Source organism: Gorilla gorilla, chromosome 2 (genome assembly GCF_029281585.2).
Source record: "Gorilla gorilla gorilla isolate KB3781 chromosome 2, NHGRI_mGorGor1-v2.1_pri, whole genome shotgun sequence".
NCBI classification, from domain to species: Eukaryota; Metazoa; Chordata; class Mammalia; order Primates; family Hominidae; genus Gorilla; species Gorilla gorilla.
In genome coordinates this window covers 55,206,402-55,460,073 of record NC_086017.1, presented here as the reverse complement: position 1 = coordinate 55,460,073, position 253,672 = coordinate 55,206,402, and the positions used below count along the sequence as shown (strand labels likewise).

Genomic DNA, 253,672 nt, shown 5'->3' with positions numbered 1-253,672 from the left:
TGGTGGCAGGCTGTGGAGAGGACTGGGCCACAGCCCTCTTAGCCCACTGCCAGGCCCTCCAACCTTCCACTGTGGGAGCGTGATTGCCAGAGACCCCAGACACTGTGCTCGGGACCCGCCACCCCATCTGTGCCAAGGCTATGCCTCCCACAGGCTGCTCCCAGCCTATGGCTGAGCAAGGCAGGGATACTCGGGTAGGCCTATTCCTGAGAGATGTGGAGCTCCACTGACAGATGACTCTGACCCAAGGACTCCCTTAAACAGCTGTCTAAGACCTCCCTTACTTCTCTCCTTCACAGGGGTCAGACTGCGTCAAAATCTGATGGTTCTCCCAATGCCCCCATCTTGCTCTGTGTTCTCCTGCACAGGCATTTTCTCCAATACATCTCTTGCATGTCATATCCCATCTTGGTATCTGCTTCTCAGAGAACCTGAATGAACACACCTGGAGCTTCCAGTAATTTATGGAAGACAGCAGCAAAAAGCCCCTGTGTCTGCTGCCTGGAGGGCAAGGGCGGCCTTATGCATAGTTTCATCGAGATGGTTGTAAATGATTCGGGACAGCTTGTGTTCTCCTGAGAGGTGCGCATTGCGCTCCGTACCCTTGTGTGGCCTGCTGGAGGATACTGACACAGAGGCCCAGCTTATGTTTGGGGCTGTCTTACTTAATCCATGTCCACTCAAGTAACTGAGTGTCCCCATTACTGGTGTCTCCATAAGCCAATGATTCCCACGGTCAAGCGCAGACTACATCTTACTTCACACTGAAAAATGTAAAGGGCACTGGGGTGTGATCAACAGTTCCTCCTCCTGTTTGTCAGGGGATGTGACACTTGTTGGCCCTCACCAGGGATTCTGGGTGTTTTTAGATTACAGAATAGAGAAGGAGAGAGGAAGGAGGGGTGTGGGGCGGAAGAAGGTGGTGTAATGGTCATCTAGAGAATCATTTACAAAATAGTGTCCGCCTCCTGTGTCCACACGTCTCTCCCTATGAAGAGAGTATTAAACCCTCAACCACCTGGCCCCTCTTCAAGTCTTATACTTTGTGCACAGCTCCCATGTTCGTATGAGTGTCAACAGATTTTGCACACCCTTCTCTCCTGTTAATCTGCCTTTTGTCAGTTCATTACCTTAGGTGAGGAGAGGAAGTTTTTCCTCTACCCTTACACTATATTAAGGAACAGACCCACACCTGGGAGAGTGAAGGCTTCCCCTACAGCTAGAAACATCTGAATTCCCATGATGCAGTCCAGGAAAGAAATTCTCGGCACCTCTGGCCTTGAATAAGGCCTCACTATTCCTTCTTCAGTAAATGGAATTACTTGGGTCTCCATTTTTAACGCTCGTGTGCCTCTCATCTCTTTACTTGATAATAGTCATTCATTCACTCTCTCACTGTTTATTCAACCCAAGTTCATTGCAGTCAATATTTTGAACCTGCAAATGGAGCATCACCTTTGAATAAATCCAGAATCCTTAATGTGGCTAAGCTGGCCCCGGTCCTTCTCTTCATGGTCCCCCACCTTCATTTGCTGTGCCCTGGTCACATTTGCCTTTCACTTCCTCAAAGACACTTAGAACTTTCCTGCCACTTAGCATTTACATATATGCCACCCCTTCTGCTGGGACTGCCCTACCTCCTAATTTTCAGTTGACTGACTCTCATCATCCTCTGAAGCCAAAGATTTCCATCTGTCCCCTTAGTCCTCATCATTTGCCCCCACATAGAAGCCAGTATCTCACCATTTCACATGGGCATCATCTTGCTGTATCTGCTTCTGTCTTCCATGCCAGGAGAAGTCAAAACCACTCCCCAGGATCCATTATTCAGACATGAGGACTATCTTTTTTTCCTACAGAATGGGTTGCCCATCCACCCTCATTTTCATCACATACAGCTTATGACTCTGGCATGCATACAGATTTTATGTTAGAAACAAGCTTACAAAGTGACACTGGGTAGGTGCCAGTGTGCCACTGGCCAGTGAGGAAGGCTGTCTCTGGGTCACCTCCTGCTCACCTCTACCTTTATCCAGGCCTCTATGATGGGAAGCCAATGCCTACAGCTTCTTTTCTTCCTTAAGGGAGTTCCATAGTTCCATCTAGATATGCATAGATTACTCCAAATATGCTTCTCCCCTGCATAACAACCATCCTCAAAACTTGCAGAGCAAGGTTAATATTGGTTCCCATGCCTTCAGTCACTTTGCTGTCTCCTTTTCATAACTGCTTAATAGAGCCACAACCATCAGATTGGCTGGACATACTGGTAGGGCCTTCTCTACTCTGGGATCAACTACAGGCCCAGTGCAAAACCCTGTTCTAAGTGCTTTGGAGACCCGCCACCCCTCTGTTAACATATTCCTTCTCCAGAAATTTGTTCATTCAACAAACATTTATTGTGTTTGCTTTTGACCCAACTCATAACCACTATGCATCAATGGGAAACACAGATGGATGAGGCACAGTCCCTGTTATCAAGAAGCATACATGGTGTGGGGGGAGGCAGGGAGCAGGAGAGAATCCAAACCATCCCAAAGCAATGTGGCCAAAGCATGAAGAAGGAAAGACCCCTCACATAATCTGGAGGTTCCCTCCAGGAAGCCTCATAAGATGATGGTGGTTGGCTTGGTAAAGAAGAGTGTCCTGCAGAAACCCAGCAGACTTCTTGGGGATGCCATTCAGTGTTGCCAAATCTCCTTAGCACCTGTTCAGAGACCATCTCTGCTGGAGGGGGTGGCCTGATATCACACTCAAGAGCTGAAACTAAGTGAACTGAAATTACCAAGGCTGCATCTCAGTGTTCACAGAATGCAGCTCTTGATCAGATGGGCCCCTCTCTCTAGCTTCCTGAAAGATGATAGTTCTTTCTAGGGGGAATATTATGCACCTCATTCTCTCCTGTGCTTTTATATCTATCTCTGGCATACACTGAAAAAATGATAAGACATGTGAAAGACAATGTAATCCTTCATCAGACAAAAAGAAATTATCAACAGAAGCAGACCCACAGATAACCCAGATGCTGGGATTAGCAAACAAGGATTTAAGGTAACTATTTAAACATGTTAAAGAATTTATGTAAAAAGATAGGCAAACATAGGAAAATATGAAGTGTTTGACAGAGAAATAAAACTTTAAAAAAAAGAAATGTTTGAATTAAAATATACAGTATAAATGAAGAATTCATTTATAAATTTAATAATAGAGTCCACACAGAAGAAGAAAGAATTAGAGAACTCAAAACACATGCCAGTAAATATACAATTATCCTGTGACCTAGGAATTGCATTCTTGGGCAGTGTTTTAGTCCATTTTCTATTGCTTGTAACAGAATACCTGAAACTGGGTAATTTATTAAGAAAGGGAATTTATTTTTTACAGTTATGTAGCCTGAGAAGTCCAAGGTCAAGAGGCTGCATCGGTGAGAGCCTTCTTGCTGGTGGGAACTCTGGTGTCCTGAGGGGGTGCAGGGCATCATGTGGTGAGGGGCTGAGCATGCTAACTTGCCATCTTAAGTCTCTTTTCTTCTTTTTATAAGGTCACCAATTCCCCTCCCATGATAACTCATCAATCCACTAATTTATTAATCCATTAATCCATTAATGGTGTAATCCAATCACCTTTTTTTTTTTTTTTTTTTGAGAGAGAGTCTTGCGCTGTCACCCAGGCTTCAGTGCAGTGGTGCGATCTAAGCTCACTGCAACCTCTGCTTCCTGGGTTCATGCGATTCTCCTGCCTCAGCCTCCCAAGTAGCTGAGATTACAGGCACGTGCCAACACACCTGGCTAATTTTTGTATTTTTAGTAGAGATGGGGTTTCGCCATTTTGGCCAGGCTGTTCTTGAACTCCTGACCTCAGGTGATCCACCCACCTCAGCCTCCCAAAGTGTTGGGATTACAGGCGTGAGCCACAGCGCCCGGCCTTCCAATCACCTCTTAAAGGCCCCACTTCTCAATACAGCCACTGGGGATTAAGTTTCAATAAGAGTTTTAGAGGAGACATTCAAACCACAGCATTTACCCAGAGAAATGAGAAGTTATATTTACACAAAAACCTGTACATGAATGTTCATAGCAGCTGTATTGATAATAGCCAAAACTGGAAATAACCAAGATGTCCTTTGATAGGTGAATAGTTAAACAAACAATGATATATTCATACCACAGAATTCAACTCAATGATAAAAAAAGAACTGTTTATAAATGCAACAACTTGGATGAATCTCAAGGGAATTCTGCTGAGTATAAAAAGGCAATCTGAAAGGCCACATACTATATAATACCATTTATGTTAACATTCTTGAATATCCAAATTATAAAGATGAAGAACAGATTAGTGGTTGCCAGAGGTTTGTGATGAGGTAGGGGTGTAGTAGGAAGATGGGGGTGGTTATAAAAGGGTAACTTGAGGAAACATTGTAGCGACGAAATTGCTCTGAATCTGGACTGTGATGGTGCATACATGAACATACATCTGTGATTGAACTGCAAAGACTAAATACATGTGTGCACACACACACACACACACATACAATCAATACAAGTAGAACTAAGAACATCTGAACAAGATTGATGGATTTTATCAAGGACAGTATCCTGGTTGTGATATACTGTAATTCTGCAAGATGTTATCACTTGGGGAAACTAGGTAAAGGGTCCAAAGGATATCTATTAATAATTTCTCACAACTGTATGATTTCTTTTTAAAATTAAAAAAAAGTACAGAACAGGCTGTCAGAGGACTGTGAGACAATATCAAATGATCAAATGTAAATTTAAGTGATACACCAGAAAAAGAAGAGAGGTGAAATTGGGGAAGAAATATTTGAAGATGTAATGGCTGACAATTTTCCAAAATTGATGAAAGATATCAACCCACAGATTCCTAATCTTAAAAACCCCAAGCGGGATAAATACAAAGAAAAAAACTACAACTAGGCATATCCTAGTCAAACTATAGATAAAATCTTTAGAGTTAAAAGAGAAAATCTTATAAGTAGCCAAAGGAAAGAAAACATTATCTTTAATACAACAACAAAAAGAATGATGGTTAATTTTCATCTGAAACAATGAAATCCAGGAGTCAATGGAATGACATCTAAAATGTTGAAAAAAAAAAGTACCATGCTAGAAGGCTATATCCAGTATGGTATAGGGAAAGAAAGGTTTCTCAAACCAGCGCTATGAGAACTTACTGCCAGCAGAACCACTATAAGAAACACTAAAGAAAATGCTTTAAGCTAAAGGGAATTTATCTCAGATTGAAGCCCAGAACTGCAGGAAGAAGAAAGAACTCCAGAAATGGTAACTATTGAGGTAAATATAAAAGTATTTTTTCTTTTTAAAATTTCTTTAAAGACTTGACTGTCTGAAGCAAAAATAATATGCATTTATGTGGGATTTATAAATTATGTAGAAAAAGTATATGCCCATACCTTCAAAGGACAGGGAAGGGAAACTGTTGCAAGAATGGGTCAATTTTTTTTTTTTTTTTTGAGACGGAGTCTCACTCTGTCTCCCAGGCTAGAGTGCAGTGGCGCCATCTCGGCTCACTGCAAGTTCCGCCTCCCGGGTTCATGCCATTCTCCTGCCTCAGCCTCCCGAGTAGCTGGGACTACAGGCACCTGCCACCACGCCTGGCTAATTTTTGTATCTTTAGTAGAGACGGGGTTTCACTGTGTTAGCCAGGATGATCTCGATCTCCTGACCTCGTGATCTGCCCACCTCGGCCTCCCAAAGTGCTAGGATTACAGGTGTGAGCCACGGCGCCCGGACAAGAATGGTTCAATTTTTACCTTGTTTGTAAAGTGGTATAATATTAACTCAAGGAAGATTATTATAAGTTTGTATGTTGTAATATCTAAAATAATAACTAAAAATACCTCCGAGGAGTACAATAAATATATTATCTGTTCAATATTCACACCTGGGTACATTGCTGCTTGATTTACAGAGAAAGAAACTGAGGCTTGGCTAAAACTTTGCCCTAGGTCACCAGATAGGGATATAGGTACACTAGAACTCAACCCAAGCTTTTAGACCCCCAAGCCCAGTGACTCTTGTGTCATTGACAGATTTTCCCTGTACAGGGGTAGATAATAAATATTTTAGACTTTGTAGGACATAAAGTCTCTGTCGCAACTACTCAACTCTGTTCAAAAGCAGCCACAGATGATATGTAAACAATTAAGCATGTCAATGTTCCAATACAACTTCATTTACAAAAACAGATGCTAGGCCAGCTTTGGCCCACAGGCCATCGTCCGCCAATCTCTCCATTATTCCACTGCCCAGTGGTTTTCAGTTCCGGCCCAGAGAGGGCCATTCTGATCCATAGCCAAGGTCCAGAACCACCAACACACCCAGTGGCTTCTATCTGGTTTAAACACTTGGTTGTCCTCCCCACTCCTCTCCCCTTCCTGGTTCCCATGAGCTCTGGCCTCAGCATTTTGGTAAATAGAAATGTTCAGTCCTTCTGTACTCTCACCTCAGGGGAAATATCCCAGCGAAGGCCAGGGATTGCTGGGCCCCGTTACTGAAACACATTGTACTTCCTCAGCTTTCCAATTTTCCAGTCTTAAAATAGACCCACAGTACTTCCTCCGGCAGCTCCCTCACTCCCTCCTCGCAGCTGTCTTTGCTTCCCCGTCCGGCTTCTTCACTTTTGGGGTCAGCCCAGCTCTTGGCCACCAAGACTTGAAAACACACGCAAACTATTTTGCAATGGGCTACTGTGTTCAGACGATGCCCCACGGCTGATCCTCAACAATCAGTGATTCTGTGGCAGCCAGAGAGACCAGAGCCAAAGTCTTAACTGAAGGGCCAAGCAGGAAACCCTCCAATTGTTACCCTTTTGTTCCCCATGAGGAGAAATCTCCAGGCATCATTTAGGGCTGCTCTGCAGTTTTCAACTTACAGAATGTCCTCAAACTATTTTCAGCACTGTTTCCTCTCAGAACTCCCACCCTACCCACCAGCTGGCACCCCCGAGTCAACTTTGGAATTGAAAGAAATCAAAATCCCATTTCTGTTGCACTAACTTGAGGTCACAGAGCCGGCGTAGGGTCAGAATCAGAACTAAAGTTTTTCCTGCACCGCCAGCTTCACCCAAAAGTCTGTAACCACTTCCCCCGCCCCAACAACATTCATCTGGGCCAATCTGAAGGTCAGGCTTTTAGCCCATCCTGACCAGCTGCTTAGGACTCCTAAGGTCAGAGGCACTGCAGGGAAAATTCCATTTAGGGGCTGAGGAACAAATCCACTGATCACCTCCATCGCATGTTTGTAAAAATGAGAAAAGCTGCCTGTACTGGGCAGTCAGTCCCACGGGCACATGGCCTGGGCGGCACATGGCTTGGGCAGCAGGGCAGCCACCAACTTCAGCCCCACTGGGTCTCTTGTCTGGGTGCCTCTGTGCAGTGCACAATCTATACAACCACACCAGGGGCCTTGCTGATGAAGTGGTTTAGGGATTCTAAACTCTGCCCACCCTCCCAGAAAAAAAAAAAAAGTGCAGGTACCTTTATGGCTGGTATATAGGAATACACCACTACCCAAACCCAGTGGTTGACAGGACATTACTGTGCTCCCCTACTGTGTTAGATTCTAGAGACTCTCCATCATCAAGGTGCTGCTCAGCCCTCAAGGAAGTAGCCTAGCAGGGAAAACAGACACCAAGACGATTTCAGTACAATGCTATCTTAGGAGTTTAACTCAAGGTATTAAGTAGACTTCAATGGACAATTATCCATATTTCATTAAATCAAAGATCTCATTGATTTTAAGGTGCATGTACCACACATACACACACACAACAAAAAAATGCTGACATTAAACTATGGCACGGTGTTCTCTTATTACTTACATTTTTAATTCTAGATTTATTGAACTATATCTTTCAGACTTATTTAGATTATTATTTTTAAATTTAGATTACTATTATTTTTAGACAAAGTCTCACTCTGTCACCCAGGTTGGAGTGCAGTGGCGCAATCTCCACTCACTGCAACCTCTGCCTCCCAGGTTCCAGAGATTCTCATGCTTCGAAGAGCCTCCTCCCAAGTAGCTGGGATTATAGGTACGTGCCACCATGCCTGGCTAATGTTTGTATTTTTAATAGAGACGGGGTTTCGCCCTGTTGGCCAGGCTGGTCTCAAACTCCTGACCTCAAAGTGATCTGCCCATCTCGGCCTCCCAAAGTGCTGGGATTACAGGCATGAGCCACCATGCCTGGGCATTATTTAGATAAATTTTACCATATATCACTATGATACATATATAAAAAGGAAAATACAAGTAAAATAAGTTAGTTAAGGCATGGCTGAAATTTGTTCACATTCAGAACTCTTCTGAATCACTGTTTTACAAGAGTTGTGATGTCCACATCTTCTATGCTCTGATCCTTCCCATCGTCACGAGCACTGAGGATGTGGCATTTCCTAACAAGCTGCTCCACTCTTGTCTCTGGGATTTTCTTCCAAGTTACCAGTGGTCATGTGCAAGATTTGCAGCAATGACATCACAACTGTTCCCTTTAAGAACACATCTTGACTTCAGAGATGCTAAACTGCAGAACTGTGCACTGGTGAGACAGGTTATCCAGCTGTGGGGAGGGCAGGTTGGTTCTGCAGGCTCCCTGGCAACAATTGAGAAGCCAGCTGTAGAGTCTTAAACCTCCCTGTGCATAGCAATTGCAACAAGATGCTGAGAAACTGTATTCAAACTCCTCCAAAAATGGTGGTTTGTTTCTCATGAGGTGAGCAGGTTCCCTGAAGGAGGGACTGGGGAGGCAGCTGAGCATCCCTGGGCTAGAAGACCTCTGAGGGCCTCTGCAGCCCGAGTCCCATGTCCTTGTGATGGTTACAACAAAGAGATATAGAGCTGTGGCCTTTCTTCTCCTGCCTTCTCACCACCTTCTGCACACGGGCAGAGAGGTAGCCATCAGGGAAGCAAATGGGCACTTGCCTCCCAGAGGCCTCTCCATGGGCCATGCAGGGCGAAACACACGCTGCTGACTCACTTCAGCCATCATAACCCAAAGGCTGGCCCCAGGGACATGCCTCCTTGGAATGGACACATTCTCAGTCTGCCCTACCTTGAGATCCTGTCTTAGGAGATTAACTCAAGGTATTAAGTATCTTAGGAGTTTAACTCAATTTCCTCCGGAGGATACAAAGCAGGTTCAGGCGTGGTGGCTCAAGGGCACACAGTGACCCCTTCCCAGCCAGGCCCCCTCAGCTGTAGGCTCTGGACCCCTGAATGAGCCTGCCCTCCTGGCTCTCCCCACAAGGCAGCACCCTCTACCCTAGTAATGTGCTGATGTTCCAGTCCTCGTCTTTCCCTCTCCAGCATGCTGCCAGGGCCTGTCCACTGGCAACACTGCTCCATCTGCCCCTTCTCTCTCATTCCACAGCTCTGCCCTCACCCAGAGCCCCAGCCATTCCCTGTCTGCTCGGGGGCTGGCCCCAAGTGAGCTCCTCATCACCTTGCTCTGGGCACTGGCTGGGCGCAGTGGCTCACGCCTGTAATCCCAACACTTTGGGAGGCTGAGGTGGGCGGACGACCTGAGGTCAGGAGTTCGAAACCAGCCTGGAGCCTGGCCAACATGGCGAAACCCCATCTCTACTGAAAATACAAAAACTTAGCCAGGGGTGGTAGCAGGCGCCTATAATCCCAGCTACTTGGGAGGCTGAGGCAGGAGAATCGCTTGAACCCGGGAGGTGGAGGTTGCAGTGAGCCAAGATCATACCATTAAACTCCAGCCTGGGTGACAAGAGGGAGACTCTGTTTTTGTTTTTGTTTTTGTTTTAAAAAAGGTTCTGACCTTGCCTCTCTGTAACCTAAACCCTTTCAGTGATTGTTCAAGGCACACAAGGAGCTAGCCAGGGAGAGCGGGGAAGGGTGTTCTGGGAGAGACCAGCCCCTGAGAAGGCCCGGAGGGGAGATGGAGTGCTGGTCCCTGACACCTGCTTGGGCCTCCTGTGTCTGGAGTGGAGAATGTGTGGTGGTCCAGGGCCTGGAGAACAGGTTCATGAGATGGGCAGGGGCCACATTGTTCATGAGGGTTTTGTGAGCCATACTGGAGATGGGCATTCTAGGGAAGGCCCTAGAGGGACCATTTTCCAGAATGAGTGTAGCTCTTCTCAGACTGTAATGTGCATTTGGGAATCATCCAATGATCTCAGTAAAATGCAGTTTCTGATTCAACAGGTCTGGGGTGGGGTCCAAGAATAAGCATTTCTAACAAGCACCCAAGGTGATGCCCATGGTGCCGGCCTGGGATCCCCCTGAGTATCTAGGGGCTGCAGTGAGTTGTCTGACTCCCATAATACACTAGCCAGGTGCACAGGGGTTCATTCATTCATTCAAATACTTACTGAGCACCTATGGTGTGCCTGAATGGCAGTCTAGGTCTGGAGATATAATAGATGATAAAACTTCTGTAAATAAATAAAGCTGCAAAAGTCCCTGCCCTCATGATGCTGATATTCTGGAAGGGAAGACAAATATAGAACAAGACACAGGAAATTAAGCAAAATATACTGCTATTTGCTAGGGGGTAGGGAGTGCTGGGGTGGGGTGGTATTTTATGTAGGATGGCCAGGGAAGACCTCACAGGGAGCAGACAACAGAAGGAGGAGAGAGTGAGCCATGTGGGGAGGAGCTCTCTGGGTAGAACGACAGCAGGTGTGAGGTCTTGAGGCAGGAGCGCACCCTGCCTATCCAAGAAGCAGTGAGGAGTGAGGTGGGGGAATGGACAGACTGTGTCTTATTCAACCCCAGATATAATTTGCTTAGCATACTACAGAGCAGTGAGGCTGATCCAAGGTTTGTAGTAGCTTGTGGGGTTGTGGCAGCAGGTGCAGGTGAGCACAACCCTCTAGGTGACCTGCTGGTCTTTGTCCTCCCCTGGACTCTGCCCTTGAGCCACTGCTCAGTGCCTGGGCACAGGCACACACACACCCTGGGAGAGCAACAGACAGTCACAATTCCTATCTCTTGAACTGACCCTTGGGTTTCAGGGAGAGATCAGCACCTAGAAAAAAAAAACAAGATGGAAGACCCCTCCATCCCACTACCATTGTCTCTCCCTGACTCCCAAAGCCAACCTTGAGCCTCAACTACCCTCTGGGAGGCCCTTGTTTGTCACTACCTCTCGCGGGTCCCAGCATGGACCTCGATTGAGCCTGATCTCCGCTGCAGCCCCCAGGGAACACCTGCCCCACCTGTGGTCACTCAGTAGTCTTTAAAATTTTTATTGAGATAGGGTCTCGCTCTGTCACCCAGGCTGGAATGCAGTGGCGTGATCTTAGCTCACTACAGCCTTTACCTCCTGGGATCAAGTGATCCTCTCACCTCAACTTCCTGAGTAGCTGGGGACACGGGTGTGCACACCACACCTGGCTAATTTTTAAATTTTTGTAGAGATGGGGTCTGACTATGTTGCCCAGGCTGAAACCCGCAGTCATGAGTGGCCAAAGGGAAAGGAAGGGCTGCAGGAAGGGAAGCCCATGAGAATCAAGACCAGGCCTCTGACCTCCTCCTCTCTCGCTCCCTGGATAGCCAATGCACCCCACAGGACTGCCTCAGGACTCACCTTTTCCTGGCAGGCCAGGGAGACTGGCAACTCCTCTTCCTCTGGAGGCTGCTCCTCAGGGCACTGGAGGGCGGAGAGGCTGCCTGTTCCCTGTCCACATCCCCATCAGGATGTAGCACTGGCTCCCAGGCTTACCCAGGCCAGGGTGGGGCTTCTGCCGGAGCAGAAGGGAGGCCAGGTGGCCTCAGGCAGGTTACCTGATATTGCCAAGCCTGTTTCCTCATCTGTAAAGTGAGCACTCCTCACACATGGCTGGTGAGGATTCCATGGGATGAAACACGTCCTCCTAAGAGTGCTGGCTGACCGAAGAGTAGTGCACTCACTGTGCGCCCTGCGCTGTCTGGAGCCTGTTACGCACACATTGCTTCAGTGCACCCTCACAAGGCAGAGGTTGGAGCCATTCTCTCCATTTCACAGAGGAGGAAACAGAGGCACAGAAAGGTTAAGGAGCCTGCAAAGATCTCATGGTTCATAAACAATAGAGCCCAGACAAGTTCCTGAAAGCCCCCTCTCACCCTCTGGGCCATCTGTCAAGCTCAATCTGTGGCACAAAGGGAGTAGGTCCCTGTCTGTACAAACAATCAAAAAAAATTAGCTGGGTGTGCTTGTGCATGCCTACGGTCCCAGCTATTAGGGAGGCTGAGGCAGGAGATGACTTGAGCCTGGCAAGTTGAGGCTGCAGTGTCATGACACTGTACTCCAGCCTGGGTGACAGAGTGAGACCTTGTCTAAAAAAAAAAAAAAGTAACACTCAATATACCATGGCCATTACATATGATTATTATTACTACACTTTTTATTAATCATACAGAAGACTCCCACCAGAGGTGGGTGCTGTCAGGGGAGGGGTGCACCTGTAGTTGGAGGCCTCAGGTGGGGGAGCCCCATGTGAGCACATGTGGAAATGGGGGCAGCCTTCCTGTTTCACTGTCCACCTTGGCCCCAGGCCCAGGCACTTCCCTAACAGCTGTGACTCTGATGAACTCTCAAGACTAAATTGCTCTCCCCACCTCCACAGCCACATGGTGTGAGGCACGTTCTTCTGTCAGGCAAAAATAAATTACCTTCCCCCAAAGCAGGCCCTCAGCTGTGTGGTGTGTATGAATGTGTGGTATGTGGTGTATACGTGTGCATGTGTGTGGTGTGGTGTAGGTGGTGTATGGTGTATGTAGTGTGTGTGTGGGGTGGGGTGGGGTGGGGTGTGTGTGTGTGTTGGGGTGAGGTGTGAGTCTCCTAGACCAGAGCACAGTGAGGCATCTGGGGAAGTGTCACATTTCCACCCTGAATGAGCAGCCATGACCTTTTAGGAGCAGGAATCTGGAGAATTTCCCAGGTTTCCTGCAGGGCATCTGGGAAGCCTGACTTTCTCTACCTTTCAAAATGTCCCGACACCCCCTAAAACAAAATACTCCAAACTGCCTCACAAACCAATGTGTTAGCCTCACAGAAGAAGGAAGGTGGGGAGAATTGGGGACCAATAAACAAACCCTCGGAGTAAACCCGGTATTTTATAAAATGGCACAAAGCACGTCCGTGACTTCACACATCTCCATGCAAAGTCTCGAGCAAGGGGCAGGCACCATCCCAGTTTGGCAGGCAACAAGAGTCTGTGATTGCTCTGCTATTTTAGACTCACAGCAGCTGTCACAGATTTAGAAGGCAAACAGCTGTGACTCAGGAGTAGCTGCAAAACAAGGTGGTTAGCAGACACCTGAGATACTTAGAAGGTAACTTAGGTGTACACTGACAAGCAACAATTCGAAAACAAAGATTGTCCATGTGGCAGAGGCAGCCAGCTGCCCTCCAAGATCAGCCCCCCTTCCCTCCTGCAGAGTTGCTGCTGGGAAGTGGCTACCCAGCCCCTAGCAATTGGCTGAGGCACGTGACTGAATTCTGGCCAAGAGGAAGTGGGCAGAAGTGATGTACACTGTTTCCAGACCTGGCCAAAGCCACTGTGACACTCCACCTCTCTCCCCCTTATCTGCGGGCTGGATTTGATGTCAGGGGCAACCATGAAAGCCAAGAGCTGAAGACGGTGTAGTCTGCACGAACCCTCCGTCAAGCTGGTACTGAACGGAACAGAACCTCCTCCCCTGTTCCCTTCTCTAGAGGATTAGACTCATGGGAAAGAGAAATAAAGTTTGCTGGGTCAGACCACTGACATTTGGGGGTTTATTTGTTATGGCTACATTAATTATCAGCTGATAATTAAAGCATGTTTATTGCTGAAGATGATTGGTAGACGAGATATTAGCAGACCACTAATTATTAGTGCGTAACTGGTAATAATGAAGTAAATGATGACTAAGAGGCCTACTACATTCACTCAGAGGAAACTGACACCTAAGATGTTTACTGATGACTTAGATATTTGCTGATGACTCTGATGCTAGTAGTTAACTAAAATATTAATAGAAAACTAAAATATTTCCTGGAAACTATGATGTTAACTGAAAACTAAGAGTTAGCTGATAACTAATAATGGGGATATCTGGCGACACTTGCTTTAGGTTCCCTCTTCGCAGCTCTCAGCCTATGTCTGTGCAGCGGCTGCCCTCTTGTGCACTGACAAGTGAGTCTCTCTCTGAGTCCACCTGACAAAGCCCCTCTGGCCCAGTCTGGCCTTGATGATTGACAAACCAGACCCAATGAATGGCATCAATCTTTGGCTGCCTGCTTCCTCTATGGATCTCACAGTGTAAAGGACACATTATTCCTTTCTACACCCCCACGACAGTGCCTGAGGAAGGGGAACCCCTCCCCTAAGATCTAGTTCTCCTCTGAGTTCTGAAGGCAGCCATGAGTATGCAGCAGCAGATGTGGTAGGTGAGGCCTCCCTTGGATGGGACCAGGGCTGAACCCTCCTCAATTAATCCCAGATGGGGCTGCTGAGATGCCAAGGAGTGCTTATCATCGGGGAGGTCTAGAACAGGTCTCCCCTCTCCCCTCTGCCATGGGATTTTCCTCACAGTAGGTGGAGTTGAGCAAGGATGGCTTCCTGGCTTCTAGGTCCCAGGGATGGTGTCCAAAGGAGGCTCTGTCTGCCAGGGGTGATGGCTCCCTGGGAGCCGTCAGTCCCAGGCTGAGAGAGAGCCGACCCCACATGCTGAATTGGGTGCCTCAGAACTTCAGGGATGCATTCAACCAGGTGTGTGCCCACAGTGAGCCAACGTTCCCAGATACACATGAGGAAGTGTGGTTTTGGCAGGCTCTAGGGCATTTGGGGAACAACTGGAGAGAAAGCTATAAATAAGGACCATCTGGGAAAATTCAGGAGGTTCAAGGGCTGGTTTGCATAAAGGTCTTTGGGAACCAGCGAGGTGGAGCAGAGTGGGATCACGGCTCTGCCACCTTCTTGTGTGTGGTCTTGGGCAAGGCTCCTTATGTGGCAAAGCACTTAGAACAGGGCCTGGCCCATAATTAGTCCTCAGAAATGATAGATATTATTGTTGTAATGTTGGGTGATTGCAGCCCATGGCTCCTGTATACAGGGTGTCTGTCTTAGGTGTGCTCTTCCAGAGGCTGAATAAGAACTGACATTCAAGTCCAGGGCTTAAGGCACAGGGAGATGAGTCATGGGGCATTGGGTTCCAGCAGTCCTGGTCACCACCTCCTCTCCAGGGCCTCATTATCTCTGCACAGCTGCCTCCAGCCCCTCACGTGGACAGGCTGAAGGAGGGCAATGGAGGCCTGGAGTGAGGTCATTGGGCCCACCCTTGGATCTGAGGCCTCTGCCTACAGGACTGGCCTTTCCCTGGCTGCTCCAGGCTCTCCCCTCCCTACCAGCACCATCACCAACCACCCACCCGCCCTCGGGGGATTTCCCTACTTGCTCGTTGTTGGTCACCCTAGATTCCGTTCTCCAAGCTCATCAGCTTGGATGAGAGCCTTTAGCCACCCACGCTCTGAGTGTCAGGCAGGGACCCAGCCCACGAAACAGCTGTTTTCTGCTTGCTCTTCTCACAGGAAGAAAGAGGAGGGAAAACTCTCCTTTTTGTCTACCCCTCTGCCTTTCCTTGACTTACACAGTCCAGCTGGGCCCGCCAGTTAAGAAAGTTTCCCTCCTAAATTAGCTGGGTGTGGTGGTCCATGCCTGTAATCCCAACTACTCAGGTGGCTAAGGCACGAGAATCACTTGAACCCCAGAGGCAGAGGTTGCAGTGAGCTTAGACTGCACCACTGCACTCCAGCCTGGGTGATGAAGTGAGACTCTGTCTCAAAAAAAAAAAAAGAAAGAAAGAAAGAAAGAAAGTTTACCTCCTGCACTACACTTTGCCTGATGGTAGTACGGGGAGGGGGTGCTCTAAGTGGAATGAGCACAGATTAGGGGTCAAGATACGTCATCACTTACTGTCATGGTCTCAAGTTTCGTTATCTGCAAAAGGAGGTGATAATGCCTCCTTTTTCGGTCTTATCCACAACCTTGAATCTGTCAGCAAGTGAGCAGGAGAGTTCCATTGGGGGAATGTTGCCTTCCGTTCTTCTGTTGTAAGGTTGCAAGAGCCTAAGACTGAGATACAAGAAAGGGAGCTCCCCACACCTGCCCAGACTGAGCAACTCTGTGAGCAGGAACTTCATGGGGGCTGCTTTTTGTTTCTTTGGATTCCACTTCATACAAGGAAAGGAGCATGTTTTCCTAGCTAGGATACATCCTCACAGGCAGCTAGGTATCCTGCCTGGGAGAAGAAAAGAAAAATCAAGGGAAACAGGTTCTTAGCTCATTTAGAGCTTCACAAAATTGTACATTTTGATGTTTTGCCTCATGAAGTATTACTGAAATACTTCATGGCCAATAAAAATGAGAAAATGCAAAAAAGTAGACAGAAGGAAAAAAATAACTTGTAGGAGTCTCAGCCTATGATATGCAAGCAAATTTCCTGCTCTCAATTTTCTCTGTAAGCGTTGAAAAACAATGGTCAGGATTGCATTGTGCATGTATCTTCCTTGATTCATGAGAAAATTTCCAAGCTACATGTTTTTGAAAAACCATCTGTTGCTGGCTGCCTCGCCTTCCATTGACTGGATGTACCCTGCTTTTCTTAGCCAATCCCCTGAAGGTGTGCATTTAGGCTGGGATGAAATATGCCTGTGCTGTTTCCCAGCTTACTAATTGTTTTAGGGTCTTAGAGATCAATTTTCTTAGGCAGACAGCTGGCTCCTATTGTGGTAGCATTTGCCATGGAGCACCACTTTCCCTGGGCACAAACTCTGTTCTCTTATTGCCCCAATAGAAATAACCCTGATACCCGCCCACGAGTCTACATCTTCCACTTGCTGGATGACCTTTCCCCTCAGCTCTCTGGAACTAACCACATGCTCTTGGCCTCTCACCCACCACTGCCCCTGCAGAGAGGACACCACCTCTGTGATTTCCCAGGTTTACAGGCTTTCCAGGAGGGAAACCCCAGCCACACTCTGCTCAAAATGCCAGTGGTTTTGGGAGCCATCTCACCTGACTGTGTACATCAAGCAACATGGACAATTAGGTGAGGGGACTGGTAGACATGGCGGGGAGGCAAACGTGGAGGACAGAAGATGTGGGCTTGGATCCCGGTTCTCTTACTTATTAGCTGTGAAAACTGAGCCAATTACTGAACCTCAGAGCCTGGGTTTCTTCTTTTATGAGAGAATAATTCCTTCCCTCTAGAGTTTTTGTGGGAATTAAATAAGATAATTATTGTGAACCTGCTGAGTCCAGTTTCTGACCTCAACAAGACAGTCAATAAATGGCTGAGATTATTCCCCACCACCTCACTCCCAGGGGTCAGAGTTTTCTGTCCAGTTGTTCCATTACCCATACTGTCTCTTAGTGTGTACTGATGAGCTCTTGTTTGCAAAAGCTTTATCCTCTTGGAGCAATTTCTTCAGAGCCATGCTGGTGTCAGCCAGCTGGTCAGTCTAGCAGCCTTGAGGCTTTACTGGCCCACTGCTCTGGTCAGATCACATGCAAATAAAGGGCTCCCTTCCCTCATCTTGTTCAAGACCACTTAGCTTACTAGGAAAGAACAAGATAATCAAACAAAAACACTCACTCCTCCTTCCTTGTACCAAGCATTTTCATGGGCTTATATTTAATCCATATTCACTGCCATGTGCAATGAGACTGAGTACATTCAAGTCGGCTCTAGCACTCTAGACTTCTGGCCCGTCTTCCCTTTTGGTCCTACTCTTGGTCCTGGACCAAACTTATCCCCGCTAACCTGAAGATTAGGAAGAGGAAGAACTAGATAGAAATGATGGTTCAAGTGCGTCAATGTGTCCAGTGATTCTCAAACTTTGCTGCCCATTAGAATCACTTGTGGAGTTTTAAAGATTCCTGATGTTCAAGCCACACCGTGGACCAATTAAATTGGAATATCTGGGCATGAGGACCAGGCAGAGTATTAAGTCTGAGAACCAGTGACTTAATTGCTGTTGCTAGTTTGCGTGTATCAGTGTTGTCTACCATGGACTGTAAGTTCTGGAACAAGAAGAACCACATGTATCCCACTTTATAGCATTCCATGTGGAGTCAGACACACAGCCAATGCTTCCGATGATGATGGAATACCTCAATCTGTTTGTAATTAACTCTGAAATTGGAATATGGTATATTCCAGGATCACACATATGTCCTGAAGTCATAGATGATAAACATTTTATTACACTAAAAAAGTCATCTGTTAACTGCTGAACTGCAGGGGGACCACATGTGAGGCTACTTCAGAAAAATGGCATCAGATAACATATATAGATTTCTGGCATTACAAAATGGCTAGATTCTCCCCTACCTTCCCTCATTAAATATTAATCAGTGGCTTAGGTCAGTTCTAGTGGGAACACTTAATTGCTGACTTCACATAAAACCAGGATTAGCCTAATGAGCCAATGGCATGAGTCCATTCCTGGCCGTCTTCCCAACAGCCAGACTGCTGTGGCTTGGACACCGGAGGCAACATCTGGGGGGCCTCAGTTCCACTCCTCTGTAGTGAGCTTGCTCTTCCTAATAACTGGCTCTGGAGTCACATCAACAATGGTGGCATTGCCATCTGGGGCCCACATGAGCCCTCTGGGGCCTGCTGCATCCCTACTGGGCTGCGGTGGGGCTCTGAGGTTGGGGACCAGCAGCCTGAGCCTGGTTCCACTTCACTACACAGCAAATTGTATACCCAAGGGAGTGGTCATGACTTGCTGCTCCTCATTCATGTGAGGAAGTGGTGCCTTGCCTGGGATCCTGTGTGTCAGAACCACAGCAGGCCTGGGAGGCACATCCAGCTAGGGTTGGGGAGGACAGGCCTGCATGACAGAGCTGGGGAGTGGTGGGGACACAGGCAGAGGAACCAGCACTGCCTGCCTTTTGATTCAAAGCAACTTCAGAAGATCCCTGTGTCCATTTCCACATATTGGTTATTTGAACATTTCCTAAATGACTTCCTCATCCAGCCTGAAGGCAAAGAGACCATTCACTACCATCTGGAGGCTCAGTTAGCAGTTCCAAGAGGCTGGCACATTGCACCTGAGTCCTGCAGTTCCTCAGGCTGGCCTCAAATTCCCGAGGAGCGCCTAAGGCAGAGCCATTTCCCAGATCCGCAGGCTTCCTGGCTGCTCGAGGGGCACTGCTCCTTCCTGCTCCCACCAGCAGTGTCTCTGATGGCTTCCCATGGGATCAGATGGCCTCCTCTACCTGCAGTGTGGGTTGGGGGTGAGGGGCAGGCTGTCCGACCCCCTCCTCAGTAGCTCATATTTCTCCTTTGCCCAGCTCACCTTCACCCCAGCACCAGGCCACACTACAGAGGCACACTGTTGACTGCAGTCTGCCACAGGACCGAGGTCAACAGTCAAGACATTTGTCTTTTCCCTTCCCCTGGGCCAGCAGACATCGCCCCCTCATCCCAGGCCTGGAAGGAGGTTCCTCAGAGGCCCTCATGGTAGCTGCAGCCTCCTGGCTGTCAATCTTGCACCAGGAAGTTGATGAGGGCAGTTCTCGGGGAGAGGAAGGACTTCTTGATGCTTCGCCCTTGCAAAAGCCTGACACCCAGCTCGCTTTGAAGAACAAATTCGTGGACTTTGTCCTGGTCCCGGGCAACTTGTTGGGGCACAGGAATTTTGCCACAAGCTTTATTGTTGATCTGAGAAGGAGAAAAGCGAAGATAAACAATGAGGAACATTCTCAGAGTGGCAGGCGGCCCAATACCAAACCTCCTGCCTGTAAAGGGCATGGCTGCATTTGTTTAGGGGAAAGGAATAGAGGTGGAGAAAGGAGGAAGTCAGCACTCTGCTTCCCATAAGGGTAAAATGCAACCAGCTGAATAGGATTAATGCCTAGACCTGCAGAAAGAGACAGACACTGAGACTGCATGTGAGTGCCCGTACGTGGAGTGAGGACCGCCTTGCATTTTCTGAGCACTGCTCCCATACACAGCTGTAGTAGAGATTATGTCAAAAAGCCTCAGCATGAGATGGCTTGGGCCATTTCCAGGCAGAAAGGGATTATTCTGTCATCGGGGCTCAAGTTTAAGTTCAGATCCAGTTTAGAGTGAGCTGTCCCCTCAGATTTTACCTAGGTCTCAAGTGGACCAAACAGTTGACGGTTTCAAGGGGGACACAGTCAAACTTCTCTCTCTGCTGACTGGCTCCAGAAGGGGGCGCTCTAGTGTGACGACTTAGAAATTGGACCCACATCTTGTCACATTAATCACTCTTTCTCGCTTAACGTGGGTCAGTACAGTTCCAGACGCAGGTGGGTATTCACCGAATATTGATTCAATGAGGGAAGGTGACCATGTGGCTCAGTTTCTGAAGTCATGCTTCCAAATCCTCAATCCCATTGCTCCGAAATCTACACACACATTACTTTCACTAACTCTTGTTTTTCACTTGCAAAATATAGTCACAGTCTTAGGAAAAGTTACTAGGAATAATTTCTCAAGTTTCAACCAAAGCACATTATCAAATGTCCCCTAATCACCCACTTCATTTTTTCAGTTTTGCAGAACTTGGTGGCATTTTTATTGTCTGCATTAGCCTAGGTCACAGGGAGAGGATGAATAAAACACAAAGTCCTGGCATATTATGAAATACTGTTTTGAAAGCGTGAGGCTCCATGCTGCAGCGTTTTAAAGCCTTCTGAAGCTGGGGAACTAAGTGTGTGGTGTGAAGGACTGTGGCCCCCCTGCCCTGGTGTTTCTGAGCCATTAGAAGCTGCCTTCTTGCAAGGCCACATGCTTGGCTGGACTGAGACCCTGGAAGAGACCTCCCAACTGTCACCCAAGAGCCATGCCCCTAGTGAAGTCCTGGGGTCCCCAACAGGGAATTCTCAGGACATGCAGTTATTAGTGAATCATGTCTTTCCTCCTATGGAAGAGCAGCCCAGGGCAACATTTCCTCTGGGCCACCACCCACAGAGGGGGTGCTGGGTGAGGGGGAGCATGGTGCTCTCATGTGGGGAGATTCAGGTTTGACTCTTAGGCCTGGTCTTACAAGCTGTGGGATCTTGAGCTTAGTTTTTTTTTGTTTTTTTTTTTTTCCTTAAGGACAGAATTCTCCAGATTCTGGAGTGAATAACCTGTGTAAAGGGACCAGCTCACTAAGCTGCACTCCCTCTGCCTTTGTCAAGAGTGCTGGCCAGGATAGAAGGAGCTGGCTGTGGGATGTCCTCTTTGACGCATGGACTCAGCACAACAATGACCCATTTCTAAACCTTCGAGCTTCCTGTGCTTTGCTGGAGCCGGGCAGGCTGGTCCTAAGTCATCACTGGTGACAGCCTGTCCAAGGGACCCGAGTCATTCTTGTCCACAGCTGGGGCTTTGGGGGCAGGGCATGTGATCTCTGGATGTGGCCATCGTGCTCTGAGTCTTTCCCATGCTGCCTCGGGCACCCTCACACGGTTCTGGCTCCCCGGGCCTCCCCTGAGTTGCCTTACCAAGGCAGTCACTTCAGGGTGAGTAGGTGCCAATCATGCTCCCCCTGTCTCTGGCATAAAGCGCCAATGAGATGGGCAGAGAAGTCAGGTTGGGACTCAACACTGAGCTTGAGCTTCAAGGGCCCAAAGAGGAAGAAGCACATTGACATCACTTCAAAAAGAGGCTGCTATGCTGTGGGGCTCTTGCACCTCCATCTTTTGAGACGGCCTAAGCATGACTCTCCTGGACTTTTCTGACACCTGCCGGACAGGGCCCAGGCCACAGGTGTTCCTCCCACTCGAATCCATCGCCTATGCCCATCATGAGGGTAGCCTTGCGATGGCTAATAACAGTACAAGCTTCCATTTGCTGAGCTCTCACTCTGTGCCAAGCATTGAACTATGCAATTCACTTGTATGAACCTGTGAGTCGATGCATGAATTTCCCATCCCATTTTACAGATAGGGAAGCTGAGGCACATGAAGTGAAGTCACTTGTCCACTTAGGCTCCACCCCATGCAGTGGTAGAGACGGGATGACCTGACACAGCCCCTCTCTCTCCTGCTCACACACCCTGGTAGCCCCCTGTCCTCTGAGGGGTGTCTGGCCTCTGAGGAGGGGACACTCCCTACCTTTAGCTTTGTCTCCAGCACTGCCCTGTGCCCTCTGCTCCAGCACCTCCCTGGCTCAGCCCGGGTCTCTGTGGGCCTGCCCCCCTATGTTTGTTCCTGGTATTGCGGCACCCTTCTCTCCACTGGGGAGAGGCTGCTCCTCTTTCAAAGCCAAAGCTACCTGTCCTTTTCCTCATGATATATTTTCTGATTCTCCAAACTGCCAGAAGTGGCAACACTGATGCTAGCAGCAGTCACCATTCAGAGTAGATTCTGGACTAGCTGTGTGACCTTCAGTGAGTTATTTAGCTCCATCCTGCCACCATTTCCTTGCTTGTAAGATAGGGTTAGTCACACATCTGCCTGTCTGTGAATGGGGATAACAACAAGCCTGCCTCACACGGCCACTGTGCTTAGTAAATAAGCTCACACCTGGGAAGTTCTAGGGCAGAGCGTGGCCCTGGGTCGGCGCTCACTCTGTATTAAGAGGATTTTGTCATTAGTGCATCCAGAAGCAGGCTAAGCACTTCCTGGCATTATCCTACCTAATTCTCTCAATAGCCGGATAAGGCAGGCACTGTGCGTGCCTCCATTTTATAACTCAGGAAACTGAGGCTTAGAGGTGTTAAATATGTTGTAAAACTGAGACTTATACCCAGGATGGCCTGACTTCCAAGCCCTTACATAAACTGTGTGTGACAGCTCATGTGCCCCCAGACCTTTGTTCCAAGGTGATAAGGCGGTAGCTCTTGTCTCTGTATCCCTGGTGTGGGCAGAGCCCAGCATGTCATAGGCACAAAGAACATGGGCACAATTGAACTGAATGACATCGAACTGTGCTTGCAGCCTGTTTCTGGCCAGGACACAAAGTGAGATCACATGGAGCGAGAACCCAGGCCTTCACAGAAGTCCTTGCTGCTGGCATGGTGCTGACCCAGCCTGGGTTCTCAAGCTGGGTGTACCTGCAGGGAGTCTTACACATGCTTTTAATTTTAGGTTTGCATTTCAATGATTATCTAAAATTATTTTTACCAACGATCAAAACTCAATTTCTTTTCTGCAGTGGTAATTTAAGATAGATATTTTCATAGACTGAAGCCCTCTCTTTTTCTCAAGTTAGCATTTCTCAACCGGGCTGAGGACAAGTTCTCAGGGATGCATAAGATATTTATTTCTCATAAACATTACTCAAATTAAATACATTTCTGGGCTGGGGCTGGGTGCGGTGGCTCCTGCCTGTAATCCCAGCACTTTGGGAGGCTGAGGCGGGCAGATCACTTGAGGTCAGGAGTTTGAAACCAGCCTGGCCAACATGGTGAAACTCCATCTCTACTAAAAATACAAAAATTAGTTGGGCATGGTAGCACATGCCTGTAATCTCAGCTACTTGGGAGGCTGAGGCAGGAGAATTGCTTTAAGTGGAGGTTGTAGTGAGCCAAGATCGTGCCACTGCACTCCAGCCTGGACAACAGAGTGAGAGAGACTCTGTCTCACCAAAAAAAAAAAAAAAAAAAAAATTCTGGGTTGGGTGTGGTGGCTCATGTTTGTAATCCCAGCAATTTGGGAGGCTGAGGCAAGAGGACTGCTTGAGCCCAGGAGCTTGAGACCAGCCCAGGCAACAGAGTGAGGCCTTGTCTCTATTAAATAATAATAATAATCATAAAGAAAGAAATTTCCTCCATGCCACAAGGATGGTTTTAATAATAATAACAATAAAGAAAGAAAAGAAATTTCCTCCATGCCACAAGGATGGTTGGTTTGGTTTTGAAGATTTTTGGAAGAAGCCTGCCAGGGCACCCTCACATCCTCTTCCCTTGGGGTGGGGTGGCAGAGAACACAGTGCCAGGGGAGTTGGTGCAGAGACAAAGGGGCTGTGAAGGAGCCCGGTCTCCTGGGCAAAATATTGTCTTTCCAAACCTCCAGCTTCCTGCTGGGCCTTGGGTCTGCACAGGTGCAGAGGAGCCAGGGCCTGGCTGGCCAACCTCTGTGGGGCTATGCCCTCCCTCAGCCCCTAGGTGGGTTTGTTCAGGGCACTTTTCACAATTTGCAGCCATTTTATTTATCTTACTCTTTCCTTTTTATTCTTCCCTATCTCTTCCACTATGCTTTAAGCTCCATGAGGGCAGGGAAACTGTCTGTCCTATCTTGATTTTTGTATCCCCAGAGCACTATGCCTGATGTAGAGTCAGACTTGCTAAGCATTTGTGAATAAACTTGGGCAAGGTGGACCAACTTCACTGAGCCTGAGTCTCCTCAATAGAAAAAATGAGAATGGCAACGCCCAAGTTATAGGGTGGTAAGAGTGAAATGATAATTTTGAATGTGAATTACCTGGCCCCATGTGTGGTTCCGGGGAGACATGTGGTTCCAAGTCCACTCCCTGTCCTCTTTTTTTCGTCAGACACATCAGCATATTTAAGAGATATTCACCATAAATGTGTCTCATTTAACAAATTAAACAAATGTAGAAAAATCACATATAGGATAAACTATAAGGGTGTTACTTGCTCTTAGAAAGGGTTTAAATGATAAACTCCTCTTATGTATTTAAAATCACCTAATTTTCAAGTAAAAATTATGGAGCCTTTCTGAAATATGTTTTACAGGTATTACTCCATAGCCACCCACCTCACTGTCACCCTTCCCCAGCCCCCAAAAGTCCCCAGGAGCATCCGAGTGAAATTGAGAGTGACTGAAACACGGTCTGCAGTTGGAAAGGAAGATAATGAGAACCTGTAAGGCGGGCCAGGTTTATTACTCCCCTTTCCAAGCCCTTGAGGGCCATGAGAGTTTTATGCTCACATGCTTCTGGTGTGTGGTGACCTACAAAACTGAGGATACTGGCAAAGGAAAGACAGGCCTTTGTGCCTTCTGGTCACAAGGTGTGGCTGAGGACTGAGCTGAGTGAGCTAGAAAGGCCTGCTAATAGACCTCTCAAAACCACCACAGTATTTAGGGGCCACCAGCAGGGCAGGGACTGCCGGGTTCTGGGGTTGAGGGGAGATACTTACCAGAACTGCCATCTGGACAACCTCAGGCTGCTGCAGGAACTCCGGGTCCACGGCAGGCCATGCCTGGAGCAGCACACTGGCGTCCCAAGTGTAGTGGGCACAGAGCTTCCTCGGCACCAGCGCCAGGCCTGCAATGTCGAGGCACAGAAGGGTGGGGTCACTCTAAGAACAGGGAGGCTTATGAGAGCAGGACCAAAGCTTCCATCCCAACACAGCCTGGCTTGGAGCTGTGTGAGGAGCCGGTGGGAAGCCACACGATGGCTGCTGGGTGCTCACCACTTTGGCCTGGTTTATAATCCCAGGTTGTTGGGTAGCTTTTGTTTTTCACAAATGGCACGCAGAGCTGTAAAGATGGATGGATAAGCCATTCTAAAGTGTGCATTTGGAAAAACAAGGCTGCTGATTTGAATGGGTCATCTCTCTGAAGTTCTGCTGGTGAAGGAATGCCTTTGTGCTACCCTGAGAGCTGATTCCAAAGTACTGAGCAGCATTCGCTACCTATCTTGCCTATGCATTCTATGGTCTGAGAAGGCCTCCCAACCTGTTCTTTTACTCACAATTACTGGAGCCAGGATGCAGTGAGCGGCAGGACACTCCTCACCACGTGCAAAAGGATCCTAACCTTCCTGCAAACTTCCTCTCGGGAGAGGAGCCCTCCGTTTAGTGGAATGGAAGGAGCTTTCCTTGGCTCAGGGTGGGCCAAACACAAGGAAACACTGAGGAATGAAACCCTCTCAAGCCCCGTTTCCCAGACTGCTTCATGCCGCAGCCCCCAAGAAGAGGTGGCACTAAGGGTAGCAGAGGGCCAGCTGTCCAAGTGCAGCTGCAGTGGCCAGTGCTCCAGGACTTTAACTAGGGCTTGTCCTAGCAGGGAAAGCTTTGACTTAAAAGCCTCTGCTGTAATCTCAGCACTTTGGAAGGCTGAGATGGGAGGATCACTTGAGGCCAGGAGTTTAAGACAAGGCTGGGGAACACAGCGAGACCCCATCTCTTAAAAAAAAAAAATTAGCCGGACATGGTGGCTCATGCCTATAATCCCAGGTACTTGGGAGGCTGAGGCAGGAGGACTGCTTGAGCCCAGGAGTTTGAGGCTGTAGTGAGCTATGATTCCCCCACTGCAGTCCAATCTGGGTGACAGAGCAAGACCCTGTCTCATAGATAGATAGATAGATAGATAGATAGATAGATAGATAGATAGATAGATAGATAAACAGATAGATACATGCAAGCCTCTGTTGATTTCATGAGTATAAGAGATGCCCCCAAAGGCACAGGGAATACACACCACAGAAAAATAGATCCCTGGGCAGAAGTGGGCAAGTGAATATGGCCAGCATGCCCATTCTGGAGCAGTGCCCTGGCAGCTGCAGTCCTCACCTGGGAATAGCTTTTCCACTGGTGGTGGAGGTGGAACTGGCCCTTTGACACCTCTCCCTTGTTATTAGTCCTGAGACTAGTACAATGCATTAGAGGGATAGGTCTATGGCTCAGGGTATGGGCTGAAGCTGAGTTTGTGACAGAGGGAGTCAATTCCACCAAAACCAGCCCCAATAACACTGGGTTGTGAACGACAACTTTTTGTTTTATCTTCCTTGATGACAAATGTAGTGTACACACTCCTTGCAGAAAATTTGGAAAGGCCCAAAATATAAAAATAAAAGTCACGTTCACCCAGATAGCATTTTTAACTTTTTTTTTTGAGACAGAGTCTCACTCTGTCATACAGGCTGGAGTGCAGTGGCGCGATCTCGGCTCACTGCAACCTCTGCCTTCCAGGTTCAAGCGATTCTCCTGCCTCAGCCTCCTGAGTAGCTGGGGTTACAGGCGCCTGCCACCATGCCTGGCTAATTTTTTGTATTTTTAGTAGAGATGGGGTTTCATCATTTTGGCCAGGTTGGTCTCGAACTCCTGATCTCAGGTGATCCACCCGAAGCATTGGGATTACAGGCGTGAGCCACTGCACCCAACCCCAGATAGCATTTTAAACTTATTTTAAAATATAGTAATTTAATGTATTTAATAACTATTTGTATATATAAAGCAACTCTACAAAACACCACCACCACAAGATCATGCTGTAAATACAGTTTTGTATGTTCTTTTTTCCCATGTTTTAAAATGATATTTAATTTCATGGCAAAGAATGACACACAATTATATATATAATAGGACCCTAGTTTAATAAAAATTTTATATGAACAGATTGGAAGGAAATAGTAATAACATCAGTTGCAATAAAATAGTAATAACATTGGTAGTAAATAAATCAAAGTAGTATCTCTGGGGAGTAGAAGTATGGGTAATTTCTCTTTGTTTCTTTTTTTGAGACAGAGTCTCACTCTGTCATCCAGGCTGGAGTGCAGTGGTAAGATCTCGGCTCACTGCAACCTCCGCCTCCCAGGTTCAAGCGATTCTTGTGCCTCAGCCTCCTGAGTAGCTGAGACTATAGGTGTGCGCCACCACGCCTGGCTAATTTTTGTATTTTTAGTAGAGACAGGGTTTCACCATGTTGGCCAGGCTGGTCTCAAACTCCTGGCCTCAGGCGATCCGCCTGCCTCAGCCTCCCAAAGTGCTGGGATTACAGGCATAAGCCACTGTGCCCAGCCTTCTCTTTGTTTTTTAAAGACTATGTTACAGATTTTCTACAAGGGATATTTTATTACTTTTTTAATTTGAAAAAATATTTAACATTTTTTCGTCCTGTGAGATTAGTTTAAGATTTTTCTTTTAGGTTCTTTTCATGATTTCATTTTCTTCTCCATTTAACTTTCAAATCTATTTCAAATCTAAAACATTATTTAAAAAAAAATAACATGGTCAACTTTCCAAACCCAATTTGTTGAATATATCTTCCCTTCCCTACTGGTTTGTGATTTTTCTTTCAAGTATTATACCAGGGACTTTTTTAAAAACTGTTCACTTCTGAGCTACTCAAAGTGCCTGTTTGCCATAAGGTAAATAACTTGGGCCAGAATGTAAATCAACACATCACCTCCTTCATTGAGAGGGAAAAAAATGGTAGTCTAACTCAGTGGTGTCCTCGGTGACACAGCTGACTTAGGAGTTAGCACAAGCTCCTTATCTTGTTGTGGACTGGAACTGAGAGTTCCACCGACTGCTCTGACTTGCACTGTCCATCAGTCCATTCTGTTCTGTTGACCTGTCTTGGTTCTTGTGCCAGTGCCACAGCTTTATTTGTTGTAGCTTTCCATGTTTTACTACCTGGCACTCTTGCTGTAACCCTGTGTTGCCAGTCAGCCTGAGGGAAGTGAAGACTCCTTAGGAGCTGAGGATCATGTGGTATGAAAGACAGATTCCTGCTGCCCAGATGGCTCCTGTGGCCCGGGGCTTTTGTGCTTACTAATGAACCTATTCTGTGTCTAACAGATGTGCCTTTTGGCAGAAGGAGAAAGAAGATTCCTGCTTGTTCCTCAGATGGAATCCTATTAAAACTCACATCTGAATATGAGAAGGAGGTCACAGAAGAGAGATCATCACTTCTTCTAGTGAGCTGGTCCTGTGTGGCTTGTCCTGTGACCCAGCTGCAGTGGGAAGATTTCCAAAACCTCCGTATGGCAGTTGTACAGGATGCCTGGGAGATGAAAGGACCTTGGACACAAATGTTCTGGGCAGAAGCTGTTACAAATTCCACTTTAAAAAAAAATGAGGAAGCCCAGCCTTCCTGGAGCAGTCAGGATGCTTATTTATAGTAGCCTGGGCCCCTGCCAACATTTCCATATAGATGGGAGTGGGGCCATCCTGTTCAGCAGTGAGGAACAGAAACTCAGGACCCTGGTTTTTATGCAGCATTTTCGCCTCCTTGCTCATTTTAGGGAAGTAAAAATACCTAACACTTGCGTGGAAAATACAATGATTCCTTTATGTGGTAATGCCAAGGGGAGAGGTCAGGTGGAGAGCTGGCCTTCAGGACACACAGTCTAAACACAGGCTGGGAAGTGGCAAGGCCCTGGCACACAAGCCTACCTGACAAGGTCGGCTATGGCCCACAGCCCACCCCCTTCCTTCCCCTCCTCTGGGAGAGCTACTATTGCAGACTTTCCTGCAGAATAACCGAAACAAGCCTCCTCTTCCCACTGAGAGGTGGTGAGGTCGCCATGTCACCATGGCACCCCAGAGTGATCATGGTTTCTGTGGATGGCAGTCCTCTCCTGGTGGCCATCTTCAGGCCTGCCTCCACCTCATCTCCTCACCCCTGCACTCATAGACACACCAGGGGGGAAGACTCAGGGACTCTGCGGCGTCCGATCCCTGCTGTGCCTCATCTAGCCTTGGCAATTCCAAGGAAGTGAATAGGAAGTGAGGCCACTTTGCTTTATCCTTTACCCAGAGAAATAATTTCATTGACAGTATTTTGAAACAGCGACATCTACAGCACACACATTCATGTATAAAAAACTATCAGAGCATCGGTGGGTATCTTATTCTCCCCTGTAATTATCACACACACCTTTACATGATTTTTACGTTTATAATTTTGTTGAAGTTAATGAGTACAGTGTATAGACAGCAAAACACAATAGCTACATTTCACAACCACTTTTTATAAAAAGCTACAAAGAAAGTCATCCCAAATTATTTTATGAAGAAAAATAGATTTGTGGACTGAGACCTCAAGAGGGAGAATTCCTTCAGAATCCCTAAGGGACGTAAAGGCTCTCTCGCTGTCCTCTCAAAATTAAGGTGCTGATGGATTACTTGGAGATCACGAGTCACACACCAGAGGCAAATATCGAGAAGGAAAAGTCACCACAGAACTATAAAAATGGCCAGAGAAACAGAAATGTTAAGGAGATCTTACTTATTTTAAATAACTTATATTTTGGACAAGGGACTAATCTCAAAGAGGCACACAAAGACAAAGACACACACACACACACACACACACACACACACACACACACACACACAGCAAAAGAAGGACCATCACCCAAATGCCCATCACTACATTCACTGGTTAGGACACCCTATCTCTGTTAACAAAATAATGGAATAGTGTTGATACAGAACTACTCTAAAGAACAGTAAGAGCAAAAAATGTTTGTATAGGATGTTAACATCTCTATAAAGGTAGACATGTCACATCCATCCATCACATGCTTCTGTCAGATTAAACATAGCATTGGTGACAAAGGTTCTCTGGGAAGCAACTGAGTGGCAGCTTAGGACACACTCTCTTGTAACGTTGAATGCTTTACAAAACACGTATAGACATGCTTTTCAATTTAAAAATTAGATTTCGCTTTGCTTTAAGAAGCCCAGAGAGGCACACTGGAAACTGGACAGATTTTCTGCAGATGGTTGTAGGCACTTTTCTTCAGAAGCTGGGCACATACAGAAGTGAGTTCACTCCCCAGGAGCAGTGCCCTGAGGACAGGCCAGCCAGGGCTCTGAGTGCTCCTGCAGGCACATTCCACGTACTCTGCCACACACAGCAGGAGGAATGCCTGCCTCAGACAGTAGTAAGATGAATGGTTGGATCTGGTTAGGTGTGTGTGTATGTGTAGGTGTTAAAACCTTCTTCAGACCAGGTGTGGTGGCTCACGCCTATAATCCTAGCACTTTGAGAGGCTGAGGTGGAGGTATCGCTTAAGCCCAGGAGTTCAAGACTAGCCTAGGCCCTTGTCTCCACAAAAAAATAAAAAATTAGCCAGATGTGGTGGCGCATGCCTACGTCCCAGCTCCTCAGGAGGCTGAGGCGGGAGGATCACCTGAGCCTGAGAGGTTGAGGTTGCAGTGAGCTGTGATCATGCCACTGCACTCAGCCTGGGCAACAGAGTGAGACCCTGTCTCAAAAAATAAATAAATAAAAATAAAAAATAAAACTTTCAATTGGAAATAAATTCCTTCCTCCCTTCCTTCCTCTCATAGTCTATATTATGTTCCAGAATTAGAATCTCAACACTCAAGACTTATGAGTTTAGAAAGGCAATTTAAAAAATCCTTTATTCTGCAATAATTATAGATTCACAGGAAGTTACAAAGAAATGTTCAGGAGGTCCTGTGTGAGGTCCTGTGCACCCTTCACCCAGCCTCCTCCAATGGTCACAGCTGGCATGATTATATCACAATATCAAAACCAGGAAGTTGACATGAATGCAATCCACAGAGCTTATTTGGATTCCATCAGTTTAATAACTAATGTGTGTGTGTGTGTGTGGGGGGGTGTGTGTGTGTGTGTAACTTAGCATAACCATGTGTAGTTTCATGTAACCATCATCAGTTAACACAGCCAAGAGCCAGAAGAGTTCCATCATCACAAGGCTCCCTAGTGCCACTCTTTTATGGCCACCTACAACTCCTAACCCATGGCAACCATGAATATGTTCTCCATCTCTACAATTGTGTTATCTCAGGACTGTTATATAAATGGAATAATATGGTAGACTGCTTTAGTGATTAGCTTCTTTCAATCGGCATATTCCCCTAAGATCCATCCAAGCCGTTGCCTGTTGGGTCATTTTTGAGGATGGTGAAATTACGTCTCCAACACGAGCACCACCAAGGAGCTCGCTGTTTGGTGATTTTCTTTCTTTTCTTTTTCTTTCTTTTTTTTTTTTTTAATTGAGACAGATTCTCACTCTGTCACCCAGGCAGGAGTGCAGTGGCACAATCTCAGCTCACTGCAACCTCCACCTCCCAGGTTCAAGCGATTCTTCTGCCCCAGCCCATCCTGAGTAGCTGGAATTATAGGCATGTGCCACCACGCCTGGCTAAGTTTTTGTATTTTTTTAGTAGAGACAGAGTTTTACCATGTTGGCCAGGTTGGTCTCCCGACCTCAGGTGATCTGTCTGCCTCGGCCTCCCAAAGTACTGGGATTACAGGAGTGAGCCAGTGTGCCTGTTTGATGATTTTCTGCTCTTTTACTGTTGACCAGCAAAGGAACCCTTGAGTCTTTTGTCTAGAAACAGTATCAGTGGCTCCAAATACTCAAAATTTCCCTAGGCAAGCAGCTACCACCCTCATCTAGATAGGACAATATTATGGTAAACAAAAGAAACTTTGTGAATTCAGATGTGGTGTCTTTAGCTTCTCAGATCCGAAGCTTCAGGAAGGAAAAAAAGATTTCCTCATCCTGTTTGCAAACTGCCAAGACGCTGGGTCTGTTTCTTATAAAAGGTCTCTGTTTACTCTTTAAGCAATTGATAGAGGACTGTTAGGTTCTAAGTACTCTGGGCGTCTCTAAAATGTTTGCTTTTTATCCAGGGCAATAATGGCCATTATGCCAAGAGGACTTCACATCTCCCTTAAGATATAGATCTCAATTCTGTTGCTCTTTGGGGAGAACTTCTTTGAAAATCAGCCTCTCAGGGGAACTCTAGGAATGGTCATTTCTGAACATGCCACCTTGGTGGACCATGTTTTCTTTAGTCATTCTGGAGTTATCGTTCTAAGATGCAGGAATAAAACTGAAGGTATATGAAAGGTAAGTGTTTTAGAAAAAATGAAATATGCATAAAAGCTGTCCCAGATCCTTGGGACAGGAATGACTTGACAGTCTGAGAAGATAATATTAAGGCCCTATCACAATATAGTGCTTCTGTCTGCAAAGGACTTTCAACACTGTTACATTAACCCTCCTCACATGCTGGGAGAGGCAGGAGGCATCATTTCCCCATTCTCTCCTGGGGGCACCTAATACCCATGAGTAATGACCTAGGGGGACATTCCTGGTACATACGACTCCTCACTTGCCTGGGCTATGTCCCCAGCTGCTCATTCAGGAAAAAACGATACACATCTCATGGGGGAAAGCAGGAGATATAGGTTTCCCACTGCTTCTTTGAACTGAAAAAAAATGAGTTGCTATAGATCTGTAAAACTTCAGGGAGGACTGCAACTGAAATGAACACAATGTCCACTGCTCCAACTGCTCTCTCCCGCTTTCCTACAAATGCCTAGAACACTGCCTGACACATAGTACACGCTCAATAAATGTTTATGGAATGACTGAATGAAACACTGTAGCAAAACTAAGGTTCAATCTAGATCCACTCTTTATTATAAAACTGATCACAAAAGCCCCAGTGGGGTGACGTGTAGAAAAATCATGGTGCAAAGTTTGAAATGGGCTAGTTTCTACCACACTTCTTTAGAACATGTCCTGTTGGAGATCTGGTCACAGAAATGAAGGACAGAATGACAGAGGCAAACCACAGTGTACACTACCATAAGACCTGCCAGGGAGAGGAAGGACCCTAGACAGAGTAGATCCTCTGACCCCTGTATTCTAGATGCAGAGAGGGGCATGCTGGAGGGAGTTTCTGAAAATCCCATTTACATCAGTCCTTCCTGGGAGAAACAAAATGAAGGAGGTAGACAGATAACGTGGGCCAAAGAAGGAAGATGAACGGGAGAAATGTATATTCTGCGATGAGAGTGGGTGAGTTTATCACAAATTGGATCAGTATTGTTTTATAGAAAAGACTACGACAGAATTAACAGCAGGCCACTTAAAAGACTTAATGTGGGGCCGGCGCAGTGGCTCACGCCTGTAATCCCAGCAATTTGGGAGGCCGAGGTGGGCGGATCACGAGGTCAGAAGATCGAGACCATCCTGACCAACATGGTGAAACCCCGTCTCTACTAAAAATACAAAAAATTAGCTGGGTATGGTGGCGGGGGCCTGCAGTCCCAGCTACTCAGGAGGCTGATGCAGGCAAATGGTGTGAACCCAGGAGGCGGAGCTTGCAGTGAGCCGAGATCGCGCCACTGCACTCCAGCCTGGGCGACAGAGCAAGACTCCATCTCAAAAAAAAAAAAAAAGACTTAATGTGACCACCAAAGCTAAATGAAAGAGCCATGTTTCCTGCTTAAGAAGATAATAAAAGTCTGCAAAATATAATATAATATGGCTGCAGCTTGTCAGGGCCTAATACCACCCTCCCTTAAGGGTGTCTGTCTATTCAGCAAGGAACAAGTTAAGATCTTGTCCTGAAGTCTGTTGTAACCCAGTAAAAAGAGGTGGCCGGGCGCTGTGGTTCACACCTGTAATCCCAGCACTTTGGGAGGCTGAGGTGGGCGGACCACCTGAAGTCAGGAGTTTGATACCAGCCTGGCCAACATGGCAAAACCTCGTCTCTACTAAAAACACAAAAATTAGCCAGGCATGGTAGCACGTGCCTGTAATCCCAGCTGCTCAGGAGGCTAAGGCACAAGAACTGCTTGAACCCGGGAGGCAGAAGTTGCAGTGAGCTGAGATGGCACCACTGCACTCCAGCCTGGGTGACACAGTGTGACTCTGTCTCAAAAAAAATAAAAAAAGACAGAGGCAACTCATTCCCTCTGTGAAGTCAGTGAAACCTTCTTTCACTAACCTAACAATGCATATTGAGAAAAAGCTAGTCTTAGTAAAATAACTGCAAAATTCTATATAACCCCAGCAAATAGATTTTTTTGCAAATAGATTTTTTTCCCAAACAGAATTTAATGGTATATTAAGTCTACCATGACATGGTCAATATGAATTTATCTGAGGATATCTCAATATTAGGCAATCAATTAACTGAACATAAATCATATCTAAAGGGCAAAAGAGAAAATTAAAAGTAAATAATACATCACCTCAACAACTGGACAATAGGCATTAAGTAAAATATAACTCCCATTCCTAATATGAGTGCTGGTAAACAAAAACAGAAGGCTGCTTCCTTAACATGACAGAGACTATCCATCCCAAACCAACAGCCAACATCACATCTAACCGGGGAAGCGTTTGTTGCATTTATATCTGGAAATGAGACCTGATTGCCTGTAGCCAGCATTCTTTAACACTGCATAGGGTTTTCTAAAAAGTATAATAATCAGACACCATGGTAGAACTATTAGAAGAAGAAAACATCCTTATTTGCTGATCATAGAATCCTAGAAAATCCAAGAGGATTTTACCTGTTAAAGTAAGATCAGTAGGGAATTAGGATAGAAAACAAATATGCAAATAAAAATTTAAAAAATTATATGCCATTGGAATAAGTTCTGGAGATCTACTGTGCATCCTGGTGACTACAGTTAATAGCAATGCATTATTTAGTTGAAAATTGCTAAGAGAGTAGATTTTTAACATTCCCATCACAACAAATGATATGTGTGAGGTGATGGATATGCTAATTACCTTGGTTTAATCATTCCACAATGTGTACATATATCAAAACAACACATTGTACACCATAAATATATGCAATTTTTCTCACTTACATCTTTTTAAAAGGACAGTAGGCTGGGTGCAGTCGCTCATGCCTATAATCCCAGCACTTTGGGAGGCCAAGGAGGGAGGACTGCTTGAGCCCAGGAGCTCAGGACTAGCCTGGGCAACACAGTGAGACACTATCTCTATAAAAAAAAAAAAATACAAAAATTAGCCGGGCGTGGGGGTATGTGCTTACAGTCCCAGCTACTTGGGAGGCTGAGGCACGAGGTCTGCTTGACCCAGGAGGTCAAGGCTGCAATAAGCCAAGATTGTGCCTCTGTACTCCAGCCTGGACAACAGAGTGAGGCCCTGCCTCAAAAAATAAAAATAAATTAAAAAAAATTTAAAAGATTAAAAAAATCAATTATACTAAGAAAATAATGAGTTATTTTCCTCATATATTCCAGAGGATTCAAGTTACCTGGATTAATCTATTAGATTAATAGATTAATTTGTTCTTATAATTTTTTATCAGTCTACATATATTTTTCTTAACTGATCAGATTTCCATGGTATTAACCCTTATTTGACAACATTAAGAAGACTATCAACTCACAACAAATCTTAACTGAAATAAAACAAATGTTGGTGTCAAATGTGGTTTTACAGAAGAAAAATATGCCAGCCATTATCAGTCAGAAAATATAGCAGAAAGAGATTCTAGTCTACAAGAACACAAAAGAAAAGAAAATACTTGAGACAGACCATGAGCTAGGATGAAAGTATGGATGAGGTAAAGATGTGAAACCTTCCTGAATTAATTCTAAGTTTAACCACATTTCAATTGAAATGTCATGGTGATTTTGGGGAAACTTAACAAATTATGCAGAGTTTTGCTGAGAAAAATAAACAGGTGAGAAGAGGTAAAATAATTATAAGAAAAGAAATGAAGAAAGGCTAGTCTGCCAGCTGTTAAAACTGTCTGTAAAAATGCAATAGTTAAATCATTGAAGCACAATGTACAATTCAAAAACAGATCCTAGAGTGGAAGATGGAATAACTTCTTAGGAAAATAATTTGTTAATATATATCAAGAGTCTTAAATAGATTCATATCTCTTCCACTTCAAGGAAATAATATGAAGTGAGAACAAGATTTATGCACAGAATTGTCCATGGTGGATTGTTTATGGGAATGAAATGTTAGACACACTAAGTCATGGCACACATGGACAATTAATGCATTTTTTTTTTTTGAGACGGAGTCTCGCTCTGTCACCAGGTGGGAGTGTAGTGGTGCGATCTTGGCTCACTGCAACCTCCAGCTCCCGGGTTCAAGCAACTCTCCTGCCTCAACCTCCTGAGTATGTGACTTCACAGGCACATGCCACCATGCCCAGCTAATTTTTGTATTTTTAGTAGAGATGGGGTTTCACCATGTTGGCCAAGATGGTCTCGATCTCTTGACCTCGTGATCCGCCCGCCTCGGCCTCCCATAGTGCTGGGATTACAGGCGCGAGCCACAGCGCCCAGCCTAATGTGGTTATTTTAAAAGTTTATATGTTAAAAAAACAAAAACAAACAAGCAAACAAACAAAAAACTCCAAATATCATATTCTTAAATATCATATTGTTAAACTGGAAATACTGAGAATTTAATTTTTTGGTAACCTGAGAAACCGACCTAAGCCCAGTGTAAAGCAAAGATGGTCAAACTGTTGCTCTGTGTTCTGACTGACTCTCTGAAGTCTGTCCAGACAGGATGCACTAGGGCTCTGATGCTGACACCACCACCACAGCCTGCTGCTTGAGCTCCTCTAAGACATATCGCCTTGCTCTGGGCATGGGCCCCTGTTACCCATCCTCACAGCTGCAAAGGTGTGAGCAATCGCTCAGGATTTCAAAGACATGGGATGGGCCCAGGTTGGGCTACTCCAGTTTGCAGAATGGGTTTATCACAAAGGGATTGAAAAGTCCATATTTAACATCTGGAATCATGATATCTGCTCATGATATCTGTTCATGCATATTCATAGAAGACCCAGAGAATTTCTGGAATTTGATTTGAGAGTGTGCATCAAAAGCCTTAATCTTTTGTATCTCTTCTGACCAAGCAATTACAGTTAGTTATGTGTTCTTAGGAAATAATTTTGCACGTAAGCATTAGCTATTTAGCATTTTTTTTTTTTGGAGATGGAGTTTCGCTCTCATTGCCCAGGATGGAGTGCAATGGCGTAATCTCAGCTCACCGCAACCTCTGCCTCCTGGGTTCAAGCGATTCTCCTGCCTCAGCTTCCTGAGTAGCTGGGATTACAGGCATGCGCCACCACGCCCGGCTAATTTTGTATTTTTAGTAGAGCCTGACGGCTGGTCTCGAACTCCCGACCTCAGGTGATCAGCCCACCTCAGCCTCCCAAAGTGCTGAAATTACAGGTGTGAGCTACCGTGCCCGGCGGCTACTTAGCTTTTAAAAAAATAATGTATAACTATAAACAGTTTGAATGTTCAATGATAGGGAGTGCATAAATTCAAACAATGGAAAACTATGACCATTAAAAATGATGTCGTAGGCCGGGCGCGGTGACTTACATCTGCAATCCCAGCACTTTGGGAGGCCGAGGCAGGCAGATCCCCTGAGGTCAGAAGTTTTGAGACCAGACTGACCAACATGGTGAAACCCTGTCTCTACCAAAAATACAAAAATTAGCTGGGCGTGGTGGCAGGTGCCTGTAATCCCAGCTACTCGGGAGGCTGAGGCAGGAGAATGTCTTGAACCTGGGAGGGGAAGTTGCAGTGAGTGGAGATTGTACTACTGCATTCCAGCCTAGGCAACAGAGTGAGACTCCATCTCCAAAAAAAAAAAAAAAGATGTTGTAGAAAAGTATCTAATGGCCCATAAATATATGTCCATGGAATATTTAAGTGAGTAAATCAGGTTATAAGATGACCTCTAGCTTAACAATAAAACAAGTCATCAATAAAAGGGAATGAACTACTATAAACAGAACATGGATTAATCTCAAAAGCATTATGCTAAATGAAATAAAACAGAAATGACTACACATTGTATGATTTCATTTATATAACATTTCTGGAAAAGGCAAAACTACAGAGACAGAAAGATTAGTCATGCTGGGGGTTGGAGTGGGTGTGGGATTGACTAATGGTGTGAGGAACCTTTTTTCAGTAATGGAAATCCAGTTCTAAAACTGATCATGGTGATGGTTGCACAAGTATATAAATTTACTTAAAACACTGAGTATATACTTAAAATGGGTAAATTTTAGGGTATTTAAATTTTATAAAGAGACATGACAAAACACAACACAACACAGACAAGTGGACACAAAATACAATACACATAGGTAAGTGAACACAATCATTTTACTTTTTCTATGTTTTGTGAGACAGGCTCTTGCTCTGTCAGCCAGGCTGGAGTACAGTGGCATGATTATGGCTCACTGCAGCCGTGAACTCCTGGGCTCAAGTGATCCTCCCACCTCAGCCTCCCGAGTAGCTGAGCCTACAGACACATGCCACCACATCCAGATAATTTTAAAATTTTTTGTAGAGATGGGGTCTCCCTATGTTGCCCAGGCTGGTCTTGAACTCTTGGGCTCAAGTGATCCTCCTGCCTGGGCCTTCCAAAGTGCTGGGATTACAAGCGTGAGCCACTGCACCCAGCCACCATATCCACTGCAATGATCTGCGCTAAGATGCTGATGGTGGCTGTTTATTTCTAGAGGGTGATGGTTAGGGGATTTTTATTCTCAGTCCTTATCATCTGGGAACTGGTCTGACAATTATAGCTAGGCCTCAGTGTTATAAGAAATTCACCAGTTGTGCATAGCTAGGCCATATTATTCTCCTGTTCAACACAAATGATCTCACTGAACACCAACATCAGGCAGTCACACTGAAAACATAAAAGGAGACCAAAACAAGACCATGTCATAATTTTGTCAAAGCACAAAGACAAGGTCACTGTGAAACACACAAAATATCAAACATCCCCTTCTCTAGGCAGATATGAGGGACTGCTATTTCTTTACTAATTACAACTTTATCCTTGCTCAGGTGTACCTCCCTAGAGATAAGATTTCTTTTTTTTTTTTTTGAGACGGAGTCTCGCTCTGTCGCCCAGGCTTCAGTGCAGTGGTGTGATCTCAGCTCACTGCAAGCTCCGCCTCCTGGGTTCATGCCATTCTCCTGCCTCAGCCTCCCGAGTAGCTGGGACTACAGGCGCCCGCCACCACGCCAGGCTAATTTTTTGTATATTTAGTAGAGACGGGGTTTCACCATGTTGGCCAGGATGGTCTCGATCTCTTGACCTCATGATCCACCTGCCTCGGCCTCCCAAAGTGTTGGGATTACAGGCGTGAGACACCGTGCCCGGCGAAATAAGATTTCTTAAGATACCCAATCACAAAACTGTCCCCACTTACTGACAGCACTCAATCCAGAGCAAATCCTCACTTCCTGAGACCCTTCCCCAAATTATTCTACCAAAGCCCAAATTCATTATATAACAGGTCCTTCCTAGCACCCTCTGAGATGCCCAGTGTTTCCCCCGGTAATAAATCCAAATTGTTATCTGAAGGTGTGTTCCTGGTGGTCTCTGGCTGGAGGATGCTGATAGAATGGCAGGTTCACAGAATTTCAACTGAGACTCTCACTACCTTTGACTGGAACTTTGACTCAGAAACAGTGCATGCATCTGAGACCCACTTGTGTCTCTACCTGGATGAGGTGACACTCACCGTTGGCTGGGAACTAAGTTCACGCTGAATTGAACTCCAGGATTTCACTGAAGATTTTACTGTTGCATTTATCTTATTTTCTTAAGAATAGGTCCCACTTCGGACATTTGGTTTTTTGATCAGAATTCTATTGTTCTTTGGTGAAACTGTTTTCTAGTAACTAACACCTGCTGGCCTAATGCCCTATCTATCTGCTTTTGTACTGTCTTGAATGTTGTTTGTCCATTGGGAGAGGATGGGAATAGGTCCCATAAATTTGCCCTTGAGCTAGCCCTAAGGGTGAAGTGGTCAAGTGGTCAGTCGGTTACTTCTTGGAGACACGCTGTGCCCGAGTCACCATTGCAAAATCTCATAATGACTTCTTCCTCAGTCTTGTTCTTGTGTTCCTGAGAACTGCTTTTATGTTAGTTTTGTCCGCCGATAAGCAGGAGGCTTTGTCTGGCTTCTGATCAATGATGATTTGACTTTGATCAAGCACCAAGATGCAAAATTCCACAAGCAGCAACCTATGGATGTGTTGCGGCTCATGTCTTGGTCTTTTCAATCTAAAACTGCCTCCTCCACCACAAGCACAGGCTTTCTTTATGTTTTCTAATTACAGCCCTAACTCCTGTGCATATCTTTTTAAGTGCCACAAATTTCCAAAGACAATTTGGAATGACAGTGATCCCTTTGGGGAACTTTTGATAGGAACAAAATTGTTCATTTGAGAGGTTCCTTAGAACAAAAAGGGTAAAACAATTCTGACTATCCAATGGTATGATTTCTTTAATTGTATAAAGAGGTTTCTAACACAAATCGGACTCAAAAATTGTCTCCCTTAAAGATTCAAAATGTGAGAAACTTAAAAACTGTCTCCCCTGTAGATCCACTGAAAACACATTTCAGTTCTTCCCATCTTTCCTCACCTCCTTTGTCTTTACGTTTAAAACCTTGCTCAACTCATGAAGTCCTTATAATTGCCTTCTCCTCCTCCTCTCTCTTTCCCCTCCTACTTTAAATCAGTTGCACTACCTCATTGTCACTTAAAATTGCAACCCCTATGAAAGAGGCATCTGACAGTGACCGGTAGCTAGTATTTAAGCTATGTGGTTGTGTTTACCTCTGCATGCTATTATTAAGGACTTCCCGAATTCCAGAATGGAAAGACAGGAATTAATATAGAATTCAGACTTATCTTGGGTACACTCAGCCCAGGCCTCTCTGACTTCTTCCAACTAAGCCACCTGTTGGAGGGGGCCAGGAGTTGCAAAAGCTTGGTTTAAAAAGGGTAACTAAAAGAGTAACTGGAAAGACCCAGAAGATGACTTAAGACACAATGAAATAGACTTGTACTCAATCAGGATGTCTTAAAGCATATAAAGTAGGGCAGAATCTGCTGGGAGCTACACCACATCTCTTTCCTGCTAAAGTAAACTGCACCTTGATTCAGTCTTGTAAGCAGCAAAGAATGAACCAAAGGAAACTTCAGAGTCAGACCCATCCAAATCCTTACCCAGGTTTTAGGATTAGTTCCTGATTTCCAAAGCCCTTTCCACTTTTTTGGTTGATGCTTAAAGTCAGAAACTGTAGATACAGTACATAAACAAAAAACTGGCTGGCAAATCCTCCCACTACGTGAACTTCAATATTTGGCTGAACAAGTTTAATTTTAAAGTGGCTTTAGATATCAAAAAGGATAAAAATCCAAACTAAGCTCATGGGTTTACAATGAAAGCGAATTAAAACAGATTCGCTTTTCCTCAAGGAATGAAAAACACTTCCTTTTGACAGAGACACTTATACTGTAAAAAAGGGGACCCTGGAAAAATAAGTCTCATCTTAGCTAAAAAGAAAAAGGAACCACTGCTCCTCCTGAGGAATTAAGAAGCAACTCTGAGGGAGATGGTAGGGACCAATTCCCAATGAGTCCCTCAAATCAACAAGGAGTACTATGTTTTAAAGTAGAAGGCAATAGACAAGGCTTTGTGAGAGACACAGGCAATACTCTGTCAACTATAAATCCTACTGTAATTTCCACCTATTTCCTGTAGGCATAAAGTTGCTTGGGTGGTAGGAATTTCAAATAATCCTCAAATTCTTCTTATCACTCAAGCTTACACTGAGACTCGTGGTTTGCTCAACTAAACAACATGCATTTCTTCTCTGTGACACCACATCAGTACATTTAATTAGGAGAGATCTTTTTTTTAGAAGAAATCTTTTACGTCAACGAAACTGCCAAGTCACATGCATTTCAGATGACCTATTTCTAAAAACATCTGAAGACTTCCCCATGCATGATTTTTCAGGAGCTCAATTACATGTCACTTTGCCCCTCCCTATATGCTTGGCCTAATCCCAATTCGATGATTATGTGAAGTCCTGGTTTCGTCCAGGCTAACAGTTCCAATGATGTGGAGAGTTCTAGGGGCTGAAATTCAAGCAGGCAGTCAGGCCTGCTTTGATGCCTAGATTAGGAATAATTGGTGAAGAGTGCTGAATTACAGTGTAAGTTTAGACCTATAACTTAATTTCCATCTGTAGAGTGGTATTAAACATGAGTTTTTATCTTAAAAAGACCACGCAGGTCATAATATGTGGATACTGGGGGGCTGAGTCACGAGAAGGGATTAAGATGGTAACATCAACACCCACATTAGTCTGGGCACATTATTCAAAGCAGGGAAGTGTCTTTCCTTTTGGTAGGGGTGACCATGTGGATGAAGTACTACCATTCAGAGTACAGGACAGAGAGGTTGCTGAGTATAGATGCCAAATGTTGGACCCTATGTCTGAGGACATCTGAGTCCCGAATGATGTTCAAAAAGAGGCTTCGACAAATTCTAGTTAGTAGTAACTGGTCAAAAAAGGACTCTGCCACGTACCTGCCCAGATCTCTGAGGTTACATGAGGGGCCATTGGAGCAACCATCACCATCAGGGCACACAAAGCATCCTCAAACTCGGGGCTGTGGAGAATGACACTCTGAGAGGTTTGCTAAGGAAGAGGAAAAAAAGTAAGAAGACTGAGGTGTAAAAATAAGCACAGGTAAGAAAGACCATTAATGTATCTGAAGTCCAGAGACACAAGCTGGTAGGAAGAAACCCCCTTTGCCATCCATTTCTGCTTGGGACAATGAACTTCCCCTACTTAATGATAGCACTGAGATAAACTACAGCAAGCCAGGTGTGGTAGCTGACACTTATACTCCCACTACTTTGGGAGGCCAAGGCAGGAGCCCAAGAATTTGAGACCAGCCTGGGCACTATAGTGAGACCTCACCTCTATGAAAAATTAAAAAATAAAAAAAAATTAGCCAGGCACAGTTGCACACACCTATAGTCCCAGTTACTTAGGAGGCTGAAGTGGGAGGATCACTTAAGACCAGGAGGTCAAGGCTGCAGTGAGCTATGACTGCACCACTGCACTGAAGCTTGGGCAACAGTGAGACCCTATCTTTAAAAAAAAAAAAAAAAAAAAAAAGCTCCAGCAGCGGCAACAACAAATACATGATGTTAACTTATTTAGTCCTCACCACTCTTTGAGGGTGGTATTCTTACCCCATTGGACAGATGAAGCAGCTAAGGATCAGCAAGGGAGGGCAATCTGCCCCCAGGCACACTGTAGCCAAACTCTTACCCACTCTGCTAGGTTTCCTCTGTGCTGCAGGTCCACAGAGAAATGCACCGAGACCTGCTCAAAGGTGTTAAACTGTGAAACACCTAGGGCAGGGGGGCCTCTATACCCTACTTAGGGACCCCTATTCTCTGAAATACCTTTGGTCAATTTCGGCAAACATAGTTTAGCTCTGTGTGTTATTTAGCTCTGTGTGTTATTATTAAGGACTTCCCAAATTCTGGAATGGAAAGACAGAAATTCATTACAGTTTCATTTCAGTGTCTTGCTTTATTTTTTCTGATTAAAAAACTAACACACACTCAGCACAGAAAATACAGGAAATGAAAAACTACTCATAATTATACAACCTAGAAAAAAAGGTATATTTTATCCTTGTCTCCAAAAATGCAAAAATGTGTATATAAATGCTTATTACACATGTTAACATTTTCAGGATTGGTATTCTTGCCATATGAACACTTCCTTTTTTTTAATTTTAAAAATTAATTTTTTTTTAAATAGAGATGGGGTATCTCACTATATTGCTCAGGCTGGTCTCGAACTCCTGGGCTCAAGCCATCTGCCTGCCCTGGCCTCCCAAAATGCTAGGATTACATGTGTGAACCACTGCACCCAGCTCATATGAACACTTTTGTATCTTTTTTTTTTTGAGACAGAGTCTCTCTCTGTTGCCCAGGCTGGAGTGCAGTGGTGTGATCTCAGCTCACTGCAACCTCTGCCTACTGGTTTAAGCAATCCTCCTGCCTCAGCCTCCTGAGTGCCTGGGACTACAGGTGCACAGGTGTGCACCACCACACCCTGGCTGATTTTTTGTATTTTTAGTAGAGACAGGGTTTCACCATGTTGAGCAGGTTGGTGTTGAACTCCTGACCTCAAGCGATCTATCTGCCTTGACCTCCCGCAGTGCTGGGATTACAGGCGTGAGCCACTGTGCCTGGCCTTGTGTCATGTGTTTTTACTTAACATCATATCATAAACAGTTTCTGATATTAAGTATTCTTCAAGACATGAGGTTAATGGTGGTGGCACATTCCTTTCTTATTGATATGACATAAGTCATTTCACAATTCCCCCATCAGAGGACACTGGGGTTCCGAGTCTCTGTGATTATAAAGTATCTGCAATGAACACTCCTGGATCAGAGGATATAACACAATCAACCTGATAGCCGAAGTGCTTCCTGGCAAGGTTACACCAACCACACCTATCACTGGCATGTAAAAGTCTATTCTGCCATCTTTGCAATAGCATCGGGAATAATTATGCCTTTATTTTTATTTTTTTGAGAGAGAGTCTCGCTCTGTCACCCAGGCTAGAGTACAGTGGCACCACACAGCTCACTGCAACCTCAAATTCCTGGGCTCAAGGGATCCTCCCGCCTCAGCCTCCTGAGTAGCTAGAACTATAGGTGCATGCCACCACACTTGGCTAATTTTTAAATTTTTTATAGATGAGGTCTTGTTATGTTGCCCAGGCTGGTCTCAAACTCCTGAGCTCAATCGATCCTGCTGCCTCGGCCTCCCAAAGTGCTGGAATTACAGGCATGAGCCACTGTGCCTGGCCCTGAATAGTTACGTTAAAGTATTCTCAGCAAATTTGACAGGTATTTAAAAAAAAAAACAAAAAACAAAAAACAAAAGCATCTTGTTTTAAATTTGCCTTTCATGATAATTAGAGAGGCAGACTTTTTTTTCTCCACAAATGTATTGGCTATTTCTATAACATTTTCTGTGAGTTATTATCTTTTCATATGCTTTGACCATTTTTGGTTAGGTATTTTCATATTAATATGCAAGAGTGCTTTACAAGGATATTAACCTTCTGTCTGACATGTTATAAATTTTTTTAACATACTGAAAATGTCAAGTTTTATGTAGTCAAATTTGAAATTTCTTCTATTGTTCTTTTTTATCTTTATTTTACTTTTTAAAAATTACCCTTTTAATTTTATTTTTAGAGACAGAGTCTCCTGCTCTGTTGCCCAGGATGGGTTCAAGCGATCCTCTCGCCTCAGCTTCCCGAGTAGCTATGGCTACAGCTGTATGCCACCATGCCAGGCTAATTATTTTATTTTATTTTTTTACTTTGTTTTTGAGGCAGAGTCTTGCTTTGTCGCCCAGGCTGAACTGCAGTGGCGTGATCTTGGCTCACTGCATGCACTGCCACCCGGGTTCACGCCATTCTCCTGCCTCAGCCTCCCGAGTAGCTGGGACTACAGGTGCCTGCCACCACGCCTGGCTAATTTTTTGTATTTTTTAGTAGAGATGGGGTTTCACTGTGTTAGCCAGGATGGTCTTGATCTCCTGACCTCGTGATCCACCTGCCTCAGCCTCCCAAAGTGCTGGGATTACAGGTGTGAGCCACCGTGCCTGGCGTCTTTTATTTTCTACGTGGCCCAGGCAGGTCTTGAACTCCTGGCCTCAAGTGATCCTCTCAGCTTGGTCTTCCAAAGTGTTGAGATTACAGGCATGAGCCACCGTGCCTGGCCCCCACTGATCTTAAAAATTTGGAGAGGACTTCATTTTAAAAAAGCATTTGTTAATAGCTTTAATGAATGCTTTTGTTGTCCAGTAGCTAAGAACATTTGTTGACAAATCCTTTCCCTGGCAAGAAAAATGGTAGTCACACTTAGCAAGAAGAAAGTCCATACTGAAAAGCCTGACTTTTGGCATTGGTGAGAACGATCCTGATCCATCCAGGTTAAATGAATATCAAATGTAATGATGCCGAGGAGGTATCACAATCCATTCATGAAATCAGACAGCAGGGGTGCAAAGAGCCAGAAGACAGGGAGGCCTGAGTCTGGTCCTAGATTTGTCACTAATCAACCAGACATGTCATCTAACTTCCCTGGGCCTCAATGTCCTCATCTGTAAAATACTGGGGGAGAAGGGGGTTTGGACCAGAAAATCTTTAAGAACATTCCAGCATAAAACTAGGTTGTGACTATGGAAAAATTTTTCCTTAAGATAATCAAGCCACACTGAGGCGGTGACACAGTGGGGGTGCTCTCTGTCCCTCTTGGGACCCTGTGGGGCCCCTTGCCACACCTCTCCCTCCCTCCTCTACTACCAGCAAATGAGGACAGGCCACTTACCGAGAGGGCACTGCTGAGTCCCATCAGCTGAGAAATTGCAGAATTCAGTGAGAAGTCCTCTGTGAAATGGGTGGTCACCTATTAGTAAAGGTTCAATTATTCACTTATTTCAAAATTCTTTTAAGCTTTCCACAAAAAGACTGAATTATCAAAACAAAAAAAAAGGAAAATGAATGGGATGCAAAGATATTTATAAATATATCTACTATCTCAAATAATCGCTATGTTTCATCTACACAAATATTTTAAAATTCAAAGTCAACACTGTTTCCACTGTTTAAGACTATTCTTCCACATATCTGGGATACTGTTGGTTCTCATAGTAGGTGCTTAGAAAAACAGTGCTAGTGGCTGGGCACAGTGGCTCACACCTGTAATCCTAGCACTTTGGAAGGCCAGGGTGGGTGGATTACTTGAGGTCAAGAGTTCGAGACCAGCCTGGCCAACGTGGCAAAACCCCATTTCTACAAAAATACAAAAAATTAGCCAGGTGTGGTGGTGCATACCTGTAATCCCAGCTACTTGGGAGGCTGAGGCAGGAGAATCGCTTGAACCTGGGAGGTGGAGCCTGCAGTGAGCTGAGATTGCGCCATTGCACTCCAGCCTGGGCAACAGAGTGACACTTTGTCTCAAAAAAAAAAAGCAATGCTAGTAACATGAATAGGAGGCAGGACCCACTGATGGGTAAACTCAACATAACAGAAAACAGGAATAAAGGATGCCACTTCTGCTTGGTTATGTGACTTTGCTTCACAGTGACGGTTTTTAGAATATGGGATAAGGTTAATTTTACTTTTTTTTTTTTTTGAGACAGAGACTCACTTTGTCACCCAAGTTGGAGTGCAGTGGCACGATCTCAGCTCACTGCAACCTCTGCCTCCCAGGTTCAAGCGATTCTCCTGCTTCAGCCTCCCGAGTAGCTGGGATTACAGGCGTGTGCCACCATGCCAGGCTAATTTTTTGTGTTTTTAGTAGAAACGGGGTTTCACCATGTTAGCCAGGATGGTCTCAATCTCTTGATCTTGTGATCTGCCCGCCTTGGCCTCCCAAAGTGCTGGGATTATAGGTGTGAGCCACTGCGCCTTGTCAATTTTACATTTTGAAATGTACAGTCAACATAAGAACATTAACACAACTTGTCAGCTTTTTCATGTTTCTGTGCTTTTCCATTTTGACTATAGGCAAGAATACGGAAAAGTAACACATCTTTAAGGATGTCAAGAGTTTCCAACTTGTTGAAATAACCCAATTCTTTTATCTGAAAGAATAGAAGAATTTGCCAAATCCAGGGAGAAAATATGCGGTATGAGCTCAATCACTCAGGCATCACTCAGACCCCTACATTCATTCAGGGAGCTCTGTTCCTCCACACAGAGAGGGTACAGAGGCCAGAAACAAAGCTGAAGAAGTGTCAACAAATAAGACCATGCTGGACCCAGGGCCACTTCAGGTTATACAAACCAGAGAGGCAAAAGCCTGCCATGCATCATTGTCTTCATTATCAGAGTGCAGATGAGCGACACTGATTAACTTTATGTCTGAATCAGCATACCTTTTTTTTTTTTTAAATCAGCTTAAGAAGAATTTGGGATATCAGATACCCATTACAATGACTTCAGATTTGCAGAAGTTAACCCACAATAGTTCACATGGATATTGTGTAACAAAGTAACTGAGTGGGAAAGTCCTCACTATGTGGAGGACTGGGATTCTAATCTCTGCTCAGTTCCTCACTAGCCGTGTGACGTTAGGCAAGATATCTGGACATCATCTCTGTCCCCATCTGTACAATGAGGAGGCTATAGAGGACAGTTTCTTAATGCCCCTTCCAACTCTAAAATTGTATTTCTGTTAATGTAACATATGCGGTGTCATCCTGGATGACAGGGTGATCCTGGATTTGGTTCTCTGCTTGGATGTGTTAAATGTGGAAACATGGAAAGTGGCAGCTTCCTGAGACCCAGGATGGACAAATGTGAGACATCATCAGAGAGCCATTTCCTGGGGGCATCTCTTTCCATTAGAACGTATGCACTGTTGATCCACCTTGGTAAAGTACCCAAAACAGTAGGGCCAATCAATCAAAGCAAGAAGGACCGCCATTGCCAGGAAGGAAGACCCACAGTGGCCCAACCCAAGGCAGGGAGGGCAGCAAAGACCACAGGCAAAGGTTCCCAAAGAGTGCTTGGTTACAAAGTTAACCCCTGGAATTGGAGAGTTTCTGACCTGAGAGATGACGGAGTTCTTGTACTCCCAGAGCTTCCTGGCCTCGGCTTTCTCCTTGTTACTCAGCAGCTGAGGCTGGGGAGACTTCCCAGAAGCCCTGGCCTCAATAAACCGAGTTGTCAAGGTCCACAGTCGTTGTTGCCATCTCAGCACCCCAGGGAGAGCATCAGCTGAATTCAGCATCAGTAAATGAGAAAGAGAGAGCGTGCAACATAAGGGTGATTGACTTGGTATAACTAAGCGGAGAAAAACACCTGTGAATTGATGCGACACTTCACTGCACCCTGATGGATTCCTTTGAGGGCAGGCTGAAGGATCCTCCCTGGCCTTCAGTGTCTGAGAATTCAGACCAGGACCAATTCTATCTCATTTTAGTGCCCAGATTCAGAGCACTGGATGGCAGGGCCACTCAAAGTGCCACCCACCAACGGTCATGAGCTCAGAAGCTTGGTCAAGATGAGCCCTGGTGCCCCACCACCTTGATTAAGCAAGCTTGCTGGGACAAAAATGCCATGGAGTTAACATGGTGCTTGGGAGACAGTGCTGACTCCTGCTGGTGCAAGCTCTTACCTTGTGGATAGCATGACTGTGCTTGCAGCCACACTGCTGTAGAGTGTGAAGTGCATTGGCACAATCCCTGTCCTTGCAGGTATGTGTGTTTTCCATATTTTACACAAGCTCATCCAATCCAGCTGCTGGTCTGATCTTCTGGTAAAGCTGAATGGCTTTACCTGGTGGCCCTGGGTTATACCAGTAGCCAAGTTAGGGTCAGTCCAGGTCCTTGTACTGTCTGGCCACTAGGCTAGGCATTCTCAAGCCTGAATGCACAGCAGAACCTTCTGGGAGGCTTCTTAGAAAGATTCCTGGAGCCTGTCCCCTGGGTTAGGGGTGGCAGCCAGAACCTCCACCTGTCTGTGCTTTGCAAGCTCCCCAGTGATTCTGAGGCAGCTAGTTCTAGGACTGGCACCTGTGACCACTGTTCCAGACCACACTTCCCACTAGCCACAGCTAGTTGGAAATCAAAATAAACAGTGATTTCTCAAATGACATGCATACTTCACACAAGGCTCAAGTTTCCAGGCATCTGACTTCCTCTTCCCACAACAACACTTAGGGCTGATCACATGAAGTAAAAATGAATGACTGTTGGACGGGTTTATTCTAGAATAGCCAGATACTCAAGATTATTTTACTTCATGTCATTTTAGTACTAAACAACTCTGGAGAGACAAATCTCCCCTAAGTGGGGAGATGAAGGGTGCTGTGGGTGACTAAGAGGCCACAGGTAACAACAGGCCCAGACCCCTCCCGGGGCTTTCTGGATTGGTGAGGGAGAATGACACTGTTCTAGAAAAAACCTTGCAGGGTACATCAAGAAAGAGGGAACTGGCCTCTTTGGACTATAGCAGGCCTAGGAGTAGCTCAGAAGCCAGTCTGTCTCCAAGGAAACCACTCTCAAAGCGTGGTCCTCGTAGAGTGTGCACTGGAATCACCACTGAGCTTGTTCAAAGGCCACCTCCTGAGCCCCATTCTGGAGGCTGTGTCAGCAGGCATGGGCAGAGCACTGGAATCTGCATCTGCAACATGTTTCCCAAATGATTCTGAGGCTCGCTTATGTTTGTCAACACCCGACTAAGAGTGGTGCAGGATGCTGGTCAAGCTGCTACTTGCTCTATGGAACTAATTCCTAGAATTCTCTACTACTGTCTTCAGCAAAGACATTTCCTTCCTCAAACTCCTTCAAAGTCCAGGGCAGATCACAAAGGAAGCATGTCAGGAAGAGGAAGGTGACTTACTTTTCACATCCCACAAGATATCCTTCTCAGGAGGGGCGGCAAAAAGGATGTAGAGCCGAGTCGTGTCGATCCCATACTGCTCCACAACTTCCTCTGGGTCCACCCCGTTGTGTTTGGACTTACTCATCTTCTCCCATGTCACCTCTAATTTCTCTTTCGTTTTTGCATGAACAGGAATGGAACCTAGATGCCAAAATAATCCATAGGTATGGTATGTGTGATTGTGAATTGCTTCTATAGAAATAGCATCAATAAGACAAAACTGGGTGAGTGATGGAAAGTGTCCATTTGAAGAATCACACTAATTCACTTAACAAGCCGCTTTCTCTCCCTCTGTATTGTTATAAAAATATTTTTATTTTTAAATGAATGAGGCCCACCTTCCTCCCACAAACCTTCACGAATAAACAGGACAGTTATAATGGCCTGTGCCAGCTTTTTCTATAAAACAAAACAATTTCCCCCTTTAAAAGTGAATTATTTATACACAAAAAAGGAAAGTAAAAAAGAATTTTGAAAAACTCGCACACGTTGCCATTTTCTTGATGAATTAAGGGTCTCTTATGGAAGTTGGCAGCCTGACCTGTCCTATCCATGTTGCAGTCACCAAAACATGATCTCGTACTCTCAGGGCACATGGAATTCACTTACCGGGCTCATGGTAAATGTGTTGGTCCCTTTGTGGTGCCAGCCACCCACACCCTATTCTTTGGAACTGTCTCCTCCCCTACTCACATACCACTGGTCTAGATGGTGCTGATGGAAGGGGTCTTAAATGGCCACATTTGGATGAGGTGACCTTGTTGCCAAGCCCTACTGGAGAGGACTAGTAAGGGCACCTGGCAAGGCTAAGCCTCTATCTCACGAATTGGAGCTAAGAGATACAGAAACTCAATTTCCATGTTGCTGAGCACTGGAACCATCAGGTCCTAAGGAGATGGGGCAAGACTTGCCACTGCAGTTACCCAAGGTCACTTGGTAAATTGAAATTGGGGAGAGCAGAATCCAAGTCTGGCAGATGAAGGAGAACAGGGCAGAAGAACAGAGAGAAGCAGGAAGAAGAACTAAGAACAAGAGAGCTGAGGAAGAGAGAAGGAAAAAGGAGTGGCTGGTGACTTCCTATGAGCAGTGGGGCCTAGCTCTATTTTCTGCAACTGGGTTTGGGTGGATTTCTTTTCCTTCCAGCCAAATAATCTCTGATTCCAACAGCAACCAAACTAACAGGGGACCGATGTACAGACCTAAAAGCCAACTCCATACTTCATGAGAGTTACATCCATGAAGGAGACAGAAACCTGCCCTTGCTGATCAAAGTATTCTCACCCAGTAGGCAAGACTACGTGGGAAGGGAAAAGATGTTCACAATACTGCCTGACCCCATGACAGCAGAGAAGGGGAGACTGAAGTACTAGATGTTTATCCACGCTGTGGTGAGACTCAGGGAACCACTGGCCCCTTTACCCTGCCCCAGGCTGTGTCTAGACCTTAAAACACTGTTGTGCAAATTAGGAAAAATTGTATCTTTCTGGGCAGAAAAGTTGAGAAGTTAGAAAAAGTCACCCTCTTTTGGCAGATGTGGCCCTGAAATGTATGGCGTGACAAACGGCTGCATTTCAGGCCCTACTGAAATCACAGCCTTGGCTTGGTTCTTTTGTGTAGTGCACAAACTGCACAGCTATACATGGGCAGCCTTGCCTGTTACAGAGAACACTTCACTAACTGTGAGGCTGAATTCTATGTGCACCTGAATTTAGCTCTTTCCCTCTGTCATCCATGCTGGAGAAACACTGCCAGTTCTGCTTCTCCAGCTTCTTTTTCTCCCATGGACCGTTACAAACCTTGATATATTTTGCTTTGATGAGGTAATTGCATCGACTGCTTCCCTAAACCCTGTCTCTAATGTTTGGCTGGAGAGGCTGCCTACCATTTACAGGGTTGTCGTGTGACCTAATCTCATCCATTATGCACTAGTTTTTCTAAATGTAATGGTCACAGTGCTGGGGGTTTCTCACAGCTGTCCCTATGTATACTGCATGTCTCCAACTGTTTTCTTTCTTTCTTTCTTTTTTTTTTTTTTTTTTTGAGACAGAGTCTTGCTCTGTTGCCCAGGCTGGAGTGCAGTGGCATGATCTTGGCTCACTGCAACCTCCACCTCCCGGGTTCAAGTGATTCTCCTGCCTCAGCCTCCTGAGTAGCTGGGATTACAGGCGCATGCCACCACGCCTGGCTCATTTTTGTATTTTTAGTAGAGACGGGGTTTCACCATGTTGGCCAGGATGGTCTTGAACTCATGACCTCAGGTGATCCGCCTGCCTTGGCCTCCCAAAGTGCTGGGATTACAGGCATGAGCCACCACACCTTGCCCCTACCCATTTTCTAACATGTCACATATTCCACGTGTGTGCTAGGTGCACGTGATACATCCTCACCACGGCACCTGAAGATCTGGTGATCCTCAGGATGAAAACGAAGGGTGAAATGTAAAGGGTGAAGGGTGAAAATGCAGAGTGGAAGGAAAAGGCTTGGGAGAGCTGGGACAGGAGGGAAGTTCGGGGAGTCAGGGGGAGGTGTTTTACTGGGAAATGCTAAGAGGGGGCTGCTCTGGGGTGCTACGAGTAAACAGAGTGCTGCCACCCAAGGTTCTGAAATGTGCCACTAGAACATGTTGGGAGAAACACTGGGAGTACCCCAGTTCTGGAAGAATGTGTCTTGGGCCTGGGGGCTCTATCCCTGAGGTGGGCTTTCAAAGATGGTCTGGGATAGGAGGTGATGCCTGAGTTGACTCTGTTACATACAAATGAAAACCCTGTCAGAAGCTGAGGTGGCACTTTGGCTGAAGGGGGCTGCAGCAGAGGAGCAGACGGCCAGTCCAGGACCAGGCTTCACGGGGCGCAGGCCCAGAGGGAGCTGAGGCTTAGAGACCACACAGCCGGCGGGTCTCTCTCCCGCATCCTCCCAACTCTAGAGGCAGATGCCTGCTTGCTCAGTAGCTCTCAGGCCTGGCCTTGGCTCTCTGGGAGTACCTGGATGGGACCGGATGGGCCATTCTTACCTGTGAGATCCACTTCCTCTCTCTGTAGATACTGTCCAGATGGTAGGCGGAATGTCTGCCCCTTGATAAGGCCTTGGGCCAGCAGCTTATGAAAAGGCTCCCTGAGGAAAGATGACAGGAAAATAAAACAGGAGGAGTGGGACATGAGGCATTGAGAAAACAGCAACACAGACTTTCCCTCAGATGGGCAGAAGTAGCTGCGCCTCATAAAAGCAGGTGGGCTGACCAAGGCCACTTATAAACCCAGCTTAAACAAATGGCTCCTTAGAAATAAGTGATAAGAAAATAAATTCAGGCCGGGCGTGATCCACCTGCCTCGGCTCCCCAAAGTACTGGGATTACAGGTGTGAGCCACCCCACCTGGCCTAAAAAAAGTTTTAAACCACACAAGTCATATATGACTATAAACCTTCTGTTCAAATCCAAACACTACCACTCCTTTCTAGGCCTATGTCCCTTTCAGGAGGCAGTTCTTATTAATAGTTTGGTATATATCCCTGGAAAAGTCTGGAGACATTTTTCAATGCCTTTGTATACATAAATGTATACCTACCCACATATGGTTTTACAGATTTTTGGGGATTTATATAAGTGGGATTATACCTTATGTATATTTTATGGTATTTCACTTAATGATATGAATGGATTTCTCCATGGCAGTTCATATAGATCTATCTCACTTTTTAAAAAGTTACCTAGTGTTCTGAAATATGAATTGATTATAACTTATTTATAGTACCTGTTTTAAAAAGTAGTTTTAGTTATACCCTTACTGGGTAAATAGTGACATATAAACTTTTTCTCATAAGAGGATAAGAACAGGTTGACCTTCATACTGAAATTATTGCAAATTTGCAGTTGTTTATTCTTAAGAATCTGCCTGATTCAATTTTGAGGCATTTCAGCAAGACCTATTCCAAACTCAAAGAATGATTCATGGCGATATCTGCTGATAACACACGTTAAGTATTTCGTGTTCAGGGTATCAGGTAGGAGCACTCATTTCCTGGAGATCCAGTGATGTTCCCCACAAACATCACTAGTACACGGCTTTGGTTGCTCAAGGTAAATTTTTAAAGGTGTTTTTAGGACAAAAGTTAGGAGGGAATGATCTGGATTCAAAGATAAAGACAGGTAGGATGATCAAAATCAGCAGCATTGGCCAGGCGCAGTGGCTCACGCTTGTAATCCTAGCGCTTTGGGAGGCTGAGGCGGGTGGATTGCCTGAGCTCAGGAGTTTGAGACTGGCCTGGGCAACATGGTGAAACCCCGTCTCTACTAAAATACAAAAAGTTGGCCAGGTGTGGGGGCGCGCACCTGTAGTCCCCGCTGCTTGGGAGGCTGAGGCAGGGGTTGCTTGAGCCCGGGAGGCGGAGGTTGCAGTGGGCCGAGATCATGCCACTGCACCCCAGCCTGGGAGACAGAGCGAGACTCTGTCTCCAAAAAAAAAAAAAAAAAAAAAAAAAAAATCAGCAGCATTAAGCCTCAAGAAGGGGCTGGGAATCCAAGGAATCCTGTTCTCAGGTCTTGTATTTTATCAAGTGGCACAACACTGCCACCTTCCAGAACGGACAGAATTGCAACCTGCGAAAAACTGACCAACCCCAGCTGTTCAGCCCAAGGCTGCAACTTTTCCTGCCTCGTCTTTTATAACTTTTTTTTTTTTAAGGTAAACTGTTGAAGTATAGCACACATATTGAAAAGTGTGAGTCCTAGGGGTATAATGATGAATCTTCACAACATAAAACACACTTGTGTAACTGGCATTCAGCCCAATTAGCAGAACGTGAAATCAACCTTCCATCCGCTTCTAGGCACTGTCTCCTCACTATGGGCCCCTATAGCCTGACTGCTAACACTATCATTTCATCTGCCTGTTTCTAACCCGCCTGTAACCATTTCTGAGTGAGAGCTCTCAGGGGATGTCCACATGGGAGGCTTTCCCCAGAACTGGCAGGCAGGTCCTCAGCAGTGCACCCACACCAAGGCCTGCTAGTTACATGAATATATCCTAATGTCTGAAAGCTCCCAACAATGCAACTTGACAGTTGAAGCTCTTCTGGACTGTCTTCTCTGAGGGTTGCAATGCAGCAGGGGCCATCTCAGATGGATCATCTAGAGCAGGGATGGCAAAACCTAGCCAACTATCCCCAGTGCCCTTGCCTACAACCACCCAGACACCATTCATCGACAGCAGCACTCCTGGTGCTCAGAACGAGTCTCAGAATTCTTCTTCGTACCATATAATCAGAAAGCATAGAGTTATTATGTGAAATGTATCGCTTATTTCTTCGGTATTTCTTGAGTGCTTGCTATGTGCCTGGCACTGAGCTAGGCACTGGGGATATAATGTTGGGCAAAGCAATCTCTGCCCTTGGGGAGCCAGCCTGTTTACGATCACTGAACCAACCCAATGCCTGACAACTCTCAGAGCTGTGAGGGAGGAAAAGAAAGAGTGCGGTCATATTTGAAGAGCTCCTCCTCCCAATCAAGTCCACATTCCTCCGCATAGCCATCCAGGACTTCTCCCTGTCCCCTGCCACTCCCTCTGCTCTTTCAAATGTTGCCTCCACGTGCTTCCACGTCTTTAATCACGCCATTTCCCAAACTGTTATCAAAACTCTAGTCCTCCTTCCTGGCTCAACTCAAATGCCATCTCCACTGAGAAGGTATCTCCTGGTCAGAATTAGAATTAGTTGTTTTTTCCTTCCTGATGCATCCTGTGTAGTGCCTGCAATTGTATCTAGCAGCTATTACATTTTATTGTGTATTTAGGTAAGCTGCTTGCCTATCTTTCTCCTGTGAGGATGATTTTTTTTTTTTTTTTTTTTGAGACAGGGTCTTGTTCTGTCACCCAGGCTGGGGTGCAGTGGCACAATCACAGCTCACTGCAGCCTCAGTCTCCTGGGCTCAAGTGATATTCCCACCTTACCCGTGCAAGCAGCTGGGACCACAGGCGCGCACTACCACACCCAGCTAATTTTTTGTATTTTTGGTAGAGATGAGGTCTCACTATGTTGCCCAGGCTGGTCTTGAACTCCTGAGCTCAAGCAACCCCCCTGCCTCGGCCTCCCAAAATGCTGGGATTGCAGGCATGAGCCACTGCTCCTGGCCTTGAAAATCCTTAAAGGCCACTCTCAGTCTCCAGTTCCTAATAGATGCTCAGTAATGTTAATTGCCTTGAACTCAATCAAGCTTGTTTCAGTGGATGAATAAACCTACCAGCAGCAGGGGTGGGGGATAATGTGAGTGGGACAAAGTGGAGGCAAGAGAGGAGGGAAGAAAGAAATGAGTGAAGTGGGGCACTGGATGCTATACTTTCCAGCTAGTGCCACCATCTTTTTGCAGGGAGGGGTGCATTGAAAGATCCCAAGCAGCTGAAGCAAGAGAATGAGAGCAGGGGAATGCCCTGATGAGTGCTCACATGGAATTTGCCAGTGGGGAAAGGGGCGCTTCCCAGCTCCTAGAATCCTGCTCATTCCCAAGTGTTTTCCCTCCACTCTTCCAGGGAGCCAGGGAATGGGCTATAGGGCGTTGGGAATCTGGTTTTCACTCTCTTGGCAGAAGCTGGCCATGTCTACTCTCATGCGTAGTTTAGCTCTGAATGAGTCACACTTGTTTATTCATTCAACATGTATTTACATGATAATTGGGTACACAGCACTAGGCAATTAATTGGAGAGCTTACAATAAGAACAGGCAGCCCAAGACATGCTCATAAATAACCATCAGCACTACAAGAAAGACGTACCAAATGTGATATGGAGGCGCAAGGTGCACAGGAATGAAGGACAAAGGACATCAAGGGCCCTGCTGGACTTGGAACCCAGGCCTGCTGGAGCAGAGATCACATCACATTGCCAAGTTCATTATTCAGATTCACAATTGGGGTAATGTGTTTCCCTTTTGTTCACTCATTCATTCACTCAACAGATGGTACTTGGGAACAGACTTGCGTATGCAACTGAGTTATTCATTCATCATAGTGACTGTGCACAGCAGGGGCCTTTATAAGTGAGTGGAAAATCTGCAACTCTAAACCACTAACAAACCCTTCTGACTCAGGGACCATCAAATGCGGGAGTATTAGGCAGGGCCTCTGCCTTGAAGAAGGCCCTGGATTTATCTGAGTCAGCTTTCTTCCTACTCCTTCGGTACATCCCTGGAGGTAGATCATGCTTGCTTGCACTGAAGCACAGCTATATGTAAGCACAATGATGAAAACTGGGGGGAGATCTTCACAATTTCTTCATTAGTTTAGACTGCACTAACTCAGAAATTGCAACAACTGATAGCTGCTGGGCACTGAAGGCCACATTTGTCCCACTTGGAAGAAGGAAAGAAGGAAGGGAGGGAGGCAGGGAAAGAGGGGAGGGAAGGTAGGGAGGGAGGAGAGGGAGGGAGGGAGGGAAGGAAGAGAGTTGCTAATTATTAGGATAAACAAGGAAATTCAGAACATTGATTGATTGGCCATGTTAAGTGCTCTTAAAAAAATCACTATATACAAGGAATGTGATAATTACAGTATGAGCAAAGAATATCAGGATGTATCAGAGCCCCACCTTCTTGCTGCAGATGACATTTACCTATTCATGAAGCCCCAGAGAGCCTGCTGCCCACTCCCCTGACCTGGTGGGAGAGTGGCCTGCCAGGCTGCAGATCTTTGAAGGCCATAGATCTCAGAAAATGGTCTCCAAATTGGACTTTTCATTAAATCAGACTAAGTTTACCTTCCTCTTCTTCCTTGTTCTGTGCCCAGGGCCATCATGTCACATAATTAGCCTAGTTTCTAAGTATTAGCCATGGTTCATTCTTGAAATATCACCATTCCCATTTCCTAGCAGCCAGTTAGTGGCGCAGAAGGAGGGCTTACTAATACAGCAGAACCCAAGTAAAGCTTCTCTTCCCTTCCTGTTCCTTTTCCCAGTAGCCCCGTTTCTGGCATGATCAGAGAAACAGAGAAGAAAGCTCTGTGGATAGGGGCTTGCTGTGCTCTCCACGGTCAGCAGGCGGCCTGCCCTTCTCATGGGAGCTCCCTGAGCAGCTGCTTGCTTCTGACAGCCACCACTTTCTGTTGATTCCAAACTGAAGGGAGAAATTCAGTTTGGGGAATTTAGTGTCTAAGTTGCATTACAGAGCTACAACAAAAAGTGACAAGATTCCATGTTTACAGCGCTCTCCCACAAAGGGAGAGAAAAGGCTTCCTGATCTCATTCAGTGAAGATGGGCCACGACATGTTCCCACGCTCTAATGTGCCCCCTCTCTTTCAACCTGGTGCTAACCACCAGAAGGAGGGAAGCTGAAAGCTGATCCTACCCCACACCCACAACCACAGCACGAGGCTCAGCATATTTTCCTTCTTTGGAATATATACCATACTGTAAATGATAAAGTTACACAATCATTGTAAAAAATCTGGAAAAAATCAGAAGTATATTGGGCTCACCACCCAGAGATAGCTAGTGTTAACATGTTGGCATGAGTTTTTCTAGTCTTTTCTCTTGCTTTGAGTATGTGTATATATGTGCTTGTATATATAAAGACAAAGATAACCAAGCTGTATCTTGCTTTTTCTATTTCTCATTACTTCAGATGAATTTCTCCATGTTATTAAACATTCTTTGTAATTTAATTGAAAGTGTTGTATAAGTGTGCTCCACGTAGATGGATTATACTTTATTTACCCTGTCTCAGCATTTTGGGGCATTTAGATTGTATCCAAATTTTTAGCTACTTGAAATAACACTTACATGAACATCTTGGTGCATAAGTTTGCATTTCTGATTATTTCCTTAGGATAGATTTTTAGCAGTGCAATTAGTGCATCCAAAAATGAATAGTTTTAAGGCTCTCGCTATGTATTGCCAAACTGCTTTTCAGAAAGATTGTTCCAAGCTACTTCCTGCAATATATGAGAGCTGCTCTTATGCTAGCTTCCTTACTACATGGAAGATGGCATCTCACTGCTGAATAATTTATATTTGCCAGTGAAGGAAATTTTTTTTTTTAAATCATAGAAATGGGGTCTTGCTGTGTTGCCCAGGCTGGTCTCAAACCCCTGCACTCAAATGATCTTCCTGTCTTGGCATCCCAAAGTGTTGGGATTACAGGTGTGAGCCATCGTGCTGGGACAGAAACATTTTACAGTGTAAGATGTTTATTATTTTATAGTGTGATAAAATGTTTATTAATCATTTGGATATCTTCTTTTGTGGGTTTCCTGCTTACATTAATTCCTGGTTAATCATTAACTTGGTATTTCAGATCACACAACTAAGGCATCTGCTGTCCTGTGTGGTGGCACACTTAACTTGGAGGCCAGCCTCTTACGTATGGTAAGGAGACCTTAAAGTTCAAACTGCAAGCCTAACTGTGCAGGTGATGAAAAAAAATGTCCACAACTCTTACAAAACAAGAAAGATGATTAGATATACATAAACCTTTGCTGTCTGTATTTGAAGAAATTAGAATCAGAGTGAAAAGAGTGCTCAGAGATAACTGAGTTCCTAACATATGAGGCCACTGAGACCCAAAGGAGTTCAGCTTCTTGTCCACACAGCTAATCAGGGGCACCACTGAACATGGACAGAGGTCTTTGGATTCCTGTTTCACAGCTGCTACTTGAGACAAGGGCTGAGGGGCTCAGAAATGTTAAACTAAAACGGAATAGCTGTACTATCATCTCAAATAGCCTCCTGAAATTACAATGCTAATCAAAAGGAATACAGAACTAGACTAGGAAATCCTGATTTATACAGATTTCAGAAATACACATGTGGTTGACAAGTCTCAATTTTTCCTCCCAGCCCAGCTTGATAAAGTTGTTTGGAGGCTCTCAAAAATTCTGACTGTAGAATTCCAAATTACTCATCACAGAAAGTGGGTGATTTTCATTTCATGTGTGGCTGACTGGTTTACCAAAACACCTCTAAGAAAGAGGTAATGCACTGGGAGAGTTTTCAGAGGCTGTTGCTGCCCTGATGTGATCCAACAAGAGTAATGCTGACAGCAGCACTGAGTAACAGTTAAGATGACTTTCTGTACCTTCCTCAAAGGTCAGCCTTTTCAGTACTTAAAATAAGTCTCTTTTGGAGGAGGAAAGCATGGCATGGAATCTTGAACAGAATTTAAAAACAGATTCAAAAAAACAAAACTCCATAGGTCTATTTCAATTTACACCATATAGTTGTTCCTTAATGTTGATGGTAAAGCAAAATCCAAGTGTTACCTGGAGGATCTGCAAATTGGCAATGCATTTGAGTAAAAACAAAGTCATATTTGAAACTGCATTTTAAAATTACATCAGCATGCAGCAAACCCTTTTTCCTGCTTGAATATAGTCTTAAACTATTGTAAATAAGCCATAAAAATAGTCAGACCCTGTCCTATACCTTAGGATACTTGGCCATTGAATAATTTACTGATTGAATACTTCCATAAAAAATCATTCAGAAACTGGCAGAAATATGCTCTACTGTTAAGGAGCTAGAAATCCCTTACATATGGTCTTTGTTTCCAGACCTACATAAGAAGGAGCTATTCTCCCAACTTTTTTTTGTAGACAATGTCTTACTTTGTTGCATAGGCTAGAGTGCAGTGGCAATCATGGCTCACTGCAGCCTTGAACTCCTGGACTCAAGTAATTCTGCTGCCTCAGACTCCCAAGTAGCTGGGACTACAAGTGTGCACCACCACACCTGGCTCATTAATTTTTTTTTTTTTTTAACACATGGAGTCTCACTATATTGCCAAGGCTGGTCTCAAACTCCTGGCCTAAAGTGATCCTTCCACCTTGGCCTCCCAAAGTGCTGAGATTATAAGCATGAACCACCACGCCTGGCCTGAGATGTTTCTCAAGTTGTATTTGGTTTTTAACTTAAGTTTGAATCAATTCTCTCTAGCCCATGGAGGATATTTCCTTTGTTTCTTGTTTTGTTTTAGAAACAGGGTATTGCTATGTTGCCCAGGCTAGAATCAAGCTCCTGGGCTCAAGTAATCTTCCCGCCTCAGCCTCAATCTCAGCTTCTGGAGTAGCTAAGAACATAGGTGTGCACAACTGCATGAACTGGAGAACATTTCCTCTGAAGAATATAAACTTTTATCTGTTTGTTTCAAGGGATTAAACTCAATTTCTTTTTCTTTTCTTTGCTTTTTTTTTTAATTTTTAGACAGAGTCTTGTTCTGTCGCCCAAGCTGGAGTGCAGTGGCACGATCTTGGCTCACTGCAGCCTCCGCCTCCCAGGTTCAAGCAATTCTCGTGCCTCAGCCTCCCTAGTAGCTGGGGGCTACAGGCGCATGCCACCATGCTCGGTAATTCTTGTATTTTTAGTAGAGATGGGGTTTCACCATGTTGGCCAGGCTGGTCTCGAACTCCTGACCTCAAGCAATCCACCCGCCTTGGCCTCCCAAAATGCTGGGATTACAGGTGTGAGCCATCACATCCAACCTAAACTCAATTTCTTAAAAAAAAAAAAAAAAAAAAAAAAAAAAACACTAAAAATGTGTAATATCTGTGAGACCATGACAGTAACAGGACACAATTCCCATTATCAATGACAATCTTTATCTAGTTAGGTAAATTAGTTTCCAGACATAAGAAATGCAAAGCAGAACTGGCAAATTCTAGAACCTAAAGTACAAACACTTTAACAAATTTGTTTATGTGAGGAGTAATGCTGTTAATGTTTTTAGTGTCCTTCTGATGCAGACCAGTTTATTTTTATACATGAAGGTCTCTGGGGCTGATGAGAATAAATTTATTTTAAGCATTTAATTTAGACCCTAAATTAATTTTCTGTACAGTAGACTTCTTTTAATCCATGCATGCATGTGCAGAGTCAGCCATCTGGTCCAAGGGTTAAGTGAAGGGAAGGAGCTTTCAATGTGCTTCATTGTAATGAAAATGGGTTTCTGTCTGCATTTCAAAAGTTTTAAAAGTAATATTTTTCTATCTATCAAAATTTTAAAGACACATATTTTTTGACCCAGAATTCCCCAGTGTTAGGACTTGAGCCTACATATATGCTCCCAATTATTTGCTAAGCATATCAATAAAGAGGATCACTGGACTTAAAAAAAAATAGTAATTGGAAAAATAGGTGACCACTTACATAAATTATGGTATATCCATATGAGGGAATACTATGCCTACATTAAAAAGAATGTGATATCTGTTTGTGCTGATATGGAAAGACCACCAAGCTACATTATTAGGTCAAAGAAGCAAAGGACATGTATGCAATATAAGCAACATTTAAAATGAGTATATCAATAAAAACACACGTGGGGATAGGCAAAATATTTTCCTGGCAGAAATAAAAAGAAACCTAAAAGTCGAGGAGAGGGCTAAAGAGTGGCGTGCAGGGAGGGAGACAACAATGTTCACTTTCTGTGTGGTTACAAAATGGTTTAGACATGTATTACTTTTTTTAAAATTGTCAACATGGGTTATCTGGATAGGGAAATAATCAGATATTTCCCCCCTTTCCTTCTCTGTAATTAAAAAATATTCTAAAGGATGTTGTAGTAAACAAACAAACAGAAAAACAACATAACAACAACTGAAAAAAAAATCCAGCAATTACGCTTCTGGTAATACAGCAGACAAGAGAGCCTGAATTATTGTCCTGATGAAAAACAAGTGAAAAAGTCAGTTGGAGTATAAAATACATTTGAGCTGGCAAAACCAAACCAAACCCAACTTAGGAAAACACAGTTACTGAAGCCAGCTTCCACCCTGGGCATAGCTATAGAACCCCTGTGATCATAAATGTTTGTGCATGGCATGGTACACAAAAGATGGGACACCAAACCTAAAGCCTAAGCAACCTTGGGAGTCTAGAAGAAGATCTCAAACAAGGCAGGAATCGTCAATGAACCAGAAATCATCAATGAACTAGAAATAAACCTGTGGTTAGAAGAGACAAACAAGGAAACTTGCCTATCTTGACCATGGTGATGTGTAGGAGGAAAGAAAAGTATTTCTCCTGAGAATCTGTAGACAGAAGTTGACCCTCATGTGGGTTTGGGACTGTATTCATATTACCTATATGGTCCTAAAAACCTCAAGCAGAAAATTCAGTTTAAAGTGATCTTGGATTGGTAGCATCTCCAGGCAACAGGGAGAAGCTAACACAAAATCACCTCTAGCAGAGAGGTTCCAAAGAGTTCCTATAAAACTAAAATGGTTCAAGAAATATAAGGTCAGTTAAAACACCCCTTGCACCCCATCCCCCAAAGAACTAGGCATCATGAGTGAGAACAGCAGAAACAACAAATGACTAAACAGACCCATAATGACATTAGATAAAGAATTATCAGATAATATAAAATAGTATGTTTGATCTATTTTAGAAAATAAAGGCTTAAAAGATAGTATGAAAATACTATAAAAACCATAAAGGAAAATTTAAAAACCTAGAACTTCTAGAAATGAAGAATAATTAAAATAAAAAAAAAACTCAAAGAATGGGTTAATCAGCAGATAGAGACAGAGAGACAATTAGAAACTGGAAGATAGCTATAAAGAAATTGGCTGGGCACAGTGGCTCATGCCTGTAATCCCAGCACTTCGGGAGGCCGAGGCAGGCGGATTACTTGAGGTCAGAAGTTTGAGACCAGCCTGACCATCATGGTGAAACTCCATCTCTACTAAAAATACAAAAATTAGCTGGGCGTGCTGGTGGGCACCTGTAGTGCCAGAATAAAGATCCTATCAATAAGCCCTGGGATATATGACAACTTGATTTATGATGGAGAGGGCACTACAGATCAGTGGGGAAAAGGATGGACTATTCCATTAACAGTACTGACACACCGAAAGCAGTAGCCATAAAGGAAAGATTATTAATTTTTACTACATTAAATTAAGAGTTTCTGTTCATCAAAAGATGCCATAGAAACAAGACAAGCCAAGAACTAGAAAAAACTACTTGCAATACATATAGCTGAAAAAGGATTAGTATCAAGAATATTTAAAGAAACCCTTACAAATCAATAAAAGAGAAACAATCTAGAAAAAATAAAAGCATAGGATACAAACAGGGATTTGATCACAGAGATTCATAAACCTATGAAACATGATAAACTTCATTAAGAAATCAACTATAGTCAACAATAACTTAATTAAACATTTAAAAATAACTGAAAGAGTATAATTGGATTGTTTGTAACACAAAGGATAAATGCTTGAAGGAACGGATAACCAACTTTCCATGATGTGATTACTATGCATTGCATGCCCGTACCAAAATATCTCATCCACCCCATAAATATACACCTACTATGTACCTGCAAAAATTAAAAATTAAAAAATTTAAAAAAAATTGGTGTCTTGAAATTCAAATTTAACTCACAATGTGACCCATTATATACCCACTGGTTTGGTGAAATTTAAAAGTTGGATAGTACAAAATGTTGATGACGATGTAGAGTGGTCGGAACCCTCATTTCTACTAGTGGGAGTATAGGCCTAGGTAATCACTATGGAAAACAGTTTGGTGTTTCTCAAGACAGTTGAACATGTGCATATCCTAAAATCAAGCAATTCTACTCTTAGGTACACATTTTAAAGAAATGGTGATGCATATGTCAGGAACCACGTGCAAGAAGGTTCATAGCAGTTTTGTTCATAATTGCACAAAACAGTCCAACCACCATTAATGGTGGTATGATACATAAACTGAGTTCTATTTTGGAAGTTTCATTCCATATAATGGAATATCATGCAGCAGTGAAACAGGAATGAAATATAACTTCATCCGTCAGCACTGCTGAATCTCAAAAAACTGTTGAGTGAGGAAAGCAAGACAGAATACCTGAAATATAATTCTACCTATGTAAAGTTCAAACACAGGAAAACCAGACAATACATAGTTTAAAAATACATGCAGAAACGATACATTTATAAAGAAAAGCAAGAAAGTGAGGAATTAAAAATCTGGGATCAGTATTAGCTAGGGGCGAGGTGGTGGGGGTAGAAGAGCAATACACAATTGGAGGGGGCACCTTGGGGATTCTAAGGTACCTGAAATACTCTGTTTCTTAAACTGAGGAGTGGGGCATGTATGTTCATATATAAAAATTCCATATTTAATGTGTTGTACCATTCTTTAAATACATTAAATATGTAATTTTTATATATGATATGTTTCATGGGGAAAAGTACACACACATTTTTCTGAACATTATGAGGAAAGGGTTACAATAGGCCAACAGGAAAAGAATTTACTGATGTTTTTACAATGTGATTCTCTATTTCAAATCCACTCTATACACTTTTTAGAGGGATGCATCAAGGTGGGATTCAGCCAAGCTTAGGAACAAGAGCTGACATGGAAGGACTGGGTGATAAGCATGACCTCACATGAGATGCTATAAAACACTATGGGCCACTCCTCTCTGCCTCACAGGTACAATTCTTAATTACTTAACTCAGTTAAACAGAGAAGCACTGAAGGCTAGGTTCTATGCAAGCATGCAACATCACATGCCAGAACTGATTACACAATATAAATGGACCTCAAATGATTAAGGTTGACAACCTCTAAAGCATACTAGAAAACTAGTATTCTACTACATGCATTTACCTTGCTTCAGAAGAATTGACACCTGCTTAAAGTTGCTATTCATGGAACTCAATTATTTTGCAAAGCAGTATAAGTGCTTACCTATGTTTAACCATTTTTTGATCATGGCAAAAATGACTAAAGAATCTTGCATAGAACAAGTGCATGACGGCATGTTCTTTCCCTCCAATGTACAAATCCACAGGCATCCAGTAATCGGCCACTGCTGTGTTAAAAGGGCTGTAAAAAAGAGATGGAGGCATTTTTAAAAACCTGCTTTGCCACAATTGTGTAAATTAAACAGGCCTATTGTAATATGCATATGCCCTGAAATGAACTGTATCAGGGAATAACAATGATTTTCTTTTTAAAATATAAGAGAAGGCTGGGCGCGGTGGCTCATGCCTGTCATCCCAGCACTTTGGGAGGCCGAGGCAGGTGGCTCACCTGAGGTCAGGAGTTCGAGACCAGCCTGCCCAACATGGCAAAACCCCATCTCTACTAAAAATACAAAAATTAGCCAGTTGTAGTGGTGGGCACCTGTAATCCCAACTACTCAGGAGGCTGAGGCAGGAGAATCACTTGAACCCGGGAGGCAGAGGTTGCAGTGAGCCAAGATCGTGCCATTGCACTCCAGCCTGGGCAACAGGGTGAGACTCTGTCTCAAAAACAAAACAGACAAACAAACAAACAAACAAACAAAAATATATATATGAGAAAAGCTTATATAATAAAAAAGAAAAAAGTCAGGTGTTAATTTATGAAATTATAAAAATGGTTACAGAAGATATTACTGACATATTTCAACAAAAGCAATTTGCATATAAAATGAGGACAAGAGGAAAACATACCAGCAAAAAAAGGCATCTTGCTACAATGCACCTTGAATATCTAGATTCACTTTAATTTTTATTATTATGATTACACAATTGAGATGTCAGAGTTCCTACCAATAGAGGGCAATGTGGTATTTACAATGAAGATTAACATGCAGATACTAAATGTTTACTTATTAATTTATTTTCACATTAAAAAACTTTTTTTTCTTTATTAAAGATAGGGTCTTGCTTGGTCACCCACGCTGGAGCGCAGTGGCACAATCATAGTTCACTGCAGCCTCCAACTCCTGGGCTCAAGCGATCTTCCAGCCTCAACCTCCCAAGTATCTAGGACTACAGACACATACCACTATGCCCAGCTAATTTCTTCTTTTTTTTTTCTTTTCTTTTTGAGACGGAGTCTCGCTCTGTCACCCAGGCTGGGTTGCAGGGGCATGATCTCGGCTCACTGCAACCTCCGCCTCCAGGGTTCAAGCTATTCTTGTGCCTCAGCCTCCTGAGTAGCTGGGATTACAGGTGCCTGCCACCACACCAGGCTAATTTTTATATTTTTAGTAGAGATGGGGTTTTGCCATGTTGGCCAGGCTGATCTTGAACTTCTGACCTCAGGTGATCTGCCTAACTCGGCCTCCCAAAGTGCTGGGACTACAGGTGTGAGCCACTGCACCTGGCCATCAGTTACTTTTTTTAAAACATTTTTTGTGGAGACGAGGTCTTGCTACGTTCAGCCCAGCTGGTCTTGAACTCCTGGCCTCAAGTGATCTTCCTGCCTCGGCCTCCCCAAGTTATGGGATTACACATGTGAGCCACTGTGCCCCAGCTGTAAATGTTTATTTTAAAATAGAAATTTGATTTAATTTTTTAAAGCAGTCTGAAAATATACTCAGCAAGAGACTGTATATTGCTTACTGAATGCGATGCAGCATATTTAAGGTGAATTGTCATAAAATAGCCCAATAACTCTCACCTAACAGATACTAATAGAAAGGCTTTCTCATACTCTTGGGTCCTAATGGACACTGGAGAGGAAAGGAAATGTCATTTCCATTTTCTGGCTGGGACCTTCGCTGGGAGGGGCAGCACTGGCTGGCAACAGACCTCTGTGTTGCCAAGGTAATGCCATCCCTTGAGGTCAGCCAATCAAGCAAACCTTTGCCTTTGGAGGACTTCGAGTATTTGTGCATTGGTTCCCTGACACCTCAAGCCACCTTTTTCCCCAGGATAGACTTGGCTGGCTTCAGCTTTGAGGCTAGAAAAAAGAGCCTGGCTACCACCACATATTTGCATCTTAATATAGTTTGGTGTTCTCCAGTCACTGTACCAGAATTCTGATAAAATTTTTAAAAAACACTTTTTTTCTTCGTGAAAAATAGTTCCCTAAAGAAATTCAACTGCCAATCCAGGCGACAGAAAAGAAAGGGAAGTGAAGGATGGTATTTGGCCGGAAAACAAGTTTGGGATATATTAAGGAGTGAAATGTTGAAAGTAGCTACAGCTCAGATTTATGATCCACTCAGGAAACCACCCCAGGAAGAACTCGCGCTGGGGCTGAAGCTAACTACAGCGTGTCATGAGGGAAATGAAGTGCTCACTGCCGTTCACAAACTGGGGGCTGTGACGGTCTCAGGATGTCTCTCCCGCCACGGTAACTTGAGGTCTCTCTCATCTGTGTGAAGGCTTTCCTTTGAAGCACTCTGAGAAAGGAAAGAGCCTGACCTCACTTGCATTCTAAGCCAGTTGTTACTACATGAAATGCACCAATGGCCCCTTATAGAGGGAAGGCCCTGAAGGGGAGCCCCTCTGTGGGCCAGAGAAGGCCATGCTGGTGGTTCCCAGCCACAGTCGTCGCCTTGCACCCTTCCTGCCTTTGCAGGGTGTCTTTCACTCAGGATCCCCCTCATTTCTTTTTTTTCTTTTTTTTTTTTTTGAGAGGAAGTCTCACTTTGTTGCCTAGGCTGGAGTGCAGTGGCACGAGCTCAGCTCACTGCAACCTCTGCCTCCCGGGTTCAAGCGATTCTCCTGTCTCAGACTCCCGAGTAGCTGGGATTACAGGTGCGTGCCACCATGACCAGCTAATTTTTGTATTTTTGGTAGAGTTGGGGTTTTGCCATGTTAGTCAGGCTGGTCTCCAACTCCTGACCTCAGGTGATCAGCCTGCCTCGGCCTCCCAAAGCGCTGGAATTACAGGCGTGAGCCACCATGCCTGACAAGGATCCCCCTTATATCTGATATGAACTCAAATTACAGAATCACAACACTGCAGGTTGAAATTCTGGCAGGGTGAGGGCAGGAGTATCTGTCTCACTAGAAAGATATTATTTTAGAACCACGAAGAATAGGGAGGCATATTTTATATGTAGGCAACAGGGTTCCAGAATGTTTCTGCCATGGACAAGAGCAATTAGGCAAGGCCCTTTTAAGCACAATGCTGTGTTTTTTCCTGGGCTCTGGAAGAGTTTCTTTTGGCTCTCATTCTCTCTCTTTATAAGGCTACCTACTGCTCTCTTTTCCTTAATTTGTTTCTTTTTTTTGGGGAGGGGGGCGCGGGGTTCAAATAAACACATGAATACAGCTTAAAAATCAAAATGGTACTGAAAGATTTACAATGAAAAACAGTGGTCTCCAGCCCCAATTCTTTCCTTGCCTCAGGCCTGTCTCTTAGCCACTTTTAATTCTTTTGGTTGTTTCTCCCAGCAATTATTGAAAAAAAAAAACATGTTTATACTCTTTATTGATTTATCAATTTAGGAAATGATCTACTATGTGGTAAGAGGTGAGGCTTCTTAGCTGTCTCACCCTCCCTACCTGCTACCTTCTCTGTAGAGTTACATTATTCTTTTCAGTTAAATAAATAACATTACATCTTTACAATCATACAAATGCAGTTCACTGCAAGGAGGGTATCACAGTAGCATTTCCCTCTTTTTCCGTTTTGTATTTGTGTTGTACTTGGGATTTACTTGGCTGTGAATAATCTAACTTAATGATGTAGCACTCTCCCTTTAAGAGAGCCTGTTCCGAGGTGCACAGTTGACTGACAGCTTCCAGCTGCTGCGTCTGTGGACCCACTCTGGTGTGTTCCTGCCAGCCCATGTTGCTCTCCCAGGCTGCTCCCAGGAGAGTAGAGGGAGGGGCTGGAGCAGAGCCATTTTAGCCTGACTGTAAACTCTAATGGACAAGCTTTGCTTGGGGCTTCCCACTGGCCAGGTCGAGGCTTTCTCAGAGTTGTGCTGTGGGCTGAGGCTCCTCCACCTGATCCTCCTTCCTTTCCCTTCTCCTTTCACACCTGTCACAGCTCCATCGTGGTCTAAGAGCACTCTCTGCCCACTCCTCCTCTTCTCCCCTTTAATCTGCACAGGCATTTCCCCCCAAGAAATCTCTTGCATGTCTAATTCCATCTTGGTCTTTGCTTCTAGGAGAAGCCACACTGACAAATGCTCAAGGACATCAGCAGGGACGTTTTACCTGTGCGGATTGTGAGGGTCAGTGTATCTGAAGTAGTACCAAGCAGAATCAACAAAGGTATCCATCGTGTCTGTCTCTCTCTTGGCTGCTCCCTTGCACCTAAGAAAGAAATGAAATTCATCAATTGGTTTCTTTTTAAATTTTAATGCAGTTTTCCATCAGCTTTTGAGAGAGCTATAAGTATGAATTTAAAATGTCATAAGAATAAAGCCACAGGCTGGGTGTGGTGGCTCACGCTTGTAATCCCAGCACTTTGGGAGGCTGAGGTGGGTGGATCACGAGGTCAAAAGATCGAGACCATACTGGCCAACATGGTGAAACCCCATCTCTACTAAAAATACGAAAAATTAGCTGGGCGTCGTGGTGTGTGCCTGTAGTCCCAGCTACTTGGGAGGCTGAGGTAGGAGAATGGCTTGAACCCGGGAGGTGGAGGTTGCAGTGAGCCAAGATCGTGCCACTGCACTCCACCCTGGTGACACAGCAAGACTCTGTCTCAAAAAAAAAAAAAAAGAATAAAGCCACATATGAAAAGACAATTCAGGGAAAGCTCTCTTTTTATATTGTATAGTATGTGATGTTTTAAAGAAATTTATTTACAAATAAAAGTTTCAATTTTCAACAATTAAAAGCCTTATTTTCCACTTATCTGAATTTAACCTGGTAGAAAGCCTCACCATCCAAAAGGACAAGACAGGATTAGGTATCTCTTTTGTGCCTTAACTTCTGTTCCAGGCATGTCAAGATTGCCTTCGCCAATGCCTACTTTATGATGCTTATGAAGCCAATCAATGCATGAAGACAAATGAGAACCAAATATAGGGAGATGTGTGGAAAATCAACTTGGATTTTTCTTCTACTTCTGTTCTGGGGTAACAGGTGCAGAAATCTACCAGGATGACTCGAGGAACACAAACCAACTTGGAAGCCCCAAAGGCAATGGTTGCTCCAGCTCATGCCAGCCTGTAAGAATCAATTGGGGCATCTCTTCACAACACTGTGACAAAAGATGGCAAGTTGGTAGCTTGAAACTGGCCCTGATGGGAGTATGTACATCACGGAAATTGGCAAATGCTAGAAATCAGGACTCCCCTCCAGAGCTAATTACGTATCTACCACCAGACCACTGCCTAAAGGTAGGTTCCTTATGGAAGAGTGAAGAAAGCCCTGGTGTTCAAGACAGAGAATAAAGTGAGATCCTTGATATGTGAAGGGTTGCACAGAAAAAGGAATCCCTGTCCTAGGGACAGACATGTCCAGCAGGACCAAGGTCTCACAAGGGCCCAAGTGTTACACTCATTCTTTTTATTTTGAGACGGAGTCTGGCTCTGTCACCTGGGCTGGAGTGCAGTGGCTGGATCTCAGCTCACTGCAACCTCTGCCTCCTGGGCTCAAGCAATTCTCCTGCCTCAGCCTCCTGAGTAACTGGGATTACAGGCGCATGCCACCATGCCCGGCTAATTTTTGTATTTTTAGTAGAGATAGGGTTTCACCATGTTTGCCAGGCTGGTCTCGAACTCTTGACCTCAGGTGATCCGCCTGCCTCAGCCTCCCAAAGTGCTGGGATCACAGGCATGAGCCATCATGCCCAGCTGCTACACTCATTCTTAAGAACATTCCTAGAGTTGCGGGCCTGTGGGACTGAAGGAACCAGGTGCCAAAAGCCACACTACCTAGGAACTCAAAAGACGGTGCCGTTAGTCAAGCCTAGCACAGGACGGGGATTAGCTGCCTTGGAGACTCCTCAAGGCCTGGATCAGCAGAGAATCAGCACCTTCTGTCTGATGGGTAGGACCAGCTATCAACAGGGCCTTCTGTGGCAGTGGGAAGCCATAGCAGGCTCTCCCTTCTAAGGCATGGATGTGAAGCTCACTGCCCCTCCAAATATTGCGCTTTGGGCAGTGTGAGTCTTTGGGGGTTATTGGAGAATTTGGGGGAGAAGGGATGAGGAATCCCAAGAGGAACTGATAAATCTTCTGCTAATTTAGCATGTATGGGCTTGAGTGTATTTTTAATTTAAGAATAAAAGAAGGGTTGTATTTCTGTCTTCCATTTGTGAAGTAGTTCATACCAGCTTTACAAATATTACCCAAGGAAATGGCCAGTCCCCCACATAGTCCTCCAGCTCCCTCGTCAGCTGGTTAAATGCAGTGGCTGAGCAGAGAGCATGGGCGCCGTAGATCTGGCAGGGCTTTGGGACCCCCTGCATTTTAATCATGGGACCTCCCAATGAGAATGGTGGTGGTCTCTAAGAGCAGAAGCTTTTCAGAGAGAGCCCTCGGGGAATCCAGCTTCCTACCACCCAGGGCTGCTCTAAGAAGCTGATCTCAACAGTGTGCCTCTAAATTAAAGCCAGGTCTTTTTATTTGGAGAGCAATCAACCAGAACACAGACACTATTTTGGGAAATAATTAGAAAATAAAGATTACTTTGTCTTCCTCACTTACCTTGTGCAAGTGAGGTCCAAGCGAGGGAGAAAATGCGGGCTCAATTTATAAAAGGAATAACAGCTGGCTAACATTTGCCATGCTGGTTTCCTTTTTAATGGTCTTGTTGGACTTGAAGACAACTAACATGTTTTATTGCTGATACTAAAAACTAGATGATAAGGAAGAAGCTACGTGGCAAGCAGGAGGGATAGAAGTGATAGATAATGGTGATAATGTTATCAGGATTAGCTCCAATAGTAATGATAATAATACTGGGTAGTAGGAACTGAGCCAAGTACCGCAGAAGTATTATCTCATTTAATCCCCAGTAGCCCTGGGGATTATGAGACCGATACTGCTCATATCCCCATTTTTCAGATGAGTAACTAGGATTCAGAGAGGTTAAGAAACTTGTCCAAGGTCTTGTAGTTCAAGGGTAAGGAATCCACATCTGGTGGGCTCTGGTGCCTGTAGTCTGTACCACTGGGCTGCCTTGCTCTGCCACACTGGCTCAGTAGCTCTCAGCCTTGGATGCTCATTAAGATCATCCAGGGGCTGGGCGTGGTGGCACACGCCTGTAATCCCAGCACTTTGGGAGGCCTAGGCGGGCAGAACACGAGGTCAGGAGATGGAGATCATCCTGGCTAACATGGTGAAACCCCATCTCTACTAAAAATACAAAACATTAGCAGGGCTTGGTGGCGGGCACCTGTAGTCCCAGCTACTCGGGAGGCTGAGGCAGGAGAATGGTGTGAACCCGGGAGGTGGAGCTGGCAGTGAGCCGAGATTGCACCACCGCACTCCAGCCTGGGCGACAGAGCGAGACTCCATCTCAAAAAAAAAAAAAGATCATCCAGGGAGCCTTGCCCAACACCAAGGCCTAGGTTCTGCCCTCCAGTAATTCTGCAGCCAAGCAGGAAACCTTATCCTCATCAATAAGGCCACAACTGCTGTGCTGTATGTAGGCCACCAACATCTCTGGTAGGGAAGCCCTTTGTCAGCACTTATCAACAAAGAGGGTGTGCTATTTTCCTCCTGGAGCCAGCATTTCTACCCTAAAATGGTCTGGGCCTTCCTATATACCTCCCTCCAAGTTCCACCTTGAATTTCAAAACTGCCTCAGTGAGGACCTGGGAGGATGGCTGGCAAGTCCCTGGCTGGATGGCCGTAAAGTTTCTATTTATTGAAGGCCTAGAAGGTATCACTGTGCAGGATCACATGTGTTAATTCTAGTCTTCTGAAAAGCCCTTCAGTGGGGTTATTTTTGTTCCTGATGAGGGATTTCACGCTCAGAGAAGGTAAATGACTTTCCCAAGGCTAGACAGTTAGTTAGGAGGCAGAGCCAGGACTTGAATCCATCACTGATCTGACACCCAGCTCAAGACTTCCAATTACACTACGTGGTGACCTAATTGTCAACCTAGTAACTCAGCTCTATACTGGCAGAATACAAAATTATTTTAAAATATCCTCATCATGATCTATAAGGCAGAGAAAAATGGCTTCTCCGCAGAAGAAGGAAAATACTGGAACTTGGTATCTGCTATTTGTTTAATTAGCTGATATGGACAGCATCATTAAAAATCACGCTTGAGACATGCCAGTGAATAGACAGAAAAACATAATCCCACTTCCAAAATGAGGAGAAAGGAACCATGGTGCTTCAGCATATTAAAGAATGCAGCCCCTGAGCACACTTGCTCTCTTAGCTACTACTCTGCTACTCATGATAAAATCTCCACTGTTGTTACAGTCACTATATTGGAAAACTGCAAGGCGGAGAAGAGAACATTTTCTCTCCTCTCCACGTGGCTCTTTGGAATATCAAAATGGAGGAAAGTGGTTTTTTACAAAGCTGTAAGGAAAATTTAGAGCTTTTCCATCAGTTGGATCAGATGTTTCTGGGATAGATCTGAACTGACACTGCTGCTTCCAACAGCTCAGAGAAGGGAGGATGCCCATTGCAGAGGCAGGGCCACAGATTCCAGACCCTTCTCTTAAAGGGCCCCAAAGACCTACAGTGTTCTTTCCAGCCCCATGGAAGTCAGGGAAAAAGGGAGCAGAGTTAGCACCAGGAGGGAGGAGACTGTCTGAAGCCCTAGCAGGCATGGGGCCATAGGCACAGTCACCACTGCAGGGATGTGGCTCCTTACCTCGGGCAGGAGCAGTTCACCCACTCTGAGGCCATGGCCAGTGGGGGGCCTCCCTTGCCAGTGAAAGATGCGATGTTGGGCAGGGTCACAGGCAAGTCCTCCAGGGGCACAGGTGTGGGGCCACAGACTGGGCAGTGGACAATGGGGATTGGTGTGCCCCAGTACCGCTGCCGTGAAATCAGCCAGTCTTTCAGTTTATCACTTGTCACGTCTCCACCCACTCTCTTCCCCCGGGCTTTCTGAGTCAGGGCTAGAAAAGCATCCTGCCGGGTCATACCTGTGAACTGACAGGGAGAGAAAAGAAAGCTCACTCCTCTCTGTATAGCACCAGTCACCACCCTGATGCTGCCACCAGTCCTGCCATGTTTATGTGTGGCTCTCCCAAGGGACCAGTTCTGTGCAGAGCTGTGTTATGACTTTCATGAGCCCTAGGTGCTTCTGCCTTTGTAGGCTCCTTGCTCCTTCAGATAATATTAAAAATTATATTTTACAACTGCATCAATATAAAGACAAATATAACTTTTGACCCTAAAAGTTCATTTTTTTTCCTTCTAATTTTAAAAGAAATTAAAACTTTTGCAGAGGCCTCTAAAAGTATTGTGGGCCCTAGGCACTATGTCTACTGTGTCTAATGTGTCTAAGATGGCCCTGGTTCTGTGGCTTTCTTTATCACCAGAGCCCTGTGACACCTACAGAGATCATCAAATATCAGCTTTTAGCTGCCAGTACAGAACTGCACGATATGGATTTTTAATGACTACTCCCCTGTTGGGGGGAAAATATTCAGAAAAGAAAAATCCAATATTATCCTAAAGCAGAAGGAATTCAGGCAAGCAGAGGAACATTCTGAGACTTCGGCTTGAAGAACCAGACCACTCTTTTTATATTTAAATGCTCCCGTTTTATAGACAGCAGGACAGACCACTAACAGTACAAAAGAGAAATTATCTTTTCACTTGGTGCTTTTCAGAGAGCCAAACTAATTATATGAATTGAGCCAGCGTGGCTTGGTAACAACCTGGATTGCGGGTACCCTCGCATTTGTTCAGTGAAGACCCACTGGGCATCTATACGTGCTGGGCTTGTGCTAGCCATTGGGGGCACAAAGATAAATACGATCTTCCCATGTCCTCAAGGAGCTTACAGTCAAGAGGCATAAAGAATAAGAAAATACAGCTCTGTTTATCAAAAGCAGCCCTTTTCATGAACGGTCTGAAGTGTCTTTCTGCACTCCCATTATCACAGTCGTGATGCAAATCATAAAAAGCTCTCCTGAACAAGTCAGTCTTCTCCTAACACCACTGTCTTTCCATTCCAGAAGCTCATAGATGAAAGCGGCTTTTCCCTAGCCATTCTCCTTCTACTTATTGAAATAATTCTTTTACTCTAGATATTCAGCCTAGAGCCAGGAGAGGCTTCAACAGACCATCTGAAGCTGTGTGAAAGAAGCCAGGAAGCATAATTAATGCTCAGAGTACTGTACTAAAGAGTGGATGCTTCACTAGGCACTTCAGAAGCCTAATTTTGGCCACAAATGTCCCCTTTCTTGCCCTGTAGAGGGTTAACTGGGGCTCCTTACAGACACTGTGATTTCGCTCTGCTCCACCTCCAGGGAACCTGCTCAAACAAGGTCTAAAAAAAGGCCTAAGGGTCCATATCTTAGAGCATGACTCATGTCTGGGGATGCAGTTTATGAAGTAAAGCCACAAACATGGAGTTATAAAACATGGACTCCTTACAAAGGAGAAAACCTGACCATTATTCCTTTATTCTATAGATATAAATATAGCCAGATAGTCACAAACCTGAAAAACTTGGATCTTCAGGTCTCACTGAATCAAGATCAGCCAAGGTGGGACCTGTAAGCACCTCCCAGGTGATTCAGAGCCATGGCCAGGTGTGGCATCACTATGTTAAGTCAGTAGTTCCCAGACTCTGCTGCACATCAGAATCAACTAGGGAGCTTTGAACACTATTGATGTCTGATCCATGCCCCCCTCACCACCAATAACCATCAAATCGGAGTATCTGGAGTGAGACCCAGGCATCAGTATTATTTTAAAACTTTCAGGTGTTTCCAATGTGCAGTTAAGTTTAAGAGTGCTCTAAGCCAGTATTCTCAAACTTTTAATGTGCATACAAATCATATAGGGATCTTATTAGACTAGGGTGGGATCTAAGACACGTGATGCCAGTACTGCTGGTCCAGGGACCAGACATTAAGTGGCAAGGTTCTAAGCCCTTGATTCTCAAAATGTGTTCCCTGGACCAGCAGCATTAGCAGCAGTATCTGGAAACTCGTTAGAAGTGTAAATTTTGGGGTCTCACCTGGGACTACTAAATCAGTATCCCTGGGGTGGGGGTGGGGGCCAGGCTGTGATTTAACAAGGCCACCAGGGGATTCTGATGTGTGCTCAAGTTTGAGAATCACTGCTCCCACTACCTCCTCCCATCCCTTACCCTATCTCTTCCATCCTACTTTCCAGGTTAGTTCAACATAGAGGCTGGGCTCAAATCCTGCCAGATGTACCATCTTTAAGTGCTGCTGTTTCATGCTAGCAAGAGATAACCCTGACCAAATAAACATGACTCTGAACTTCCCTGTTCATTTCTATAAGTGAGTTACACTCTAGGCAGAAATAATGTCAGTAATCTGGAGAGAACAGATATCTCCTCTAGGAAAAAGAAACAATTTCAGTCACCTCTCCCAAGGAACCAGAGATTCCTTAGAAAAGATAATTTTTCTCAAGCAGAGATTACCAACACAAAAGTAGTTACTTCGATACCATTCTATTCAAGGACTGAATTTGATTTACAACTGGCAAACTTCTAGATCTTGAAGAATATTATTTTGTTCTGATAGATATGAGGCCACAAGGCTGTTAGGTATGGGGACGAGTGAAGGAACGGGTTGTAATTTGCACCTGAAGGAAAATGTCTATCAAAGTCGTATCAAGGTGATCATTCTGGAAGTAAGTTCTTAGGCACCAACCTCAGCAGAGCTGCTCAGTCTCTCTGTGCCATCTGGCAAAGTTTCAATGACTTCAGAGAAGGCCAGGCCCAGGGTTTGGGCTAAGATGGTGTCCTCTGAGCTAGTACTGGGAATTCCTATTCAGAGGAGAAGAAAAGAAAACATTTCCTTCACAAGTGCCCAAATCACAAAACAACTGACAGTACTGACACCCAGGTTTAGCTTCTTAAAGGAGACTATCTCTTTTAGTTATAGAAGTTTTAAAACCACATCACATTAGTTGGGAAAATGGAACACGGTCTTGGAGAAACCCACTGCCAAAACACAACTAGTTTACCATATTGGTATTACTTCCTTTAAGTCTTTTTCCTCTGCTTAGTTTTTGTATTTGTTTTTGTTTTGAGACAGAGTCTTGCTCTGTTGCCCAGGTTAGAGTGCAGTGGCACGATCTCGGCTCACTGCAACTTCCGCCTCCTGGGTTCAAGTGATTCTCATATCTCAGCCTCCTGAGTAGTTGGGATAACAGGCGTGCACTACCATGCCTGGCTAATTTTTGTATTTTTAGTAGAAAAGGGGTTTCGCCATGTTGACCAGACTGGTCTCAAACTCCTGACCTCAAGTGATCGCCCACCTCACCCTCCCAAAGTGCTGGGATTACAGGTGTGAGCCACTGTGTCCAGCCTATTTTTTTTTAATAGTTACAATCCTAATATGTACATTTTTGACTGCTTTTTTTTTGCCACTGAAAATCATAAGCATTTGTGGAAGCCTCTTTCTTGAATTCCCTCAGTGGCAGAGGGCAGTGGGGTTCTCTCAAGAAGTGGGGCTGACTCCTCCAGCATTTCCTAGCGGTCCTAGAAAAATCCACTCAGTCAGGAAGTCAAAAACTGGTAACTATGTTTTGTTCCCAAAGGCAATAGTACATTCTAAGTAGACATTTATTCTTTAACCCACATATGTCCTTGAGGAGAAGTTGAACATTAATAACTCACTCACCCAGGGGGGCCAAGGCCCGCTGTTTTGGCTTCGGGTATTCATAAGAACGGTTTTTTTTTTCTTTTCCCCCCAGCTCTTTGGTTTTGTAAGGGCAGGATTTATCAACCTTGGTACTACTGACATTGTGGACTTTGTTGCGGGGGCTGTCTTTTGCATTGCAGGATGTTGAACTGTACCAATAGCACTCCCTGAGTTGTGACAAACAAAAATGTTTCCAAAATTGCCAAATGTCTCTTGGTGGCAAAATCTCCCCTGGTTGAGAACCCCTGCTATAGGGTCATCTGTAAAAGCTGCTGACATACTCATGGATACAACACATTGTGTGAAAACTGAGAGATATAAAGCTAAGGGTATTACACAAGGTGCTTAAGTTAGATCTCGGAACAACGCCCTAAAACAGTGGTTGAATGTTTGGGAGACATGTTCTAAAGGTCCCAAACATGATGAAAAGCTCTGTGACATGATGGAAAGTTTTGTAGTGTTCTAGCTGAGATTATAGACAAAATGCATCTAATGCATTGAATAAATGTTGAGTGGAGTTGAAGGATGAGGACAAATGGCAAGCAATAAATACTACCAAAAGGTGTTCATAGTCAAGAAAGGAAAATAGTCATTTACTACATTCTAAAATAGAATTTGGAAGAACTAGGAGTAATGTTTAAAAGGAGACACTGTAACCACAAAATGTATTTGGCCATATAAAGAATGCCTCAGGCCATGGTGGTAGTCATGGTGTGCTCAGTTGAATGTGAACTATTTCTAACTGTGCAGGTGGGAGGCAAAAACACCAGTTTATCTCCTGTTTATTTCTGCTCTTGTTCTTCTTGGAGGGCAAAAAGCAAAAATTTGGAAAAAGTTAATTAAGAAACTATGGGAAATCAAGACAACAGGAGAAACAGTTTTCCATATGCACCTAAAAAAATCTGATTTTTTTCCTTCAAAACTCTCAATATTGTGTCAGTAATGATTCAAAATATCAAACAAACAAACAAAAAACTCCCCCAAAAGCCACATCAATAAAAACTGCCTTTATGTTTATCCCGGCTGGTTATATTAATAAATTTTACTAATTGTAAAATGCATAAAAGTAACAGAAGGAATTATTTCTTTAAACAACAGATTTTCTAGGTTTAAATGGTTAGAAGAGAGTAACATCGATTTTCTGCTTTGACGTTTCTTCAAACAACTTCATGAAACACTGATCTGAGCGTTATGAGGGGGAAAATGTGAATTTAAGAAGAAATGCTATTTCTGTGTGCTAGGAAATAGTGTGGAAATAACTTTCTCTGCAAGGTTTCGGGACTCTGGGGACTGGCTGGAATCTACAGTAGGAATGTTGGAATGAAAAATGCACAGGTCTGTCCTAAAGGAGGCAGATTTTGGACAGAGCTGTCTTTAGGTTCCCTTCTCTTTGTTCATTCTCAGACTTCCTGTTACATGACGATAGTTTAGAACGCTCACGAATGAGTAAGGCTGCCAAGGACATCCAATTTACAGTTCTAAATATGCCTTCAATTTTACTGCTGTTTCACAATCCTTTTCTTGAATAGCTCGAGTTCGCCTCCTCCACAAAGCCTTCACCAAAACCCAGCCCACATCTATCATTTGTGCTTCATTTGAACCCCCGTCCCAGCAGTTGCTGTTGGTTCTATGAGTTTTCTTTTCTTCCTTTTTTTTTTAAAGCTGGTAGTATACCTGGGATGGTTCTATGAGTCTTGAAATCGGATTTTCATCTGAGTTGCATTGTTCCTCGTATCATATGTACAAGTCTTAACAACAAACTCTACTGGCAAGATTTGTAGGTCAGATACTTCTTCTTATGCTCAGTAGCAACTAGCAAAGTGCAATATACCTAGTATATTTTCAAAATGTAGTTCTGAAACAAGGGATGATTAAATGAAGGGTTATTCATTTTTAGAAGAGGCAAATCAGACCATGGAATCTATAGTCAGCTCTTCCAGATGACAGCAACAAGGGAGTATTTTGATCCTAAATCTGCAAAATATACTGTTGTGGTTACATTTTAATAGCTGCTTACCTATTTTTGAATCCAGAGAGCCTTCCAAGTCAGCTTTGGCCAAAATAACGACAGGGACCTCCTGCTGGGTGAGCATGTTCACAGCCATTACAGGCGTGAGGCAATCTGAAAATGAGAGCAAATAACTGTGGATGCCACTCAACTGAGACACCAACACCATCTGAATCTCAGAGGAAACAAGTGAGAAAAATAAGCACTAGAACTTCTGTGCTTTCTGCTAATTGTTAAATAAGTTGTCTTTTGAAGGGTATTAATAGATAATTCACACCAGTGAATAATCAAAAGATTAAATATGCACATGAAAAAATGTTCTTCCATGCTCATGAAAAGTGAAAAAACATTTTTGCTTTCCAGATGTGGAGTAATGACATTCCCTTCACCGTCTTCTCCTTTTGAAAAATACCTCAAATATACAGAAGATGAGAAACACAAAGTCTATCTGTAGTGAAACCAGGGACATCAAAAATTCCAAACCATCATAACACTTGAAGATGGAAGTGGAGAGAGAGTAGAAAATGACTGAGCAGAAAGGAGGGAAGAGATTTCCAGACATCCTAAGACAAAAGAGTTCCTACCCACTTACCCTTTTCTTAGGAGATACTAGAGAATGTGTTCCAGCAAAATGAAGGGGTAAATCAAGAAAGAGACAGACATAGGATCCAGGAAACAAGGGATCCAACAAAGAAAAAAGTATGAGGACACTCACAGAACAAAGACAGAGGGAAGTTCTAATAGGCCAGGTTGCAGCAGAGGCCTGGAGAATGACCAGGTCAGATCTGAGCAGTATACAGTGCCCTGGGAAGCATCTTTGGGAAAATAAGGAAATGGATAGATTACCTGGCAGGTTGGAACATGCAGAAAACTGCACTGAGAGGAGTTTCAAAGAAATATGGGGGGTGTACAGGAAGACTTAGCCAGAAATTCAAAGAATACAAAGTAAATGAAAAAAAAATGAAGACATTATGAACTCTAGGAAAAATAAAAAGTTATATAAAAAGGAAAATGTATTTGGCTCAGTTGAACAATATTTATGTGGCCCTAATAAAACACTTAATTTGGATTTATTCTAACATTGTATTACTGTATTATGTTACAATACAATAATTCTATTACATTGTATTGTTATTTAAAATAACATCTTATTTTAAATTTATATATATATATATATATTTTTTTTTTTTTTTTTTTGTAGAGACAGGGGTCTTGCTATGTCACCCAGGCTGGTCTAAAATTCCAGGTCTCAAGTGATCCTCCCACCTCAGACTCCCAAAGTGCTGGGATTACAGGCAGGAGCCACTGTACCCAGCTAACACTGTATCATCTTAAATGAAGTGTATTACAACTACTGTAACAAGGAGACAAGCCATACATGCATATATGTGAATATATGGAGAGCTGGAAGCATAATGACCTAAGTAAAGTCCCAGTGGAAGAAGAGATGAGAGATGGTAGACAATTAGTGAGTTCACTTGACTTAATTTACAATATAAGCAATGAACAGTTATAACTTATGAATTCTTACTATTTATAATACTTGCCATGTTTTAAGATTTCATATAATTATCTACTTTGCAAACCCCCAAATTAAAATAAGCCTAAGAATTAAATCTATATTTATTTTTTAAATTATTTTTAAGATATTTATTTATTTAGAAATAGGGTCTCACCCTGATCCTCCCACCTCAGCTTCCTGAGTAGCTGGAACTGCAGGTGTGTACCACCAAACCCAGCTAATTTTTTTTTTTTTTTTAATTTTTTGTAGAGCCAGGATGTCCCTATGTTCCCCAGGCTGGTCTCGAACTACTGGGCTCACACAATCCTATCATTTTGGCCTCCCAAAGTGCTGGAATTACAGGTGAGAACCACTGTGCCTGGCCAGGGTCTATATTTCAAAGAGTAGTGACAGATTCTATAGGCATCTAAGCCAGCTCTTATCTTTTATCACCTTGGGTGTCAGGAAGCACAGAATGAGATATGGTAGGGAAACAGTGAAATGCAACCCCAACGGGTCTCAAGCCAGCAGCCATGGTACAGATGTATTAGCTGGGAGATACCTGTTGCTGCAGCTGGCTGAGTGCAGACTCACTTCTCAAAGTAGAGACCCATATTTCTGATTCCATACTATCTTTTCTTTTCTTTTTTTTTTTGAGACGGGGTCCCACTCTGTCACCCAGGCTAGAGTACAGTGGTGTGATTTCAGCTCACTGCAACCTCTGCCTCCCAGGTTCAAGCAATTCTGGTGCTTCAGCCACCCAAGTAGCTGGGATTACAGGTGCATGCCACCACACCCAACTAATTTTTGTATTTTTAGTAGAGATGGGGTTTCACCGTGTTGGCCAGGCTGGTCTCGAACTCCTGACCTCAGATGATCTGCCGTCTCAGACTCCCAAAGTGCTGGGATTACAAACATGAGCCATTGCACCTGGCCTCCACACTATCTTTTCTCAAAGAAGAAATGTGTATTTGCAAATTTTGCAATTATAATATGATGTTACCAGGAGGCTGGAAGGTGAGGGGTGATAGAAGAAAAGTCACTAGGTAATATCTAGAACTGGTGAATCAAAAGACAACAATATAGGCATATACGGCACATGGACAGGCATACAGATAGGGATGTCTATGCCAGAGAAACAGCAGGTGGCACAGACTACCAGTTGACCCCTGTACCTGCCTCCTCTTCTAACTCAGCAATAGAATGTTGAGTTGGACGCATGGCTAGTGTGTTTAGCTAGCGGAAGCACTGTTCTGCCTCCCTTGCAGCTAGTGTGGCCATGGAGGATGTGCAGAAGCAACTGCTAGGTCATGGCCTCAATGGGAAGGAGCATGCCCTTCTCCCCACCCTTCCCCACTTCTTACTTCACTGGAACGCAGATCAAGTGTAGACCAACTTAGAAACACAGAGAAGGACAAGACTCTAGGAGGGCAGAGCAGGAAGACAAGACAGAGGATAACTGCCCTAACCACCTCACAAAGTAGACTTATCACACATGCTCAAGAGTTTCACGTAGGTAGAATAAACTCCTGTTTAAGCCTCTGTCATAGCCACTGAACTTGTATCCTAAGAAACATATACCTAAAATAAAAGTGTTTGGTTAAGGAGGCTTCTTTTATTGTTCTTGTTATTGTTAGTACTCTTTGACTTTTCATATAATATACGTATATCACTTGGACTTTAAAAAACAAATTAGTTTTTAAAAAGAGATGAAAATTAGAGTGATCTTGAAGTATTATCATTTTATATCTGATAAGTTAGCAAAACGTTTTAGCAAGGTGACACTAATGTTTGTGAAGTTGCTGTGAAATGCATACATCATTGGATATGGCACTATAAATTGATATAGCCCTCTCAGAAACCATGTAGAAATAGAAATAGAAAATAGAAAAATAGAAAAATGTTTGTAACCTTTGACCAAAAGAACCCCACACTTGGGAATATCTCCTAAGGAAAATTCTATGAAGCAAAGAGCCATGTGGACATAAATGGTCACAGCAGTTATCTCCATAATAGCCCCAAACATGAAAAAAGCCCAGTGTTCAACGTGATGGGAAAGACTTAGGATATTAAGGTACATTGAGTTGATAGGACATTATGTATGGATTAAAAAACAATTGTGAAGCCCGCATAAAAACACAGAAATGTTTTCTGATAGCATATTAAGTGAAGGCCAGAAAATAAAGAGGCAGAAGCAGCCTGATTTTTAAGATAATGTGGGAACGTGAGTTAAAAAGTAACATGACCATGTGCAAAAGAATGAAGTTGGACGCTTACTTCATGCCATATACAAAAATTAACTCCAAATGGATTAAAGATCCAATTGTAAGATCTAAAACTATGAAACTCTTAGAAAATAAAATACGTATAAATCTTTGTGGCCTTTTATTAGGCAACAGCATTTTAGATATAACACCAAAAGCAAAAGCAACAAAAGAAAAAACAGACAAACTTAATTTCATCAAAATGAAAAACTTGTGCTTCAAAGGGCACCATGAAGACAAACTCTCAGAAGTTGAGAACAGCTTAGTAGATTACGTATCTGATAACAGACTAGTATCTAGAATATATAAAAAATGGTTAAAATAATAAAAAGACAAACTAAAATTAAAAATGAAAATGAAAATGAATTTTTTAAAAGGGGCAAGATAACTGAATAGACATTTCCCCAAAGAAGACATATAAATGGCCAATAAACACATGAAAAGATGCATCAGGGAAATGCAAATTAAAACTACACTGAGGTATCACATCATATCCACTAGGATGACCATAATCAAAATGACCACAGACAATAAGAAGTGTTGGTAATGATGTGGAGAAACTGGGATTCTCATACACTGCTGGTGGGAATGTAAAATGGTGAAGCCACTTTGGAAAATAGTCTGGCAGTTCCTTAAACTTCATGGCCCAGCAATTCTACCCCTAGGTATATTGCCAAAGAAATAAAAACATACATCCACACAAAAATCTTTATTAATGTTCATAGAAGTATTATTTATAACAATAGTAAAAAAGTAGAAATAACCCAAATGTCCATCAATTAATAAAATGGATAAATAAAATGTGGCCTATCCATATAATGGAGTATTACTTGGAAATAAAAAGGAAAGAAAACATTATGCTAAGTGAAAGGAGCCAGACAATAAGATGACAAATATTACATTTGATTCCATCTACATGAAATGTCCAGAATAGGCAGATCTACAGAGACAGATGGTAGATTAGTGATTGCCTAGGGCTGGAGATTAGGCAAGAATCGGGGAGGGATGACTGCCAGAGGGTCTGAGATTTCTTTTTGGGATGATGAAAATGTTCTAAAATTGACTGTGAGGATGGTTGTATAAATTTGTGAATATATTAAAACCCATGGAATTGTATACATTAAGTAGGTTCTTATATGGTATGCTCAGTTGTTACAAAAGAAAGTAATATAAAAAATGTAGTGTAGTGCTTGAAAGAGTTGAGCTGCTTCTTATTACACGTAAAAGTTATATTATACCAGTTTCTCAGTTAGGACAAAAATTGGTCTTTGAACTTAAATATTAGCAGATTTGCAATGAATGCACGGTAGCAGCTCGCATGCTATACCTGGTCAAAATCTATTTCCTAGAAACAACACAATTAAAATCCAAAGTTCCTGAATAGGTCTCTAGTGTTCTCCATATTTCTTCCTTCCTTCCTAATTACTAATGTGTTCAGTAATCACTCCTGTGCTAGTGATGTGATGCAGGAATCTAAGAAAGTGAAATCTGAAGAAACTGAAGCATTTCACAATAGTAGTTAGATAACAGCAAACCACTTTAGTAATTACAAAGGAAACATTCCAGACAAAAAGGTATCTGTCCTTTGCCCTCAGGGCACCCACTGGAAAGAAGGCAGGTCTCTCACACCCTCTGGAAAAACAGACAAATGACTTTCATTTGGTGTTCACCAAGGTGGCAGTCCATATAACTAGTTCGTAGGGATACTGCATGGAAACAGGGCTCCGTGGTCAACTGGGTGTGACAAGAGTGCCTATGACTTCCTCTCTCAGACAGTCACAGTGCACATTAGCACAGCAAAGGTTCTGAGAAGTCCAAAGCAAAGATACCTGTTTATTTTTGTTTATTCCAGATTTTTTGAGCACAGAAGCTTTTCCCTTCACATAACATCAAAGAATTCTACTTGAAACAGTTTGATGGAAAACCAAACCATTACCCCAGAATTACAGATCTGCTCTCACCCTTTGTCCTCACCCCATATGGATACTATGGAGACAAGGACAAAACAGTAGTGAGCAATTAATTATTATTTAATGTCCTGGGGCTTCCAGGGAGGCTCTTGCTCTCTAATGTGCCTGTAATGTGTCAATAACAACAGAGTTCCAAGTTGTCCTTTGGAGAGACCTCATCTGCCCTTTCAGCAAAAAATGCATTGTGTAGATAGTTGGTGACTCAGAGCTGAAGTGTGTGGTTCCAAAGCCCCAGGGTTTGAATATTTTAATATTAGGAATGCAAGAAAAGATTTCAGGAAAAGACAGAACAGCTTCTAGAATTCTGATGATATTTCCCCATTGATGCCTTTTATGGCTTCTAGTTCCTATCAAGTCAGAGCTTACATAACATGACTTAAGTCAGATTTGGTCAGCTGAGAAAAGGAGGCGACGTCAATGATTATGGAAATAAACTAAATTTGAAGAGCTCTAGGGGAGCACCTTGCTTTTTTTCCTCTCTTAAAGGAATCTGTGCCAAATTAAGGATGCTAAGCACAAAACAGTACATTTAGTCAATAACATCGGCAACCCAGTTGGCCAGGCTAGAAATCAAGAAATCATCCAGGGATCCTCCACCCTCGCAGCCTTCCACAGACTTCTCAGACCTGTTCCCTCCCTCCATCCTGATCCCTGCTGTTCTAGGGGCCTCGCCATCTCTTTCCACAATTAATGGGGTCAGCCAGCCTGCCACTCTATCATCACCCTGGCCACATGTGTCACTCTCCTCCACAGGGCCCCTCAAAGCTTCTTCTCTACCCACAAGGTCCTCCAAGACCACCTTGGCTGACAGCCCCAATACATGCTCTGCCAGGAAGGCTAAACTTACAAAGCTTACGTGACTTTCCTTAAGTCATATGGATGGATCTAGGACCAGAATCTTGGTCATCTCAGGCCAAATCAGGAGCCGATATGTAGAAATAAACTTAGCAACTACAGGAGCTCATGTTTGAGAATTGAAACTCCTGCAAGTGATAAATTTAGTCACAACTGTGTGCTGCCATGACACTCGGTGGTCACTGCTTCAACACAAATCATCCTTAAAATCTGACATTCAATGAAAAAAAATGAGGTGGTCAGCAATGGTAAATGACAGCAGTGATACAACATCCTGGTTTAAAATGTAATCCCAAAGGCCAGAAGAGGCATAAATCATACATTCCTAGGTAATCTGAATTCACCTTTTGGGAACATTGTATTACACTCAATGCACTGTACTGGCCTTCTGTGACTATGACGTCAAAAATCCAGGGACTTGATGTGCAAATTAATTTAGAGATTTTGAATATACTGACATCTGCAAAAAGAGTATTTCTACTCTGAAAATTAGAATTGGAAAATTTTACTGCCAAGTGTAATGTTCCATTTGGAATAATTTCAGGGATTATTAAAAAGAGGGGAGAAAGTAACTAATGAGCCCTTCAAATGGAACATTACACTTGGCACTAAATTTGCCAAAATGAAATGACTAGGCCAGGTCAGGTGTGTCGATATCCATGTGTTCATGAAAACAGTGCTGTTTGCGTGTACTAAAAAAATTTCTCCATTTCCTACATATGAAAATGTTTTGAATTTATACAGTGCCTTTCATCTCAGGAACTCCATCCTCTATAATTTGTTAGCTCATTAACAAATTATAGCTCCCCTATTAATAGTACCTTATTTTCATTTGTGTCCCCAAATTAGCCATAAGAGAAAATGTAAGGGCTAGAGATGTTTACATGTTTTAGTTTTTCAATTTTAGATATTATTCAGCCACCATAGCCCTCAAGGAATATCAAATTGCTCATGAGAGTAAAACTATGAGATTTCCCTTTAAACTAAACAGTTGAAACATATCCAGTTTTTCTTTTGAGCAAGGAAAGAAAATAAACCTGAGAGAGATAGCTATATTGGGCTTTATAAGCATGCACAGAAATTTTAACTCAAAAGACTCTTTTCTCTATTTCAATACATATTGCAAAGGGGTGAAACTGAGAGGTGACATCTGCCTTGTGTGGGGCGAGTGGCATATGCATCTGGCTGTCCTCTGTTCTGCCTCTCTGGGGCATCCAATTAAGACTGGAATGGCTCATCTATGCCCCACCAAGAGTGCATGCAGCAGGCTCTTTAGAAAGTGCTCACTGATTTGAATCCGGCTTTAATGGTCTAAGTAAACAAAGTCTTAAGCAGAGAGAAATTGGGATGACATTGTCTATCTCTCCAACCTAGTATTAGGAAATGTTTCATTCTGGTCATTTCAGAGATGGCAACTTAATATCATCATCCAAAACATTTTTTTAGTCAAATGCTATTTCAGACCCCAATAATTCAGATTGTATACTTTGGGTTGAAGTTTATAGTTCATGAAAGAGAATAGGGATGAGATATTTGTGGAAATATTTAAATTACTTCAGAGACTTATTTCTAACTTAGAATGGACTTCTTTTTGCCTACCCAGGCTTCATATCCCCTTATCTGGTAAGAGCCCTCAAGTTTGTTTTGGAAAGCTCCCCCTCCCTCCCTGGGGACAATCTTTGTGGTCTACCAAGGAAGGTGACTGGCCTCTCTTTGCCAAAAAAGAGGCTGGGGGCCCCAGTTACAGCAGTCAAACACCTTTCCCTGCGAGAGGAGTCTTGAACCAAGTGCTTCAGGCACTGAAGGCGGTGTTAGAGCAGAATTACTGACAGTGGCACTCAGGGGACTGTCTGTGAGTTCCTGTTCTCCAAACTCTTGGGGCTGCACTCTCCAAGTCCCCCTTCGGACTGCCTCTTCAGCTGTTCCTCTAGCAACGGGCTTCCCCACAGCCTTCCAATGTGTTCTCCTTTTCCTCTGGGTTAGTCAGAGATGGAATCTGTTGCTTGCAACCACAGAATATTCAAATCTTCACAGACCAAGTACAACTTGATATGCAGATTCTAGGTCAGCTTGATCCACTCATAAAGCAGGTATGTTAAAAATCTGTATGGAGCAGGACACTGCTCAGATGACCACATGAATTCTTTAAAACAATAAAATTGAGTTGGAAAAGTTTGCTCTCATTCTTACTGGCTTCCCTTTGGTCTCTGACAGTGTAGTTTTAGTTGATGGAGAAATTATAAATTACGAGAAGATTCTATTCCTAATAGAATAGATTCCTATATCTTCTCCTAATTTATAACTAGGAGAAAAGAACTTTAGGTTATACTGAAAGGGAGAGAGCTGAGCTTTCAATCAGAAGCTCAAGACACAGACAAACTAGTACCTCATGGAGAAACCAGGGGTAATAAAAATATTTTCAGAGCTCTTTTTCATCCTCATGTTTCAAAATAAAAACATAAAAAATCAGGCTAAGGCAAAGAACAACCCACGCAAGATGACATAGAGGAAAGGACCTTGAACTCTGGGAGGCGCCATCCAAATGTAAGGTAGCAATCCTACCACCTGAGCCGTTAACTTGCCAGCTCACCTTTGCCAGGGACAAGGGCCATCCTCAAGGCTTCCTTCAGAGAGCTGTGCCCATGTAGGAGTCTGTGGCTGGGCGAGATGGCCACGTGGGAGGTGCCATAAATGGCTTCAGGGGTGGCCGTATAGGCAGTCAGCTTTTCTCCCGTGGCTTGCCCATGAACCTGGTGGTAGGAAAGAAGAGTGATGTCATTTCTCAGTCCTCCCTTTGGGCTGTGTTGCTCCCTAACTGTATCCCCTTCCCCTTCCCTCCTCATTCCACAACAGTGACCACAGCTCTGACCACTGGGCCAGAGGTGTGGGGATTGAGATGGTGCCTGGCAGAAGCTGAGAAGAGGATCACAGTTTCTCTTTCAGAAACACCCCCTACCACTTGCCCACACCAGGCATGCAGGCATTCCCAAGTTGAAGGTGGTCCAAGAATGCTCAGAAAGATACTTTCCTGGTTTTTCTGGCTCCTTTGTTTACAAATCAAAAATAACTATTAGTGTTATAGTGTTTGTGTTCTGAGAAAGAAGCTATATTTTCTTCAAGGATATAAGGGTAGAGTAAAAAAAAAAAAAAGGCATCTACTTTTCTAACAAGAAAAGCAGGCGCCAAGGTTATTACTGTTTTGAAGAGAGAAAGGATGGCCTGAGCTGAGTTCATGACTATGAGTCCCTAGAGCTGGTTAAAATGCCTTTTAAGGAAGAGGCACACATTAGCCATCCACTGAGTGCCAATTAATGTGACAGACATGGAGGACACAGAGTGGACAGGTGCTACTTCCTTCATGCATTTATTCAAACACATTGACAGAGTGCCAATGATGAACTAAAAGACAGTCTACCACTTGGCCTAACTGCCAATTAGGTGTCACCTATGGAGCCAGAATTGGGGACACAGAGGCATAGATGTGGCCTACCCTGTAGGACTGAGATGCTTCCTTCCTGAGACACTATGTTGCCCCATCTTATTTTCAGGTGGTTCCAGGAATGGAGATAAAAACATGTTCACAGTAAAATGTTGGGCAAAGAAGAAAGTGTAGAAGATATTCCACACACAGTAGCTGGCAGGACCAGAGACCCACACCGAATGCTAGTTAAGAAGCAAAGGCCTTCAACATGAGGACCAGACTCAGGCAAATGCAAAGGCCCTGAAAGAGACGGCCTTGCAGATTTAAACACAAGTCACAGCAGGACTGAATTTCAGAACTCTCGCCACCTTCTTGGGAAAGCGGTAAGAGGAAAAGCTCAGTCCAGGATTTGTTATCGAAATGTTTCCAAAGTACACACTCCCTTATGGGAGGCTTTCCATGTTTGCAGTTGGAGTAAGTTGGATCGCTTTTGTGAGGAGGCTGCACAGGGAATTATGAGCTGAGTGGCAAGCGGCAGGTGCTTGCAGACACCAGGTATGGTTGTCAGCAGGCAAGAGTCTAGAAAGGAAGGCCAACTTTGTCTCAGCTGCTGCTTCCTCCTCCTAAAGGTTTTGACAGGGATGAAAGTGAGGGCAGGTTTGATGCTAAATGAACAGAGCAGAAAAGTCTTGATGACAGAAGGAGAAATCAGAAGGATAAAAAAAGAATGCCCAGGTTAAAAAAATATCAATAGAACAACTCTCTAGTCAGCAGAGACAGAGAAGTTTTAGGGATCCCTTCTAGAATAGGTGGGCCTTATGTTGTGACCTTTCAGCACTGTTTCCACAGCAGTTTCAAACACAATCCCTAAGCTCTAAGTCTATCTAGTTTTGAAATGATGTCACAGTTAGCTTCTGCTTCCCTGGCTTTTAATCTGCTTTGTGACATGAACCCCTTTGAGACTACAGTGAGAGTAATGGACCCATTGCTCAGGAAAATGCCCAAACATTTTGCACATAAAATTTCAGGGAGTTCATGGACCCCTGAAGACCCTCTGTGTCTGTGCTGTCCAATATGGTAGCCAGTAGCAATATGTGGCTATGAATCATAGCACTTGAAATATGGCTAATGTGTACTATAAATGTAGAACACAGATTTCAAAGACTGTACTAAAATGTAAACTCTTTCTTTAATAAATCATTTTTTATTGAGCCCATCTTGAAATGGAATCATTTTGGTTGTAATGGGTTAAATAAAATATGTTATTGAAATTCATTTCACCTGTTCTTTGCACTTTTAAAAAATGTGGCTACTAGAAAATTTAAAATTGTACATGTTTGGACTGTGGTGCTGTGGAGTCCCAAGTTGCTGGTTTACTCAATGAGTCCCAAATGTAGAGGAGATTTGTGATCATGAATTGCTGGAGCTGCTATTACTTAATCACCTTTAATGTGAAATCCAGGTGGCAGCCCACACAGTCCCCGATCCAGTGGGCTTGCATGCCTTTTATTCCATACCATTCTGGAAGGTCTGCCAACGCGTCCTGCATGGCCTGTGCAAATGAAAGGAGAACAAAGAAGTAGAGGCACAAGGCTTATTTAAGAAAAAGCAAATGATTTGCGGCTTGTTAAGGAAGGAAAAGCAGGGACACTAAAGAAGATTCAGGATTTAGCTCTCTCCTTGTTCACTAAGTCAGAGGAAGCCAGGAAAGGTTAGAAACAGATGCATTCATTATGACTCAGTTCAGTGAGATGGGTTTGACCAATTTCGCTGTCCCAAGGGAGTCAAGGTTTCACGGAAAGAAGAAAATTAACGAACAAAGGTCATAATTCACATCCTTGGCAAGTGTGTTTAGTACGTTCTCTCCCATAGTCTAGGAACTAAAAAAATTAAGTTCAAGTTTATGAATTTTGAAACTCTAAGTCATTCATGAGTGTTCCACAACTAAACAATATCATACATAGGACATTATAAATTTTATCTTTGCATTTAAAAAGTATTAATTTTATAAATATATAAGGGAAACATGACATTAATTTGTATAAACATTTGGCTACAGCACAAAGATTCCTATGTTAATGTGTGATAAAAAAAAAAAAACAACAACAACAGGCCAGGTGCAGTGGCTCATGCCTGTAATATCAGCACTTTGGCAGGCTGAGGTGGGCGGATCACCTGAGGTCAGGTGTTTCAGACCAGCCTGGCCAACATGGTGAAAACCCGTCTCTACTAAAAATACAAAAATTAGCCAGGCGTGGTGGTGCTTGCCTGTAGTCCCAGGTACTTGGGAGGCTGAGGCAGGAGAATTGCTTGAACCCTGGAGCAGAGGTTGCAGTGAGCTGAGATTACACCACTGTAATTACACCACTGTAATTACACTGAGATTACACTGCCTGGGTGACAGAGCAAGACTCTGTCTCAAAAAAAAAAAAACAAAAAAAACAAAAACACACACACACACACGCACCCAAAGCATCTTTCATATTTGTCATCTATCTATGCAAACTATTGCTTTAAAATAATTCAATAGGCTATATACTTGTTTTATATGATCACCCATATTTCATTTTACAATAAAAATGTAAAGCAACAACAATGACAAAAACATAACTGCTAAGTTTGTTATTGTGTAGGCTGCAACTCTTAATCCCACGGTGCTCCTGATCTGAATTCAGAAAGTATGGCACAGGGAAATGTTGGCCTGTGATCTCTATGGCTCAACTGCAAACTCTGATTTTTCTTTATATTCCACACAGGGCCTGGCCCAAAGCCTAGAACTGTGCCTTATCTTGGGCAAATGCTCATTAAATTACCATTTAATTCCCTGTACTCAAGGGAGAGAATTAGAGAGCAGTACTACAGAAGCAGATCCCCAGGCATCTGGGAAGGGAAGTAATAACCTTTGCAGAATACTTCCTAAGTACCAGGCACTTTTATGCATGTTGCCTCATTTAATCTTCACATCAACAGCACAAGTCAAGTAGTAATACTCCACATTCCAGATGAGGAAACAAGTCTCAGAACTTTTCCCCAAGTCACTCCACAAGTATGGGATAGAGCTGTGGAAGCAACACTTGAAGCAAGATGTAGCTGACTCCCAAGTCCATATTCAGTCTGATACTCTGCTATGCAATTACTACTTTATAACAACAGTTCTTAAATTCAGCTTTCCCATATCTGTATTTCAGATGGCTTCAGCTTATCATACTCTAACTAAAAGGCATGTATTAGAGATCCATCTGCTTCTATTATCTTATTTATATTTTTATTTTATTCCTAGAAGGAAGACTCTGGTCATAGAGCCATGGGGCTGACATTGTCATCAAAATCCTCTCTCTTTATAGATGAGGACAGACAGGCCCAGGAGAGAGCAATCTGCCCCATATCACTTAGCTAATTGGAACCAGGCCTGAGACCACTGTACTCAGGTCTCTTGGTTCATTACTCAGCTTGAAAGGGGACAAACTTGCCACCACATCCCACTCCCTTCCCCACTGACACTAAGGAGTATAACCAGTCATAGGCTCAGTACGGTTTCAGAACACTGTGGGGTGACCCAGAGGCACAGGATCAACTGGCTTAAATGCCACACCAGATTGAGAGGCTGGAGATGCTGGTACCAATGGCAGCAATGGCTTAACCAGACCATTTTGGGAAAAGATTGTGGCTGTGCCCTTGTTCTCCCCTAATTTCTGCCTGAGCTTGGATCCCCAGCTTTCTCATTCAACTGTGAGTAACCTGATTCTCTTCTAATCAATTCCTCCTTGGCTTAAGTTAATCAGAGTAACTTTATGTTGTTTGCAACCAAGTTGCCTAACTATCATCAATGGATTATAAAAGTTTCAACATCCTGATACATATATATCTATATTAGCTGATACAGTAATGCCTCGATGTCATTGCAGCAAAAGTAGAAGTTCTTGAATATGTTAATTATATACTAATACAATATGTTAATAAACAATCTTCTGATAAAATTAAGTACTCTAGAATGCTTTTCAATTTTTTAGAGCAATGTAGGGGGTCTTAAATGTCAACGAGCACGCAAGTATATTATAAACTTTGAAAATGACCAATAGCTTTTCCTCTCCAAAGACCAATGAGGCTCCATTTAACTTCCAAGCAAATCCATATGTGGTCTAATGGGATCTGATGTCTTTCCATCATATCAAATCCACATTACATGATCTGAAAATTGGCTCAATCTCCCTGACTGAGTCCAATTCTGATAGCACTTTACATCCATTCCTTTACCAGCATTACTGAGCCACTAGTGTATTCACCCTCTCATTGTGCTTTTTCTTCTAGATGTAATCGTCAAGGCTGGGAAACTTCTTATGGAGGTACCTTGCTTAAAATATTCAGATCTTGATGAGGATGACAGATTCAAATAGGATGAAATGTGAATGTTTTCATATGCTAATTCTGGAACAATGCCTGCCTAAAACCTAACCAAATCTATGAATATTGTGAAAAACCAAAAGAAATTTTTAAAATTAACTAAATGAAATCAACATCTCAAACAACTCTGCAAGCTCTTTTCGGTCCCCACTGTATAATAAACACATGATTCATGACTGTTTTCTGATGAACAGGGCTGCAGAAAGTACCTTTTCCAATAGCTGCTGATAACCTCTCCTTCAATCCTGGGCTGGCCCAGAGCAGGGCTCCACCAGAATAAGATGTGAGTAGTTACGGTGCTACAGCTGTTTAAAGAGCTGTTTTTGTTTTTTGGGGGTTTTTGTTTAATTTATATCCTTCTTTTTTTTTAGTGTTGTAATTACAGTGATAGATGGTATTCGCCTCATTTCATGTCTTTACATCTGGCAGACAGGACTGGTATGTGTACCTCTTCCATATACTGGCCAATCTTAAAATCCCACTGGCTCACAGAATCCAAAAACCTGGGAAAATGTCAGGTTTTTAGATTCTTTTTAAAAGTGCTATGAAACCTTTTTCAAATCGAATCTGAGGGAACCCAATATGTAAGAGTTGAAAGAAATGCCCTTTCTCTCCTCTAATTCCTCAATACTTCCCTATCGACTCCCAAGGCTTTGAAACACTTTGGAAATCATTAACTTATTCAATGCCTCTCTTTAATAAATTTTAAAAATGGGGTTGAGAGGTCATGTGATTTCCCTAAACTCCATCAGCAGCAGATCCAAGATAATGAATTATCCAGATCTTCTGATTATAAAGTTTCCCTGTGGTTGCTATTTGGCCTATATAGAAGTAATGTGGTTTGCAAAGGGGCCTTAAATCCATTTGTGCTAGGATGTGTCTGAAAAGACTGCCACTGTCACTCTAGGGTACACCATCTGAACGAAGATGTTTGAAGAAATTGAAACAGAACTAGGCATTCATGAGTCAAGATGAGCCAGTGTTTAAGAACATGCACCAATAAAAGACGGGCTGAAGTAACATCCAATCAAAAAGGTTTTAGTAATACAAAATATAATCAGGAATAAGAGAGAGAAAGATTAAAACTAAAAAGCTGGGGATAAAAAGAGGATTAAATATAACACGGCTAATATGACTTTCTCTTCAAAGAAGCAGAAGTAATGCTAAGAATAAATCCATACTTCCTAAGAGAGAAAGTTGAGCTGAAGCATTAAGAACAAGGTATGACATAAGCACAAATGAGAATTCTAGAAAAAGTGGGTTGAAAACATGATACGTTTTAGAAGACCCAGGTAAAAAAAAGTGCAAGCAAACTGAGAAGTACAGACCCTTTAAAACAAGTGGATGTATTAGCTACTAAGGGAAGGGTGGATAATCAAAAACGTTAAGAGCTGGACGCAGATTTGAGAGAATGGAAGACACAAGATTGAACAACAACATCTAATTAAAATGTACACTTTTTAAAAGCTTGACACTTAGCATACTTATAAATCGGTATGATTTAATTTGCAATTATTTTTGAATTATGATTTATATATATTTTTCTAAAACTTATTCTTGTTGCCAAAATTTCTTTTTTTGGGGGCGGGGGGAAGGCACAATATATATTTAAGTTCTAAAAAAGGAAAACCAATTATGAAGGCAGCAAGATGTTTAAAAATATAGATATTCCCTCTAGAATATGCTGGAGGAATGACCTTTCTCTCGCACTCTAGTCCCCTGTCCTGCTTTGACTCTGGCATGAAGATTTATACATTAAAAAAACCCGGCCAGGCACAGTGACTCACCCCTGTAATCCCAGCACTTTGGGAGGCTGAGGCGGGCGGATCACGAGGTCAGGAGCTTGAGACCAGCCTGACCAACATGGTGAAACCCCGTCTCTAACAAAAATACAAAAATTAGCTGGGCATGGTGGCGGGCGCCTGTAATCTCAGCTGCTCGGCAGGCTGAGGCAGGAGAATCGCTTGAACCCAGGAGGCGGAGGTTCTAGTGAGCCGAGATAGCGCAATTGTACTCCAGCCTGGGTGACAGAGTGAGATTCTGTCTCAAAAAAACAAAAAACAAGGAAACCCATTTGGCATGATGTTTACCTTGTTTGACTTTAGAGAAGACATGACAAATACATAAATATAATAAAGCCTCCCTATGATAGCCCTGTGTCAACCTCTCATTGGAATGTGATATGTCTTCCAAGCAAAATCCATTTGTTGTAGCATCACAATGCAAAACATTTATTTGCAAATACCACTGTGCTATCCAAGAATCTCAATTCCAATGTAGGTGCTGTTAACCCAGCAGGGAAATAATCCATTCGGAGCAAGGCATCCTGCTAATGATATATGACTTGCCAACAAGGTGTGGTTTCATGGGATTTCAGGGCAAGAGGAAAAGAGGCACCAAGCAGCCACACATACAAGTGCACAGCCCAGAGCTATGGGAAAGAGAGGGACAAACCAAGTGCTTTATAGAATAGCTTCCAATAAGAGGACTCCTATACATGTAAATGGTGTCACTGGTGCTAGAAAAGAAGGATGTGCTTTCTAGGTATGCCCATCAGAGAATGCCCTGGGGATTTCATTACACAGCCCCATGTACGTGATCTGTGGAAAAGGATGCAGTAAAGGGAACCAGGAAGTATGGAAGCAGCCAATTTGACTAATCTCTTCTTATCCACATATCCACTCAGGTTACACTTATCCATCTTTTCTTTCCCCCTCTGACCCACCTTTTCAGCAGCAGAACAATTCTAATTCCACTAACTTTGGAGAGAAGGTGACTACAGGTTCTCAAATGTCACCATCACACTGGTAAGAATGCAGACGATGAAGGCCAAACTCTCCTAATGACAGAGCCACCTGTCTGATGAGATTGCTTCTGATTCCACCTATGTCACCTCCCTGCCCCTGGGTCTACAAGATAGGAGAGAGGCTCCCATAGGAGAGGGAGGGAGTAGTCAAATAGCTACGACTTGAAAATTGTCCTCAGCCTAATCTGTGGCATTAGACTATCGTTGCCTGAAAAGTGGTCTTATTATTCCAGGAAAGGGGAGTCTTGAGGGCAAGGCTGAAAGCTTTTATTGGTCTAATCATAAAAAACAAAATGGTAACAGCCATCCCAGGGGACATTCTACTCACTTACCTTCAAGTTGGAAGCCTCCCTATAGATTGAATATTTGCAAGAACATAAAACCATCCCTTTCTAAGACACTCAGGTCTAAAGAAGATATGTAAATAAATGATGATCTAACCCGGAGATCATGCTGTTTTATTTTATGATTATCAAAATGATAATAATCTTTTTTTTTTTTTGAGACAGGGTCTCACTCTGTCGCCCAGGCTGAAGTGCAGTGGGGTGATCTCGGCTCACTGCAGCCTTGACCTCCTGGGGCTCAAGTGATCCTCCCACCTCAGCCTCCTGAGTAGCTGGGACTATAGGTACATACTATAGGTGAACACCACCACATGCAGTTAATTTTTGTATTTCTTGTAGAGATGAGGTCTGCCAGTTGCCCAAGCTGGTCTTGAACTCCTGGGCTCAAGCGATCTACCCACCTTGGCCACCTTGTTGAGATTACAGGCATGAGCCACCTTGCCCAGCAATAATCTTTTTATGGAAAATTTGGAAGAGAAGAAAATTAACAATTACCCACAATTGGTCAAAATACCCAGGGAGATGACTATTAATATTTTGTTTTATATCTTTCCATCCTACTTATATCGCATCTTCTATTCACTCTAAGACATACATTTTCCCAAAAACTCTGACACTGGGACATGTCTTACAATCAGTGGTATCTTACAATATATTGAGAGCATTTTTCTTTCTTAATGGAGCATTCAATTTAAAATTCAGTTTAAAACTAATCATGTCAGGATTGATAAAATCTTGTATGTGTGTTTATATATATGCTTTTACATAGTTAAAAGCATGTTGTTAATATACTCTTTTAAAACTACAGAATGTATTTTACCTGAGTTTTCAACTTATTACAGCTCTACTGTCTCTATTTTGGGCAAATCTGACACTTAGAGCTAGCCATCTGGTAGCAGTAAGCAAATACACAGAGAAGTAGAAAGGTGCTGTGGAAAACTGTCTCTCTGCATAAGAGAATGGTTATTTTGAAAAACACAGTATTGACATGTATGTATCTGTTAATAACTATTTGCTTCCTTCATAGCAGCAGCCATTGGATCAGTCTTTACTGGTCTCTCTGCAGCTGGGCTCAGAAGAACCCAGGGTAAGGACAGAGCATTGGAGTAAATAATGACAAAAGCAAGACAGAGAGGACAATGAGTCAATTCCACCAAGAACAAAACAGAAAACCTCTAATCACCACACTTTCCATTACCTGGCCATTTGTGCCCATTCTGTACTTACTGCATTTCCTATCGCTAATGTGCTGCCTTCCTGCAACACACGCTGACTGGCTATTGTCTGCACACGATTCTCATAAATACTCGGTTGCTTGGGAACTGTCCCCAAGAGCAGGGGTAAAGAATGCAGGTGAAACCCCGTCTCTACTAAAAATACAAAAATTAGCCGGGCATGGTGGCAGGCGCCTGTAATCCCAGCTACTCAGGAGGCTGAAGCAGGAGAATCACTTGAATCTGGGAGGTGGAGGTTGCAGTGAGCCGAGATTGTACCACTGCACTCCAGCCTGGGAGACAGAGTGAGATTCGGTCTCAAATAATAATAATAAAAAAGAAGGCAGGACTGGGACTGAGGAGACCCAAGCTGGGTTCTGGCCCTTCCCTGCTCTTGGCACCTCAATTATAAAATAAGATGTGGGCTGGGTCAGCAATTTTCAAGGATGGGACACACACCTCAGGATGGCAATCAGCGCCCTGGGAAGGAGTGAGGAGGACATGATGTGGGCTGCTCAAAATAAAGCAACACCTTATTCATTTATTTTAATTTGTTTCTAGACATCATATTGATTTTGCAATTTCAAGCAGCAGTAAAAGCAGGCATGAGGGGTTTTCTGTTTATTTGCTTTTATGTTTTTCAGATCAGGGCAGGGATTAAAAAGAGACCCGAGCTAAATGCTGTCTCAAGTTTCTTCTAGCTTTGAAGTTCAAATAACTCTCCAAGCTAAAGAGGTTCATTGGTGACACTCACCAGGCCTGTGCAGCGATCCCTGAGACCCCTCAACAAGAGGCTAAATACATCTCTTCCCATGGAGTCCAGGCTGACACCTCAAGAAGACCTGTACACCCAAGAAACAGGAGCTCAAAAAGGCTACTCAGGGTTCAAAAGGAACACACAATGCTTTTCTATCTTTATGGTTCCTGATCAAATTTACAATGTATTTCATTGTCCATATACCATAAGAAGTATACTATTAAATTATTTCTTCCATTTTTCCTTTGCAGTCATTCCATCTTGGAAACAAAACATGAAAACCTTTCTCTTTGCAGAGCAGGCTTGCTGACCCAGAGACTGCAGAAGTTTTCTTTTATTCTCATACATCTGGAGTACGTGTACCAAGCATAGCTGTCTTTATTTCCCTGACAGGGAGAGACAGTGGAGTGTGCGCAAGAAGTCAGGGCTAAGGGAAATGAGATGATGATAGAGAATTGACCTAATAGAGACTACATACAGATGTGACTAGGCATTGGTGGGGGACATCTGGGAGGTCAGCAGGAAGGCCCTGCATTCAGGGAGGGAAACCTAATGGCCTGTACTGTCTCTGTACCATTTAGAAACACCACTGGTTTCTGAATCCCAGAGCGAAGGCCCAGCCCTGTACCAACCCCTGGAGGACCTTTCCTGGAGGAATTTCCCTCTCAGGCCTGCTGAGAGCCAGCCAGGTGCCTCCTCCCAGCATCTCGCCTTGGCCCCGGGCTGTTATTAAAGATTTTACTCCCTCTATTCAGGCAGCTTTTTGCTTGCCTGGGAAGTGACAGGGAAAAGCCAGCCTCAAGTTGTCTACTTTTCTGTGGCCTCTGTGCCCTTCCTACCCCTGCCCAGTCCCATCCCTAGAAGGACTTCTGAGGGGCTGGCTCTCCCAGTAACAACTTCCACCTGGTCCCTGCGGCACTGGCCACTCTGGCCAGCAATCATGCTGAGGAGGGCTGAGAGCATAGGATGGAGGATAGAAAAGCAGAGAGTTCAGTTTAGAATAGCTTAGGAGAGAAAAGACGCTGGAGAGGCAGGGAAAACAGAAAACAGAAGCAGGAGATATTATGTAAGAAGGAGCAGAATTTAACTATTAATTAGCTTTGTGAGACAGGGAGTCAAAACCAGATCCCTGGGACTGGGAGCAGAATCTACTGTAGCCAAGAGAAGAGACAGCCACGGCATGAGGGAGAATCCTGGCAGGGAGGCTGAGGGCTCTGAGGGTGTGGCTCAGCACTGGTCTGAGAATAGGGGTCCAGAGCCGGCATGGGCTCTGGCCTCCTACCCCACAGTATCTAATCATTTTTAAAGTGAGGAGGGATAAGGCCACCCTCAGCCCTGTCTGACCACAGAGGGGCATGGTAGGGATAAATGCAGTAAGAGCTTTGAAGCCACAGAGCTTTTAAGAAAAAGCCCTCATTGTAGATAAACCCAAGCAGCAACATCATCACCAAATCCCAGCCCTGGCCTGGTCCTCAGAGCCCTGCAGAGAAGCTGACAGTTTGCTAAACATTTCTCACTTGCTCCTCTCAGTTCTGTCATTTTGCCTCTTCTGCCAACATCTAATTTGTGCTGCCGCCCCACCCCCTTAGAAGGCGCAGTATGCACACACAGGAGGAGGAAGTGCTTTGACGCACAAACAGGAGGAGGTGCTTTCTTGAGGTCAGAGGGCAGAGTAGGGTCAAGTTACCAAACTTCTCTAACAATTCCTTTGCAAAGCTTCTAGAGCAACACAGGACTGACAGGGGTGAAGGGGATTAAGGGGACGATGTGACTGGAGAGGCACTTCCTGGTGCCACCTGTGACCCAGCCTCTGTTCTGCGGCTGAGACAGGATCTGAAGTTACGAGCAGAAAGCCAGGCAAGAGGCCCAATTTCTAGAGGGCAGCCAAATGCTTTCATAAGCATCCCAGTGCCTCAGAGGTGGAACAAAGGTCCCCCTAACGGTCTTCATTCCAGAGTTCAGGTGACTCTTGGAGGCTGGACCCTGCCTCACTGCTTCTCTGAGGCTGTCTCTTCGCTCTAACATCCTCCGCCACCTCCTCCAAAGAAATCCTGGCACAAACTTCCCTTCTCTCCCCTCACCTCCAGTCCCATGTTTGCATGCTCTGCAGGGTAAAACAAGACCAGTGTGTTCTGGTAAAGGTACCTCTGCTTTACCCACAAGCTCACAGGTGAAATCAGGAGGACAGGAACAAAGAGGGCAGGGAAATGGGCGCTTATTACCTCCAGTGCCCACTGATTTCATAATGGCTCACTGTTGCCCATCTGCTTCTCACCAGCAGAAGTTCATCCTACTTAGAAATACTTGATGAAGAATAAGGTTTCCTGCACATCTGGAGGGCAACAAGATGCTCCCTTGTAGACATTCTGTGCTTCCCATCTTTCACCACTTCCTCAGTGATACCTCCTTGGACCGCTGGGCAGATCTGGGGCTCCTCCTCCTCCTCGTCTCCCCTGCACTCTTTTGCAGGAGATGTGACAGCTCATGTCTACCACTGTCTGTGGCACTAAAGTCTAAGCTCCTTAAGAGCAGAGACCTCAGCTGCTCTGTCTGTATTCTTAGCACCCTGCCTAGTGTCTGGCCAGGCACTCAATAACATCTCAGGAAAAAAAAAAATGAATGAATTCAGACCACAGAGAAGGAGGAGAGACTGCGGGTTAACAGCTCAGCCGCTCAGATTTGAATCCCCATGCTATTACTTATTACTAGTATGAGCCTCAGTCTGCTCATCAGTAAAATGAAGATAAGAGGAGTACCTACCCTCAAAAGATTAAAGTGAGGGTTCAGTAAGATGGTACAAAGAAAAGCCTGAGCCCTGATCTGAGATAATCAGGTAGGAAATGAGAGGCAAACACAGACTTTGTATTACAGCAGCTGCCAAGTAACTCCTGAAAACATAACCACCAATTTGGTATGGGGGTTGACTAAGCACCATGAAGGCATGTTTATGTCCATTTAACACCAAGGAGGGGCGCGTGCATGGCGCCCAGGGGCTGAAAGCCTGCAATGCAGCCAAGAGGGGCCAGTGGAGTCAGCAGGAGAAATCAAAATCACAACTCTAATAGAGAAGTTCAAATGGGAGGCCTTCTCTCTATTTGCCTCTCCTTCCAATTGTCACTCTGCTGCCAGGAACTGAGGCATTCCATCAGACTCTGAATCCCTTTCACTTGCTGTATATAAGGCTCCAATCCATCCTCCTCCCCTTGCTCTCACCTCAGCAGTGCTGCCCACAAGACACCGCCCACACAGCTCTGCCAAGACTAATTCATGTTCTTCAGATACTCCTACTGCAAGTTTTCTTTTTCACAGAATGAGTGGCTGAAATCACTTTTAATGTTTCACAAAGCAAACAATCCTAGGAGGACTGGGTGGGGGGTAAGAGGAGAAAAATCAAATATATCACAGAACAGCCTGAATAAAGCATCTTTATCTTGCTGGGTTCTCTGTAATTTTCACATCAGGCACTGTCTTTAAAATTAGGAAGTTAAGTGAATGAAAGGAGGGCTCCTTCACAGCCATGCTCCCAAGAAGACCACAGTCATACATCACAGAGGCAGCCCACAGAGCTGCAAAACGAGATGCAAATACAAAGCTCTAAAGATAACTGTGCGGGCACAGCTCACTGCCTATCCCAGCACCTACTGCCCATCCTCTTCCCCCCTCCAGCTCAACTACAGAAGCTAAAAAGCCCAAGCCTGCTTTCCTAGTCTCCCTTGAAGCTGGAGGTGGCCAAAACACACTTGGGGCTAACAGGACATCAGTGGAATTCTACTGGGGATTTTTGAGAAAGTTTTTGTTTTCCAGATAAAAGGAAAAGTTTTTGGCACTGCCCCTTCTGCTTCTTTCTTTTCTTTCTTTCTTTTTTTTTTTGGTAGAAATTGGGGTCTCCATATTGCCTAAGCTGGTCTTGAACTCCTAGGCTCAAGTGATCCTCCCACTTCATCCTCCAAAAGTGCTGAGATTACAGGCATGAGCCACGGTACCCGGCCCTTTTCTTCCTGTTCTGAATGGAGACACGATGTCTGGAGCTGCAGCAACCATCTTGCCATAAGGTGACAGGAAGAAAGGGCCAAGAGAACTACTGAGATGATAACCCAGAACCCTATCCCAGTTCAGTCTTGGCAGCCTGTTATGTGGGTACAGTAATTTCCCATTTGTTTAAGCCACCATTTCTCAGGTTTCCAGCTGCTTGCAGCCGAAAGCATTACTAACTGATTCAACATCTCAATCTTATCTATATATAGCAGGACTTCTTCACTAACTCAAGACGATTTTTATCACACCAGGTTTTAAAACAGATGTCCTATCTCACTCAATCTTTGAAGTTTTGGACCTAATTTCCCAAATAATTTCCCAAATAATCCAAATAATAATTTTCCTATTATTTCATATCTCTACTCAAATATCTCCTGGCCATTTCAAACTGAAAAGGGTCAGGACTATGTCTCTTCCAGGACTCCCTGTCCCAGTAAGCAGCTTAACCGTTCATGTGCTATTCAAGCTATGGCTTCCTTGATGTTACCATCTCCTACATACTCTCTTCCAATTTATTACCAAGCTCTATGGATTTTTCCACCTGAGTATTTTTCTAACCTACTCACTTCTCTCTACTATTCTCACCCACGTCTAAATTTTGCATGCCTGGACCATTGCAATAGCTTTCTAACTGGTCTCTCTGCATCCACACTTGCCCTTCCTTCCACAGTGATCTTATAAAAACATAAATCTGACCATGCCATTCCTTTCCTTAGAATCCTTTAGTGGTTTCCTATGGTCCCCATGGTTAAAGTGCAAATTCCTTACGACCTAAAGGCCTTGCCTGATCTAGCCCCTAAACATCTCTCCAGCCCTATCTTGAGCCTTTCTGCTTGGCTCTTTTCGCTTAAGCTACAGTGTCCTTTTAGCTTTTCAAACCCATCATATACTTTTCTGTTTTAAGGCCACTACACATGCTGTTCACTACATAGGTGTGTGAGGGGGGAGCTTCCCTGAAGTTTCATGTCTACCTAACCCTTACTTATCCATCTGTAGCCCCAAAGAGTGGATTTTTCATTTCAGATATTAAACTTTTATATTCTAGATTTCTAACTGGTTCATTTAAAAAAAAAAAGTTTCTACTCTCTCCTGAGATTCCTCATCTGTTCATTCATTATGACCATGTTTTCCTTTAAGTCCCAGACCATTTATATAATAGATGTCTTTGGCTTTATTTACTAATTCCAACATCTGGGTTATCTCAGGATCTATTTCTACTGGAATGCCTTTTTTTCCCCCTTGATTTTAGGCCATAATTTCCTGCTTCTTTTCAAGTCTAGTAATTTTTAATTATATGTTGGACATTGCAGATACAACCTTGGGAGTCTGGATTACATTGTCTCCCTTTAAAGATGTTGAGTTTTGTTCTGGAAGTTCCTTTTGAACCACTCAGGCTTATTTTATTTTTTATTAAAATGAGTCTATTTTGATTTTGTCGTTAAGTCTTAGGGTGTCATCCCTACTCTAATGCATGGCCTTTTTGGGGGTCTCAACTATATACCCTTGGCTGAGTCATAATGCCAGTGTTTTCCAGTACTGCACAGCCCCCTCATGTCTGTGTCTCTGTTCTGTTCTCAGCCCCATAGCATTGTTCTCTGTTAGGCTTCATGGAGTCTTACTCTCCCTCTTCTCCAGATTTTCAGAGTAAACCAAGTGCTGACCTCAAAAGACAGTTTTTTCAATACATCTGCACAGGAGTTCAGCAAGAACCAGGTGAGTCACCATGGTAACTAACCATTTCCACTGAACAGTTGAAAATTCACAGCTGACAATTTAAAGAATAATGCTCCTCAGTTAGGTTATTACATTTTCAACTAGAGGCAGAGGTCAAAACAAAAGAGCTAATTAGGTGGACTTTCCAACAATGCTTATAACAGAATCATCTGACAGGTCCAAGAGGTAACCAAGCATCCTTCCCAGTAATGTAGTGGACCCCAACTGTCAGCAGATAGGGGCTCCCACTGCTTGGGGTGATAGAGAATGCAACATCCTCAGCTTTGTTCTTCACATTCAGTCTCCAATATTGCTGTGCTTAAAAGGAGCAAGGCACCATGTTAACAAGTTCTAATGAGCACCTCTCCAAATCCATATGCTATTCTCTGCTGCATTCAGAATAAATGAAAATGGAAAAACAACCTCATTTAAGACATATCTTTTATGTGAGGAAACTAGAGGTCATATTTCTGTATGGCATTGGTATTCTGAGTTGGCGTCCTACAATTCTAATTCACAAAGTTTTGTAGTGACCACGGGATATTGAGAACCTTGTGCTTTCTTTGTATATAAGAACAACAGTATTGGATCTAACCCAGAGTCCATTTCAGTTGATACCCACAAAGCAACTCACAGGCCACCATGGAAGGGGACAACTATCCTTCTTATGGTGACTACCACAGGGAAAGAACAACATGACATACCATAAGTAGTCCTTCATGATGCCCTTACCTTTTCAGACCCTACTTATGTCCAGTCTCATGCATGCATAAGAATACAAAGGTCACCAAACTGCCATGTGAATGTCCCTAATTTGCTTTAACCATTTCTCTCTGGAGTTTCAGGGACTGACCCCTCAACTCCAGCACCTTGAAACTTGGTAAGCTCAAAGGGCACATTGCACAGAGTGGTTCCAGTACCTACAGAACCGATTTTTTGTCCAGGCTCTTGGTGACTTAATAAGCAAACCCCTGCTTTCAATGATTGGTTTTGCCTTGAATCTCTGAACACGGAAAGAGCTAGAAGGCACCTTAAAGACTGCTTGGTCCAACCTGCTCATTGTATTGATGAGAAAACTAAGGCCCAGGAACCAGTTTATCAAGCTTTAGCGCCTGGCTTAGTTCATTTTCACTTGGCCTTCTCTCATGGAGGCCGGCCATCTCTTCAATTCTTTTAGATAATCTCTTCTGGACCTCCATTGAAAAATTTAAGCATGGGAAGTCTAGAGTTGGGTGGGAAAGACATGCACCAAAGTTAATAAACCAAAAGTCCATTTACTTATCTGAGATTTCATTCTATCTTTCTGGAGGTCTCATCAGAACTACACAGTTGAAGACACTTTTCTCTCTCTTTTTTTAAAGGCCCCCTCTCTCTTTTTTAAAGCTTTATCACTGATATAATTATGGATGATTTTTGACCTCTGTGGCAGTAAGTTGAAACGTCAGCAAACAATGGCCTACAATGACCTCTAGGTGCTATACTTGACTTACAGTTGAAGATACCAGCCCATCACCAGCTAAGTGAGTGATGAGGCTCAGCTGCTTCCTGTCTGTACATCCATGGCTCCCAGCCCTTCCTAGAGCTCAACCCCCACAGTGAGGCTCTCTCATACCCAGAAGCCTTTGGTGTTGCCTGCCAGCATGTAAGGCATTAGTGGGGAGCCTCCAGGCTGACACTCACCTTTGCATAAGCGGTTGTCTTAATAAACCATTGTCTGAGGTACTTCTGTTCCACCTTTGCTCCAGAACGCCATGAACAGCCATGTTCATCCACCTGCTCATTGGCAAGCACTGTTTGATCCACTGGGTCCCAGTTAACCAGGGCCTGTATAATTCATGAAACAAAATGGCACAATCTGGTGAGTACTCTTTTTTTTTTTTTTTTTTGGACATGGAGTGTCGCACTGTTGCCCGGGCTAGAGTGCAGTGGCGTGATCTCGACTCACTGCAACCTCCACCTCCTAGGTTCCTGTGATTCTCCTGCCTCAGCCCGAGTAGCTGGGATTACAGGTGCCCACCACCACACCTGACTAATTTTGTATTTTTAGTAGAGATGGGGTTTCACTATGTTGGCCAGGCTGGTCTCAAATGCCTGACCTCGTGATCCACCCGTTTTGGCCTCTCAAAGTGCTGGGATTACAGGCGTGAGCCACTGTGCCTGACCTAGGTGAGTACTCATTTTATGAGACCATCCTGAGGTTTCTTACGTGGGAGAGGGCCTGCAAATGCAATGGCTCTGCTCCGTGGAGTACTGCTTGGTAAAGAAACCACTTGCAAGTTGTACAAAGAACACATTAATTTCCTCTGTGCTTCCATCTTATTACAATAGGCTTGGGAAGGAAGCCTTTAAGGATGTCTAACTCAACTTTGGTATCTTATATGAAAGGATGAACTTATAGGATGGAAAATCTTAGCAAGCAGAATAAAAGAAGAAAAAATGGTACCTATTTAAAATTTGACAGAATAGGATTATTTTAGGGAAATAAATCTTCAGTGTACAATTCAATACATTTTTCCAGTTATATACTCATGTAACCATCACTCATTTCAAGATAAAGCATATTTCCAGCACCCTAGAAAACTCTGTTGTGCCTTCTACCAATCAATACCTGCCCCCACAATGGTAGCTCTTCTGAGCTCTGTCTCCATGGATTCATTCAGCTGATAGAGCACGTAAAACATGTAGTCTTAACTATTATGAAGATTCATTATCTCCATAGAGTTCTAGTTAGTGTCTATCTTCATTTAAAACAAATACCTCTGCCATCTACAATCACACCTTTATGACATTCAGGTACCACTTGGTACAAAGAAGGGAATGAGTACAGAGGGGTGTGTTGGAGACTTAAAATATCCTGACTTCATACACATTTTTTATAATTTTTTTTTTCTTTGAGACAGAGTTTTGCTCTTATTGCCCAGGCTGGATTGCAATGGTTGCAATCTTGGCTCACTGCAACCTCTGCCTCCTGGGTTCAAGCAATTCTCCTGCCTCAGCCTCCTGGGTAGCTGGGATTACAGGCATGTGCCACCAGGCCCAGCTAATTTTGTATTTTTAGTAGAGATGAGATCTCACTATATTGGTCAGGCTGGTCTCAAACTCTTGACCTCAGGTGATCCACCCACCTTGGCCTCCCAAAGTATTGGGATTACAGGCGTGAGCCACCAGGCCTAGCCGTAAAATTTTTAATAAGCAATTCTAATAAGAGATTGTGTTCACTATTACCCATTTGCCCCTCCAGACCCTCTTCCTGCCCTGACCTGTGGCCCAAGAAGTTGACCTCTGTGACCTGCATTCCCTTGGACCCTTATCTTCCGGTTGGCTTCAACCAATGACAGGCACACTGGCTGCTTCCTGGCCATGGGCTGGCAGGGGTCATGTGCCTCTAGTGAAGGTCATCACCTCTGTTGGGCAGGTCTCCCGTGCTGCTAAAGCTACTGCTCTCCCAGGTTCTATTAACTGCCCCCTGACGTTGCCCCTGCAGCCTACAGGCAGCAAAGGCATCCTTCTGCTGCCAGGGTCTAACGCATTGTCGTCCCTTCTGAGTTTCCCTGAACTCCACACAAATAGTCCTTCATCAAATTGTCTTCAATGACTCCTTTCGGGTGTGCTCTCTCTTTCCTGCTGGGACCCTGACTGATCCAGAGACATGTCTAAAAGTTACATAAAAAGTAGGGGTGAGGGGAGGCTAACCTATCTGTGGGTTGTAATTTGTGGGCTGCGATTTTATGTATAGAAGCGATACCCCCATTGGAAAATTTAAGTATGTGAAGTCTAGAGTTGGGTGGGAAAGACATGCATTTGTTTCCCTTCTAAGATAGGGTTCCCAAAAGCCTTGACTTAATAAGCACATAGAGACAAAATATGGGACAAAAGTACCTTAGATCTAAAAACTTTAATGAACCAAAGGTCCATTTCCTTATCTACTATCCCTGCCTGTATTAGGGGGTTGGAGAGAAGGGTACCACTTAATTATTTCTTCTTTTTTTTTGAGACAGGGTCTCACTCTGTCACCCAGGCAGGGGTGCAGTGGCACAATCTCAGCTCACTGCAACCTCTGCCTCCTGGGTTCAAGTGATTCTCCTGCCTCAGCCTCCCGAGTAGCGGGGACTCTAGGCGCCCACCACCACGCCCAGCTAATTTTTGTATTTTTAGTAGAGACAGGGTTTCACCGTGTTGGCCAGGCTGGTCTCGAACTCCTGACCTCAGGTGATCTGCCTGCTTCAGCCTCCCAAAGTGCTGGGATTACAGGCGTGAGTCACCACACCCAGTCTTAATTATTTCTTTTAAAACAATTATTAATTGACAAATCATAACTATTTATAGAATACAGTGTGATATTTTGATATATGTACACAATGTAGAATAATTAAGCAATTAAAATACCCATCACCTCACTTACTTAACATTTTTTGTGGTGATAAATTTACTCTTTCAGTTATCTCGAAATATACAAAACATTATGACTGACTAGAGTCACCCTCCTGTGCAGTAGATCTCAAAATGTATTCCTGCAGTCTAGCTGAAACTTTGTACTCCTGACAGTAACTTCCCATTCCCTTGCTCCACCCCTACCCCTCCAGCCTCTGGTAACCATCATTCTACTCTCTACTTCTGTGAATTCAATGTATTTTAGGATTCCACATGTAAGTGAGATCACATGATATTTGCCTTTCTGTGCCTGGATTATTTCATTTAGCACACTGTCTTCTAGATTCATCCCTGTCATTCCCAAATGACAGAATTTTATTGTTTTTTGAAGCTGAATACTATTCCATTGTGTATATACTCCACATTTTCTTTATTCATTCGTCTGTTGATGGACACTTAGGTTGATTCCATATCTTGGCTACTGTGAATAGTACTGCAGTTAACATGGGTGTACAGATATCCCTCCAACACACTGATTTCAGTTCCTTTGGATATACTCCCAGAAGTGGGATTGCTGGATCATGTGGTAGTTCCATTTTTCATTTTCTGAGGAACCTCCATACTGTTTTCCATAATGGCTATAGCAATTTACATTTCTACCCACAGTGTACACAGGTTCTGGAAGGGTTCCACTTAAAATTACAGGTAGAAAGAAAGGACCAAGTACTGCTTAGTAATGTAGACAGTTCATTCAAGAGGCATCTCCCCACTCCAGACAACCCATGCACAACTAAAACTGTATGAAACATAAAAGAAAGGTAGAAAAAGAGCACCGTATATCCCTCCACCTCTGTCTCTTGTCCCTGGCAAACCTCAGAGGATTTGGAAGAAGTGAACACTTGGTACTGCAGATTGCAAGAACAAATAGGACTGTATTTTCTTATCAACATTTCCCACATGGCCTGGCATCTCTCAGGTTCTAGGTTACAAAATACAATGAGGAAGGTGTGCTCCTAAGAGGTTTGCACATCATAATAAAACCCAGGCATTGAATGAAAGACAAAAAAAAAAAAAGCAAAACACAAAGGCAATTTATTCCCCTAATGAAAGACTTGGGGGGAAGGGGAAAAACACCAAAAGAAATAATGTCTCAAAAGATGCATCATCTGTGAGAATCCACATGATTTCTTTCCAGAACTCCAATCCACCTCAGCCACAGAGTTGCAGATTCAGGCTCAGACTTTCCAAAAGTGGTTACATTTGGAGTCGTCAAAATCCAGGGCCCTGAGGCTCAGGGAGCACAGCACCTGCAACCCCTTGAAGCCCTGGAGTTGCTTCCTAAATCCCTTTGCTCAGGTCTCCTCTCTTGGACAACTGTCTCTATCAATAGCTTCCCTCATCCAGAAATCCTGGATTTCCACATTTTGAACATTTACTTGGATGAACATGCTGATTTTTAAGCAAGCACAGTCTTATGAATAGGATATAATTTCTGGGCAACTTCACTGACTCTATTCATTTCCCTGGTTGGCATTTATGCTGTCTATCACCTACTGAAGCCAATTCCATGTTCCTTTGTAGTTAACTAGCCTTATTTGCAAAATAAAGTCAAGCCTGTATTGAAATGAACCTTAAATTAACACTGAAATCATTAAAACACCTGCAAACACACTGAGCTCTGGGTCGATTTTACCCACTGCTTCCCTCCCAATAGTTATCTGGGAATATCACGGAATTGGACATTCCAAAGAAGGTAGCTTCCCCACTTATTAAAGGGTTAAACATTAGGACTAATATTTTTTGCTTGAGTGATTTGTGGGAAGCATTTAGGAAGCATTTTAAAAATGCACCTCATAACACAACAAACACAAAGGAGCCATGTTCATAAAGGGTCAAATCTGCACAGTGATCAGTGGGAGCAGGCATTTTTGTCTCCTCTCTACTCTTCTTTGCCATTAGGCTCTTGGAGGTGTAGGTGACTTTGGGATCCCTTGGGGATCATGTGGGCAGTATTCTCCTAATTTTGTGTTTATCAGCTTTCCTATCTGTGACACAGCAGCTGTGGTGCTTGCTGCCCCAGCCAGCCCTACTGTTCCAAACCCTCACGCCTCTCATCTCATCGTTACCAATCCTCCTCTTCCCTCAGATCCTCCTTGCCTTGCCTCCCTGCCTCGCCCTTCACACAGGGTGCCTGTCCCTTCTAGATCACACCCACCATCAGCATGCTTTTGTCTCTTGGCCAGCATATCACTCCTCCGGCCCTTGGCTACTCTCCATTGTTTTCCCCGCCTCTCTCCCCTCAAGCTCTGCTTTTCTTTTCTTTCTTTCTTTTTTTTTAAACTATCAAAGACCTTTTCTGAATATACTGTCAGCTTCAGGTTCCAGAAGGCTAGTAAAATACATATTTTAGGGTACTGATTTTTTTCAAGGTCTATTAGCTTCTTTCTTGACAAAGCATGCTTAACTAAGCAACATCACATAGGTCTTATAAAGTATCTAGCTCTCAAAATCAATCTTGCTCCATTCCATCAAGAATGGGCCTGAATTTGGACTGAGTCCAGGGGTAGCCCACAAGGCTACCATTTGTTACTGTCACCACATTCCAAAGCCACAAGGAGGTACAGTGGAAGAGGTGCCAGTGTGTAGCAATTCTTTCAGTATGCTTCCTGAAGCCAAGGCCATGCTGCAAACTTAGCTTTACCAAGTGGGTAAATTAGCACCATCACCAGCTGCTACTAAATTCATGTAGACAGCTAAAGACAGACTCATAAATTAGGGGACTCGCCCTCATTCCCTAGAATGTCCAAGCATAATAAACCATTAATAACTATATCCACCATCCAAGGCTAAATACCAGCACAAGACTGATAATCAACAAGTACCATACAGGAAAAAAAAACTCTGAAGGGAGATCAACAGGACTCCAGATAAGCAACTCCAGATAAAAAATGCACAAGGAACTAGAAAAGCAAGAACAAACCAAACCCAAAATTAGTAGAAGGAACGAAATAATAAAGATCAGAGTAGAAATAAATGAAATTGAGACTAAAAAAAAAGAAAGAAAAAGTCCAATAAAATAAAAAACTTGGTTTTTGAAAATTCACACAAAATCAACAAACTTTTACCTAGACTAGGAAGAAAAGAGCCAAATAAATAAAATCACAGACAGAAAAAGAAACATTAAAACTTTTACCACAGAAATACAAAGGATCATTAGAGACTATTATGAACAACTATACATCAACAAATGGGAAAACCTAGAAGAAATGGATGAATTCCTGGACACACACACAACCTACCAATATCGAACCATGAAGTAATTGAAAACCTGAATAGAACAAGTCATGAGTTCAAAGCAGTAACATAAAGTCCTCCACCAAAGAAAAGACCAGGACCTGATGGATTCACTGCTGAATTCTACCATTTAAAGAAAACTAATACCCATTCTTCTCAAACTCTTCTAGAAAGAGGGAATTCTTCCAAACTCATTCTATAAAGCCAGCATTACCCTGATATCTAAACCAGACAAAGACATAACAAAAAAGAAAACTATAGGCCAATATCCCTAATAAACAGAGATGCAAAAATCCTCAACAAAATAGTAGTAAACAGAATCCAACAACACATTAAAAAGATCATTCACCATGATCAACAGGGATTCATCCCAGGGATGCAAGGATGGTTCAACATATAGAAATCAATAAATATCATGTCATACAACAAAATCAAGGACCAAAACACATAATTTCCATAGATGCTAAAAAAGCATTCAATAAAATTCAACATCCTTCATGATAAAAAAAAAAAAAAAAACCTCAACAAATCGGGTATAGTAGGAACACACCTCAACATGATAAAGGCCATATATGACAAGCCTATAGCTAATATCACACTGAATGGGAAAAAATTGAAAGCCTTTCCACTAAGATCTGGAACAAGACAAGGATTACCACTTTCACCACTTTTATTCAACATAGTACTGGAAGTCCTAACCAGGGCAATTAGGCAAGAGAAAGAAATAACTGGCAACTAAAATGGAAAGGAAGAAGTCAAATTATTGTTGTTTGCAGACAACATGATTTTATATTTAGAAAAACCTAAAGATTCCAACCAAAAAACTTAGACTTGATAAATGAATTTAGTAAAGTTGCAGGATACAAAATCAACACACAGAAATCAGCAGCATTTCTATATGTTAACAATGATCAATCTGAAAAAGAAATCAAGAAAGTAATCCCATTTATAAGAGTTACAAATAAAATACCTAGGAGTAAATTTAAGCAAGGTTAAAGATCTCTAAGGAAAACTATAAAACATTGATGATAGTAATTGAAAAGGACAAACAAAAAATGCAAAAATATACTATGTTCATGGATTGGAAGAATATGGTTAAAATGCACATACTACACAAAGTGATCTACAGATTCAAAGCAATCCCTATCAGAATATCAGTGACATTCTTTACAGAAATAGAAAAAAACCCCTAAAATCTGTATGGAACCAAAACGACCCTGAATAGCCAAAGCAATCCTGAGCAAAAACAGAACAAAGCTGAAAGCATCACACTACCTGATTTCAAATTATACTAAAAAACTATTGTAACCCAAAAAGCACGGTACTGCCATAAAAGGAGACAAACACACCAATGAAACGAAACAGAGAACCCAGATATAAATCCATGCACTTATAGTCAACTCATTTTTGACAAAGTTTCTAAAAACATACATTGGGGAAAAGACAGTCTCTTTAATAAATGTTGCTGGGAAAACTGGATATCTATATACAGAGGAATGAAACTAAATCCCCATTTTTCACCATATAAAAAAATAAACTCAAAATAGATTAAAGACTTAAATGTAAGACCGAAAACTATGAAACTAGTAGAATAAAACATTAGGGAAATGCTACAGGACATTGGCTTGGACAAATTTTTTTTGGGTAAGACCATAAAAGCACAAGCAATAAAAGCAAAAACAGACAAATGGGATTACATCAAGCAAAAAAGCTTCTGCACAGCAAAGGAAACAATGAACAGAGTGAAGAGATAGCCTACAGAAGGGGAAAAAACATTCGCAAATTATTCATCTGACAAGGGATTAATAACCAGAATATATAAGGAATCCAAACAACTCAATAGCAAAAAACAAACAAAAATCCAAATACTTCAATTAGAAAACAGGCAAAACACCTATATAGACATTTCTCAAAAGAAGACATACAAATGGCTAAAAGGTATATGAAAAAAATGTTTAACATCATTAATCATTAGGGAAGTGCAAATCAAAACCACAATGAAACATAATTTCACTCAGTTAAAATGGCTTCTATTAAAAGATGGAGTAACAGATGCTGGTGAGAATATGGAGAAAGGGGAACCCTCATACACTGTTATGAAAAACAGTAAGGTGGTTCCTTGTAAAATTAAAAATAAAACTACCACATGATTCAGCAATCCCACTGCTGGGTATATATCCAATGGAATTGAAATCAGGATTACCGAAGAGATATCTGCACTTCTATGCTTATTGTGGCACTATTCACAATAGCCAAGACATCAATCAACCCAAGTGTCCATCAGTGGATTAATGGATTTAAAAAATGTGGTATATACACACTATGGAATATTATTCGGCCATAAGAAAGAATAAAATCCTCTAATTTACAGTAACATGAATGGAACTGGAGGTTACCATGTGACATAAGCCAGGCATAGAAATTACAAATATCAAATGTTCTCATTCACATGTGAGAGCTTAAAAAAGTGGATCTCATGGATGTAGAGTGTAGAATGGCGGCTGCCAGGGCTGGGAAAGGAAGGGGTAGGGGGGATAAAAAGACAATGGTTAATGGGTACAAAAACACAGTTAGATAAAAGGAATACGTTCTAGCATTTGATAATATAGTAGGGAAATTATAGTTAACAATAATTTATTGTATGTTTCAAAATAGCTAGAAGAAATGTAATTATTTCCAACACAAGGAAAGATAAATGTTTGAGGTGATGGATATCCCAATTACCCTGATTTGATCATGACACACTGTATACATGTATCAAATATCACATGTAAAGTATGTACAACTATGATATATTAATTAAAAAACCCCCACAACAACAAAACCCTCTAAAACTACATCCACGGAATAAAACTTTTTAAAAAAGAGTTTTAAGAAAATGTTTTTCAAAAGGTGAAATTAATGTTCTGCCAAGTAGAGGTCTTTATGTTCATATTTGCAGCTGAAAATACTTTTGTTTTGTGAAAGCAACAGCAGATTCTTTTTGCAATAGAACTGAACATTTGGTGGACAGTGCTTGTTAAGAACAAAAGACTTAAACACTCCAGCTATGTTTAGTAATGCTCTGCTCAAATACTATTCCTAAATGTTCATTTACCTGAGTTATTTTGGTTAAATATGCTTTACAAAGTATATTTCTAAAGTCAGTTAACTTTATAAAGTTTATTCCAAAAATTTGTATTTTGAAATAAACCACAGAAATAGAATGCTAATAGCAATGCTTTCTGTTTTAAGGCCAATTTGAAAATAGCTATCCAATAAAAGGAGATTGCTATGGTCTGAATGTGTCCCCCAAAGTTCATGTGTTGGAAACTTAATCCCTAATGCAACAGTGTTAAGAGGTGGGACATTTCAGAGGTGATTAGGTCATGAGGGCTCTGCTCTCATGAATAAATTGATGTTGCTACCACGGGTGTGGGTTAGTTATCAAGAGTGGGCTTGTTATAAAAGTGAGTTCAGCTGTGTTATGGTGGCTCATGCCTATAATCTCAGCACTTTGGGAGGCTGAGGCAGGCAGATCACCTGAGTTTGGGAGTTCAAGACCAGTCTGACCAACATGGAGAAACCTGTCTCTACTAAAAATACAAAAATTAGCTGGGCGTGGTGGCGCATGCCTGTAATCCCAGCTACTCAGGAGGCTGAGGTAGGAGAATTGCTTGAACCCGGGAGGCGGAGGTTGCAGTGAGCTGAGATCACACCATTGCGCTCCAACCTGGGCAACAAGAGCAAGACTCTGTCTCAAAAAAAAAAAAAAAAAAAAAAATAGTGAGTTAAGCTCCCCCTTGCTCCCTCCCTCACACTCTCCCTCTCTCTTGCCCTCTCACCTTCCACCATAGGATGATGCAGCAAGAAGGCCCTTGCCAGAGGCCGGCACCTTGATATTGGACTTCCCAGCCTTCAGAACTATGAGGAAATACATTTCTGCTGCATAAAACTGTTAAAATACCAGTCTCAAGTATTCTATTGTGTTGGGAACAAGCCCCCAAAATCTGGCCATAAACTGGCCCCCAAACTGGCCATAAACAAAATCTCTGCAACACTGTGACATGTTCATGATGGCCATAAAGCCCACGCTGGAAGATTGTGCGTTTATCAGAATGAGGGCAAGGAACACCTGGCCTGCCCAGGGGGGAAAACCGCTTAAAGGCATTCTTAAGCCACAAACAATAGCATGAACAATCTGTGCCTTAAGAACATGCTCCTGCTGCAGTTAACTAGCCCAACCTATTCCTTTAATTTGGCCCATCCCTTCCTTTCCCATAAGGGATACTTTTAGTTAATTTAATATCTATAGAAACAATTCTAATGACTGCCTTGCTGTTAATAAATAAGTGGGTAAATCTCTGTTCGGGGCTCTCAGCTCTGAAGGCTGAGACCCCTGATTTCCCACTTCACACCTCTATATTTCTGTGTGTGTGTGTGTTTAATTCCTCTAGCGCTGCTGGGTTAGGGTCTCCCCGACCGAGCTGGTCTTGGCACTACTGTAGCAGTACAAACCAACTAAGACAGAGATCTATCTGGAAAAAAACCAAGACTAAATCCTGACCAAACAGCAGTGTGGGGGTGGAGGCAACCTAGCAGGCCCTCCCAGCCAGAACTGACTGGGAGCAGCCTAGTGTGGATTTCTCCATCTGGTCATGTGTTTTGGTCTTTTCCTCATAAACACCATCTCGTTTTAGTCAAAAAGCCAATATTTGTTAAGGAATAGAACACTATTTTTTACCTCAGTTCTTTCCTCTCCCTTTTGCCTTACCCCAGTAGGTTGATGGGCTCAAGGGATCCTCTTACCTCACCGCCTTGAGTAACTGGGACTAATTTTTTCCTACTTTTTGTAGAGACAGGGTCTCACTGTGTTTCCCAGGCTAGTCTTGAACTCCTGGCCTCAAGCAATCCTCCTGCGTCAGTCTCCCAAAGTGCTGGGATTACAGGTGTGAGCCACTGTGCCCAGCTCTGACTTTTTAAATACTATTTAATTTTAATTACTTTAAACTTAAATTTAAGCAACCACATGTGGCTAGTGGCTATCATCCTGGACAGTTCTAGGCCACACTATGATGCTCTTGCCTCATCTCCCACCATTCCAAGTCTTACCTATCATTATTGAGCTCCCACCATAACAAACACTTCCATTTCTCGGGAGACCACTGTGATAGCTGTTCTTTAACTATTACCTTTAATCTTTCCAAGAACCCTGTGTCCTCATCCATTTTCTGCTACTGTAATAGAATACCACAGACTGGGTAATTTATTGATAGAAGTTTATTTGGCTGATTCTGGAGGTCAGGAAGTCCAAGAGCATGGTGCCAACATCTGCAAGGGCCTCTGTGCTGCATTATCCCATGGCAGTAAGTAGAACAGCAAGTGACAGTATGACACACACACACAGAGAATTTGGCTGAACTCATCCTTTTATTGGGAGCTCATTCCCACAATAATAACATTAATCCATTTATTAGGACAGGGCTGTCATGACCCACTCACTTCTTAAAGGTCCCTCTTCTTAAATCCATCACAATGGCAATTAAATTTCAACATGAGTTTTGGAGGGGACATCCAAACCATAGTACCCCACAAGGAAGATGTCCCCATTCCCATTTAGCAGATACAAAACCATGTTTCCTAGAGGTTAAGTTACCCAGCTGTTCGCACAGCTGGGAGAGGGAGCTGAGCTAGGATTTGAGAAGCCTGTGTTCTTTCTTCTTATGCCCTCTCCTTGATCTCATTACAGGAACCAGACAATAGGTTATGAGGTAAGAATTCAAGGGTAAAAGAAGCCCAGACCCTGTCTTGATGACACTAAACTTAAGTAGGAAGTAGTTACCTTCTGGGTCTGCTGTGACTGATTTTATGAACTTGAGGTAGCGTTCATTTTCACTGCTGCTACAATGATGTATCCTAAAGAGATTCACTGAATTTTAAAAGTCCAGCTAATTTTAACTTACCTCCTTTTGATAGGCCAGCCCAGCCTCATACAGTTTAATAAAGAGATACTGAGTCCACTTGTAGTAATCTGGCAAACACGTAGTTATTTCCTGCAACAAAGAAGAAAAATAATGTACAGGCCATTATAAACATCCCCCCAGCCATGCATGCTCAGTCTTGCAACTGAATTTTGAAAAGTAATGAAATCACAAAAATATTTACCAGCTCAAAATATTTTCACCAGTTTGTAAAGTAAGGAGAGTCACAATTTATTCTGGAAAGAGATGTTATTGAAATGCCACCTACACCTTTCTGAGAGCATGTTCAATGAGAAACTCAACTTCAAGTCTTTTGCACACCTCCTGCCCACTCATCTAGGGCACTAACAAGTGAATTACATTGTACAAAATTGGGTATTAACATTTTTGTCAGCACAAACATACACTGGGGGCCTGATGCTTATTCACAAATGTAGTTCATTTTGAAAGCAATCACAAAATTCACGAGGAATATTTGCCTGCCTCAGTATGATCCTCATTTGAAAATACATCTTGTGTTTCCACATAAAACTGGGGTCTAGTGGCTCCTTTAGACTCGTATATTCCATTTATTCCATTATGTAAATCAGGCTGTTGTTTACTTAGGAAGAACAATTAAAAACATTAAACTTAGTAAGAAACCACTTGGTTTATATTTCCAAGCCTAAATCAAAGGTTCCCCAAATTTACTTTCTGTCCTAAAAACACATTTGTTATAGAATTCTTAAGAACAGAATTTACAGTTGATAAAGTCAAATAAGCGTTAAAACCTCTACACTGTCACGTTTCTTTCCTAGTGCTCTTTAACTTCAAAAACTGACTAACACAGAAATGAATGATGGGAGGGAATGTTTCAAATGACTCCGTTTGTAACAGACTTTTTTATTTTTAAGAGACAGAAGTCTTGTTCTGTCGCCAAGGCTGAAGTGCAGTGGTGTGATTGTGCCTCACTGTAGTCTCGAACTCCTGGGCTCAAATGACCCTCCCTCCTCAGCCTCCCCAGTAGCTGGGACTACAGGTATGTGCCACCACGCCTTGTAATAAACTTTTGATAGAAAGCGTACTTTTACCAAAAGTGCAAACAATTCAGTCTTCCTTAAGATGAATAAATGAGACAGCTTCAAACCCGGACTTTGGGTATGTGGTAGGAACTAAGCAAGGTTTCAGGTAAACATCTGTGCCCCCGGTGGGCTATTTTTCTTATGTAAGACTCCTGAGTCCTTTTTTGTGCTGTTTTATAAAAATAGCAGAGTAATAACTATTAGAAAACAATTCTTTTAAAGGGAAAATAACACAACTCTGACTATTTGCTCTACCTTCCCACTTCAAGGCAACTAGTGAACCACCAACCAGTCCAAGGGCTTTGCCCACATTGTAGCTGTCCACCTAGGCCAGCTTCCACAACACAAGGGCCATAATTTCTGAGCCATGCATACGACGCAGCCTGCTCTGGCTTCCAGCTTCACAGATGTCTACAGCAGTGTCGTGCACAAAGATCTTCACCAACTCAAGAACCTAACCAGCACTCTGCCAATGGGCTTGCTCCCCAAAACCTCCAAATTCATCCTCATCCATCATCTTTTCCTCCACGGCTACCCCTCCAGCTAGCATGGCACAGAACTTGTCTTCCTCAGTTTTCTAGACAAGAAACTTAAAAACTTCCACTGTTAACAAAACCCAGGGCAGGAGCTATGTTTGGTCTATTTCATTTTGCTCATTGTTGTATGCTCAGGTCCTGGCACATTGAGGCACCCAAAATTGTTGTTGAAGGAAGAATAAACTAGATAGAGATATGAACTACTGACATTGAATCAAATTTGAGTCCTTCATGTAGGTTTCACCACAAAATTCAAATTATTACACTGTTATCCCCAAGATGAACTGGGATAGGGGATGTGGGTAAGGGGTGGACGTAGTATGGTAAAAATATTCCTAGACTTGGTCATTGTGGATATATATTTTTATATCTTTTTATTTTTAAAAAATCTTTACCCACTAGAGGTTTAGAAGTGTGTAAAATAATTTTGAGAAAATAACGAGAATTGTTAAATCTAAGGGATAGAGGTTCAATATTTTCTTTTCTCAATTTTTCTATTGAGTTGTTCATAATATCAAAATTCTTTTAGTAAATATATAACACATAATATATATTATATATGTAACACATATACAACATATTTTATATATACACACATATATAAAATATACAAATATGTGTTTTTTTTCTCTAAGCCCATGAATCTGCTTCCTAGAGTGAGAGTAAAAATTACACAACAATGAAACAGCATTGTTATCTTCATCTAGGTTGATGGTTCTGAAAATCACTTTTACCTAAAGTGAAAAAAGGGCCGGGCGCAGTGGCTCATGCCTATAATCCCAGCACTTTGGGAGGCTGAGGCGGGGGGATCACAAGGTCAGGAGATTGAGACCATCCTCGCTAACACGGTGAAACCCTGTCTCTACTAAAAATACAAAAAAAAAAAAAAAAAAAATTAGCCAGGAATGGTGGTGGGCACCTGTAGTCCCAGCTACTCGGGAGGCTGATGCAGGAGAAGGGTGTGAACCCAGGAGGCGGAGCTTGCAGTGAGCTGAGATCACGCCAGTGCACTCCAGCCTGGACAACAGAGCAAGAGTCTGTCTCAGAAAAAAAAAAAAAAAAAAGAGGATAGATCTAGTCAGGAAAAACAATGATCTTCATCCAACCAAGCGTTAGCCTACTTTCAGTCAAACCTGTAATGAAAGGGCATTCTCTTTGGAAGTGTCAGCTCTGAGGCAAAGGGAGGGGTAGGGAATTACAGGCCCCTGCTTTCACCCTGGCTTCAAATTTGGATCTGATCTATTTTATTTATATTACATTTCTGCACATGTCATTTGAAGAAAAAGCAACCTCAACTGCTAAAAGAGTACAGCTTGAAAACCACTGCTTCCGGACCATTATTCCAATCACTGGCGGGTTCATTTCCAGGCATATTCACAGCACTCATAAGTTCCGTCGTACTGAAATGCGTGACTCACCTGCCCAGAGGAGGCTGGGAGTGCCCTGAGGAAGACACTGTGCTCCTGTCCCTTTTATTCCCATCTGCTGCACACAGGGCCCAGCCACCGACCGACCCTCAGTAATGTCCACTCCATGAAGAAATGCCAGAACAGACACTCGCAAGGCTCACCAGGAGTTCAGTCTCACAAGGATCATAAACACAGTTGGGAACAGACACCACTCAGAAATACATCTCCTGAAAGTCATAGAGCCCTCTGGAACCTTCCCTGATTTTCTCATTAAAACAAAGCAAAACAAAAACAGCTATTTTGAGTCTTCTAATGCTTTATCTCAATCAAAATAATCAAAGCCATCTTTCTGAAATTAAACTGCTGAAAAGCTTTTATTTTAGTCACCTGGCTAGAAATCAACAGTCTGTTTTCATATTTTCACTGGGAAGGGCCTATTCAAAACCCAGTTCTGTAGACAAGGGTCTCCTAGGGGTTTCAGTACCCACAGAGGTGATGTTAATAGTCCTTTCTTCCCTTCTCTAAAGGAAGAGTGCTCAACCGGGAAAATTTTGTTCCCCAGAGACCATCTGGCAAATATTGGAGACATTTTTGTTTGTCACAACTGGGGTGTGTATGTTGTATGTGTGCTACTGGCATCTAGTGGATAGAGGCCAGGGAGTGCTGCTTTAAAAACCTATAGTGAACAAGACAGTCCCCAGAACAAAATAATCACCCAGTCCCAAATGTCAATCAATAGCACCAAGGTGGAGAAACCCCGATCTGTGAGTTCAGATTTCTTCAGTTTGAGTCTATAATCACAGGCTGATTAAAGAAGCATCAATCAAACAACTCTCTGGGGGCCATTCTATACATACTGATAACATGTTAAACATCAATGAGCAAAAGTGGAAAGATGGAGGCGGTTAAGTGAGTTGCCCTTCTCCATCGGGAGTAGCCCTATCTCTGTTAAGCATGACTTGCAGCGCACACAGGAATGCTGCATGATGCGACCACCAAGGCTTCTACCAACTCGGAGACCAACCAAAGGAGAGACATGTCAAGTCTGGGGTTGCAGGCAGATAAAATTCTGAAACTCTATTATGTGTGCATAATGCTATTCACTGGTAATAAGTGGTTGATTTTACTATCTAAATTTTAAATCATTTAATGTGCCTCCAAGTAGTTGTCTGACTTGGAAAATCTACATAATAAATTTGTGTAGTAAATTTCCGATTTTGAAGTTGCATACAGTTTTTCTTGATACAACATGAGTTCATCCCTTCCCATAAAATAGTTGTTGAACAACTAAACGTTTAAAGATCATCCATGAGAATCTGCCCCACAGCATCCAAATTCCAGACTAAACCCTGCCTGCAACTCCAAGGGGGAACCCTGTGTCTGTGGGGTGGGGCTTCCTGTTGCTCACATCTGCCCACAAGCTGTGGGATAGCTTGTGGGTAAGACTCCTTAGGGAGACCACCACAGAAGTCAAATAAAAAGTTAAAGGCTTTTCCTTTGGCCTGCTTTTCAAACAAGCCAACGCCTACGTTAATGCACCGTTGTTTTTAATACAAAAGTCAGGCAATTCAAAGTTATAGCTACAAAAGCATTGGCAATTCAGCCACACTCCACATAAATCTACATAAAAGTGTCAACTTTTATATCTTCCTGAGCTCTAGAAAGTGCAATCTAGCTGCCAAGAGACCAAATTTACGAATCTGGGATTCCAACTAGAATTGTTCCTCCAAGCTGCATTTCTACATTCTGTAATACCTGGTTTTTAGCATTAAAAATATTTTGCACATTCACAGGCAACCACAGAGCCCAACACACAATCTGAGCTCTCTTAGAACACAAGTGAGGCTCAAAACATCATCTTTTGCGACCTGCCACCCATACCTCAATGACTCTGCACAAATTAACAATTAAGCCAGTCTGGCCAGCAGCTCCTGAGACACAGCGATTCATCAATGATAAAGTCTAAGAAGGCTGAGGCACGGAGGCCTACCTTACTGTTCCTGGTATAAAATAATACTTGGTCTGTGAAGGAAGAATCACAGCACTCAGCCACCTTCCATGTGCCCCACTGAAGCCTCCTTAGGCTCACACTCCTTGCTCCAGGAAAGAGCCTGGGAGAGTGTGGTCTCAGGAAAGACCCTGGAGCCATCTGACTTGGGTTCAAGTCCTTGCATCCTCACTAGTTTGTGGCCACACCACATTTCCCTACTAGAAAACAGAAGCAATGAAACACATCTTAGAGGGTTGCTGTGAGGTTAAAAGGCAATCGTGTGCAAAGCATACGGCTGGGCTTGCAGGAAAAATCAACAAGTACACCCCTTGGCTTTACTCAGTGTGTGATGGGCCGGGTGCGATGGCTCATGCCTATAATCCCAGCACTTTGGGAGGCCAAGGCAGTCAGATCACCTGAGGTCAGAAGTTAGAGACCAGCCTGCCCAACATGGTGAAACCACGTCTCTACTAAAAATACAAAAAGTAGCCAGGCGTGGTGGCATATGCCTGTAATCTCAGCTACTTGGATGGCTGAGGCAGGAGAATCGCTTGAACCTGGAGGTGGAAGTTGCAGTGAGCCGAGACTGTGCCACTGAACTCCAGCCTGGGCGACAGAGCAAGACTCCGTCTCAAAAAAAAAAAAAAAAAGAGTGTGTCATGGCAGGGGTGAGTGAGGCTGGCTTCATTACCATACCACTCAGAGGTGGATTGATGTACTCATCAGCCTACTGGGGTAAGGCACAAGGGAGAGAAAGAACTGGGGTAAAAAATAGTGTTCTGCTCCTTAACAAATATTGGCTTTTCGACTAAAAAGAGATGGTGTTTATGAGGGAAAGACCAAAACACATGACCAGATGGAGAAATCCACACAAGGCTGCTCCCAGTCAGCTCTGGCTGGGAGGGCCTGCTAGGTTGCCTCCACCCCCACACTGCTGCTTGGGCAGGATTTAGTCTTGGTTTCTCAGTCCACTTTGACAGTGACTGGCCCTAGATTTCAGAACAGCTCATTCAAAGCCATCATGTATTTTGGTGGCATCACAACCTCAGGATATTTAGGTTAGCTACCAGGAATTTAATAAAACAAAACAAAACAAAAAACCCGAGGCAACATGTTTATCAAGTCAATCATCCGGCGGCCCTGTAAGCACGTCAGAAAGGTGAGCGGCCACTGCACATCACAGTTTCTAGCAACAAAGCATCACTTCACCTCCCCAAGTCTCATTGTGAGCCTCCTGCCTTCAAAACAATGAGTCTTGGAAACAGAGGAGAGTTGTTCACATGCTTTTTGATCTTTTGTAATGTGCACTTTTGTCATTTGCAACAGATCAAAAGGAAACATGTTTAGTGATGGCTTTGTCTTTTATGCCTTCCCAGGTCCTTTAATTCTAAAGTGGAGGGATTCTAAAAGCATAATACAGCTCAAAGGCAGAGAAACTAGCCTTGGCACTCCTATTGTGCAGCTTAAAAGAGAAAATAACAATCCAGGCTACATCAGATGATTCTCACTGATGATGGTTCAAGCTTCCAGTCCACAGCTCTGTACACCTGTGGCGTTGGAAGAGGGAGAGACAGGCTCATGAGAAAATCTGCCAGAACCAAGACACTGACGGCCACTCTCCGCTAAGTCCTCTACACTAAGCACTGGTTCTCAAACTTGGTTACACCTTGGAATTGAACTTTAAAAGTTACTAATGCCTAGGCCCCACCTCTAGGAATTTAATGTGGGGCCAGTGTTGAAAACCACTGCAAAGAAGTTCCTCCCAAATACTGTGTGAAAGACAGGGTCCTGTCCTGCCTTTATGTCTTTACAGAACTTAATGAAACAGACTTCAATAGGAGCTAAGAACATGATTTGGTTCGTATGAAATTTCTATAAGGGTACTCCGACCACTATGCTAAGAGGGATCTCTCATAAGCCTGCTCTTGATTCAAATCCTCCCTGCATGCCTCAGCCCCCCCCAACACAGATTCTCTTTAGTCCTTACATTCAATCCTCCGTTTTCACAAAACAAACATAAAAAAAAAAACCAGTTAGAAATAACAACTTTAAACCCACCTTCGTGGCAACAGATATATAAACTTCATTAGGCAGCTACCTGTGCTCAATGACCAGCTGTTTAAAAATGCCAGAGTTGGCTGGGCGCGCTGGCTCACACCTGTAATCCCAGCACTTTGGGAGGCCAAGGTGGGTGGATCACGAGGTAAGGAGTTCAAGAACAGCTTGGCCAACATGGTGAAACCCTGTCTGTACTAAAAATACAAAAATTAGCCGGGCATGGTGGTGGGCGCCTGTAATCCCAGCTACTCGGGAGGCTGAGGCAGGGAATTGCTTGAATCCAGGAGGCAGAGGTTGTGGTGAGCCGAGATCATGCCACAGCACCCCAGCCTGGGCGATGGAGTGAGACACTGTCTCAAAAAAAAAAAAAAAAAAAAAGCCAGAGTTTCTGACAGCTCATTTCTCTTGCTGGAAGAGAAATGATTCTTGAAAAGGAAGCTGCAGAAAACCTAATGAGAATGGCCTTCCCCTCCCACAACCCCCAACAGGGCTTCAAGGGAGGAGGAAGTGGGGAACAGGGCTAGTTTCTCACTTAGATGCTACTAAATGGTCCTTATGCAGGAGAGGGACAGAGAGTGAAGGTCAGACACTCAGTACAGCCCTGACTTTGAGTCTGAATTAGCCCTTCTTGTATCTAACAAATCCCCCAGCAATTTACAAATGATAGGACATGTTGGGATCCAGCTCTAGGCTTCCCAAATTGCTCTTTCCTCCATCCTCTCATCGTTTTTTCTTTGTTTTGTTTTGTTTTTTTGAGACAGTGTCTCACTCTGTCACCCAGGCTGGAGTGCAGTGGTGCGATCTCAGCTCACTGCAACATCCGCCTCCCAGGTTCAAGCGATTCTCCTGTCTCAGCCTCCAGAGTAGCTGGGATTACAGGAGCCCACCACCATACCTGGCTAAATTTTTTTTTTTTTTTTTTTTTTTTTTGGTATTTTTAGTAGAGATGGGGTTTCTCCATGTTGGCCAGGCTGGTCTCAAACTCCTGACCTCAGGTGATCTGCCTGCCTCAGCCTCCCAAAGTGCTGGGATTACAGGCATGAGCCACCACACCCAGCCCATCCTCTCATCTTTATACATTCTCACGTATAAAGAAGCACTCATCATGCCTGCCTCTCAGACCATTCCCGCAGTGGTCTGAGAGGCAGGGATGGTGAGCACCGCTTTATACACGAGGAAACTCACCCAAAGCTGCCCAGCTCCTGGGTGGCAGAAGCAAAACCAGTAACCAGGTCTCTGGATTTAGAGGGGCGTCAAGCAGTGACATGGCACCATGGGAAGTGCAGCCCAGCTATGACTGGACTGGCTTAAACATGTATGCTCTAAGGAGGTGCTGGTAATCAAGCAACATGAGTGAACTGGAGTACTCCTAGATAAAGGAACTGCACGGTGAATATTCTTTTAGGAATGACAACAGTAATAACAACAGTAACAGCTAATGCTTACCAGGGGCTGACAAAGTACTTGGTCCAGCATTGGCAGTTTAGGGGCCTCTCATGTCCTTCTCATCACAATCCCAGGAGGTAGTTATTACCAAATGTGGGCTTGACCTCTGAATTTAAAATTGCAATTTACCCCTGGCCCTCCTGCTCTCCCCTTAACCTACTCTACCTTTTTTTCTTTCCATACCACTTATTGCCTCCTAGTACACTATATTATTTTCTTATTTATTATGTTTCTTGTCTGTCTTCATCCCCTCCTGAAACTGTAAATGGTAAGGTCTCCCTATGAAAGAAAGGGTTTTGTCTTTTTCTCCCCACCGATGTATTCCAAGTACTTAGGACAGTCCCTGGTACAAAGGATGCTTAATAAATGTTGAATGAGTAAGTCACCATTTTACTGATCAGAGAATTAAGATGCAAAGTAACTTGTTTAAGGTCACACAGCCACTAGGAGGCAAAATTAGAATCCAAGCATAAGTGACCCAGTACTTGTACCACTACAAATGATTTCTTGTCATCTATAGGCCCAGCCAGCAGCTCTCTCCTAGACCACATAGCCGCGTCTTCCTCCTTCCTGAACTGTGATTCCTCATGACTTCCACTGCCCAGGCTTCCTCAGCCTCACTGACTGCTTCCTCTCAGCCTCTTCTCCTAATTCCTTTTTCTTCAACCATCTGTCAAATTCCATCTTTGCCAAGGTTCTGTCTCTAACCTCCTTTATCTTTCCTGTTCTCTTTTTTGCAGAATTGAGGGAACAGGTGTTAATATCAGGGTAATTAATTAATCTTGAGCCTAACATTTGTCTAAGAACTCATTTTTATGCAATATGTTCCTTTATCTTAGGACTAACTTTAGGCTGAAAATGAGCATTTAATGAAAATTGGAAATGACAAATGCTAGACACTTTTTACAGGGCATGCATTTTATTCTTAAAGGTCTTGTTTTTCAAATCTAGGGCTAAAAGCTAAATTCTTAAATCATTTGACAGGTTCATGTTCATGTTCTAATTAAGTGCTCTTGAAGCCAACTTAGAGAGTGAGTATTGATGGCAAGGAAATCACAGTCTTTGCAGTTTTAAAGACATCTCACACTGTCTTTTTTAACCGAAAACAGCTTGATCAGTAAGCTCCCCTTTGTTTTCTATTTTCTTGGCCAATATTTTTTGAGCACTGTCGTTTTTATGGTAACCTAAAAACTGTTCCCTGTTACAAACTACACAAGATTCTATAAATAATCCATAATCAGACAAGAAGCAACAATTCTCTTAATTTCTTGGAAACTGCTCTTTCCCAGCTTACAAGAATTTCATCAAGGCATTCTAACGATACAAACAGCTTTTCTAACTGGACAGTTGGGAAGAGAAAACCCTCCATTAAACTACAGATGAGATTAATTGGTTTGAGTTGCAATTTGTTATTAGTCTAGTTGGGCAGATGCCAGTATTTCGGCTGCCCAAACTACAAACGTTCCCTGTTTTTTTTTTTTTTTTTTTTTTTTTTAAAGAAAGAACATTAATTTGATCTACAACATCCTTTAAAATTTCAGGATCAACAGGACAGAATCATCTGGAAGACGTTTTTGTGATGCCAGTTCTCTAGGTTTCCTGAATAATATAAGGGCTATTTGTTAGACACAGGCATGGATCCAGAGGAAGAGGAAATATCAATCATCAATTCCACGGATGCAAACAGTGACAGCAGTGCCCAAAATGAGCCGTTTTGCTGCCTGCAAATTCTATAAACAATGAGTAGTAGAAACATGCCATGACCTGAAATATTTCATACGTGACACAGACAAGAAATAAAACTCTAAACTTGGAAAAATCATAGAAAATCATTTTGAGAGTCCAGTGATTTTTAAGAGAAGGGTTAGGAAAGCACAGATCAGAATCTCACCAGAGGTGAGGGATTTTTGAAACCACACATGCTGATCTTCTACTTCTGGGAAGGTGGAGTAAATATACTTTTCCTGATTCTCTCTAAATACAGCTAAAAACTCTGGAATATATATATGAATGAAACATAAGACTCTAAACAGTGAAGAAGAGAAGGCAGGTTAGGGACATGAGTACCTAAGGAATGACAATGGTAAGTCCTGTTGACTTTTTAAATGCCCGGTAAGCCCCAGAATTGCAGCTAACAAAGCTGGTAACCCAGAAATGCCAATGAGTACAGAGAAAAGAAAAAGAAAGAAGAGAGAGGAGAGAAAGAAAGGAAAACAGAAAAGGTAGGAAGGGAGGGAGGGAGGGAAGAGAAGGAAAAAATAAAAAAAGAAGAAAAGAAAGACTGAACTCCTCTATCTAGATAAAGTACCAGGAAAGGTTAACCTAGCCAAGATAGAAAACTTTTAGACAATAACCATTCTACTTCAGCCAATACCACAGAAAAAACTGCAGCCCCACCAGCAAAGGCTTAGCAAAGAGCCTAGACTTATACCCTTGAGGGGCAATAATAAGGCACTGAAACCTCCTTACCAGGGTGGTGTCACAGGAAGCTGAGGAGAAAGCTGGGACTTCTAGCCCTATTGGGCGTTAGTGAACAATCCATCCCCCTCTTGGTGGTATCAGTGCAGCCCACAGGACAAGTCTGGACTCCTACCCCCAACTAGCAGGAATGAGGTACACCTCCCTCTCCTTGATAAAACAGTGTCAGAGGAGGTCGAATGGAGAGGCAGGAATTCCACACTGCTCAGTGCTCTCCATGGTGTCAGCGGAGTCCCTTTGGGGATACATGCCTGTATCTAACAAACAGCCCTTATATTATTCAGGAAACCTAGAGAACTGGCATCACAAAAGCATCTTTCAGATGATTCTGTCCTGTTGATCCTAACATTTTCAAAGGATGCTGCAGATAAAATTAACGTTATTTTTCTTCTAGAAAAATAGAACAATTATAGCTTGGGCAGCTGTACCCACAGGAACAGTAACAAGGTGGGTTTTCCACTCACAGTCAGGGTGATACTGGTGGAAGGCTAGTGGGGAGCTTGTACTTCCATCCTTCCAGCAGTAACAAGGAGACCCTCTCTCCCCTCAGGTATAAGTGATGAACATGTGGAGATCCCAGACTTCCATATCCACCTGGAAGTAAAGAGATAGTGGCCCCTTTCACCTGCCATAGCAATATCAGAGGAGGCCTGCTAAAATATAAGGTTTAAGTAAAATTCAGTCTTAAAAGAATCCCCAAATATCTCGGTTTTAATAGAAAATCATTAGCCATACCTAAAACCAGGAAGATTTCAAACTGAATGCGAAAAGATTATCAACATACACCAACACCATGATGACCCAAATGTCAAAACTATCTGACAAGGATTTTATGCAGACAGCATAAAAATGCTTCAACAAGCAATTATGAACACACCTGAATCAAATGAGAAAATAGAAAGTCCCAGCAAAGAAAGTTATAAAGAACCACCAAATGAACATTTCAGAACTAATAAATAAAGTAACACAAATAAAAGCTCAGTAGATGGACTCACCAGCAGAATGGAAGGGACGAAGGAATCAGTGAACTTGAAGACCAAACAACTGAATGTGCCTAATCTGAATGAACAACAGAGAGAAAACAGACTGGAAAAAAAATGAATAGAGCTTAGGGACATGTGGAACTATAACAAAAGATCTGACATGCATGTCATCAGAGTCTCCTAAGGCAAGGGTAAAAAGAATAGAGTTGAAAAACTATTCCAAAAAATAATTGCTGAAATTCTCTCAAATTTGGCAACAACAGAAACATACAGACTCAAGAAGCTAAGTGAACACCAAACAAGATAAACCCAAAGAAATCTACTCCAAAACACATCATAATCAAACTTCTGAAAATTAAAGAAAAAAATATTGAAAGCAGCCAGAGAGAAATAATGCATTACCTACAGGAAGAAAATTCAAAGACAGCAGATTTATCAGAAACCACAGAGGCCTGAAAGAAGTGGCACATTTTTCAAGTACTAAAAGAAAAGAACTGTTAACCCAAAATTCCGTATCTCTTGAAAATATCCTTCAGAAACGAAGGGGAAATCAAGCATTCTTAGATAAAGAAAAACAAAGGGAATTTGTCATTAAGCAGGTCTACTCTAAAGGAATGGCTAAAGAAAGTTCTCTATGCAGAAGAAAAATAATAAAAGAAGGAATCTTAGAACATTAATAAAAAAAGAGCAATGAGAGATGCAAAAATAGGGGTAAATACGATAGACTTTCTTTCTCTTGAGTTTTCTGAATTGTATTTGATGGTTGAAGCAAAAATTATCATTGTCTATGTGGATTTCAATGTACATAGAGGAAACATTTAAAACAATTGTTACAAATGGGAAAGAGTAAGTAAAGGCATGCAAAGGGAAGTAAGGTCTCTACACTTTATTTAAACTGGTAAAATGACCATACCAGTAGATTGTGCTACATTATAACATAACACCTAAGCAACTAATAAAAAAGCTACCCAATGGGATACTAAAACACACTATAGATAAATCAAAATGGAATTCTAAAAAAGGTTCAATTTACTCATAGAAATGTAGAAAAAGAAAACAGAAACAAAAACAGGAGATACCAGAAAACAAATAAATGCTAGACTTAAGTCTTAATAGATCAATAATTATATTACATGTAAATGGTCTACACATGCCAATTAAGAGAGATTGGAAGACTGTATTTTAAAAATGACCCAACTGTTTTCAATTTACAAAAAACCCACTTCAAATATAATAAGTGGGTTGAAAGTAAAAAGATGACAAAAGACATACCATGCAAAAATTAATCAAAAGAAAAAGTGGCTATATTAATGTAAGATGAAGTAAGTTAAAAGAAGTGGCTATATTAACATATTATAAAGTACACTTAATGTACACTTCAAAGTAAAATATATTTCATATACGCTTCATAGTAAAATATCATAAAATAGACTTCAGACCAAAGAAAATTACTAGTGACAGACATTACACAATTATATAAGGGTAAATCACCAGGAAGGCACAGCAATCCTAAATCTGTCGATTTTGTTGATTTTTTCAAAGAATCAACTTTCAGTTTCATTAATTTTCTCTATTCTCTGTTGTCTATTTTGCTTATCTTTACTCTAATATTTATTTCCTTCTTCTGCTGGCTTTGCATTTACTTTGTTCTTCTCTTTGTAGTTCCGTAAGTGGTAAAGTTGTTTATTTGACATCTTTGTTTTTTAATGTAAACATTTATAGCCATAAATTTCCCACTTTGCTCTTTTTTGCTATATTCCATAAGACTGTATGTTGTTTTCATTTTCATTCATCTCTAAGTATTTTTTAATTTCCCTTGTGATTTTTTAATCCATTTGTTGTTTAGGAGCGTGTTGTTTAATTACACAAATATGCAAATTTTCCAGTTTTCCTCCTGTTACTGATTTCTAACTTCATACCATCGTGGTCTGAGAAGATGCTTTATATATCTTTTAAAATCTATTTAGACTTAATTTGTGGCCTAATATATGGTTTATCCTGGAGAATGTCCCATGTGCACTTGCCAAAAATGTGTACTCTGTTGTCATGTAGAGTGTTCTGTGTGTCCGTTAGACCTAGTTTGTTTATTGCATTTTTCAAGTCCCCTATTTCCTTACTTATTTTCTGTCCGGTTGTTCTATCCATTGAGAGTGGGGTACAAAAGTCTCCAACTATTACTGTGGAACTGTCTATTTCTCTCTTCAATTCTGTCCATTTTTGATTCAGTTATTTTGATGGTCTATTATTAGGTACATAAACATTTATAATAGTTATACCTTATTGTATTAAGCCTTTTATTTATAATGCTCTTCTTTGTCTTTTGTAATCTTTTCTCATTTAAAGTCTATTTTGTCTGATCACTACAGCCACCCTTGCTCTCTTTTCATTACTATTTGCATGAAATATCTTTTTTCAGCCTTTCACTTTCAGCTTATTTGTGTCTTTGGATCTAAAATGAGTCTGTTGGAGACAGCATATAGATGGATCATGCTTTTTAATACATTTTTCCAATATCTGTCTTTTGACTGAAGATTTTGAGCCATTTATTTTTAAAGTAATTACTGATAGGGAGAGACTTCTGTCATTTTGCTATTTGTTTTTCATATGCCTTGTAGCTTTTTTGTTCCTCATTTCCTGCATTACTGTCTTTTGTATTTAACTGATTTTTTTTTTTTGGTAGTAAAATGTGATTCCCTTCTCATTTCCTTCTGTGTATATTCTATAACTATTTTCTTTGTGGTTGCCATGGGGATTATATTTAACACCCAAAAGTTATAACATTCCCATTTGAATTTATACCAGCTCAACTTCAGTAACATACATGAACTGCCTCTATACAGCTCCGTCCCTAATCTTTTCAGTTATTGATGTCATATAATTACATCTTTATACACTGTGTGTCCAAAAACATAAAGTAATAGTTGTTTTTTATAACGTATTCTTCTCTTAAATTATGTAGACAACAAAAAGTGGAGTTTCAAACCAAAGTTGCAAGAATAGCTTTTAGGTTAATAATTTTTTTAAATGTATTAGTCTCTTAAATTATATAGAAAACAAAAAGTAGAGGTACAAGCGATTTATCTTAGTCAGCTTGGGCTGCTATAACAAAATAGTACAGACTGGGTAGCTTAAACAACAAACATTTATTTTTCACAGTTCTGAAGGTTGGGAAACCAAGACCAAGGGGCTGGCCGATTGGGTTCTTGGTGAGGACCCTCTTCCTGACTTGCAGAAGTCTGTCGTATTGCTCTGTCCTTACATGGCAGGGAGAGATAGGGACTCGGGGGGAGGGCTATCTGGTCTCTTCATATAAGGGTACTAATTTCATCATGAGGATCCCATCCTCATGTCCTCATCTAAACCTAATTATCTCCCAAGGGCTTTACTTCCTAGTATCATCACATTGGGGATTAGAGATTCAATATATGAATTTTAGAGGGATACATTCAGTCCATAACAACCATTAAAAAATAAAAATTGGGCCGGGCGCAGTGGCTCAAGCCTATAATCCCAGCACTTTGGGAGGCCGAGATGGGCGGATCATGAGGTCAGGGGATCGAGACCATCCTGGCTAACACGGTGAAACCCCGTCTCTACTAAAAATACAAAAAAATTAGTCTGGCGTGGTGGCGGGCGCCTGTAGTCCCAGCTACTCGGGAGGCTGAGGCAGGAGAATGACGTGAACTCGGGAGGCGAAGCTCGCAGTGAGCTGAGATCGCGCCACGGCACTCCAGCCTGGGCCACAGGGCGAGACTCTGACTCAAAAAACAAAAAACAAAAAACAAAAAAATTGGCCGGGCGCAGTGACTCACGCCTATAATCCTAGCACTTTGGGAGGCCGAGGCGGGCGGATCACGAGGTCAGGAGATCAAAACCATCCTGGCTAACACGGTGAAACCCCGTCTCTACTAAAAATACAAAAAAATTTAGCGGGGCATGGTGGCAGGCACCTGTAGTCCCAGCTACTCAGGAGGCTGAGGCAGGAGAATGGCGTGAACCCGGGAGGCTGAGCTTGCAGTGAGCCGTGATCGCGCCACTGCACTCCAGCCTGGGCGACAGAGCCAGACTCCGTCTCAAAAAAATTAAAAAAAAAAAAAATGGCCGGGCGCGGTGGCTCATGCCTGTAATCCTAGAACTTTGGGAGGCCGAGGCGGGCGGATCACAAAGTCAGGAGATTGAAACCATCCTGGCTAACACAGTGAAACCCCATCTCTACTAAAAATACAAAAAAAATTGGCCAGGCGTGGTGGCGGGCGCCTGTAGTCCCAGGAGGCCAAGCTTGCAGGGAGCCGAGATCGCGCCACTACACTCCAGCCTGGGCGACAGAGCAAGACTCTGTCTCAAAAAAAAAAAAAAAAAAGAGGCTGGGCATGGTGGCTCATGCCTGTAAGTCCAGCACTTTGGGAGCCTGAGGCAGGTGGATCACTTGACCTCACTAGTTCAAGACCAGCCTGGAAAACATGGCAAAACCCCATCTCCAAAAAAAATACAAAAATCAGCTGGGCATGGTGGCAGGTGCCTGTAGTCCCAGCTACTTGGGAGGCTGAGGTGGGAGAATCACTTAAGCCCAGGAAGCAGCAGTTGTAGTTAGCTGAGATCACAACACTGCACTCCAGCCTGGGCGACAGAGCAAAACCCTATCTCAAAAAAAAAAAAAAAAAAAAAAAAAAGCAGAAGGATGTGGTAGGCTGAATTACCACCTCAAAGATGTCCATGCCCTAATCCCTTGAACCTGTGAATATGTTAGTTAAATGGCAAAAGGAATTTTGCAGATGTAATTAAAATAAGAAGGGTATCCTAAATTATCCAGGTGGCCCAGTGTAATCAAATCGGTATGCAAAAGCAGAAATCTTCCTCTGGCTGGAATGGGAGAGATCTGAAGCATGAGAGGGAATGCACTGCTGGAGGGGGCCATGTGGGAGGCTTGAGAAGAAATGCAAGCAGCCTCTAGAAGCAAAGACCAATCCCTGGCTAATGACCAGTATGGAAACAGGGACCTGTCCTACAGTTGCCAAGGAAGTGAATTCAACCAACAACCTAAATGATCTCAGAAGTGGATTTTTCCCCAGAGGACCCAGTAAGAAACACAGCTCTACCAACACCTTGATTTTGGCCTTGTAAGACCCTCGCAGAGGACCCTATCAAGCTCACCCAAGCTTCTGACCTACAGAAACTGTGAGATAATACGCTGATGTTGTTTTAAGATGCTAAGTTTGTGATAATTTGTTATGGTAGCAGCAGAAAACTAATGCAGGGGACTTATCTAGAGTAAAAACAACTATAAAAGACATTCTTGGGGCAAGTGGGAAATTCCCATATAAACTGGATTATAAATAACATTATGGAATTACTGTTAATTTTCTTAGTTTTCAAAATGGTATTATGGCTGTGTCAGAAAACTTCCTACTTACTCAGATAGGAATGCTGAAGTACTTTGGGGTCAAGAGCCATGATGTCTGCAATACATACTCAAATAATTCAGGGGGAAAAAATATATATATATAATATGTATAAATAAAAAGAGATAAAGCGAATACAGCAATAATTATTGAATCTAGGTGAAAGGTATATGAATGTTTATTGTATTATTCTTTCAACCTTTCTAAGTGTTTGAAAATTTGTATTGTTATCATAAAAAATAGAGGGGAAAAAGTGTTGAGTTAAAGCTAGACACCAAAGAACACATACTATGTTATTCCATTGATACAACTTTAAAAACTGTATGTAGGTAAGGAGTTCATCTGGAGATGAAGAGTGATAATGGTTGCACCACAATATGAATGTACTTAATAGCAATGAACTGGCACTTAAAAATGGTTAAGATAGGCTGGGCGCGGTGGCTCACGCCTGTAATCCCAGCACTTTGGGAGGCTGAGGCGGGTGGATCACGAGGTCAGGAGATTGAGACCATCCTGGCTAACACGGTGAAACCCTGTCTCTACTAAAAATATAAAAAAAATTATCCAGGTGTGGTGGCAGGCATCTGTAGTCCCAGCTACTCGGGTGGCTGAGGCAGGAGAATGGCGTGAGCCTAGGAGGTGGAGCTTGCAGTGAGCCGAGATCGCGCCACTGCACTCCAGCCTGGGTGATAGAGCAAGAATCCGTCTCAAAAAAAAAAAAAAGAAAAAAACAGGTTAAGATAGTACATTTTTGTTATGTGAACATTACCATAATTTAAAAATCCTAGAAAAAGAACCAAAAAACCCAAACACATATGTAGTGGTAAAAGTACATTGAAAACAAGGCAGTGGCCAGGCGTGGTGGCTCACGCCTGTAATCCCAGCACTTTGGGAGGCCGAGGCGGGTGGATCACTTGAGGTCAGGAGTTTGAGACCAGCCTGGCCAACATGGTGAAACCCCATCTGTACTAAAAATACAAAATCAGCTGGGTGTGGCGGTGCACACCTGTAATCCCAGCTACTTGGGAGGCTGAGGCAGGAGAATTGCTTCAATGAGGGAGGCAGAGGTTGCAGTGAGCCAAGATCGCGCCATTGTACTCCAGCCTGAGCAAGAAGAGCAAAACTCCGCCTCAAAAAAAAAAAAAAAAAAAGAAAAGAAAGGAAAACAAGGCAGTAATGATCATCAATGTCAGAACAGTGGTTACCTATAGAGAGGAGAGACAGAGTTGTGACTGGAGGAGGACACATGTTGAGCCGAGCCTCTGGGTGCAGGAGATGTTTTATTTCTCAATCTAGGTAGTAGCTATACATTACTATAATGTATTAAGTTATACATACATGTTTTATGCTCTAGTCTATATATGTCTAGTATTTCACAGTAAAAGGAAGTTATTAAAAGTAAGTCTTGTATTTGCAAAACATTACCTAGTTTTTCCAAAAGTTGTTTTTATTATTCATTCATGTTCTACCTTATGTCAGAAAGAATTGATGATGGGCCTGTATTTTGATTCCTACCTAATAAGGTTTGGAAGCATGATCATTCCTAAGATTCCTTTTTCTGAACAGAAAAACAAAATCACAGACCTACACATTCAGAAACTGAGGATGGGGCCAGAGATCTGTGCTTTAACAAGCCCTCTTGGTGATTCTGATGCTTGCCAAAGTTTGAGAACCACTGCTGTAAGTATATGTAAAAATAATCCTTGTTATTTTCATGGAATAACAATCTCATCTTCAAGACCTTTTAAATACTGCTCCTGATGCCCATCGTATCCGTATAACTGTAGTCTCCCATTCTATCAAATGTTGCACCTGGCTGATGTAGAAGACTGATCTGGAGGCCTGATTCAGTCAGGAAGAGAGAGATTTTGTACCCTTATTTTCTAAGGCATTTAAAGAGTAACCTAATCTTATGACAAGAAGCATTCCCTTGGCAAGAAGCTGAGGCTCAGAGGGGCAACAGACCATGCCCACCAAGTGTTAATAGCCAGATCCATCACCAAAACTGAGGTCTCCAAGATGAGCCAAGATCCTGTCTCCTGAAAGCACTCAACAAGCATTACATCGGGAAATTCTATTCCATTAGCCAGAGTGTACATCCTTGATGGGGATGACCTGACTGGGCTCATGACTACCAGCTGGGACTGCGGACAAAACAAATAACTTCCTTGAAGAGCTACATTTGCTGGGCAGCCCCAGGAGACATCCCTCTTTAGTTAAGGCTGAAGACTGCGAGAACACTGTCCTGGCTGAAGCGATGAAAAACCCACCTCATATGTTTTTGACCGGCAAGCACAGAGTGGGCACAGCTCCTCATGAGGTCAACTGCAAGTGTACCGTCTATTAATGAGATGTGGTCCCTGGCCTCAAGGTGACAGACTACACTACCCCTTATGTGTCAACACCAACCATCCTAAAAATAGGTAAGCTGCCAAATCATTTCAGCTAAAACAAAGGTACTGCCTTTCCCCTCCTAACTAAAGGAAAAACCTTCAGGAAAAGGTTAATTTCTGACTCTGAGGGAGAACAAGTAATCCAGAGCCGGAGATCTGCTAGACAAAGTGCCCCACCTCTGTGAGCACTTGAAAGAGGACTGGGCGGGTCAAACACTTCGGGTGCCTGTGACATGTTGTCAAGGCAACCACTGCTAGCTCTTGCAAAGGGAATCCTCCCCACTGAGTTTTCATGCATTCTCTTGCCCTTAAGTTCTTTTTGTTTTAAGCTATTCTTTAAATTATTTTAAGATAAAAAACAATAATGTCTTTCTATTATTCTGGAGGCTTCGTTATTAGTTCAAGCCTCCTATCAGAGGTCCGGTTCTCTATGAAAATAAGGTGTCAAGGTAGTACGGGCTTTGAAGTAATAATAATTTTCACTTTGTAATCATACAAATCGTGCTGTCTTTTAAAATAAACTGAGGCAGAAATGATTCAGAGTCTATATGTTTTGGATGGAAAGAGAGCACTGCTCCTAAACTACTGTAACAACGTGATGGTGGGAAGAGAAGGCTAAGAGAAGTGCAGCCAATCAAACCCACAATATTAAAAAAAAGAAAAAAGAAAAGAAAAGAAGAAAAAAAAGGCTTATAAGAAAACCAGAGAAATTTGCAAACTGAGATGCCGTGATGCTAAGGCATTGTCATCAAGCGTTTTAGGTGTGATGATGGAATTGTGATTACACAAAAGCAAGCAAGCAAGACAGACAAGAGCCTTCATCTTAAAAGCTACATACTGCTATATATTGTCTATTCAGCAATAACAGATTCTTTACAGATGAAAATTACATGATGGAGAGAAAGACAAATAGAAGCAAAGATATATGTGCTGATGGTAGGGAACACCATGAACACCTCAATGTTCACCCTACTTTATACAGGCTATGAGGCACTGATGGACAAAACTTGGAAGGGCCTGAAGTCACCAAAAGCCTGTCCCAGTAAAAATTCTGATAGAGCATGGCTCTGATGTGGCTGTGCTGCTGACCACTTCCATTCACAAACAAACTCTTCCGCAGCTCCGCAGATAACCACTCTCTAAATCTCTCTTAGCCCACATGGCTTGCAGGGATGAGTGTGAGGTCACGTTCTGAGTTTGTTTCAGTGAACAACAGCCTTACAGGGCAGCTTCTACTCCACTCCCTCTGGCTGATAAAGCTCCAGATTGATACACTAGTCCCCCTCAATCAGGAAATAAGGGAGAATCTACAGGTGCCTAAGAAAAGATTCCAAAACAGACAAGAACACAGCATCCCAAAGTTGTAAAAAACATTTATTACAGGAAACAAAAATAAATCTTCAAGGGCATCTCCTAGTATTTAGGAAAATTTCTGAACATATAAGGTCTATGAAGATAAATAAGATAGAAAAACAAGAAGGAAAATAGAGCATCTGGCCAAAAGGATTCAGAAAAAAAATGGGAACTGAATGAGATAAGGAAAAATAATAATAAATCTAAAAATACAAAACTAATATCTGTACTAGAAACCATACAAAACCACATTGATTCTATAGAAATAGAATCAGTGGTATAAAAAGCAAACATGAAAAAGTTCTTCCAGAAGGTAGAGAATAAAAAGGAGACCAAAATCTTGAGAGAGATGGTGATAACAATGGAAGACAATGAAATGAGTATACGGACAGTGTTCTTGAGAAAGGGCTCCTATGAAGCTGTCAGAATGAAAGACCTACAACTGTTAATCAAAAGTGGTCACTGAGCACCAGGCAAAATCAAAGCAAACGAATTGACACTGAGAGACACTCTGATGAAAAATGGAAAATGGCAAGGGCAAAGAAGAAAAGAATAAAAAAACAAGCATCAAAATACAGATGGAAGGATTACTATATGTACAGAGACAATTCTGGCTGCCCTCAGACTTCTCCATCAAAATACAACAGATCAGGTGGTGGTGGTTACACAAATCTACACATGTAATTAAATCATATAGAACTACTACTACTGATGCTGCTGCTACACTACTACTACAACTGATAGTCCTTGATGTACAATGGTTAGACCTATATTTTGACTTTACAATAGTGTGGAAGTGATACACATTCAATAGAACACCAATAAATTACATAAGATATTCAACGTTCAATATTCACTATTATTACAGAATAGGTTTTGTGTTAGATGATTTTGCCCAACTGTAGGCCAATATAGGTGTTCTGAGCCTATTTAAGGTAGGCTAAAGTATTATGTTCATTAGATTATGTGTATTAAATGTATTTTCGACTCTATGATATTTTCAACTTACAATGCGTTTATTGTGATGTAACCTCACTGTAAGTTAAGAAGAACCTATACTACTATACACACACAAATAGACACAAATGATTACATCTAAAAACTGGTGAAATCTGAATAAGACTTGCACTCTACTTATTAATAATAGTATTGTACTGAAGGCAGCTTCCTGGTTTGATATTATATTACATTATGTAAAATGTTATCATTGGGCAAAGCTGGGTAAAGAGCACACAGGATCTCTCTGTACTATCCTGGCAACTTCCTGCAAGCCTATAAGTATTTTTTAAAAAAGACAATAGATCAAGGTCTACTACAGAGATAAGAAAGAAAAAAGATAATGAATGAAAGATTCTATATTCCAGTAAGTTGCTGTTTGTAGGTGAAAGCAGCAGTCATTCTTAGTTATGAAAGTAACCTGTGACACCTGGGCAAAGATCACACCAAACCAAGAGTTAAAACAAAGTTTTAAAAATGTCCAGAAATGAAAAAATTTTAAATGAACGGTTGTCCTTTAAAAGGTCTTCTTATAAGCTGTGAAATTAAAGAGCATTAAAATTTAAATAATTGCTATGAATATGATTGTAAAACTGGAAGTGAATATCAAATATAATGGTTAAGAAATGATACATGATTAGAAAAATTGCAATATAACAGTAAACCGGCCAGGCACAGTGGATCACTTGAGGCCAGGAATTTGAGACCAGCCTGGACAACATGGGCAGAACCCCATCTCTTCAACAATGCAAAAATAAGCCGGGTGTAGTGGTGTGTGCCTGTAATCCCAGCTACTGAGGAGGCCGAGGCACAAGAATCGCTTGAACCCGGGAGGCAGAGGTTACAATGAGCTGAGATCGCACCACTGCACTCCAGCCTGGGTGACAGAGTGAGACTCTGTCTAAACAACAAAAACAAAAACAATGAAACAGTAAATTAGGACTAACATCTCAGGATATACCCCCATAAAAACCAACAACAAAAAACCCCTGGAAAATAGATTTAGAAAACGGGAAATGTTAATTACCTGCTACTTTTCTTATCATACATGAGGATCAAGAGAAATACACTATTTTTTATGTTGATACAAATTATTTTTAAAAAGCACTCTTAAAGCTATCTTTTAGCAGATTGAACAATGGAATTGATACTTTTCAAGTCTCTATAGATAAAAGAAAACAGAATCCAAAGGCAAGACATCATTAAAAAAAGAAGTCTAAAACTACGTTTTAAAAAGTTTAATTAGAAAATAAGTATGAGTTATGAAAATAAATACGAGTTATGAAAATAAATACAAATAGCTTTTCACTTTCCTATTAAACACAAAGACTCCAAATTGCCCCAAAGGTTTCCCCCATATATTTGTCCATCTTTTAATTTTTTCAATTAATTGTATCTATAAATGATGTACCAATAGAAGTCAACAAATAAAGGCTAAAAGTTTTTTTTTTTAATAAACAACAGAAAGTGGAGATGGCATTGCTAATATCAGACAATGAGAGAAAACTTCTGTTGCCAAGTATTAAAAGCAATTGTAATTAAAAATAGTTTAGTCATGAAATAATAAATGGATAAATGGATCAAATGAACACAAACAGAACTTGGTGTATAATGATAGGACGAAATAACTTGGTCTACTATAAAGTTTGCCTTTTAAATCAACAAAGAGAAGGGATTGTTTGAAAATTTTTTTTAATCAACTGGTGATTTAGAAAAAGTAATAATTCCTTGTCTTATCTCATATACTAAAATAATTCCAGTTAAGTGTAAAACTTAAATCACAAAGAATCAAGAAGAAAATATGTTATTTATCCTATCTCAAAGAAGGTCTAAGTACATATCTGTATGCTAATAATATTCAACTATAAACAAAATGCAAGGCAAATGACAGACTGAGGAAAATTATTTGTAACAAAAACCATTAAAAAAAGGACAAACACCTCCTATCTATATGGGAAAACACATGATTAGACCATTCACATACATACCCTGTTCAAATTCAAACATTCATTAAACACATGAAAAAACCTCACAATCACTAATAATAAAGGAAATACAAATGAAAATAACTGTATAACTTGTGAAAGGAAATTTGTATAGCCTTTATGGAGGGTACTTTGGCAATAAATACCAAAATTGTTCTTGATTTTTTGAGAATTCATTTTAAGGAAATAATAAAATATGTGTATAGATGGTTCCCAACTTATGACGGCTTGCCTTAACAATTTTTCGACTTTACAGTGGTGCAATGATGTGAAAGAGATATGCATTCAGTAGAAAGCAGTATGATACTCTCGAGATGCTGGGCAGCAGAACTGAGCCACGGCTCCTAGTTAGCCACACAGTCATGAGGGTAAACAACCGATACTCTGCAAGAGACTGTGTTGTCAGATGATTTTGCCCAACTGTACGTTAATGTAAGTGTCCTGAGCACATTTAAGGTAGGTTAGGTGAAGCTATGATGGTTAGATGTATTACATGCCTATAATATTTTCAATTTAGGACAGGCTTATTCAATTTAGGATAACCCCCTTGTAAGTCCAGGATCATCTGCACTAAGATTTCTGCCTTAAGTTTGGGGGAGGAGCACGGCAGTCATAACTTGACCAATGCATCAGCCCAGCCTTGCCACTTGGGTGACCAGCAATAAAATGACGTCAACAAAAGTACCTGCCTTTTAGAGCTCTCTAGGGATCCAAAGAGATAATAAGGTCATACCTACTGTGTACCTGGCCCATGGTAAGTGTTCAGTAACAGACAATGGTAGTAGAAGTGGTGATATTTATCTACATCATTGAATTAGAGGTTCAAAATCCCTTATCTGAAATGCTGTCAGCCAAATATGCCTCAGATTTAAGATTTTTTGGAAATTAAAAGAAAATAGTGCATTTATCTAACCAGGTCTGGGATATTACTTGGTAATTTTACTATTCTTACAGTAAAATATATGAATACTCATTTTTAGTGAGATAAATATCAGTTCAATTCAGGTTTTACAGTGAAATAAATTATGAAAAAACTTTCAGTTTTCAGAGCTTTCTGGACTTCGGATTTGCACAAGAAGGATTGAGAATCTGCATTTATAATAGAGAAACATTAGAATCTATCTAAATGTATAATAAGAGATAGCTTAAATACATTATAATATATTCATAAAACAAAAAACTGCTGAGCTATAAAAGTCACTTTTTCAAATAGTTAATGAGATATAAAAATATTCAAGACAAAAAATATATGCATATTGATTTGAACTTTGTAAATTATATAAATGTTTATAATTCCAAAACAAAAGACTGCAAGGAACCATACCAAAATATTAAATTAGCCACATTATGTTCTTTATACTTTTCTGTATGTTCTAATCCTCTGTGATGATTAGGAAAACAATCTAACAACTTTTAAGTCATTTATGGTTGATATTCGTGTGCAGGACTAGGCTAGTTATCACTCTAAAGGGTTATTGAGTCCACTTTTGCCCTCAAGGAATCAACACTCTCATCCTGAAAGAGCTCTGGCCAATACTCAGTTCTCTCTGCCTGTGACCGTATTTCATTCTCTATGAGCGATTCCCTATTGGCACCTCAGGACAACTTGACTCTGGTGTGAGGAAATAATAATTCAGGGCTTATTCAAATGTGTTTGACTTTTGTTCTTTTTCACTGTACTCATCAAATTTCAATCATTTAAGAAATTGTTGGGGGAAGGGATGAGGAGCCCTCATTTGCATTTGTTCCAATGCTTCTAGTAAAGAAAATAATATAAACTTGACAGGCCCAGCAATGAAAACCCCAATCGTTTTGTGGAGTAAATGGGACGTTAAGAGGGACTGTGGCATTGGAAGGGGCCCTTCGTGGAGGAGACAAGCAACAGTCCATCTTACCTAACAGACTATTCTTCAAAGTCTAAAGGGTGGGCCTTGGGCCACAGCTTTGAAGGGCCCAGTTCACAATTTGTTTGCAACACATGAGTGTTCCAAACAGCCAGGTGGCTTTCCATGAACTCCTCGTGGGTCTGGAATTCTCCACTGATTCTCCACTGATTTAATGTACAGTTTGAAAGTATCTAACACCAAAAGATTATATGTGACAGAATAATTATGGGCTGTTATGAGCCTCACTTCTGAACTTAAAAGGTAAATAAATGGTCAATCAATGTCTAATTACTTCAAGGACCAGACGGATTGATATTTAATCACTTCAATATAGATTCCAACAGTCTTTTAAAACTATTGCTGAGAACTAGAGAAATCCTTGTGCAAAGCTTTTGCCACACAGAAATCACAGCCAACTCCAAAGTTAAATAGGAAGTTAACTCTCAGTTTAATCCCACAGAAAATTACTTGTTTCCAAGCAAATTATCCACTCAGGATACTTTTTTGAAGAGTGCTAATCCTTCCCTCCTGCTTCCTGCCTCCCACCATTGCCTTCTCCCAACTCAAAGAGGAAGACAAGTGCTCCCTGCCATCAAGTCCTTCCTTAAAATGACGACCTTTCAGGAAAAAGAGTTGACTTACCCTATCCCAGCTGAAACACAGGCCCAGCCGATCAAGCTGTTTCCTCATGTGTTTAATATTACTGTGAAACAATGGGAAAAAGGTTTGGTTTTTAGAGGGGGGATTAAAGCCATACACAAACTACACTTTGAGAATGTAAAGGGAAACTGAAAAAGTATAAATTATTCAAATGGGTTTTAAGTGTTGCTTTGCCCTAGCAGAAAAATCAACCACTAAGAATCAGCAAAAAATACCAACAGATTAGAAGACACCCATTATTTGGACATATACAGAATCCACTAGAAACCACAATGGTCTTTGGCCTTGAGGACTGCCCCTTCCCCTGGCCATTCAAATAGGCAACCCCTTTGAGATGTGCACTGCTGGCCCATCCAGACGTCAATATTCTGCAAGCATTTAAGCCATATTATTTAAGCCAAGCATTTATAAGTTTAAAAGTGGCTGAAAACAAAAGCCTTAATATATAAATTGTGGGAATCCAAAAGAAATCACACACTGCTTTGTTAATGAAAATGTAAATCCTAAAACCTAAAACTATCCACCATTGAGAAACAGGGAGATAAACAGGTAAACCAACTTATAATATAACATGGAATAAAGAAATAAACCTTTTTCTCTTTCATTTTTTTAAAGAAAAAGGACTAATTCATTTCTACTGCATCCTCTTTTAGTTTCTAGCAGACTAAAAATATGAAAAACCATGAAAAAATCTTCTGTATAATCTCTGATTAGCTAATGGCAGCTTATTTAATGCAAGACCCTATGCTAAGCACTTTGCAGAGAAGTGCTTAATCTTTATCCAATCACATGAGATAGGAACTATGACTATCCCTCTTTTACAGATAAGTAAACTGAAGCACAAATAAGTAAAGAGAAGTTAAGTAATTTGCTCAAGGTGATCTGCGGGCAAGAAGGGAAGGCAGGATTTGCACCTAGGTAGCCTGGCTCAGGGGCCATCATCTTAACTGCTATTCACCAGTAGAGAGGCTGGCAAACCTAAAAGGGCCAGATGATGAATGCTTTCAGCTTTGTGAGCTAATCAGTCTCTATCACAACTACTCAGCTCTGCCACTGTCTCACAGAAGCAGACACGGACAATATGTAAACCAATGGATTTGACTGTGTTCCAATAAAACTTGATTTACAGAAACAGGTAGGGCCAGATTTAGCCCACAGGCCAACTCCTGGTCTGCCTTATATCAAACATAAGCCATGTTTGATCCACTTTATTTGAATCATCATTTCCTCCTCTTTTTATCACTAGATGAAATCTAGTGATAAAATTAATCTAGAATTAAACATTACTAGAAAAGTAGAAGCTAGGGGTTAGGAAGAAAAAAGAGACCTGGATGCCATAGTATGGACAGAAGTACAGTAGATGCTTTTACAACGTATCCTTGGGTAAGCTAGAACAAAGACAGGTAAGAGACACTGGGCACAGGCCCTGGAACTGCCCTTCTGTCTCTCTAAGGGGTGGCATGGGGAAGCGTCCCAGGCCTTTGTGAAATGAGCTGATGCAGTGGCCCCAGAGGATTCTGCCAAGTTCTAGGGTGAGGCCCTCAGGACTTTAGCAGGAGGGAGAGGAATGAGCACCGCTGGCCCATGTGTAGTAGAAGCCTGAGGCTTGGGTGGGATTGCGAGTGTGTTCCGCCTTGGAGAAAACCACACCCAGAATAAAGTGGTCATATATTTCTACATGGAATGCCTAAGTTCCTCTTGCTTCTGAATGGTGAAGGCAAAAAATAAACTGAATTTTCAGAGAAAATTATAATGTAGTATTAGGATATAGTAAAACTACGGTCAAGAAGACCAGAAGCATTATAGAAATTTAACAAATGCGACCCTCTTCTTTTTCCTAACCCTCTTCTTTTTCCTACCGAATGTAAATACTCGAAGGAAAAATAACTGTAAATAACAAAGCTTCAAAATGAACACATGAACAAATATCCAAAACCCTCTCTGAATATTTCTTAGGTAAGAATACAATATGTTAAAAGACAAACACCAATATATACAATCTTATTTATCTCTTGGTATGCTGCAGTGTTTTGTTTGCTTTGCTTTCTATTTTTAAGCACAGGTTAAAAATTTTTTTTAAAGGTTTTTGTATGCAAGTATTTGAATATGCCTGTAAACACTTACCTTTGTGTCCAACTTTGTGGATGTAGATTCCTCTCGACTGCGGCATTTTCAGCAGGCAATCCAAAAGCATCCCATCCCATGGGGTTGATGACCTAGGACCCAGAAGAGGAACATCAACCATGGCAAATCACTAAGAACTCCATTGGTATTGTCTTCTGGGGCAAACTCAGCACTCTCTCCTGCTAACATGCCTTATCTTTTGCTGGATGATTTCAGGTTATGCATCTGACAGCCAGCTGGCTACCTATGACATAACCATAGAACACAACTTAGAAGCTTATATGCCAAAGCACCAATAAGTTACCTCTGAGGAGGTGTTTTCATGAGTACTTTTTATTTTCTTCTTTTCTATAGTCTCTATATTGAACCCAAATTGTTTTTCTGAAATTATAAAGAGTTTCTTTCAGTTTCACATATATATATATACACACACACACATAATGTATAGGCTTTCCAAATGCTCATGTCATGTCAGTATTTTTTTTTTTTTTTTTTTTTTTTTGAGACAGAGTCTTGCACTTTCACCCAGGCTGGAGTGCAGTGGCGCGATCTCGGCTTACTGCAACCACCGCCTCCCAGGTTCAAGCGATTCTCCTGCATCAGCCTCCCAAGTAGCTGGGACTACAGGCACACGCCACCACACCCAGCTAATTTTTTTTATTTTTAGTAGAGACAGGGTTTCACCGTGTCAGCCAGGATGGTCTCGATCTCCTGACCTCGTGATCCGCCCACATCGGCCTCCTAAAGTGCTGGGATTACAGGCGTGAGCCACTGCACCCAGCCAGTATTTATCATTTATGGAGCTGTGCTGTCCAATATGGTAGCCAGTAGCCACACATAGCTATTACATTTAAATTTAATTAAAAGTAAATAAAATAAAAAATGCAGTTCTTCAGTCTCACTAGCCACCCTTCAAGTGTGCAGCAGACACACGTGACTGGTGGACACTGAACCAGATAGTGCAGATATTGGATATTCAAATCATGGCAGAAAGCCGCACTGGACAGTGCTGCAGAACACACGCATAATGACCACACTGGTGGCTCTAGGCAGTCCCAGCTCTACCCAGACCTAAGAAAGTTCATCCCAACCCTACTCAGTGGCCCGGACCTGTCCCTTTCTCACGGCTTGCCTGAATCCGGCACACAGTCCCTCTTAAATGTACATCATTCAGCACCCTGCTCCAGGTTGCTCCAGACACAAGAGTTTCACACTTTTTTCTTCTATCTCTCTCTCTCTCCCTTGATTGAGGCAATACTCTCCTGAAAGGCCCACTCCCCATTTCTTCCTGAAGTTCATCCCTTTCTTTTTTTTTTTTTTTCCAAGACAATGTCTCACTCTGTTGCCCAGATTGGAGTGTCTCCTGGGTTCAAGCAATTCTCCTGCCTCAGCCTCCCGAGTAGCTGGGATTACAGGCGTGCACCACCATGCCCAACTACTGAAGCACTAAAGTTCATCCCTTTCTTCCCTACCAGTAAGGGAGGGAAACCCCCACCTCTACCCAAACAGCCAGATAGATGAAAACTAAGAAAAATACACAGGAACACAGCAGAAAAGGTATTCCAGAGAGTAACTTTTGAGACTGGATAAAAGTAAGGCTTTGGACTAAGCCCTATACATCATTTACACTAATTTCTAAAATAGCCTCTCCCTCTCTCTCTCTCTCTCTCTCTATATATATATATATATATTTTTTTTTTTTGAGATGGAGTCTTGCTCTGTTGCCCAGGCTGGAGTGCAATGGCACAATCTCGGCTCACTGTAACCTCCGCCTCCCAGGTTCAAGTGATCCTCCTGCCTGAGCCTCCCCAGTAGCTGGGATTACAGGAACATACCACCACACCCGGCTAATTTTTGTATTTTTAGTAGAGATGGGGTTTTGCTATGTTGGCCAGGCTGGTCTTGAACTCCTGGCCTCAAGTGATCTGCCTGCCTCGGCCTCCCAAAGTGCTGGGATTACAGGAGTGAGCCACTGAGCCTGGCCTAAAATAGCCAATATTTTAAAATTAATTGCAAACCACTAGCTATGCTTTTGGTATAAGAAAGATTCCATGTGTAGGTTCCTTTTCTCCTCAGTTTCATCATCTGTAAAATGGGGATGATAGCATAACTACCTCATTGGATCACTGTGAAGATTAAATGAGTTAAGAAAAGTGCTGAGAATAGTGCCTGCCACACAGTAAAGTGCGGTATATAATGTTGGCCACTAGTATTATTATTTCTAAAGAATACTGCTCTCTAATCACCTTCTAGAAGATATTTTCATTCTCCAAAGAACAAGGAATCACAAATCTTCAAGCACAAAGAAGCTTTTGAGATATATCCTCTACCCCCCAACCCCTTATTTGACTGTTCAAGCAACTGTGGCCCAGCAGGAGTGAGGAGTCTAGAAGCAATTACCTTAAGCAAGCCCAGGCCAGTAAGGCATTCTTGTCTGCAAATGAGTGGCCAGTCACAGCTGAGCTGGCAGCTTCACTATCAAGCTCTCTCAAACTACATGCCATGAGCAGGAAAAATGGTTTGACACATCTGCTGTGGCATCAGGGGACAGTCTCAGGAAGCCAGGCTCCCTGCCCCTGTCAGGAAAGACACACTGCTTACAAAATTCAGTCCCCTACCATTCTCTGAAACTGAATCCAGCCACAAAACCACAGACGCCACTTCTTTCTGAAGCCTGCCTGTGGGGAAGGACTGATCAAGAAGACTCTGATATTTCTATTATAGAAAACAGCCCATTCCAGTTGACCCTCTTATTTCCTATCAAGTTCATGGGCTGTCAACCTGGGGTAAGTTTTATTTTGCTGCCTTTTTTTTTTTTTTTTTTTTTAAGAGACAGGGTCTTGTTTGGTTGCCGAGGCTGAAGTGCAGTGGCGCCACGATCGGTTCACTGTAATCTCGAACTCCTGGCTGCAAGCTATCCTTCTCCCTCCCAAAGTGCCAGGATTACAGGCATGAGCCACTGCCCCCGGCCCCTTACTTTGCTTTTTGATCATGCAGAGAAGCTAGGCTTATGTTCACACACATTTCCTTAAAATAATGACGAATACTGAGAGGCACTTACTGGCACCACCTCACCACACACGCATATCGGAATGGGACATTTTCAACTAAAGAAATAGGTCTTGTTTTCTTCCATAATTACATATTCACCATAATTTGGTAAGTAGAGAAAAATAGAAGAAAATAAGACTCACCTGTTATTCTACCATACAGCCATACGTACCAGTTACATGTGGTAAATTTGTATCTAATGTTTAAAAATTGAGAATATATTATTTATATATGTATTTTTTATCTCCTGTTTTTTCACTGTACATGCTGTCAATGCAGCCTGTTAGCGACTGCTTTGAATTACCAGCTATATTTGCTTTCCTAAAAGTTATTTCCATTTTTCACCATTATAAAAAAGGCCAGGATGAACATTCTTGGGCATAAATCTTTGTATATAGTCTTAACATTTCCTTTAGAAAAATTTCTAGAAGTGCAACTACAGGGTAAAAGGGTATGAAAAATTTTAAGACGTTTGACATATACAGCCAAATGGCATCCCCAGAAAGACTGCAGCGAACCACACTTCCACCTGCATATGAGCACCCAGAGTTTTCCTCCATCTTTATGTCCAGCACAAGCACACTTGTACTACCCACTGGCCACCTATGCCTCAGGTCCCATAAGCACTTACACTTCAAAGTGTCCCAACCTAGGTGCATCTTGCAATCCCAGTCGCCAGATCTGTTCTCTCCTAAGCCCCTGTCTTAGCAGACAGCAGTAAGAGAACAGGCATACCGCTTCCAGTGGTTGGAGTCACTTACCTTAAAGGCATACTTCCACTATGCACATTAATATTTTTTAAGTTGATTTTTAGTAGTCTGATGAAACAATTCCATCTAAAGAACTGAGACCATCTCTCTAAAATAGAGCTGCTCTTACTCCTTTGGCTAGTGCATAGGAAATGCTAACAAAGGCTTGTTCTCCAGGAGCCTGTTGAGGGCAAAGGTCCTAAATCTAACTCTGCCTGTTTACTATCAGTGGAGCCTGAGGCACAATACTTACTAATTCTGAGTCTCAACTATAAATGGTGACTGAAAGCAGCTACCTTGAATTATTGAGCATGACATGTTCATGATGTCTGTGGCACATCTAGCATGGTGCCCAGCACAGCACAGGCACCCAATAAATGGCAACACTTGCTGCTGTGGCCGCTGCAGCTGTCTGCTTTCTTGATCTTTAGCATCTCACAGCATCGCACATCACTGATTCCCTTACTACAATTTCAGCCTCCATCTCTTTGGCCACATTTAACATAGTTGCTTTCTGACAAGAGGACGGAAGATGTTAATACCTGAATCTCACACAGATCCTCACACAAACATGTACATTCCTAAGGGTGGGTTACTTCTAACAAGCCTCTGCAGAAGGTTGGTGCTAGGCATTGGAAGTTCTTACCCAAATCGAATGGACCACACAGGCTCAAAGGGCCAATCAAGTACTTGGCCCCCTTTTCAGTAGAAGAGGCCCAGCAGTGCTTCTTTCCTGAATAATTAATGATTCACATCAGGTGCTTCGATTAAAAGCAGCCCGGCTGTTCTTGCCACAGCTGATTGGACCAGGAGCAGTCCATCAGCAGAAGGCAGCCATCTGTGCACTGGAAGGATGGGGCCTGCCTCCAACTGCCCCAGGCAAGGACTCTGCCCTACAGTAGACTTTGCCATATTGAAGGTGGTGGTGGATGTGACCCACTCAAAACTGCTTTCTGTAAGGGATATGTGCTTAGTGAACAAGCAGTCCTGTGGACCTCTCAAGCTTGCTGTTGCCCCAGGGGCGGCTGGCTTGCCACATCCTATGCTGCATTTCCCAGTTTTGGGAATCTGGGACACCTTGGATTTCCAGGCTGAGATGATCCCAAGCTACTATCTTCAATTCCTGCATCCACACCCATCCTGAGGTCAATCAGAATAGGCTGCTTTTCTTTTTACATAAGTTGATGTTTTTTCAAATTACAAACGTAATACAAGCTTAATTTAACAAATGAAATGGCACAATACAATGATAAATAAAGGCAAAGTTTATTTTTAACTCCTGGTCACTACTCGTCAATGATGTAACCAATAACACCAGCCTTTGTTTCCTTCCACATCCATCTCCCCACTCAAATACATACATACAAACATATGTACACATATATAGGAGCCTGCTTATTTGCTTTCATGAAATAGAATCTTTGCAGAGAAAAGGGAATGTTTACACACTCTTGGTGGGAGCGTAAATTGGTTCAACCATTGTGGAAACTAGTGTAGGGATTCTTCAAAAAGCTGACAACAGAATTACCATTTGACCCAGCAATCCTATTACTAGGTATATACCCAAAGGATTATAAATTGTTCTGTCATACAGACACATCCACACGTATGTTCACTGCAGCACTATTCACAATAGCAAAGACGTGGACTCAACCTAAATGACCATCAATGGTAGACTGGATAAAGAAAATGTGGTACGTTTACAGCATAGAATACTATGCAGCCGTAAAAAAAGAACAAGATCATGTCCTCTGCAGCAACATGGATGGAGCTGGAGCCATTATCCTCAGCAAACTAATGCAGGCCAAAAAACAAATACCACATGTTCTCACTTATAAGTGGGAGCTAAATGATAAGAACACACAGACACAAAGGGGAACAACAGACACTGGGGCCTACCTGAGGGTGGTGGGTGGGAGGAGGGAGAGAAGCAGAAAAAATAACTATTGGGTACTAGGCTTAGTAGCTGGGTCACAAAATAATCCAGGTAAACTCTGGCAGGAGTATAGCTATATAACCTGCACATGTACTCCTGAACCTAAAATAAATTTTTTTAAAAAGTTAAAAAGCTTATTTTAAAAAGAGAAAGAAAATAGAAATGATTATATACATTATTTTATGACCTTTTTTCATTTAAATTATATCAGGGATCTCTGCACAAAATATATAAGTGTGCATTGTGGGAGTTCAGTCAGGCTGGTGGGAAAAACTTTGAGATGAAGTTATAGGATATAGACACAAATCTTCTTGGAAGGCTGGAAGGTTTTGCAAAAGTCTCAGGATAGGGTTATGGCTGAAAGCTGCCTAATCCTTACCTTGAGTAAATGGCTTAAAGTAGGTACAAAGGAATGTAGTTTATCTAAATAGCTTGTTTACTCATGTGATCCTAAGACCAACCTTTGATCAACCTCGGGTGCATAACTGCTCTCTACTAGGGGTGTCGGGAACCAGGTCAATTTTCCTATAGTGGTGTTTACTCAAAGCCTTTGTCATTGAATGTGTGCTGAATAAATGCCGGCAGGGCCAGTGAGTCAGGGCCTCGGCTGCAACTCTTTACAGCACTCTCCTTGGAGTCTGTAAGTGGCCCAGATGCTCAGCTGGACTGACAGGCATACTATCTGTGTCAGCGTACGTTATTCATTTGTTGCTGGGTCAGGGTCTGTGAGTTAGACCCCCGCAGTGCATACATGTCTTTTCTAAAAATTCTAACATTCCCTGAGTATATCTATTCTATGCAGTTTTCAGAAACTGACTGGACATATCCCAATCCAGTTGAGACTTGAGGTCTCTTTTCCTCTTACTAAATGTGGCAGACCCAAAGCATTTCATCCTCTCAAACAGCATCTTCCCCTTCTAGGAAACTGTTCTGCGTCCAACTTAATATAGTGTTAGTATGAACTGCCAATCTTAAAAACCCATCCCCCTGGCTAGAGAGAGAGGCAAGTGCCTGAATCTTTCCCCAGACAGCTCTAGGCTTGTACGGAGTAAGGCGGAATGCTGGAGGAGGACAGGACTCTCTTTTCTCCTTGGTCAGAAGCCATAAGGGCTTCAGGTGGCTCTGCCCCCTAGCTTGTAGAAATGTCTGAGAAAATAAAGCTGGCATGTGGAGAGAAGCAGAAATAGGAAGTGGAGAGAGACTGGGGAAATTGATGTACTTCAAGGACCTAGTACCAATACCCAGTGGGCCCAGCTCCTACATTTCCTTTGATTCTGTGAGTTTCAGGATCTGTAAAAACAAAGCCTCCTTTTTGCTTAAGCTGGTCTAAGCTGGGTTTTTAGTCCATGGTAGACAAGAATCATGACTAAAACAAACACTGTTTAGGCTACAATTTTCACTTGAATATTGCTTGATCTATAGATGACAAACATTCTTCTGTGTTTGCTACTAAGTTCTGCAATTCTTTCTCTTTTTCTTTTTAAATTTCAAGAGCAAAAAAAAAAAAAAAAAGAATCCAATGCTGGGGATATGGGCAGTATTACTAGAAAGTTCTGCAATACTTCAAGGACAACACCTGAGCAGCTTCCAGCTGTGCTTTAAATTCTCCTAGGGCTGTGTCACTGGCAGAATAACGTAACTGTTGCGTAACTGTTCCACAAGAAAGGGGGGAAACTTAATTACCACTTGGTTTCTTTGTCAGAACTGCCAAAATGGCACCAATTCAATGTTTCTGCCTATTAACATTCTGTTAGGTGCCGTCCATATTTTTAAATAAAGGCAATACAGAGACTGTCACAAAAACCAGCCTAGATTTACATAATACACTTATTCATTTCTATTTTTGTTTTCAGATAGAATTAACATGGAAAGATATTCTTAGCTTACATGTTATCTAAGCTGTCCATGACAATAAAGTTAGAAAAATCTCAAAGTTTCTTAATATTTCAGATTCTTACCAAAAATTAACAAAAAAACAAATGTTTGCCCTAGAGAGAATAACAGAATCAGATTGTGGGAAGGCCTTTTTGCATCTTGAAGTCAGAATTGTTCTTCCCACCATGAGCCAGAGCACTGGAATAAATGTCTCTGTGAGCCAAATTTCCACAAAATTGGAAAGGGTCTCTTTGTTTCTATACCCTGGGTTTCCTAGAGCCCAGTGACCAAGAGCAAAGCTCACTTTTGTTCTATAAGATGATTCACCACTGTCAAGGGGGAAACAAAGTGAAGACCTACAACAGGATTACAAAATACCAAAGCTTGTCCCTTCCCCCACAGAGAGCAGCTTCTATTTTTTGGTCAAGTTGTTATGGCCTATTTACGTGAAAGACACTGGGTCAGGTGCTTCCCTTGCCAGCCTTGTACATGTCTCATGCACCGTTCGGATCAAATACCTCTAGATACATAGTACACTTTCTTGCCCTTGATTTCTCTATGGCCAAGATTGTCCATTCACTGGGAAGAACTCCAAACTCTCCTGTTAGGTTTTAGAATTCCAATTCCTTTCTTTCTATCACCATAACTTATTTTAATCCATCCACAGTTGAAAAAGTAACTGAACTGAAATGAACTTACAGCTCACATGTGCTAACTACGCAATTTCCCTAAAAAAAAAATAAAAATAAAAATAAATTATTGGCATCTCTATTTATATGCTTGAGCCCACCTGAACCCTCTCAACTTCCTAGAAGTTAACTTCTTGGACATGAATGCATTCTGCAGCTTCAGAACATTTTTTCCACGTATTTTATTTTTAAAAACATCTACTGAAAATACACTTTGAAATATGTATCATGTCAATTTGGAAAGATAGGAATGTGACATCACAGAGGGTGGCAGAAGACTACTAATGATAATTTTGAAATAATAAATGTAATACTACTCAGAGATGGAATCAAGAAAAAGTACCAGTAGCTATAACTTGGAAATCCATAAAATAAACTTCCAAAGTCTGAAAAACCATCATTTCCACCTGGTTCGTTTAACTAATACTCTATATGTTTAAAGTTGAGTGGGAAGCCAAGGAAATGGGTGAATCTATCTAGCAGTTTGGAAGAGCAGGGCATTACCACAATCTCTAGACTGCAGAGACAAAGTGAGAAAGCAGAGTTAACAAAGCCCAAAGGCTGATCTCAGCTGCAGAAGCTCAAACAGGCTGGACTGCCCAGATGGAACTAGATTAGTGAAGACCAAACCAGGGCACAGAGAGAGAGAGAAAGAGAGAGAGAGAGAAATTTTCTGGCCTCTCCCTTTCTCCTGTCCTCCAATGTTACCAGGATTTCCTATTGTTCAAAACCAGGAGGGGGCCAGCTTGGGAACCGGACCTGCAGGAGTCAGCCCTTCTGCCGTACAAAAAGCAAGGGATGGATCTAACAGCAAACTGGTCAAGGACCAGCACAAGAACGCTAGCAGGACTGCATAACCTGCCTTACTTTGAGATCAGAGAGGAGTGGGGGCCAGCTGTTACCATGGAAGACCAGGAGTTACTGATGACAAAAACACAGGGGTCAGAGCCCTGGCCAGGGGGTGAGGCCCGGTAGCCACATGGCCATGGCACACCCGGGTGGGGCCTTCTGCCCACCCCTGCCCTGCTCCAGGGTGAGCCTTGGTGTCTCAGAGTTGGCAGGCAGGATGGATGGCAAGCAAACTAAAAGAAGTAGAAGAAAGAGATGCAGGAGAAAACACAGTTCCATATGACAGACAGAGAAGGCTCTAAAGGCATATAACCTGGAAAATGCCAGAGGTCACTGACTGGGGACGGGGGGGGCCTTATGTAGAAATGGGTGCCCAAAGGGGACTACAGACTTATCTATGTTGTATTTCTTTTTGTTATAGGTGGAATATGGAAATTCATGTACAATTTTAAAATATATTTTTTAAAAGAAGGAATTATTTTAAAGAGGCAAAGATATAGTTGTTCATCCGACACAAGAAGTAAGACTGAGTAGAGTTTGGCGATGGAAGGGAAGGAAGCCCAGGCAGCTGGTCATCTGCCTTCCCAGTAGAGAGGGAAGCAGCATAACTGTTACTATGAAAGGGCCAACCAGTTCTCTAGGGATTACCAGCTTTCTCTCCCTTTCATCAAAACAAAATTTTATATTTGAAACCAATTCAGCTTCTAATTGAGAGCAACCATGGTTACTGCTTCTCCAAAAACTGCTATTTTCAGAGTGTCATGGTGTCTTTGGAGTATGTTCAACACTTCTTATTTCCAAGAAATGAGAAACACAATATTTAATTTTGTTTAGCAAGTGTAATAACTCACCATTATTACAGATTGGGGATAAAAATCAAGTGAATACTTCAGATTATAAAAACCAAATGACAGTACCTAGGCCCAAAGCAGCAGACCTCCTCTGGGAATGTGGAGGGATGTGACAGGCAGATAAATCAGCCAGTTTCCAGTCAAGGCACTGGACCAGCAGTTCGTTCTCTCCTTCGAAGGACATCTGAGAGGATATGCCCTGGAAATTCACTATCTACTTTCAGATGCTACAGAGATTTGCAAATTTGAAAACTAAATGCCATGCTATGCACTCTCCGGGCACTTCATAAACACTTGTTGACTGACTGGCAAACTGAAAACTGATGGAACGTACATTATTGTTTACTTGCTAAGAACTTCCCTTGCTTCCTGATATTTGTGGATAATTATATTATGATTATGCAGCTGCCAGACACATAGCCTCAATTTTCCTCCTCCTCCGCAGTGAATAGCAAAAAGGCCCAAGCAGAAAACTCTTCTACTTGGGCAATGCCTGGTGGCTTTTTGCCTGAGACAAATTATTCCAAGCCCAACTCTGTGAGGGGGACTTGGCACCTTGATGCTTTTATCACCCGGCTTCTGGACCAGAAGGTGCTGGGGAGACCAGCCGAGGTGGGAGGTGGGGAATTTTATTTTCCAACCATCTGTGCATACAACATATGAAAACACAACAAAATCACCATATGGAGCTAAGTTTTAAATATGTCATCAGGCATTCTATGAGTTGAAGAAGAAACCGATTGGCAGTACAGCCTTTTCTGATTACTGAAAGAGAATAATTTATCTCTGGCTTCAAATGGCCCCTGCTCAAACATCCAAACCTCAGGACTCTCTTTTTATTGCTAGTATTAATTGGGTTACACTTGAAAATTGCATATTGTTTTTAGAGGGTTTTCTCAGCGATCATCTCACATACACAAACCTCACAACAAATCCATGATGCAGGTAGGGCAGACACCATCACCGCTTTGACTAACCCCCTGTTTCCTAATTGATTCATCACCCCCAAACCACCTGCCCCTCTACATACACAGTCCACATCTAATCTGTGTGTGTCTGCTCAGCTGCTTGTGACCTTTAGTTTTCTTCTCATTTCAATGGGATGTATTTTCCAACCTAGAGAACCATGTCCATTTGGCTCTGTGGAGCATCCGATCCCATTCATGTAAGTGCCAAATCTGGGAGAGCACTTACATCAGAACTACCTGAAATGCTGATTTAAATACCAATTCCTGAGCCTCACTCAGGACTATATCGCAACCTGCCTTTTTAGCAAACTCTTCAGGGGATCATTACGCACCCTAAAGTTTAAGAATCATGGACACACAGAGAAATTTTTACAGAGCATAAATGGTTGGATGCCAAACTTGATGGCAACAACTTCATGTTCTGAGCAATGTTTCTCAAATTCCACAGGCTCCCATTGAGAGGTCTGCTAGTCTCCCTGATGGTTTCTAAATGTATACTTTTACATCAATAATTTTTAAAAAGATCACCCAAGATAAGAATATTCTGGGTCAACTAGATCACCTTAGGCGGGGGTCATTGGAGCTGTTCACAAACATTTTGATCCTCCTCACCATCCTGGCACATGGTGGGAATATTCTTTACCCTCTTTGAGGTTGGATGTGGCCATGCCAGTGGAAGTGACTTGAGTCCAAGTGGAAGATTTAAGAGCCAGTGGGGATTCACTATACCCCCTTCTCCCAGCCACAGAGATGGGGAGGCACTCACTGAGGTAAGAACAGCCATCATCCAGGTCCTGACTACCTTGAACTGAGCCCTCCTGCTAGGCATGTAGCAAAAGCAAGAAACAAAATTTTGTTGTTTTAAGCCACTGAGATTTGGGGATTGTTTATTATAGCAGCATGGTCTAATTTTTCCTGATTGATGAACCTGATCACCAAGAACTAGCCCATGAATTGGGTGTCTGGGGTTGCCTTTGTATTTATAATCATCTAAATGTCAAGTAATCACCTAGAATGACAGAGTTTAACTTTTAATTCAATATTTACCAAACTTGAGCCCAAGGATTTTGTCACTGAGATACGTGAGTTCTAAAGTTTGAGAAACATTATTCTGGGCTATATATGCACAATGAACACTTAATCCAGACTTAAACAAAGGAGTTGTATGCTTTTAAAAACATCCATTGAATCAATCAACTCACAAACAGTTGAGGCTTATTAGATTATAAACTCCTTGGGAACAAAGGAGTTGTTATCTTATAGGCTGTTAGGAACAAAGGAGTTGTTAGGTCTTATAGGCTGTAGATCTAAAAACATGTTAGTTACATTTGACCATTAAAAACCTGACATGATGGTTGGGTGTGGTGGCTCATGCCTGTAATCCTAGCCCTTTGGGAGGCCAAGATGGGAGGATTGCTTGAGGCCAGGAGTTCAAGACCAGCCTGATCAACATAGCGAGACCCCATCTTGTATAAAGAAAAAGAAAAAAAAAAAAACTTGACATGCTAACACAAAAGAAGTTAGAAAGACCTTCCCTGCCACTGAGAAGCTTATATTACTGGGCAGATAAAACAACATGTGGATGACATATAGACCTCCCTAGTTTGTGGTTCTGACTATAAGTGCTAAATTATTTCATAACAAATGTGAACTGGAGAATTGAGGGATGGGTTTAAGGTAGAAGTAAGAATTTAAATAGACTTTGAAAAATAGCAAGGACTGGCCGGACACAGTGGCTCACACCTGTAATCCCAGCACTTTGAGAGGCCGAGGCAGGCTGATCACCTGAGATCAGGAGTTCTAGACCAGCCTGGCCAACATGGTGAAACCCTATCTCTACAAAAATTAGCCGGGTGTGGTGGCGTGTATCTGTAATCCCAGCTACTCGGGAGGCTGAGGCAGGAGAACTGCTTGAACCTGGGAGGCAGAGATAATGCTGTTCTTAGTGTGCCTTAGAACTATTTCATTTATCTCCATTCAAGAATAGAGCTGGTGTTCAATGATTACTTACTGACTAAATTAATCAATACATGTGGCAGACCCTGTTTGGCAGGCCCAGATTAGATATTCCTTCCCTGCTTAGAGTGAGGATCGTTAAACTTGAGTCCAAGTCTATTCAGTCTCAGGGACCAATCCTGACACTGGGCAGGAAAGATTTTAAAATGACAAGGAAGCTCAACAGACTTTCTTTCACATTACTGACAATGAAACCAAGATTTGTTTCTCTTTTCCCACATCACTTAAAAATGACCAGACAAGTTTTCACCAGATTTGGTGTTGTATCTGAGATGCTGTGACTTAAATATGAACTATGAAAATTAATAAGAAATTAATTTCAGGAGAACCTAGAGAACACCCTGAAAAGAGGGCTTGCTATCTTAAACACAGCAACTGAAACTGTGAAACAAAAAGACAACCTTAGGTATCTGCTGATCACACAGACTAAGAAACCATCAACCAAATAACAAATAGTGGTTTCAACCATAAGAAGCAAATCAAGCCACAGGATGGATAATATGAATTACAAGATTCATTTATTAAATGGTGACGAATCACCTTCCTAAGCAGCTCTGAGGAATAAGATCAGTATAAATAATAATTACAGCTGTCACTTATTATGGGATTATTATGCGCCAGATACAAGCACTATCTCATCTAATCCTCATAACCCTGTGAGGAATAAAGTATTGTTATCCCTATGTTAAAGATTAAGAAAGTGGGATACAGGGACATTAAATGACTCTGTAGAGTCGCTTGGCTAGAAAGTGGTAGGTTCAAATCTAGGTTGTTTAATTTCTGGGTCTAGCCTGACCTTAGGCTTCAGATATGGTAGGAGGACTCCTTGTCTTTTGGGCCTGAGCTGCCTGCAAGGGTACCAGTTCCTCTGGGCCTGGAGCTCTGCCTTGAGCCTCCTCTGTAACATCTCATCCTATCCAAGGAAATTAGAATCCCACCTACAAGCCCCTCAACCACCTGTTTTGCTAACAGGCTTCCCTGCACCCTATCATAAATGTACAGTTGCTATAAAAGCTTAACTGTCCCAAGGCGGGCGGATCATCTGAGGTCAGGAGTTCGAGACCAGCCTGACCAACATGGTGAAACCCCGTCTCTACTAAAATACAAAAATTAGCTGAGTGTGGTGGTGGGTGCCTGTAATCTCAGCTACTTGGAAGGCTGAGGCAGGAGAATTGCTTGAACCCAGGAGGCAGAGGTTGCAGTGAGCCGAGATCGCACCATTGCACTCCAGCCTGGGCAACAAGAGCGAAGCTCCACCTCAAAAAACAAACAAAAAAAAGCTTAATTGTCGGCAATTTGCCTGCACTCACTAATTGTCCGAAATAAGTTGGCGTAAGTTAAAAAAAATTTAGACAAATCTAATTAAAGAATCACAACTAGATTCTTTATCACAGTGAGATAAACAATTGTCTTTATCTTTATCTTTAGGCAAAGAGCCAATTCATTCTGTCCCACATCTTTCTTTTTTCTTTTTTTTTTTTTGTTTTTGGAGATGGAGTTTCGCTCTTGTTGCCCAGGCTGGAGTGCAATGGCGTGATCTTGGCTCACTGCAACCTCTGCCTCCCAGGTTCAAGCAATTCTCCTGCCTCAGCCTCCCGAGTAGCTCAGATTACAAGCACGGGCCACCATGCCTGGCTAATTTTGTATTTTTAGTAGAGATGGGGTTTCTCCATGTTGGTCAGGCTGGTCTTGACCTCCCGACCTCAGGTGATCTGCCCACTTCGGCCTCCCAAAGTGCTGGGATTACAGGCATGAGCCACCATGCCCGGCCTGCCCCACCTCTTTCTAATAAACATAGCAGAAATAATGAAAAACAGTTATCTGGGAAAAATAACATCTGACAAAAACCAGAGAGACAAACACCCTCAGCCATCTTAAAGTGGAACACAAATCTCTGAATTTGGTAGTATAAAGTTATTTAACTCTTCAAGTGACAAAGACATTACAACGTGACCCTCTTTTAGGAATACTTCTTGCAGCCAATGTCAGCTCAGCATAAAATTTCAAACCAGTTATGACAATGGATGTACTTACCTTGCTAAAATAAAATATAAAGAACTGAGAGGCAGCAGATATCATTTGTATAGGCCCTGACAGGTTCATAGTAGCAATGGCCACTGGGGTTCCAGTAAATGTTTAATTAACAATTGGCTCTCTGGAGGAAAAGGCCATGATTTGTAGGTTTGCTGATTACCATGATGTAAATACTCCCTCAATGGCAGATTTCAAGCTGCCAAGGTGACTAATAAACACAACATTGGGCAGAGATACACATAGTTGGCTCTCAGGAGCTGGTGTGTGCAGGTTCCTGTCCACTGCTGGCAATTGCTAATACTTACTGGTTACATACTGTGTGTTAGGTATCTAAGTGCTTCATAGTCATCCTCTTTGAATCCTTATAACAGACCAATGGGGCAGGTACTATTTTATCCCTATTTTATAGATGAGAGGAAACAAGGTGTTGAAGAGGTTAATTAATTAACTACTCAAAGGCCACACAGCTTGTAAGTATTAAAAGCTGGCATTTGAATCCTGGCAGTTTGGTTCAATGGGCCATGCTCTCAGCCCTTCTTCAATACTGCCATATTTCGTAGGTGGTTAAAGAAGATATTATGATTATCCAACACCCATCTTAAAGATGATGTGTTGCTAAAGATTGCTAGTAAAGATTAGGCTCTGGGCTAGGTGCGGTAGCTCATATCTATAATCCTAGCACCTTGGGAGGCTGAGGTGGGTGGATTGCTTGAGCCCAGGGGTTCAAGACATGCCTGAACAACATGGTGAAACCCTGTCTCTACAAAAAATACAAAAAATTAGCTGAGCGTGGTGGCGCACACCTATAGTCCCAGCTACTTGGGAGACAGAGTCGGAAGTTGAGCCTGGGAGGTCGAGGCTGCAGTGAACTGTGATTGCAACCACAGCACTCCAGCCGGGGTGACAAAATGAGACCCTGTCTCAAAAAAATTTTTTAAAAAAGCAGGCAGGGGGGTAAAGAGGAATGGCCCACATCAGCCAAGGAAGGGCGTTTGTCCTCCTCTCTCACAATAAATTTCACCTCATTCTTCAAGGCCCATATCAGATTCTTTTTTTTTTAAGGTAGCGTCTCACTCTGTTGCCCAGGCTGGAGTGTAGTGACACAATTACAACTCACTGCAGCCCTGACCTCCCAGGTTCAAGTGATTCTCCCACCTCAGCCTCCTGAGTAGCTGGGACTACAGGTGTGTGCCACCACACTGAGCTAATTTTTTGTATTTTTTGTGGAGACGGGGTTTCGCTACATTGCCCAGGCTGGTCTCGAACTCCTGGGCTCAAGTAATCCTCCTGCCTGGGCCTCCCAAAGCACTGGAATTACAGGCACGAGCCAGGTGCCCAGACCAGATGTTCCTTCTTTAGTGGCACTTTCCCCAACTCCCCAGAGTTGTTACTCCCCAAATATCTTTTCTTAAAAAAATTATTTTTTTCCATTAGAAAATAAATACATGCTCTGCTGGGCATGGTGGCTCACACCTGTAATCACAGCACTTTGGGAGGCCAAGGTGGGCGGATCACGAGGCCAGGAGATCAAGACCATCCAGGCTAACACAGTGAAACCGTCTCTACTAAAAATACAAAAAATTAGCCAGGCGTGGTGGCGGGCACCTGTAGTCCCAGCTACTCGGGAGACTGAGGCAGGAGAATGGCGTGAACCTGGGAGGCGGAGGTTGCAGTGAGCTGAGACTGCGTCACTGCACTCCAGCCTGGGCGACAGAGCAAGACTCTGCCTCAAAAAAAAAAAAGAAAAGAAAAGAAAAGAAATACATGCTCAAAGAATATGGAAAATATCAAATAGAACAGAAAGAAATATCTTGCAGTCTCACCTGCCACTCATAGCACTGATGTGTATTTGTACTGTTGACCTCAGTTCGTTATACAATGATTCTCTACTCATGGGTGAGTATCTCCTGGGAAGATTATCAGTGTTATCCACATTTGTATCTACCTTTCACCCCATTCCCATCTGATCTCCACCCCAGCACAACACCCAACTCATGGCTGCCCCCCAATTAACCTAGATGCTTTATTATAATATCTTCTAATCCATAAAATGAAACACTGAGCTTTTCATGTCCATCTTCAAAGCTGTCCTAATCTTAACTAAAGTTGGTTTTCTTCATTTGTCTTGAACACATATTACTACATGCCAACCCTGCGTGTGGCAGACAAGGGCTGCTCCAGCAGGCACCTGTTCTTACCTGCATCCCTCTCATCTTCTGGAACCGTGCTATGGTGTCGCTGATGGTGTAGACACGCACATGGCCCATGTGCAGCTTACCAGAAGGATAAGGGAACATGGAAAGCACATAAAATTTTGGCTTCGATTTCTAGGAAAGAACGACAATGAGTATTTATTAAGCATTTTCTGGGAACTCTGCATGTATACATAATATTTTGGCATTTTATGCAAAGTAATAATTTAACATTTTAAAAGTTTCCTTTTAAAAAGAATGTTCCCAGAATGTAAATCAATTAAAATGTCAAAAAGCAAAATTCAAAGCCCTGGTTTAAGCTAAAGAATGTCCAAAATAATGCCAAACAACCTCTAAGTGTTAAGTACCCATATATCTTTTTTTTTTCTCTTTTAAAAACTTATTTTTTGAAAGGAATGAATTAACAGTATTTGCAGTGACCTGGGTGAGATTGGAGACTATTATTCTAAATGAAGCAACTCAGGAATGCAAAACCAAACATCTTATGTTCTCACTGATATGTGGGAGCTAAGCTATGAGGCATAAGAATGATACAATGGACTTTAGGGACTTGGGGGGAAGGGTGGAAAGGGGGGTGAAGGATAAAAGACTACAAATAGAGTACAGCCTATACTGCTTGGGTGAGGGGTGCACCAAAATCTCACAAATCACCACTAAAGAACTTACTCATGTAACCAAATACCACCTGTACCCCAAAAACCTATGGAAAAAAAAAAGAAAGAAAGAAAAGTGGTCCCAATGCAGACCCCAAGAGAGGGTTCTTGGATCTCATGCAAGAAAGAATTCAGCGCAAGTCTGTAGAAGAAAGTGAAAGCAAGATTATTAGGAAAGTAAAGGAATAAAAGAATGGCTACTCCATTAAAAAAACAAAACAAAACAAAACAAAACAAAAAAACACTTCTCTTTTAAGACAGCTTCTATCTAGGTCCTTAAAGAACTGTTTGTTTTTCCGAAGGAAGCTCTAACATACATATATCCATATAATTCAAAGAAGCAATAGTTGAATCACATAGATGTAACATCTCTAAAAATGGAGTCTCTTCCTAAATTCTCTATAGCTGCATTCTGACATAGGTTTAGCAGTAATAACAGGATCCTAAAGTACCAATTTGGGTCCTGAGTTTCCCCGTTGTATTGAGAGCCTATCTTTCAACAAAAATGTTGAAATGGGAAGGTAATGAGAAGATCTTTTTAAAAAGGGAGAAGGTTGTTGTTCTCCAGGGATGATAAATAAGCAGCCTCAGACCAGGGTTATATAACTCTCCAGCTTCCAAAGAAGCAGCTTCATCATGAGAAACATAGACAACTGTACATGTATCTGAACAGAAGGAACACAGGCCAATGAGTCCTTATTGGATCACTGACTTCTGGCATCTTAATTCTTCCCCTGGTAAAATGATGAATGTCGTCATGAGTGTGCACATGAATGGATAAGGCAAACAAAGATGGTAGTCCTTGAATTAACTCCTACTGGGGGGACCTACTGTTCACGGGGGGACCTACTGTTCAAGGGCAAGAACTGTGCTTTAGTCACCTCTTTCTCCACGCCTGCCCCCAGTGCCAGCAGGAGTTTCATAAAATGTTGGATAAATGTTCGTTGGCCTTTGTGCTCCAAAAGCCTGATAACTGGCCCCTATGGAGCACTTTTTACCCAGCAAACTTCACAAATCCTACCCAAGTAATAGGAGGGTTCCCCACACCCAAGTTTAAATTATCTCATGACAGGGTCAAGGGTGGAGGGGCTGGAGAGAAAGGAAGAGCAACAGGTAACTGGGTAACTGATTCTGTTTGGTCACTAAGGGTCAGAACTTCTGCTTTTATTTATTTCTGCCTTCTGTTTTTTCTTCCTGGCCTTATTCCCTTCCTAGAACTTTACTCCAGTTCTTTAAGAATTTGCTTCCCCCGAAGTAATGCAAACAAACACAAAACAGAATATTCATAACCCTTCTTTTATGTACATATGTGGGAGGGGGTTTTTAAATATTGTTTGCTGAATGTTCGCATGACTGATAATACACATAAACCATATATAATCAGTAGAGCAGAAGAAACCAGAAATCAGATTCTTGCCAAGGAGTTCGTAAACTTCCTTCAGCAAAGAAGTTAAACAAACCTTTAACGGAACCATTAGCACGTGGCAAAAAGAAACCCACAAAAACTAGAGTAGAACTTTTCTTTGTGCTGCCCATCCTCTAGAAATTACCAAGGAGTGTTAAGCTGCCTGAAGGAAGAGATGGGAAAAAGAGAACAATTAAGAAATCTGGATCATACACAAATTAGAAAATCATCTGGAACTGCTGAAATGACAACTACAATGGATTTATACAAACAGGATGGAAAGCAACACATTGGTCACACACTTTAATTAGAAACTGCAGATTTATAACTCTTAGGAAAACCACAGAAATCTGAGAGAGGACCTGAGATTCAGGGGTTGGTGGGAACTCAGGAACTTAATAACTGTCCTTAAGAAAGTGAGTGGCAGATAACCTTCTCAGCTTATGAGCAAGTCCTCCAAGGAGGTACAAGACTCCATTCTTTTACTTAGTGCAGAATCAGAAGAAAACTATCCACTCAATTCATGCCTTACTCCTTACAATGAATTAGGCTTATGGCTTATTCTTCAGAAATTTTTAGGAATATGGGAAAATAGCTGTTAAGAGTTCTTTGGGAGCTAGGAAAACAGTAAAATCCTTGATCTAAGCTGTTTCTAGTTTTTCATTTGAAAGTTTTTACATAAAATTATTTTTATTATACTAATGTTTGTTATGTATTTAATTTACCAATCTTGCCCCAAACATTTTCCACCTGTAATTTCTTTACTAGCATCTCTTGTTTTACATTTGTTCAATAAAGATTAAATTAATAGCAAAATCAAATGAATAATTATATACTAGCTAAGCCAAAATCCAAATCTGAGTTCATAAAAGATACATAGAAAAGTATTGTTTTCTAAAGTCTTTAATATTCATGAAGATTTCTGTTTATTACAGAAAAAGTATTCAGCTTATTGTCTGTCCCTGCCTTTTGCTTTTCTGCATGAATTAAGTCATTTTCCTCTGTGACAATGAAATGAGTTCTATCATCTGGGGGTGGAAAAGAGAGAAGGAATGATGGGAGTTTCTGTTATAATTGAGCAAGAATCTGATTGAAAGGGAAATTTTCATAATTATATAAAAGTGTAAGAATTTAAGCCTTTAAAAGATATTAAGATTTAAATGATAGGGAAAGGATGGCTTTTATAAGTGGGCCCTATTATTTTTGTCAGCTTCTGACTTTAGAAGAAAGATGACTTCTGCCTCTTTATAGATCACGCTCTGAAGCTGTGGCTGAGCCTAGAGGGTGACAGAGTAAAAGGAGCACCTCAATAGGAATCCGGAGCCCCAGTTCTGGTCCTAGCTTTGTCACTAGCTGTGAGGCCTTGGGCAAATTCTTTTGCCTTCTGGGATCAGTTTGCTAACTGTAAATCAAAGGTGAGACAAAAGAAGGTTTCTGTGTGGAAAAGCATGAGCTCAGGAATCAAACGCACATTTGATTTTGAATCCTGGCTCTGCCATGTCTTGGCAAATTACCTAAACCTTTTTCTGAGCCTCAGCTTTCTTACTCCAAAAATGAGGATAATAATACCTACCCCCTGGGTTGTTTCCGGACTAAATGAGATAATCAGTTGAAAGACAGTGGCTGGCACATGGTTAAATGCTGATTAAATGGAAATTATTTTTTAAATGATAAATATGGTGATTTCAAGACACTCCATTTCAAAAAACTTATGTGAGTGGATTTCAAGTGAATCTGATACCAGAGTGAGATCGATTATAAATGCTTCAAAATCCATGAGCATTCCGTCATAGTCTCAGGTCCTGATAGACACACCACATTCTGATCTTCGTGTATCTTTTATTTATGTACCACTTCAGTTTGTAAAATGCATTTTGTCACACATTTTCTCATTTGATTTTCAAAACAATTCTGTGAGATAAACAATGCAAGGAGCCCAGAATCCAAAACATTAAATGATGTGGCCTGGATCACACAGGTTTCCTGGGGCAGAGCCAGCATTGCAGCCCAGGCTCTGGCTCACTCACTGAGTGCTCACTCTGCTTTGCCATTCCTTGATTCAAACCCTGATAGGGGGCTGCCAGGGGATCACACACAATGCCCCTTATGCTATCTCCCCAATTACTAAAACAATTTATTTTGATCCATTTGATATTTTGAAAAACTGTATGCTTAAGAAGAATGAGATGTCACAAAATCAGTAAGCTACAACATCGAAACATTTGGAAGTCAATAAATGATTATCTAAACCAAAAGGGAAAAAAAAGCTAATTTTACTGTCCTCACTCAGAATTAAACTGCTCCTTAAGAGTTTGTTTTCAAAATCTATTAAGTTACATTAGTCTGATGATGTTGACACAAGGGCTTTTCACTTCCTAACGAGGTAGAAGTCAAGCTTTCATTGTAAAATTATGTATTACATTCACACCTTCCCTTTTTTCATTTCATTTTACTTGTTATACACTACATCTTTTTCAATAGCAATTTTTCTTTCTAACCATTGCCCAAAATCACCTTTCAGTTTAACACAAATAGCTCTCCTCCCCTTACTCATTTTTCATAACCACCAATCTCACAGAAAGAATGAATGTGATGACCGAATCAGGAGATGGGGAAAAGGCAAGTCTAGAGAGGTATGGTCTTGTGCAGCTGTACTTATTTAGCTGCTTGCCTTGGGCCTAATCTCTTTATTAAACATAGAGGGTTTGTATTATTTGACTATAACTACTACAAAGAGATGATCAGAATTTAAGAGTAAAACTCCAATCAGATTCAAACATTTCATGTAACAATCACATCTCCCAGCTGTCATTCTGACCAGTATCAAGAGGTAAGGGTTAACACGTTCCAGACTGATTCCCAGCAAGCTGGCCTCCCAGAAAAGGAACAGAGAGCACTCTGTGGAAACTGGCTGCAGCCAAGTATTATGCTTCCACCATTAATTCAGGTAGAGTGCCGAGCTGGTGTACCTGGTGCAGAAGCCAAGGGTCCACTAACTCGTGTAGCTGCTACCTCAAGGTTAGACCCTACCCCAGGTCACAACAGTGAAAGGGCTGGTATGCCCCAAACCATGATGCTAAGGCAGCAGAACAGAGTTGGAGGCTACGATTGCCAGGGAAGGGGCAGTTACTTCTCAGAACATGCAGCCAGCGAGGATCCCAGGTGCCTCTCCTAGAGTCTCAGATATGACCCTGCCAGATCCCTGTGTGCTGCCCCACCATGCAATGGACCACAAAGGACCCATCATCTGGTAGAGCTCCTATTTTGATGAGCTTCCCCTAGTAAATGTTGCTCTAGAACACCTGGTTTGCTGCTGTCTGTCATATACCTCGTGCGCAATATTACTATGTGTGCATCCACCACATTGGAAACTCTTGTAAGCACTACCCTTGTATCACCTCATTTATGCCTCCCAATCCATTTACCCCTCCCAATAGTGCAGGTGGGCACTATTATGATCACTCTCCATCTCAGATAAGAGAATTGAAGCACAGAGAAATTCAACAATTTGGTTCAAGGTCACATATTTAATATCTTATTTGAACCAGGTAGTCTAACCCCAGGGTCCAAACCTTCAACCCCTCTTCTCTACCCTCTTAGAATCTCTCAGAATACTCACATCAGCTTCTGAAATTTTGGAGGCCTGTTCTTTTATTCGTTGATGCCACCATTTCTCAACATCCTTTCTTGTCTGCAATGTATACTCTTTTGTCCACTTTCCTGTGGCACTGTAGATGCTTCTGGTACATCCGGGAATTACTCTCCTTTCCCACTTGATGACATCTGGCCCACCATTTAGCTGTCTTTTCAGAAGAGAGGCATAAAAACCCAGTCTCTGCCAAACAGAAGGCATTCTTCAGAAGGTGAGAAGGCCCTGAAAAAGAGGGCAGAAAGCACACTATGAGCTGCCTCAAACCCTCCCCAGAGCTTACCTTTCCATTTGGCACAGTCCAGTGTTCTGGCCCTGTGCTTTCCTCTTACTTTTAATAATTTCTTTCCCTGAAAAGAATACTTTAGCAATTCAATTGAGTTAAACACAAACTTTTTAATAGAAAATGTAAAGGGTCAGTAACCCCTAACATCAAAGATGCAAAAATCCTGTAGGAAAAAATGGAGACCATCAGCTGGCCAGCTCCTTCGCAACCTCACAAGTTGCATGGAAGGCATGGAGTGCTCTCCCTCCCCTTCCCATGGGCCAGCCCAGGGACTCTCCAGCAGGCTTCACTTCTTATGTCTTCAAGCCTCAGAAGAGTTCAAGCACATGTTGAGTTGGCATTAGGCTCAAATATCAGAAGGGGTCTAAATACAGGCCTCCCAGGAGGGCCAGAAATTCTGAACTACTGTTAGTAATTTTTATACATATTATGAGTGAAATATACCCTGTAGGCTGAACCAGAAAATAACCATTATTTAGAAGACTGTTAATTCATTTAGTTTCTCCTTCATTTACCAAATATTTATTTATTTATTTACTTACTTTTTAGAGACAGGGTCCTGCTCTTTCACTCAGGCTGGAGTGCAGTGGCATAATCATACCTCAATGTAACCTCTGACTCCTGGGCTCAAGCGATCTACCTGCCTTAGCCTACCAAAGTGCTGGGATTACAGGCGTGAGCCACCACCAAATATTTATTGACTACCACTAGGCCCACACATTGTTCTAAGTACTGGGGATATAGCAGTAAACAAAAATAGAGTCCCTTCTTTCTTTCTTTGCTTTTTTTTGTTTTTTTGAAACGGAGTCTCGCTCTATTGCCCAGGCTGAAGTGCAATGGCATGATCTTGGCTCACTGCAACCTCCACCTCCTGGGTTCAAGCAATTCTCCTGCCTCAGCCTCCTGAGTAGCTGGGATTACAGGCATGCACCAACATGCCCGGCTAATTTTCGTATTTTTAGTGGAGATGGGGTTTCACCATGTTGGCCAGGTTGGTGTCGAACTGCTGACCTCATGATCCACCCACCTTGGCCTCCCAAAGTGCTGGGATTATAGGTGTGAGCCACCACACCTGGCCCAGAGTCCCTTCTTTCGTAGCACTTACATACTAGCAGGGAAGCAGATAAGAAACAAACAATAAGGGAGGCAGATAAGAAACAAAAATATATAACATGTGGTCACGGTGAGTGCTATTTTTTGAAATACAACTCATAGGTTGGGGCCTACCAGGATATCCAGTTGTGATTCAAAATCCAATTTTAATGTTTCGTTGGCTTCTTCCACAGGTAAATACTGGAAATGAACTCATTGAAGAAGTTTCATGTTTTATTGCTATTCAAAGGGTTGAGGTGAGATTTTTATCAAATATTTAAGATATAAATATTAGACTAAATAGCCTAAACTTTCTCCTTCTGGCATAATAGCATTCAAGAAGTGCTATAGTGAAAAAACAGATGAAAACAGATCTTTTCAAAACCAGAGAGAAATAAAGAAACCCGGCACTCTAAGCTGATGTTCTTTGATTCTCTCAAAATTCCACTTCTATCAGGATTTGGCCTGTTTCACAAAGGTACTAGAACACAAATGTTGCCAGGAAGGTCAATATAGGCTTATAACAGTGAGTTTCAAACTCACATAAGACAGCAACATAATGTGGGCATCTTACAAGTTGGTCTGCCAAAGTCATTGACATTATCAGTTCTCACTGCATTAAACACCTCTTGCTTCTTCAGGGATAGAATAAAGTGCAGACTTAAAAAAAAAAAATCTCTCTTAGGCCACGGGCAGTGGTTCACGTCTGTAATCCCAGCATTCTGGGAGGCTGAGGCAGGCGGATTACCTGAGGTCAGGAGTTCGAGACCAATCTGGCCAACATGGCAAAACCCCTTCTCTACTAAAAATACAAAAATTAGCTGTGCATGGTGACGTGCACCTGTAATCCTAGCTACTACGGTGGCTGAGGCAGAGGAATAACTTGAACCTGGGAGGCAGAGGTTGCAGTGAGCGCCACTGCACTCCAGAGCCTGGGCGACAAAACAAGACTCCATCTCAAAAAAAAAAAAAAAAAAAGATAAAAAAGAAATCTCTCTATTAGTTGGGCTTGGCTATTTTAAAGTACATAGATCTGATTACAGGCATTTGAACTATATGAAATTGGTTAAATGTTAGCAATTCCATATGACTGACCTAATATACATACACTTTGTACACTTAAGGCAATTGCATATATTTTTAGGGCTTAGGTTGCTATAATTAGAACTCCCTAATTATACAGAAGTCACAGATTTTATGGTTCTCTTGCCAAGTCAATACTTTCATACCTTTGCAAGCCAAAGAACACCTGTTTAGCAGAGGACACATAGATGGATGCTTGCCACTTCTCTCCTAGACAGCATCCCCAAAGAACACATAAGGAGTGTTCTGGGCTATCCTCTCAAATAGAAACAAAAGGGCACAACAAAATTATAAAATACAGTGACTTGAACTGCTCTGTCTACACTGTCTGTCTACACAACAAGAATAAGCTTTCTAAAAATGTTCACATAATACCTGGCTTACTAATGACCTCTGCTTTGCTTAAATAAACCAGTGAACTAGAGAATCCTGAAACAGATCTGGGTATTTAAAAGTATTTAAAGTTCATTTTTTTTAAAAAGCAGGAGCAGATTAGATAGTAATAGATTATTCAACAAATAAGAGAAAAACTTAAAATTAGAGCCCCACCTCAAATCATAAGCTGGAGTAAATCCCAGATAGATTAAATAGTGTTTTTTATCTGTAGGTCTGGATCTGAAAAGCAGAAAAATAAAATAAAATAAATAAATAAGAATATTTTTAAAGTGTCATAAAAAAATAAAAACGCAAATGGATTTTGTTTTTTCTTTTTTTTTTTTTTTTTTTGAGTCAGAGTGTCGCACTGTCGCAATGAGATCATGCAATGGCGCAATTTCGGCTCACTGCAACCTCCGCCTCCCGGGTTCAAGAGATTCTCCTGCCTCAGCCTCTCGAGTAGCTGGGATTACAGGCGCCCGCCACCACACCGGGCTAATTTTTTGTATTTTTAGTAGAGACGGCGTTTCACTATGTCAGGCTGGTCTCTAACTCCTGACCTCGTGATCACTCTGCCTCGGCCTCCCAAAGTGCTGGGATTACAGGCGTGAACCACCACATCTGGACCACAGATGAATATTTAATAAATCTTAAGAGGGTGCAGGATGTTCTGTCCTGAGTATAAAAACAATGAAAAAATTCACAAAGGAAAATGTTAATAAATCTGATGCTAAAAAATCTGTATATCAAAACCATTAAGAACAGAATTGGAAAGCAAGCAATTAGCTATGAGAAAATGTTCACCAAAACTGCAAAAACAAAAGGTTATTCTACTCTTGAGCTCATGTGTGAGAAAAGAAACACTAAAAATCGAATTTTAAAAATGGGCAAAGGGCCAGGTGCGGTGGCTCACGCCTGTAATCCCAGCACTTTGGGAGGCCGAGGCGGGTGGATCACAAGGTCAGGAGATCGAGACCACGGTGAAACCGCGTCTCTACTAAAAGTACAAAAAACTAGCCGGCCGTGGTGGCGGGCGCCTGTAGTCCCAGCTACTAGAGAGGCTGAGGCAGGAGAAAGGCGTGAACCCGGGAGGCGGAGCTTGCAGTGAGCTGAGATCACGCCACTGCACTCCAGCCTGGGTGACAGAGCGAGACTCCGTCTCAAAAATAAATAAATAAATAAATAAATAAAAATAAAAATGTGCAAAGAAGGCCCGGTCTGGTGGCTCACGCCTGTAATCCCAGCACTTTTGGAGGCTGAGGCGGGGAGATCACGAGGTCAGGAGATTGAGACCATCCTGGCTAACACAGTGAAACCCTGTCTCTACTAAATATACAAAAAAATTAGCCAGGCGTGGTGGCGGGCGCCTGTAGCCCCAGCTACTCGGGAGGCTGAGGCAGGAGAATGGCGTGAACCCAGGAGGCGGAGCTTGCAGTGAGCAGAGACTGCACCACTGCACTCCAGCCTGGGCGACAGGGCAAGACTCCGTCTCAAAAAAAATAAATAAATAAAAATAAAAATAAAAATGGGCAAAGGAAAATAGCAAAGATGACATATAAATGGTTAATAAAGAGGACATATAAATAGTTAATATGAAAAAGATCAACTTTACAACTAATCAAATAAATGCAAATTAAAACAATGAAAGTTTAGTTTCCAGATTGGCAAATGAAAAGAAATATGCATTTTTTAAACAACTGCTAGTGGGAATGTAAACTGATTCCACCTTTTTTTTTGGGGGGGGGGCAATCTGATAACCTGTGTTAAGACCTTTTTAAGAATAGTGCATATCCTTTGAAGTTAGGAGTCCCTAAGACCCCACTCAGGTTCTAATTCCATAAGGGGACTCATAAGAATCAACATATAGTCAGTATTCATGGCTATGATTCATTACACAACTTCCTAGGGTTCAGCCCTATTCCTTTCCCTTACTTCCCAGGCCTTGTTCTTGGCCACTCCAAGTACCCCTCCACCAAAGCCCTGATGGGCTGCCTCTTATTGACAGTGAGGAGCAGCCATTTTATTAGACGGCTGTGAGAATAAGACGATGTGAAAGGTGTGGCTCATGTCTTATATTTATGATCAACTTGGCCCTTTACTTCCTTAGCTCGGGCTCCTCCAGTTCCGTCCTTAGATGCTCAGAATCTTCTTCTAAGATAAGAAGATTCTTCTCTTCTTCCACAACCTTCCAAAGAATCAATTCCCACTACTCCACCTCTCTTTAGAATCAACCCTGACCTCAATCTCAGTTGGAGCTTAAGGCGAAGGTTTTTGAGAATAGGAAGCGCCCTGCACATGCAGGAGGGAGTGCCCTGGCCGCCCTCTAGGCCGTGGTCCCAAGACCGCCTTCCTTCTTGTGCATCATGCAGTCACAGGGGCTTCCCTTTCACGGAAGAGGCGCTGGGACGCAGAGCTGACGGGCTGCTGAAGGCTGGAGCCGTCAGAGCCCACACTGATGCCTTGAGGAGGGAGTCATTCATTTCCCTGCGTGTGTGGGATGATCTAGGTTTTGACCCGTGAGAAAAAACCCACCTTCCTTTTCTGTTCTCCTGAGTAGGAGGCAGAAAAAAAAAACAGGACACAGGGGAGAAGCACACGAGGACATCTGTGTACAACACTCAAAAGAAAGTGCGAGAATGCACCTGGAAAAATTCATCTTAAAGAAACCAAGTTTTGTGAAAACAAAAAAAATCTTGGATTTTGCAGCTACTAATTACCTGTGACCTCAGGCAGATTTCTCGTCTGGAACCTCATCTTTCTGAGGACCTCCAAGCCCTAACGAGAAAACAACCTGTGGGCCCCAGAGAGGCAAGGGATGACCTTCAACTGGGTCCAAACCCCTAGTCCGGGGAGCAAAGATCTGGGGTAGGGGAGTAGTGGAGAGGTGAGCTTGAGTACAAAACTACGTGTATATGTGCATTTTTCTGGGAAAGAGTCCAGAGCTATCAATGGGGTCGGTGGCTCAAAGATCCTGAAGACCTGGATCTCAGGTATTTTCAGTTTCGAAACTGCAAGGTTCCAGGACCACCTAACCCAGCCCGCACCTTCCCTTCCTGCTCTCAGCAAGTCAGAATCTCCCGAGCCGGAGGAAGAGGAGACCGGGCCTCGTCTCTCATTTCGCTGCGCCCGGTCCGGGGGTTTACCTGCTCACAGGCTCTGGCCTGCGGCTCCTCTATTCCTCTTTTTCCACCTTTAGGCGAGCACTGCCGGGCCTCGGATCATGGGCGCCGCCATGTTGTCAAAACAACAACTTTATCGATAGCGTCCGCCGTCGACACAGACAGACGGGGGCGGGACCGGGGAAGGGAGGAGAGCAACCCAGTCCTCGACTCCCAGCAGCCCGCCGGGCGGGGCGGGGCGTCTGCGCGGCGGCCCTGGGCTCCGCCTCTCGGCCTCTGACACGCCCTTTAACTGCTCTGGTGTCGGCAAAGCTCTAGACGTCTGGGACTCAAATTATTGCAATTATAGCAGACGGATGAAAGCCGTTGATTTAGTGGCCTCAGAATAAACTAGGCGGCAGCTGGTGAAAAGAGCCCTGGGATATAGCCCAGACCCCAGGGTTCGAATCCCAGCGTAGCAAAAACTGCCTCCTGGGCTTGGGCAGGTCTCGACCTCTTGACTCCTAATTGACTGCATAATGAGTGAGGCACCTTCTTCCACCATATTGCGTAATCCTCTAGCCCTGGGGCGGGGGGTGGAATTACCTGGCCAAGAATAGGTTTGGGGTAAGGTACTTTTCTCACCTGGCAAGTGTGCTGGGAGTCAGGAAAGCATGATGCCTTCCCTTTCCTCGAGGAGTGTGTATATCCCATTCCCCCACTGCCACACACCCGGCAAGTGTTTCATGCTTGTAATAAATCAACAAATCAATGAATTGCAAAGAACCAGTGGTGTTAAAGCATAATTTTCAAGAAGGTAAAACCGATTTAAAGGAGAACATGAAGAACTCATATATGTGGGCAGTCAAGAATACTGAAATGAATTTGCCAATTGTGCAAAATTGGTTAATATCCTATAGGACAGGAAAAAGTAATGTTTGGGAGCCATTTCTTTCCTACAGGCTTGAAATCGTATCTCTACCAAACAAAATTCGTCCCATGATTACAGTAGTCCCTCCTATTCTCACGAGACATGTTCCAAGACCTTCAGTGGATGCCTGAAACTGGGGCGGTACTGAACCCTATGTATACTGTTTTTCTTGCCTATGCATACATACCTATGATAAGGTTTAATTTGTAAATGAGACACAGTAAGATATTAACAACAATACCCAATAATAAAATAGAACAATTATAACAATATGCTGTAATAAAAGTTATATGACTGTGGTCTCTCTCGAAATAGCTTATTGTACTGTCCTCACCCTTCTTATTGTGATCTGTCGATCTGATAGCCAAGATGGCTACTAAGTTGGGTAGCTATATAGCGTGGATATGCTGGACAAAGGGATGATTCACAATGGTTCACATCCCAGGCAGGAGGTAGCAAGATTTCATCACACTACTCAGAATGGCATGCAACTTAAAACTTATGAATTATTTATTGCTGAAATTTTTCATTTAATATTTTTGGACCTTGGTTGACTGCAGGTAACTGAAACCTCAGAAAGTGAAACTGAAGATAAGGGGGACTACTGTATCCATATTCTACATTTTTATTTATTTATTTATTTATTTATTTGGGACAGGGTCTCGCTCTGTTACCCAGGCTGGAGTGCAGTGGCACGATCTTGGCTCACTGCAACCTCCGCCTCCTGGGTTCAAGCAATTCTCCTGCCTCAGCCTCCTAAATAGCTGGGACTACAGGTGCACACCACCATGCCCGGCTAATTTTTGTATTTTTAGTAGAGAAGGAGTTCCCCATGTTGGCCAGGCTGCTCTTGAACTCCTGACCTCAAGTAATCTGCCTGCCTTGGCCTCCCAAAGTGCTGGGATTACAGGCATGAGCCACCACACCTGGCCTCATATTCCGTATTTTAGCTTCTATTCTTACAAAGATGAACAATAGCTAGTTAACAGAGAGGCAGGCAAAGGTATGCACTCCTATAGCATCAGATAATACCCCAATACTCCACCCAAGCGACATACAGTATTCTCTTTTGCCCATTTCCATGTCTTTAACAAGGTTTCCTAATAGTTCAACATCCAAATACCTTGTTATTCAAGGTGTGGTCTCCAGCGTCAGCCTCACCTGGGAATTTGCTGGAAATGAGAAACTCAGTCTCTGCCCTAGACCTGCTGAATCAGACTCTGAATTTTAACAAGACTCCTAACTGATCCTAGACACATTCAATTTGAAGACTCACTGTCCTAGAATGTGAGAGCTAGAAAAGATCTAGCTCCTTTCTAGTCCAATCTCCTCGTTTTACAGATAAATAAACTGAGGCCCAAAAGAGCTGACTGTTTTGCTCAGGTCATAAGGCAAATTAGTCAAAGATTTGTTATTCAAAACTGGATCTCCATCCTGGCAGAATAGTGCCCTTCTCAAGTTGCAGAATGGAAGATCATAAAGAGCTTAGAACTTCTAGTCCAATCCTCTTCAAAGACAAGGACACTGAGGTCCAAAGGTTGGACACAGCTTACCTAAGGTCACATATGTAGTTGATGATGGAGACAGGGTTCCAACCAGGTCCCACTCTGAACACCAGATGCTTAGTTTAAACTGATACCATGGAAACATTGGCTGGCATATTAACCTGCCACACTTGATGCAGTTTAGCCTTCAGGTATGTCACGTGCATCCATATATAACTAGAGTGCCCCTTTCTCTAATTTACCCAAAATACAGCCTCTAACCTTATTTTGGTTGAAAATCTGTCTTGCCTATTGTGAATTACAGTTAACATTGACATTTCTAGAAGATTATTTCAAATAGAATTTTTCTAAAAGTCACTTTACTGGAAAGTTGCTATTTTTACTTCAAAGAAGGCAGTAACATGAAAGTAAATCCTTTTCACTCTTAAAGAGCTTGCTTGAATACATTATTAAATGAAGCAGACAAGTTGCTGGGCTGTGTAGAATGTTACCTCATTTTTTGTTTTTTAAAAAAGGAAAGGAAATAAAAGAAAGGCATTTGTTAGTATATGCATAGAAAGAAATATAAAAAACTATATCCCAAACTATTTCCTGTGATGATCTCTAGGGACAGTAGGATTTTATGGACCCTTCTATTAACAGTGTTTCTGCATTCTTTTTGCTTTTTCTATTAGCTGTATGGGGCTGAATAATGCCCCCCAAAGATAGATCCAGGTTCTACTCCCTGGAACCTGTGAATGTCACCTTATATAGCAAAAGAGACTTTGCACATGTGATTATATTAAGGATCTTGAGATAGGGAGATTATCCTGGATTAGCCAGGTGGCCCTAAATGCAATCACAAGGGTCCTTATAAGAGGGAGGCAGAGAGAAATTTGAGAGAAGAGGCAAGGTGATCACTGAAACAAGATGCTACAATGCTGTTTTAGAAGATGAAGGAAAGGACCATGAGCCAAAGAATGTAAGGAGTGCAGCTCATGCAGTTAAAGATGACGTAACATTCTACACAGCCCAGCAACTTGTCTGCTGGGCAGACAACTTTGCCCAGATGGAAAAGGCAGGAATACAAATTTTTCTCATGTGATCCAGCAACTCTACTTCTGAGTAGATACCCAAAAGGTTTGAAAGTAGGGCCTCAAAGAGATATTTGTACACCCATGTTTATAGCAGCATTGTTCACTACAGCGAAAAGGTACAAGTAACCGAAGTGTCCATCCACAGCTTAAACGTATATAAAAGAAAATGGTATATACATTCAATGGAATATTATTCAGCCTTTAAGGAAGGAAATTCTGACACACACTACACATGGATGAATCAAATGCTCAGTGAAATAAGGTGGTCACTGAAGGACAAATATTGTATGATTCCTTTCATATAAGGTATTTAGAGCCATCAAATTCTAAGATGAAAAGTAGAACGGCCATTGCCAGAGGATAGGGTAATGGGGAGGGAGTGGGAAGTTATTATTTAAGGGATACAGAGTTCCAGTTTGGGAGGATAAAAAGAGTTCTGGAGATGGAAGGTGGGGATGTTTGCACAACAATGTAAATGTAGTAAATGTCACTGAACTGTACATTTAAAAATGGTTAAAATGGTAATTGTCATTATATATATATTTTACCATAATTTAAAAAAAAAAGAAAACAGGCCAGGTGTGGTGGCTTATTCCTATAATCCCAGCACTTTGGGAGGCCAAGGCAGGTGGATCACTTGAGGTCAGGAGTTTGAGACCAGCCTGGCCAACATGGTGAAACCCTATCTACTAAAAATACAAAAGTATCCAGGCGTAGTGGTGTGCACCTGTAATCCCAGCTACTTGGGAGACTGAGGCAGGAGAATTGCTTGAACCAGAGAGGTGGAGGTTGCAGTGAGCCAATATCACATCATTGCACTCCAGCCTGGGCAACAAGAGCGAAACTCCATTTCAAAAAAAAAAAAAAAAAGAAAAAGAAAACAGATTCTCTCCTAGAGCCTCCACATGGAATGAGTACCTGCCAACACCTTGATTTCTGCCCAGTGAAACTGATTTGGGATTCTCTTACATCCAGACTTGTAAGAGAATAAATGCATTCTTTTTTTTAAGCCACCAAGTTTGTGGTAATTTGTTATAGCAGCCATAAGAAACTAATACAGATTCTGTATTAGCTGGGGATTAGTTTTCTGGGATGAGTTTGTATTAGTTTTGGGATTTTATATCCCAAAAAGAGTGTAAAGATTTCTTTGTTAAATAAAGGAACTGATACCCATCGCCATTTGTTTAATTTTATGCCTTTCACAGTGTTGTTTGTTATTAACACTCTAACTTATGGATCTTCAGAAATATTTTTACTTGCCACCATCTCATTAAAGGAGCTTGGCTCTCCAGAGTCACACTCATAACACTATTTGTCCCCTACAGCCGGGACTCAACTTGAAGGACAAGTCAGAGTCAAACAATACTAGAGATCATAAACAGTCCTCAAAGAAAGCCTTCTTCACATTTGATAAGAGTTGTAATAGCTGTGATAGTGGGCATCATTGTCTTATTCCATTAGTTCCTCACTTGAATGGGGTTGCCTCTAATGTTCTACCTTTAAATATGATGCTTGCTTTAAGTTTTTCTTAAATACTGTTTGTAGTATCCCACCTCTAAGATAGCCTCCAATGAGCTTCACCTGCTGGTATTCATGCCCTCATGTAGTTTCTTCCCACATTGTACCATGGTTAGTTAGTCTGACCAATAGAATACAGCAGAAATAATAGTATCTCACTTTCTAGATTAGGTTATAAGAGATAGTGCATCTTCTATCTAGGTCATTCTCACTGTGTGTGTCTTGCATCATTTACCCTGGGGGTAAGCCACATCATTAGCCTATAGAAAAGGCTATATGCTGAAGAAATGAAGCCAACTGCCAACAGCCAGGTCCATGTGTAATGGACCCTCCAACCCCATGTAGTCTTCAAAGACAGCAGCCCCAGCTGACAGTTTGACTGAGACCTCTTGGAGACGCCGAGGCAGAACCACCCAGCTAAGCCATTCCCAGAAGCTGTGTGAGATTGTGTTTGTAGTTTTAAGCTGCTATGTTTGGGGGATAATTCGTTTCTCAGAAACAGATAAAAAATAGTCTTTATCACAAGTTTCCTTCTATTACCTAGTCTAGGATCCAGCCCAGGGACATTTTGCACTAAATTATTATGTCTCCTTTGTCTCCTGCAAGCTGGGACAGCCTCTCTCTCATTTTTGCCTTTCATGACCTTGACACTTCTGAAGAGGTGTACTAATCAGGTATTTTGTAGAATGTTCCTCTTGCTTTATTCAGGTTTTGTATTTTGGCAGCAATACCATGGAAGTGAAGGCAGTGCCCTTCTTGGGTGACTTTAAAAGGAATAGAAAATGCATTAATCTGGGTGCAGTGGCTGATGCCTATAATGCCAACACTTTGGGAGGCCAAGATGGAAGGATTGGTTGAGCCCAGGAGTTTGCCACCAGCCTGGTCAACATAGCAAGACCTTGCCTCTACAAAAAACTTTTTAAAAAATTAGCCAGGGAGGGTGTTGCATGCCTGTGGTCCCAGCTACTTGGGAGGCTGGAGTGGGAGGATAGCTTAAGCCCAGGAGTTTGAGGCTGCAGTGAGCCATGACTGCCCTGCCGTACTCCAGCCTGGGCTACAGTGAGGCCCAGTCTCAAAAAAAAAGAAAAGAAAAGAAAAATGAAAAAGAAAATCCATGAATACATTTGTAAGAAGGTGGAGATAATCAAATACAAGGACAAATTGATGACGCAGGAAAGGGAGGAAGTAACTGGAGGAGAGAAGTCTGCGAAAAGGTAAGAATCTCTGAAAAAATGCTAAGTTCGTTGAGGTGGACTTTAATATTTTATTCTTTGTATTAAGGGACTGAAGTTTTTACAACAGACAGGTATTACTTTTGTGATTAAAAAACAATAAGTCTATTCATCATGGTGGGTGGGAGGCAGGGCTAGATTGCAGCTACAACTCGGATGGACAGAGCAGCATGCGGAGGCTTGCATAGTGAATTTTAGCTCCAGAACGACTGCAAGAACAAACCTGGAATGCCGAGAGGACCCACAGACCCTCTGAAGGAAGTGGACTGCTCCTGCAGGACGTGGGAGACACCCCAAATACTGTGAGTGCCCAAACTGCTAAAGTGGGAAACGGAGATCCTCCGCTCCCTACTACACACCCCCACTGGAGAAACTGAAGGTCTAGTTTGTGGGAAAAGTTTCCAACCTTACCTGGAGCTGAGTCAATTTAGAGTGCCGAGCAAAATAAAGGGGTAGAAGAAGCAACAGGAAAGGCCCTGGGAGCTCACTGGGTCCCCAGGCAGGCCATTCCTGCCTAGCACCACAGGGATCCTTCAGGAGAGTGGCCAGAGGCACGGGGGGGAAATGCCACAGGGAGAAGGAAATCTCCAGCTTAACTTTGTAATAATTTGAACCAGGCGAGAAGCCTTCTGGCCAGAACTCAGGGGAGGGTGTGAATCTGGTGTGCAGACTCCACAGGTGGGGGAGAAACCAAAGACCTTTTCTTTCGCAGCTGGGAGGTGGGTAGCCTGGCGCAAGTTCTCAAGCCCTGCTCACCCACCACCTGGAAACAGACTCAGGGCTGTTAGCAGGGGCACAGTGAGAGTGAGACAGGCCCTTCAGATGGCATGGGAGCTGGGTGAGGCCTGTGACTGCCGACTTTCCCCCACTTCCCTGACAACCTGCATGACTCAGCAGAGGCAGCCATAATCCTCCTAGGTACACAACTCCACTGATCTGGGAACCTCACTCTCATCCCCCACAGCAGCTGCAGCAAGACCCACCCAAGGAGAATCTGAGCTCAGACACGCTTAGCCCTGCCCCTAGCTGATGCGCCTTCCCTATCCACCCTGGTAGCTGAAGACAAAAGGCATATAATCTTGGGAGTTCTAGGGCCCCGTCCACTGCCGGTTCCTTTCCATACTACCACAGCTGATGCTCTCTGGAAAGTGTCACCTCCTGGCAGGAGGCCAACCACAGCACAAAAATAGAACATTAAACCACCAAAGCTAAGAACCTTCACAGAGTCATTTCACTCCCCTGCCACCTCCACCAGAACAGGTGCTGTATCCATGGCTGAGAGACCCATAGATGGTTCACATCACAGGACTCTGTGCAGACAACCCCCCATGCCAGTCCAGAACCAGGAAGTCTTGCTGGTTGGCTAGGCCCAGAAGAGAGATAACAATCACTGCATCTTGGCTCACAAGAAGCCACATCCATAGGAGTGGGGGAGAGTATCACATTAAGGGAACACACTGTGGGACAAAAGAATCTAAACGACAGCCTTCAGCCGTAGACCTTCCCTCTGACAGAGCCTACCCAAATGAGAAGGAGTCAGAAAACCAGATCTGGTAGTATGACAAAACAAGGCTCTTTAACACACGCCCCCTCACCCCCCCCTAAAAAAAATCACACTAGCTCACCAACAATGGATCCAAACCAAGAAGAAATCCCTGATTTACCTGAAAAAGAATTCAGGAGGTTAGTTATTAAGCTAATCAGGGAGAAACCAGAGAAAGGCGAAGCCCAATGCAAGGAAATCCAAAAAACAATACAAAAAGGAAATAGATACTATAAAGAAAAAACAATCAAAACTTCAGGAAACATTGGACACACTTTTAGAAATGCAAAATGCTCTGGAAAGTCTCAGCAATAGAACTTAACAAGTAGAAGAAAGAAATTCAGAGCTTGAAGACAAGGTCTTCAAATTAACCCAATCCAACACAGACAAAAAAAGAATAAGAAAATATGAACAAAGCCTCCAAGAAGTCTGGGATTGTGTTAAACAACCAAACCTAACAATAATCAGTGTTCCTGGGGAAGAAGAGAAATCTAAAAGTCTGGAAAACACATTTGTGGGAATAATCGAAGAAAACTTCCCTGGCCTTGCTAGAGATCTGGACATCCAAATACAAGAAGAATAAAGAACACCTGGGAAATTCATCGCAAAAAGATCGTTGCCTAGGCACATTGTCATCAGGCTATCTAAAGTTAAGGCGAAGGAAAGAATCTTAACAGCTATGAGATAAAAGCAACAGTAACCTATAAAGGAAAACCTATCAGATTAACAGAAGATTTCTCAGCAGACACCCTACAAGCTAGAAAGGATAGGGGCCCTATCTTCAGTCTCCTCAAACAAAACAATTATCAGCCAAGAATTTTGTATCCAGTGAAACTAAGCATCATATATCAAGGAAAGATAACCTTTCTCAGACAAACAAATGCTGAGAGAATTCACCACTACCAAGCTGCCACTAAAGGAACTGCTAAAAGGAGCTCTAAATCTTGAAACAAATCCTGGAAACACATCCAAACAGAACCTCTTTAAAGCATAAATCACACAGGACCTATAAAACAAAAATAGAATTTAAAAAGCAAAAATAAAAGACAAAAAAACCGAGTTACACAGGCCTCAAATAGCACAATGACTGGAATGGTACCTCACATTTCAATATTAACATTGAATGTAAATGGCCTAAATGCTCCACTTAAAATATACAGACCTGGCCAGGTGTGGTGGCTCATGCCTGTAATCCCAGCACTTTGGGAGCCCAAGGTGGGAGGGTCACTTGAGGCCAGGAGTTTGAGACCAGCCTGGCCAACATGGTGAAACCCCTTCCCTACTAAAAATACACAAGTTAGCCAGGTATGGTGGCATGTACCTGTAATCCCAGCTACTTGGGAGGTTGAGGCAGGATAATTGCTTGAATCTGGAAGGCAGAGGCTGCAGTGAGCCGAGATTGTGCCACTGCACTCCAACCTGGGTGACAAAGTGAGACTCCGTCTCAAAAAAAAAAAAAAAGAAAAAGAAAGAAAAAAGAAAAGATACAGAACAGCAGAATGGATAAGAACTCACCAGTAAACTACCTGCTGCCTTCAGGAGACTCATCTAACACATAAGGACTCACATAAACTTAAAATAAAGGGATGGAAAAGGCATTTTATGCAAATGGACACCAAAAGTGTGCAGGGTTAGCTATTCTTATATCAGACAAAACAAACTTTAAAGCAACAGCAGTTAAAAGAGACAAAGAGGGACATTATATAATGGTAAAAGGCCACATCCAACAGGAAAATATCACAATCTTAAACATATTTGCACCTAACACTGGAGCTCCCAAATTTATAAAACAATTACTAATAGACCTAAGAAATGACACAGACAGCAACACAACAATAGTGGGGGACTTCAGTACTCCACTGACAGCACTAGACAGGTCATCAAGACAGAAAGTCAACATAGAAACAATGGATTTAAAGTATACCTTGGAACAAATGGACTTAATAGATATATACAGAACATTTCATCCAACAACTTCAGAATACACATTCTATTCAACAGCACATGGAAATTTCTTCAAGACAGACCATATGATAGGCCACAAAACGAGCTTCAATAAACTTACAAAAATTGAAATTATATCAAGCACCTTCAGACCACAGAGGAACAAACCTGGAAATCACCTCCAAAAGGAACGTTTAACACCATGCAAATACATGGAAAAGAAATAACCTGCTCCTGAATGAGCACTGGGTCAAAAACGAAATCAAGATGGAAATTAAAAAATTCTGCAAACTGAACAACAATAATGACACAACCTATCAAAATCTCTGGGATACAGCAAAGGCCATGCTAAGAGGAAAGTTCATAGCCCTAAACACCTACATCAAAAAGACTGAAAGACCACAAACTGACATTCTAAGGACACACCCCAAGGAACTAGAGAAACAAGAACAAACCAAACTCAAACCTAGCAGAAGAAAGGAAATAACCAAGATCAGGGCAGAACTAAATGAAATTGAAACAAAAAAAATACAAAAGGTAAATGAAATTAAAAGCTGGTTATTTGAAAAGAGAAATAAAATTGATAGACCATTAGCAAGATTAACCAAGAAAAGAAGAGAGAAAATCCAAATAACCTCATTAAGAAATGAAATGGGAGATATTACAACTGACACCAATGAAATACAGTAGATCATTCAAGGCTACTATGAACACCTTTGCACACATAAACTAGAAAACCTAGAAGAGATGGATAAATTCCTGAAAACATACAGCCCTCCTACTTTAAATCAGGAAGAATTAGATAGCCTGAACAGACCAGTAACAAGCAGCGAGACTGAAATGGTAATTTAAAATTTTTCTACAAAATAAAGTCCAGGACCAGATGGATTCACAGCAGAATTCTACCAGACATTTAAAGAATTGGCACCAATCCTTTTGACACTATTCCACAAGAAAAAGAAAAAGGGAACCCTCCCTAATTCATTCTATTAAGCCAGCATCACCCCATAACCAAAAAAGAAAACTACAGTTTGATATCCCTGATGAACATAGACACAAAAATCCTTTCCAAAATACTAGCAAATCAAATCCAACAACATATCAAAAAGATAATACACCATGATTAAGTGGATTTCATACCAGGGATGCAGAAATGGTTTCATATATGCAAGTCAATAAATGTCATACACCACATAAACAGAATTAAAAACAAAAATCACATGATTATCTCAATAGATGCAGAAAAAGCATTCAACCAAATCCAGCATCCCTTTATGATTAAAACTCTCAGCAAAATCGGTATACAGGGACATGCCTATTACATACAATGTAATAAAAGCCATCTATGACAAACCCACAGCCAATATAATACTGAATGGGGAAAAGTTGAAAGCATTCCCTCCGAGAACTGGAACAAGACAAGGATGCCCACTCTCACCACTCCTCTTCAACATAATACTAGAAGTCCTAGCCAGAGCAATCAGACAAGAGAAAGAAATAAAGGGCATTCGAATTGGTAAAGAGGAAGTCAAACTGTCACTGTTTGCTGACAACATGATCATTTACCTCGAAAATCCTAAAGACGGCTGGGCATGGTGGCTCACGCCTGTAATCCCAGCACTTTGGGAGGCTGAGGCGGGTGGATCATAAGGTCAGGAGTTTGAGACCAGCCTGGCCAATATAGTGAAACTCCGTCTCTACCAAAAATACAAAAATTAGCCAGGTGTGATGGTGGGCACCTGTAGCCCCACCTACTTGGGAGGCTGAGGCAGGAGATAATTGCTTGAACCCAGGAGGTAGAGGTTGTAGTGAGCCAAGATTGCTCCACTGCACTCCAGCCTGGGTGACAGAGCGAAACTCCATCTCAAAAAAAAAGAAAAGAAAAGAAAACCCTAAGGACTCCTCCAGAAAGCTCCTAGAACTGATAAAAGAACTTAGCAAAGTTTCCAGATACAAGGTCAATGTACACAAATCAGTAGCTCTTCTATACATCAACAGTGACCAAGTGGAGAATCAAATCAAGACCTCAACCCCTTTTATAATAGCTGCCAAAAAATAAATAAATAAATAAAATAAAATACTTAGGAATATACCTAACCAAGGAGGTGAAAGATCTCCGTAAGAAAAACTACAGAACACTGCTGTAAGAAATCACAGATGACACAAACAAATGGAAATATGTTGGGAACAGGCCCCCCAAAATCTAGCCATAAACTGGCCCCAAAACTGGCCATAAACAAAATCTCTGCATCACTGTGACATGTTCATGATGGCCATAATGCCCACGCTGGAAGGTTGTGGGTTTACTGGAATGAGGGTAAGGAACACCTGGCCCACCCAGGGCAGAAAACCCCTTAAAGGCATTCTTAAACCACAAACAATAGCATGAGCGATCTGTGCCTTAAGGACATGGTCCTGCTGCAGATAACTAGCCCAACTCATCCCTTTATTTCAGCCCATCCCTTTGTTTCCCAAAAAGGATACTTTTAGTTAATCTAATATCTATAGAAACAATGCTAATGACTGGTTGGCTGTTAACAAATATGTGGATAAATCTCTGTTCGAGACTCTCAGCTCTGAAGGCTGTAAGACCCCTGATTTCCCACTTCACACCTGTATATTTCTGTGTGTGTGTCTTTAATTCTTCTAGCGCTGCTGGGTTAGGGTCTCTCCAACTGAGCTGGTCTCAGCAGAAATACATCCCATGCTCATGGATGGGTAGAATCAATATTGTGAAAGTGACCATACTGCCAAAAGCAATCTGCAAATTCAGCGCAATCCTCATCAAAATACCACAATCATTCTTCACAGAATTAGGAAAAACAGTTCTAAAATTCATATAGAATAAAAAAAAGAGCCTGCAGAGCCAAAGCAAGACTAGGCAAAAAGAACAAATCTGGGGGCATCACACTACCTGATTTCAAACTATACCATAAGGCCATGGTCACCAAAACAGTGTGGTACTGGTATAAAAATAGGCACATAGACCAATGGAACAGAATAGAGAAACCAGAAATAAACCCAAATACTTACAGCCAACTGATCTTTGACAAAGCAAACAAAAACATAAAGGGGGGAAAGGACACCCTTTTCAACAAATGGCACTGGGATAATTGGCTAGCCACATGTAGAATGAAACTGGACCCTCATCTCTCACCTTATACAAAAATCAGCTCAAGATGGATTAAGGACTTAAACCTAAGATGTGAAACTATAAAAATTCTAGAAGATAACATTGGAAAAACCCTTCTAGACACTGGCTTAGGCAAGGATTTCATGACCAAGAACCCAAAAGCAAATGCAATGAAAACAAAGATAAATATTTGGGACTTAATTAAACTAAAGCGCTTTTGCATGGCAAAAGGAACAATCAGCAGAGTAAACAGACAACCACAGAGTGGGAGAAAATCTTCACAATCTATACATTTGACAAAGGACTAATATCCAGACTCTATGATGAACTCAAACAAATCAGTAAGAAAAAACAAACAATTCCATCAAAAAGTGGGTAAGGACATGAATAGACAATTCTCAAAAGAAGATACACAAATGGCCATGAACATATGAAAAAATGCTCAACATCACTAATGATCAGGAAAATGCAAATCAAAACCACAATGTGATACCACCTTACTCCTGCAAGAATGGCCATAATCAAAAAGTCAAAAAACAGTAGATGTTGGTGTGGATGCAGTGATCAGGGAACACTTCCACACTGCTGGTGGGAATGTAAACTAGTACAGCCACTGTGGAAAACAGTGTGGAGATTCCTTAAAGAACTAAAAGTAGAACTACCATTTGATCCAGCAATCCCACTACTGGGTATCTACCCAGAGGAAAAGAAGTCATTATACGAAAAAGATACTTGCACATGCATGTTTACAGCAGCACAATTCACAACTGCAAAATCGTGGAACCAACCCAGCTGCCCATCAATCAACGAGTGAATAAAGAAACTGATATATACATATGATGGAATACTGCTCAGCCATAAAAAGGAATGAGTTAATGGCATTTGCAGCAATCTAGATGAGACTGGAGATTATTATTCTAAGTGAAGTAACTCAGGAATGGAAAACCAAGCATCGTATGTTCTGACTGATATGTGGGAGCTAAGCTAAGAGGACACAAAGGCATAGGAATGATACAATGGTCTGGGCGCGGTGGCTCACGCCTGTAATCCCAGAACTTCGGGAGGCCAAGGCGGGTGGATCACGAGGTCAGGAGATCGAGACCATCCTGGCTAACACAGTGAAACCCCGTTTCTACTAAAAATACAAAAAATTAGCCGGGCATGGTGGTGGGCGCCTGTAGTCCCAGCTACTCAGGAGGCTGAGGCAGGAGAATGGGTGAACCCGGGAGTCGGAGCTTGCAGTGAGGCGAGATCGCACCACTGCACTCCAGCCTGGGCGACAGAGTGAGACTCCATCTCAAAAAAAAAAAAAAAAGAATGATACAATGGACTTTGGGGACTTGAGGGGGAAGGATGGAAGGGGAGTGAGGAATAAAAGACTACAAATACGGTGCAGTGTATACTGCTCAGGTGATGGGTGCACCAAAATCTCACAAATCACCACTAAAGAACTTACTCATGTAACCAAATACCACCTGTACCCCAATAACCTATGGAAGAATAAAAATAAATAAATAAATGCTTTAAGAAATAAGTATTTATTACTTTTTAACTTTAAGCTTAGTCCTTTTTCAAAAATTACACTATCTTGGTTTTCCACATCATAGGAGGCTTCTGTAGAATGTGTTTGAAATGTTTGTTCCTTGGTGCCATAAAGAAATAGCACTTGAACATAAATTTAATTTATTTAGTAAGGCCATTTTTACTTCCTGCAGAAAGGGTACACTTGCCAGCAGTTTTGCCACAAAAGTACACTGAACAAAGGAAACAGGGTCATTTATAACCTGACGCATTCACCCTACTGCTGTGTCTGGTTTCCACTGGCTGGAACGGGACCTCACATTCTGTATTTGTCCTGATTGGCTAGCAACTTAGAACTTTTTAAAAGAGGCAAAGGTAGAAGGGAACAAAGGAAGGAGGAAGTAACTTGTCGAATGCTGAGAAAGGTAAAAACACTTTCAAGTAAGGAAGAGGAACAGGCTATGACCTAATGCTTGCTTGGACCAGTATAAGCATGCTAGGGCAAATATTTAAGCTAAATTGTGGGAGCTAAGAACATAAAGTACATTGATTTCCTTATTACGGCTAGCAGATATTTAAGAATGTTAGCACAGGTCTTTCAATGAATTTTGCTTCTAAGAGAAGTTACTATTTATTCCTAATTAGATGGGGAGGAAAGTCTTTGAAAAGGAACCTCTACTTTACTTTTTGCACATGGACACTCGCAAAATTGACTTTCTTCCCAATGTAATTACCTGTTTTCTTTTATTGCATTTGATCTTCAGCCTGAACCACCGCACATCTCCCACCCTTGTGTCTCCCCCTCCAGCTCTGTCGTCCGTCTGTGCTTGTCTCCTTTGCCTTGGTTTTCATTCAGCCAATGCTGCAAACCCCGCAACAGCCAGGCCCCGCATCAGGAAATGGGCCTACAGCGATGAACTGGCCAGGCTCTCTGCCCTCCAGGGAATCTTTGTGTCTAATTCTACTCCATGACTGGGTGCCTCTGCCTGTCTTCCCATCTGTGTGTCTTTCATATTCTGGAACCTGACCCTCCAAGTCTCCCTCTCTCTCTCCCTCTTTCTCTCTCTTTCTATCTCTCTTTCTCTCCTCTCTACTGTTGCTTCCCAACCACCCTCTCAGATGGTCTTTGTGGTCCCCACCATGCTACCTCCTCACCCCCTTCCTACCTCACCTTGCCTCACCTGCTCTGTTGGAACCTGCCAGGGTTTAGGCATTCTGGATTAATTTAAGTAGTGTTTAAAATTTCTTAATGATCAATTTGCTGAGTTATTTGTGGAATCCCTTAACATCGTGTCACTTGAATCAGTGTGACATTATTTCTCTGCCCTCTGTTCATTTTCCCTGCTTCTTGCTGCTTGCTCTGCACTCTATTTGGCTAATATAAAAGCCTGTGGCAAACATCTCCAGGAATGGGAATCTCCATTGCTTTGACCATCTCGTCCCCTTAAGGTAAAAACAAGACTATTCCTCCTTGCTTACCCCTCTAGGTAAGGCAAACTCACTAGAAATGACCTAGAAGTGTAAGAGTAATACATAATTCCAACTTGGTATTTATTTCCGTGCTTTAACCAGGTATATTCTTACCTGAGCTGTCACATTTTATTTTATTTTATTTATTTTGAGATGGAGTTTGCTCTTATTGCCCAGGCTGGAGTATAATGGTGCCATCTCGGCTCACCAAAACCTCTGCCTCCAGGGTTCAAGTGATTCTCCTGTCTCAGCCTCCCAAGTAGCTGGGATTATAGGCATGCACCACCACATCTGGATAATTTTGTATTTTTAGTAGAGACAGGATTTCTCCATGTTGGTCAGGCTGGTCTCGAACTCCCGACCTCAGGTGATCCACCCACCTCGGCCTCCCAAAATGTTGGGATTAGAGGTGTGAGCCACCTTGCCTGGCAGCTGTCACATTTTAGACGTTGATTTAGATCTTCTGGGAACAACTTTCAGTCTCCCAGTATGGAGATGAAGGCAAACCTCAAGATTCATGCTACTATGTGAATTACTTTTCAATAAAATTGCCCCAGCTGTGATAACCAAATCGCTTAAGGTATAGATGGGCTTATCATCTATTGTTTCTTAGCATCTATTCCTCCCTCTTTCCTAATCACCACTTTTGGAATTCCCTTTAGGAAACTACCCCTTGACCCAATTCTGGGCCATTTAGTCTATGGACTTGACCTGCATCCCCAGGTCTAAGGTGCGGTGTAAACCACTCAGCTCATTCTATCCCAGGAACACAGAGACAGTTCAGTCAGAAACATGACCTAAGCCAGAGCAATCAGGGGGAAGCACAGGACTTCTGCTGGGAATACTAGATCCCAGATCCTCTTTCCTTCTGTGTGTAATAAAAACCTTAGGAGCTGCTGCAGCCATCCCAGAACCGAACCGCTGCTGCAACAAATATGGAAGTGCAGATATCTCTTTGATATACTTATTTCCTTTCTTTTGAGTATATACCCAGCAGTAGGATTGCTGTATCATATGGCAACTCTATTTTTAGCTTTTTGAGGAACCTTCAAACTGTTCTCCATAGTGATTGTACTAATTTACATTCCCACCAACAGTGTGAGGGTTCCCATTTCTCCGCATCCTTGCCAGCATTTGTTATTGCCTGATGATGTCTCATTGTAGTTTTGATTTGCATTTCTCTGAAGATCAAAGATGTTGAGCATCTTTTCATATGCCTGTTTGCCATTTGTATCTCTTGTTTTGAGAAATGTCTATTCAAATCTTTTGACCATTTTTTAATCAGATTTTTACTTTTTTTTTTCCCTACAGAGTTATTCGAGCTCCTTATATATTCTGGTGATTAATCCCTGTGAGATGGGTAGTTTGCAAATATTTTCACCCATTCTATGGGTTGTCTCTTCATTTTGTTAACTGTAGCCTTCACTGTGCAGAAGCTTTTTTTTTTTTTTTTAACTTGATGTGATCTCATTTGTCCAGTTTTGCTTTGATCATCTGTGCTTGTGGGGTATTGCTCAAGAAATTTTTGCCCAGACCAGTGTCCTGGATATTTTGCCCAATGTTTTCTTGAAGTAGTTTCATAGTTTGAGCTCTTAGATTTAAGTCTTTTATCCATTTTGATTTGATTTTTGTATATAGTGAGAAATAGGGGGTCTAGTTTCATTCTTCTGTGTATGAATAACCAGTTTTCCAGCACCATTTATTGAAGAGACTGTCTTTTTGCCAGTGCATGTTCTTGGCACCTTTGTTGATAATGAGTTCACTGTAGTTGTGTAGATATTTTCTGGGTTCTCTATCCTGTTCCAGTGGTATATGTGTCCGTTTTTATGTCAGTATCATGCTGTTTTGTTTACTATAGCTCTGCAGTACAAGTTGAAATCAGGTAATGTGATTCCTCCAGTTTTGTTCTTTTTGTTTAGAATAGCTTTTGCTATTCTGGGTCTTTTGTGGTTCCATATAAATTTTAGGTTCGTTTTTTCTATTTCTGTGAAGAATGTCAGTGGTATTTTCATAGTGATTGCATTGAATCTGTAGGTTGCTTTGGGTATGGACATGTTAACAACATTGATTCTTCCAAGACATGAACATGGATTATTTTTCCGTTTTTTGGTGTCCTCTTCAATTTCTTTCATCAGTGTTTTGTAGTTTTCATTATAAGGATCTTTTACTTCTTTTGTTAATTTCTAGGTATCTAATTTTATGTGTACCTATTATAAATGGGATCCCTTTTTAAATTTCTTTTTCAGATTGTTCACTGTTGGCGTATAGAAATGCTACTGATTTTTGCATGTTGGTTTTTGTATCCTGCAACTTTGCTGAATTTGTTTATCAGTTCTAATGGTTACTTTTGTGGAGTCTTTAGGTTTTTCCAAATATAAGATCATATCATCTGCAAAGAAGGATAATTTGAGTTCTTCCGTTCCAATTTGGATGACATTTATTTCTTTCTCTTGTTTCATCGCTCTAGCTAGGACTTCCAGTACTATGTTGAATATCAGTATTCAAAGTGGGCATCCTTGTTGTGTTTCAGATCTTAGAGGAAAGGCTTTCAGTTTTTCCCCATTCAGTATGATACTAGCTGTGGGTCTATCATATATGGCTTTTAATATGTCAAGGTATATTCCTTCTATAACCACTTTTTTGAGGGTTTCTATAATAAAGGGACGTTGAATTTTTTTTTTTTTTTTGAGATGGAGTCTCACTCTGTCACCCAGCCTGGAGTGCAGTGGCGTAATCTTGGCTCACTGTAACCTCCACTTCCTGGTTCAAGCGATTCTTATGCCTCAACCTCCCAAGTAGCTGGGATTACAGGCATGCGTCACCATCCCTGGCTAACTTTTTTTGTATTTTTAGTAGAGACCAGGTTTCACCATGTTGGCCAGGCTGGTCTCAAACTCCTGACCTCAAGGGACCCACCTGCCTCGGCCTCCCAAAGTGCTGGGATCACAGGAGTGGGCCACTACGTCTGGCTGGGATGTTGAATTTTATCAAATGCTTTTTCAGCATCAATTGAAATGATCACACGGTTTTAATCCTTCATTCTGTTGATATGATGTATCGCGTTAATTGATTTGCATATATTGAACCATCTTTGCATCCTAGGGATATATCCCACTTGGTAATGATGAATGATCTTTCTGATGTGTTGTTGAATTTGGCTTGCTAATATTTTGTGGAGAATTTTTGCACCAATATTAATCAGAGATATTAGCCTGTAGTTAGTTTTCCTTCCTTCCTTCCTTCCTTCTTTTTCTTTCTTTCTTTCTTTCTTTCTTTCTTTCTTTCTTTCTTTCTTTCTTTCTCTCTCTCTCTCTCTTTCTTTCTTTCTCTCTTTCTTTCTTTCTTTCAACAGAGTTTCACTCTTGTTGCCAGGCTGGAATGCAATGGTGCAATCTTGCCTCACTGCAACCTCTGCCTCCTGGGTTCAAGTGATTCTCCTGCTTCAGCCTCCCAAGTAGCTGGGACTACAGGCAACTGTCACTACACCTAGCTAAATTTTCGTATTTTTAGTAGAGACAGGGTTTCATCATCTTGGCCACGCTGGTCTCAAACTCGTGACCTCAGGTGATGCACTCAGCTTGGCCTCCCAAAGTGCTGAGATTACAGGCGTGAGCCACTGCGCCCGGCCAGTCTTCTTTTTTTTGGATGTGTCTTTATCTGGTTTTGTTATCAGGTTTTTTGATGTGTCATTGCTGGCCTTGTAGAATGAGTTTGGAAGTTCTCCCTCCTGGTCTATTTTTTTTAGAATACTTTGAGAAGTATTGGTTTGTGTCTGGTGGAGTTCATCAGTTAAGCCATATGGTTCCAGGATTTTCTTCACTGGGAGACTTTTTATTATGGGTTTGATCTCATTATTCATTATTGATCTGTTCAAGTTTTGGATTTCTTCCTGGTTCAGTCTCAGTAGGTTTTATGTGTCTTGGAATTTGTCCATTTCTTCTAGATTTTCCATCTTATTGGCATGTAGTTGCTCATAGCAGCCACTAATGATCCTTTGAATGTCTGTTTTATCAGTTGTAATGTCTTTCTTTTCATTTCTGATTTTATTTATTTGTATCTTCTTTTTTTCTTAGTCTGGCTACAGGTTTGTCAATTTTGTTTAACTGTCCAAAAAACCAACTTTTGTTTCATTGATCTTTTGTATTGTTTTCTTCATTTCAATTTCATTTATTTCTGTTCTGATCTTCATTAGGGTTGGGTTTGCTCTTGCTTTTCTAGTTCTTTAAGATGCATTGTTAGATTGTTGATCTGAAGTTTTTCTGCTTTTTAGATAAAGTCAGTAATGGCTATAAATTTCCCTCTTAGTACTGCTTTTGCTGTATCCCATAGGTTTTGGTATGTTGTGTTTCCATTGTTATTTGTTTCAAGAAAGTTTTCAATTTTCTTCTCTATTTCTTCATTCACCCACTGGTCATTCAGGAGCATATTGTTTAATTTCCATGTATTTGTATATTTTCCAAGATTCCTCTTTTTATTAATTTCTACTTTTATTCCATTGTGGTCAGATAAGATGCTCCATATTATTTCAATTTTTTTTAATGTTTTAAGACTTGTTTTGTGACCTATCATATGGTCTATCTTTGAGAATGATTCATGTTCTGAGGAAAAGAATGTGAATTCTGCATTTGTTGGATGAAATGTTCTGTAAATATCTATTAGATTCATTTGGTCTATAGTGCAGATTAAGTCCAATATTTCTTTGTTGATTTTCTATCTGGAAGATCTGTCCAATGGTGAAAGTAGGGTGTTGAAGTCTCCAGCTATTATTGTTTTGGGGCCTATCTCTCTCTTTAGCTCTAATAATACTTGCTGGGTGTTCCAGTATTGGGCACATATGTATATAAACTTATTATATCCCTTTTAATAAACTTTCTACCCCTATCTCTTTCTCTACCTCCTCTTTAAGGCCAATAACTCTTAAATATGCCATTTTGAGGCTATTTTCTTGATTCTGTAAGTGTGCTTCCTTGTTTCTTATTCTTTTTTTTGTCTCCTCTGACTTTGTATTTTCAAATAGCCTGTCTTCAAGCTCATTAATTCTTCCTTCTGCTTGATCAATTCTGCTATTAAAGGACTCCAATGTATTCTTCAGTATGTCAATTGCATTTTCCAGCTCCAGAATTTCTGCTTGATGCTTTTTAATTATTTCAATATCTTTGTTAATTATTATTATTATTATTGAGACAGAGTCTTACTCTGTTGCCCAGGCTGGACTGCAGTGGTGCAATCTCAGTTCACTGCAACCTCCGCCTCCTGGATTCAAGTAATTCTCGTGTCTCAGCCTCCCTAGTAGCTGGGATTACAGGCATGTGCCACCATGCCCAGCTATTTTTTTTTTTTTTGTATTTTTAGTAGAAATAGGGTTTCACCATGTTGGCCAGGCTGGTCTCGAACTCCTGGCCTTAAGTGACCTACCTACCTTGGCTTCACAAAGTGCTGGTATTATAGGCATGGGCCACCATGCCCAGCCTCTTTGTTAAACTTATCTGGCAGAATTCAGAATTCCTTCCCTGTGTTATCTTGAAATTCTCTGAGTTTCTTGAACACAACTATTTTGATTTCTGTCTGAAAGGTCACATATTTTTGTTTCTCTAGGGTTGGTTCTTGGTGTCTTATTTAGTTCATTTGGTGAGGTCATGCTTTCCTTCTTTTTTTGTTTTTTTTTTTTGAGATGGAGTCTCACTCAGTCGCCCAGTCTGGAGTGCAGTTGTGCGATCTCAGCTCACTGAAAACTCTGCCTCCCGGGTTCACGCCATTCTCCTGCCTCAGTCTCCCATGTAGCTGGGACTACAGGTGCCTGCCACCACGCCCAGCTAATTTTTGTATTTTTAGTAGAGATGGGGTTTCACTGTGTTAGCCAGGATGGTCTCGATCTCCTGACCTCGTGATCTGCCAGCCTTGGCCTCCCAAAGTGCTGGGATTACAGGCATGAGCCACCGCGCCCAGCCAACGTCATGCTTTCTTTGATGGTGTTGATGCTAGTAGATGTTCTTTGGTGTCTGGGCATTGAAGAGTTAGGTATTTATTGTAGTCTTCACTGTCTGGGCTTTTTAGTAACCATCCTCCCTGGGAAGACTTTCCACATATTTGAAAGGGCTTGGGTGTGGTGATCTAAGCTATATCAGCTTTAGAAAGCACCCGAAGCACAGTAACACTGTGGTTCTTGCAGAATCATAGAGGTACTACCTTGATGGTCTTAGACCTGATCTAGGAGAATTCTCTGGACTACTAGGCAGAGATTCTTGTTTTCTTCCCTTACTTTCTCCCAGACAAATGGAGTCTCTCTCCCTCTGTTCTGAGCCACCTATAGCTGGGGGTAGATTAACACAAGCACACCTATGGCCACCACCACTATGGGTGTACTGGGTCAGATCTGAAACCAACATAGCTCTGGGTCTCACCCAAGGCCTGCTGTAACCACTCCCTGGCTACTGCCTATCTTCTCTCAAGGCCCTGGGGCTCTACAATCAGCAGGTGGCAAAAATCACCCAGGATTGTGTCCTTCCCTTCAAGGCAGAGAGTTCCCTCAGGGCTCAAGTCGGTCCAGTTGTATTGTCCGGGAGTCAGGGGCTACAGTCAAAAACCTTATAAGTTTACCTGGTGTTCTATTGTACTGCAGCTGAGCTGGCATTCAGACCATGAGATGTAGTCCTTCCCACTCTTCTCTCCCAATGCAAAGTCAGAGGAGCCTCCCCATAACCACAAGCCACAAAGAGAACTGCCAGATTACCACCAATTGTTCTCTTAAGGCCCAAGGGCTCTTAAGTCAGCTGTGGTGAATGCTGCCTGGGCTGGGACTCACCCTTTAGAGCAGTGGGCTCCCCTTTGGCCCAGGGCAGATCCAGATATGCCATCCAAGAGTTAAGTTCTTTAATCAGGGACTCCAACAGTCTGCTTGGTGCTCTATCCCTCTGTGGCCATGCTGGTACCTAAGGTGTAAGACAAAGTCCTCTTTACTTTTCCCTCTGCTTTTCTCAAGCAGAAGGAGTTTTGCCCTGTAGCCACCACAGCTGGTAATATGCTGAGTCTCACCTGAAGCCACCAAGTCTCAGAGGTTCACCCAAGGATTCGATGCAGTACCTGGGTATTGCTGCTTGTTACTCAAGGCCCCAGGGCTCTTCAGTGAGCAGGTCATGAATGCTGCTGGAACTGGGGCCTTTCCTTTAAGGCATCAGATTCCCTTCTGGCCCAGGGTATGTCTAGAAATGTCATCTGGTAGCCAGGGCCTGGAAATGAGGCCTCACAACTCTGACCAGTGCCCTATCCTGCTGTGGCTCATCTGGTATCCAGGATGCAAGACAAAGTCCTCCCCACTCTTCCCTCTCCTCTCCTCAAGTGAAAGGAAGGGGTCTTTTTTGGAGCCATGAGCTGTGCAGCCTGGGGTTAGGAAAAGGGTGATGCCAGCACTCCCTTGGCTACCCCAGCTGGTGCCTCAGTAGGTCACCTGTCCCCCTACTCTACTGTCTCTGGGCCAGTTCAGGAGTAGGACTCTTCTAAGAGTTGCTGTCCTTATGGCCTAGACTGCTTTTCAAGTTTATTTAGAGACTGAGAGCACTCTGGCCCTTGGAGGCAAGGTTTGCAGGCACTCACGTTTGGACTGCTGGGTAGGGCTGTTTTAAATGCTCCCTCCCTTGGCAGGCATCAGCTGGGTTTGGTCTGGTTTTCCTTTCTGCTCTAACAGGACAGCCCTGGGTTCAATGCCTCACAATTGCTATCCTCTCCCTCCCCCAGCACTCAGAGATGCTCTCTGCACCAGGTCACAGCTGCCAGGGATGGGGAAGGGGTGGCGTCGGCGATTCAGGACTTTTTTCTATCTCTTCAGTGCCTCTTTCAGCAATATGAAGTTAAAACCAGGTACTATGAGGGCTCACCTGATTTTTGATTATTATGAAGGTGTTTTTTCTGTGTATACAGTTGTTAAATTGGTGTCCTTGTTGGGGAGAGGATCCATGGAGCCTTTTATTCCACCATCTTGCTCCGCCTCTCCTAGATGTAATCTTTTAAAAGGTGAGGAGTATAGTAGAGTTCCATTTTTTACAGATTTCATATTTGAGAATTTGTTTACTTGCTAAAATTGATGTGTAACCCTAAAATCGATACAGCACTTTGAAGATCATTGACAGACATGCAGAGAGGGTGAAAAATTTGAGCTCCCCTAGGTGCACATTCCTGGCTGAGGCTAAGCAAGGTGATGCTCTGCCTTCTTGTTTCAGCTAATCCTGTAAGCAGTGTCCCTTTTGCAGTATATTCAGTGTCATGCTTTTTACATTTTTGTGCATTTTATTGGGATTTCTCTGTTTGAAATGGTCCCAGCCACAGTGCTAAAGTGCTGTCTAGTGTTTCTAAGGGCAGGAAGGCTGTGATGTGCCTTACAGAGAAAATACGCTTAGAGACCATATTTGGAAACACACAAAAGACAAGGGTATGTATTCATCAGCTGACAAAAATGTTATGACTAGAGGCTTGCAGGAATCTAATCCTGTCTTCCCTAGGAATAATGGTTTGGTGTTTGTAAATTCAGTCCTCAAGACGTCTTTATAGAACATAACTAACTACTACTGTGAACAATGAGGAACAACTGCATGTACAAGGCAAATAGGAGTGACACGGCCCTTCTGACATCATAGCTTAGTCATTAAGAACTCATACTCTGGGTGGAAATAGCCTGGCTTTGAAGCTCAGGCCTACCACTTTTATGATGTAGTCTTGGGCAAATTACTAAACCTCCCTGGGCCTCACTTGCTCTGTGGGTAAACAGGATCATTGCGCTGGGAGGATTAAATGAGATTATCATATGAACTTCCTGGCCACATTCAAGATACTCAATAATGGCAGTTAATGTTTTTGTTATTTTTATTGAATTTAAAGAGTCAGTCCAAGCATCCTGTTAAGTGTTTCAAAAGTGCTAAGAGGCCGGGCACTGTGGCTCACACTTGTAATCCCAGTGCTTTGGAAGGCTGATGCGGGTGCATCACTTGAGTTTAAGAGCTTGAGACCAGCCTGGGCAACATGGTGAAACCTTGTCTCTACCAAAAATACAAAAAAATTAGCCAGGCATAGTGGTGTGCACCGATGGTCCCAGCTACTTGGGAGGCTGAGGTGGGAGAATCGCTTGAGTCCGGGAGGTGGAGGTTGCAGCAAGGCAAGATCGTGCCACTGCATTCCTGCCTAGGCGACAGAGTGAGACCTCACCTAAAAAAAGAAAAAAAAATACTAAGATTGTACAGGAAAGGAAGAAAACTCTCCCTATTACTGACCATTCAGTGGAGGAAGAAATGGTATGGAGTTTTCATCTGTGATATTCCTGCCAGACTGTAAGTTCTTTGAGGACATGAACTGAGTCTTGTACACACCCCGGGAAATACCATAGCAAGCGAATAAGCTCAGAAAGAAGACCGTTCTGGGGAAGAATTGAGGCTCAGTCACTTGCTGATGTGTGAGCTTGGACAAATCATCTACCTTTGATTTTTTTCACCTGTAAATAGGGTAAAAATGAGAATGCCTACCTTTTAGGGATGGTGCCACTTGTAAGAACAATAATTCATGGAAAATGCCTCATATAATGCCTGACACATGGGGCTTTCAGTAAATGTTTGTTTCTCCATTCCTGCAGCAGCCAGCCAGCTTCCTTGATTATAGTCCTGGCTCAATAAACATCTGCCAATTTAGCTCCTCCTTGAATTGGTGGGGCCCCAGGGCTCATGCTTGCTGAACTGGATGAATCTGCAGAAAAGACTTCTCTGAGGAGGAGCCTCTCCCTGAGTTCCCTATACCTTCTCTTAGGCCCCAGTCCAGGGGACAGCCCTCTACTCCTGTTACTTTCTGAATGGAACATAGATACAAGATAGGGAAAAAAGCAATTTAAACCCGACATTCTTATGTGGACATCGTCTGTGTGTAAAGTCTGTACCTGGCTATCTCCCTCTTCTGGATTTATCTTTGCATCTGACACAGCACCTATCAACCTCAGCAACTAATATTTGTTGAGCACTTAATATGTGTCATCAGGCAGTGGGTTAAACCCTTAATAAATATTAATCCATCTAAGCTTTATAACAAACCCTCTCAATAGGTACTATGATCATCGCTTGACAGATGAGGAAATTGGGACCCGGGGAGACTAAGAAAAACCACTCAACACCACACAGCTAGCAACTGCTAGACTGGGATTTGAACCCAGGCAGTCTGGCTCCAGAGCTCATGCCCTTAACCACTAAAGCTGGGCCGCCTCCCTCAATCCTTGCTACACATACTTGCTTGATAAATACGAGTTAAATGTCTGTTGAGTAAAAAGCAACAGGCCTGTCAACTAGCCATCATCCCATGTAGTCAATCTTTCCCCTCCATGCACAAAGGTAAAGATGAAACGCGTGCTTTGTTTCTTGCTCTGAAGGTCATCTGTCCTGGTTTTCCTCAAATTGAGCCTCAACTTCTTTAGAGCATCACTTCACCCACGCGATGTCCAAACAGGTCTTATTTCAAGTGTTTACTCTTCTGAACCCCAAGAAAGTTTTAAATTATTCTCTTTTAAGCACTGATAATAAATCAATTTCCCACTAGCTGTAAGCCTTGCTTCTTGGGAATAGACTCAGGAATTGGATGGACCATTTTTTCACATTGCTTCACGCTGACCTGCAGGATAGGCCTGGCATTGATGAGCCAAAGGACTAACGACGATCTTTGCAAAGCCAGCATCTGACAGGTCAGTAACTAGGAATATAGGAGTGGATGCCCTTCTGAAACTCCTCACAAGACAATCCAGGCCTCAAGTGTCCTGAAGTAAAATCAGTGTTTTCTTAGGAGCCTGATACTGAAAGGGATTCTTCTTGGGCATCCCTCTCAGGGTCACAAGGTTTGCTGAAAGTTGTCTCTTTTATCATCTTTCAAAACTTTGATGCTTTCCCCTAAATGCCTTACAGTTCTGAGTGTATATGAAAAAACCCATTCAGAATGACTCATACCACAATTATACTTGGACTCAAAGACAGACCTTGGGATTAAGCTTTTAATCTATTCATTACACGGGAGAAAAAAAAATCCTTTCCATTGCTGCAAATCTCCTTAGGCCTTGTGATTGCTTCTAGAAAAAGATGATCCTATTTGAAGAAATACTGTATTTTATAAAACAGTATTGAGTTACATTTGACCTGCAGATATTTAGAATTTGTTGTTGTTAGTCTAAGAATGGGTTATAGGTGACACACATTCATTTGCAAATGTATTAAATGTATCTTGCCCATCTTTTGGTGATATCTGCAATTCTAACAAAGAAATTTTAATGGATCCTATATCTCTTACATTTCTGCCATCAATTGGGCATTTAGTCATAGTAACTTTTAGTGTCTCTTATATTCTTGTAGGGTTAGTTAGCCCCTGGCTTCACATGTATGTCTATTGCCCCCCACCAAGTAGTCTATAAGTTAATTAAATCAATGATCATGCTCCTTTGATCCTCAATCAGCAGTTCAGCTTATATACAGAGGACAGCAAATTATGTATTGCTCCCAAAGACCTAGTTAAGTATTTTCCAGGCCCAATTATACAGCAGACGAATAGAGAACACGTAGGCTTTAGTTTCTTATGCTGCCCAACTTATGGGGTGTAGAGATTGTGTCTGTAAAAAATTTAACAAGCACAAGGCTCAAGGAGGGAGCTGGGGAACTGGTCAGCTGATATGAATAACAACAATAATGTAACTGCACCACCATATCCTTCAGTGGCTGGAAGGGCTTGCCAGCATGTGCTTTGCCTGACAGTGGCTTCCTGGTGGCTGATGACAAACACACCCAAGTAGAGAGGATGGTACCAAACACAGCTGAACTAATCGCCTTTCGGATCAATCAGAATAAGTATCTGAGGAGCTCCCTCAAGCCCCTTCTTTCTAGTCTTTCTCTCTCTCTTCTCCCGCCTCATTTCCCTCAGTCTTTTTTTTACCCTTTATGTTTCTTCCTTCTCCCAAACATAGTTTCTAAGTATGTAAGACAAACCAGCCTTTCTCTGTCTAATAATGATTGCCTTTCACAGCAGACCTTCAAATTCTTACACTGAATGATCCCTTTCCCACCAGAGGGGAAGACGACAAGAAACTAGAAATCCACGCTGGCCAAATGATAACATCAAAATCACCACTACCATCATCATCATCTACATTCTCTACCTGGAGCCCTAGGAGAAAAGAGGGAAGGAGAGGAAAGGAAGAACGAGGAGTTGAGCTGAGAAGGAAGAGAAAAAAATGGAGGGAAGGGAAGGAGGAGGAATAGAAGAAGGAGGGGAAAGACAAGAAAGAGCAAGAGAAGGAAATGGAAGAGGAGGAAAAGTGGGAGGAGTAGAAGAAGGAGAAAACTGAGAAACAGAGGAAAGAGAAGGAGAAGAAGAACATGCAAGAGGAAGAGGTAGCAACCTTGGGACTGGCCAGGCAATGAGATAGTGTGCCCCGGCCCTCAGCCCTGAGTAGGGGAATGCCATTCTAGAGCTCACAAAGGGTTGAAAGCAGGTAATTACCACCACAATGCAATCTGCCAGTCCACTGGACTGTTCTGTAGCCATTTAAATCTGGATCACCCTGTCCCCAGAAATAGGATGAGGATGCTAACAGCCCTCAATTATAGAGCCCTTTTTACAGGCCAGCACTCTGCTGGCTGGCAGCAAACAAACCATTTCACCTCTCTAAACCTCAGCTTTTTGTCTACAAACAAGGGGGTAGGTGTGGTACCTATCTCACAGGTCTGCTATAAGGAGTAAGAACACATATAAAGCAGAAGGTACCATGCCTGGTGCAATGTAAGATCTCAAGAATACCAGCCCCTGGTATTATATGTAGGGCTGCCCCTTCTAGGAGTTGTGGGTTGGGTAAGCAAGGAAACCTGTTTGGTGTGTAGATCCAGCAAAGGTACAGGTGAATTAGTACTGATAAACTGCAAAAAGGTACGTATTCAATTCCGGGTTCAGTTACCACATCCTGTACAAAGTATGGGCCTGGGGAGAGTCATTATTCAGGTTAGTTAAAACTCTGCTTCTCAAACATGTATGTTCATGAATCATCCTGGGATCAAATGGTCTGGGTGATCCCTGAGCCTGGATCTGAGATTCTGGGCCTAAGATTCTACATTTCTAACAGGTTCCCAGGGAATGCTGATGCTGCCATTGCATGGGCAACCCTGTGAGCAGCAGAGAGCTAACTGATAGATCCGGTGTAACAGAGCCGATTGCAACATCAAAGCCATGCAGAAATAAAGTCAAGACACATGACCACTGGTTACTTCCCAGTGCTTACTCAGTCTTTTAATTATGGGGGCAAAGGCCCATCTGAATTAGTGGGAAGCTTGAGTAATGAAACTTACCAAGAAAACAGAAGGAAAAAAGGAAGGTAGGAGGGAAGGAAGGAAAGAAGGGAAATGAAATAGAAGTGAATGACTTCTAAGGCTATACAATACAAGAAAAGAAGAATTAACAGAATTTTGCCTACTAGAGATTAGTCCTATTGAATCTACTTGAATAAATACATTTAAATCATTTGAAATTAACCAACTGTTCATCAAATAGAGGCTGCCAAAGCTCTTGGAAAATATTTTTTTAAAGAGTACTTAACATCTCTTCACCTGAGTCCTATTTACATATTAAATTTGCTTAGCAGATCCAAAGGCAAAGACTAATCCCGATAAAAATAACCACACTTTCTTCTGAATTGAACTAACCACATATGAACAACTCAATTCAATCCATCAGACAGTGTCTGAACATCCTGTATTGTGCTAAACACCATTGTGCTAAACAATGTCCTGGGGATAAAGAGAAAAAAGACACCAAAGAACATTCTCAGGAGCTCAGGGTCTACTAGTGGAGACAGACAATGAAGCCTTTCACTCTGTGATGATGGTAAGCACGCAGTGGCTACAGAATACTGAGGAGCCACACATCTCTCAGCCTGGAGATAAAGAGGAGGGCAGGCAGGGAAGGAATAGATCAGGAAAGGCTTCCTGGAGGAGGTGATTTGAGTGCTGTCCTGCCCCTGTAATGGTCAAACATCCTTCTGGCTGTTCATTCCTCAAGTCCCCAAAACGGGATCTAGAAAGATGAGTAGCCTGTGGTCAGAAGAGCAAAGTTTCTGGAGCCCTCTGACCTCCACAGCAAGGTGTGAGACATCTTCAGTTCCTTGCCCCTTAGAGACCTGCAAAAAGACTTAAATAACTACACAATAATAGAGACCTCAACATCCCACTGACAGTGTTAAATCATCAAGGCGGAAAACTAACAGATATTCTGGACCTAAAGTTGACACTTGACCAATTGGGCCTAATAGATATCTATAGAATACTCCACCTCAAAATAACAAACTATACATTCTTCTCATCTGCACATGGCACATACTCTAAGGTCAACCACATGCTCAACCATAAAGCAAATCTCAACAAATTTTTAAAAATTGAAATTATACCAGCCATACTCTTGGACCACAGTACAATAAAAATAGAAATCAATACCAAGAAGATCTCTCAAAACCATACAATGCATGGAAATTAGGCAACTTGGCTCCTGAATGACTTTTGGGTAAAGAACAAAATTAAGACAGAAATTTTTAAAAAAATTGAAACTAACGAAAACAGAGAGACAACAAAACATAATCTTTGGGGCCGGGCACAGTGGCTCATGCCTCTAATTGAAATCAGGAGTTTGAGACCAGCCTGGCCAAAACGGTGAAACCCTGTCTCTACTAAAAATACAAAAAATTAGCCAGGCATGGTGGCACATGCCTGTAATCCCAGCTACTCAGGAGGCTGAGGCACGAGAATCGCTTGAACCTAGGAGCTGGAGGTTGCAGTGAGCCAAGATCACGCCATTGCAGTCCAACCTGGGCAAGAGAGGGAGACTCTGACTCAAAAAAAAAAAAAATAATAATAATCTTTGGGACACAGCTAAAGCAGTGTACAGAGAAAAATTTATAGCACTTAAATGCCTACATCAAGAAGTTAGAAAGGTCTCAAATTAACTACCTAACATCACACCTGGAGGAACTAGAAAAACCAGAGCAAACCAATCCCAAAACAGCAGAAGAAAAGAAATGACTAAAATCAGAGCAGAACTGAAAGAAATTAAGATGTGAAAATCCATACAAAAGATCAATGAAACCAAAAGTTGGCTGTTTGAAAGAATTAACAATATTTATAGACTGCTAGCAAGACTAAAAAGAAGGCCAAGCACGGTGGCTCATGCCTGTAATCCCAGCACTTTGGGAAGCCAAGGCAGACAGATCACTTGAGGCCAAGATTTCAAGACTAGCCTGGCCAACGTGGCAAAACTCTGTCTCTGCTAAAAAGAAAAACAACAACAACAACAAAAACCAAACCAAAACAAAACAAAAAAACCCAGAGGAAAGAAGAGAGAAAATCCAAATAAGCACAATCAGAAATGAGAAAGGTGACGTTACAACCAACTCTACAGAAATGCAAAAATCCTCAGATTATTATGAACACCTCTATGCACTCAAACTAGAAAACCCAGAAGAAATGGATAAATTCCTGGAAACATACAACCTTCCAAGATTGAAGCAGGAAGAAACTGAAATTCTGAACAGACCAATTAACGAGTTCTGAAATTGAATCAATTAAAAACTTACCAACCAAAAAATGCCCTGGACCAAAAGGATTCACAGCCAAATTCTACCAGGTGTACAAAAGAGAACTAGTCTTGGCCAGGCACAGTGGCTCATGCCTGTAATCCCAGCACTTTGGGAGGCCAAGGTGGGTGGATCACCTGAGGTCAGGAGTTCGAGACCAGTCTGACCAACATGGTGAAACCCCGTCTCTACTAAAAATACAAAAAAGTTAGCTGGGCATTGTGGCACATGCCTGTAATCCAGGCTACTTGGGAGCCTGAGGCAGGAGAATCACTTGAACCTGGAGACAGAGGTTGCAGTGAGCCAAGATCGCCCCATTGCACTCCAGCCTGGGCGACAAGAGTGAAAGTCCACCTCAAAAAAAAAAAAAAAAAAAAAAAAAAAGTGCTAGTCTCAATCCTACTGAAATTATTCCAAAAAATTGAGGAGAAAGGACTCCTTCCTACCTCATTCTTCAAAGCCAGCATCATTCTAATACCAAAACGTGGCAGAGACACATGAAAAAAGAAAACTTCAAGTCAATGTTCGTGATGGACATAGATGCAAAAACCCTCCAACAATATACTATCATGCTGAATCCAGCAGCACATCAAAAAGTTAATTCATCATGATCAAGTAGGCTTTATTCCTGGGATGCAAGGTTGGTTCAACATATACAAATAATAAACATGTTTCACCACATAAATAGAATTGAAAACAAAAACCACATGATCACCTCAATAGACGCAGAAAAGGCTTTTGATAAAATTCAACATCCCTTCATGTTAAAAAGCATCAAGAAATTAGGCATCAAAGGAACATACCTCAAAATAATAACAGACATCTGTGACAAACCCACAGCCACATTATATTGAATGGGCAAAGGCTGTAAGCATTCCCCTTGAGAACTGGAACAAGATAAGGATCCCCAGTCTCACCACTCTTATTTAACATAGTACTGGAAGTCCTAGCCAGAGCAATCAAGCAAGAGAAAGAAATAAAAGGTACCTAAATAGGAAGAGAGGAAGTCAAATTATCTCTCTTTGCAGACAATATGATTCTACACCTATACTCTAAAGACTCTGCCAATAGGCTCCTAGAACTGATAAATGACTTCAGTAAAGTTTCAGGGTAAAAAATCAATGAACAAAAATCAATAGCATTTCTGTAAGATAATATTCTGAGAGGCAAATCAAGAATGCAATTCCATTTACAATAGGTGCACACAAAAAAGAATAAAATACCTAGGAATACAGTTAACCAAAGAGATGAAAGATCTCTACAATGAGAATTACAAAACACTGCTGAAAGAAATCAGAGATGACACAAACGAAAAAACATTCTGTGCTCATGGAGTGAAAGAATCAATATTGATAAAATGACCATACTGCCCAAAGCAATTTACAGATTCAACACTATTCCTATCAAACCACCAATATCATTTTTCACAGAATTAGAAAAAACTATTCTAAAATTCATATGCAGGAAAAAAAGAGCCTGAATAGCCAAAGGAATCTTAAGCAAAAAGAACAAAGCTGGAGGCATCACATTACCCAATTTCAAACTATACTACAAGGCTACAGTAACCAAAACAGCATGGTACTGGTACAAAAACAAATAAATAGACCAACGGAGCAGGATAGATAATCTAGTAATAAATCCATACACTTACAGCCATCTGATCTTCAACAAAGTTGACAAAACAAGCAATGGGGAAAGGACTGCCTATTCAATAAATGGTGCTGGGACAACTGGCTAGCCATATGCAGAAGATTGAAACTGGATCCCTACCTTTCACCATATACAAAAGTTAACTTAAGATGGATTAGGCCAGGCACGGTGGCTCAAGCCTCTAATCCTAGCATTTCGGGAGGCCGAGGCAGGCGGACCACCTGAGGTCAGGAATTTGAGATCAGCCTGGCCAACATGGTGAAAACCCGTCTCTACTAAAAATACAAAAATTAGCTGGCCGTGGTGGTGCATGCCTGTACTCCCAGCTACTTGGGAGGCTGAGGAGGGGAGATCGCTTAATCCCGGGAGGCAGAAGTTGTGGTGAACTGAGATCATGCCACTGCACTCCAGCCTGGGCAACAGAGTAAGATTCTGTCTCAAAAAAAAAAAAAAAAAAGATGGATTAAAGACTTAAATGTAAGACCTAAAACTATAAAACTTGCAGAAGAAAAACTGGGAAATACCATTCTGGACACTGGCCTTGGCAAATAATTTATGACTAAGTCCCCCAAAACAACAAAAAGAACAAAAATTGGCCAGGCATGGTGGTTCACGTCTGTAATCCCAACACATTGAGAGGCTGAGGTAGCTGAGCCCAAGAGTTTGAGACCAGCCTGGGCAACATGGTGAAACCCCATGTCTACAAAAAATACAAAAATTAGCCAGGTGTGGTGGCACACGTCTGTAGTTCCAGCTACTTGGGAGGCTGAGGTGGGAGGATCACTTGAGCCCGGGAGGTGGAGGTTGCAGTGAGCCGAGATCAAAACACTGCACTCCAGCCTGGGTGACAGAGTGAGACTCTGTCTCAAAAAAAAAAAAAAAAAATTGACAAGTGGGACCTAATTAAACTAAAGAGCTTCTGCACAGCAAAAGAAACTATCAACAGAATAAACAGACAACCTACAGAATGGGAGACAATATTAGCAAACTGCGCATCCAACAAAGGTCTAAGAATCTATTGGAACTTAACCCCATTAAAAATGGGCAAAGGACATGAACAGACATTTCTCAAAAGAAGACATACATGCAGCCAACAAATATATGAAAAAATGCTCAACATCACTAATCAATAGAGAAATGCAAATCAAAATCACAATGAGATACCATCTCACACAAGAGTCAGAATGGCTGTTATTAAAAAGTCAAAAAATAGGCTGGGCATGGTGGCTCACACCCGTAATCCCAGCACTTTGGTAGGCTGAGGCAGGCAGATCACTTGAGGCCAGGAGTTTGAGACCAGCATGGCCAACATGGAGAAACCCTGTCTCAACTGAAAATACAAAAATTAGCCAAGTGTGATGGCACATGCCTGTAATCCCAGCTACTTGGGAGGCTGAGGCACAAGAATTGCTTGAACCTAGAAGTGGAGGTTGCAGTGAGCTGAGATCTTGCCACTGCACTTCAGCGTGGGCAACAGTGCAAGACTCTGTCTCAAAAAAAAAAAAAAACAACCCAAAACCACCCCCCCCCAAAAAAGTTAAAAAATAACAGATGTTGATGAGATTGCAGATAAAAGAGAATGCTTATACAATGTTGGTGGGAATGCAAATTATTTCAAGCCACTGTGGAAAGCAGTTTGAAGATTTCTCAGATAACTTAAAATGGAACTACCATTTGGCCCAGCAATCCCATTACTGGGTATATACCTAAAGAAAAATAATTATCCTACCAAAAAGATACATGCACTCAGTATGGTCATCACAGCACTATTCACAATAGCAAAGACATGGAATCAACCTAAATGCCCATCAATGGTGGACTAGATAAAGAAAATGCAGTACATATACACCATGGAATACTATGCAGCCATAAAAAAGAACAAAATCATGTCCTTTGCAGCAATATGGATGCAGCTGGAGGCCATTATCCTAAGCAAATTAATGCAGGAACAGAAAACCAAATACTGCATGTTCTCACTTATAAGTGGGAGCTAAACATTGACACAAAGATGAGAACAATAGACACTGAGGACTACTAGAGTGGGGAAGGGGGAATAGGGTGAAGGCTGAAAAACTATCAGGTACTATGCTCACTCCCTTGGTGTTGGGATCATTTGTACACCAAACCCCAGCCACACACAACTTACCCATTAACAAACCAGCACATGTACCCCCAAACCTAAAATGAAAGTCAACAAATTTTTAAAAAGTTAACAAAGAAGGCCACAAATATCATGTCCACTGAGAAGAGGGGTCTTGTTCCCTCTCCTCGAATCTGGGGAGGAGGAGCTCTGTTGATTATGTGACAGAAGACAGCAGGATGACGCTGTACCAGTTTCCAGGCTTGAGTTAAAAGATCAGTTCCTTCCTCTTTCTGTCTCTTGGATCCCTTACTCTGGGCCTGGTGCTCCAAGAATAATACATATTCATGAGTACAAATATTCTTAGTACCACTGAATAACCTCAGTGGGCACCACGAAGAGTAGACCTACCCAGCTGAGCTCTGCCCAGATTCCTGATTCACAAAAACATGACATAAACTAACAGTGTTTTAAGCCACAGCAATAAATATTAGGAACAAACAGTATTTTAACATCTTTTTGTTCAGTAGTTTATAATTCCTGGTTTTTTGTTTAATAGTAGAAATCTCTTTTCCAATAAAATCTCATGTGGAACTCTGATATGTAAAGGAGTTCAAGGGGACTTGCTTTGCCTGAAGTCAGGATAGGGGACCTGAACTTCTTAAGACTTCTTATCTCTCTGTCCCACGGCTGAGACACGTCTGATAAACGGAGGGATCCTCAGGATAGAATTGAAGATAACAGATCTAGTCCTGCTCTTCCTTTTACAAAGACTATACTTGAGGTCCAAGGGTTAAATAGCTTGCTTTACATATGCTGTTCTCAAAGTGTGGTCCCAGGACCAGTAGAATCAATACTATCTGGAAACTTGCTGGAAATGCATATTCTTGAGCCAAACCCCAAAGGTACCAAATCAAAAATTCTGGGTGTAGGGCCCAACAAGCCATCCAAGGGATTCCAATGCAAGTGAAAGTTTGAGAATCACTGCTCTATATCACAGAGTGAGGTAATTACCAAGGAAATACTTTGAATTGATCAGACCTGGATTTGAATCCCGGCCGCTTCTTAATTTTGTGAACTTGGGCAAGTTACTTAATGTCCCAGCCTCAGTTTCCCTATCTGGAAAGAGAAGAGAGTAATAACTACTGTCTATTCCCCTTTCATTCCCACTCTCTCCTGTGAAGATACCAATCCTTTTTTTTTTTGTGATGGAAAAGGAGAGAGGGAAGCCCAAAGCTGAGGGGATGACTCAACCCAACCAGAGGAGTGAGTGGGGGCTATTTCCTGAGCCTGGGGTTATGGGGTTCCCTTCTAAGCATCCTTGACCAATTCAAAGAGAGCAGGTGAAGCAATAAGGATATGTCACCACTGAGATTTAATTCACACTGACTGGCTGGATCAAAATTTCTGAGAGAGGCCCTGGTGTCTCTTGCACACAGACTCAAATTCACCATTGTGTAGGAATGTCTCTCCAGGTCTCATGCCTCTGTCTGCAGCACCATCCCAAGAGCCCTCCACCCCTCCCAGGTCCTTCCCCAACCTTCCCCCAAGACGGAGCAAGCCAGACCACAGCTGGTTCCGCCTCTAATTACTGTTTTCTTCATTAGCCTGTTTTTCCTTCTTTCTCACTATAATGTCAATTCCAGAAGGAGGAGGTTGTCAGGGCAACCCAGAGTGGAGGCGAGAAGTCCATCCTTGACCGAACCTTAACCCTGTTTGGTTAAACACCCACAGGGTTCTTGCATACCCTCTGTTTCCTGGTAGCAAGAATGTAACATTTTAACATTTTCTGATTTTCTCTTCTCTCCCTCTAATAATCTCTCTCTCTCCCTCTGCAAAGTCAGCCTGATCTGTGTATATTTTCCTGAATTTAGAAGCTCAATTCCTTTTGTTTCTAATGACGTTGATACTTTCTTCTCCCTGATACAGTAGATCAAGACCCTCCCAATACCCCCACTGATCAGCACTGCCCACACCATCCTCCCTAACATGGCTGGGGGAGGGAATAGATGAGGCCAAGCACCGAGAGAGCCCGAGTGTATGGGGTGGACACATGCAAATCAGAGCTGGTGGTGTTAATGGTTTTATTAATCTCTGTTTCTCTGGCCCACATTCTCTCCATTACAAAACTCGAATGTTGGTGCTGAGTTACCACAATTAAGTTATGATGGCAATTAAAATGATATGAAAATGGTATGTAGAGAAAAATATCAGAATACAGACACACATTATGTTTGAGAGGAGATGATGATTTTTTTGTACTTTTCTATATTTCTTGAAAAAAAATTTTTTTTTGAAACAGGGTCTCACTCTATTGCCCAGGCTGGAGTCCAGTGGTGCAATCACAGCTCACTGCAGCTCAAGCAATTCTCCCACCTCAGCCTCCCAAGTAGCTGGGACCACAAGCACCCGCCACCATGCTTGAGTAATTAAATTTTTTTTAAGAGATGGGGTCTCCCTATGCTGCCCAGGCTGGTCCTAAACTCCTAGGATCAAGGGATCCTCTCACTGCAGCCTCCCAAAGGGCTGAGATTACAGGCATGAGCCACTGCACCCTGCCATGTAAATTTCCTGAAATTTTTAAATAAGCATATATTACTTTTTTACTTTGTTTTAGAAATAATTATAGATTTACAGGAAGTTACAAAAATAGTACAGAGAGGTTTTATGTACCATTTATCCAGGCATATATTGCTTTTATGATAAAAATAAAGATATTTTATTTTATTTTTTTCTTTTAGAGACAGGGTCTTGCTCTGTCATCCAGGCTGGAGTGCAGTGGTATGATCATAGTTCATTGTAACCTCTAACTCCTAGGCTCAAATGATCTTCCTGCCTCAGCCTCCCAAGCACCTGACTACAGGCACGTGCCACCACATCCAGCTATTTAAAAAATAATAATTTTTGGTCTTGAACTTTTGTTGTCAAATAACCCTTCTACCTTGGCCTCCCAAAATGCTGGGATTATAGGCATGAGACATCATGCCCAGCAAAAGTGAAGATACTTTAAAAATACTACCATACATACAGCAGCCAACTTGAGAGAATTCCCAATGGCCAAATCTGAGCTAATTTGAGCAATAAATAATGATAGGAAGGGATTATCATCTATAAAATAAAATAAATATCCATGAGTCCATATTGATAGAAATAAATACTTGAATAAATACAAAACGAGAAGGGATAGCTCCTCTTTACAGTAGGATTCCAATTTAAAATGTAGACAGAATGATGGAGATAGGAAATCAGCATTAGGCAAATAGCACAGTAATAACTGTTGTCAGAAACCATCAATAAATACTAAAATTACAGGCATGAGCCACTGCACCCTGCCATGTTCCAAACACTGGAGATACAAAATTGAACAAAGGCTTGGTTACCGCACTCAATTACTCCCGACAATGCTGGTATCCCCAGTCCTGAATGAAGTTGTGGCTTCCTGCTAACTGCCATGCGAGGGAGCCTTTTTGGGAGCAGATCCTTGAGTCCCAGTCAAGCCTTCAGATGGCTACAGCTCTGGCTGGGCAAAAGAGTGATGAGAAACAGGATATCTGCATAGTCTCAAAGTATCTTGCCACAAGATAATTATCAATTACAAAGGGAAAAACACAAAGGGAGCAGACATAACCTTAGCCAAATTATCAAGGTCAACATCACCAGTACTAAGACATGTAGCTACCATGTGTCTCTAATATGATTCACAATATCACTTCTGTTGTGTTCTTATCCAAAATGCATTACCTCAGTCTAATCATGACAAAACCTCAGACAATCCCAAAAGGGATCAATGGAAAAATCCTTCTTTCTTTCCCTGATCATTGAAGGTCTTCATATGGCTCCTCATGAGGAACATTCCACAAAATAACTGACCAGCACTCTTCAGAAGTGGCAAGGTCAGAAGAGACAAGGCGAGACTGAGGAGCTGTCCCAGGCTAAAGGAGGCTAAGGACACAAGACAACTAAATGCAATGTGGAGTCCTGGATAGGATCCTGAACTAGTAAAAGTACATAGGTGGAAAAACTAAGACTGTATCAATTAGAGTTCTTGATTGTAAGCAACACAAACCAACTTTGGTTAAACAAGATTTATTGGAAAAGCATCAGCGTGCAAAGGAGGAGCCTGGAGTTGAACTAAGGCAGACCAGCTCCAGAGACCCAGCTCCCAACTGTTATATTTTCCTTCCTTTTGACAAATAAATAAGCATTTATTGAGGCTTTCTGTGTTCCAGGCACCGGAGATACAAAATTGAACAAAGACTTGGTTACCGAACTCAATTACTCCGGACAATGCTGGTATTCCCAGTCCTGAATGAATGCCATGCTCCAGGCAGGTGCTTAATAAATGGCAATTGAAGGAATCCATCAACCATTGTGGTAACTAGCATCCAAGATGATCTCCACTTCCATTGAGTAGTCCTTCTCTATACTGAATAGCATCCTGCTGGACTAATATAAGAGGGTGGAAGTGATGGTATATGATTACTGAGGCTATGTCAATCTCCTTTTCAAGGGTCACCTGCTCTGGGGCAGCTAGCTACCATGTCACAAGGACACTCAAGCAGTTCAGTTTTACATGGTGAGAAGTTGTGGCTTCCTGCTAACTGCCATGCGAGGGAGCCTTTTTGGGAGCAGATCCTTGAGTCCCAGTCAAGCCTTCAGATGGCTACAGCTCTGGCTGGCACCTTGATTCAACATTGTGCAGAACCCTGAGTCAGAACCACCTAGCTAAAGTGTTCTTCAATTCTGGACCCACCAAAACCATGGGAGATAATATTTATGATTGTTTTTGGTAGCTAAGTTTTAGGGTAATTTTTTGTGCAGCAATACATTAATGATACACCCATTTGATGAATAACTGTCAAACCACCTCTTACCTTCCTGTGTCCTGGGCTTCCTATTATAGCATTGTCATGACAATATTTGATCGTTTACATGCCTGTGTCCACCAGATGGCCTGAGGACAGGGATGGTCCTTTATTTCTGGGTCCCCAGTGCCTGGTGCCATACTTGACATACAGCAGGTACTCAGTAAATACTTGTTGAACGGATGAGAAGTGGAGAAGGCAGTCTTAATCCTGTCTTTATCCAGGGTTCTCTAACAATCCTACTAAATATTGTCACTGGGGAGAAGGAAAAGGGATAGATTTTCTTTAGAACCCTGAAATCAGTAAGTTTTTTTTCATTCCTTGACTTCCAATCATCAACCTGTTCCAAAGATGTCTGTGTTCCAAAGATAGCTGAAATAGAAGCAGAAATGTTTAGCACTGAGATTAATGTCCTCCCACTCCCCACATGGGTTGAGGAAAGGCAATTCCTTACATGCTACAAAGGTATAAAATGACCCTTCATAGGTCATCTCAGCGGGCTGACTTGTCACTGGTTTGTAAATGACACAATGTGTAGAAATTAGTTATATTCAAAATGTGCCTCTTTCCATCTACTTAGAAAATTAACAAGCAACCATTAAAAATTATGAGAAATATTGATCAATATGGAAAATATATAATGTTCAGTGAAAAAGCCAGTAATAAAATTACATGTGCATCACAAAGACTGTATTGAACACCTCTTCAGGTCCTCTTGGCCCCACCTATCTCTTAGTCTAGCCACTGCTGGAGTAACCAGTTGTGGGTCAATTCCAGTCAGATTCTCACAGGTGCACCCTGATAAATGCCCCATTTCTCTAGCCTCTCACCTTGGGGCTTCTCTGTTGACTTAGAGGAAATCCCCTCAGCACTGACGCAAGGGCAGTCCAGAAGTGTGGCGGAGTCAACACCCCATGGGGAAAGCCTTTGACAAATGGGGGCTGGGAAGCCATGAAAAAATGCTTCCTTCTTTCTTTCCTCGCTCATTGATATGGCTCCTCAGATGGTTCTGAGTTGTACTCAGCTGTGGCCAGTTCCATCATTCAGCCTTGTCTGCTTTGCTCCCTCACCGTTTGCTTTCGCTCCCTGGAATCACATTTGTCAATAAAATACTTGCATGGAAACCTTTGTCTCAGTCTCTGCATTCTGGGGAAACCAGGCCAAGACAAACCTCACGACGTTAGAATAAAACTTATTTATAGGGACAGAGATGACAGGAAAAGCACAAATATGATGGCAGTGGTTGTGTTAGGGTGGGGGTATTATGAGTGTTTTTTTATTTTCTTTTCTCTATTTAAAAATTTTTCTTAAATGAAACTTAACTTCTATAATTAAGAAATTTACATTTAAAACATTATTTCCATTTCATAAGTCATTGTCAGAAGTGGTACTGAACTAGACAGAAGCACTGACAGAATGTCATTCAGAGACCTCTGCTCGGATGTTAATTATCTTCCTTAAGGAGTGGGGGCAAGGGAGAGACTCTGGGAAGGCATATTGCTGGGGGAGAATACAGGGAGTTGAGTTAATTGGCCAGAGTGTTGCTAAGGAGAATCTATCCTCTCTACTCTGTCGGTTTCTGAGTTTGGCATGGAGCATTTTGCAGCATTTTGACCAGCTCTATTTTTGGCATTTTCTTCCACTTAAAAAGTCTCTATTAATGTTGAGGTATTTTAACGTCCCAGGAACATTTAAGGAAAAGCTCTTCAGCTCCTTTGAGGTCTCCCTGTCCCACCTAGTGAATGGCCAGGGTTAGGGCTGGAGTCCCGGGTCGGGGAGTGGGAGGGGAGGAAACGAGGCAGGAGATGGAGGTGCCTGTGGAAGATCATCACCTGTGGAGGTTCCTATGGGTAAGAACCATCAAGGCAACATCTTTTGGGTAGGGAAAGAGCCCTGGAGCCTAAAGAACAGGTCAACAGAGGTAGGTCAGGAGTAGGGGTAGGGCAGGGAAAGCAGGGATGTCCCCTGTGGGCTGGCTGGCGTCCTAGAGAACTCTACCTCCAGGCTGGCCCTGGTAACTGGGGCTGGTTTTAAGAGCAAAGGACACACTTAAGGCTGTCAACTCTAGTCAAAGAAGGGAGGCAGAGATCTGGAAATTTCTTTTTTTTTTTTTTTGAGACGGAGTTTCACTCTGTCACCCAGGCTGAAGTGCAGTGGCACGATTTCAGCTCACTGCAACCTTCACCCTCCGGGTTCAAATGATTCTCCTTCCTCAGCCTCCTGAGTAGCTGGGACTACAGGCACCTGCCACCGCGCCTGGCTAATTTTTTGTATTTTTAGTAGAAATGGGGTTTCACCATCTTGGCCAGGCTGGTCTTGAACTCCTGACCTCATGATTCACCCACCTCGGCCTCCCAAAGTGCTGGGATTACAGGCATGAGCCACCGTGCCTGGCCTGAGGTCTGGAAATTTCAAGTCCCAAACCCTTTTGATGCCTGCGTTTTCTAGCAATGTTTCCAGAGTCACCCAAATTTGTTGATTTTGCTTTTCTGCTCTGATTTGGGAAATGCGCCCACAAAATTTCTGGCATTCCAGAAAGCCAGATGACAGGGCTTAGGGTAGCATGTTGAGAACCGTCCAAGCTTCCCTTCATTTCTGAAGGCCTCTCAAAGTGGGAGAAAATAACTGGAAGGGGCCGCCACGAGACGGGGACACCTAAAGGGAAACAACAAGGTGCCAGTGAGGGAAAGCCAGCCGGGGAAGCAGCCTCCAGTGCACACTCACCCCTACAATCACATACAAACATATGCAAGTTCGTGGTGTGCAGGTCAGTATTTAACAATCAGCCCTCTGGAGTGGCAGGGGTGACTTGTTTGCTGATTTCCATGGAGTAAATGTACTCCCTCCATGGCCAAACTGAAGAGATCCATGGTTTAACACCAGTTTGCAAAATTCCCAGTTAACAATTAGCTCTTTTGAAATGTCATGAATCAGCTGCAACACACCACTGTACAAGCCAGTTCAGCAGCACTGACTTGTCCCCTTAGGCACCCAGCATGTGCTAGGTACGAACTGAAACAACTGCCATGCAGTGGGCTGTTATTAGTATTATACAGATGGAGACATTTAGGCTCCAAACAAATCATTTTCTCAGGGTCACAAAGCTGGAAATAAATGGGACAGGAACTCAAATTCAAGTCTCTAGACCTACACTGTCCAATACAGTAGGCATGAGCTACCCAGTAACTATTGAACACTTTATGTGTGGCCAGTCCAAACTCAGATGTTGCTGTAAGTAAAATATACACCAGATTTCAAAGACTTAGTCAGAAAAAATATCTCATTTATATATTTTTTATATTGGTTATATGTTGAAATGATGTTGTGGGTATGTTGGGTTAAATAAAATATATTTTTGAAATAATTGCATGGGCTTCATTTATTTCTAATGTAGTTACTAGACAGTTACATACCTAGCTCATATCCTATTTCTATCAATGTGGCTCTGAACTCCTGGCTCAAGGCTCTCTTTCGAAAACACCAGGTATTTCTCATATTCAGAGATACACAAATTCCTACAGGTTTCTGTGTGTAAAGACACACACACACACTCCCTCTTGTACACAGGGCCACTGACTCTCTGCCCCAATTCCTCTGTATACCCACCCCTCACCACACAGAGCCACTTAGGGAAACAGGCCCTTGAGCCATAAAAGTATACAAACCCAGCTGGGCACGGTGGCTCACACCTGTAATCCCAGCACTTTGGGAGGCCAAGGTGGGTGGATCATCCGAGGTCAGGAGTTCGAGACCAGCCTGGCCAACATGGCGAAACCCCGTCTCTACTAAAAATACAAAAAATATCTGGGTGTGGTAGCGGGTGCCTGTAATCCCAGCTACTTGGGAGGCTCAGGAGAATCATCTGAACCTGGGAGGCGGAGGTTGCAGTGCATCAAAATCGTGCCATTGCTCTCCAGCCTGGGTGACAAGAGCAAAACTCTGCCTCAAAAAAAAAAAAAAAAAAAAGTATACAAACCCCTAGACCTGCCCACAAGGTGCCACCCGAGGACTTCATCCCCCTCCATTGGCCTTGAGGGAAAACACTGTTCTGTAGCTTCTACTGGATGCCTCCTACCCACAGACCAGCGTTTTTGTCAGGCTGAGTGGCAGGCACATGACCAGTGGCATCTTTCCCAGCAGCATAAACGTCTTTGAGGAATTCCTCTGAGAGAAAGATATTTGTCTTGGTGCTGAAATATTACTGCCTGTGAATTTGAGCTGAATGTCTGACCCTTAGGTAACAACAACAGCAGCGGCTCCAGTGTCCAAGATGGAAGTAGCTTCTATTGGGACCAGCCTTTTCCCAAGCTGTCTTCTTCCTGAATTTTCTAGCCTGAATCTTTCCTGACAGAAGTCTCCTGTGTTAGAGGGTGCTGATCAGAAGCCCTGCTGCTCCCTGCTTCTCAGTGAATTTGCAGTGCATGTGTGTGGGTGTGTTTAAGTGTATGCGTGTGTGAGGGAAGTAGGAAAATCAACACATTTTCATTCAGGCTCTTCCCTACCTCATCGACAGACACACTTTCTTGGCATGTATGTTTGCTGGCCTGTGTGTCTGTGGCACACCTGCTGGCCTTGACTGTGGGGCTGTAGTCTGGCCTCACCACACTGGTTCACTACCTTTTAAGGATCAGGCTGTTTTCAAGTTCACAATCACTGGGCATCCTCAAAGGGTTTTGCTTTTCTTCCCTTAAGCAAAAACACCTTCTAGCCCAGGTGACATTAATCTGATAATCACATGGAGGTAATTATCCAAATGCAGACCTCAGATTCTATAAACAGCCACAGCCACAGCCCCCACTGGGACTCAGCAAAACTCTGCGTCCAGAGATCTCGGCAGACCCCAGCATCTGTCACAACAACCAGTGTGGTTTATAAAGGCTCATTACAGAACTCAGGTAGGCTCCAGAAATGTCGCCTTCCTGCTCCTAATTGCTTAATTAGATGGAATATTGCCTGCTGGATTCAAATCAGATGAGTTTCCCTAGATGCATCTGACTACAGAAGGCTCTGGGCTTGGCCGGGAGCGGTGGCTTATGCCTATAATCCCAGCACCTTGGGAGGCCAAGGCTGGCAGATCATGAGGTCAGGAGATGGAGACCATCCTGGCTAACATGGTGAAACCCCCGTCTTTACTAAAAATACAAAAAGTTAGCTGGGCGTGGTGGTGGGCACCTGTAGTCCCAGCTACTCAGGAGGATGAGGCAGGAGAATGGCATGAACCCGGGAGGTGGAGCTTGCAGTGAGCCGAGATTGCGCCACCGCACTCCAGCCTGGGCAACACAGCAAGACTCCGTCTAAAAAAAAAAAAAAAAAAAGAAGGCTCTGGACTAATTGTTGAGGTAGGGATGGAGATGGGGGGGCAGTACAATGACCTGGAAGATTCTAGAACCAGCAGTATGATAGGATGAGGCCTGTGTTAACAGAAGGGAAGTAAGGCTCTTGTCTCACACTGCCACGAGTTAGCTGTGTAGCCTGAACACCCAGCTGTCCCTTTGGGCCTTAGTTCCTTCCTCAGTAAAATAAGGTGAGTGAGTCAGCTTCCCTCAGGTTCTGCAACGTCAGGGCTGCAAGTAGCTGAAGATCGCCATTCACACTGGTTTGTCATTTCACATAACAAAGGGCAGAAGAGGGTATGCCTCAGGCAAGGACAAGCAACAGATTTATATCATCAAAGGCTCAGGTTCTTTCTCTGCTAGTTATTCTGCTCAGTGGCACATTATGGTCACAAGGTGTCTGTGGCCATTCCAGGTGTCACATCCCAGTAGACACTGTTCAGAGATGGAGAGGGCCCATTTCAGTCTTCTTATTGAGAGGAGGACGTCTTTCCCAGAGGCTCCTCCCAGAGACCACCTCTCTCATTGGAGGAACTTGGTCACATGCTCACTCTCAAGCCAATCACTGATAAGGGGCATGGGACTACTTTGATGAGCTTAGAACCAATCTGGATTTAACTCTGTGGGTAAAGGTGGCACTTGCAAAATATTGAGATTCTGTTAACAGGAGAGAAGGTAGAGTGTGGATGTTAAACAGGCAACCAAGACCATCTGCTATACATACCACTTACATTTAAGTGGAAAATAGGACACAGGTCTGGTCCTATTTCCCCCGTCGCCCATTGCTCTCTTCCTTCTTTTAATCTTTTTTATCCCTTTATCCTAGTTAACATTCCAGAGACATAAGACAAATAAAACTGGCTTGAGAAATTTTCTTTAAAAAAAGGAATGTGTTGACACATGTAACTGAAAAGTTGAGGAGGAGATCTGGTCTGGCTTGATCCAGAGGTTTGAACAGTATCATCAAGGAAGGCTGGATCTGTCTCTCCTCCTCTTCATTGCCAGCTCCCTGACAGCTCGTTTCTGTCTCCACTTCTCAGCAGATATGGCCTTCGGTAACTCAAGGCTTACATGGTCCTCAGTACCCAGGCTCTGGAAGGAGGATGTTCCAGTTATCTACTGCTGCATAAAAAATGCTATGGACTAAATGTGTATTTCCCCCAAATCCATATGTTGAAGCCCTATTCCCCAGTGTGATAATATTTGTAGATGGACCCTTTGGGAGGTAATTAGGGTTAGATGAAGTCATGAGGGTGGTGCCTGCATGATGGGATTAGTGCCCTTATAAGAAGCAATACCAGAGAGCTTGTGCTCTCCAAAGAGCACAAGAGAAAAGCCATGCAAGCACGCAGCAAGAAGATGGCTGTCTGCAAGCTAGGAAGAGAACCCTTACCAAGAACTGAATCAGCTGCATCTCCATCTTGTACTTCCAGACTCCAGAACTGTGAGTAAATTTGTGCTGTCACCTCATCTGTGTTGTTTTGTTATAGCCGCCTGAACTAAGACAACAAATCATCCTCAAATTTAGTGGCATAAAACATCAGCTGTTTATTATGTTTGTGGATTCTATGGGTCAAAATTTGGACAAGGCATGGTGGGATAGCTGGTCTCTGCTCCATGATGTCTGGGACCTCAGTTGGTGTCTTAGTCTACTCGGGCTGTCATAACAAAATACTATAGACTGGGCAGCTTAAATAAAAGAAATTGATTTTCTCACAGTTCTGGAGGCTGGAAGTCTGACAACAGGCAGTCAGCCTGACTGAGTTCTGGTGAGGGCTCTCTTCCTGGCTTGTAGACAGCCACCTTCTCATTGTGTCCTCGCATGGGCTTTCCTCAGTACATGCATGTGGAGAGGGAGAGAAAGCCATCTGGTAGCTCTTCTTGTAAGAGCACTAATCCCATCATGAATGCCCCACTCTCAGGACCTCATCTAACCCGAATCATCTCCCAAAAGGGCCATCTCCAAATACCATTACGTTGGGGGGTTGAGGCTTCAACGTATGAATTTGGGGGTGGTTACAAACATTCAGTTCATAACAGCTGACAGCTGGGAAGCCTCAAATGGCTGGGGGGTGGTATCATCTAAGTGCCTTTTTACTGTGTCTGGCACCTTGGGTGGAATGGCTTAAATGACTGGGGGTTTATTCTCATTCTTTCTGTCTTTCTTCTTCCACATGGTGGCTCAGGGCTCTAAGAGCAAGTGTTTCAGCAAACAAGACAGAGTCCAGATGATCTTTTAGGCCATGGCCTCAAATGTCAAATGGCATCACTTCTGTTATAGTCTATGGTCAAAGCAGTTACAATCCTGCCCAGATTCAAGAGAAGCATCTTGGGCTATATGGGCTCCAGTTCTAAGGAAGAAGTATCAAAAACTTGTGGCGTTCTGTTAAAACTACCGCAAGGGGTCCCTCTTTCTCACAAAGTCCTTACAATCCCAGGAAAGGACTTTGATTGGCCTCACTGGGGTCCAAGGACAACCTCTGGACCAATCACCATCAGTATGTTGATTTAGTGCCCTGAGTGGCCAGTCTCAGGTATAAGCTCCACCGTGTGCCATTTGATGGATTGTGTGACCTTGGAGGAAGAGGGTTTGGCTACGGAGTGCTTATGAAATTGACAGGAATCTTTGAGTTCATGGCAAGAGTCCATCAGCCTTTAAATGACGAAATGTACAGATTATTTTTTACCATCGTCTACTGGTAAAAATCAAGGAAGAAGGATAACTTGAGGCAAATAGCACTAAAACTGTACCCAAGTGGACTCCTCACCCCTACCACTGCCTGCTCTTTGCTTGCGAGGACCAGGCAGGGAATTGGTCACCACATTCCCAGCCTCTCTCAACTTCCTGTCAATTCTCACCTCCACCTGGTGTCTCTTTCTCTCTGTTCTCCTCTTTCTCCAACCAGCTCACCCTTGGCCAGACTTCACTTCCTGAAATGTCTTCTGCTTAGGTTGTTCCGCGACCCAAACTCCTGAGTAGGTCATTCAAAGCCAATCAAGGCCTGGCCCCAATTTACCTTTCTGACTCTATCTCCTGGAGCTCATCTGTGGGAACCCATATCTATAGTCAGGCAGATCCTGAGAACACGCCTCGTGTTCTACCTCTGTTAACTTCGCCTGCCTTTCTGCACAGCTGCACCTGAGCCAGCCTTCAAGGTCCAACTTCAGATCACCATCTCCTTGACACCATTCCTGATCACCCCAGACTTTGGGGTTTTACTCCTTCCCTAAACAAGTGCACTACATGCTATGTCCATTTCTGGTCTCTGTGTTTGTCTTCTCCATCCCATTCCCGCCAGATCCCCCTGGCAAGCTTGGTGTCCCCAACCCAGGAAGAATTATCCCCTGAGGCAGAAGGAATTTAAGAAACTTCAGGGATTCAGTATTAAGTTGCTTTTGTTGTTCAGCTCTGACTAGTGTGTCCCAGTACTGATAACTGGGTTCCTAACTTGTGTCCTGCAATAATAATGACATCCAACATTTCCAAGCATGGCCTAAGTGCTTTGATATATCCCCTTATTTAATAATAAAAACGATGCTAGTATTTTTTCCCCATTTTACAGAGGCAACTGAGACACAAAGAAGTTAAGTAATCTGTCCCCATTCAAGAGAGAGAACATGGGCTCCACCTCTTGATGAGGGAGTGGCAAACTTTAGGAGAGCATGCGGGACCAGAAATATTGTCGCAACCATTTGTAGAAAATACAGTCTAACACATCATACTCTCCTTCAGGTAATTTTATTTTCAGATAATTACTTTTTATTTTCAGATAATTTGAGAATTATAGAAGAGAGTTGTAAGGATGGTACAGAAAATTCCTGTAGGCCCTTCATCAAAGTTCCTCTAGTATTACTAACATCTTACATCTTCATGGTACACTGCTCAGGGCACATTCAGTCATTATATCTCCCAGTGTCCTCTGATCTGGGCAGTGTCTGGGCCCTTCCCTATCTTTTCTGACCATGATACTTTTGAAGAAGCTTGGGTCAGATGTATACTCTCACTTTGAAAAAGCACACAAATCTCACGTTCAGTTTTAAGGATGTATGAAATTTTAAAAGTCAATAAAATTCCATGACCGCAGTGAAAATAGTTCTTGTATTGTATGCTCTTCCCATCATATATGACTGTCTAAAGATTGCAAACTCCTTGCCTGAGGCATATAAACCCTCTTTCTTAGATGGAAAACAGCTCCTAGGCTGATCTGAGCTTCTGTTTCCACATCCAATAATAAAGGGGTAGTGGGGTAGACTACATAATCTGCACTCTCTGCCTTGGCTGTAAAAGTAGATTTCATAAACTAAATTTCATGGACTTAAAATAGAATTTTTGCTCCTTAATTCTTGATCAAATTTCTACCTTAATTTTAAGGGAAGCACTATTAAACCAATATCTTTTAAAGTCTAAAACCTACACTTTTTTCTGTCTCTGGGCATTCCTCTCCCCGTCTCTCCACTTCACCAGGCTCAAGACTGTGGGAGGACAGCGGGTGAGCTCAGGATTCATCATCCCCCAGCCACCAGTGTGCCACCAGCTTTAAGGAAGCATTCGGAGCAGTTCTGATGGGTGAATGGCATCTCTTTCAGATGGACTACCCCTTTTGCCTCCTCACTGCTCTGTTTCTGATACAAGTTTACTAACTTACATAACTTCCAAGTGCATTTTTCCCTCTAAAATTACACAGTCAGGTCCTCCAGGGCAGTGACCTGGGGCACTATTTCCTTTCCCTGCCCACACTGTGTCCACTTTAGGAGTGGTCAGGGAATATGCAATGACCTACTCACTCCTTGGGTATCAGCAAGACTCGTTCTGGGTATCTCCTAGTAAAATAATTTTTCATTCATTCATTCAACAAATGTTTTTAGACACCTATTATATGCCAGGGGCTGTTCTAGCTGCGAGGCCCTATTCTGTTGGGGATAGGATGTCCAACCTCTCAGATATTTGATATTTGAACATTGCTTTGGAAAATCCCCATCAATTGCTGGCTAAATGTATTGGAAGGATAAAATGGGGTATACATGGTGGCAAAGCAATGTGTGTCTGGGTTTAAGAATAAACAACAGGTTGTTTTATTCCAGGTGAAATATACTATGGGTTTTGCTTGCTCTTTGGTTTTGCTTTTTGGTCTTGGATTGATGAGTTTTGCTACGCTTTTGACTCAAATGGCCTGTTCCTAGGTGCAAGGAGAGCCTAGAAATGTAATAAAGGTAAAATGAGGTCTCTGGGTTTAGAATCCATGTACTTTAGAGCAAGACAATTAAGCCCAGTGATGGGGCTGGGAGGCTCATCACAGAACCAGCTTTGATTAGAGCTGCTCATTGTGCTCTGCCTTCCTTGAAACCAAAGGGTGCAATTTGGAAGTCACTGGACATCAGGAGACTCCCAGTGCTTCTAGAAACTTACCATCTCTTCCAGTTCTTCATCCCCTGTTCAAATGTCCTGTCAGCCACACCCTGACACACTCCAGCTTCCCTCGGCCTCTGGGTGGATGGGGACAGGACAAACCACACTTCTGAAGTCTTGATGCTGCAGGGATGCTCATTTTACTGTGTCTCAGCTTCAGAGAGAAACCCTTTCCTTTTCAAATAGGATCCAACTGTTAAAGAAAAAACATCTATTGAACTTTGTCTCTTCCTTTGGTCTCTTGGAAAGAAGGATTTAGGTTTTGATTCCATCAAAATGAGGAATTGGCCTTATTCTGTAAGATCAGAGATTGGAGGGATTTCTCTTTTCTTTTCTTTTTTTTTTCATTTTTTAAACCCTAAGGGGCAGGTACTGACTGTCAAGAGAGCCACATCTGACTGCAGACTCCCCAGCGTGGCACCGGCTCTCCTGTGTGCAGACCTCAAGTGCAGGTAGCCTGTGCTCCCTATCTGCAAGGGGCTGAGGCCCAGAGCCCATCTCAGAGGTCTGGGATTCAGCTGCCATGGGGTACATTCCAGGAGGTGCCATTCACATTATCATCCATGATGAGGTGATGCTGAGCCTGACAGATAAGAAAAGGGTCCCACTCTCCAACAGGCACTTGAAGCTCCAAAGACCTAGATTATTTAATGGAAGGAGGTAGTGTTGCTCCTGCGTCTAAACTGCTGTGTGACCTTCAGCATGGTGCTGAACCTCTCGGACCTGTGTTTCACCCATAAAGTATGGGGTTGAGCCAGACTGGCCTCCTGTTAGGTGCAGGCACATGCAGGTTTCCTCTTCTTCAAACTGATGCTGACGCAGCAAGAGTCCATTACATTAAGGGTTCCATCTTGACCAAATTTGCTTGGCCCCATTATAAAACATAGGTAAAATGTTTCCCTCTCACAAGCACTAAGGAGCATAAAGCTTCCCTTTTTCTTGCTTTTTTTTTCTTAAATGGCAATAGCCACCAAAACGATACTTTGCATTGAAAATAGAAGGAAGTTGGGAGTGCAAGAGTGTCTGGAGGAGGGTACCAGGAATGAAAGATACATTTGCAAATGTAGTAAGAGGTGACTATGGGTGTGATGCACAACTGTTGTTTGCTTGCTGGCTGGCATCCATCCCTCTTTCTCCACTATTGGGAGCTGATAGTGGTGGTGAACTGGCCTGTTTCTCCTGACCCTATCCACCTCTCCACCCCAGATACTGAGCCCTGCACCTTCATGCCTTAATTACTTTGAAATACTTCTTTACAATCACACACCCGATGACTCCCTTCATCATGCTGAATTCTAAATTGCGTTTGAAGTAGCTTCTCAAATGTTAGCCCTCTGATTAGCTTCTTTCTGAGCTCCAAAATGAGGGTAATCAGAGTGGAGGAAAGATTTTACTGCATGTGCTAGGAGGGCGGAGAGGGCAGGGGAGCTCTCCATCGCAATTTTCTAATAAGACTTTAAGAGCTTTTAAAAAGTAGGCTCATATCACCCCGCAGACCTGTGGTCACTCTTCCCCCCACCCCTTCAGGAACACCAGTTCTCAGGATCATCCTCTGCATCTGACTGCACTGCCTTTAGCATTTCCTTCAGCCCTGGTCTCTCCTCTTCTGAGATTACACTTTGTTCTTGAGATTAGGAAAGTGATTATAGCCCTGTTGTCAAGTCACATCCAGCCAGCCCCTACAATCTAGATCAGCTTGACTCAACTCCCCCACTGCACAGCCTGTGGAAGCCCAAAGGCCCCTTCCAAGTTTTCTGAGGATTTCCAAGTGGGGTCTGGCTTTTCCATGGTCATGTCTTCCCAGAGGAAGATTTCTAGGGAAGCTAATGAAGCTTCAACTCAAGGCACTTACTTGTGGGAGGTCCCCAGCAAAGTATTCATGTAGTTGTGTTGTTTTGTCCAATTTGCAATATTTTAATATTCTTTTCCCTTAAGAGGATCTCACCAGACTGAGCTTCAGATTCCACGAAATTTGGACCTGCCCCTGCATCTAGCCCCCATCTCTGTGTCAAAGGGCATTCACCCAGGCACGAGGCTCAGCACTTTGTTTTTGACCAAAAGACCTCCAAGTATTACTGAGTATAGTGTCTTCTCTAAAATGTGTGTGCACATGAGCATGCATATTGGGAGAGTGATGGTGATGGCATGTGAAGAAGGGTTTATGACTTACAATTGGCTGCCAGACGTCCTCATTCTTAGAAATTCCTTTTGGCCCCCAGTGTGGGTCATTTCTGCGACCTTCACCCCAGGGACCCACCCTCTCAGTAACCCTCCAGCTTCTCTCCACTTCTCTGTGCCTTTGCCTCCTTTCTCTTTCCTTCTTCCTCTCAGGAGCACAACAACTTCCTTTTACTCTCTCATTAACCATTACCTTTGGGTTCTTACCCTGTAACCTCCCCTCTCTGCCTTTAAGAAGTTTATCATTGTATTTCCCCAGGCTGGCTTCTCTACGAGGGTTTTGGGTACCTGCTGTTGAGAGAGTAGATACTTTCTACATCACTACCTGGCTTTCACAGAAAGTACTGGGCTTTTCTTTCTAGGGTTTGGGTGAGCAGACCCCGAAACCTGGAGATGACACAGTAATAGAGGTGCCAGAGAAACCTCAGGAAGCAGAGATGCCTGGGAAAAGGTGGGTGGGCTGGGAGCTTTGGTACAAAGTGCGTGTGTTGAGATGCTGGTCCCAGATCCCTCTTTTCCATCCTTTGGAAAGCCCCAGGACTTACAGCCAGCTGAATAACACTGAGGAGAAGGGACCATTCCCTTCCTTGTGCCCAACTGGATTCCAACAGCTGTTCCTGGTGGCTCCCATAATACTATGTCATATGTTTTTGTTTGTGTGTCTGTTTCTGCCTCCACAATTCTAAGTCCTCGGTGCCAAGACCGTATGTTATTCATTTCTGTTCCTCCCCATTTAGCACAGGGCCTGGAGTGCAGACCTCTCTCGAGAAGTTAGATTGTTAAACTGTGATCTGTGTTTGGCAGAGCTGGATGGATACAGTGAATCTGGAGCTTTGTGACCAAGCCTTTGTCCTGCGGCACTAATAGAAAGGACTGAGGGGAAAATGCTGTCAACTTTGCCTGGGTGTTGGGGGGGAAAGCAGATTGCAGGGTGCTTTTCAAATGCAGAACACCTCCAAAATGCCAACGCAGAGTGAGCGTTCGCTATCAGAAAAGCCGCCTACACAGCTCAGGAGAATAAAAGATTTCCAGGCTCACTTGATTTTTGTTAAACATTGATCTTTGACTTTATAATCGGTTGCAAATTCTGCTCAAATTAGAAGGCCAGCTGGTCTTCCGTGGAAACCTAGATTTTAGATGGGGAAAAAGAGGAATTAGAACGCATTAATTTTTAAGAAATAATATTTAAATTAAGAAGGAATATTTAATTACAGTTTACAATGAATTCCTTTTGGTTTTAAAACATCCTAATTATTTAGAATTTACAAGGACTTGAAGACCTATCTACACCATCCCAATTATCAAGGTGCATTTTTCCTGTGAAAACGGTTACATAGTAGTCTCAGTTGCTATTCTAATATATATAATTTTCCTGGAAAATAATGTAGATTTCCATTATATCAAAATGATATAGGCCATTTTGGAAAATACTGACTCCTGTATGTTAATACTAGAGCTGGAAATGACTTCATGGGCCTTACAGTCTATCCCTCTGCCTTCTGGAAGATCTCAGTATCTGAAGCCATGACTGTTGAATTCTGTTTTAGAAAGCCCTCCTGAATCTGACTTTCACAGTATCTGGGTTTTAGTGCCCGCTCATTATTCCTACCAGGATGTTCTTTCCAGAAAACTGATTTTCTCCAGCTGCAACTTAAGCATGGATCTGTCAAAAGTGGTAATGAATAACCAATGTGTGTGTTTGTTTTGTTTTTTTTTTTTTAGGAGGAGGAGTCTCACTCTGTCTCCCAGGCTGGAGTGCAGTGTCGCGATCTCGACTCACTGCAACCTCCGCCTCCCAGGTTCAAGCTATTCTCCTGCCTCAGCTTCCCAAGTAGCTGGGACTACAGGCACTCACCACCATGCCCGGCTAATTTTTTGTATTTTTAGTAGAGACGAGGTTTCACTGTGTTAGCCAGGATGGTCTCCATCTCCTGACCTCATGATCAGCCTGCCTCGGCCTCCCAAAGTGCTGGGATTACAGGTGTAATCTGTAATCCATTCCCATGACTCGAGTTAGTTTTCTCCTTGACTCTCCCCTACCTAACACATGCTAACTGCTGCTCGCCTGCCTGCTTGGTTCTGGCTCCCTACACAGAACAGTGGTTCATTGCTGGATCTGCAAAGCAGTGCCTGGCATGTTGTAGATGCTCGGCAAATATGTGCTGAATGAACGCATGGGATTAGATTTTATTCCCTTTGCTTTGACTTAGGTCTCTGTCTGAAGGCAGGGCCTTCTCTATCTCAGTGAAGCCGTGTGTCATGTGAAATAAACCTGTGTGATGTGGGTAAGAGTCCACAGCTTTCGCCTGAGCTCATAATGAAAGGGGGCTGGTGGCGATGAGAGTACATGGGAAAGTGCAATTTTTAAATGGGCATATAAAAATTAGGCTTGGAAATGCACAATCTCATATTTAAAAAAGAAGCTAGGACTGAAATATGTCTAGTGCTAATTTTATTCTACAAACATTGTTCTAAAAATGTAATGCCTTTATAATTTTCTATCTCCCGTGACAATACAATAGCTTTGATGCAATGGTTCCTTACAAAGAAGAAGTGGTGAGGATGAAATTGCAAGTGGGAGAGGGAGAGGGGCTGCAGGAGGGGAGGGGCTCTTCTGGAGAGGCTCCTACACCTCAAACAGATGTGCCAAGAGCTGAGCAGAGACAAAAGCCTAACAGGGCGTTTTAACAGGGAAGAATTTGGGCTGGGACTTGGGGATGGGGGTGCATACCTGATAGGAAGGATGTCATAAGCAAAGGTGAGGAGGTAGAACTGGAGCGGGATGTAAATGACTTCATTAGAACAGAGAGCTGGAATGGGGCTGAGAACGCTGGCCAAGACCAATAAGAACGAGCTTCACTGCTGGGTCAGGAGTCCTGCCTGCAGCCTTCATCCAGTGCATGTTGATGGAGCACGGGATGCATGGCAGGTGCTAATCTCAGATGTGCAGTTATGGCCCTAAGCCAGGCAAAGCTCCCACCTGGAGCTCTTCTTGGAGAGATTGGTGGGCTTTGAGAGGGGACTGGAACACACAGCACCTGGACTCTGGGACCAGTGAAGACAGAACCCATCCACTACCTCTGATATCACCACTTCCCAGGGCCCCAGAATCTCTGCCTGAATAAAATGGCTCCAAGTGAAGCCCAAAGGATTTGAAGTTTTGGTTCATTTCCAGGCTGAAGGGAGCTGCACGTGTCACAGATGGACACAGTCACACACCATGTTGGAGTGAGGGGTTTGGGATCTGGCTCTGCCCCTCAGTAGCCATACAGCCTCGAGTGTGGCCCCTGCTTCTCCAAGGTTCATTTCCTTTTCTGTACAAGAGTGGCCCTAGGACCTACCTTCTGATGTATGGACTCAGTGAGCCTGTTCCTAAAACTCTGGGCACAGTGCCTGCCAAGAGGAAATGCCCGGGGTCTGTGGTCATGACTCTTCCGAGCAGGGAAATATCACCAGTAGATGGTCCCAGACACTGACACTTCTCTGACAACAGGGGGCACAGCCCAGTCAACAACCTGGAGGGGACGGGTTCCATGTTCAAGACATACATTAATGAAGAAGACTCACTTTTTTGTGGGCAAAAGCACAGCTATTGACACCTTTTCTTGGCCTGCTGCTTCAGTTGTTGAAAGTGTTTCCACATCTCCCACTTCCTTCCATCTGCACAGCTCTCCAGTGCGGTAAGTAGGATTCATGGTAGTCCCTGTAGGATAGAAGAAGGAGGGAGGCACCGGAGTGGCACCACAGCCCATCCCAGGTAACACTCAGCTGTGGTGCTGATGACGAGTGGCCCTGGCCAAGGCTGGCAGTGTGGCCAGAGCTCAGCCTTCCCAGAGCCCTTCCTACATGAGAGCCGACCATGGCTGGAAATGTCATCTCTCCTCCTTGTCCTGAGGCTGGAGTTAGGCCCCGACTCCCACCTGGGGGTTGCCCTCCCCTCTGTAAAGTGCTTCCTGTGGAGGTGCAGAAGGCACAGAAGCTGTTCTCTCGAGCTGGTTGCCTCCTGCTGTCTGGGTACCATGGCAACAGATAGGCTTCTCAGTACTTCTCAGGTACTTCCACTGCCTGATCCCAAGCAACACCACTGACCAGGTTGACCCCACCAGGATTCACAGCTATTCTGAGCCAGCACCTTTTTTAGGCATTGAAAGCTGGGCTGTGGCAGACTTCCAGGTCACCCTAACATCAGGTCACCACTCTCAGTTGCCTCCAGGGTGTCTGCCCCTTGGAGGTCTTTCTGTGAATTCCCTGGCTATGCCAGGAAGTTGGTGTCTGGCTCCTTACCACGTTTGAGAATCCTTGTTGATAGGATTCTTGATGACAAGTCCCTGTTAAAGTTGCAGCCACAGTACCTTTCACATAGTAGGTGCTCAGAAAAGGACCCCACAGCATACCTTGGTGCCAGACCTACATAGGCTGTGACAGGAAGAACCAAGGACTTTTCAGGTCAATAGCTCACGGGAAGCGGGGGTGGGGGGAGCTAGCCCTGGAAACCTGATCACAGCATGATGGGCGCCAAGAGCATGAGTGTGCAGCCAGACTGCCATGGATTGAATCCTAACTCCATTATGTAATTAGCTAAGGACCTTGGGCAAGTTGTTTAACACCTCTGTACCTCAGTTTCCTTACCTGTAAAAATGGAAGAGATAAAAGTATCTTTCCTGGCCGGGCATGGTAGCTCACGCCTGTAATCCCAGCACTTTGGGAGGCCGAGGTGGGAGGATCACTTGAGGTCACGGGTTTGAGACCAGCCTGGCCAACATGGTGAAACCTCGTCTCTACTAAAAATACAAAAATTAGCCAGATGTAGTGGCATGTGCCTGTACTCCCAGCTACTTGGGACACTGAGTCAGGAGAATCACTTGAACCTGGGATTTGGAGGTTGCAGTAGGCAGAGACTGCATCACTGCACTCCAGCCTGGGCAACAAAGTCAGACTTTGTCTCAAAAATAAATAAATAAATAAATACATTTATCTTTCCCTTTAGTACTTGGAAGGATTGAATGAAGTAATTCCAGCAGACCATGGAAAATTGGTCCTGGTACATCACTAATGCTCCGTATGTGTTCATTGGCAGTATTTATCATAATTTGGGTATGCTAAAATAAAAAGGTCAGAAAACAGAATATTTTGTGGAAACCATTACTATATATATGCACTGAAAATAGATGGAAATAGGTGCTCAAAAATTCCAATAAGGGTTATCTGTGGCTGGTGGGATTATGGATGACTTTCAGTTTCTTTTATATATATTTTTTTAATTCCCAACTTTTCTGCAGTGAACTTATATAAAATGACTTTTGAAATGAGATATTTTTAAAGCTTCTTTCAGAAAACCACCTGAGACCTCTAATGCCTCCTCATCCTGAATATCGTTTTGGGTTCTAAGGAGATATTCCTGCTGTTTCCAATTGCCTGGGAACAAAAGGAAACCCGCTGAGACATTTTAGCTCGAGTAGTGGAGGCTGTTTCTGCAGTATTTTGCTTGTACACCCAACTAGAAAATGAGATATCTTGTGTTTTGAGTGAATCTCTTCCATTAATCATGGGGATACTCCAGGTCTATCCGGCAGAGTGATTGGTATAATTACAGCCTTCATCTTCAAGGATAATGTCGGCAGTCAAGTGCAGTGGGCGTGAAGTAAGCGGAGTCTTCCCAGAGCTTGTAGAGATGTGATTGCTTTCCTGAGTCACAGAAGCAAAGGGCAAGACGGGTTGGGTGGTCCATAGACTTCAGGTGTAGACAGAAGTGTGGCCATAGCTATTGAGAGGACTTCCCAAGGATTCTCCAATATGTAAATACACATGGTGTTGGCTGGAATATTAGGAAAGGATTTTAATAGCCCAGGAATTTCCTTAAGGACAGATTACCCAAGTCTGGCAAGTGAGTTCTCCAGCCAGGCTCTGTATCTCTTTTGCAAGTTAAAGCAGTTTGTACCCATCAAAAGGCTATGACTACTTCAGAGTTTCACTAAAAAATACACAAATTTTAGAGCCCAAGAGGTGGATGGAAAACATGACAAATAAAACATGCCAGTGCCCTGCCACCAGGCCATCTGTCCTCTCTGTTCTCTACTCTGCTAGTAGCTGTGGCTCCCTGGGGGTCTTTGGGCAATGCCAAGAAGATAGAAGCTGACCTGGCTCTGGGAATCCTAGAAAACAACCTCCTCCTCCCTCCTGGTGTCCACCAGTGCTAACGGAATATGTCTCAAGCTCAGCTCAAAGAAGAAAATTGTCACAAAGGTTCACACAAGGTATGCCCATGTCTATAAATAATAACAAAACAACAAATCCTTTCCAATTCAGCCCTCTTCCATCACCATAACAACCCCCTTCTAATAAAGAAGAAGGATCAAGACAGGCAGAATGAGGAGCCTGGATGTTTCTCATCGGGGGTTTTCTTAACCCTCCAATCTTTTTGTGGTTTTGGCATCTTGAGACGTACAACATGCGTCAGTGAGCTCTGTGACCACCACCAGGTGGATCCTGCTGCCAACAATAACTCTTAAATCCCTGCTTGTCCTCCCCTACCTGTGTACCCAACCTCAGAATATGACAAGCACCACAGCTACATTAATCACAGGAAGCAAACAGAGGAAAGATGAAGGCTTGGAATGAAATCTATCCTATGTATCCTAATTTCAGGAGGAAGTGTACAAAGCCCTACAAAACGGAGAGAATGCAGGAACTGCAGGCAGTCAGTGTCTTTAGTTCTGGGACAATAAAATGAGGAATTAGCTATCCTAAGGTGAGAACCACAGGCGGAGTTCACAGTGAGGCATATGGCAGTGTCTTGGGCCATTGCTGGCCAGCGGGTGTGGCAGTTAGGAGGGAGAACTGGAGCAAGGAGGGTGCGGGCTGATGAGTGGGCCCCTCTCAGTGCCTCCAGCCAGCACCAGCCTTTGCTTCTGCCTCACATATCTCGCAGAACTTCAATGTTGGCCACATCAAACCCCACACTACACAAGGAACAGGATTTGGGACAGTGTTGTTCCCAGAGTAAACACTGACAACATAACAATCCAGCACAGCTTGCAAACTAAATTGGGGTGAGGCACATTTAGGATGTCTGCTCTGCAAGAGACGCAGTCTGTCGGCCGGCCAGAAGGATGCTTAACCTGGAGATGAGAGAGGAGGATGCAGGGCCAGGCAGGTTTGAAGTCCTCCTCCCCACAGCTGCCTTTCTGTTCTAGCTTGCCCTCGTTTCCTATGAGAGTCTTCTCCGCTTTTAAGTCTACCTGGTATTTAGCAGCGTGAGTTTGTGTCAGTCAGGGTTCAGTATAGGAAATAGAGCAGAATAGGATTTAACACAGGGAACTGTGCTTACAAAAGTTGTTGGAAGGGGTGGGAAAGTGAAGTCTGGGGGCACCACTGGCCTGTGGACTTCAAGATCCAGCCTCACAGCCGAGGTCTACAGGCAGAAGGTCACCACCACGAAGCTGTGATGGCAGTACCCATGCCCAAAGGGGCTTAACTGCCAGCCCTCTCTGCACCACGTCTCCCTTCCTGTATTAGTTTTCTGTGGCTGCCAAAACAAAGAAGCACACACTGGATGGCTTAAACAACAGAAATTTATTCTCTCACAGTTCTGGGGGCCAGAAGTCTGAAATCAAGGTTTCCACAGGGACATGCTCTGTCTGAGACTCTGGGTAGAATCCTTCCTTGCATCTTCCCAGCCTCTGGTGGTGGCCAGCAATCCTTGGCACTCCTTCTGCCTGCGTCTCTCCACACTCTGCCTCTGCGTCACATGGAGTTCTCCCTGTGTGTCTGTCTCCACATGGCATTTTCCTCCTATAAGAATACCAGTCAGCCAGGCACGGTGGCTCACGCCTGTAATCCCGGCATTTTGGGAGGCCGAGGCAGGCAGATCACTTAAGGTCAGGAGTTCAAGACCAGCGCGGGCAACATGGGGAAACACCGTCTCTACTAAAACTACAAAACTTAGCCAAGTGTGGTGGCATGCACCTGTAGTTCCAGTTACTCGGGAGGCTGAGGCAAGAGAATCACTTGAACCTGGGAGGCGGAGGCTCCAGTGAGCTGCAATTGCGCCACTGCACTCCAGCCTGGGTGACAGAGCAAGACTCTATCTCCAAAAAAAAAAAAACCAGTCATATTAGATTGGGGTCCTCTCTGATGACACCTTCTTAAATGTTCTTAAATTGATTACGTCTATAAAGACCCTATTTCCAAATAAGGGGAATTCACATTTACAGGTATTTGACCTTAGAACTTCAACAGATCTTTATGAGGAACACAATTTAACCCATAACTCTAACCTAGCATTGAAGCATCTCATTGGCAGAACCTCATTCACATCCAGATCCCCAGCCAAGCAGTCTGGGAAACACAGTACTAGCTTTCGGACTCTCCAAATAGAGTGAGGTTGAATAGAAAGAGGAGAGCCTGACTGTGTGTCCAGCCCAGGAGGCCACTGTACAAGCACCACCGTGTTCTGACTGAACAGACGATGTAATTGTGCTACAAAGAATGAGAGATGGTTCAGGGGAGTGGTTAGCTGCACGGGCTCTGATGTCTGAATGTTAGCCTTTCCCCTGCTGGCTGTGAGGCCTTGGACTAGTTACTTCTCCTCTGTAACCCTCAGCTTCCCCACCTGTAAACGTGAATAATAATCACAGCCATTTCTCAGGTTTTAAGTGAGGGTTAAATGAGACAATGGACTCAAAGTCCCAGGGGCCAGGCATATGGTAAGCAGTCTACAGATGGTAACGTCTATTAAATTACCAAACTTATTAGGTTTATTCTGTGTCCCACCATGGTAGAGAATTGGATGAACCAGAAGCAGAGACGCACTGTATAGAAGAGTCCTCAGAATATTTAGAACCTTATGTAAAAATCAGAAACTCCAAGAATGCCAGCCAAGAATTTTCTGAGGTAAGAATTTTCTCATTCCAAGCAATGACCCATCAGAGAATCAAGAAGCTAAGGGATTTGTGTCTAGAATAGATTTATTCAAGTTCTGCTTGGGATGACCTAACTTTAGTTGAGATAGAAAATAAAAAGTGGTTGTCAACCTATACATGGGTGTTTTCCTAGACAAGTATTGTTCCATGTTTATCTTCATGAAAAAGGGAAACCAAAGTCATATTAGCCATACTTAGGATTCGGATCACAAATTTTTTTTCATTTTAACATGCACAGTAGATCAGACATAGCTTTGTTGTGGTCAGCACAACCTGGATAGAAACATATTTTGAGTTTTTCTCTTATTAAATCTGTCTCTTTAAGTGTGATAAAGCAGTTGAGACAGAAATCAGATATTTACTCCTCAGACTGGAGTAAAATTTTCATAGAGAAATTTAGCTGACAAATATTAAGCATTATGCAATTCAATAATAAAACAATCTAACACAAAAAATAGCAAAAATATTGAGCATTTTGCCAATGAAGATATACAAATTACCAATAAACACTTGAAAAGATGCTCAGCATCACTGGGGAAATGCCAAGTAAAACCACAATGATACACCACAACACAGCGATGAGAATAGCTAAAACAAATAAACAAAATAAACGGAGAATGCCAAGGGCTGACAAGGATGTGGAGCAGCCAGATCTCTCATACATTGCCAGGCAAAATGCAGAGCAGTGCAGCCATTCTGGAAAACAATGTGGCAGGATCTTTTAAAGTTAAACCTAAGCTTACTATAAGACCCATACATTCCACTTCTAGATATTTGCCTAATAGGAATGAAAACATATGTTCATGCAAAGATGTATACATGAATGTTCATAGTGGCTTTATTCAGATCCACCTGGGAGCAACCCAAATGTCCATTAATGTGAATGGAAAAACAGACTGTAGAATGTGCATGCAGTGAAATACCACTTGTCAATAAAAAGGAACAAAATAGCAATGCATGGAACAACACAGAAGAATCAAAAAGCATTATGTTAAAGAAGTCAAAAGATCATGTATTATGTGAGTGCACTTATGTGCAATTCTAGAAAAGGCAAAGCTATAAGGACAGAAGGCAGATCAGTGGCTGCCTGAGGACAGAAGCAACTGCACAGGGACACAAGGAAGTGGTTAGGGTGAGCGGATTGTTCTCGTCTGGATTGTGTTGGTGGCTGGGCTGCTGAATCCTATTCCTAGAAGTTGCATTTATCCCGCGAGGGCCCAGAAAGAGGAGAGCATCTTGCCACTATGGGGCCCGGAGAAAGAAAAAATAGAGAATGGATGATTGGTATCATTTTCTATGTTTTCTTCTTTGCCAACAGCAGATTTCTAACAGGGCTGTTTTCTTTTTTAAATGCTGAAATGATTTAAACCATACAGGTGGTGGGGAAGAGCTACATCAGGTTGTTGTAAACTGTTCGAGCTAGCCTAGAGCCTTCTCTGAAGCCCCTTCCACCTACAGCTTCTCTGCCTCAAATCCAATTTCCTGTTCCTGGTGTCCAGGGCAGCATGGTGGCCCTTCCACTCCCAGACCGCTTTCAGATTCCCTCCAGCTCTCTTCTCTTTCCAGTCTCTCTCTCTCCCTCTCCAAGCTGAATTGCTACATTTTAAAGTTAATCTATGACAAGATGAGCTGAATGTGATTTAGGATGTGGAAAAATGAAAATCCTGGAACAGTTGAAAGGAGCAGGGGGAGTCCCTGGGCTTCCCTCTGCAGCCTGTGCATGGGGACCCAAGCCATCAGGGTCTGAGCATCTGTGTCCACAGTGGCCTGAGATCAGTAATGTTTGGGTTTCTTGCTCCTCTCTTGGCGCTCATGTGTCTACTGCAGCCTTTTAGAGAAAGAGGGTGAGTAATTCATCCCAGCGCCTTCTCTGTGCCAGACACTGCTCCAGGTGCTGGGCACTCCAAGACCACTGAAGGAAGTCTCCCCTTTCTGGGCACTCACCGTCTGGTTGGAGGAGGTAGACCAGCCAGTGGTGACTGCAACATGGAAAACACAGAAGGAAGATTTAGAGAAGCCACTCTGGGAACATAAAGGACAAAAGCTCTTTCTGCATGCTGATTTTTTGTTTTTAAATAGGAAATTGCTTTCTATCTACTTCCTATTACAGATGTCTTTTAAAAAATCAGCCTCATGAGGCGCCAAATAATTAGCCTGCAGGAGATGTTCTCATGCCCAGGGCCAGCCTGGGCCAGGCTTTCTTTGAAGGTAGGCACCTTCCTCTGTGCTGTAGCTCAGCCGAGGGAAAATCAAGGGGCAAATCCAAGTGGGGCTGGATCCACGAAGAGCAGCTGGGGAGAGGGGAATGAAGTAAGTGGGAGGTGGGGAGGCAGGGTCAGGAGGAGCTTTGAGCTTCAACTTGGTGGTTGATCACAGGGTCCCTGTGGCCACAGGAGGGGGCATGACCCCGGGCTTTCCTGGGATCACCTGGGGGTAGACCTCTGCAAGGGCAGTGTGCACCCAGCCTGTGCTGGGCATCTCCCATGTGCCAGGCACCATGCCAAGGGCTTCCTCTGTGCCTTGCCCCAGAGTTCTCTCAACAGGTAGATCCAAGATTACTTTTTATTTTCCAAGATATATGACACAGGATTACTCTTCTTAATATAGATAAAGGACTCTTTGCATCCACAGAAAAAAATATAGATTAGATGAAAAAGAAACACATCTAATGAACATATGGAAGTATGCTCAGTTTCCTTAAATAGGTACAAAAGCTCAAATTCGATATCTTTTTTTTTACCTTTCAAAATTTTTTTAAAGAAAGTTCTGGCTTGGTGAAGTTTTGGCAAAATGAGAAGGCTCATACATGGCTGGTGGATGTATAAATTAATATAAGCATGGCAGGATGGCAGGATTACAGGCTACCTTCATTTTTTTTTCTCTAAGTTTTTCTACAATGAACTTGGTATTATTATCACAGAAAAAGATTATTTTAAAAATCTATGTTCTTGCCCAAAAATGAATCTAATCAAGGCTTGAGCCCTAACTTCCACTTTGCATAAGAGAGAAACAAGTTAAATAACACCATGAAGAAACAATCTGACAAAATCCAGAAGGTGGAATATTCAATAAAGAAATTGATCATCTTCTCCAAAAGTCAACATCATAAGGGACAAAAAGGTTGGGGAACTATTTCAGACTAACACAGACTAAAGGTGCACAGGGACTGAACACAATGCCCAAACCTTGATGGGGTCCTGACTCAGAACCAAGTCTCAAAGACACTGTAGGGACAGATGAGGAAAGTTGAAGGTTGATTTGTGTCTTGGTTTTCTCTTGGCCGCACTACAGATGTGCTGCTTGGTTCACAACTACCTGATCGGCAGAAGTTTCACCCCCAGAATCACCGTCTATATTAGATATACCCAGAGAAGCCATCACAGTATGTTGCTAAACCTAGGAGGAATTATGTGCAACTTCAAAATAGCAAAATTTCCTTCTCCGTTTTACATAAAATACCTATCAGAAAACTCTCTCAAATCGGTCTAGCTCTACTAAACTTTCAGTAGGTACCCAGTTATTAAATATTAATTTCTTGGCTTATTGGACAAGTAATTATTGCTGTGACTCCCATGTGGTAGAGCAACATGAGGCACAGAGGGTGGGTGGAGGAAGACAAAGGAGACTGCCTGGCACTGTACCCCCATCTCCCCACAAGAACCCGGCATCATCCAAGTCAATCCTGAGCCCCAGGGAGGTTGGGGGTTTCTATGTCTAATTAACAAAAGAAACTCTTGGTTGAGGGCCCAGAATTTCTATACAAGTAGCCAATTTTAGCTCACAAAATTTTGCTATTTGGTTCAAAAACCTCTGTTTGAGGGTGGAGGGACAAAAATATCTAACTGCTAATAATTGTCCCTAAGGTTTAGACAGTGGCCTATACAGAATTATTACACAGACACATCACATTGAAGAGACTACAAATGTAAGTGGGCAACTGTTCCTTTCAGGCTCAGACTGCTTCCTGGCTGGAGAGAATTTTCCCTGGTCTGCACTGTCCTCTCTGGTGCAGGATGCCAAAGAGTGGGGAGCCCATGAACCTGTGTGGTAGGTAAAGTAGGAACTGTTATCCCCATTTTACAGACTATATAAAGCAAAATTATGTTTATATGTAATATATAAAATATATATGCATTGATATATTTTACATATACTGTATATAACATATAAAATATAGGAGATGGAGGCCAGGTGCGGTGGCTCATGCCTGTAATGCCATTACTTTGGGAGGCCAAGGCGGGTGGATCACAAGGTCAAGAGATTGAGACCATCCTGGCTAACACGGTGAAACCCCATCTCTACTAAAAATACAAAAAATTAGCCGGGTGTGGTGGCGGGCGCCTGTAGTCCCAGCTACTCGGGAGGCTGAGGCAGGAGAATGGCATGAACCTGGGAGGTGGAGCTTGCAGTGAGCGGAGATCGCACCACTGCACTCCAGCCTGGGTGACAGAGCGAGACTCTGTCTCAAAAAAAAAAAAAAATATATGTATGTGTGTGTGTGTGTGTGTGTGTGTGTGTATATATATATATATATTGTATGAGATGGACACTCAGAGAGGCTTCAACTGCCATCTCCCCACAAAATGCCACCTAAATAACCTGTGGAGCCGGCAGAGCTCAGCTGATTGCTTTCTTCAAGAGAGGCCACTGCCTCAGAACAGGCAGCTCAAGGGTGCCATATCTATGTGATTTGGGGGATATGGTTTAAGATGAGTCTTCACTGAGGTGCAGCTGACTGGCTGGGATTAGATGAAGTTCTTCACTCCCATCCTCCCAGTATAGAGTGCAGTGGTGTGATCATGGCTCACTGCAGCCTCCACCTTCTAGATTCAAGTGATTCTCCCACCTCAGCCTGGGACTTTAGGTGTGCACCACCATGCTTGGCTAATTTTTGTATTTTTTATAAAGATGGTGTCTCATCATTTTGCCCAGGCTGGTCTCAAACGCCTGGACTCAGGCAATCTATTCGCCTCAGCCTCCCAAAGTGCTGGGATTACAGGCATGAGCCACCACGCCCGGCCTGAAGTTACTGATATAACCTTTGAGGATTGGGAGACACAGAGTGGGGAAAGTTTGAATGAACCTTAAGAGTAAACAGTTGCTTGATAAGTCCAAATGAACAATGCATTGTTTGAGAAAGGGTCTTCTTACCCAAATGAAGTCTAGTTAAGTGATAAGTAAAAGTGCAGATAAATGGATTTTCAGAAAGTTAATAAAACAAATAATAAAGTTATTTATAACTTTTTCTTACTGGGCAGGAATTTCTTGCAGAGAATGGGCGGATAATTTTAATGTAGACAGTCTTAGTACTTAATCCCATTAAACGTGGGGCTGCAGGTGGCTTCCTTCTCAGACAGCAGTAGGGCACAAGGTCCCTCCATGAGAAGCTGGGTGCGCTGGAACTTGACCTCAGTCTCCTGGATCCAGGCTCCTGCCCCTTCCCTCACACCACAATGCCAGTCTTCAACAGTGGTGGTGAGCTCACCCTGCTCAGGCTGCTACAAGAACCCTCTGATAGAGTTCAATCAGGCTCTGCACTAGATGCCAACTCATGACCATGGTGGCTCCTCAATGGGTACTGGGGTAAAAACACAGGGCAGGGTCTCGGGAGAGGGCGCTATGGCCTTGGAGTGAGCGAGACCCAAGAATAATGTACCTGTCTGAAGAGTATCCCCCCAAAATTGAGGTCTAATTGGATCTTATTTGGAGATAGGGTCTTTGTAGATAAAATTAGTTAGGATGAGGTCATACTGGATTAGGGTGGACCCTAAATCCAATGACTAATGTCCTCCCAAGAAGGTCACATAAAGACACAGGAAAGAAGGCTCTGTGACATCATGACAGTGGCAGAGATTGGCTACAAACCAAGGAACACCAACGATTTGGGGCAACCACTAGAAGCCAGGAAGAGGCATGGAAGGATTCTCCCCTAGAGCCTTCAGAGGGAGCATGAGACACCTTGATTCAGACTTCTGGCCTCCAGAACCGCAAGAGAATACATGTCTGTGGTTTTAAGCCCCCAGCTGGTGGCACTTTGTTATAGTAACCATGGGAAACAAATGCGGATGCTGCCTGAGCAGATCTGCCAAGTGCAGCACACACCTGGGCTTGTTACCCCTGAGCGGGAGCCCACAGCACCCTGGGTAGGATGGGCAGCCTCCCTAGGACTGCGGAGGGGCAGGGGCAACCTCACGCAGACAGGGTGGGGTGTCCGGATCACAGCCTTTTCCGGCAGTCTGTCCACTCTGCCAACATTCAAGAAAGGACTCTTTAAAAAAAAAAAGCCCCCCTCAAAATCAATTCTGGAAAAGCTTCAAAACACAACACAACTCCCCACTGTGCCTCTTAATTTTCCCCTCCAGAGGAGACAGTCTCGTACCTCATCAGTACCTCAAAGGAAACAGAACAATCCAGTGCTGTGCTGGAGACAGCAATCGTGGGCAGGCAGAGCTCACCGTCCTGCCTCCTGGCGGGTGGGCACAGTCACAGTCACAGGGCTTCTGTGAGGACAGGAGTCCTCAGAAACCTGGGACACTTCAGGTTCCCCAACAGGAGCTCTGCCGTTTTAGAGGCCTGCACTGAGCTCTGAGCTAACCCACCCACTTGTTACTGGGATCCAGAAGATTTCTCAGCCCAAAAGTGGCTTGGTTCTTTTCTCTATGAGAAACAGGCTTTAATAATAATTAATTTGGCAAACTATAATCGGGGGTTCATGTGAGGATGCTGCAGTGACTCTTGTCGGAAATCAAGGGATGAAGGACACGAGGTCCCACCCCCAGGGCACCATCTATAAGAAATATTAATTAGAGTTTGAATGCTTATGTTTCCAAAGTGAATCCTTGCACATCCTCTCATCGACCCTCCCCATCGTGCTGATGAGAAGCCTGAGGCTCAAAGAGGCTGAGAGATTTGCCCTGTCTTAGCGTTCATGGGGACTCTCACCCACAGTGCGGGGAGCTAGAACCAGAGTTCCTTCCTCTGGGGACACGATACGTACACGTTACCAGGAAGTTAAGGAGGAATGGCAGGTGGCAGGAGGCAGTCCAAGCCCGCAGCCACAGTTCCAAATTGATTCTTGGGTGGGAGAGAGAAGAGCCTATTGAAAATCCCCATAGCAACAAGACAGAAATCTGGGGGCACCCAGCCCCTAAGGGTTGGGGTGGCGTGGGCAGGGGTGGGAGAATGTAGAGCCTCAAATGTGGTCTTCTGACACAATCTCCAAAGACAGAACAGTGAAGGATTGAAAAGATGAACCACTCATCATTTAGACTGGGGGTCTCAGTCTGTTATTACAGGCAACCTGGTGGGTGGGGAACTTTAATATCATGAGGCCAGGTCCCAGCCCCAGAGATTCTGACTTCGCCATTCAGCGGTGGCCTGGGCGTCGGGATTATCAGAACTCCCCGGGGACTTAGAGATCTCTCTCTTCTCTCTTCTCTTTCTTCTCTCTCTCTCTCTGTGTTCATAATCCTATGTTGGTGTTTTTTCCTCCTCCTCGTTTTCTAAAAATTTCACAAGGATCCCCAGAAGGTGTGAGCAGGGCAGGAGGTTAACAGACCACACAGAGGCCTGCCTGGGTCTAGGTGAGGAGAGCAGGCCTAGAGGATACTGTGTATGTGTGTTTTTAAAATTAGGAATAGTTTACATGGAGTAAAATTGACCCTTTGAAGTTTACAGTTTTGTGAGTTTTGATGGATGCGTATAATCCTGCAACAATCCCACAATCAAGACATAGAACAGTTTCATCACCCAAGGGACGTTCCTGAATGGAGTTCCAGTGACGATTTAGGCTCCAAACCCGAATCCCCTAAATTCTCTGCCCAATCAAAGAAGTGTATCTGCAGTTCCTTCTCCTATTTCCGGGCCAGGCAACTTTCCTGATAGTTGGAAGCAATGATTTATCCAACAACCCAGCTCAGCCTTGTTAGAGCCTGTGTTGAAAAAGCCAGGTTGCTAATGTCACTTTTCTTCCTTCTCCCGAGACCAATTTTCTGGACCTGAATAGCACCCACAGCCAACACCTTTTAAGATCACTAAAGCGACTTCCATGGGAGAAAAAAAAAATCACCCATTTCTCAAAGCAATCACAAGCGCTTTCCTCATGCAGCTGTTCCCAGCTCCTGAGAAATCATTTAATTGGTTTGGAGGTCACAGGATCCTCTTCCAATTAGGGTCTCATCATGCCAGCTGCCATCTGCACTGGGGACAATCGGACTGGGCTTTGTAAGACAAACAAGTCCATCTGAGAGGCAGCCACAGTCCTTCAGCAACCAGCTGGCTCCTTCCACAAGGCAGCCTGTCTGTAGCCTAGAGCTCATCGTTGCCTCCAGGTCTGTTATGTGGGACCAGAATGAAATAAACAGAACAAGTATTTTCAACTCAGCCTCTTTCCCTTTTCCAGAGCAGCCCCCATGAGGATAGATGGGCTTGGCAGGGTAGCGGGGCCATTCCAGATCTTATCTTTCAGCCGTAGTGGAAGGAGAGCTTCCTGCCATGGCTCGTTGGCATGTTGACTCTATTGCCCCCTTCGCTACGATGCTCATACCGTATTAAATCTGCCTCCGTTTCAATGCCAGGGAGGGGACCCACTGAGGAGCTAAGTGTCAGGAACATGGTGAACAGGGGGTGGTGTGTGCATGGGAGTATTTAACAAAATGTTCCCAAGTTGGGAGGACTTGCAAGAAAATGGAGGCAGGGAGGACGACTTAGGCCAAATGGTGGAGTCAACAAAGCCCCAGCTGCTGTGATTCCTCCTCCACAAATCCCTCCTGGAATCATGCCTCTAAATGTCTAAAGGAACATCTACTGTGCTCCCAGGGCCCTGAGGATCAGCTCCCCGCTGAGCCTTGGAGTGACTCCAGTTCAGGAGTCACACCCTCCCAGACAGACCAGGGCTGTAGGCCTTCAGGTAAAGCTGCGTGGCTAAACCTATATTGAGGAAGATTTATCTGGACCCCTACCCTAACTCCAACACATTAATACTTGTTTTTCCTGGGGCTGGGGGAGGGAAGCCCCCTGCTGCCCTGACCTAAGCCCACCCTGGAACTGTGGCAGAAATAGTAGCTCCACAGACCACCCTTCCTTGTGGATGAAACTTGTACATGCCCTCATTAGGCCCAGAACTGCCTAATTAACTCTTGAGTTAGAGAATCCTTGAGTCAAAAGCAAATCATAAAGGGGAAAGCCTGGGCCAGAGCCTTTATTTATTAGGGTTTCTGTGGGAAAGATAAGGTGGGATAGGGTAAGCAGTTTAGGAGTAAATGATTCTGGATGGCTTTGGGGCCATAGGGGTTGTTCCTAGTTGTCTGACACTCACTGGGCCCTGGGTTGATGTAGGGCGGGGGGCGGGGTGAAGGGAGTAAATCCAGGGCTCAGGCTTGGTTAGTTTTCATATGAAAGGCATCCTCAAGGGAGCCCTTTGCTATCTCTAATAATTGGCTAGCCCTGGGAGGAGCAGTCTCTCTCAGCAAGGTCAGAAATGCTAGAGCATCAAGAATACAGAAAATAAGAAAAGAGAGGAATTGGCCCAGTGATGAAAGGATGTCAAACAGATAAATTCAGAGTCTAAGAAAACACAGTTAAAACAGAGGTCCCATTCCCCTCTCTCTGCCTTCCCAGCCACCTGTCCCACTGTTACAATAGGTAGCTAGTCAGACATGAGCAGAACAGAAGAGCCCCACCACCAACAACCAGGAGTGTCAGGTGACCATCAGGTGATAGGCAGTTTGTTAACTGTCTGTCTGTCTTTTTTTTTTTAGATGGAGTTTTGCTCTTGTTGCCTAGGCTGGAGTATAATGGCGCAATCTCGGCTCACTGCAACCTCCGCTTCCCGGGTTCAAGTGATTCTCCCACATCAGCCTCCCAAGTAGCTGGGATTACAGGCACCCACCACCAAACCCAGCTAATTTTTTTTTTTTTTTTTTTTTTAGTAAAAAAAATCCACCTGCCTCGGCCTCGAAAATTGCTGGGATTACAGGTGTGAACCACGGCTGCTGGCCTTAACTGTCTTTCTAAAATAATAATTGATTGCAGCCAGCACCAGGGAAAGGCAGTCTCCCAATAAACAGAAACACCTGAAACTGGTGATCAGCTGCTTCCTGATAAGATTTCAGGAGTTAGGTGAGTGCACTCATGCACGTAAACTAAAATGCAAAGTGGCAGAATTTAACTGGTATATGACCTTCTCTAGGAATGCTAGAGATTGGTAAGGGAAGAATGTCTCTAGTGAGCATGCGTATAACTCCAGTAAACATACTGTATTTGTGGCTGGCCCCTCGCAAGGACTAACAGGCCATTGTGCATGCAGACAGCCCACCCCAAGGGAAGAATCAGGGGCAGAAGGCACGCAAGGCCCTGGAAGCATGCCAACGTATAAAACCCCAAGTCAGAGGTCAAACAGAGCACTTGATCTCTCAAGCTGCCCACTTGGCCCTCTTCCAATTATACTTTACTTCTTTTCATTCCTGCTCTAAATCTTTTTAATAAACTTTCCCTCCTGCTCTAAAACTTGCCTCGGTCTCTCCTTCTATCTTGGGCCCCTCAGTCGAATTCTTTCTTCTGAGGAGGCAAGAATCGAGGTTGCTGCAGACCAGCACAGATTCGCCGCGAGTAACATACGTTGGTGCTTCGTGACTCTAATACGTTCCCTAGTGCTAACAACACCTGGGCCCTGATGGTCAGGAAACTCATCCTCCTCTGGCTCTCCTGTCAGCCCCGCAGAGCCCTTATGGCCATGTTGAAACTCATTGTTTTTCAAACCCCAAACTTGTCAAGATCGTAGATTCTTTCCCTTCTGAGATAGAGTGTAAGAGAGAAGTTCTTAACTCCTTCCCCCTATGCCCTGCCAGGGTTCCTTAGCTCCAAATAGCTCAAGCTCTTCAGAAAGGGCATGGCAAAGAAGCCATAGGATGGTGCAGTCAGCAAAGAGACTGCTGGGCATTCTTTTTTTTTTTTTTTTGATACAGAGTCTCGCTCTGTCACCCAGGCTGGAGTGCAGTGGCGCAATCTTGGTTCACTGCAACCTCCGCCCCCTGGGTTCAAGCAATTCTCCTGCCTCAGCCTCCTGAGTAGCTGGGATTACAGGCATGCACCACCATGCCTGGCTAATATTTTAGTAGAGACAGGGTTTTACCATGTTGGTCAGGCTGGTCTCAAGCTCCTGACCTCTTGATCTGCCTGCCTCAGCCTCCCCTGCTAGGCACTCTGAACCAGCCAGAGGCCTCTGTCTACCTGTGGAATCACTTCCTTCTAGCCGGTGTGTCTGGCTCATGTTTCTTAATGCACACCCCTTGGCCACAGTGCACTGGAGCCAGCTTGTGCCAGCTCAGGAGAGCCCATCATGTGCATTTCTTCCTGGCTCTATTCTGAAGCGTCATGCTGACAGTTTGAAATGGGCCATGGTGGGAGTATTTACACCACAGTAATCAGCAAACTAAGACCCAGAGCTACCACTCTCTCCAGAGCTGGTTGTTAAATAGACACTAGCCCTCCCCTGCCCGAGGCCAGGTTTCTCATAGAAACAAGTCAGTACCACACCTCCTCTCCAAAAAACCAGATCAACAGGGCTCTTCTCTCCGCAAATGCTCCATGGTACAGAAACTCTATCCTTTCCTTGGATTCATTTACTCCGTAGTCAAACCTCAGGCTTCTTTTTTCCTTTTTTTTTTTTTTTGAAATGGAGTTTCACTCTGTCACCTAGGCTGGAGTGCAGTGGCGCGATCTCGGCTCACTGCAAGCTCTGCCTCCCAGGTTCACACCATTCTCCTGCCTCAGCCTCCCGAGTAGCTGGTACTACAGGAGCCCACAACCATGCCCGGCTAATTTTTTTTTTTTTTGTATTTTTAGTACAGATGGGGTTTCACTGTGTTAGCCAGGACGGTCTCGATCTCTTGACCTCGTGATCTGCCTGCCTCAGCCTCCCAAAGTGCTGGGATTACTGGTGTGAGCCACCGCGCCTGGCCCTGGCTTCTTTTTTTCCTAGCTGGATGCCCTTGGGTAAGTCCCGGGGCCTCTCTGTCCCTCTGTTTCCTTGTCCATGAAACAGAGACAATACTATCAATCATATAGGCAGGCAGCATCTAACTGAGCTTTTTAGAATGGGCCTATGCAACTGTAATCAGTGATCTGTGGACAAAGTGTTGACTCGATGTGTCTCTTACTATGCAGGGAAAACAAAACCTTCGTCTTCCCCAATACCAGCTCCCTAGGCAGGGCTCCATCTGGCCATTGGATCTGACTCTGGCAGTGGCAGGGGAGTCTGCCTTGGGAATAGGTAATAACGGGTGCATTGTCTGTAGAGAATTAGAAAGGGAAATAAGACTAAGAGTTGGTCTGCTTTTAAAAACTCACACGCATCAATGATTCTGATATTTGTTAGTTATAAAATATTCCTCCCTTCTGGGGTGGGAAGAGAGTGAGAGAAACTGTTCCTTTTGCCCCTCCCTCTGTCAGGGTTCTGTTGGCAGCTGCCCATTCTGGGCATTCAACAGTTAAAGGAAAGAGTCAATTACAGAGAGACTTTGGACATTCACCGCCACAGTTCTCAGGTCTCTCACTGTTCCCACAAACACCCTGCTGTCTTGGATTCTGGGAATGCAGCATTTTTCTGCGCTGAAGTCTGTGGTAGAGTTCGCAAATGGCTGCCATATTTGCAGATGGTCCTAGCAAGATGTGGAGGCTGTTTCTCTACAACTTCAATCTGCTCTGGCCCATGACTTGCTTTGGTCAACAGAATATAGCAGAAGTGACGATGTGCGAGTTCCAAGCCTGGGCCTCAAGAAGCCTTGTATGCTCTGCTCTTACCTTTGGAACTCTGTCACCACCAAGTGCAGAAGCCCAGGCTAGTACACTGCTGGAGTATCACGGAGCCACCTTCCCCACCACCCAGCCGACAACCAGCCAACACTAGGAGAATGAATGAGGCTGTTGTAGGTCAGCCACTCCCCAGCAGACCTGCCTGCTGACTGCGGACACTTGAACAAGTCAGGCTGAGATCAGCCATACAAGGTCCAGATTTGTAGAACCTCCCGGCTGACCCATGGACTCAAGAACAACAATAAATATTGGGTATTTTAAGCTACTAATTTTGGGTATAATTTTGTTTTTGAGATGGAGTCCCATTCTGTCGCCCAGGCTGGAGTGCAGTGGTGCCATCTTGGCTTGCTGCAACCTCCGCCACCTGGATTCAAGAGATTCTCCTGCCTCAGCCTCCCAAGTAGCTGGCACTACAGGAGTGAGCCACATGCCTGGCTAATTTTTGTATTTTTAGTAGAGACAGGGTTTCACCATGTTGGCCAGGTTGGTCTCAAACTCCTGACCTCAGGTGATCCACCCACCTCTGCCTCCCAAAGTGTTGGGATTACAGGCGTGAGCCACCACACCCAGCCGGGGATAATTCTTTATGCAGTAAAAAGTTAACAGTGTCTTTTTGCTTGCTGGTTACCTCTGGCCCTGTCCTCATGTCTGCAGGATGAAATTTCATCTCCCCCAAGTCCTAGACTGAAAGCCACTTCCTTCAACCAGTCTTCTCAGAGTTCCCAGACTGGAATTCCTATCTTCTTCCTGCGGCATTTGGTTTTTCCATTTCTGTGTTTCTTGCAATTTGCTTTGCCTTGGATATATATGTACATAAGCCTTCAGTGAAGAGGGGTATCAGGTCTTGATCATCATTGTAACCTCTCAAGTACCTAAAATACAGTAACCCTGAGGTTCTCAAACTTTAATGAACAGAAAAATAACTTGGGGAGCTATCTAGTCATGCAGAATCCCAGCCCAGTGCCAGAAATTCTGATTCATTAATTCTGGGTTGGGCCCAGAAAACTGAATGCTTAACACGTACTTCAGGAGATACAGATGCAGGTGGTGTGTGAACTACACTTAGACCAGCACTGCAGCATGGAAATGTCCATGGAATAAAACAAGAGGACTCTGAGACCAGGGAAGTCAAGTAACTTGTCCAAGATCACGCCTGGAGAG

At 43.0% G+C, this 253,672-nt stretch overlaps 1 protein-coding gene across 6 annotated transcripts; it reads right to left on the bottom strand.

Moving 5' to 3' along the window:
• Positions 1-18,218: 18,218 nt before the first annotated feature.
• Positions 18,219-178,053, bottom strand: LARS2 (leucyl-tRNA synthetase 2, mitochondrial). Of its 6 annotated transcripts, none has more exons than XM_004033987.5 (22): positions 177,824-178,053; positions 174,855-174,920; positions 171,815-172,069; positions 166,123-166,251; positions 148,907-148,998; positions 146,765-146,825; positions 120,132-120,221; positions 108,205-108,348; positions 92,699-92,806; positions 90,424-90,583; positions 81,253-81,357; positions 78,240-78,355; positions 75,248-75,531; positions 70,669-70,767; positions 66,467-66,604; positions 53,798-53,898; positions 50,746-50,928; positions 48,950-49,119; positions 46,724-46,801; positions 42,873-42,984; positions 25,102-25,229; positions 18,219-19,706 (listed from the first exon to the last, which is right to left on the bottom strand). In XM_004033987.5, exons 3-22 carry the CDS (start codon positions 172,046-172,048, stop codon positions 19,527-19,529), a joined length of 2,712 nt encoding a protein of 903 aa, XP_004034035.4. In that variant the 5' UTR covers positions 172,049-172,069; positions 174,855-174,920; positions 177,824-178,053; the 3' UTR covers positions 18,219-19,526. The 6 variants fall into 6 exon arrangements, with proteins under 6 accessions (XP_004034035.4, XP_055238148.2, XP_018880174.4 ...); XM_055382173.2 differs by having other exon boundaries at positions 177,725-177,947; XM_019024629.4 differs by lacking the exon at positions 174,855-174,920 and having other exon boundaries at positions 177,824-177,972.
• Positions 178,054-253,672: the final 75,619 nt, after the last annotated feature.

Bases quoted from the DNA above. Each gene is read 5' to 3' on its own strand.
- LARS2 (XM_004033987.5), bottom strand. From the start codon at position 172,048: ATGCCTTCTGTTTGGCAGAGACTGGGTTTTTATGCCTCTCTTCTGAAA. The intron at 92,807-108,204 runs GTGAGTGTCAGC...TCATTTGCACAG, and splicing joins AGACAACCGCTTATGCAAAG to GCCATGCAGGACGCGTTGGC. The intron at 66,605-70,668 runs GTAAAACGTCCC...TCTTTTTTACAG, and splicing joins GACCCTCACAATCCGCACAG to CCCTTTTAACACAGCAGTGG.